The sequence below is a fragment of the Anomaloglossus baeobatrachus genome, chromosome 12 (assembly GCF_048569485.1).
Source record: "Anomaloglossus baeobatrachus isolate aAnoBae1 chromosome 12, aAnoBae1.hap1, whole genome shotgun sequence".
Lineage (NCBI taxonomy): Eukaryota > Metazoa > Chordata > Amphibia > Anura > Aromobatidae > Anomaloglossus > Anomaloglossus baeobatrachus.
This window is the reverse complement of record NC_134364.1, coordinates 35,321,671-35,610,028: the sequence shown is the minus strand read 5'-3', so window position 1 is coordinate 35,610,028 and position 288,358 is coordinate 35,321,671. Positions and strand designations below refer to the sequence as shown.

At 47.8% G+C, this 288,358-nt stretch overlaps 1 protein-coding gene across 1 annotated transcript; it reads left to right on the top strand.

Moving 5' to 3' along the window:
- The first annotated feature begins 75,627 nt into the window (after positions 1–75,627).
- Positions 75,628–229,154, top strand: ITPKA (inositol-trisphosphate 3-kinase A). Its single transcript, XM_075330756.1, has 7 exons — positions 75,628–76,229; positions 175,679–175,769; positions 188,852–189,065; positions 208,759–208,963; positions 209,981–210,082; positions 212,453–212,524; positions 226,214–229,154. Exons 1-7 carry the CDS (start codon positions 75,696–75,698, stop codon positions 226,412–226,414), a joined length of 1,419 nt encoding a protein of 472 aa, XP_075186871.1. The 5' UTR covers positions 75,628–75,695; the 3' UTR covers positions 226,415–229,154.
- Positions 229,155–288,358: the final 59,204 nt, after the last annotated feature.

Genomic DNA, 288,358 nt, shown 5'->3' with positions numbered 1-288,358 from the left:
TTAAAAACATTTAAAAAAGTCACAGATTTACCTTTAACAAACACCCCAGATCTAGTACTATAATAAAATACTACTGTGCTGATAATAAATGGCAAATTTGATACAAAAGGCAAACATGCATGCACGTGCACAATTAGACCTGCATGAATATAACCCATGCTATATTAATAGACCACTTTATCTGACACCACCAACCCTGTCTCAGTGTAAGATAAGTAGTGAGCCTGGGTGGAGTACACTTAGAGTAAAGAACTATGGTGAAAACACCATCGGTATAAATCAGTAAGTCACACCAAATAATTCCACCCTAGGTCCAGACCAAAAAAAAAAATGGAAAATTGTTCTATAATCTAATTACCCACTGCCATGCAGGGAGAGTGGTGCGTGTTCCACAGATCAGCTTACATACGGGGTGTTGCCCCACGCGTTCCGTCACTAGAGATGTGACTTCTTCAAGGGCCAAAAGGAAAGTCTGAAGTGAAAGTGTGAGGAGGTCAGGAACCGGGCACCTTGGAAGTAACTAGGGGGCAGACGGTGGTCTGGGCCTAGTAGGAGCTGGACCCCCGGGATCGTGACAAGGGGCACAGACTGTCGAGGAAGACAGCCGGCGGCCTTGTGACACCACCGGGCAGGGGCCAGGGCACGATGGGGTACGTGGACCCTAGGCCAGGAAGTAGCTTCAGGCGTTCTGGTAGTTTACCCGACGAGGACGAAGTTTTTAAGATCCGTTCTCCACCCGTTCCAAAATCGGGGTACTAGCGCAACGAGGGGGATAGGACTCTACCACTACATAGTCCAGAAAATCCCAAGCGTGAACCCTGAGAGCAAGCTCACCCAGTTAGCCACACTGGGGAGCGGGACCCATTTAGTTCTATGCTAAAAGGGACCAACTACAGAAAAGAGGTGCCAAGGTTAAGGTCACAGGCTAACAAGCAACACCAATGGGCATGGGATCCAGGCGTGCTCCCTCCCTGCTGCAGCGGCATCAAGAACTTTGGTTTACCACAGTTGTCAGCGTCAGCGTTATTGGACCGAGTGAGTACCCTTACCGGCCCAACGGCACCTCCCCGACACCATCACCGAGTCCCGGGGCATCCCCCTACCCGTGGAGGGGTTAAACACCTGGCTGCCCACATTATTGCCACAAGGCACTCCCAATCGTTGCGGTGGTACTCCATCTTACCACGCACCACGGGTGGCATCACAAACCTTCCCCTGTAAATACCCCCCTTTATTCCGGGTGGCCGCGCGATCCCAACCCTTCGGGTCCGGAGACACCTTGAGCTACCGCGGATCCGGATCCGAGCGGCAGCGGCAGGCTGCTAACGCGGGGGCGACACAGATGCGCTGCTTCGGACAGCGCACTGGGCAGACTGAGGCTCTATGCAGCAGGCACAATGTAGTGATTTTATCGTGCCTGCTGTGCTGAGACTCAGACGCACAGGATGAGCAGTGGAGCAGAGAGCTTACAGCTCCATCTTCAACCACTAATTTAAACTGCATCCTGAGGATGCAAAGACCATTGAAATCAAGACACAAGGTGAGGAGAGGAGCCAACTGAAGGATCCCATAGAGGCCATAAGTCTAATAGCTAGATGCCAGTGGAAAATATACATAGAGTAAAATTTAATTTTTGCGGAATCTAACATCCTGCAGGGCTGTCGGGCACAGTCGGGTGCATGCACACAAAATGACTAAAAAATACCAGAAAAGTTTAAATATTTCAGGTTCTGTAGAAATGTAAAACATAACTAATGGCTCGTGCACAAGTTACTACTAGCGATCAGTGTTGTGCGGATCCTACATTAGCAGATGCTGTACCCATGTACCACGGCCTAATGTGATCTTCAGGGGATCTGGGATCAGAAGGTCACAGAGTATATTTTATCACAGTGTCCACTCGTCATGTATCCTGAGTTGGTGCTTATTTCATTCTATCCAGTGTTGAAGGGGTTAAGAATCCTTTCCTTCCTGCTGCAAATCTAACATGTAACCTCAGCTGGAGCCACTCCCTTCTGCTATAAGTATCCACTTCTGACTCCTCTCTATGCCGGCCATAGGTTGTCTCTGTAGAGCTTATCACTGCAGAACTGAGGTGTTCATTCCTATTGCAGCTGTGAAGCTCTCTACTGCAGAAAATGTGGAGTCCTTTGATATTTCTTGCCTGTTTTGTTTGTGCACGCCTTCCCCTTCACTCCCTGGGACGGGGCATAGAGGTGAGTTGTATCTAGGAGCATAACAAGGTGTGGGACCCAGGCATCACAATGTTCAGGGGTAATCCTGAGGACAGGGCTTAGCCTAGGGACCCCTAGCTTGAGGGATAGTTCGGGTGCACACTGTCCCTGCTACCTACCGTCATTGCGTGACACCATGAGAGCCTCTTACGTTGCATGAACACCTGCCTGGATCTGAAAACTTTTCAATCTCAAACATAGAAAAAGTCCACAATGCAGATATAATCTCATAAGACTTTCCATGATGGCGAAAATAGGATATTAAAAAATATAGGGGCCCACGGACCTTCTCTGCAGCTGTCACGCATGGACTTGGGGAAGGTTCGGCGCATGGCGAGACACACAACAAAAAGGGGTTCAGGACAACAAGCAAGGGGTACATCGGGGACACTAACAACGGCGAGCCCTGGCACTAGGGAGGGGGATGATGGGACATCTCCTGCAATCATCTGTAGCTGCACCCTGCACTCCTAGCAAAACCTTTACAGGTTCCGCACCTGTCGCCAAGCAGGATACCTGAAATCTTAGGAAGCCATACGTTAACCATGGCTAGTGAGCTGGCAGGTGAAGATTGCTTGTCCCACCGCTGCACTAACAACATGAAAGGAAGTTATGACAGACAGGAGAAACAACAAAGGATAAGGTGCAACTTCACAGCTGCAGTCAGACACCAGGACTGCAGCCTACACTGCTTCACACAACAAGGGCTCAGCAGCTCCTTCCACTTCCAGGCCTAGTTTCAGAGTGAATCAGAATAACCGGTGCCCTCTACTGTGAGATGTGACCATATATAGGGGAATGGAGTGGTCACCAACTGGAAGCATCTCAGACCAGGAATCAGTTGCTGTTGGAGAGGAAAACTTACATTAACCCCAGAAGCACCAAAATAAAAGAAAATATGAGGAGTGTCAGATGGCAATGTGAAACTCTACTCCAGATCCTGTAATAAGTCTCTAAATGCAGAGTTGACTGTGACACCAACCTTGCTATGGGGGATCAAACAATCCCCTGGGTGGAGTCCATGGCACATGGAGAGTCCACTGTGCTCAGGTAAAAACCTCAGACATCTACTGTACATATATGGTGCATGTGTACAGTGCAAGTAAGGAGCAGGCTCAGGAGCTGAAGCCGCTGCAAGGAGCACCAGTGCCAGCTGTGTTATGCAGCAGGCGCCCGCTGATTACAGCAAGCAAGCTCCAATTGCAACAATTTAACCACTTACAAGCTTCTGGCAATCGTGACTGCAAAATTTAAGAGGCTAAAAATGGGGGAAGGTGTCATTTTCCTATAGTCAACCCCAACCCCTACAAAGTGTCGCCATACATTTTACAGATCATTTTGGGATACGCCCAACATGGGGCAATCAACACAGGGTATATGATAATTTATACGCTGTATTTATACAATGCCTCTGTCACTATGAATGGGAGTTACACACTGATAAACATATGGAAATAACATTATTTTACCTTTGCTGCCATCTAGTGGACAAATATGATAAAGCACACAGAATTTTAGATTTAGTGTAGCAATAAAATAAAAGCAAAAAAACAAGCAAGATTTTATTTGCAGTAAATGGTGAATGTAGTGTATGATGATGATAAGAAAGTGCTTATCTTCTACACACTACAGTTCACCATAGATGTAAGATTATTACTAAACACAACAAGTCGTCTGAACCACGAGCAACATGAAGCAGAGTCTAGTTACACTATTGCAACTGTGTATGCTTTGTAGTGATGAGCAAGCACTGCCATGCTCGGGGACTCGGTACTTGGAAGATCTTCTGGAAAAAATGTTCCTCATTGACTTCCATTATACTCTGTACATAAATCGAGCCCGTCCAGGTGTCCAACTGCTCGTTACAAATACCGAGCACCCGAGCATGGTAGTGCCCGCTCATCACTAGTTACCAGTACCGAGCACCCGAGCATGGTAGTGCCCGCTCATCACTAGTTACGAGTACTGAGCCCCCGAGCATGGTAGTGCCCGCTCATCACTAGTTACCAGTACTGAGCACCCGAGCATGGTAGTGCCCGCTCATCACTAGTTACAAGTACCGAGCACCCGAGCTTGGTAGTGCCCGCTCATCACTAGTTATCAGTACTGAGCACCCGAGCATGGTAGTGCCCGCTCATCACTAGTTCCGAGTACTGAGCACCCGAGCATGGTAGTGCCCGCTCATCACTAGTTACAAGTACCGAGCACCCGAGCTTGGTAGTGCCCGCTCATCACTAGTTACGAGTACTGAGCACCCGAGCATGGTAGTGCCCACTCATCACTAGTTACGAGTACTGAGCACCCGAGCATGGTAGTGCCCACTCATCACTAGTTACGAGTACTGAGCACCCGAGCATGGTAGTGCCCACTCATCACTAGTTACGAGTACTGAGCACCCGAGCATGGTAGTGCCCGCTCATCACTAGTTACGAGTACCGAGCACCTGAGCATGGTAGTGCCCACTCATCACTAGTTACGAGTACTGAGCACCCGAGCTTGGTAGTGCCCGCTCATCACTAGTTACGAGTACTGAGCACCCGAGCATGGTAGTGCCCGCTCATCACTAGTTACGAGTACTGAGCACTCGAGCATGGCAGTGCTCGCTCATCACTAGTTACGAGTACCGAGCACCTGAGCATGGTAGTGCTCGCTCATCACTAGTTACAAGTACTGAGCACCTGAGCATGGTAGTGCTCGCTCCTCACTAGTTACGAGTACTGAGCACCTGAGCATGGCAGTGCCCGCTTACCACTAGTTACGAGTACTGAGCTCCCGAGCATGGTAGTGCCCGCTCATCACTAGATACAAGTACTGAGCACCTGAGCATGGTAGTGCCCGCTCATCACTAGTTACGAGTACAGAGCACCCGAGCATGGTAGTGCCCGCTCATCACTAGTTACGAGTACTGAGCCCCCGAGCATGGTAGTGCCCGCTCATCACTAGTTACGAGTACTGAGCACCCGAGCATGGTAGTGCCCGCTCATCACTAGTTACGAGTACTGAGCCCCCGAGCATGGTAGTGCCCGCTCATCACTAGTTACGAGTACTGAGCCCCCGAGCATGGTAGTGCCCGCTCTTCACTAGTTATAAGTACAGAGCACCCGAGCATGGTAGTGCCCGCTCATCACTAGTTACGAGTACAGAGCACCCGAGCATGGTAGTGCCCGCTCATCACTAGTTACGAGTACAGAGCACCCGAGCATGGTAGTGCCCGCTCATCACTAGTTACGAGTACAGAGCACCCGAGCATGGTAGTGCCCGCTCATCACTAGTTACGAGTACAGAGCACCCGAGCATGGTAGTGCCCGCTCATCACTAATTACGAGTACTGAGCCCCCGAGCATGGTAGTGCCCGCTCATCACTAGTTACCAGTACTGAGCACCCGAGCATGGTAGTGCCCGCTCATCACTAGTTACAAGTACCAAGCACCTGAGCATTGTACTACTCGCTCATTATTAGTTACGAGTACTGAGCCCCCGAGCATGGTAGTGTCCACTCATCACTAGTTACGAGTACTGAGCCCCCGAGTATGGTAGTGCCTGCTCATCACTAGTTATGAGTACAGAGCACCCGAGCATGGTAATGCCCGCTCATCAGTAGTTACGAGTACAGAGCACCCGAGCATGGTAGTGCCCGCTCATCACTAGTTACGAGTACAGAGCACCCGAGCATGGTAGTGCCCGCTCATCACTAATTACGAGTACTGAGCCCCCGAGCATGGTAGTGCCCGCTCATCACTAGTTACGAATACGGAGCACCCGAGCATGGTAGTGCCCGCTCATCACTAGTTACCAGTACTGAGCACCCGAGCATGGTAGTGCCCGCTCATCACTAGTTACAAGTACTGAGCACCCGAGCATGGTAGTGCCCGCTCATCACTAGTTACGAGTACTGAGCACCTGAGCATGGTAGTGCCCGCTCATCACTAGTTACGAGTACTGAGCACCCGAGCATGGTAGTGCCCGCTCATTACTAGTTACGAGTACTGAGCACCCGAGCATGGTAGTGCCCGCTCATTACTAGTTATGAGTACAGAGCACCCGAGCATGGTAATGCCCGCTCATCACTAGTTACGAGTACAGAGCACCCGAGCATGGTAGTGCCCGCTCATCACTAATTACGAGTACTGAGCCCCCGAGCATGGTAGTGCCCGCTCATCACTAGTTACGAGTACTGAGCCCCCGAGCATGGTAGTGCCCGTTCATCACTAATTACGAGTACTGAGCCCCCGAGCATGGTAGTGCCCGCTCATCACTAGTTACGAGTACTGAGCACCCGAGCATGGTAGTGCCCGCTCATTACTAGTTACGAGTACTGAGCACCCGAGCATGGTAGTGCCCGCTCATTACTAGTTATGAGTACTGAGCACCTGAGCATGGTAGTGCCCGCTCATCACTAGTTACGAGTACCAAGCACCCGAGCATGGTAGTGCCCGCTCATCACTAGTTACGAGTACCAAGCACCTGAGCATTGTACTACTCGCTCATTATTAGTTACGAGTACTAATGTTTTACTCCAAAATTCTGCAGCGATTCAGAGAAAACATACTTTGAAAAGCCGTCCGGGATAACTGACCCAATTCTACAATCAGTTTTCTGCAATCCTTCTATATGATGCATACGGTGTCACAATTCCCCATGTGAGAAATTGGTCATGTGGTCACATATATATGCATTTTTCATACTTGCAGTCATCTGCTGACTAATCTCATCCGGCTTTGTTCAAAAGAAGAGAATTGAAAGAAGCGCAGGCATGTGCTTTATGTCGGCATGTGACTTTACGTATGCAAAGTGCATATATGGGGTAATGTGACCATCCGCTCGCACGGGGAACACAGGGGAATCGTGACAGCAAACGCATTGCACACTGTCACGATTCGCCAGTCTGCAGTCACATACAGAGATATGTTGTGTGGGAAACGTTTGATTTTTTTTGTACACTAATCAAAATCCCTAAGACCAACCAGGACTTTTTTTGCACCCCTAATAAACACCCCTTAGTATTCCCATAAAATAGCATACTCATTTCACAGCCATCACAGGTAATACACCCCCACATGCTCCTGAACCAATTATGATGCCCCAAAGATAACTCCACCAACAAAATGATGTTTCCATAGTACCCTCCCCACACAGGGTGCCCTTATAATACTTTCTCAAACATAGTATGATGCCCTCACCATGCTACCCCCACACAGTGATGTACCCACAGTACATTTCACCACTGTAACGCCTGCCTGGATCAACAGACTCAGATGGGATGTAATGGACAGACTAGAGGGAAGCCACTCACCAAGCAGGACCCCCAGAACCCTGAAACCCTTTAACCCCTATACAGGGATTTGGAATTACACAGGGCCCTGGAGATCACTACCTGTGGAAGGCTGCAGTCCGATGAGAGTAGTCGTCAGGCAGGGTCAAACCAGGAATAGCAGAACAGGGACAGAATCAGCAGACAAGGACGTAATCAGAAAACGTAGCAGAGGTCAAAACCGGATCGGGCAGCGAGGTACAAAAACAGCAGGCAGAAGGGTAGTCAGAAAACACGCAGAAGTCAGCACACAGGAATCACAAAACAGAATAGGGCGGATCAGGAGCCAGGAAATCAAAATTATCTCTGGCAGAGGTGAGCAGACAGGACGGGGAACTAAGAAGGATGTGGTGTCTTCCCATTGGCTGTAGCTGAACGCTGGCAACTTCAGCTGGAAGACACACACCACCCACAGTCAGCCAGTGGTACTGCAGATCCCAAGATAACCCAGCCCAGTAGATGATCGGAGCCTGCACCCACTGGTGCCGCTGGCATCGACTCCTCTCCCATCACCAGCACTATCCACTGCAGGAACATGGCGTCGCCTGGCGATCGGAGCAGAAGACGCTGGAGCGGACTCTGGTGGTGACGTAACAACCACCTTATGATTCCCCCATAATGCCTCACACACAGTATTGTGCCCTCACTGTATTATGCTTCAATGCTCTCCCATACACACAATATAATGGCCCCACCATGCCACCCCCACACAGTGTAATGCCCCCACAGTTCAATCTCACACACAGTGATGCACCCACAGTACATTTCCCCACATTATAATGCCCCCATAATGTGTCACACACAGTATTGTGCCCTTACAGTATAATGCTTCAAAGCTCCCCATACACATAGTATAATCGCCCCATCATGCCAACCACACAGTATGATGCCATGAGATGCACCCTCTACCTAAAATATAATGCCCATCTAACACACCTCACATTTTATTATCACTGGCTACTAAACTAAATGCTCACCTAGTCTTGTTTCTACGATTGGCAGCGCATATCTTCATTTCCGCGCCAGTTTATGCTAGATTGCCACAATAGGCGTGTCCTACCGAAATCACTATGAACGTTTTGCCAAACCTCAGATGACGTTGAGGGCATAGATAACTTTAGGATGCACAGTTGAAATAGGGACATGCCTCCAACTCCCAGGACAGTGGCCCAAATTTAAAACACCTTACTGGATCTAATATGGTTGAGAGATGCACGACTGGACGCCATTTGATAATTGAGCGGCTCAGCTAACACTGATGAGTGGGAAAGCTTCACATTTCTACCCACATCTTTGCAACTCTAATTGGTGCATAGTTCAGAGAAGTTATTTCTTTGTTTGTGATACTATATAAACTGGTCACATGATGTAATTAAGCAGAAACTTTCAGTGCACCAAAAAACGTGTGTGTTGCATTGATTTCCCATGCGCTTGTAAAACAATTTGGTAATGGAGTGGTTGAGCTAACACTGATGGGCGGGGAAGTTTCACATTTCTAAACACACCTTTGCAGCTCTTATTGGTGCTTAGTTCTGAGGAGTTATTTCTTTGTTTGGGATACTATATAAACTGGTCACATGATGTAATTAAGCAGAAACTTTCAGTACACCACAAAGCATGTGTGCTGCATTGATTTCCCATGCGCTTGTAAAACAATTTGATAATGGAGTGGTACAGCTAACACTAATGAGCGGGAAAGCTTCACATTTCTACCCACATCTTTGCAGCGCTTATTGGTGCCTAGTTCAGAGAAGTTATTTCTTTGTTTGTGATACTATATAAACTGGTCACATGATGTAATAAAGCAGAAACTTTCAGTACACCACAAAGCATGTGTGCTGCATTGATTTCCCATGCATGAAAAGGGTAGGGATAATTAGACCTGTCATAGTTAATATCCAAAAACACTAGACCCCATATTGGAAATACAGGAAAACAAGAGAGAGCAGGGGTTTCTACTAGTGAGGATATCGATTAATCAAAAATAATGCACAGTATAACAACCTCTTGCAAATAATCCAATGAAATTTTATTAGTATACGATTACAGGCATAAGAGGAAAAAAGTTTGTTTCATAAAAATGTATATATAAAGACAATCAGGTTAATGTCAGGAAAATACCAGGAACCATAAAAAATCGGGTAGTACACATTGGGAAAAAAACTGAATAAGGGTATCAGCAAGGTAACTGTATATAAGGAGATGTTATAATAACCATAGAAAAACACCCCAATGTCCGAGTGTGTCAGACAGTGAGGAGTTAAACTAGATCCACCTGCAGGAAAACAGTGATGCTTAAGACTAATGCAAAAACAAAGCTGTAAGCCCGGAGGATGAACCTAGTTTAGCTGTACAAAAAAGATATGCAAAATAGCATGACCAGCTGAGGGAGGATTCTCCGGTCATGATGTCTGTGTAACCAAACCCCCTTATCCTCTAAAATTAAACACACGGACTGCATGCGACTTGGTTCAAATGGCCACAGCAGCCTTTTTTATTGCCTATTGTTTTACAGACTAGTACCTTAGGGACGCCGTCCAACGGGCGACCCAAAACAACCACATAACGGTAACAATAGACAATAACATTTACAATACCCCCCGGGGTAGGCCCAGTCCACTACTACTACTCCCCCTGTCCCCGGCCGCAACACACCGACCCAGAGACGAGGTGCCAATCACCCACGGATTGACCCCCACACTTTGGCAGAACCCCGTGCCTGCCACATCCCGGAAACCGAGAGCCACCATACCAAGACAATGACTCCCGGTCCAGCCACCAATCACTTCCAAACCTCTGGACCAGACCTACCCCCACCGCTACTGTGACAAAAGGTATCCCAACTACCCAAAAACATCTCCCACATGACAACACAAAGGGAGGGTGGGCGGGGATCGTTCGGCGTCCGGAAACAGAAGAGGAGGTAACTCCTTCCTCTCCCAGCTAACCCTTTCCCTGCTCCTCCTCTTCCTCCCCGGCTAAAACCATCCCCCAAAGCCATATTAGGCATATACCACTGTCCCTATTAACCCATCACTCCCTACCTCCCCCTTGGTCATGTCGCCCCTCCCCCCAAGTGGGTCCGTGGCTTTCTTGACCAGCTGAGGGAGGATTCTCCGGTCATGATGTCTGTGTAACCAAACCCCCTTATCCTCTAAAATTAAACACACGGACTGCATGCGACTTGGTTCAAATGGCCACAGCAGCCTTTTTTATTGCCTATTGTTTTACAGACTAGTACCTTAGGGACGCCGTCCAACGGGCGACCCAAAACAACCACATAACGGTAACAATAGACAATAACATTTACAATACCCCCCGGGGTAGGCCCAGTCCACTACTACTACTCCCCCTGTCCCCGGCCGCAACACACCGACCCAGAGACGAGGTGCCAATCACCCACGGATTGACCCCCACACTTTGGCAGAACCCCGTGCCTGCCACATCCCGGAAACCGAGAGCCACCATACCAAGACAATGACTCCCGGTCCAGCCACCAATCACTTCCAAACCTCTGGACCAGACCTACCCCCACCGCCACAGGACAGACCACGTGACACCTTACGTGGCCTGGACCCGCCACACACCAAAAGCACGCTCCACACCATCCTGCAGACCCAACGCCCATAAATCCAGACCGACCTCGTTGAGGTGCACACCATCACCCCTCCGAAATCGCCAATCAGCCGGCTCCAAATCCCTGTGCCGTACCACAATCCCACCATTCCTGGTCACAAACCTAGCCACTACCCTATTCACCTGGGCCCTGGCCTTATTAACCTTCTCCACCGACCGAGCCCCTCTCCATGCCAACCTGGTCACTATGTCAGACCATACGACCAGCAAACCAGGATACCGCTTCCACAACTGCAGTAAATCAATCTTTATGTCTCGGATCAAATCCCGCGACGCCCTGGCACCAAGATCATTACCCCCCACATGCAATACCAGCACATCCGGGGGCCGCTCAACTTTACAATGGAAACGAAATTCCGGGACCACCCTGCCCCACTCCATGCCCCGAACTCCGATCCATCGAACAGTCGCCTGCGCACGATCCAAACCCAGCTGTCGACCATTCGGGCGGACCTCCGCCCGACGGGCACCCCAAAATACGAAGGAGTGCCCCAAGATCCAGATCAGGCACTTCCCTATAACAAATAAAACAAAACGAAAATATCAAAACCAATAACAGCACAACCACCAACACATCAAAAAACACCCCTTTCCTCAAACCTTCCGCACGTAACCAAAGTCCCATGATGCTACAACAACTGCGGTCTCACATACCGCCGAAAACAAGAAGATTCCCATCTACCAATACGCTTTACCACCTCATCTCCAAGCCCCCAACGGGCTGCCTCCGTTGCTGCACCAATTCGGAATGAATGCGACCCGAATTCCTCCGGGCGCTCCCCCGCGTTACGTAGACTTAGCCGCAGCACCGCCACAAACTGAAACCTCGACAAAAACGACCCATTCAAATGCCGCAACAACGGGCCAGGTAAGCCTCCCCTCACGGCCATAAATCTCTCGACTAAACGCACAGGGCACAATTCCTCTCCTGGAACCGCATATAACACCACCAATCTACCACGGCCCAGCTGATCCATTTTTGACCGGCGAATCCGGCACTCCACCTGACTACTGCTCACTTGCACGTCCTCAAACATCAAACCACCACCCGTCACCCTGGACGGGCTCACCAGCTCGCCTATCCGGAACGCCCCATAAAAAGCGAGACCGAAAGCCGTTGTAAATAGAACCGTCTCGTACACAGACTCACAAATGCCGCTCAGGCCACCCACCATCCGTCTCAACAAACCAAACGATACAGGGCGCCTCTTGTCCCTCTCCCGTACGCCACGGCGAAAGCCCCGCAAAGCCTGACGAACCCGAAAATCCTGTGAAACATCACGCTCCCCTCTCATTTTTAACCAAAATGCCACTGCCGACACCCGATGTGCCACAGCCGATGCCGATCGCCCGGCTGAAAAATCCGTACTCACCAATGACAACAAAGCCACCAAGTAATCCACGCTTTCCCCACCAAACATCAGACGCAACAACTCCTCCCATTCAGCCCACACCTTAGCATACCGGCACCAAGTCACCTCGGTCACCGAGTTCCGAATCAAGTCTGAGATCACCGCCTCACCAGATGCCACAAATCCTCGGGGCACTCCACTCCAACTTCGTCCGCCCACGGCAACAGCGCCCGAAACCTGCTGAACTGAAAACGAGACAAAGCATCAGCCACCTCGTTGTCAACACCCGGAACGTGCCTTGCCACTACCTGCACATTCAACTGCAGACATCTCAACACTAAATGCCGCAAATACACCACCACCGGCTCCGACTTAGCAGACAAGTTGTTAATCGCGTGCACCACCGCCTGGTTATCACAATGAAAACACACTTTCCTTCCGGCAAAGTGCGACCCCCATAGCTCCACTGCCACTACAATGGGGAATAGCTCTAACAGAGCCAAATTCCTAACCAAGCCGCTCTCCCGCCACGCCTGTGGCCACTGCCCGACACACCAATGACCTCTGAAGACAGCCCCAAACCCGGCCGACCCCGCCGCATCCGTAAACAGCTGCAACGCCCCGTTAGACGCCACCCTCTCCATCACCAGCGTCCGGCCGTTGAAATGCTGCAAAAATTGATCCCATACTTCCAAATCGTCCCTGATCGCCTTTGTGATCCGCACAAAATGCGCCGGCAACCGTACCCCGGCCGTCGCCGTCGCCAAACGCCTCGCAAACACTCTCCCCATTGGCACAATTCTGCAAGCAAAATTCAATTTTCCAAGCAAAGACTGCACCGCCTTAAGCCGCACCTTCTTCGCCGCTTTTACCCCTGACACTGCGGACCTCAAATCACGGACCTTCTCCGCCGGCAACCTGCATTCCATAGCAATGGTGTCAATTTCAATTCCCAGAAAACACATCACCGGCGCCGGGCCTTCCGTCTTATCCGGCGCCAAAGGAATCCCGAAACTGGCCGCAACTTTTTGCAACGCAAATAGCAAACCCGCACAAACCATCGAACCCGCCGGCCCGACACACAGGAAATCATCCAAGTAATGAATGATGGACGTAAGCCCGGACACGTCCCGAACCACCCACTCAACAAACGAACTAAATGCCTCAAAGTACGAACACGAAATGGAACAGCCCATTGGCAAACAACGATCAACATAATAACTGCCATCCCACCAGCAACCCAACAAATGCTGACTATCTGGATGAACCGGTAACAACCGAAACGCTGCTTCCACATCCGCCTTTGCCATCAATGCACCCCGCCCCGCCGCCCTAACCAGGTCCAACGCCTTATCGAACGACACATAATATACCGCCGACAACTCCGGCGCAATGCCATCATTCACCGATAACCCTTCCGGGTAAGACAAATGATGAATCAGCCGAAATTTATTCCGCTCCTTCTTTGGTACCACCCCCAACGGTGACACCACCAAATTCCCGCACGGCGGGGCGACATAAGGGCCGCCCATCCTGCCCAAAGCCACCTCCCTTTCCAGCTTCTCATCCACCACTTCCGGGTGATCCCGAGCGGAACGCAAATTACGATACGGCGGAACCGATGCATTAACAACCGACGGAATATGAAAACCATCCGAAAAACCAGAACTTAACAACGCCGCCGCCTCCTTGTCCGGATACCTATTTAAAAACGGAACCATCACTTCTACCTTCACCGGCGTCGTCCCTCTTACCAGCCCCATCACCAGCCTTTCCTTTTCCTTTTTTAAAACATTTGGACAAGCTATGTCCCCCCCCACATCCGGAGCATTCATGCTTAAAACGGCACGCCGCTCCAAACCTGCACTGCCCTTCATTGTACTGCCAACACAAACCTTTCTTGAAACTTGCCGGGGACCCGGCCCCCCCCGAACCCCCGGCGCCCCCCCGAAAGGGCTGAGCCGGTGCCGACATCAATCGCATCCATAAGGAAATATCCTTATGGTCCCAACGCATATCTGGCCGCAATGCCTTCCGCTGCCTAAATTGCTCGTCGTAGCGCAGCCACGCCAGTCCGCCATAAACTCGATAAGCCTCCCCTATCGCATCCATGTAGCCGAACAAAGCCGAACAATGCTCCGGCTCCTTCTCCCCGACCACGCTCGCCAAAATCGCAAATGCCTGTAGCCAGTTGGCAAAAGTCCGAGGAATAAGCCTATAACGGCGCTTTTCCTCCTCGTCCTTCTCCTTTTTGGAATCACTCGGCTTAACCCTATCCAAATTAAATTTCTCCAGGGGAAGCAGAGAAAATATCTCCACATATTCCCCTTTCCAAATTTTTTCCCGCACCTCCTTCTTTAAATGGGCCCCCAGCGGGCCCTCAAAACAAACATAAACTTCGCTTTTAGCCCTATCATCTAAGCGCACCACCTCATCCTCCTTCTCCTTTTCCTTCTCCTTTTCCTTCTCCTTTTCCTTCTCCTTTCCCCCCCCCGTCTCACTCCCCCCTTCGCCCCCCCCTCTACTCGCACCCGCTCCGTCACCCCCCGTCGCCGCCGAGGCCCCTAAACCGGCTGCACCCACCCACGCCGCCACCGGCGCCTGGGCCCCCTCCCCCCCCGCTCCCGAAGCCGCCGCCAGCCCCTGCAACAGCCCCAACAATTGACTCCACACTGCGAAACCAGCGGGCGCTGCCGTAGCCGCAGCCGCCCCCCCCCCGAAGCCCCCCGCCAGCGCAGCCCCTGCCGCCTCCGCGGCCGTCTCACCCGACCGCCGCTCGGCGTCTCCCGAGACCGCCGCCTCGCTGTCCTCCGTCTGTCGTCCATCCGACTCCTCCGAACCGAAAGCCTCTTCCCCCTCCTCGCCGCTGGCCTCATCTTCCATCCGACATCCGGGGGGCGCCGCCGCAGCACCCCCCCCACCACGGCCGCCAGACAGGGCCGCCGCGTGGGCAGAGTCATCCCCGCTCCATCTCTTGCCCCGGGGTGACAACCCAGGAGACCGTCCTGTCCCCCGCGCCGGCACCCCGGGCCTCGACCTCTTGCGCCCGCCCCCCTGCCGACTGCAAGGGGCCTCTGGGCGCGGACGACCAGACGCCCGGCTCCGGAGCTCAGCCGTCGTCGCCTCTGGCCCTCCTGGGCTATTGCAGGCCTCCATCCGCCGAGTCCTCCCGCTCCCACGGGAGACTGCCACATCCGGGGGCTGCACAGCGGTACTGAGTGACCCGGCGGTTGCCGCAGGGCTCCCGCCGTCACTCCTTCTCTCAGCCGCACCGGGGTCAGGCACCGCAGACCCCCCCCCGGCGCCGGACCTACCGCCACGTGCAGCCCCGCGGTCCCCCCGCCGACTGCAGGGGGATCTGCTGGCCTCTCTCCTGCGCCGAGCGCGCTCCCGGCCTGGAGCCGCTGCAGTCTCAGTAACTCCAGCCCGGAGGCCGGGACCGGAAGCAGGCCCCGTGCTGGCCACTCCCACCTCCCGACCGCCGCGGCTGGAACGAAGATTCCTCCCGCCGGCCTCTGCAGCAGCCAGACGCTGCTGCTGCGCTGCACTCTGCGGAGGGTCCCTGGAGGGGCTCTTACATCTCCTCCTCGCCCCCCCCGCGCCCGGGGAATACCTGCGGGGGGGCCGCGACTGGCGCCCGCCGCTGCTGGGGGGACGAGGGGCAAGCGCCGACGGGTTAACCCCGGCAGCCCTGATGTGGGTCTGCACTGCCAGGGGCCCGTGCGCTGCGACCGCTGCCTGAATCAGACGCTGGAGCTCCTGAAGATCTGCCATGGAGGTGCACGTGCAGATCGTTCGGCGTCCGGAAACAGAAGAGGAGGTAACTCCTTCCTCTCCCAGCTAACCCTTTCCCTGCTCCTCCTCTTCCTCCCCGGCTAAAACCATCCCCCAAAGCCATATTAGGCATATACCACTGTCCCTATTAACCCATCACTCCCTACCTCCCCCTTGGTCATGTCGCCCCTCCCCCCAAGTGGGTCCGTGGCTTTCTGACCCACTGTTAGTAAGCATAAATGAGCGATAGGGGTGCTTCACACACAGCGAGCTCGCTGCCGAGATCGCTGCTGAGTCACGCTTTTTGTGACGCAGCAGTGACCTCATTAGCGATCTCGCTGTGTGTGACACTGAGCAGCGATCTGGCCCCTGCTGCGAGATCGCTGCTCGTTACACACAGCCCTGGTTCGTTTTCTTCAAAGCCGCTCTCCCGCTGTGACACACAGACCGCTGTGTGTGACAGCGAGAGAGCGACAAATGAAGCGAGCAGGGAGCAGGAGCCGGCATCTGACAGCTGAGGTAAGCTGTATCCAAGATAAACATCGGGTAACCAAGGTGGTTACCCGATATTTACCTTAGTTACGAGCCTCTGCAGCTCTCACGCTGCCTGTGCTGCCGGCTCCGGCTCTCTGCACATGTAGCTGCTGTACACATCGGGTTAATTAACCCGATGTGTACAGCAGCTAGGAGAGCAAGGAGCCAGCGCTAAGCAGTGTGCGCGGCTCCCTGCTCTCTGCACATGTAGCTGCATTACACATCGGGTTAATTAACCCGATGTGTACTGTAGCTATGGTAGGAGAGCAAGGAGCCAGCGCTCAGTGTGCGCGGCTCCCTGCTCCCTGCACACACAGCTGTGCGCTGGTAACTAATGTAAACATCGGGTAACCATACCCGATGTTTACCTTAGTTACCAGTCTCCGCAGCTTGCAGACGGCAGCTCCTTGCAAGCGCAGCGTCGCTTGCACGTCGCTGCTGGCTGGGGGCTGTTCACTGGTCGCTGGTGAGATCTGCCTGTTTGACAGCTCACCAGCGACCATGTAGCGATGCAGCAGCGATCCTGACCAGGTCAGATCGCTGGTCGGATCGCTGCTGCATCGCTAAGTGTGAAGGTACCCATAAGCTCCGTTTCACTAACAACAACTGATAAATGTAATACCACAGGGCAGATTGCCAAAGCCGTGAGCCCAGGGAGTGAATCTAGTTAAAGATAAGGAATGCAAAGCAGACCTGCCGATAGTAAATAAACATACTGAGTGATCTGTGTCAGACAGTGAGGAGTTAAACTAGATCCACCTGCAGGAAAACAGCCATGCTTAAAGGTCCAGTCACACTAAGCAACTTACCAGCGATCCCAACAACGATAGGGATCGCTGGTAAGTTGCTAGGAGGTTGCTGGTGAGATGTCACACTGCGACGCTCCAGCGATCCCACCAGCAACCTGACCTGGCAGGGATCGCTGGAGCGTGGCTACACGAGTTGCTGGTGAGCTCACCAGCAACAAGTGACCAGCCCCCAGTCTCCTAGTTACAGCACACATCAGGTTAATTAACCCGATGTGTGCTGCAGCTAAATGTGCACAGAGCAGGGAGCAGCGCACACTGAGCGCTGGCTCCTTGCTCTCCTAGTTACAGCACACATCGGGTTAAGTGCCTGATGTGTGCTGCAGCTAAATGTGCACAGAGCAGGGAGCAGCGCACAATGCTTAGCGCTGGCTCCTTGCTCTCCTAGTTACAGCACACATCGGGTTAATTACCTGATGTGTGCTGCAGCTACATGTGCACAGAGCAGGAGCCGGCACTGACAGTGAGAGCGGAGGAGGCTGGTATCAAAGGTAAATATCGGGTAACCAGGGACAGGGCTTCTTGGTTACCCGATGTTTACATTGGATACCAGCCTCCGCAGAAGCCGGCTCCTGCTGCCTGCACATTTAGTTGTTGCTGTCTCGCTGTCACACACAGTGATCTGTGCTTCACAGCGGGACAGCAACAACTAAAAAATGGCCCAGGACATTCAGCAACAACCAACGACCTCACAGCAGGGGCCAGGTTGTTGCTGGATGTCACACACAGCAACATCGCTAGCAACGTCACAAAAGTTGTTCGTTACCAGCGATGTTGCTAGCGATGTTGCTTAGTGTGACGGGGCCTTAAGGCTGAAGCCAAACCAAAGCTGTGAGCCCGGAGGATGAATCCAGTTTAGCTATACAATAAAGGAATGCAAAGTAGCATACCCGCTGTTAGTGAGCATAAAAGAGCGATAAGCTCAGTTTCACAAACAATAGCTAATAGATGTAATACCACAATCTATTTAGCCAAATGTGGTTGTGGTTTATCCTATGTCGGTTTAACATCAAGACAATTGCGTGTTCGCATTCGCGAACACGTTAGGGATATAACTGCTGCAGTTGATGTAGATGATCTCGACTCTCTCAGGACCATCCCTAGACACTTTAAAGGATTCCACAATTGTAATGCCTCCTCCCTTCGTGTTAGGGGTATTGACAAGTTGCATATGGGTTCTAGAGGTGGTAACTTTAAGCAGGCTTTGGCACGCCTGGAATGCAGGTGGATTGTCACCTTGGGCACGATGTCGCCCAAAGGTCTTAACGAAAAATTGTCATTTGCCCCTTTTCTCTAATTGAGCTCACTTGTGTTCCATCATGTTCCATCATGGAATTTATCAGTTGTTGTTAGTGAAACGGAGCTTATCGCTCATTTATGCTTACTAACAGTGGGTCTGCTATTTTGCATATCTTTTTTGTACAGCTAAACTAGGTTCATCCTCCGGGCTTACAGCTTTGTTTTTGCATTAGTCTTAAGCATCACTGTTTTCCTGCAGGTGGATCTAGTTTAACTCCTCACTGTCTGACACAGATCACTCAGTATGTTTATTTACTATCGGCAGGTCTGCTTTGCATTCCTTATCTTTAACTAGATTCACTCCCTGGGCTCATGGCTTTGGCAATCTGCCCTGTGGTATTACATTTATCAGTTGTTGTTAGTGAAACGGAGCTTATCGCTCATTTATGCTTACTAACAGTGGGTCTGCTATTTTGCATATCTTTTTTGTACAGCTAAACTAGGTTCATCCTCCGGGCTTACAGCTTTGTTTTTGCATTAGGGGTGCTTCACACACAGCGAGCTCGCTGCCGAGATCGCTGCTGAGTCACGCTTTTTGTGACGCAGCAGTGACCTCATTAGCGATCTCGCTGTGTGTGACACTGAGCAGCGATCTGGCCCCTGCTGCGAGATCGCTGCTCGTTACACACAGCCCTGGTTCGTTTTCTTCAAAGCCGCTCTCCCGCTGTGACACACAGATCGCTGTGTGTGACAGCGAGAGAGCGACAAATGAAGCGAGCAGGGAGCAGGAGCCGGCGTCTGACAGCTGAGGTAAGCTTGTAACCAAGATAAACATCGGGTAACCAAGGTGGTTACCCGATATTTACCTTAGTTACCAGCCTCCGCAGCTCTCACGCTGCCTGTGCTGCCGGCTCCGGCTCTCTGCACATGTAGCTGCTGTACACATCGGGTTAATTAACCCGATGTGTATAGCAGCTAGGAGAGCAAGGAGCCAGCGCTAAGCAGTGTGCGCGGCTCCTTGCTCTCTGCACATGTAGCTGCATTACACATCGGGTTAATTAACCCGATGTGTACAGCAGCTAGGAGAGCAAGGAGCCAGCGCTCAGTGTGCGCGGCTCCCTGCTCCCTGCACACAGTGCTGGTAACTAATGTAAACATCGGGTAACCATACCCGATGTTTACCTTAGTTACCAGTCTCCGCAGCTTCCAGTCGGCGGCTCCGTACAAGCGCAGCGTCGCTTGCACGTCGCTGCTGGCTGGGGGCTGTTCAGTGGTCGCTGGTGAGATCTGCCTGTTTGACAGCTCACCAGCGACCATGTAGCGATGCAGCAGCGATCCTGACCAGGTCAGATCGCTGGTCGGATCGCTGCTGCATCGCTAAGTGTGAAGGTACCCTTAGTCTTAAGCATCACTGTTTTCCTGCAGGTGGATCTAGTTTAACTCCTCACTGTCTGACACACTCGGACATTGGGGTGTTTTTCTATGGTTATTATAACATCTCCTTATATACAGTTACCTTGCTGATACCCTTATTCAGTTTTTTTCCCAATGTGTACTACCCGATTTTTTATGGTTCCTGGTATTTTCCTGACATTAACCTGATTGTCTTTATATATACATTTTTATGAAACAAACTTTTTTCCTCTTATGCCTGTAATCGTATACTAATAAAATTTCATTGGATTATTTGCAAGAGGTTGTTATACTGTGCATTATTTTTGATTAATCGATATCCTCACTAGTAGAAACCCCTGCTCTCTCTTGTTTTCCTGTATTTCCAATATGGGGTCTAGTGTTTTTGGATATTAACTATGACAGGTCTAATTATCCCTACCCTTTTCATATATGTTCTGTTTTCTGTGTTTTTCACAGCAGTTTCCAAGGGATCAATGGACCTTAGAGCACGCGAACAGTCGTGGCTCATAAAAATGGACCAGGTTTTTAAGGAAAATCCGGAACCTGCTTTTAAACCTGACACTGAGGCGGCTGAGCATCTTATTAATAGATTAAAATATTTGCTTAACCAGAAGACTAAACTATGGTGGAACAAAACGTTTATGCAACGTTATTTGGACAAGGGCTTAATTCCAAGGGGCCTTCCTATCCAACTGTGCCCCTCCTTTGAAATTGAGGACCTAACGTTTAAGAAAAATTGGGAAGATGCGTCTAATGATTGTTCTAAAATTTATATGAACCTCCTGATTGGTCATAAAAGTTCAACGCTTGGTGAGGTTGAGACTGAACTGGATTCGATCCAGGTGAAATTGCTTGAATTACTTCCCTCAGACAGACTAGCATCATTAAATGCAGATATGGAAAAGGAATTCTCTAAATGGGAGAAGGAAATAATTGGTGTGAAAACTAAAAAATATCAAAGGGACACCCTTGACTATAAGAATGGCCATGTTTACAGGTGGAAACAACATCGTGTCTTTAAGAAACCTGGTGTGCACTCCCGCTCTGGCTCCTTCTCCTCGGCATCCTCATTAGATGAGTCCTTTTCTAGTGTGAACAAATCTAATAAATTCTTTGAGAGATTCAATACTTCATCAAGAGGTGGGAATTGGGGGGGAAAAGCTCGCATTATAAACGTAAAATGACACCTCCTCAGTCTTCAGAGAAGAAAAGTAGGAATGAATTAGAGGTAATAAATCTCTCAGACTTTCGCTTGACAGAAACTCAAGTAGAGGTTCTTAAATTAGGACTTACTTTCTCACCTGACTCTAATTTTGATTCTTTTTTAGTCATGAAAGATTTACACCTCTTTTCGAGGAAATTAATTTTACATAAATTACACGCTAAGAAGGACTCGAATGATCAACTCTTTACACCTGCTGAGTTGGAAGCAATCGAAATTTTGAGGGAGCTGGAGGAGGAGTCCACACCATTACCACCACAAGGTAAATTTCCTGCCAATGTAGCACCAAAATCCACCACGTTTCCTCCTTTTTCCTTATGTCCACAAGTTGAGATCTTCAACAAATTGGTCATGGAAGATCTTAATAAACTTCAAAAACAGGGTAATCGACACAATGTGTCAATGAAACAGAGAAAAGCCATCCAAGAATTACAGAATATGGATGGGATAGTAATTAAGCCTGCGGACAAGGGAGGGAACGTGGTGGTGTGGCCAACATCAATGTACGAACGGGAGGCATTCAAACAGTTAAGGGATCGGGAAGCTTATACACCTCTTTCCGAGAATCCCACTACTAAATTTTCTCTTGAGTTGATCAGTATTCTGGACGTGGACCTGGCTCAGGGCATTATTACCAAAAAAGTTTTTGAGGGTCTCCACACAAAATTTCCAATAACACCTACCTTTTATCTGCTGCCCAAGATACACAAAAACCCACGTTGTCCCCCGGGGCGTCCCATTGTCTCTGGCATTGGAGGGCTTTGCGATCCCATTTGTCGTTTTATTGAATATTATTTACATCCATTGGTTGAAACGCTGCCCTCCTTTGTCAGAGACACTTCGGACGTCCTGCGAAGGATAGACGGATTGAGTTTAGACCCTGGTGTACTCTTGGTTGCAGCAGATGTGGAGACCCTATACTCCTGTATCCATCATGAACATGGCCTTCGAGCAGTTAAATACTTCTTGCGCATGAGTAATTGGGAGGTTCCCCTGCAGGACCTGGTATTAGAACTCCTGGAATTCATTCTGAAGCGGAATTTTTTTCTTTTCAAGGATCGGTTCTTCCTCCAGAAACGTGGCACTGCGATGGGCGCGGCGTGCGCGCCGTCGTACGCGAACCTCTTTCTCGGACTGTGGGAGAGGGAGGTTCCCGACGACGGCGCCTGCGCCGTGACCCAGACGCAGTGCTGGTTACGCTATATAGACGATGTGTTCATCATCTGGAGGGGAACCGACCTTGAACTACAATCATTTTTTTCTAATTTGAACTGTAATGACCGCAATATCAGGTTGACTTACAGGAGTAATTCTGAAGAAATTGACTTTTTGGATATAAAGATCACCATTGCATGTGACAGATCTGTTCAAACTGACGTTTTCCGTAAGGAGACGTCGGTGAACAGTCTGTTACATGCATCTTCGGCCCATCTACCATCAATCATCAGGGCTGTCCCCATAGGTCAATTTCTCAGAATGAAAAGGGTGTGCTCATCAGACACCCTTTTTGAAAGGCAGGCAGGGGACCTCTCCCAACGTTTTAAGGATAGGGGTTATAGTGCAAGAGGTATTAAATCAGGTTATGCCAGAGCCAGAGCCACGCCCAGAAGTGATCTCCTTTCAGTAACTCCTAAATTGAATACCAATAAACCAGCTATTAGGTTCATTTCCACATTTAATAATCAGTGGGAGGACATTAGACGCATCTTAACCAAACATTGGTCTGTCCTGACAACCGAACCCACTCTTAAAAAAGCTTTGTCAGAGCGTCCCCTGATGACTGCAAGAAGGGGGAGGAACCTAAAAGATCTTTTGGTTCACAGCCATTATGTATGTAAAAACCCGCTCCCATTTAATATTGGGAAACCTAAATGGGGGTGCTTTCCTTGTGGGTCTTGCCTCTCGTGTAAAAACATTGAGAGGGCAACATCGTTTTCGTCGATAGATGGCCTGAGAGAGTTTGAGATCAGGAAATACATCACCTGCAGCACTGATTTTGTAATCTATTTAGCCAAATGTGGTTGTGGTTTATCCTATGTCGGTTTAACATCAAGACAATTGCGTGTTCGCATTCGCGAACACGTTAGGGATATAACTGCTGCAGTTGATGTAGATGATCTCGACTCTCTCAGGACCATCCCTAGACACTTTAAACGATTCCACAATTGTAATGCCTCCTCCCTTCGTGTTAGGGGTATTGACAAGTTGCATATGGGTTCTAGAGGTGGTAACTTTAAGCAGGCTTTGGCACGCCTGGAATGCAGGTGGATTGTCACCTTGGGCACGATGTCGCCCAAAGGTCTTAACGAAAAATTGTCATTTGCCCCTTTTCTCTAATTGAGCTCACTTGTGTTCCATCATGGTAGAGTTCTTATGGTTTATGTGGCAATTTAGTGTGTACAACCGCCTCTCTGTCATTTTATTTGTGTGTTAGTGTTGTTGTTGTTTTTAATTCCTCATCTCTTTTCTTTTATTTTTAATTCAGCTATGCTCTCTACATATATTTATATATATCTTCCGGATTATCTTTCTAAATACAATAATTGGAGGCTCGGATCGGTGGATATTATATAATTTGGATTTTTGGACCGTGGTACAAACCTAACTGTTATCACCTACGCATCTAAATACATCTCAATATTGGATGATATGATCCCTGACGGAATCTTGGATATGCTATAATATACTTGGATCGTATTGCGTCTTTTATATATATGTGTATATGTATGTATATGTATATATATATATATATATATATGTGTATGTGTGTGTATATATATATATATATATATATATATATATGTGAATTATTAATGCCTGTCTGTTTAATACATAGTAGCCTCTGCTATGATCTGTATTTATCTCCTTTATGTGTGGTGTTCATCTGGGACAGTCTAGGATATAAGAATTTTATTATTATATATCTATCTATTGTCTCTCACTGTGCAGATGGTGCCCCACACATTAGGACTATATGGTTTGGCTGCAGCATATTTCAGACAGGTTTAACATCTTTATATTTGGTTTCATTCTTCCAATATTTATCTGTGCAGTATTGACTTTAATGGATGCGCATTTATCTTTTGGTATTTATTCTATTTATTGATATTCCTTCCCTCTGTGCCCCTCCATATTCTTGCCCTCACTTTTGCCTTTAGAGAACATGGCTGCCACTATGTGCGCATGAGCAGTGACTCCACATTAATGTGTGCCTCTGACGGTCTCCGTACAGGCTGAGGGAGGTGTGTCATGTGACGACATGACTCACACCCTCGTTATCCCTGGGAGTTCCCGATGACGTGCACCGCTTATTGTGGTTTCACTCCTCATGCTCCAATCAAATTCAGTGGCTCTTGTTTTAAACTCCTTCACACTACACAGTTGTAGCGCAGCTCCCCGAGGAAGGTCACGAAACGTGCGCGTCGGAGCACGCCACGTCGGGTAGTTAACACATATGGGTAAGTGTTTCACATTTATTACGGCTTTATAACTTTAAACTCAGCTGGTAATCTGCCTTGTTGCTGAACACATACTAAGCTGTTGAATGTGAAACTGGGCACATCGCTCATTATGTCTATTTACTGTTCAGCAGGTCTGCTCTGCATTCCTTATCTTTACTGTATAATTTAATTAGACCCACCCCCTGGGCTTACGGTTTTGTCGATCTGCCTTGTGGTATTACATCTATTAGCTATTGTTTGTGAAACTGAGCTTATCGCTCTTTTATGCTCACTAACAGCGGGTCTGCTACTTTGCATTCCTTTATTGTATAGCTAAACTGGATTCATCCTCCGGGCTCACAGCTTTGGTTTGGCTTCAGCCTTAAAGCTGGTGTCACACACAGCGACAACGACAACGACGTCGCTGCTACGTCACCATTTTCTGTGACGTTGCAGCGACGTCCCGTCGCTGTCGCTGTGTGTGACATCCAGCAACGAGCTGGCCCCTGCTGTGAGGTCGCCGCTCGTTGCTGAATGTCCAGCTTCATTTTTTGGTCGTCACTCTCCCGCTGTGACACACACATCGCTGTGTGTGACAGCGAGAGAGCGACGAAATGAAGCGAGCAGGAGCCGGCACTGGCAGCTGCGGTAAGCTGTAACCAGCGTAAACATCGGGTAACCAAGGGAAGACCTTTCCCTGGTTACCCGATGTTTACGCTGGTTACCAGCCTCCGCCGCTCTCGCTGCCAGCGCCGGCTCCTGCACTGTGACATGTGGCTGCAGTATGCATCGGGTAATTAACCCGATGTATACTGTAGCAAGGAGAGCAAGGAGCCAGCGCTAAGCAGTGCGCGCGGCTCCCTGCTCTCTAAACTGTGACATGTAGCTGCAGCACACATCGGGTTAATTAACCCGATGTGTGCTGCAGGAGAGCAAGGAGCCAGCGCTAAGCGCGGTTCCCTGCTCTCTGAACATGTAGCACAGCGACGTTATGATCGCTGCTTCTGCTGTGTTTGACAGCTAAGCAGCGATCATAACAGCGACTTACAAGGTCGCTGTTACGTCACCGAAAATGGTGACGTAACAGCGACGTCGTTGTCGCTGTCGTTTAGTGTGAACCCAGCTTAAGCATGGCTGTTTTCCTGCAGGTGGATCTAGTTTAACTCCTCACTGTCTGACACAGATCACTCAGTATGTTTATTTACTATCGGCAGGTCTGCTTTGCATTCCTTATCTTTAACTAGATTCACTCCCTGGGCTCACGGCTTTGGCAATCTGCCCTGTGGTATTACATTTATCAGTTGTTGTTAGTGAAAGCTTATCGCTCATTTATGCTTACTAACAGTGGGTCTGCTATTTTGCATATCTTTTTTGAGGGGCACTGCAGCCAGAAACTTGAGATGCTGCCCCCTGACTGCTGGCCCCTATGCATGTTAAAATGAGTTCTCCCCCTGGAAAGACACTGACCTGCCGCCCCCGCCTCCTGTGGTGTGACTGGCCTAAGCCCCGCCTCCTGGATACATATCACTGTGCTGCACAGCTTCCGGCCTCTCTGCTGCAGAACCCGGACCTGTTTGGGCAGCCGGACACAGGGACCCGCTCCTGGAGGCGGTAAGAGAGCTATCAGCAGGGAGGTAAGCGTTTCAGCTCACAGCGCTGTTAGCTGTGAGCGGCTCCCTCTCTGCTGAGGCACAAGCGATGTGTGCCGGTGAGCGCGGCGTTCTAAGGGAACTACCCGCCCGCTGGTCCGCTTGTGCTCGCCATTATTTAACACACACCACCCCCCCCCACCCCCAACCCCCCCACCCCCTCTCCTCTCCTACCCCCCCTCCTCCCCTAAAATCAGCATGGAGGAAAGCGTTCTTCTCACGGCGCTTTTTGCTGTGAGCGGCTCCCTCCCTGCTGAGGCTCAAGCTACGTGCGCCGGCGAGCGGCGTTCTGAGGGAACTGCCCGCCCGCCGGTCAGCTTGAGCCGCCATTAAGTTTGAAAAAGAGCGCTTCGCGTTCTTTGTCTTTGGCCCCGCCCACCCGCCGCCCAGCCACCGCCGACCAGCCACCGCCGCCAGTGCCGAGGAGGAGCAGGGTAGGGCTGTGTGCGCTCTGCACGGCACCTAAAATGGTGCCGTCAGAGAACGCGCGCTCTGCCTGCAGCTCCTGCCATAGACAGAGCAGGAGCTGCCGGCAAAGCGCACGGAAGTGACATGTCACTTCTTAGAACACAGCGATTCGGGCAACAGCCGAATCGCTGCGTTCTAATATGCCACGTGCGCACGGCCTCTGCACAGTCTCCATAGACTGTGCAGGGGACGCAGGACGCATGAATTACGCACACAGCTTAATTGAAGTGCAGACTCAGTGCAGTCCCTGTCACAGCGCAGGTTGGAGGCACGTTGGGGGGGAATGTAGTATGCAGGCACTAACCTGCAAGAGTTCAAAACGCCCCATCCCACACACACTGAACTTCCCCTCCCCTCCGTTTGTATGCCCCAGAATGCCAAGGGGGCTAGCCTGGGAATGAACCAGGGACCATGTGGGTCTCCCAGTGAGCGGGCGGTTTAAGGGATACTGTTAGGACTTCAATGTTTAAATTGAGGGGGGAGGGTAGTGAACATGTGGAAGAAGCAACAGTCAGAAGGTGGCATGTTTCCCTCCTGCTGATACCACACCTACACCAAGCCCCCTCCCAGGCCAAAACACACCCCATTTGACATTATACAATGGTGACTGTTAACAGCCCCTCCCCGTTGTCACACAGTGGGTTTCAGCATGTTATGTCTGCGGTGGGTGCGGTGCCGATCATCGCGATGTACAGTCATGTGCAGGGGCCACGGTAGCAAGCTATGGCACGGGTAGCCATCATGCCCGGAGTCTGTCATCTTCACCCTTGGATCGGTGTGAGCGTCGTCGTAGCAGGCGTTAAGTGGGTAGAGCTAGATCCAGTCGTCTAGGGGGGGTGGTCGTCACATTGGTGCCCCCTCCCCCCTTCTTCTTCAGACTAAGCTCTGGTGAGGTCCCATTGGGGGGATGAGGAGCATCTGAGTGTGCTTTGGTCCGGACAGCGGGGTTGCAGTTGGCATCTGACGAGCAAATCCAGAGTCGGGCCTGCCATTTCCTGAATCACCAGGTGAGTACCCTGATGGGGAGTGCGGGGTGGGATAAGTGCCCCTAGGGAGGATAACGTGATGTCACAGGTAACAGGCTTCCCGCCCAGCTCTACATGTTGTCACTAAGTTATTTATAACAATGTTATTGGAGCTGAGGGAATCGCCCTCCCCCTTTTTTCTGGTAAAAGCTGTGATGGTATCTAGCATTCTTACCCCTTGTAGACAGCATTCCACAATCTACCTGCTCTAACTGTAAAGAAGCCTTCCCTATTTCGGAGGATTAAGCCTGAGCCAGTTTATTTATATTGACCACACGGGTATTTATACAAATTTTTATTATTTATTATAGCGCCATATAATTCATGGCGCTGTACATGTGAAAGGGGTTTACATAATACGTACCAGTATAATAATCATAAACCGTACAAGGCACAGACTGGTACAGGAGGAGAGAGGACCCTGCCCGCGAGGGCTCACAGTCTACAGGGGATGGGTGAGGAGACAGTAGATGAGGGCAGAGCCGATTGTGCGGCGCTGTATCAGACGGAGGGTTACGGCAGCTTGTAGGCTTGTCGGAAGAGGTACAAATGAGGTCTCCTCTGAGACGTCTTTCCTAAATTAAACATATCTAACTTTTTCAACCTGATGTTAACACAGGCGGCCTCCATTCCTGGTAATAATCTTGTTGCCACCTGTTAACTGACCCTTCAAGTGATTTATAGATTAGTGACAATACGATGGGATCACGAGAGCTAACCCCCCGGTTATACACCCTAATTTAATGCTGTAATTGAAAGAAGGGATCTATATTGGTCACAGATAGTTTAATCGAAATGTGAGAAGTATATTTCTGTACATTTGCATGGCTTGATTGTTTTTCTAAATTGCTTCTCTTTTTTAGAGAAGTAATTTTCAGCCTTTTTTACTAGATTCTTCCCTATTTGGTTAATTACGTATGTTTAATTGGTTTTCCTTACCGTAGGAACCGAAAATAAACAAGTGAGATGGGGAAACCGGCAATGTTAGCTATTCGCATAATAATTATGCCCACTAATATTTTCTGGACAATTACTTCCACATAAATATTCCAAAAAGTATAAACTCACTTTTAGTTTTTGTGTGCTTTGCATGGATTGGGGACGCTGTCCCCATTGGGGCTTACAGTATGGATCCCCTACCTGTATGTTTATTGGGGTGTGGGAGGAGGCCAGAGTGCCTGTAGGAGACCCACGCAGACACGGGGAGAACGTGCAGGCTCCTTGCGGAGGGTGTCCTTGGCGGGATTTGGTCCCAAGACCCCAGTGCTACAGGGCTGCAGCTAGCCACTGAGCCACCGTGCCATGCCATAATAGTTTCATGAGCAGGAACAGACAGATTTTTAGATGGAGTATTTCCGGCGTCGCAGGGCCGGCTGTTTGGGATTATTTGTGTGAAGCCCCGAGAACGCTGTGTCGGTGCATTACCTTCAGGGACTCCACTCTGCTGGATCCTGTCACGGGTAGGAAATCTTCTATTTGTCGTGACGCCACTCTCAGAATTGCGGTCAGTGGTGACCGCCACTGCAGGTTGAGGGTCGCCTGGGGCTGATGGTGTGTGCAGTCAGTTGGGATAGCCTCCTGAGAGTGAGGCAAGCCCCAGGGCCCTGTGTAGCTTCAGGCTGACTTCTGATGGTGACTACCAACTCGCCTTCCTTAGCCCTTGGTGGTTTGGGGTAACCCCGACTTTTAGTCCCTATGGGGGTCACCCAGGGAAGTTGCTGAAGCCTCTCTCCCCTTCGTTTGCCGTTTGCTTGTTGCCTGGGCCAGATCACTCCAGCTGCTTGCCTCCTGTGAACTATGGGCCCTAACTGTGGCTACGTGGCTGCGGCTTTTAGGTGTTGTGGTGTGGGCTTTGAGGGCCCCACACCGGCAGGTTTAGCAAGGAAAGGTGGATCTATCCCCGCTCCGGGATCTGCCGCCCGTTTGGGCCTGGTACTCCCTAGCAGTCTCCTTACTTCCCACTCTGTGCTCTCTCTTTAGCTGGAGACGGGTTTCGGGTAGCACTCCTAGGTGACCGTTCTCCCCCGTCGGTAGCCACTGCGCGGGCGCTGTCAGACTGCAACAGCCCCAGGGGTAGGGGTCAGCTCCTCTCGGAGCTCCCTGGACTCTGCACTGAACCGGCTCACTGCTCCTCCTCTCCTGTTCTTGCCTACGCCACCTAGCAACCAGGCTCTCTTACCACACCCCTTGAGAGGAGATGGAGGCTTTTGGCCCCCTCCACTATTCCAGTGAAGGTGAAGGCTTTTCCCCCTCCTGGGATCCCCAGGGGTCCTCTCAAAGGTAAATGTGTGAGACCTGATCACTATGCGCCTGTGTAGTCACACCTCGGTCAGCCTTCTGGATTACCTGTTTTGTACTGTCCCCAGCATGGGTGCAGTACTCAGTGGTGCCTGACCAGGTCAGGGGCGCCACATTTGCAATACAAAGTGTTTATATAATTATATATAAAAAAAAAAATGCTCCTTATGCTGGGCCCGGGGGGCATGGTCCAGTAACCTAACTTTGATTGCGCCTTTCCCCCTATTTAGGTTCCAGCTAAACAAAAGGGGGGTTGGACTGGGAAATAGTAGGATGATCTGTGGTTCGACGATGCCGGTGGGTAAAAGCCTTAACCAACTACAGCCCCTTCTTCAAATAAGTAATCAGGCTGATTAGGTTTTTTGTGGCTTGGAATGCCTAGGGGTCAACGCAGGGTTGAAGGCAAAACAGGCATCTGGTTTCCGGGTTAGTATCGCTCACCCTATTGCAATCCCAATCTCAGGTATTTTGGTAACTCCACCCACCAGCAGGATCAAGGCTTGGAGTTCTCAGCTAGATGTGGGGTGTTTGGTGAAGTTAGGCCTATGATCTGGGCCCCCATTTTGCATTGACCTGACGGTTCTATGGTACGTTATGCAGCGGGTGTTGCTCCGGTGTTGATGTGCGTGACGATTTTCCAAGCCACCCTCTAGTAATACACACCCTGCAGTATTCTGAGAACGTGCACCATTTTCGGTTGCAAGCAACCTGTTACGAGGTCGGTCTTCCCATTTTTGAATTGTGGAAAGGTACCGAAGCGATGAGGGTCTTGTGGTGTGTAAGGCATTGAAGGGTTGGATGATTATGGTAAGCGAGTGGATCACAGCAGGCCTATTATTTTCTAGCCGTAGATTGTTTCAAAAAAAAAAAAAAAAAAAGGGGGGTTTGGATTGTTTGCCCCATTGCAAATTTATACATTGATATTTTGGATCTTTTTTCCCTCACTCGGCGGGTGTCCCGACGGTGTCGGTTATGTCTATTAGGCGAGCGGGTGTGATGGGACCAGTTTTTACCCCCTTCATTTTAGCGTCACGGAGTTAGTCCTCCTTTTTGTGGGCTGGTTTGGTTTGTAATGCGACGGTTCCTCGTTATTTTGGTGTTTGCCAGCCGTGGTACCCGGTACGTACTCTCCCAGTGTTGGGGTGTTCCAAGGCTTCAGGGGCCAGCATACATGAGCACAGTTTCAGGGGTTTAGGTGACTGCAATGGAAATGTATTATGAGGGACGTCAGGACTGAGTTGGTTTTTCGAAATCGGGTTTTTCTTAGACACGTAAGAAGATTCAGAACAGCGTACAGGGCTAATGTAAAATGACATGATGTGATTTTGTTTATTTATAAAAAAAAAAAAAAAAAAGTTGTGGGTTTTGCCAGTACCACCTTGGAGAGAAGAGGCGTTTGATGGTTACGAGAATTCTCTGTTCTGACAGTGTTTTTCCTTTCAGATCCAAGTCGGCCTAGTGACTGGGTCCGAGGTTACTTCCATATATGTTGGCTGCGAGGAGAGCGGATCTTCGCCTTGGTGGTCGGTCCTTTGTTCCCTTTACAGTGGATGTAATTGGAGAGGCCTACCCAGGTTGTGCTGTTAATAAAGTGTTATAAAAAAAAAAAAAAAAAAAAGTTGTTGGTCTGGCACCGCCAGCTGGAAGGCAATATTTGGCTGTCCTTAAGCTTGGATGGGTACATCCCAAATGATGATGTTATGGATATGGTGGTTGCGGAAATGCCTGGGACGGCTCAGGTAATTTTTAGTTTTTGGGGGGGGTCGCAGCTTGCTGGCGCTGTGCTGCTCCTTGGCGGAAGGGGTAGGAAAAGTGGTGGTGAATTACCCGCGCCGGACGGCCGGAAAGCGGTACATTTACCTGAACCCCGTGATGTTGGCAAGTTAATGCCTGGTTAAAAGCTGCGACCAAATTTTATGCCAAAAGATGAGAGTGGTTTTTTCCCCATGCCTCTCTCCAAAAATATGGAAAATTCAAATAAAAGTATTTTAATTTATAAGAGAACGGTGTCGTGTCTTTCCATGGGGGAAAATGGTGGTAGTTGGGTCCTGGCAGTCTGAGGGGCACTGCAGCCAGAAACTTGAGATGCTGCCCCCTGACTGCTGGCCCCTATGCATGTTAAAATGAGGTCTCCCCCTGGAAAGACACTGACCTGCCGCCCCCACCTTCTGTGGTGTGACTGGCCTAAGCCCCGCCTCCTGGATACATATCAACGTGCTGCCCAGCTTCCAGCCTCTCTGCTGCAGAACCCGGACCTATTTCCCACCCTCCCTCCCTTTTTGTTTTCCATTTTGATTGAGTTTACGGTGTTTAAGTCGCAGCAGCGGAAGGGGTAGGAAAAATGGTGGTGAATTACCCGCGCCGGACGGCCAGAAGGCGGTACATTTACCTGAACCCCGTGATGTTGGCAAGTTAATGCCTGGTTAAAAGCTGCGACCAAATTTTATGCCAAAAGATGAGAGTGGTTTTTTTCTCCATGCCTCTCTCCAAAAATATGGAAAATTCAAATAAAAGTATTTTAATTTATAAGAGAACGGTGTCGTGTCTTTCCATGGGGGAAAATGGTGGTAGTTGGGTCCTGGCAGTCTGTACAGCTAAACTAGGTTCATCCTCCGGGCTTACAGCTTTGTTTTTGCATTAGTCTTAAGCATCACTGTTTTCCTGCAGGTGGATCTAGTTTAACTCCTCACTGTCTGACACACTCGGACATTGGGGTGTTTTTCTATGGTTATTATAACATCTCCTTATATACAGTTACCTTGCTGATACCCTTATTCAGTTTTTTTCCCAATGTGTACTACCCGATTTTTTATGGTTCCTGGTATTTTCCTGACATTAACCTGATTGTCTTTATATATACATTTTTATGAAACAAACTTTTTTCCTCTTATGTCTGTAATCGTATACTAATAAAATTTCATTGGATTATTTGCAAGAGGTTGTTATACTGTGCATTATTTTTGATTAATCGATATCCTCACTAGTAGAAACCCCTGCTCTCTCTTGTTTTCCCATTGATTTCCCATGCGCTTGTAAAACAATTTGATAATGGAGTGGTTCAGCTAACACTGATGGGCGGGGAAGTTTCACATTTCTAAACACACCATTGCAGCTCTTATTGGTGCTTAGTTCAGAGAAGTTATTTCTTTGTTTGGGATACTATATAAACTCGTCACATGATGTAATAAAGCAGAAACTTTCAGTGCACCACAAAACGTGTGTGCTGCAGTGATTTCCCAAGCGCTTGTAAAACAAATCTTATTAATCTGGAGTTCCAATGGCAATGGTTATGAGTTCCAATCGCTCACATAACTATATTCCTAATTAGACTTATGGACAATTGGTATTGAGGTGAAGGGTCTCCAATGTGCAATTGTCTTCATCATGACAGATGAGATATGCTATGCTGGCACCCATCTATTCCATCACCATACCATACAACGTGACTCGGTGCTAAACCTGAGCACAAAACTGCAATGTGAGACGAGCAGATCTGAGTAGTCTCCTGGTTTCCATGGTAGGAATTATATTTTAAATAGAAATATTCTGCTTCTCACAGTCCTTGTCCTTGTGATATTCGTGTTACCTTGGAAACGTACGATACAGTTAGGAGATATCTATGCAACATATTCAGATAATGTGACAAGGAGATATTAGCATGACGCTTGTCTCCCCATAACACGAGAGCCCCGGCTTACCTCTCCATTTTATTTCTTGAATGGGTAAAACAGAAAAGCCCGTGGATTGTAGCATTTTATATAAAGCGTCACTGGTCTTGCCTTAAAATGTACTGATCCTATTAGTCAGTGTCCGTTTGCAAACAGATCCACAAGTGTCAAGGATCCCCCATGAATGGAGGCTACGACGTTGATGAAGAGGGGAGGCCGGAGGTGCGGGCCGGACCCCGAAGATGAGATAACTCCGATTTCATTTGCAATTTCCCAGCAGGATCTGCTTGTTAGGACCAAATCGAGACAGACAATCAACACAAGTTGTCATGTTGTGAATTTAAAAAATCTGCCTTTCAGACTGACGTACCATGAGTAGAGCCAGACCAGGCAGCTGCTATGGGGCCCGGGCAGTGGGGGGGCCTGATACCGAAGAGTCACACCCACTTCTCTAGACATCGGCCATGTCTCTACAGCAGCGGTCGGGAGATGTTCAGGGCTACTTTACGCATCAGCTGAGATTGGAGCTAGCTCTGATCACGGAGTTTAACCCCTTAGATGCTGTTTCACTCTAAGTACAGGAAAGTACCAAGTGAATGACTAAAGGGAAGGAAAGGAAAGGGAAAGCCTGTGTTTAGGGAACCCCTGAAGAAACCTACTGCTGGTCCCTAAGGTCCCTCACCACCCTAGATAGGTTCTGCACCTATGCGCTGAGTCAGATACCTGACCCTAGGTATCCCTAGTGCAGGACCCTAAATAGGGAACCGGCGGGATGGGCTCTTTGTCAACCCCACTAAACACTAAGAAAACAAAAAGGAGCACACGCATGAACTACCTATCCACAGAGAACTCAGGTAGAAGTTCAGCAAAGTAACAGCAACAACACCACAGATGAGTACAAGCCACCTGCTTGCAACCAGAGCTTGAATGAACTGAATACTATCACCAACACAAGTCCAGGGAAGATGGGAGTATTTAAGCAAATAGAAAATGCTGATAATCAGCAGCTGGATGGAAGGAGGGCTCCCCTGGGTCCTAAAGAGCAAACCCATGAGGAAAACTACCTAGTACAATGAATACTAAGAGCAGGAACAACAGAAAGTCAGGGAGCATTCTGCACAGCCAAACGCTGTGACCTTCTTTTGCCAGAAACTACACCTGTGACATGCTGTAGTGAACAGCAGTCAGATAGATGGAGGGTCCCCTCTTTCACCTCCATCGGGGTCTCAGTAATGTGATTCCAAGAACCAAATGGGTTATTGTTAAAGAAAATCTGTCATTAGGTGTTTTTGATTTAATCTGAGAGCAGCATAATATAGGGGCAGAGGTCCTGATTCTAGCGATGTGTCACTTATTGGGTTGCTTCTGCAGTGTTGATAAATTAAAGTTTTCCTTTCTCCAGATCTACCAGTTATCTGAATGCTGAGCTCTGTATAACCCCGCTCACACCACTGATTGACAGCTTTCTGTGTATAATGTGCAGAAAGCTGCCAATCAGAGGAGGGGGCGGGGTTACACAACAGGAGGAGTACATTGCAGGAGACAACTAGTCTCCTTGTGATAATCTCCTGCTGATAAAACACTGATTTTATTGAAACTACAACAAGCATCCCAGTAACTGATACATCACTGGAATCGGGGTCTCTATCCCTACATTATGCTGCTCTTAGATTACATAGAAAAAAACCTAGGGACAGATTCTCTTTAAGACATATAAAACAGGAGATGAGGGGTTAATACCAGCACTGTCGGTGGACAAAATGCACAAGATATGAAGAGGACAAGCCAGGTAGTTTATTAAGTAATTGACCAAATAATCTACTTGGAAAAAACTTACCTATCTTGTACTCTTCACATCTTGTCCGTCTCATCCATCGGCAAAGTGGATTTTTTAACTCTTCATCTCCTGTGTTCTATCTCTGCAATCTGAGGGGCCGCAAAGTGAATTCCTATAGTGGTGGATGCACAACCCCCAACAGGTGAGCAATCTGCAATTCAGAAATACTGATTTTCTCCCAGATACAACCCTATTGCACTTGTTTTTCCTTTAGTGTCTTCCTTAGATTTTCTTTAAAGGGAACCTGTCAGGTCCAATATGCACCCAGCACCACGAGCAGTTCTAGGTGTATATCGCTAATCCCTGCCTAACTGTCCCTGTATACACTAGCATAGATAAAGAGATCTTTAGAAAAAGTATTTCTAAAGATCTTTTATGATATGCTAATGAGCACAGGGACTAGTCGCAAGGGTGTTACTTCCCCCGACTAGTCGGCCGCCCTGTGGGCGTACTAACATGCTAATGAATGCGCAGTGTCAGAGGTATGGTCGCTCTCACCTCTGCTGCCACGGCTGGTTTTCGGCTCTGTGCGCATGATCAGAACATCCTGGACTTCCAGTCATGCGCACTATGGAGCCGGGTGTACGCGTCTCGGCTTCAAACTGGTGTAGTGCGCATGACCGGAGGTCCGGGGACGTTCTGAGCTTGTGCACTGAGCCAAAAACTAGCGATGGCAGCAAAGGTGAGAGCGACCATGCCTCTGACACTGCGCATTCATTAGCAGGTTAGCATGCCCACAGGAGCTAAGGGGGTCAACTAGCCAAGCGAACTAACGCCCCTGTGACTAGTCCCTGCGCTCATTAGTATATCATAAAATATCTTTAGAAATCCGTTATCTAAAGATCTCTTTATCTATGCTACTAGATACAGTGACAGTTAGGCAAGGATTAGTAATATGCACCCAGAACTGCTCGTGGTTCTGGGTGCATATTGCATGTGACAGGTTCCCTTTAAGTCAGCCATAGGCCCATAGCACGGATAAAAGAGCCTGTAAAAAAAAAATGCAAAAACTAACTTTAGCCCCAAAAAACATGTATTTAAGAAGGAGAAATTGTTACCAAAGGTGAACAACCCCTTTATAAAATGGAAGAATTAGTAGTCAGGACAAGGTCTGGAAGATCGAGACCTTGTGGACCTTCCTGTACAAGGATCCAGTATGCAAAGCACAAAGGACCAAATCACTGCGAAGGTCGTGCAGAAAAATGAGCCTACAGCTTCTGGAGGTTGGAAATGTTACATATTTACCTGTAGATGTCACCAGATCACTTATCAAGTGAAAAACATCAGCGTATACACAACCTACAGCACCCAAGGACATGCAGAAAAAAAATATACTGTATATTATTCTAAGTCACAGCTAAAATTGTTCTTGACCTCATGGTAATGCACAGAAATTTGAGTAAAGTTGTCATTTACTTATGTGCTTCCCCCGAGTCAGAAGCCGGGCTGCTCGGATCCGGGTTCTCAGTGGCTCGAGGGTCTCAGGACCCGGGGGTCGTGCGGCCACTCAAATGAAGGGGGGTATTTACAGGGGATTTTATAGAGTTCGTGACACCACCCGTGGTGTGTGGTAATTAGGAGTACCACCGCTGCAGTTGGGGAGTACCCAGGGATGATGGAATGGGGCAGCCAGGTGTTGTGTCCCTCCACGGGTAGGGGGGATACCCTGGGACTCGGTGATTGAAGGGGAGTGCTGTTGGATGCAAAGGGGGTCACTGTAGTACTCACTCAGTCCATTAAGCTGACACCAACAACTGGTCAAACAAGTCTCTGGACACCGCTGCCGTTGAGGGGAGCTTACTTCGGGTCTCGTCCCCAATGGTGTTGCCTGGTGATCTGTGACCTGCCTCCTGGCACTAAGTTTAGTTCTTTGGTGGTCCCAGTAGTGGGAACCTTGCCGGGTCCCACTCCCCACTATGACTAAGTGTGGGAGCCTGCTCTCAGGGTTCACGCTTGGGATTTTCTGGACCATTTTGAATTGGAAAGTCCTATCCCCCTCATTTTGCTAATGCCCCAATTTTGGAGTGGGTGGGAACGATTCTTGAAGGCTCCATTCTCCTCGGGTAAATTATCGTGTTGCCTGAAGCTACTCCCCGACCTAGGGTCAACGTACCCCGTCGTGCCCTGGTCCCAGCCCGGTGATGGCACAAGGCCGCCAGCTGTCCTCCTCGACAGATCTGTGCCACTTTCCACGACCGGGGGTCCAACTTCTCTAGGCCCAGACCACCGTCTGCCACCTAGATTGCTTCCCAGGAGCCCCGCTCCCGACCTCCTCTCACATTCACTTCTCAAACTCAACTCTCTCTTGACACTCCTAAACTCCCGTCCCCAACCCCCCAGGTGGGCCACTCTATTCCACTCAAGCCGTCCACTGGTGTGTCTGGTGGGTGTGGTGCAGGGTGTATCTAGGATTTGATTAGCTTATGTAGGTAACACCATGTAGTTAGGGACCCTACACCAAGAAGGAGGTGGATACTGCACAGGAGGGCAGATTGTGCAATACCCTGTGACGACCTGATAGTCCAGGGGCGTCACACTTATGCACTTTATGCTTTTTTTTAACACCCATCCCTTTGGTCATATTTAAAGGGTTTATCGTCTTTCAGAAAACCTTCTTTCATAGGCTGCAGTAGTGATAAAGAAACTGAGATTGTTTTTCATGACAAATTGGACCTTTTGTTAGTGGTAAATTTATGGTGATATTTTTTGCGTTTATTTGTGAAAATATTTTCAATTTTTTATTTTTTATGCTCTTAAACCAGAGAGTTATGTCACACAAAATAGTTAATAAATAACATTCCCCACATGTCTATTTTACATCAGCATCATTTTTTAAACATATTTTTTTTTTTCGTTTTGGAAGTTAGAAGTGTTAAAAGTTTCAGTTTTTCCAATAAAATTCACAAAAACATTTTTTTTAGGGACGACATCACATTTGAAGTAACTTTGAGAAGCCTATATAACTGAAAATACCCAAAGTGACACCATTCTAAAAACTGCACCCCTCACACTGCTCATAACCACATCCAACAATTTTATTAATTCACAGGAACTAAAGCAATGTAGAAGGAAAAAGTGACAATTTTACTTTACTTTAGCCCCAAATTTTTATTTTCACTAGGGTAACAGGAGAAAATACACTCTACAGTTTGTTGTGCAATTTCTCTAGATTACACCGATACCCCATATGTGGTGGAGAACTACTGTTTGGGTGCACAACAGGGCTCAGAAGGGAAGGAGCGCCATTCAAGTTTTTGAACACAAATTTGGCTGGAATAGATAGTGGATGACATATCTTGTTTGCAGAGCCCCTGAGGTGCCTAAATAGTGGAACCCCCCTATAAGTTACCCCCCTTTTGGAAACTGCAAGGAATTTATCTAGATGTTTGATGAGCACCTTAAATCCATGGGTGCTTTACAGAATTTTATAACGTTGAGGCGTGAAAATGAAAAAATACATTTTTACCACAAAAATATTGCTTTAACCCAAATTTGTTTCATTTTCACAAGGATAACAGGAGAAGATACACCATACAATTTGTTGTTAAATTTCTCCAATACCCCATATGTGATAGAAATTAACTGTTTGGGCGCGTGGCAGAGCTCGGAAGGGAAGGAGCGCTCTTTGAATTTTGCAATGCAAAATGATCCGGAATCGATATTGGATGCCATGTCGTGTTTGAAGAGCCCCTAATGTGCCTAAACAGTGGCTACCCCAAAATGTGACCCCATTTTGGAAACTAGACACCTCAAGGAACTTATCTAAATTTGTGACCAACACCTTTAAACCCCAAGGTGCTTCACAGAATTTTATAATGTTTAGCTGTAAAAATAGAAAATAACATTTTTCCCACAAAAATGTTGTTATAGACGCAAATATGGTATTTTCAATAGGGTTACAGGAGACAATCCACCATTTTATTTGTTGTACAATTTCTGCTGAATAAACCTGTACCCCATGTGTATGGAATATTATTGTTTGGACACACGGCAGGGCTCAGAAGAGAAGGAGCGCTATTTTGGCTGGAATAGGTAGGGACGCCATGTCACATTTGAAGATCCTCTGACATGCCAAAATAGCAGAAATCCCCCACAAGTGAACCCATTCTGGAAACTACACTTCTCAAAGAACTCATCTTGGGGTGTAATGAGCAATTTTAACACTCAGGTGATTCACGATATTGGATAACATTGCACTGTGAAAATAAAAAATTACCATTTTTCTCATTGTCCATTGAAAAAAGTGTAGAACTGCCTATTTCAAAGCATTTTTGTAGCCCTGATAACAGCATCATGGACACGACCATGCTAGTATTGAAAGGAAACTTCAAATCCCAGAAAGACAGAAGAGTCTGGGAGAGCAAGATTATGACAACGTCACTCATAAGGTGTTGCGTGGCTTTTAGTCACTCTGCATCAGTTAAGGAATGTGCCCCTCAAGCCTTGTGGGGGCATAGCCATGGCCCCGACCTCCATCAGTGGACAATAAAATTTCACATTTCTTATCTATGAACTGATCCAATATTTATTGCTACATCTGCTTTTATTTGTCTCCACAATAGCTAGTTCTTATTCCCATCATTGGACTTAAAGGGGCGGTTCACTACTCTGCATTAGTAGCCACAGCCCTGTAAAACTGATAGGGAAGGCTTTTTCTAAATACCATGTTCAGCCAATTCTGCCTCTGGGTGGCGCTATTACGGTCTGCTCATCCCTATGTGGTGACCCCCCCCCCCGGCCTCCATGACCTCTGAGATTCGGTGATGTCGGGTCAACTTCCAGTCACTCAGGAAGACTGGGGTCAGTCTCTGTGATGCCAGGTCAACTGGAAGTTAACGTGACATCACCGTATCTCGGAGGTCACGGCGCCCAGGGGTCACTTCATGGGCATGAGCGGACTGCAATAGCGCCGCTCAGAGGCAGAATTGGCTAAACATGGTCTTTAGAAAAAGCCTTCCCTATCAGTTTACAGAGATGTGGCCACTATTGCAGAGTAGTGAACCACCACTTTAAGAAGACATAAAGGGAACCTGTCAGGCCCCTATGCCCTATAACCCACCAGCATTCATATGTTTATGCCAACATTCCCTGCCTGACCAGCCCTGTATAATGCTATTTGATAAAATCAATCTTTTAAAAAGCATTTATAAAGTGCACTTTTGATATGCTAATTAGGCCTTTGACTAGTTTGACTAGTTCCCCAGACTAGTCAGACCTCTTTCCATATTATTGCGCCCCTGTGGGCATGACAACATGATTTCCAAGAGTCAGCATCATCGCAGCTACTAGAAACTTTGCGCATGTGCGCGGCTCATTTTGACAGCGCCAGTGTACCTCAGAAGCCAGGTGTATGGGTCCCGGCTTCGGAGAGAGAGGCGCATTGCACATGATTGGAAGAACAGAAGCCGTTCTTTCGAGTGCACGCACAAGATTTCTAGTAGCTTCGATGACTCTAACTTTGGAAATTGATAACATGGTGATAACGTGGAAAGAGAGCTGACTAGTGGGGGGGGTTGGGGTATTCAAAGGCCTAATTAGCATAGTGAAAGCGCACTTTATAAATTCTTTTTTGGCATACACATGTGAATACTGTTGGGTTGGAGAGCAAAATGGACCTGACAGATTCTCTTTAAGAAATCTCGAAAGTGTGTTATTTTTCATCTTTTCATCTTTGCTCATGTCATTGGCTGTACAGCGTGTGACTGAGATAGAGAATTTACATTGAGGGCACGATAAGAAGAAGGTTGTTCCACCACACATCCAAAAACTGCAGTACCTTTTGGACGTGTGACGGAATAACCTTCTACTTATCTTTGCTGTCAATTAGATTGATTCCCAACCTTGCTCCATGCACTACAAACTTGGAACAAAATTGGTAATGACAATCAACAGCTGGAATATGTGCATTCTATATAGAAGTCTAAGCTAGTAGTTCTGGTGCATAAGACTACATGCTAATCAGTTACAATACCAGAGTGTATACAGTCATATGAAAAAGTTTGGGCACCCCTATAAATGTTAACCTTTTTTCTTTATAACAATTTGGGTTTTTGCAACAGCTATTTCAGTTTCATATATCTAATAACTGATGGACTGAGTAATATTTCTGGATTGAAATGAGATTTATTGTACTAACAGAAAATGTGCAATCCGCATTTAAACAAAATTTCACCGGTGCAAAAGTATGGGCACCTCAACATAAAAGTGACATTAATATTTTGTAGATCCTCCTTTTGCAAAAATTAAAAGCCGCTAGTCGCTTCCTGTAGCTTTTAATGAGTTCCTGGATCCTGGATGAAGATAGATTTGACCATTCCTGTTTACAAAACAATTCCAGTTCAGTTAAGTTGATGGTCGCCGAGCATGGATTGCATGCTTCAAATCATCCCACAGATTTTCAATGATATTCAGGTCTGGGGACTGGGATGGCCATTCCAGAACATTGTAATTGTTCCCCTGCATGAATGCCTGAGTAGATTTGGAGCGGTGCTTTGGATCATTGTCTTGCTGAAATATCCATCCCCTGCGTAACTTCAACTTCGTCACTGATTCTTGCACATTATTGTCAAGAATCTGCTGATACTGAGTTGAATCCATTCGACCATCAACTTTAACAAGATTCCCGGTGCCGGCATTGGCCACACAGCCCCAAAGCATGATGGAACCTCCACCAAATTTTACTGTGGGTAGCAAGTGCTTTTCTTGGAATGACGTATTTTTTTGCCTCCATGCATAACGCCTTTTTTATGACCAAACAACTCAATCTTTGTTTCATCAGTCCACAGGACCTTCGTCCAAAATGTAACTGGCTTGTCCAAATGTGCTTTTGCATACCTCAGGCGACTCTGTTTGTGGCATGCTTGCAGAAACGGCTTCTTTCGCATCACTCTCCCATACAGCTTCTCCTTGTGCAACGTGCGCTGTATTGTTGACCGATGCACATTGACACCATCTGCAGCAAGATGATGCTGCAGGTCTTTGGAGGTGGTCTGTGGATTGTCCTTGACTGTTATCACCATTCTTCTTCTCTGCCTTTCTGATATTTTTCTTGGCCTGCCACTTCTGGGCTTAACAAAAACTGTTCCTGTGTTCTTCCATTTCCTTACTATGTTCCTCACAGTGGAAACTGACAGTTTAAATCTCTGAGACAACTTTTTGTACCTTCCCCTGAACAACTATGTTGAATAATCTTTGTTGTCAGATCATTTGAGAGTTGTTTTGAGGAGCCCATGATGCCACTCTTCATAGGAGATTCAAATAGGAGAACAACTTGCAAGTGGCCACCTTAAATACCTTTTCTCATGATTGGATACACCTGCCTATGAAGTTCAAATCTCAATGAGGTTACAAAACCAATTGAGTGCTTTAGCAAGTCAGTAAAAAGTAGTTAGGAGTGTTCATATCAAGAAATTGATAAGGGTGCCCATACTTTTGCACCGGTTAAATTTTGTTTAAATGCGAATTGCACATTTTCTGTAAGTACAATAAACCTCATTTCAATCCAGAAATATTACTCAGTCCATCAGTTATTAGATATATGAAACTGAAATAGCTGTTGCAAAAATCCAAATTGTTATAAAGAAAAAAGGTTAACATTAATAGGGGTGCCCAAACTTTTTTCATATGACTGTATTTACACAGCTATGAATTATTCTTTCAGGAGTGAAAACAAATTTCTCATGTGTACCTATTACATTTATGTCAGCTACCCTTTACATTTACATATCATTTTTGTAGGCATGTTTCCTATAAATACCTGCTCCTTTAAAATCAATTAATTTGTTTGGTAATATGAACTGTTTTAGGACCATATAACAACTTTAAAAGTTTTAGAAAATCATTGCTGTGTAAGCAGCTGCAGGAGTGGTGGAGTCAGGTATCAGGTACAGCCAGACTCCACATAAAGAAGCACTGTGCATACAGTTTAAAGGGAACCTGCCATCTAAAAACGCTATTAGCCTGCATGAATGGGGTTTATCTGCAAAATAATAGCGTTCTGACACCATGTGGCCACCGCACCGAGAGCCCCGCTGCTGGGAGGAAATTAACTTAATTCCACCCAGCAGCCTATGGCTATTAGTCATAGGGGCACAGCTGACATGGTTTCACCTATTTGTGTGTGCTGCATCAGCACTAGTCTAAGATGGGGAAGTGATAAATACAATTTGTGGGATAAAATAAATAAAAATTGTCATGTCTGCATATGTATTCACCCCTTTTGCTATGAAGCCCCTAAAAATTTCTGGTGCAAGCAATTACCTTCATAAGTCACATGCTTAGTCAAAGGCAGTCCACCTGTATGCAATTTAAGTGTCCCGGGGTCTGTCAGTACATACATGCCTTTTCTGAAAGGCCATAATATATTAAATGGAACCAACCCCGGGGATTTTGCTATATAAAGTAAAGGAAGTGCCATACTGGCACTAAGGCCGGTGTCCCACATGCAATTGCCTCGTGTTTATCTTGCGCGCGTTTCGTGGTGCATCACCCGGCACGGACTCACACTCTGCTCACAGGAGCGGGTGGGTTTCATGCATCTCTATGCAGCCGACCCGCTCCTGTGAGCAGAGTGTGAGTCCGTGCCGGGTGATGCACCACGAAACTCGTGCGAGATACACGTGAGGCAATCGCAAGTGGGACACCGGCCTAAGATGCTGAATCCAAGCATGACTTTTGCTGAAAGACCAGATGCTTGATTGCTGAAATATCTTTATCAAATTTCCAGAAATGAACTGCATCTTTGATTGACGTGTGCATCGGTGGCACACACAGTGAAGACACTGCGGCAAAGACTATGAGCGGCATCAGCGCGTGCGCAGATTTATTTACTTTTTCTACATGTGCGCACGCACCCCTGCCGCTCACAATCTTCACCGCACTGTCTTTGGTAAATTGGCATTGGAGACCATGGTACACGCATGTGTGGAGTCTGGCGCCATTTTAATGAAGACATAATTACTGTGACAATGCATACACGCCGCGAACAGCAGCAATGGCAACGTGGCGCGATATTTAAATAAAGACAAGGGGGTATGCAATACAAGATGCATCAGGAGGAATATACATGGAGGTCCAGACCCTCAATTAATAGGAACTGCAAGCGGCTTTTTTTTTTATTTAAATAAATAATTTAAAAGAACAGCATGTGGTCCACCCCAATTTTGATACCCAGTCATGATAAAGCCCAACAACTGGGGGCTGGTATTCTCAGGCTGGTAAGACCCATGTTTATTTGGAGTCCCCCAGCCTAAAAATAGCAGCCTGCAGCCACCCAGGATTACCGCATCCATTGAATGCGACAATACCAGGACTTTACTCGGCTCTTCCCGATTGCCCTGGTGCGGAGGCAATCAGGGCAATAAGGGGTTAATCACAGCCTACAGCTGCCACTAGATTAGTAATGGCAGGCGTCTATGAATTCCCCATTACTAATCTGTAACTGAAGGTAAATAAACACAAACATCAAATAAATCCTTTTTATAAGACAAAAGAACATCGTTTTTCACCACTTTATTAACCCCAAAAACACTCCTGCAGGTCCAACGTAATCCACACGCAGTCCCATGGCAACTCCAGCTTTGCTACATTACTGAAGGCACAGCGAGTGATCATGGAACATGACCAGTCGCTGTGAGGTTCAGCCAGAGACTAAGCCACGATCAGTGATGACGTCACTCAGGTTAGTATAGGTCACAGCTGGAGGTTTCCAGGGTCCTCCACCTGTGATTGCAGGTAACCTGACCCTAGGTAACCTCAATGAACTCTCAGTCATTCACAGACCTGCATCTCCTGGCAGAAAACTGAGGGGGTTTTGCCAAAAGATACAGATTTGGTGCTTAAATTTCTACACCATATTCCTGCATCCAATCTATACCTCCTGGCAAAAAAAAAATCACCTCTATTGCATGCGGTATGATGCGGTAGTGATGTGTTTAGTTTGCCAGGAGGTGTAGAGTGGGTGCAGAAATATGATGTAAAAATCTCAACACCAAATCTGCATCTCTTGGAAAAAAAATGCACAAAAACGGTTTTGATCCTGTTTTGGTGCAGTTTTCTTCCAGCAGGTGCAAATTTGATGCTGACATTTTTACAGCATAATCCTGCACCCAATCTACACCTCCTGGAAAAAAAAAGAGAAACGTTCAATGATCATGATTTGGCAGCACCCTATTTGGGGAGATTGATAAATCTTTCTGAAACAATATCTGCCTTTGCTGTTTATTACAACCAATCATAGCAAATTATTATTTCTTATTTTGCTTTTAAAAAAATGAAAGCTGCATTGTGATTGATTGCTATGGGCAAAAAGGTCAGTTTTTCGTCTCAAACGTTTCATATATCTACCCCATTGTAATTCAAATTTGACATAAAAGAAAGTTTTGAAAAACTTTTGTTTTCTTTTCTACACTAGGAGCCAAAGTAAACTAGGTCTACTAAATCCAATGTAAATGGGTTATGTAACCTCAGCAGCTGTTGTGTGTGGGTAGTGTGACATGACCTGACGGAAGTTATTAATTAATGGTAATTGTTACTATATCAATTTATGTGCATAAATCTGCACTTTGTCTGCCAGAGGTCTTAAGTAATTTTAGAAGTTGCTGAACATCAGGTTCAAAAGAAAACAATGAAGTATAGTATATACAGTGTATATATTACATGCAGTGGCAAACGTTCTGTATAATACAATAGATTACTTATGTTATAGGACTCTGATGGAAAGACTGTCATCTCTGCGCTTTCCTAGCAGAAAATGTAACTAAAGGCCGCTTTACACACTGCGATATCGGTCCCGATATCGCTAGTGTGGGTACCCGCCCCCATCTGTTGCGCGACACGGGCATATCGCTGCCCGTGCCGCACAACATCGCCCAGACCCGTCACACATACTTACCTGCCCGGCGATGTCGCTGTGACCGGCAAACCGCCTCCTTTCTAAGGGGGCGGTCCGTGCGGCGTCACAGCGACGTCACTGAGCGGACGCCCAATAGCAGCGGAGGGGCGGAGCTGAGCGGGACGTAACATCCCGCCCACCTCCTTCCTTCCGCATAGCGGCCGGGAGGCAGGTAAGGAGAGCTTCCTCGTTCCTGCGGTGTCACACGGAGCGATGTGTGGTGCCGCAGGAACGAGGAACAACCTCGTTACTGCTGCAGTAACGATTTTTGAGAATGGACCCCCATGTCACCGATGAGCGATTTTGCACGTTTTTGCAACGATGCAAAATCGCTCATCGGTGTCACACGCAATGGCATCGCTAATGCGGCCGGATGTGCGTCACCAATTCCGTGACCCCAACGAGTTCGCATTAGCGATGTCGTAGCGTGTAAAGCCCCCTTTAGGCTACTTTCACACATCAGTGTTTTTTCCATCAGGTACACTCCGGAAAAAAACGGGTTAAACGGATCCGGTACCGCATCCGTTTTATCCCCATAGATTTGCATTGTTACCGGATTGTACCTGATGGCTTTGAGTTGCATCCGTTTTTTTCCGAATGCGGCAAAATTAATTAAAGCGGCGGCGTGAGGCAACGTGTCTTGCAACGTTTTTTTGTCCGGCAAAAAAAACGCATCGCGCCGGATCCGGCGCAATACGGCGTGTTAGACAATGAAAGCCTATGGACACCGATTCCGGCGCAATGCGGTAAAAAATGGATGCGGCTGCCGGATTCGTTTTTGTTAACTGCGCATGCATCAAATTAATTAAAAAAACTGATCCATCAAAAAAACGGACAAAACGGATGCAAAAACGGATGCAAAACGGATCCAAAGGATCCGGTTTTTTACAGATCCGGCATAACGGATCCGTTAAAAACCGGATCCGGTGGATACGGTTTTACATTTTGTTTTTGCCAGATCCTTTGGATCAGGAAAAAAAAGGATTGTGCCTGAATGCAGAAAACTGATGTGTGAAAGTAGCCTAAATAGTCAATAATATCATGAACATTTTATTTCAAAACATAATAAAAAAAAGTAACATTTTTTTTTCCATTTAGAATAGTATTTTTTACTTATTTTTTTTCTTCAGTGCACAGTCAATGCATGAAAACAGAAGTGCCCTTAAAAAAATGTGTCATAGGAGCCATAGTGTCATGTTATTTACCTGGGCCCATCCTGGTATATATGTTCCCCATCATGGACCCATCTTGGTATATATGTCCCCTCACCCTGGTATATATGTTTGAATTCCTGATTCCCCACGATGGAGCCATACTGGTATATATATCCTCCACCCTGGTAGATATGTTCCCCATCCTGGACCCATCCTTGTATTTATGTTGCCCATCCTGGGCCCATCCTGGTATAGATGTCCCCCATCCTGGTATATATCTTCCCCATCATGGACCCATCTTGGTATATATGTCCCCCCACCCTGGTATATATGTTCGTAATCCTGGTTCCACACGATGGAGCCATACTGGTATATATATCCTCCACCCTGGTAGATATGTCCCCCATCCTGGGCCCATCCTTGTATTTATGTTCCCCATCCTGGGCCCATCCTGGTATAGATGTCCCCCATCCTGGTATATATCTTCCCCATCATGGACCCATCTTGGTATATATGTCCCCCCACCCTGGTATATATGTTCGAAATCCTGGTTCCCCACGATGGAGTTATACTGGTATATATATCCTCCACCCTGGTATATATGTTCCCCATCCTGGACCCATCCTTGTATATATGTTCCCCATCCTGGGCCCATCCTAGTATAGATGTTCCCCATCCTGGTATATATCATCCAATGCTTATGCCGCACACCAGACGCGTTTCGAGCGTATGGCTCTTAAACTGCTCGAAACACAGTATTCAGGTGGTTAAACTGCCGAAGTGGCGTGGGCACTGCTCCTGGCAGCGAGGGCCAGGTCCCGGCTGTAAGATCAGCCTATGACACTGTGGTGACCGTGGGGGCACAGCACCTGAACCCCAGCGGTCACCAGGACTACAAAATGAAGCATGGAAAAAAAGCATGCGAAAAAATGTGAAAACGCAATAAAAAATGTGCGTTTTTTTCAGCTGCTTTTTTCCTGCCAAAACAAGCGTTGAAAATCGGCACATAAAAGTGCAAATCATAATTGCCAAACTATGATTGTTATTCCAACTTCTTTTTTACTAATATATGTTTGGTGTTTTTTTTACTTTTTGAGAAGAAATCCTCTTGGAAGTGGAGAACGAGATTCTAGAGAAATGACAACGTAAAAGGAGCAGAAGTGTTAAACACAGGACATGTACGGTTTCTTCCGGAGGGATTGTCTGGATTTCTGCCAGGGGCTTAACTGTATAAGCAAAAGAAAGTAACGTAATGTTCACACTAAAAACAGGAAACAAAAATCAGCCCGTGCTTAGTTCGGAGGATCTCTGATTTGCATGTCAATATCCAGAACATCTGTCTGTGGGTAAATCTGGCTGTGATGAGCTTGTAATTACACACAGAAAAAGTAAATCATCTTCTACCCGGTTTGAAAGGGACAATTTCAAGAAAAGTCTAGATGTCCATGGCATATTTTATACTTGCCTATAAAGGATGGAAATAATGAATGAGTAAAACAACACAAATACGTGCATTAATGAGAAATATGGTCTGAATCACATCTTTTTATAAAGTGTCACCGTCAGTCATAAATTCAGAGGTTTAACCGATAATTTAATTGCATTTTGGCTGTAAAAAATCCACACCTGGCTATATGCTGTACTCTGCAATGCAGTAAATGACAGGTGGTAACACATATTCACACAATAATACACTATTTTATATACATGTCACAACTGCAAAAACAAAAAAATCTAATATTGCAAATTAAAAATAACCAGGCACTATCTTCTATAGTAATTGTCACACTGTACAAAGGGCTGGTGAGAAGTAGTACAGCATATTCCCCACTAGGTGGCAACAGAGTAGTGAAGGACAGTCAAAGTAACACTGTGACAGAAAGGAGTCTGAGGTACAGCAGAGTAACTTCAGCAGGCATGTTGTATTTAATTTTTTGCCTTACGGCTTTAGATCATTGTATTTTTTGGGATGTGCGATCCATGTCTTTTTCTCTATAGTGTGTTATACAACATTTTATCCCCCTCTGCTTTTTGCTTGGATCTGCACTCCCCCCATTTGGCACTGGTGACTGGAAGACGGGTCAGCTTTTTTTGCTCCCAGTTCACATATGGGAGCCAGTGGGAGGTGAGTGCACAGCTCCTTTCACTGGGTGCTGGTGCTGTTTGGTGGTCGCTGTTGTCGTGGTTTCGTGTCGGTGGGGCGGAGTGGCCTGGAGCCTTGGGGGCTTCGCCTTGCAGCATGGGCGCTGTGAAGCACCAGGTCACCTGCCCTGCTGGCGCTTTGCCGCTGCAGCAGTGGTTAGTGCACAGTGCCGCACTATAAGGTTTAGATTAGGGACCCAGAATTCTGACCTATAAATTGTAAGTGGTTGTATGGTAATAGCACAAAGATAATTTGAAGAATTCCAAAAAATTTAGTAATGTAACAATTTCTGGATGTTATCCCGGCATTGAGAAAATGATGTTTATGTATTGTAACTGCACAAATGATATGTTTGTATGTTGACAACAGTTTCATCAATAAAACAGATTTGAATTAGATTAGGGACCCACTCAAGAGGTTCGCCGTGACGTGGCAGTGGGCTTAATACAGTCTGATCAGAATGGTAACAAAGAACCTCATGTTCTATTTGATTTTTTGCCTAGCGGCTTTAGATCATTGTATTTTTGGGATGTGCGATGGATGTCTTTTTCTCTATAGTGTGTTAACTTCAGCAGGCAGTTAACAGGCGAACCACCAGGGGGCGAAAGAGTAGTCAAGCAGTCAGGGTCTAGCCAGGAAAGTCAAGTCACTGCAAAGGGAGGATCAAAATCAAGTCAGAAAACAGAACTGAAGTCAGATGACAGGAGATCAAGTATGCAGAGGGAAACACAAAGGACACAAGGAACAGAAGACAAGACTGGAGGGTGAGGAGACACAAACACGGGAAGGAGCATGAACCAGGATGGGTAAACAACTGACAGGAGCGGGAAGTCAGGGACTGGGATAGACAGACGAACGGGGGAGGGTACTGGTAGGGCACGATAACAAGCAGTCAGATCAAATAGGACATTTCATCAGAGCAAGTCACAGGCTGCAGAGCAAAACTATAACCAGCACAGTAATGCAGGTGCAGTGGCCAGATATAGTGTCTCCTGAAACCAGAACAAGGCTGATGGGAGTTAACCACTGACATGACCAGACTGGGTCTGGGAAACACTGGAATGGAGAATACCAGTCCTGGATCATGACAGTAACATTCTGATGCAAAACCTGAAAGATAAAGAAACAGGGCAGAAGAAAAGTGTTACTGTCATGTTTCAACTCACAAAGGATATAGGTAGCACACTAAATACTGCCCTTGGGGTACTCATGCATATATTTTCTTAAACAGCCAGTACATCATGACCCGGAAGTGTCTCTCAGCATGGCTGAGAGGAATCAGATATTTTAGACACTTTTCCCTTTAGGGATGTGCCTCAGCAATGAGTGCTATACGTTGCTAGTTCTCAGGTTCCTTGTGCTGGCTCTGCTGTTACTGTGCTGTGTGTTGTTGCTGATTCCTGTCTGTGTTTCTGTGCATATCAAGTCTGCTGCTGCAACTGCCCACACTGCTCCAACAATATCCACTGTCACTGTTGCAAGTATCCTTTCCTGCTGCTCCTATGATATCCCCTGCTTCTGCAACTATCCTCACCGGCAGCTCCTACAATATCTCCTGCTGCTTCTACAATGAGAGGCTTTAGGGTACTTTACACGCTGCGATATCGGTACCAATATCGCTAGCGAGCGTACCCGCCCCATCGGTTGTGCGACGAGGGCAAATCGCTGCCCGTGGTGCACAACATCGCTAGGCCCCATCACACGGACTTACCTTCCCTGCGACGCTCTGGCCGGCGATCAGCCTCCTTTCTAAGGGGGCAGTTCATGCGGCGTCACAGCGATGTCACACGGCAGCCGCCCAATAGCAGAGGAGGGGCGGAGATGAGCGGCCGGAACATGCCGCCCACCTTCTTCCTTCCTCATTGCCGGTAGATGCCGGTAAGGTGATGTTCGTCGTTCCTACGGCATCACACATAGCGATGTGTGCTGCCACAGGAACAACGAACAACATCGTACCTGCAGCAGCAACGATATTAAGGAAATGAACGACGTGTGAACCAGCAACGATTTTTCACGTTTTTGCGCTTGTTGATCATCGCTCATTGGTGTCACATGCTGCGATGTCGCTAACAGCGCCGGATGTGCGTCACTAACGACGTGACCCCGACGATATATCGTTAGCGATGTCGCAGCGTGAAAAGCACCCTTTTGTGCCCGTGGCACTGTTGATTCCCTGGGGCTGTCCTTTGTTGACTAGCTTCCGGCTTGTGTGTCTGTCGCCACCTCCTGTGCCTTTAGTAAAGTCTTGGTAGCCATTCTAGTTCGCTCCTCAAGGCCAGTGATTAGTACCTTCGGTTCAGTGGATCCACTAACCCCTTGCTCACTCCGCGAGCATTACACAGCACAGATTTGGCACAACTTCACCTGAAGTAAGTCAAAAGTTTAGGACTCTTGAATAGGCACAAATAAATCCCAAGGATTAAAGGAATGAGCACCAAAACCAGAGAGTGAACCTGGCTATCCTCACAAGGTTGATTAGACTAGTGGAAGAAACTAAAGGCACACAGAAATACTTTGTACGTGCGGTGGTAATGGGAAACAACCAAAGGTGTGAAACAAATGGTAAAAGTCATTACTTTGTCCATTGAATAATTCTCAAAGGACAGACACTCCTTGTGCCATTCATCACTGTTCTTTCTGTGATCAATGGGAGCCTTAGAAATTGATTTCAAACTTTTTAAAGGCTGAAACATTAGTACAAGTTATTTTCTCATCAATTCCAATTCCTTTAAATGTGGCATGGATTTCTTTAAAAACCACTGAGTGAAAATTAGTAAGTAAATAGTACTAAATTAATTGAATTAATTAAAAATGTTAACACAGATTGAGTGAAAATAAAAAAGCGCATTGTGTGCAGCAAATTTGTTAAATGCATAGACAATGTTTAGTCCTTCCCTGAAAGTTTAGAAAAGTTTCTAGATTAATGGAAGTAACTAAAAAAAGCAAAGAAATGCGCCACATGTATCAATCGGGTGTGTTTTCTCCTAAGGGGTAAAAAACATTGAATCTTCCTATGAGAATAGAATAAAATATAATATTGATTACAGCTTCAAAAACCATAACAGATGCTCTTAAACTGAATGCTGAATAATCAAAAAAATGCCTTATGTGTATAAGTATCTAAATTCAGCATTACAAAGGCTGGAGAACGAAAATAGGATAAAATGGATTAAAAATGAAAAAGAAGCAAAATTTCCACAGAATCTTTCAGCACACTCATTAACAATAGACACATGACCATTCGACATCATAGAAAGCGCGTGTGATATGTGCATGTGTATACGTGATTTTCCTGAGGAAGGAGAGGGTTCTCTCTGAAAAGCGTAGAAATAAATCACTATTGACCTACTCCTGGATGTTTTTCTGACTACGGCCGCAAGGCAATCATACTAATGTTTCTCCTGGTGTTTGTCATGTGTATATGTGTGTCATATGAGTATATATGTGTGTTATATGTGCATGTTTATATGTGTGTCATGTAGGCATATATGTGTGTGATACAGTATATATACAGTATATTAATTAAAAAATGTACATCTGGAACACCAATGGTGTGAACAAGGTGCAAGACTCAAAAATATACAACTAAACAATAGGATAAAGAGTTGCACACCAGTCACAATGTAGAGAGGAATAATTAAAAGCAGAACTGCTATGGGAATACTAGACTGAAAAATACAATGGACTATCTGAAAAAAGTGAAAAACATGAAAATGGACTGTGCATAACTGCTGAATAATCGGAATGAGAGATGTTTAGCCATTATATTGATCAATGCAAAGGAGCCCCAAAACCAAACGCCAAGGTAATCTCTATTTTTGGGGTCCCTAACCTATGTGTAACCTCACCTGCAGTTAAAAACTTGCTCTGTATGGGAAGCAAAGGACCAAGCTATATATGTGAAATAAGACACATGGCTATGGCTGGGGCAGGGTTCTCAGACAGAAAATGCATACTAATTAAAAAATGTACGTCTGGAACACCATGGTGTGAACAAGGTGCAAGACTCAAAAATATACAACTAAAAAATAGGATAAAGAGTTGCAAACCAGTCACAATGTAGAGGGGAATAATGTGTCCTGCCCCACCCGTAGCCATGTGTCTTATTTCACATATATAGCTTGGTCCTTTGCTTCCCATACAGAGCAAGTTTTAACCTGCAGGTGAGGTTACACATAGGTTAGGGACCCCAAAAATAGAGATTACCTTGGTGTTTGGTTTTGGGGCTCCTTTGCATTGATCAATACAATGGCTAAACATCTCTCATTCCGATTATTCATAGCAGTTATGCATATTCCATTTTTATGTTTTTCACTTTTTTCAGATAGTCCATTGTATTTTTCAGTCTAGTATTCCCATAGCAGTTCTGCTTTTCATTATTCCCCTCTACATTGTGACTGGTGTGCAACTCTATATATACAGTATATAACTGTGTGTGTGTGTGTGTTATGTGCAACCTAGATAGATATGGTATATTCCGCGCTATACATTCCTAAGTGGTAAATATCTACTGTACGTACGTAAAATGTTAATGTTTATACCTTATGTATGTTGTATTTGTATGTAGATTGTATAAACAGTATTTATGTATGCAGTGTATTCTTTGTGGTTATTTATTTTTATGTAGTATATTCTTTACTATATAATTATACAGATAAGCTTTCTTGCCTACAAAACTTATTTTTTAAGTAATGTTTGACAACCCCCTTAAAGGGAATCTGTCAGCTGTTTTTTTGCTATGTAATCTGAGAGCAGCATAATGTAGAGGCTGGGAGCCTGATTCTCACAGTATGTTACTCACTGCTCTGCTTGCTGTTATTTTGATACAATCACAGTTTTCTCTGCTGCAGAAATACCAGTTCTCAGAATGCTAAGCCCTGTATAACCCCGCCCACAGCACTGATTGGCAGCTTTCTGTGTACATTGTATCTTGACAGAAGTCAGTGATAGGGGGTAGGTTTGGACCAGGAGACACTATCTCCTGTTGCTAAAATACTAATTTTACTGAACCAACAACACATAGCCTAGTAAGTGACACATGCTGCTCTCATATTACATAGCGAAAACTTGCTGACAGATTCCCTTTAATATACTGTATGGAGATTTTTTTTTTATTATTATTATTGAACTTATTTTATTACGTATACCTCTTGTCACATATGAAGCGGCATTAAATAAATGGTGCTATATAATAATAAATAATAATAATAATAGTCAGTGTGACCAGAATGCAATAATATGGAAAACGTGGAAAAGAAAAATTATACATATTTTCACGATACTGCACTTCAGTAGGATTTTTGTACACTTATGATGTGAAGTAAGTGTGGAGTATCGTTGCTATTTTTCTACCTCTGATCTCAGAGACAAACATCAGGATTTAAAATTGAAATGAGACATAGACAATGCAAATAAAAGGGCAGAAGACGGATAGTAGCAGAGAAACCACAGTATGGAAGTAAAACCTATGTGTAGTATTTTAAGCATACTTTACATATTTGCACAATTCCAGTATTTAGAATAGTGAATACATTTCACAGAACTCACATTGTTCAGGGTATGGCTCGTGAGATCTACAGGAGATCCAAAATGGTGTATATATTTTAGGAATCTAGAAGAATTTTTATGCTCACTGTAACTGTGATGTCCGTCACTAGGTGGCACTAGACACGCTTGTGTGCAGTGAATGGAGAAGTAGTCAGACAAGTCGAGGTCAGAAGCCAGGAGGTAATGACAGGACACTGGGAGCAGACCGAGACAAGGTCAAGATACAAGCCGAGGGTCATAATTCCAAGAGAGTATGTACAGGATACAGGAAGCAGGCGGGGAGGTGGTCAGGAGGAGGTCCGAGGTCAGTAGCCAGGAGGTAACGACAAAAACATGGAGACAGGCAGAGAAGAGTCAACAACAGTCCAGAGTTGAGAACCAAGATCAGATCACTAAACACTATGGGAGCCAAGAGCACTACTGTAACCAGGAAGTACGACTGGTGACGTTCCAGGTGAGCATGCTCCCTAATGAAGCAGAGCAATCACCTGGAACGAGGAGCATCTGCGTAGGCACCTCCCAGGACCAGTGTAGAACCCAGAGCAGAGAGACAACCAGTCCATAAGTGTTCAAGACAAACAGCAGAGCTGCCAATCTGCAAAAGGTTCTGCGCGAAGTAACAGCAAGTACCGCCTCTGCAGCAGATCAAGGCAGAACATAACAACACAAAATGCTCTGCACATCGGAACCGTGACAGTAACTATCTTGATTTTGGGAGTGAAAAGTAACAAATAAACAATCAATGTGAGCAAATCATAACACTGAACACAAATATGGCTTATTTCATCGTACCATAATATAAGACAGGGCCTTATATTATTATTTTGCTCTGAGAGATGGGTTAGTGCTTATTTTCAGTGAATGTCTTTTTGTTCCAAGAACAACAATGCACATTTATTCTTGAACAAAAAAAAAATCCCCATTTATACAACTACAATCATACCACATTCTGGAACATCAACACAACTCTCCATACCCTGTGTCATCAATTAAGCAGGTAAAAGGTCTGGAGCTCATTCCAGGTATGACATTTGCATGAACCTTCAACAGGCAGTCAAAAGAGTTCCCAATGAAAGAGAAACAAACCATCATTAGTCAGGAAAAAAAGAAGATATCCATCAGAGAGATAGCAGAAATGTTAGGAGTGGCAAAATTAAAAGTTTGGTACATTCTACAAAATAAAAGAGTGAACTTATGAGCTTGTGAATTCAAAAGGTCTGGGCATCCCCGGAAAAGAACAGTAATGGATGATCATAGAATACTTTCCATAGCATAGAAAAACCCATTCACAATATCCACCCAAGTGAAGAAAACTAAACTGGAAGTCGGTGTTTAAGTATCTAAGTCTACATAAGTATCTAAGTCTACCATAAAAAGAAAATTTCATGAGGGCAAATACAGAGGGTTCACCACAATGTACAAACCATTAATCAATCTTAAAGATAGAAAGGTCTTAATAGACTGTCAAAATTGTATAAAGAAGTTCTGGTAAAGCATTCTGTGAGAGATGAAATGAAGATCAACTTGCACCACCGCCCACTCAGCAGGATCCTAAGAACCCCGAAACTCTTGAATTTAACCCCTGTACAGGGATCTGGAATTACTACTGGGTCCAGGAGGTCACTGTCTATGGAAGTCTGCGATCCAGAGAAGAGTCAGGCAGGGTCAAACAAGGAGGTACAAAAAGGGACAAAATCAGCAGGAAAGAGTATAGTCAGGAAATCAGGCCAAGTCAAAACCGGAGATGGCAGCAAAGTACAATACGGCAGGCAGGAGAGTATTCTGAGAGAGCAGGCAGAGGTCAAAACACAGGGCTCAATAATACAGAGCAGGGCGAGAGACAGAGACTAGCAATAATACCTAGACTATATATGGCAGGGAGCAGCACACCACTGAAGGTATAAGAAGGGTGTGGTGCCTTCCCATAGGCTGGAAGCTGATAACATACCCTAAAAGGCACCCACCACTACAGTCAGCCAGTGGTACTGCAAGTCCCAGGCCTACCAAGCTTGGTGTGCTCACTAGAGCTAATGGTACTGACTCCGCCTCTATCACCGCCACTGCCCACTGTGGGAATGAGGCGGCGCCTGGTGGCAGGGGCAGAAATCACAGACAGCCATAGACTCTGGTGGAGATGTGACACCCAGTCATCAGGATTTTCCCCTATAAGCTGCGGCCAACACCAGTGAGCCCTTAGATATATAATATTCTGGAATGCTGTGTATTATTGCCCAGGTCGATCTGTTTTATTATACTCACCTGTGGGGCGGTCTGGTCTGATCGGCATCGCTGGTCCCAGTGTGGCGACTCCTCCATCTTGTGCAGCCACTGTTCTATCTCAGCCCCGTGTGGATGACACGTCCTATGAAATCCACACAGTGTCGTCCATTGCGCAGGAAGGGTCCTGCGCATGCGCATGCACACTTCTCTGCCCTACAGGGGACAGATCAAAGCATTGCTTTTAAGAAACAAACTGGAGCCAGTGACATAAGTTTTTTCAAAAGCGTAAAACCCTTTTTATTTATACCTACAGTATATATTCAGAGAACTTTTATTATCAGCACATTACTACAATAATACACATTTTCACAACACAAAAAGCTTAACAGAAAAAAAGAGATTTACACAATGTATCCCACCTCCACCCCCCCTCACATACTGTAGTATGTGGGTGCTCTACAGACGGCCTCCCCCACATTACAACGTTGGTTTAGGTTTCCATAGTAACGTTAATACTACTAGCTGGGTAGTTTGTGTTACTCATTATTTAATAAAAATGCATAAATCCTCATTTCTCTAGAATTGTAGTAAAAAAAAAAAAAAAAGAAAAGCTAAAATAGAGAGAGGTGAAGGGTCAACTAACCCACTACATCAAATCTATGGAGAGCACTAAAAGCCACAAATAAAATGAAGGCCCTGGACTCATCGTTGTTCTTTTGATGACTTTTCAATTACATATTATTTTATAGTAATTCAATAGTGTCTAATGCAGTTTTCATTTCACAGTTTGCACTTGTAATATATAAGAGGGACTTGAAAGTTGAGGATTATAATAAAACAATATACACATCACTGATTTTTCTACATATTAAAGGGTTTATTCACCATTATTAAAAAAATGTATACGGTACTCTCCTCTGCATTTTACGTCAGTTTCTCTGTATCAATAAATGGTGGTGGCATCACAACAGAGGCCACTGATTGTCTGCAGTGTTCACATTTTCTCCAATCGGACCCTCTGGGCCTATTAATACCGTAAGAGGCTGTCCGGTGGTGAATAATGCATTGAAATAACTGCAAGAAAAATCACAGAACTCTACAGTCAACACCAGAGGTCCCAATCCTGTGGCTCAGAAGCCACATGTGGCTCGCGGGCCCAGGATTTGTGGCTTGCGGTTGTCTTCCATCAAGGTGCATTATCACCAGGTCTTGCAAACAGCTATGAATAGATTGTGACTTTTGTGAGAAACCTCACACAGAAGAGCAGATCTGAATGGAAGTAGGAAGCCCCGGATGTTGGGATACTTCTTTGTTGTGGTAATTTCTGTGGAAATGCATTAGCTGTCATTATTCTGTTAATAGGGATTCTGGGTGTCACTACTGTGATGGCCTAGAGCTAAATGTTGTCTTGCGACCCTATGCCATTGGAATTCCAAATTAATAAGATTTGTTTTACGAGCGCTCGGAAAATCATTGCAGCACACACACTTTGTGGTGTGCTGAAAGTTTCTGCTTTATTCCATCATTTGGCCAGTTTATATAGTATCCCAAACAAAGAAATAATTCCTCTGAACTATGCACCAATAAGAGCCGCAGGGGTGTGTATAGAAATGTGAATCTTCCCCGCCCATCAGTGTTAGCTGAATCCTATGACATCATTCAGTTATAAGACAAGATAGTTTCTATAAGAACAAAATGGATTGTATTCTCTCACAAATGTGGCTCGCGGCCCTCTCTCAGAGCTGAATGTGACTCCGCGACCCTCTCTCAGAGATGAATGAGACTTATGACCCTCTCTCAGAGATAAATGTGACTCGTGACCCTCTCTCAGAGATAAATGTGACTCGTGACCCTCTCTCAGAGATGAATGAGACTCGTGACCCTCTCTCAGAGATAAATGTGACTCGTGACCCTCTCTCAGAGATGAATGTGGTCCTCAAGGTCAGAAAGGTTGTGGACTATTGGTCTACACTGTGTGTTAATCAGAAGGTAAAAGGCTAAAGGATGATGTCTTCATCTAATGAGATTGTGCAATACATGCGCTGTCGTTGTAGGCCGGGATAAGTGTTTGAGAACCACCACTACACTTTCTTGTCTGCACAAGGGTTCACTCCTGCGACTTCTGCTTCGATCACCAAGTGGTGCCGTGTTCTTGCTGTGGATAGTGCTGTGGGTGATAGGAGAGGAGTCGGTGGCAGTGGCTCTGGTGAGTGCAGGCTCCGCTCATCCACTAAGCTGTGTTTCCCTGGGACCTGCAGTACCACTGGCTGACTGTAGGTGGCGTGTGTCTTCCAGCTCAAGTTACCACCATTCAGTTACAGCCAATGGTAAGACACCACAACCTTCTAATTCCCCCTCCTGTCTGCTGGTCACTGCAAGAGAGAGTTCTGAATTCCTGCTTCCTGGTTCCCATTCTGTTTTATATAGTGATTCCTGTGTTCTGACCTCTGCCTGTTCTCTAACTACCCTCCTGCCTGCCGCTTTTGTACCTTGCTACCCGATCCGGATTTGACCTCTGCCTTGTTACCTGATTATATCCTTGTCTGCCTGACTTTGTCCCTGTTCTGCATTTCCTGGTTTGACCCTGCCTGACGACTACTCTCATCGGACTGCAGCCGTTCACAGGTAGTGATCTCCGGGGCCCTGTGTAATTCTAAATCCTTGTACAGGGGTTAAAGGGTTTCAGGGTTCTTGGGCTCCTTTGTGAGCGGCTTTCCTCTAGCCTTTCCTTTACAGCCAGTCTAGTTTGTGGTTCCAGGCAGGCGTTACATACACAGCCTACTCAACAGAGAGCAAAACATCTGCATCCATTGAGCCAAAAATGTAGGCAGAAGGTAGCATGAATGGCTGGTGGAGAATATTCTTTAGCCAGAAGTGTCAAGAAAGACCCTTTATTCCATTCAATGTGTTTTGCTGCAGAACAGATGCCTTCATCAGGTACAAGATATACAAAAATGGAGAGGTCATGGGAGTCATGGGGTCATGGGTTACAACTTTATTCATAGTTCATGATCAAGAAATTAGTGAATAAAATCTATATAATATTTATAAATATTATATAGTCAAATAATAAAATAGCAAACATTCCGATAAATTACCAAAATATGAGCATAAGGCACAGTGCAACATGTATGCCTATATATGAGGAGGACAAGACAGACATATGAAAATAGTGGTTACCAGTCTAAAAGATGAAAGCTGATCAAAGTAATCCAAGAGCAAATGAAAGAAGTAAAATGGCAAATAGTATACTATAGGAAAATACTAAAAAGGTGGAACTGACGGACTACTACTACAAGCCAGACAGAAAAGTGGTATAATTAAGGATAAATACTCCATAGCACAGTATTAGTGTGATTAATATAGCGGATGTGGAAAAGAGCTGCACAAAATTAAAGAGTTTTTGGTCAGGAATATCTGATAAATTGTATAACCTCACATCTTTATTGATCTTACGCCACAAATGGCTGTCTTAAGGCTGCTTTACATGCAACGACGTATCTAACGATATGTCGTCGGGGTCAAGGAATTTGTGACGCACATCCAGCCTCAATAGCGACGTTGTTGCGTGTGACACCTATGAGTGACCGTTAACGATCAGAAATACTCACCAAATCGCTGATCGTTGACACGTTGTTCATTTTCAAAATATCGTTACTGAACGCAGGTTGTTCGTCGTTCCTTAGGCAGCACACATCGCTACGTGTGACACCCTAGGAACGACGAGCAACAGTGTTCCTGCGTCCTCCGACAACGAAGTGGGAGTGACGCGAATGCAGCTGCTCTCCTCCCCTCCGCTTCTATTGGTGGCCCGCTGATTGACGACGCTGTGACGCCGCACAAACCGCCCCCTTAAAAAAGAGGTTGTTCGCCGCCCACAGCAATGTCGCTAGGCAGGTAAGTCCGTTTCACGCGTCCTAGAGATATTGTTCGCCACGGGCAGCGATCTGCCCGTGACGCACAAACGACGGGGGCGGGTGCGATCGGCAGCGACATCGCTAGCGATGTCGCAGAGTGTAAAGCAGCCTTTATCCTTGGACATGGAGCACATCGACCCAATATTTAGACCAATTATAATTCACATATGTGTGGTTGCAAAAAATTTTATTGTATCTTACTGGAGACAATTTTTGACTCCAACAATCACAGGTGATTGACAAAGTTACTCTAAATAACATACTTGAACAGTGTCATGCAACTTATAATAACTCGCTGCATGCCATAAAAAATGGAGCCCTTGGCTTTCTTATCAACAGAATACTCTATAGCCTCTGGTCTATTTGCTTAGTGTCTGATTTACATTTCATTGTTCTTGAAAAATTGAGACTTGTATGACTGGAATTGCCTTTTCTTATGTTCAGCATCTTATATTACTTATGTATATAATCTTGAATTATTATAAAGTTCTCCGCTGTTTCTTATCCCTTCCCATGGCCTTCCCACCTTTCCCCTTCTCCCCAATAAATGTGTTATTTCCTTCTTCCCTTTCCTACCTCCCCACCCTATTCCTTTATCCCTTCACTCTTTTCGTAGGACGGTTTACTCACGTGCAACGTTAATGCCTAATTATATTGCTACTGTATGTACTGAGTATTGTGTTTAATGTTATTGAGAGGGAAAAAAAAATCAGTGAGGGGAGACCAAATAAAGTGATGTAATAAAACAAAATAAAGGTAAAGTAATAAATAAGTGTAAGTTAATAGTATAAAGAAACTTTGGCCCATTAGTATAATTTGTATATGACACAGTAAAAGTAGAAGATCCCTAGCTGCACAACCAAGGAACATAACTTGGAGCTGACTCCCTGAAAGGCCATCAAGCTGTTTCTTGCTCCTCCTGAGGAACCAGAGGGGCGGTGTCATGATCCAGGCTTGCTTTTCCCTGCTGTGGTTATACCCAGCTCTAGTCTGGTAATGTCAGGGGTTAACTTCCCTTGCCTCATTCTAGATCTCAGAACACTATATCTTGCCTCTCTACCTATGGCTCAGTGCAAGTGATATTTCTGCCTTGCAGCATGTATAACTGTCTCTGGTGAGTGTTCCCGATCTGCCTTGCCTCCCTGCTACTGTGTCCTGACTTGTACCCTTCCCCGTTTGTCTGCCTGTCCCGGTCCTTGACTTCCTGCTCCTGTCTGTTGTTTGTGTTTCCCTTTGCATACCTGATCTCCCGGCTTCTGACTCGGTTTTGTTTATTGACTTGATTTTGATACTTCCCTGGCAGTGACATGACTTTTCTGGCCAGACCCTGACTGTTTGACTACTCTATTGCCCCCTTGTGGCTCGCCTGTTAACTGGCTGCTGAAGATACTCTGCTGTACTTCAGCCTCCTTTCTGTTAGAGTGTGACTTTGTCTCCCCTTCACTACTCTGCTGCCACCTAGTGGGGAATACGCTGTACTACGTCTTACTGGCCCTTTGTACAGCGTGACAGGCGGCCGCTACACACAACTAAACAAGAGAGAAAATATGCAGAGGTAGACGGGGACCCAAGATGAGGAAACTTAAGGCACATGCACAAGGGGAGAAAAGGAGAAATATAAATTAAAGCAATGGAAACCTTCCACCAATCTAAATGAGAACCGAGGAAAAGTGTTGAGAAGGTACATGAGAAAATACTGAGCAGTAACACTAGTCTCTGCCTAGCAGGCAAAATCCTTTAGTTGCAGGGCGGCAACACCTTAGCTGAAATACACCTAGAAATAACCAGCAAAGTAGGCAGGTGCAAGGTAAACATAAACAGCCCACCCAGGATGTGATAGGGAAAAGACAAAATAGAAAAGTGAGAACACCTAACTAGCAGCAAAGCAAGGGAACAAAACCAAAGATAAGAGAACCATCAGCAGTTGGACAGAGACTGAACATCCTGTGACTCAGCAGGGAAGCAAACTGACCACCACGCAGCAAGAGGTCATCAAATTGAGCCCAAAAACCGAGTAATGACAGTACCCCCCTTATACGAAGGGCCAATGAACCCTCTGTAGCCCCCACCACCTGATGTTATTAATGGAACTTGTTCAACAGACGATCCGCATGAAGATTCCCAGAATAAACCCAGAGTTATCTTTAGGACCATAACCTTCCCACTTGACGGTGCCTGATGCACCTGTAATTCAGTATTTGCTCTAAACGATACTCCTCCTCCATATCCACTTTAATTATGTCTCGAGGACCAAGTGTCCCCTCAAATCTTTTTAAAGGAAAAAATGAAAGGAGTTTTTTTATATTCCAAGCCAAAGGGAATTGAAATTTAACCAGCACAGGTTCAAAACTTTAATAATCATCATGCAATGACCTACAAATTTGGGGCAGAACTCCTAGATGCCACTTTAAGACACAATTTTTTTGAGGATAACCACATAGATTTCCCCACCCTAAATACAGGATTCTTCTTACATCTGCGGTCGTCACCTTTTTTGACCTGCTTACCAAAAGACCCCTTTCACCTCATTCCTAGTTTTATTTAAATGGGAAATAGGTCTCTCCTTCTTCGAGTTAGGCAGGTCAATAACAAAGTCAATTGTCAAGTCAGCACCGGGTGGCAATGGAAGCTCGCTAGTCGAGAGTAAACTCCCTGGAACCCAAAGAGAGGTCTTAGCCCTGTTGCAGACTCTGCAATTGCAATTACGAACATACTCTTCAGTATCCTTACGAGCATTGTGCCCACAAAAAGAACTATTCGGTGCTGGAGAAGAGAAGCGGGGTTAATACCGCGCTGCCGCCGAATGACGAAATTGTTGATTATTATTAAAATTCTTTTATTTCATAGGTCTACACGTTTCAGGGATCCAGTCCCCTTCTTCAGGATTAAAAGAAGAATCAACAAGATATATTGTTGATTCTTCTTTTTTTAGCGGAAATCTACCTAGAAATATAGATAGCAAAGAAGACAGGGACAAACTGAGTATAAATAGCACCACCCAGGATGTGACAGGACAGAGGCAAATTAGAAAAGTGAGAACATCTGACAGTTTTTGGGGTTTGACTGGTATAAATATCCCAGTAAAAGCCTGCGCATGATTGGCTTGCAGCATAGAGCTGGGCCGAAAAAAATCATGGGCTTTCATAGCTACCCTTGTTCTGTACCATAATGCTTATTTTTTGCAAAAATTGGATGTAATATGTTTTGACTTGCGTAATTTCCCCCTGTATGACCCTGTTCAGCGCTGGGCACAAAACAAAAAAAAAAATTAGGCAAAAGAGAGCTTCTGGAAGCTAAAGCTTTAGTAAGGTGTGCATCATTTATAACATGTAGGGGTACACTAGGTTTGCCATGGACCACAGGCCTGGGCAGGAGAATTCTTAGTAGGAAATTTCAGTCATTCTCATTTTTCTTAAAAGAAGCAGCAGAATGGTCTGCCAGATGACAACATACTAAGAGGATAATTTTTCAAGTTTTTTTTTTACATTTTTAAGAGCATGAACAGTCAGTCTGTGCACTTTAACATAAGGCTGTGTTGCATAATAAAAAAATTAGATGGGGTTGAATACAGCCCGAGGAGATCTCAGTGTTCCACGCCTTTCTTTAGAGCACTTGGAGGCTTTGCAGTATTTGTGATTCACAGCGAATCAATTTGCAATGCATTTGGAAAAATCTTCAAAGATGGCAAATTGGAATTTCAAAACATACACTCATCTATAGTTGAGGTCCCAACTCATTATCAAAATCTTGAGCTTCTTCCTAACTGCTCTTCCGAAAAGCAAGTCGTCACTATAGCAGCAGCTCTATAACAGCGGTAAATTATTATATTATTATTATTATTTATTTATAGAGCACCATTGATTCCATGGTGCTGTACAGGAGAGGGGGGTTACATACAGAATACACATACAAGTTACAATAGACAGAGTAGTACAGAGGGAAGAGAGCCCTGCCCTCGCGGGCTTACATTCTAAAGGATTTTGGGGAGGAGACAGTAGGTGGGGTGTAGGTTGGGCAGCAGCTCCGCACGGTGGTGGAGCGGCAGCCCCGCACGGTGGTGGGGCGGCCGCCCCGCACGGTGGTGAGGCAGCAGCTCCGCACGGTGGTGGGGCGGCCGCTCCGCACGGTGGTGGGGCGGCAGCTCCGCACGGTTGTGGGGCGGCAACTCTGCATGGTGGTGAAGCAGTAAGGTCATTGAAGGTTATAGGCATTTCTGAACAGATGAGTTTTCAAGTTCCGTTTGAAGGTTGCAAGTGAAGTAGATAGTCTGATGTAGTGACTGGGGATGCTCGGGAGAAGTCTTGGAGTCGGTTGCGTGAGGAGCGAATGATAGAGGAGGAGAAAAGGAGATCTTGGGAGGACCGGAGATACAATGTATTTGTTATTTTCCATATGTTTTGAGTTTCAAAAAGACCCAGAAACAGATTAGCTAAGGAAGGTTCAGATCGAGATCCCATTTGTTTACCAACTGGCAAACAAAGGTTCAGATCAAGACCTCATGGCACAGCCAATTGCCAAACAAAGGTTCAGATTGAGACCTCATGGCACAGCTCTTGATTTGCCTATGAATGACTCAAAAGAGAAAATGTTCTGATATATATATATATATATATATATATATATATATATATATATATATACTGTATATACTGTGTATATATATATATATATATATATATATGTTTGTGGAAAAGCAAGAAATATCAGCTGTCAGGAATGACATGGTGCAAATATCATTACATTTGCTCAATGCCTGCAGTTCACCAATGAGCTGTGTGGGGTCTATTACAAAGGACGGAGGAGAGACCACCCATTCCAAAAATTGCAGTGAAAGGGAACTAATCACCAGGATTTTCGTATATAACCTAAAGCCAGTGCTATACTGGCACTATCAGGCTGATTCTCCACATACCTGTACTGGTCAGCTCGGATGTTTAGGTTTTGAAATCTAAGAAAGTAAAGTTTATAAAATCGGCAGCTGCTTGAGTGACAGCAGCTGAGGAGCAGATAATATCTAAGGGGAATTCATAGTTATCCCCTCCCCCTGTTAGAATTAGCATACGTATTATACAATCGATGTACGTTTTCACTTCCAGGACCTTTGGTAAGGTCATACGCATGTGACCAGAAGAGGCGTGGCCTCAGCCAACAAATCTGATACCACAAAGCGACATTTTCCTATTGGCCGAGTCCCTGCCCCTTCTGGTCACATGGGTATGACCTTACCACAGGTCCTGGAAGTGAAAACTTACATCATTTGTATAATACTTATGCTAATTCTAACAGGGGGAGGGGATAACTATGAATTCCCCTTAGAAATTATCTGATCTTCAGCTGCTGTCACTCAAGCAGCTGCCGATTTGATAAACTTTACTTTCTTGCATTTCAAAACCTAATCATCCGAGCTGACCACTAAAGGTATGTATAGAATCAGCCTGATAGTACCAGTATAGCACTGGCTTTAGGTTATATACGAAAATCCTGGTGATAGGTTCCCTTTAAGTGAGACAGTCATCTTATTGGTTTCCATATACTTTTAAGTTTTACACCTTTTTTTTTTGATACATTGCAAATTTTAGGGAGATTTGCATCCAACACCTGCACCAAAATGCACTGTGAATGTTGTAAGTTTATACTACCCAGAGCAGATACTTTACAATCTCCTGAAGTGCCAGGGACAGGGAGATTTAAAACTAAAAAGTAGAGATATCTTCTATCTACAAGCAAAATACACCCATCAGTGGCCAGAAGTCTTCCTATCTGAAGTCATCGGTTTCTGATAGCTTTATTGAATACTTTCCCGGTACCAATCTGTGCAGATAGGGATCAACGTCATGAGATGAAGTAACAGTCCACTTATTGCCCATTCATGATATTTCCCAGCAGGGTGCAGAAGCACAGAAGCCAGGGGTGATTCTTCTTTCTTTAAAATAATGAGCCAGCATGGAGCACTTTTTATGAATTACTTTCCAGCTAGCTCCGTTATGGTAACTCTAATTTTCACTCTTTATGGGACATTTTAGAAATGACATTGTCAAAAGGTTAAGATCAGGTACCGGAAAATGGACACTCTAAGCGGCAATCCATTAGACGTTAGTTGGGCTATGGTGGGGGGTCCAAGGAATTCCCTCGTTTTCACTTTTAAATGGGTTTACTATTTTTATAAACCATACAGTTATTGATAACTAGCTGTACTACCCGGCTTCGCCCAGGTTAATAACTGCCGTTATCAAACTATAATGTATTAACAAAAATATATTCTGCTCACAAAAACCACAAAACAAATAGATAGAAATGTAATTATTAAAAGGCAAAAACTAAGGTAATAGAAGCATTTCACAACATATATTTCAACACCACAGATATTCCACACAGATTTAACTAAATTGGCCAAGTAATGTGCTCCGTCTGTCTCTTTCCAGATCTCTCTCTTTCCCCGTCTGTCTCTCTCTGTCTCTTTCCCCGTCTGTCTCTTTCCAGGTCTGTCTCTTTCCAGATCTGTCTCTTTCCAGGTCTGCCTCTTTCCTCGTCTGCCTGTCTCTGTCGCTTTCTTTGTCTGTCTCTATCTCTCTGTCTCTTTCCCAGGTCTGTCTCTTTCTCGTCTGACTCCCTGTCTCTTTGTCTGTGTCTTTTCCTGTCTGTTTCTTTCCCTGTCTGCCTGTCTTCATCTGTCTCTATTTCTCTGTCTCTTTCCCTGTCTGTCTCTATCAAGGTCTGTGTCTTTCCCCATCTATCTTTGTCTGTCTCTCTGGCTGTCTCCTCCTTCCCTGTCTGCCTGTGTCTGTCCCTGTCTGCATGTCTGTCTGTCTCTTTCCCCATCTGTCTCTTTCCAGGTCTGTCTCTTTCCAGGTCTGCCTCTGTCTGTCTCTTTCACCATCTGTCTCTGTCTGTTTTTTTCACTGTCTGTCTCTGTTTGTCTCTTTCACCGTTTGTCTCTGTCTGTCTCTTTCCCTGTCTGTCTCTATCAAGGTCTGTGTCTTTCCCCATCTATCTTTGTCTGTCTCTCCGGCTGTCTCCTCCTTCCCTGTCTGCCTGTCTCTGTCCCTGTCTGCATGTCTGTCTGTCTCTTTCCCCATCTGTCTCTTTCCAGGTCTGTCTCTTTCCAGGTCTGCCTCTGTCTGTCTCTTTCACCGTCTGTCTCTGTCTGTTTTTTTCACTGTCTGTCTCTGTTTGTCTCTTTCACCGTTTGTCTCTGTCTGTCTCTTTCCCTGTCTGTCTCTCTCTCTGTCTGTCTCTCTCTGTCTCTCTCTATCCGTCTCACCACCGACATCTTATTACCTCACATGTAATCTTCTTATACTATGAATGTCTTTTGTTCCTATAGCAACCACTCACAGCTCCTACTAATAACCTGTAGTTCCAGGCTCCATTTACTTTAATGAAGGCATGTTTTTTTGGAGAGTAACTGTAAAGCGCGGGGTGAAATTTTCCTGTCAAAACATAGTCTACGACGTTCCCTGGGTCACATGAGGTGTCTGTGCAAAATTTTGTGATTGTAAATGCGACGGTGCGGATACACTTTTTGTTTCACTTTTTCCCCATTATGTAGATAGGGGCAAAATTGATTGGTAAATTGGAATGTGCGGGGTTAAAATTTCGCCTCACAACATAGCCTATGACGCTCTCGGGGTCCAGACGTGTGAGTGTGCAAAATTTGCGACGGTGCGGATACACTTTTCGTTTCACTTTTTTCCCATTATGTAGATAGGGGCAAAATTGATTTGTAAATTGGAACGTGCGGGGTTAAAATTTCGCCTCACAACATAGCCTATGACGCTCTCGGGGTCCAGACGTGTGAGTGTGCAAAATTTTGTGGCTGTATCTGCGACGGAGCAGATGCCAATCCCGGACATACACACACACACACACATACATACACACACACACATACATACACACACACACACACACACACACATACATACACACACACACATACATACACACACACACACACACATACATACACACACATACACACACACATACACACACATACATACACACACATACATACACACACATACATACACACACACATACATACACACACACATACATACACACACACATACACACACTCAGCTTTATATATTAGATTAAAACATTTTAAAACAACAAGTACTATTCTTGAGAAGTGGGATTTCCTCACTGCAAAGTTGCTGATCATGTTTCTCCCTATGCATTGTATAGAATAAAGGTGATGATCAGTGGCAAGTGGGTGGGAGATGAAGCCACTGATCAATACTGTGGACTCTACGGAGCACGCACATTAATAAGAGCGCTCCAGTGCTGCATCCGAAAAGTATGATTAGGTTGGGGATACATTGTGACTTTGACCCCAAAATAGCCAATAATGGCAATATGCCACTGCTACATCACTACATAATACAAGTGAATGGGGTTGACTTGTAGCCCATAAGGTACCACGACAAACAAATTGCAAAATGTCAGAACCAACTGGATTTTTTCACAACTTGTTTAACGCAGGGTACCTTGCAACCTGGAAAGTAATCCTCTTCATTTGCACCATGTTGAAATTTACTTTGGCTACATGGTCAATGTTGCAGTGTAGCCCAAATTAAGAAAATCTACTGCAGAAGAAGAAGTAGGTGACACACCACTGAAATAATGGTGTTCATTACTACTATATACTGCCCTAAGAAAATGCAGCAAAAATACCATTAGGCATTATAATGCTATGCTATGGGACATTATATGTCTAATAAGGGACATAAAGAGCCTGGGGTTTTGCACATCATACAACTGGTGAGCACCTCCACCAGCAAAATTACCCCACTCGGGGCCTGGAGTACATTTCAGGCGTAAGTTATACTCTAAAGTGGTACGACTATTGATGAATTTGCCAGGCAGGCTTCACCAGTTTGGTAAAGCTGTCCAGTACTGACATGAAAAATTTGGCTTACCGACTCCACAGCCCTGGGCAACAATTCTAACCCTAACAATCGGCATTAAAAGGATTCTGTCATCCCCAAACACAATTTAAACCAAGCATATTGGGGACTTAGCCCCATACATTTACTGTATAAATGTGTCCCTCAGTTGTGCAAAAAACTCTTTATTCCTATATACTAATTATGGTGCTTGTGACCCCCTTGGTGCGGCGGGGCAGCTGCAGTGCACTTATGCCTCCTGAATTTGGATACCCTGGCCTCGCTCTCTGGTGATAGACAGTGCTGACTTGCTCGGAACCAGCACAGTCTCAAGATAAAGCTTGTGTTTGCGTCTCTGGTGGTTGACACCTCTGGTTTGGAGCGGCTACATCGGAAAGAAGACAGCTGTGTGCACAGAAGCAGCAATCTAGGAACCATGACAGTGAGTGATTTTCTCCTGAGACAGCACAGGCTCTGGAGGGAGATGAAGGTATCCAAATTTAAGGAGGGGAAAGGTGCACTTAAGATTGTAATGAGCACATGGGAATAAGAAGCCTTTTTTTTGTACAATGGACACATTTATGTAGTGAAGGTATAAGTCCCCCATATGGGTATATGTTCATTTTAAATTGTGTTTTGGGGTGACACACACACCCTTTAATTCCCAACATTCACATATGAAACATGGTCACAGAGAATCACTTTATTGGGATCACTAAGAGAACTGTCACAAACCAGGACTAACAAGCACAGTGATGTTGTGAAGCCCCATTACCTTCAGGTCGCCTCAGGGTCTTCAGGGACTTCACGTGCTGGGAATCTTCTGGCCACAGGTAGGGTCAGGTTAACTTCAATAGGAATCGTGACGCCACTCTCGGTATTGCGGTCAGGGGGTGACCGCCACTGCAGTTTAGGCAGCTTCTGGGGGCCGATGATAAATGCAGTCTGGTGTTATGGCCTCCCGAGAGTGAGGCTGGCCCCAGGAGCTCAGGTGTGTGTAGTACACAAGTCGCAGAAGAACTCACACACAAACAGCAATGTCTTTCGGATTTTTACTCACTTTTCTGGTGGTAACGTGAGCTAACCCGGGTGATGCTATGGTGAATCAGGTGGAACCAGGTATCCTTTAGGCTGATCCAGGGGTGACTGCTGACTCCCTTCCTAGCCCTTCTTGTTTGGGGTGACCTGAATCACCCAGGGAAGTCGCAACTGCCGTTCTCCCCTTTCTGGCCCGTTTGCTGACAGCGTGGACCAAGTAATTCTGGCTGCTTGCCTTCTTTTACTTATGGGCCCCCTCGTTGCTGTTGATGCTGCGGACTCTGTGTGGTTTAGCGAGGTACATCCAGCACCCTCACCAGCAGGTTTAGCAGGCCGAGTAAATGGGTTTCTGCTCTGGGGACCTGTTTCCCCGTGCGGGCCTGGCCTACCGGTAGTCTCCTTACTCAGCCACCTCTTCACTAGGTGGTTTTCAGGCGGCACACTACTGGGTAGCCGCTCTCCCCGTCAGTAGCCACTACAGGTGCAGGGTCTGAGCGTCTCCTGCTCCTCTGCTCTACTCTTCAGACGTGGCTGCTCCACTCCTCTCCTTTTGCTGCCACTGCACTAGTGATGTGTCGGTCGCGAACAATCTGACACAAAGATCCGGCTCCCTGCTGTGAACGACAGGAGCCGGATCACCAGTGTGAGCCACTAAAATCTCTAAACGGCTCTTTTCACCGTCGAAACCCCGCCCACCTGCGGCTAAACTCCGTGTACTCAGCAATCTAATTGGCCGCTTGTAAGTGGGCGGGGTTTAGCCGCAGGTGAGCGGGGCTTTGGTGGCGCTACTATAGTCTTAAATATGTGTTCACCTGGGGTGAACACATATTTAATAAGGAGCCGAGAACGAGCTGAAAGATCCGGCTCTTTTTGGTGAGCGGAGCCATAGGAACCGGATCACCAAAAAGAGCCGGACTGCCCATCACTACACTGCACACTCTGCAGCTTCCAGTCTCACTACCCACCACTAGCTGGGATGCGAGGGCTACGCCCCTTCCCTGGGTCTGCTCAGGGGTCCCCTCTAAGCCGTGTGTGTGTCCTGGTTACTAAGTGTCTGTGTGTGTCCACACCCTAGTCAGCCTTTGGGATTACCTGTTTTGTACTCACTCAGCCTGAGTGCAGTACTCAGTGGTGCCTGACCAGGTCAGGGGCGCCACAATGTCACAATACATAGCGAATACACAGTGATGTCACCGGAATGGGCTAATGCACAGAGTGATGTCACAAGACGGGAATAATGCAGAGAGGGATGTCACAGAGAATGGCAAAATAATATGATAGACAGCATCATAATACAAGGATTATGCACATATTTATGTCACAATACAGAGATAATGCAGTAATATCACAGTATGTGGCATAAGCACAATGATAACACGAAGAGATAAAGCAGTGTTATTATAGTACAGAGAACAAACACTTGTATTTCTTTATGTGACTTTTGGATCCAAGTGCAACTATACCTTCTGACTCTCCTTTATTTACCAGGGAGTTGGTACACAGTGACCTGACACTGGCCTGATTTAAAGGGGTTAATTACTCACACAATCACTAGGTTTCCCCAAAGTGAAAAAAAACCCAGCAGCTTTACTCACCTCCAGTGCCGTTTTAGCGGAGGAACTGACACCTTGGGGAAGTCAGAGCTGCGGCTGCTCTCTTACCTCCTACGAATATATGATTTATCTGAAGGAGGGGACAGTAAAGCGGCCGTAGATTGCCTGCAGGGATCACATGACAATGTCACGTAAGCCCCAGGAGAACCAGTGCTGACACCTTTAGAATGGCACCAGCACTGGAGGTGATTATACCGTAGATGCTATTATTTTACTTTAGGGAAACACACGAATTGAGAAGAGATTGTCCGATTAGTGGACAACCCCTTTAAAACTTTTAAAAGATATGATAGATGGATTCTTCAATTGACTACCTTAAAAAGTTATTCCCAAAATAACAAGTTATACCCTATGAATATCTATGGATAAGGGATGCTTTACTGATTGTGGGGTTTCCGTCTGCTGGGACCCACACCGATCCTGAGAACTTCTTTAGTCGGACCATGGCGAGGCTTTTTCTGAGTGGTTCCTGTCTTGTTATACCGCTGTATGGTCTTGGCCGTCATGTTGCAGTTCCGTTTCAGGCTGTTGGCAATCATATTATAGCCTCGGCCATCTATATGTAGAGCTGCAATTCTTTTTTCAAATCCTCAATAGAATTATTTGCCATGAGGAGCCATGCTGAACTTCCAGTGACCAGTATGAGAGAGTGTGTGAGGGATAACACCAAATGTAACACCCCTGCTCTACATTCACACCTAAAACTTGTAACACTACTGAAACACATGACACCAGGATGGAAAATAATTAATTGGCCATGGACCTTTGTACCCAAGGTTCCCCAGAGCACATGGGACCCTTGTACCACTGTTTCCAGGATCACATGAGACCATTGTACCCACTGTTCCATGGAGCACCTGGGACGCTTGTTCCTACTGTTCTCCAGAGCATGAGACCCTTGTGCCCACTCTCCAGAGTATCTGGGACCTATGGTGCCTTGTACCCACTGTCTCCCAGTCATAGGACTCTTGTAGCCACTATTCCCCAGTCAAGGGACCCTTGTACTCACCGTCTCACATTCATGATACTTTTGTACCCATTGTCCCTTGCTGATGGGACCCTTGTACTCACTGATCTCTGGTCATAGGACCCTTGTACCCACTGTCCCTTGGTGATGGGACCCTTATACTCACTGACCTCTGGACATGGGACCCTTGTACCCACCGTGCCACGCTAATGGGACCCTTGTACCCAACGTCCTCTGGTCATGGGACCCTTGTACCCATTGTTCCCGGTCATGGGACCCTTGTACTTACCGTGCCACGGTCATGGGACCCTTGTACCCACCGTTCCCCGGTAATGGGACCCTTGTACTCATCATCCCTTGGTCATGGGACCCTTGTACCCACCGTCCCCTGTCATGGGACCCTTGTACTCACTGACCTCTGGTCATAGGACCCTTGTACCCACCGTCCCCCGGTAATGGGATCCTTATACCCACCGTCCTCTGGTCATGGGACCATTGTACCCATTGTCCCCGGTCATGGGACCCTTGTACTTACCGTGCCCACGGTCATGGGACCCTTTTAACCACCATTCCCCGGTCATAGGACCCTTGTACCCAACATTCTCCGGTCATGGGACCCTTGCACCCACCATCCTCTGGTCATGGGACCCTTGTACCCACCATCCTCTGGTCATGGGACCATTGTACTCACCATTCCCCGGTAATGGGACCCTAGTACTCACCATTCCCCGGTCATGGGACCCTTGTAGCCACCATCCTCTGGTCATGGGACCCTTGTACTCACCATTCCCCGGTCATGGGACCCTTGTACTCATCGTCCCTTGGTCATGGGACCCTTGTAGCCACCGTCCTCTGGTCATGGGACCCTTGTACTCACCATTCCCCGGTAATGGGACCCTAGTACTCACCATTCCCCGGTCATGGGACCCTTGTAGCCACCATCCTCTAGTCATGGGACCCTTGTACTCACCATTCCCCGGTAATGGGACCCTAGTACTCACCATTCCCCGGTCATGGGACCCTTGTACTCACCATTCCCCGGTCATGGGACCCTTGTACTCACCATTCCCCGGTCATGGGACCCTTGTACTCACCATTCCCCGGTCATGGGACCCTTGTACTCATCGTCCCTTGGTCATGGGACCCTTGTAGCCACCGTCCCCCAGTCATGGTAAGGTTTAGTCAGTGTACAGTCAGGGCTTAGTAGTAAAACCTGTCCTATAACACAAGTCATGCAGATAAGAGGCCTGCCCTCCCTCCCACATAACAAGTCCCAGGTTGAGGAGGAAGTGAGTACAGTGTATCGCAGCCACCTCAGCGCTGCTCACACGGACACATCTATGACAGACTCGCACTTCTCTAGCACGCTGTCCTCGATTCCCCCCGCGACTCAGCGTTTTGGATGATTCCCACAGAAGTAACAAACGACACCGGAATGAACCATAATGGGGGTCCAGGGGAGCCCCCTATCTCGCCAAATCTTGGCAGTGGTCGGAAGCGGCTGAGCGTCGGGGAGCTGCGACTCTACTTTGAAGCTCGGTGCGTAGCGGAGCGGGACGGGCACCGGGAGCCGCGGCGCCGGAGGAGGATGGGCAGCGGGAGCTGGCACCGGAGCAACGGGGAGGTGTGCGAGGAGCCGAGGAGAGGCAGCTGGGGGACTGCGCGGAGCCCACAAGTCATCCCGCAGCTGCTGGTGACCAGCAGTGAGGAGCCGCCGCCGCCCAGCCCCGCGCTCATAGAGGTGCCCGGCTGGCACGGGATGAGGACGGAGGGGCTGCTGAAGCTCGCCGGCCGCCGGCTGTCCGCCTCCACCACGTCCCTGTCCTCCACCGGCTCCTCTTCTGCCCTGGAGGACTCAGAGGACGATCTGCTCAGCGACTCCGAGAGCAAGAGCCAGGGCAACGTGGACCTGGAGCACAGCGACGAGCAGAGCCTGGTAAGGAGCCTCAGGGCACTGACAGCACACGGGTGCCACAAACGTCAAGGCGGAGTGCCACAGGGGCATGACTGGTGCCACAAACGTCAAGGCGGAGTGCCACAGGGGCATGACTGGTGCCACAAACGTCAAGGCAGAGTGCCACAGGGGCATGACTGGTGCCACAGTGTCCTGGATATTACCTGGCACAGGGGTATGACTGGTGCCACAGTGCCCTGGATATTAGCAACCACAGGGGCATGACTGGTGCCACAGTGTCCTGGATATTAGCAACCACAGGGGCATGACTGGTGCCACAGTGTCCTGGATATTAGCAACCACAGGGGCATGACTGGTGCCACAGTGTCCTGGATATTAGCAACCACAGGGGCATGACTGGTGCCACAGTGTCCTGGATATTAGCAACCACAGGGGCATGACTGGTGCCACAGTGTCCTGGATATTAGCTGGCACAGGGATATGACTGGTGCCACAGTGTCCTGGATATTAGCTGGCACAGGGGCATGACTGGTGCCACAGTGTCCTGGATATTAGCTGGCACAGGGGCATTACTGGTGCCACAGTGTCCTGGATATTACCTGGCACAGGGGCATGACTGGTGCCACAGTGTCCTGGATATTAGCTGGCACAGGGGCATGACTGGTGCCACAGTGTCCTGGATATTAGCTGGCACAGGGATATGACTGGTGCCACAGTGTCCTGGATATTAGCTGGCACAGGGGCATGACTGGTGCCACAGTGTCCTGGATATTAGCTGGCACAGGGGCATTACTGGTGCCACAGTGTCCTGGATATTACCTGGCACAGGGGCATGACTGGTGCCACAGTGTCCTGGATATTAGCTGGCACAGGGGCATGACTGGTGTCACAGTGTCCTGGATATTAGCTGACACAGGGGTATGACTGGTGCCACAGTGTCCTGGATATTAGCTGGCACAGGGGCATTACTGGTGCCACAGTGTCCTGGATATTACCTGGCACAGGGGCATGACTGCTGCCACAGTGTCCTGGATATTAGCTGGCACAGGGGCATGACTGGTGCCACAGTGTCCTGGATATTAGCTGGCACAGGGGCATGACTGGTGCCACAGTGTCCTGGATATTAGCTGGCACAGGGGCATGACTGGTGCCACAGTGTCCTGGATATTATCTGGCACAGGGGCATGACTGGTGCCACAGTGTCCTGGATATTAGCTGGCACAGGGGCATGACTGGTGCCACAGTGTCCTGGATATTAGCTGGCACAGGGGCATGACTGCTGCCACAGTGTCCTGGATATTAGCAGCCAGAGGGGCACGACTGGTGCCACAGTGTCCTGGATATTACCTGGCACAGAGGCATGACTGATGCCACAGTGTCCTGGATATTAGCTGGAACAGGGGCATGACTGGTGCCACAGTGTCCTGGATATTAGCTGGCACAGGGGCATGACTGGTGCCACAGTGCCCTGGATATTAGCAGCCACAGGGGCATGACTGGTGCCACAGTGCCCTGGATATTATTTGGCACAGGGGCATGACTGGTGCCACAGTGTCCTGGATATTATCTGGCACAGGGGCATGACTGGTGCCACATAGCTGGCACAGGGGCATGACTGGGTACCACAGTGTCCTGGATATTATCTGGCACAGGGGCATGACTGGTGCCACAGTGTCCTGGATATTATCTGGCACAGGGGCATGACTGGTTCCACATAGCTGGCACAGGGGCATGACTGGGTACCACAGTGTCCTGGATATTAGCTGGCACAGGGGTATGACTGGTGCCACAGTGTCCTGGATATTAGCTGGCACAGGGGTATGACTGGTGCCACAGTGTCCTGGATATTAGCTGGCACAGGGGTATGACTGGTGCCACAGTGTCCTGGATATTAGCTGGCACAGGGGTATGACTGGTGCCACAGTGTCCTGGATATTAGCTGGCACAGGGGTATGACTGGTGCCACAGTGTCCTGGATATTAGCTGGCACAGGGGCATGACTGGTGCCACAGTGTCCTGGATATTAGCTGGCACAGGGGTATGACTGGTGCCACAGTGTCCTGGATATTAGCTGGCACAGGGTTATGACTGGTGCCACAGTGTCCTGGATATTACCTGGCACAGGGGCATGACTGGTGCCACAGTGTCCTGGATATTACCTGGCACAGGGGCATGACTGCTGCCACAGTGTCCTGGATATTAGCTGGCACAGGGGTATGAATGGTGCCACAGTGTCCTGGATATTATCTGGCACAGGGGCATGACTGGTGCCACAGTGTCCTGGATATTAGCTGGCACAGGGGCATGACTGGTGCCACAGTGTCCTGGATATTACCTGGCACAGGGGCATGACTGGTGCCACAGTGTCCTGGATATTACCTGGCACAAGGGCATGACTGGTGCCACACTCTCCAGGGTTCAAGCCCTACGTTGACTGGCAGAATAGCATAAAGTGCTGACACTTTTTGAATGAACCAGTGAATAAGTTGCAGGAAGTGTCCATCGGTGTGTGATTGGCACAGGGAGCAGGATAGCGGCTAAATGTTGGGGCACAACCCGGTATATGCTGCTCTAGTGGCACAACAGAGGCCGGATGACATATTGAACCAGGCAGTGTATAAGAGCTACAGATCATGTGAGACAATTTTGACTCTGCAAACAGCTTTAGAGGGGTGGGCAGGGGCTTAAACTGTTATGATAGGGGGTGCAGGGAAGGGCCTGCTGCCCATCAGTCATAATTGTGGCACAGGGGGCTCAGTCACTATAGTCAGCGTGGCACAGGGCTCAGTCACTATAGTCAGCGTGGCACAGGGCTCAGTCACTATAGTCAGCGTGGCACAGGGCTCAGTCACTATAGTCAGCGTGGCACAGGGCTCAGTCACTATAGTCAGCGTGAAACAGGAGAAGAAAGAAATGACCGACAAAGCCCAATTGCTGAATGTGAAAGGACTTTATTAAAGGTAAATGGTGAGCGGTACAATCACAAGAAGAACACCAATGTCAGAAATTCCCGGTAGGTAAATAGACAGTCACTTGAGAATCATATAAATATTCAAATTTTCATATACACAGTATAGAAGATGATGATAATATACATAGTATAGAAATCAAAATTGCCAACGATAACAGGCATATATATATGAGAGCAAACTGTGGATCACGTGTGAAAAACTGGTCACTACGTGAACATACTTGCTATAATTAGCACAAAGGGGCCCAATGAACCACAGAAAAAGACTCAAAAGGGATCAGTGTCCAATGGTTATGAACATACCTGTTAGGGGACCGGGAAAAGCCTGAGACCGGCGTCCACCCGACGGCCGTTTCGGCAGGCAAAAGCCTTCGTCAGGGGGACAAAGGCTTTTTCCTGCCGAAACGTCTGTCTCTTTCTTAGTCTGTCTCTTTCCCCGTCTGTCTCTTTCCCCGTCTGTCTCTTTCCCCGGTCTGTCTCTTTCCCCGTCTGTCTCTTTCCCCGTCTGTCTCTTTCCCCGGTCTGTCTCTTTCCCCGGTCTGTCTCTTTCCCCGTCTGTCTCTTTCCCCGTCTGTCTCTTTCCCCGGTCTGTCTCTTTCCCCGGTCTGTCTCTTTCCCTGGTCTGTCTCTTTCCCCGGTCTGTCTCTTTCCCCGGTCTGTCTCTTTCCCCAGTCTGTCTCTTTCCCCGTCTGTCTCTTTCCAGGTCTGTCTCTTTGCCAGGGCTGTCTCTTTTCCCATCTGTCTCTTTCCAGGTCTGTCTCTTTGCCTGTCTGTCTCTGTCTGTCTCTCTCTATCATTCATTTTCTGCTATAATAAGTTGTAATCTAATATGGAAAGCTGTGCCCTCTATGTAAGATCATCAGTGACAGTGAGGGCAGACGCCATCATACTGTGTATAAGGTCAGGAATTCATACACACAGGCTGCTTCACACAATACTTGGAGGTTTTTTGTTTACAGAATCTGCTCTTGTTTTTAAAGTGTTTATTTTGAATTTTGTTGTGTTTTCAAAACAAATAAGATCAAATATTGTAGTTTTCACATTGGCCACTAGATGTCAGCACAAGAAACGACACTCCATTGGTTGTGTCTTCTGTGGGGGAACCCCTTTAAGTGGGTTAATAGGTACCCCAAAAATATAATAAACCTGACAAATCATGGGTGCCTGGTACTCCAGAAATCTCATAGGGAACCCCTTTAAGTGGGTTAATAGCTTTTCTTTTGTTTTGTTAGATAGGTACCCCAATAATATAATAAACCTGACAGCAGGGGCTCCGCTCTCCGGCAGCAGCACCAATTGGATGGGAAAGTCACTACTGCAGGATACTGCTAGGCATCCTTGTAAATCATGGGTTCCTGGTCCTCCAGAAATCTCATAGGAACCATCTCTCTTTCATTCTAGCCCTCGGTTAAAGGGTTTGTCCATTTATAAAATACAAAAAATGCCTATATACTGTCTTCCCGTTCCTCCAATTGCAGTACCATGTCATTGTTATGTCAAGTGACCGCTGCAGCCAATGAACAACCAATGATCGGTTGTGGCCCTTCAGCACTCCTTCAGAGCAGAAGCCCACTATGATGGAACAGTAAAGGCTGCAGCCGATCAGCGACCACTGATTGGCTGCAGCGGTCACATTTTATAACATGGCACCGCGATTGGAGGAACGGGAGGAAGGATGTACCATTTTTTTATTTTATGACAGACATTTTAGCTGTTAACAAGGTATTGTCCGGTATCAACATATTGATGATCTGTCCATCGAGTGCATCAGTACCAGATCTGTGCTTTGTTGGGCTCTATCAGCAGAGATCATTCGCTAAGGGTTAAGACAATACGTTCATGAAAGAGTTAATATTCCAAGGAAAAGTCCTGAAACAATAAACCTATGGAAATGCAGTGTTCAGAGTAAATAGTGGAAGACCTTTTACTGCAGTGTGTGACTAATGGGGAGAGTAAATGAAATAGTGACAAGCTGTGTCCGGACACGGATCCTCCTGTAACATTACTTGACGTTACTATGTGTCAGATGTAATAGCCATACAGTTCAGAGGAATCCCCGCATTCATAGCACATTACAGGTGGCGCCAAATGTTTATTACTGGAACTGTATATTACAGTGCCTACAAGTAGTCTTCAACCCCCTGCAGATTTAGCAGGCTTGATAAGATGCAAATAAGTTAGAGCCTGCAAACTTCAAACAAGAGCAGGATTTATTAACAGATGCATAAATCTTACAAACCAACAAGTTATGTTGCTCAGTTAAATTTTAATAAATTTTCAACATAAAAGTGTGGGTCAATTATTATTCAACCCCTAGGTTTAATATTTTGTGGAATAACCCTTGTTTGCAATTACAGCTAATAATCGTCTTTTATAAGACCTGATCAGGCCGGCGCAGGTCTCTGGAGTTATCTTGGCCCACTTCTCCATGCAGATCTTCTCCAAGTTATCTAGGTTCTTTGGGTGTCTCATGTGGACTTTAATCTTGAGCTCCTTCCACAAGTTTTCAATTGGGTTAAGGTCAGGAGACTGACCTGGCCACTGCAACACCTTGATTTTTTCCTTCTTGAACCAGGCCTTGGTTTTCTTGGCTGTGTGCTTTGGGTCGTTGTCTTGTTGGAAGAGGAAATGACGACCCATCTTAAGATCCTTGATGGAGAAGCGGAGGTTCTTGGCCAAAATCTCCAGGTAGGCCGTGCTATCCATCTTCCCATGGATGCGGACCAGATGGCCAGGCCCCTTGGCTGAGAAACAGCCCCACAGCATGATGCTGCCACCACCATGCTTGACTGTAGGGATGGTATTCTTGGGGTCGTATGCAGTGCCATCCAGTCTCCAAACGTCACGTGTGTGATTGGCACCAAAGATCTCGATCTTGGTCTCATCAGACCAGAGAACCTTGAACCAGTCTGTCTCAGAGTCCTCCAAGTGATCATGAGCAAACTGTAGACGAGCCTTGACATGACGCTTTGAAAGTAAAGGTACCTTACGGGCTCGTCTGGAACGGAGACCATTGCGGTGGAGTACGTTACTTATGGTATTGACTGAAACCAATGTCCCCACTGCCATGAGATCTTCCCGGAGCTCCTTCCTTGTTGTCCTTGGGTTAGCCTTGACTCTTCGGACAAGCCTGGCCTCGGCACGGGTGGAAACTTTCAAAGTGGAAGGCTAACAGTAGTTCCATAAGCCTTCCACTTCCGGATGATGCTCCCAATAGTGGAGACAGGTAGGCCCAACTCCTTGGAAAGGGTTTTGTACCCCTTGCCAGCCTTGTGACCCTCCACGATCTTGTCTCTGATGGCCTTGGAATGCTCCTTTGTCTTTCCCATGTTGACCAAGTATGAGTGCTGTTCACAAGTTTGGGGAGGGTCTTAATTAGTCATAAAAGGCTGGAAAAAGAGATAATTAATCCAAACATGTGAAGCTCATTGTTCTTTGTGCCTGAAATACTTCTTAATACTTTAGGGGAACCAAACAGAATTCTGGTGGTTTGAGGGGTTGAATAATAAATGACCCTCTGAATAAACTTTTCACCATTTAAAAAAAAAAAAAATTAAAAAAAAATAAAGAAATAACATTCTTTTTTGCTGCAGTGCATTTCACACTTCCAGACTGGTCTACAGTCCAAATGTCACAATGCCAAGTTAATTCCGAATGTGTAAACCTGCTAAATCTGCAGGGGGTTGAAGACTACTTAGTAGGCACTGTATATAATGATCAACATTTCCGTATAAAATCACCATTAAATGTCAATAAATATCAAAAAACCTTTAAATAAGAATCCATAGGGATACAATAAATAAAGGAAATGATGATGAAATTGATATTGAAATTAATATTTTTATTCAATAATTAAAATAAATATTCGTTACAAATCCACAGAAGTACTAGGCAGGAGAAAGTCCCATAAATAATAGCATCGGTTTACCAGGAAAAATAAAGTGCTTAATGCTATGACACCCCCTGAGGAAAGGATTGCTGAAACGTGCGTCGGGCTATAGCGGCACGCTTTGGATGTTTTACTGACCACACAGAAGGTATAATTTCCTTTACAGATCAGTACATTTTTAAACTTTATTTCTCTGATATTTAGGATATTTATACCATATCTCTTTCATATATACCATATCACTTTGATATTCAATTTTGCACTGTGCACCTTGCTATATATGATAAATAGATATCTATTTAAATAATAGTGGTCATTGCATTAAGCACTTTATTTTTCCTGGTAAACCGCTGCTATTTGGATTTGTAACAAATATTTATTTTAATTATTGAATAAAAATATTAATTTTAATATCAATTTCATCATCATTTCCTTTATTTATTGTATCCCTATGGATTCTTATTTAAAGGTTTTTTGATATTTATGGATCTGTACATTGTATCATAATCCGCTGTTATACATAATTCTATCAATATGATTGTTTCTAAAAATATGAAAGAAAAAAGTCCGAAAATGCTCTTTACAAGGTCCTTTACTGTACAAGAACCGACCTGAAGAGATTACTATTTACCAGCGCACAAGTGTACCGACCTGCAGCTTCTCCCCATGACAACACTTCCTGCGTGTGGTGTCATAGGGACAGTGTGTGAAATAACTGCAGATATACTCAGCAGCCCAGATCAGATCGGCAATTACAGAGGTTTCCTCAATGCACAATGTAATGGCACATCTGTAGTATTTGTCATCACTTAGTAATCAGTTACACTCCAGCATCTGCGCCCACAGGCTTATCTGTTGTATTATTCACTGCTTATATAGCACCACCATTGCTGTCCCTGTTGGGGCTCAAAATCTAAATTCGTTATCAGCCTTTCTTTGGAGTGTGGAAACTGGAGTACACCCACACAAAGACGGGGAGAACCTACAAACTCCTTGCAGATGTTGTCTTTGGTGGGATTTGAACCCAGGACCCCAGCGCCGCAAAGCAAAAGTGCTAACCACGGAGCTACCGTGCTGCCTACTGTACAGTGCTAACCACTGAGCCACCATGCAGCTAACTGTGCAGTGCTAACCACTGAGCCACTGTGCTGCCCACTATACACTGCTAACCACAGAGCCACTCTGCTACCCAATGTACACTGATAACCACTGAGCTACTGTTCTGTCCATAGTACAGTGCTAACCACTGTTCTACCATGTTGTCCACTGTACAGTGCTAACCACTGAGCCACCGTGCAGTGCTAACCACAGAGTCACTGTGCTACCCACAGTACAGTGCTCACCACTGAGCCACTGTGCTGGCCATTATACAGTGATAACCACTGAGTTACCGTGCTGTCCATAGTACAGTGCTAACCACTGAGCTACGATGCCGTCCACTGTACGGTCCTAACCACTGAGCCACCGTGCTGCCCAATATACAGTGCTCACCACTGAGTTATCGTGGTGCCCACAGTATAGTGCTCACCACTGAGCCACCATGCTGCCCACTGTACAGTGCTACCCACTGAGCGACCGGGCAGTGGGAATGCATTCCTTACTGGTGTAGAATTGCACCGCACCTGGACACAATGCTGCAAGGTGGCAAATTCAATGGTGTTAAATGAAAAGTGACTTCCACAGCACAGTGATCTGGTGGGTTACAACAGCCGTTAAATTGTGTCAGAGTGTCTGGAACGGGGCTAAAAACAGAAAAAGACACCAAGCGGCGAGTGTTTAACTACGTGCATTACACTAACAAAGGATCGGAAAAAACCCCCCCAAAAGGCTGGAGTGTTACTTAATGGGGTTGTCCATTACATTTACATTGATGGCCTAGCCATAGGATAGGCCTTCAGTGTCTGATCGGTCGGGGTCCGACACTCCGAGCCCACGCCGATCAGCTGTTTTTGGTGCTAGGTGGAAATGCTCAGTTCCAGAGCTGCCCCGTCTTCTGATAGCGGCCGCGGCCGGGTACTGCACATCTGCCTCCTATTAATCTGGAAATCTGATGCTCAGAAGAAGCCGGAACATACGAACAGCAAGTTATTTTTACATAGAAATGAATATGTTCATTCTTTTTGCATTTTTTTGAGCCAACACGTTCCAAAACTACCTGAAAAAAGATGTGTGAACATACCCTGAATAAAAAGACCCATATCTCTGGAACCATATAATGGATGTAAATAATAAAAAAAGGAATAATATGGAATACCCAGAACAGCAGCAGGAGTAAAATAAGAGCAAGAATTGGACACTTTTGGCCTGCTGATAGCCCCTCTGTAATGCAAAAACAATAGGTACAATCAGTCATTCCCTCCTGTATTCTTTATGGAGCAATATTTGCCGCTTCCATTTGTGCTGTTCCGTACCAAGTGCATTATTTCTTGGTCTGTGCCGGCGCAGCGTCTCATAATATGTCACAGGCCGCTACTGTTCAAATATTTGTTATCTCACAGCTCTGAATGTCAGGGAAGTCCTCAGCGCCGCACACATTTCCATTTTATTTGTATACAGTGAATCTCTTGAGTGTGCACTTGACAATCTGTTGCCTTTATACCGTGCCAATTCTTCAGGGATTAGAAATTCTCATATTAACATAGGAAAATCACAAGAGCAATCTAATAGAACTGGGCAGCTGCCGGTAACACGGGGAGAAGTGTTGGCATCCACTGTAATATTGGGTAACCATATGATATCAGTTCTTTCCCTTCGTTTGTTACATAGTTACATAGGTTGAAGAAAGCCCTCGGTCCACCTAGTTCAACCTTCCTGCACCAATTCTACATTTGGTCACTAAAGGCGGCTTTACACACTACGACATCGCTAATGCTAAGTCGTTGGGGTCACGGACTTGGTGACGCACATCCGGCCGCTTTAGCGATGTTGCTGCGTGTGACACATATGAGCGATTTTGCATCGTCGCAAAAACGTGCAAAATCGCTCATCGGTGACATGGGGGTCCATTCTCGATTATCGTTATTGCAGCAGTAACGAAGTTGTTCCTCGTTCCTGCAGCAGCACACAACGCTCCGTGTGACACCGCAGGAACGAGGAAGCTCTCCTTACCTGCCTCCCGGCCACAATGCGGAAGGAAGAAGGTGGGCGGGATGTTACGTCCCGCTCATCTCCGCCCCTCCGCTGCTATTGGGCGGCGGTTCAGTAACGCTGCTGTGACATCGCTGTGACGCCGCACGGACCGCCCCCTTAGAAAGGAGGCGGATCGCCGGTCACAGCAACGTCGCTAGGCAGGTAAGTATGTGTGACTGCTCTGGGCGATGTTGTGCGCCACGGGCAGCGATTTGCCCGTGTCACACAACAGATGGGGGTGGGTACGCACGCTGGCGATATCGGTACCGATATCGCAGTGTGTAAAGTGGCCTTTAGGCGGGCTTTGCACGTTGCGACATCGCAAGCCGATGCTGCGATGTCGCACGCGATAGTCCCCGCCCCCGTCGCAGGTACAATATCTTGTGAAAGCTGGCGTAGCGAAAATTATCGCTACGCCGGCTTCACATGCACTCACCTGCCCTGCGACCGTCGCTCTGGTTGGCGACCCGCCTCCTTATTAAGGGGGCGGGTCGTGCAGCGTCACTGCGACGTCACACGGCAGGCGGCCAATAGGAGCGGAGGGGCGGAGATGAGCAGGATGTAAACATCCCGCCCACCTCCTTCCTTCCGCATAACCTACGGAAGCCGCGATGACGCAGGTAGGAGATGTTCCTCGTTCCTGCGACTTCACACACAGCGATGTGTGCTGCCGCAGGAGCGAGGAACAACTTCGGATTGTCGCGTCAGCGTAATTATGGATTACGCCGACGCTGCACCGATGATACGATTACGACGCTTTTGCGCTCGTTAATCGTATCATCGAACCTTTACACACTACGATGTCGCATGCGATGCCGGAAGTGCGTCATTTTCAATTTGACCCCACCGACATCGCACCTGTGATGTCGTAGTGTGCAAAGCCCGCCTTAGTCATTTATAACCAACAATGTTGTGTGTAGTGAGGAAATCCTCCAGTCCTGATATAAAAGCTGTTATAGTATCTGCCATCACTACCTCTTGTGGTCGGCATTCCACAGTCTGACTGCTGTAACTGTAAAGAACCCTTTCCTATTTAGCTGCTGGAATCACTTTTCTTCCACTCACAGTGAGTGCCCCCTGGTCCTTAGTATTACCTTTGGAAGAAATAAGTCATGTGCCAGTCCTTTATATTGACCACACATGTATTTATACATATAAATGAGATCTCCTCTGAGACGTCTTTTTTCTAAGCTAAACATATCTAACTTTTTCAACCTGTCATCATACGGGCGGCCTCCATTCCTCATCATACGGGCGGCCTTCCATTCCTTGTAGTAGTCTAGTTGCCCGCCTTTGAACTGACTCTAACTTCTGAATGTCCTTTTTAAAATGTGGAGCCCAAAACTGGATCCCATATTCCAGATGTGGCCTTACAAGTGATGTATAGAGGGGTAACAATACGTTGGGATCACGGGATCTAATCTCTCTTTTTATACACCCTAAAATCTTGTTTGCTTTAGCAGCTGCTGCCTGACATTGAGTGCTGCTGCTCAGCTTATTTGTAATGAGAATACCCAAGTCCTTCTCCTGTTCTGTAGTCCCAAATTTACTTCCATTTAATGTATACGCAGTTATAGGATTACTCCGTCCTAGGTGCATTAATTTACCTTTATCAACAATAAATCTCATTTGCCAAGTATCTGCCCATTCTGACATCTTATCCAGATCTTTATGTAATATTGTACTATCAAGGTCAGTTTTTAATAGCCTACATAGTTTGGTGTCATCAGCAAAGACTGACACTTTACTATCAGGAACCACTGCAGGTCATCTAGCACAAAGACCATACTGATGTAAATAGCTTTTGCATATTCTGATGTGAAAATTAAGTGCCTCTCTCCTCCCTGTAATATGCCTGGAGTTGTGTGACATTCATCATCAGGTACCAAAGGGCATTGTTCACAATGAAGCGGTCATCAGTGTGGGATGTGGCCAAAGGAAGTCCACTTTTCTACCTTTGTGATTCTTCCAGTCTCTCTGTATCTCTGTTGTAACCTGCTGATGACACTTTGTGATTCTCTAAGCTCAGTGGCCACTTTCATGTGAGAATTTCCTTCTTGAAGCCTCACAATGGCGCGGCCCTGCTGATCGATTGTTAGATGCCGTCGTGGTCTCATGATGTCAAAATGTGAACAGCATGATGAGGACGACTGTTCAAATGCCAATTCTAATTGAACCCTGAAATGTATTGGGCGATTCATGGATCAAACACCTGTTGAGAATTTTGCCGTTAAGCTCCTTGTTAGAGAACAGCAAGTTGTGCAAAAAGTGCCGAAACATTGAACAGTTGGACGTGTAGAGTCACACGTTCAGAGAAGGTCATCTGAAAAAGTTTGAGGGCATTTTAGGATCATCCTGAAATTTCACCCAAAAAGCCAAATACCCCTAACTTTTTGTGAGTAGTGAATATATATGGAGGAGTTGGTAGAGAACATCACAGGTGTGTGGACATCTTTAGTGGTAAACTGACTGCTGGAAATCTACCATCCGCCGTCATTGTAGCGGATAATAGCAGTATGTGCAGTATTGCGGCTGTTTAGACAGTTTTATGGAAATGCTCCCACTCAGTACATAATAAAGGCTCTGCTGCTTTGAGATGGAAGATTGTCAGCAAACATTGTACACGTTAAACTGTCTTGACTTGGAAGGTCGCAATTTATGAAGGTTTGAAGTTCTGATCATAAATTGATAAGTAACTGTAGAAATGAATAGGAGCTGATCTACGTCTGGTCAACAGTGTGACGGAACGGTGCTGTTCTGGACGTCTAAATACTATCTAACTTGTATGGAAAGAAAAATGGCAACCTAACGCAAATCTACCGAGCACAGCTGCCTAGGCCTAGTCCACCACTTCAGGAACAGCACAGAACATTCACCGACATGAGCGGATCATCGCTGACCTGTGACTCTACGGCTGTGGGGGAACACTTAAGGCCGCTTTACACACAACGATTTCACTAGCGATCTTGTTATCGATGTGACACGCCCAGATCGTTGGTACGATTTGCCGAGATCGCTCATAACCTAGGTCGTTTTGTAGCTGTCACACGTACCCATCTCACAAACGACGCTACATCGTTCAGCGATATATTGTTTGACCAAGGCGGTCGTGTGGACACCGTCACACAGCATTCCTCCCAACGATTCCGGCAACGACAGAGGCGTATAATCGTCCATAGCATACACCCTGGCATGACACCAATCAGAGCAGAGGAGGCGTGGAGCATTGCTCGTAACGACACGCCCGCGTCGCTGATGACGGACGCACTAACGATGTTCGTCGTTGGCAGGGTGTCAAACGTAGCAATATGTCTGCTGCGTTCGCAACGACGAACAATATTTTGAAAATGAACGACATGTCAACGATCAACGATTTTCGCTATTTTTACGATCGTTTGGAGTCGCACGTAGGTGTCACACGCAACGACGGCGCTAACGATGACGGAACTGCGTCACGAAAACTGTGACCCTGACGACATATCGTCAGATAAATCGTACCGTGTAACGGGGCCTTTAGGCTATGTGCCCACGGGAGCTCGCACCTGCGGATATATCCGTAGGTACGTCCGCAGGCTTCCTGCAGCAGCTCCCCGGAATCCACAGCTATACATAGCTGTGGGATTCCTGCGAAATATCTGCGGAAAACGTGCGGACATTCATGCGGCTTACCTGCGGAAGTTCGTGCCTCTGTCTCCATAGTGGAGGGCTGGGAATTCCGCAGGTATTTCCGCATGAATAATTGACATGCAATTACGTGTGGCTGCGGCACATCCACAGCATATTCCGCAGCCGCACATACCGCAGCATGGACACAGCACTCCCCATGTCCCATATGATAACATGGCGAGTGTCTGTACTTGCTAAAACCTTCAGATTTATCTAGAAAATCCAAATAAATCCTCAGGTTTTCCGCGGCAAAATCCGCAGGTACAGAGTCCCTCCTGTAGGCACATAGCCTAACCCACCAGCAGGCAGCGGCTGGAGAGACACTCCGGAGACCATTGTTCTACCTCAATGATAAAATGTAATCCGGGAAAGGATCCAGAATGTCTTGTCTGAAAAACAGTATAAGAAAATGACTACATCAGGTTGTCTCAAGTTTTTAAATAGGTAAAATTGGAAAATGCTTCAAAAAGAAGCAACTCTGCCATTTACATTTTATTCCAAATCCTTTCCATTCTCAAGAATGGAGCGTTTTTAAATCTTCAAATGTACTGTTCGTTGCTTAGGTTACCGGCCACCCTGCAATCCGAGTGTGGCCCATTATCTAGGTAGGGCCCTGTGCGCACTAGAAAATGGAATTTTCTTAAGAAAATTCCGCAGGCAATGAAAGATTACCGCACCAGCGAAAACAAAACCGCACCGAAATCCGCATGCGTTTTGTTGCAGTTTTTCCGCAAGTTGGTACATGTTTTTTAATGCATTCAATGCAATAAAGCACATTGAAAAAAAAAAAAGGTAATTTCCTTCTGAGATAGATAGATAATCAATAGATAGAGTCCCTGTGAGCACACACTGCAGTTCTCCCGAGCGGTAGTGTGTTCACATTACCGGCCGTGAGAAATGACCTGTAATTACCTCTGCAGGCTCGTTACGAGGCTGCATTCAGTGCAGTGTGTCAGTCGCGACTGGATCAGTCTGCAAGCGTCATGGGACCTGTGTGGATTACGCCGGAGCTGTGTGTTGGGAGGGGTTAATAAAGGGGGTGAAAGAGGGGCTCTTTTGTGTTTTATTTAAAATAAAGGATTTTTCGGTGTGTGTGTTTATTCACTCTACTTACGGGTTAATCATGTAAGCTGTCTCATAGACGCTGCCATGATTAAGCCTGGACTTAGTGGCGGCGATCCGCTGCCATTAACTCGTTATTACCTGGATTGCCACCGCATCACTGCAATCTGGAAGAGCCGGGGACACTCCGGGACTGTCGCATAATGGATGCGACAGTCCCGGGGCAGCTGCGGGCTGATATTCTCGGCTGGGGAGGGGGGGGCAATTAACCCTGCCCCCCGCCCTCCCCAGCCTGAGAATACCGGGCCGCCGCTGTGTGTTTACCTTGGCTGGACGGTAAAAATACCGTTTTTATTTTTATATGTCCGTTTGAGTTCTATGTGTATTCTATATGTCTGTGTGTGTGATCTGTGTGTATTCTATATGTCTGTGTCTGTGATGTGTGTGTGAGTGTGATGTGTGTGTATTGTATGTCTGTGTCTGTGATCTGTGTGTGTTTACTCTCTGCTCCGCTTCCTCTTCCTGTCATAATGACATCACTTCCCTGCAAACCGCAGGCAGTGATGAACATTATGTCCCTAAAGACGCGAAATCCCGCAGGGAATAACGCAGGAAAACGCAATGAACCGCACAGAATTTGCTGCCTGCGTTATTCCCTGCGGGATTTCACGATTACATTACAGTAAATGGAGTGAAATGCCGCAGCTACCTGCGGAAAAGAAGTGACATGCAATTGTTTTTGCTGCGGGAATCCCGCAGCAAAACATGCAGTTGTTAAAATCCGCGTAGTGTGCACAGCATTCTTTTTTCCCATATAATTTGCTGGTGAATCACTGCAGAGATGTTCTGAACATAACATGCAGCGAAACATGCAGCAAATCCGCGGGAAAAATCGGCAAGTGCACACAGGGCCTAAGTGCTTGTTCACACATTGAGTTTTTGCCGCATAGTGAATGAGATTTCTGTCGTCTTTTGCACACTCTTCATATTTTTTTCCTTGCCGATGTGAAATCATGTCTGCAGGAAGTCAGTTCTTCCATTTTTTCACCTACTCAAATAAATGAAAAATGCATGTAAAAAACATGTTTTTTTTTCCTGTCAACACTCTGGTTTTTACAGCAGAAAAATCTGCTGCAAACACTAAGGCTATGTGCGCACGTTGCGTAAATTCATGCAGTTACGCTGCGCTTTGTAGCGCAGCGTAACTGCATGCGTCCTGCGTCCCCTGCACAATCTATGGAGACTGTGCAGGGGCCGAGCGCACGTGGCATATTACAACGCAGCGCTTCGGCTACTGCCGAAGCGCTGCGTAAAAAGAAGTGACATGTCACTTCTTCCGTGCGCTTTGCCGGCAGCCCCTGCTCTGTCTATGGCAGGAGCTGCAGGCAGAGCGCACGTTCTCGCCGGCACCATGCGCCTCAGAACGGAGCTTTTCAGCTGCGCTCTGAAGCGCACCTTTTACGGTGCTGGGCTAGTACGCAACGTGCGCACATACCCTAAATGTGTACAGATACCCTAAGAAGCCACATTATATTTTACAGCCTGCTCGCACCACTCTGATGCTTTACAGATCGCCGGATATGACCAATTTCAAGTCCAATTCCTACTCCCAGGCTGCAGAAACAAAGCGGCTTCTATTAGCTGCATGGGAGAACGCTCAGGTCAAACCTGCGACCATCCACTGGCCCGAGCTGTCAGGAATCTGAGGTCCAGGTGTCACGTTAGGTACAGAGAAGTACTAAGTGAGTGACGGAAGGAAAGGAGAACCTTGTATCTAGGGAAGGGCGAAATGGTGACCCAAGACCAAACCTGTCACTGGCCGTTGACTTCCCTCACCACCCTAAATTGGTTCTGCATCTATGTGCCGAGTAGGATACCTGACCCAGGCCGACCCTGAAATAGGCCCTAGGTAAGCAACGGATGGGATGAGCACTAGTCAACCCTACTAAGCTCTAATGAGCACGCAGGGAACACAAACAGTGTGAAGTAAACAAATAACTTATCTCCAGATGACTCAGGGAGAGGAACTGCAGCAACAACAAAGTTTCTCCAGAAGAATACAAGCCTACTGCTTGCCCTGAATACTTGTTAAGGGTATTAGGCCTATCACCAGCACAAAGTAAGGAGGAATGAGGGTATTTAAAGGCATAAAGGGAAGTGCACTGCTGAAGATTAAAGGGAACCGGTCAGCAGAATTTTCGCAATTAAACTAAAAGATTCCTCCTCTGCAGCTCCTTTGCTGCATTCTAGAAAGGTTCCTCTTGCTACTGTGCCCCCTTTGAGACCTAAATAAACACTTTATAAATTAGTACCTTTTTGTATGCAAATGTGTTTTTATGGTCACGGGGCGGGCTGTATATCGTCCGTTATTCGCACCCCTGCCGCTGTACGCCCCCTCCCATTGCTCATTTACATAGATGAGGACGCCACCCTCATGTAACTGTGTGCTCCCGAGGTTTGGCGCATGCCCAGTGGCACTCTCGCGGGACTGAGCACTGTGCAAAGCGTGAACGCCGGTGAGGTGATTGCGCAGGCGCGAGATTATGGGTGGCGCTGTGATTGTCATCAGTAGCGTTATCCAAGTACCCGCCCATAATCTCGTGCCCGCGCTTTTCCGTCTGCCTCCACCGTTATGCGCAAGTGCTGGCCATATCAACCACGTTACCTATTACATTTCGGTGGTGTGCTGCTCCTCCCATCTATTTCCTGCTCCAGAGAAAGATGGGTAATAGGTGAAGTGTTTCATATGGCCAGCGCTTGCACATAACGGTGGAGGCAGAGGGAAAAGTGCGGGCACGAGATTATAGGCGGGTACTTGGATGACGCTGCTGATGACAATCACAGCGCCGCCCATAATCTCGCGCCTGCGCAATCACCTCACCAGCGTTCACGCTTTGCACAGTGCTCAGTCCCGCGAGAGTGCCACTGAGCATGCGCCAGACCTTGGGAGCACACAGTTACATGTGCTCATTAGAGCTTAGTAGGGTTGACTAGGGCTTATCCCATCCATTCCTTACCTAGGGCCTATTTCAGGGTCAGCCTGGGTCAGGTATCCCACTCGGCACATAGATGCAGAACCAATCTAGGGTGGTGAGGGAAGTCAAGGGCCAGTCACAGGTTTGGTCTGGGGTCACCATTTCGCCCTTCCCTAGATACAAGGTTCTCCTTTCCTTCCGTCACTCACTTAGTACTTCTCTGTACCTAGCGTGACACCTGGACCCCAGATTCCTGACAGATCGGGCCAGTGGATGGTCGCAGGTTTGACCTGAGCGTTCTCCCATGCAGCTAATAGAAGCAGCTTTGTTTCTGCAGCCTGGGAGTAGGAATTGGACTTGAAGTTGGTCATACCCGGCGATCTGTAAAGCATCAGAGTGGTGCGAGCAGGCTTCTTAGGGTATCGGTACACATTTAGTGTTTGCAGCAGATTTTTCCCTCTGCCTCCACCGTTATGTGCAAGCGCTGGCCATATGAACCACTTCACCTATTACCCATCTTTCTCTGGAGCAGGAAATAGATGGGAGGAGCAGCACACCACCGATATGTAATAGGTAACGTGGTTGATATGGCCAGCGCTTGCGCATAACGGTGGAGGCAGAGGGAAAAGTGCGGGCACGGGATTATGGGCGGGTACTTGGATGACGCTACTGATGACAATCACAGCGCCACCCATAATCTCGCGCCTGCGCAATCACCTCACCAGCGTTCACACTTTGCACAGTGCTCAGTCCCGCGAGAGTGCCACTGGGCATGCGCCAGACCTCGGGAGCACACAGTTACATGAGGGCGGCGTCCTGATGTATGTAATGAGCAATGGGGGACGACGAACAGCGGCAGGAGGGGGAATAACAGACCGTGACCATAAAAACACATTTGCATACAAAAAGGTAATATTTTATAAAGTGTTTATTTTGGTCTCAAATGGGGCACAATAGCAACAGGAACCTTTCTAGAATGCAGCCCAGGAGCTGCAGAACGGGAATCTTAGTTTAATTGCGAAAATTCTGCTGACAAGTTCTCTTTAAGGCTATGTGCCCACGGGCGCTCGTACCTGCGGATGTATCCGCAGGTACGAGCGCATGTTTCCTGCAGCTGCCCGCCGGCGTCCGCAACTATTTTTAGCTGCGAGATTCCAGCGGAATAGCTGCGGGAAACATGCGGACATTCATGCGGCTTACCTGCGAACGTCCCGGCCTCTTATCTCCATAGCGGAGGGCCAGGACATCCGCAGGTAATTCCGCATGATAATTGACATGCAATTATACGTGCGGATGCGGACATCCGCAGCATGTTCGGTAGCCGCACTTTCCGCAGCGTGGACGCAGCACTCCCCATGTCCCGTAGGATAACATGGGGAGTGACTGTACATGCTAAAACCTGCGGATTTATCTGGAAAATCCAGAAAAATCCGCAGGTTTTCCGCGGCAAAATCCGCAGAAACAAGCTCCCGTGGGCACAAAGCCTAACAGCTGAAAAGCTGAGGAAATCTGCAGGGTCCTAAAGAGAAAGGGATAAACCCTTAGCAGGGAAAAGGGAAAGCCAAGAGAGCAGCTTGTGTAGCTGCAATCTTCTACAGCCAGAAACTACAAGACTGTCTGACAAGCGCGATCCACCTGTGACACCAGGATCACTGCACTCCTGAAGATAGATCATTAGAAGAATTCCTATAAGAAAAGTGTAATTGAATAGTTTTAAGCATATGTAATCAAACATATCAGTTGCAACATGCACGAATAAGGTACATAGCTCTGTACACTCATTTACTATCAGCAATAGATAGCACTCTCATAAGAGGATTAAATGATTGCAAAAAGTGAACGATTACTCCTTGTGCTCAATAAAAGACATGGAGACAGAAGCTCGCGGGGCTCGCGTGATGGCACAACCTCATGAGAGCCCTGGGACCGCGATGTTGGACATTGCTGGAAGGGCGCTGGTACGGGATATGAGTATAGTCTTTGTTATTCCACCTGGTGGAAATGTGAAATCAGAAGGGGTTCCCCTAGTAGTGGACAACCCCTTGAACATGTAATATATAGGATAAGCTGTTTTCTTTAGCCGTACTGGAAAAACACGGATGCCACGCTGATTGGAAACACTGATTACACCGGTAGCGATTTGTAACGTGTGAAGAAGGGCTAAATGGGACACCAGCTATACCTCCTGCATAAGCTTTGCATGGAAGTACCATGTGAATGTGGCTCCACGTGCCATTTACCCATGCCGCTGTTCATAATAATAGGATTATGCGCAGAATACATTGTAATCATTGATAGGCATACGTTTTCTTATTTGTGATCCTCTTGTGCATTTAGTTTAGAAACAAATGATTCGTAGCAATAGTTGCATGTTGGGCTTTAATACATTATTAAACCTCTTATCTTTATAAGGAAACCTCTAAATGCCATCTTTGTGCATTCACCGGAGTATTACAAAGCAGTGAACGCTCCCACATCTCCTTTTATAGGTTTACAGCTTGTAGTAAGATCATTCTGAGTCACCGTGTCCTTGAGAGTTGTATCAGCAGAGCCGCCGCCATAAACCCCCGGGATCAGCACATCCCCCAGAGGCAGAAATGGGACAAGAGTCAGGACTTTGTGACTCTTCATTTGTGCAATTCATTATCAACCTGTTGTCCTTCGTAATGTGAGCAATTACTTCTTGTTACTTCTATTCTCTATCCATTTTCCTGAACTAGCTTTCATTTGTCACTATCAGGCATAAGACACACGCCGTGAAAATCGGAGCGAGTGGAGTGCGATAAAACATCACATTCCACTCGGACCAATATTAGCCTGTGTGTCAGCACCCATGAGCGATTATTTTCTCAGCCCTAATCGGACCGAGAAAACAGTCACAGCATGCTGCGGGTGTAATGCGATCCTTGTTTCTCTCTCACCCATTCAAGTCTACGGAGCGGGAGAAAAATCGCACTGCACTCGCAGTACATCGGTGTACCGCGAGTGCAGGGCGAGAATGGCAAAAGGTGGCAACGGAGGAGAGAGGGAGATAAATCCCTCCCTCCCCTCCTCATTGCCGGCCCACCCGTCTGCAGCACTGCCCCTCCCCTCTTCAGTGCCGGCCCTCTCCTCCGCAGCGCTGGCCCTCCCCTCCTCAGTGCCGGCCCTCCCCTCCTCAGTGCCGGCCCTCTCCTCCGCAGCACCGGCCCTCTCCTCCTCAGTGCCGGTCCGCCCCTCCTCAGTGCCGGCCCTCCCCTCCTCAGTGCCGGCCCTCTCTTCCACAGCACCGGCCCTCTCCTCCTCAGTTCCGGCCCGCCCCTCCTCAGCGCCGGCCCACCCCTCCTCAGCGCCAGCCCACCCCTCCTCAGCGCCGGCCCTCCCCTCCGCAGCACTGGCCCGCCCCTCCTCAGTGCCGGCCCGCCCCTCCTCAGCGCCGGCCCTCCCCTCCGCAGTTGAAGTCCGCTCGCAAGATCGAACTTCAGTTGCAGTGACACTTGCATGACACTCGGCTCCAGCTGTGCTGCCAGTGTGAGCCGAGTGTCATGCGAGGATCGCAGTAGTCCCCCGTGTGCCCCCGGCTTCAGTGTCCATATATGCACCGCACTGCCCTGACGGACTGGGAGTCTCCCGACCCCAACTTACAGCCTACAGATGACAGTTTTTATTGACCAAGGTCACTTTGGTAATAACTAGGGATGATCGAATACCTCAAATATTCGCGAATATCCGACGAATAGGTCGCCGCTATGCGAATATTCAATGCGCAATGTAAGTCTATGGGAAGCCCGTATAGTTGTTATTCGGGTTTCCCATAGACTTACATTGCGCATCGAATATTCGCGAATAGCGGCGACCTATTCGGCAAATATTCGTGAAGCCGAATATTTGAGGTATTCGATCATCCCTGGTAATAACCCTTTAGGCTGCATGCACACTATCAAGGTTTGTAACGTTTTAGACACAGCGTGTTTTTGTCAACAGAGCAGCTCTTTCTCTGCCGCTCTGCTCCGTCGCTGGGGCGTTTTTGCCGATGTCATGTTGATTGACTCCTTGCAGGTAGGCAATGGGGAGCCGGCTGTCAATCAGTATGATATCGGCAGTGACGCCCCAGTGACATAGCAGAGCGGAAGAGAAAGAGCTGCTCTGTTGACATGAGGCAGCAGAATCATCGTGACCATTCTGTGCCGGCAGAGACTTGTGCCGAGCAGAACAGGCGGGTAGTTAGCAACTACGTTCCTGTTAGTACTTAGGCCCATAGTTAAAAAAATAAAACTAGTCCTGGATAACTCCATTAAAGATCCCTGCACCTCTCTAGTTGATCGACAGATCTCACGTGTGTCCATCAGGAGAGATCTGATCGTGCAGCCAGGCTCTGATTAATGCTGTCGGCGGTTTCAGCAGCATGAATCAACACATAATGTACAGGACGTGTGAATCTGTACCACAGTCTATGTTAATAATGATTTTTTTTCCACCTCGTGTGGACATAGGATTTGATCCCGGTGATTTTTTTTTTTATGTGGATTTTGAAGTGGATCAACATCAAAAAGCCCATCCACATACTCTGAATACTCTTCCTATTGGTTCCAGTGAGCTAGTCACATTGCCGTTTATACTTTTCTGACGAGGTTTTCAAAGCCTTGCAATGGAATGTGTGGAAAATCGCTTCAAAAAGCGAGTCAGATCTTTAAACCTCATGAACAATTGCATGATGCTGTCACGCTAGGTACGGGGAAGCACCAAGCGAATGGCGAAAGGGAAGGGAAACCCTCTGATAGGGAAGGGGGAGATGGTGATCCCAGACCAAACCTACTGCTGGTCCCTGGGGCCCCTCACCACCCTAGATAGGTTCTGCACCTATGCCCCTAGTCGGATACCTGACCCTAAGTAGCCCTAGAGCTGGACCCTAAATAGGAAAAATGGATGGGATGCGCTCTTCGCCAACCCCTCTAAACACTAGAGAATACACAAGAAGGACACACGGGGGAAATGCATGAACTCCTTATCATTAGATGACTCAGGTAGAAGTTCAGCAAAGTAACAGCAACAATACCACAGATGAGTAAAAGCCAGCTGCTTGCAACCAGAGCTAGAATGAACTGAACAATATCACCAGCACAGTCCAGGGAAGATGGGAGTATTTAAGCACAAGGGGAATACTGATAATCAGCAGCTGGGTGGAAGGAGAGATCCGCTGGGTACTAAAGGGGAAGAGATGAAAACCCAGCAGGAAGGCTATCTAGTACAATGAATACCGACAGTAGGAACAATAGAAAGTTAGGGAGCATTTTGCGCAGCCAAACACTGTGACCTTCTACTGCCAGAAACCACATGACTGTCACCCGTGTCGCACCCATGTCAGTTTTGCATCATCGGTCATAGTATATCAGACTTAAAGGGGTTGTCAACCCCTTTTTAAGTGCAGTAGTCATGTTGTAAAATAATGAAATCATATACTCACCGGCACAGTTCCAGCAGTGTCAGTGCCCGGTTTCCCATGATGTTTATGATGCCTCAGGGGCACTGCAGCCAATCAGTGTCTGATAATAAACTGTGCTGCTTGTCTGTTGGTCGATAGTGCCGCTGTTTGGCTGCAGGGCTCACTTGACATATTAATGTGACGCCCTGGCCTATCAGGTGGTCACAGGGTATTGTGCAATCTGCCCTTCTGCACAGTATCCACATCCTCCTTGGTTACGGATCCTGGTCCTTTGGTGTTGCTAACAGCTGAGCCAATCAAAATCCTAGGAACACTTTGCACCATACCCACCAGACACATCATTGGGGGGCCTGAAGGGAATAGGGCCGCCCACATGGGGGGTTGGTGAGGGGAAAGTGAGAAAGTGACAGGAGAAGTGAAACACGAGTGAAAGGAGAAGGAGGTGGAAGGTGACTCTCTGGGAGAGAGAGGTCACCGGCCTGGAGCTGGGCTCCTGTAGTTACTAGGTGGCAGACGTTGGTCTGGGCCTGGTAGGAGCTGGAACCCCGGTCGCAGGGGATCGCGTCAAGGGGTGTGGACTGCCAAGGAGAGTATCTGGCGGCCTTGAGCCATCAGGGGCCAGGGCACAACGGGGTACGTGGACCCTAGGCCGGGAAGTAGCTTCACGCGTCCCGGCAATTTACCCGACGGGGTGAAGACTTCAAGATTCATCCCCAACCCGCTCTAAAATTGGGGTACTAGCGCACCAATGGGATAGGACTTTCCCAAATTACAGTCCAAAGAAATCCTACCCGTGAACCCTGAGAGCAAGCGCACTCCGTTAGCCATATGGGTGCGGGACCCGAATAGTTCCAAACTTAAGGGTCCAAATAGTGAGACGGTGCCACGGAAAAGGCCACAGGCTAACAGCAACACCAAGGGCACGGATCCACGCGTGCTCCCTCCCTGCTGCAGCGGTGCTCAGAATTCTGGTTTAGATGCTGTCGGTGTTGTTATTCTTGGACTGAGTGAGTACGCTGAAAAACCCTTTTCCTGTCACCAACGCCAACGGGCCCCGGGGCACGAACCCCCGTCCCACGGAGGGGTTAAAACATCCTGCTGCTACACCATCGCCACCGGGCTCCCCAACAGCAGAAGTGGTCTCCCACATTACCATGCACCGTCGGTGGTGTCACGAACTTCTAACTCCCCTGTATATAACCCCCTTTCTAACTTCGAGTGTCCGCGTGAACCCCCGGGTCCGGAGACCCCTCGAGCCACCGCGTCTCTTTATCCAAGCGGCTCAGCCGCTGGCACGGGGGCGGTACATTAACATGATGTGAGCCCTTGGAGTCCCAGCGCTGATGGAACGACGCCAGTCTGGGAGGTGAGTATATTCTCTTTTTAATTTACAAAGGGGTCTAAATCAAAAAACGTTCTACAGGAAGGAGACCTCCCCTCTAATTTACCTCTCTCTACACATTTGGATGCATTTCTGGGCAGTTTTATGGCTGAAATCCTTCATTCCAGACGGTGAATGAGACAATATGGAAAGTGATGGGACGTTCTTTTACAGACGCACATGTGGGGGTGCAGCTCTCCAGCGCTCGAGGTGTCCCGCTTGTTTATTGCTCTGCACAAATGTTACTACAAGGCAATTTACTAATATAAACCTCTGCGGCGCAGCAACGTGTGCACGTCTCATATACAGTTTACTTACAGCTGGAAATGTCTGCAGAATCCAACCATTCTCCAGCCGCGGAGGGATAAAGCTGGAGAGAAATGTCACATTTATTTGTTTTGCTATTAGCAGGTTTATTCTTTATATTGATTTGCGATCCATTCGTGTGGCCACAAAGACCTTGATATTACAATAGGCCTGACCCGTTCACTCTCACATGATTTGTACAATCAATATGCTGCTGGGGGTTGTGCCCTATTGTAGTTATGTGGCCGGCTTATAGTCTTGGTTGCCTTTTGTGTGGCAAAAGAAGAACATAAGGATTAGGTTTAGCCAGTTATGTACAGTGCGGATTTTATTTATGTATTTTACTTATTTATTTATTACTAGCTGTACTACCCGGCTTCGCCCGGGTTAATAACTGCTGTTAACAAAATAGAATGTATTAACATTCCCAGGATAGAATGTATAAATAGAATGTATTAACGCCCGGGATAGTAACTGTCTCTCTGTTTCTCTCCAATTCTCTGTCTGTCTCCCCCTCTGTATATATCTCTCTGTCTCTCTATCTTTGTCTGTCTGTCTCTTTCCCTGTCTCTCTCTGACTGTCTCTGTCTCTTTCTCCGTCTGTCTCAATCTCTTTCTCTGTCTGTCTGTCTATCTATCTATTTCCTTGTCTGTCTATCTATCTCTGTCACTTTCCCTGTCTGTCTCTTTCCCTGTCTGTCTCTTTCCCTCTCTTTCCCTGTCTGTCTGTTTCCCTGTGTCTGTCTCTTTACCTGTCTGTGTCTGTCTCTTAACCTGTCTCTCTCTTTCCCTCTCTTTCCCTGTCTGTCTCTTTCCCTGTCAATCTGTCTCTTTGTCTGTGTCTGTCTCTTTGTGTCTGTCTCTTACCCTGTCTATGTCTGTCTCTTACCCTGTCTATGGCTGCATTGTGACACGCCAACATTCCATATAAGGGCGTGGCTCACATTCTTCTGAAGTTCTGGCTGCACTGTGGCTCCCAGCTCCATTCGCTTTAATGGAGGCAGGTTTTTTGGCGAATAACTGTAAAGAACGGGGTTAAAATTTCCCCTCGAAACATAGCCTATGACGCTCTCGGGGTCCAGAAGTGTGAGTGTGCAAAATTTTGTGGCTGTAGCTGCGACGGTGCGGATGCCAATCCCGGACATACACACACACATACACACACACACATACACACACACATTCAGCTTTATATATTAGATTTTTCACATTGCTTTTAGTTTATTTTTATTTTTTGCATTTATTCAGCTCTTGCTGAAGTCAGGAGGCCAGTAGCTATCTGGAATGTATCGCCAGCTTTAGTTTTTCTTTATTGAATGCAGATTGAACTAAGTAGCCATCGGTTCCACTGCCATGTGTCTGTTATTCCAAGCATTCCCCAAAATTAAACAATTTTGGGGCATCTTTCCTTGGAGCATTTTTGCATAGAAATCATAGTGCCATGACTCCAATTCCTTTTAGGAAGCAGGGATCATACCTGCACAGTCAGCTGCCCCTTCATAGATGGCGCTAATCTGACCATGGTACTGGTCCCAATATTTGGGTCTATATGATGAATATTTCTTTTAAAAATGTATGGTGGAAAAACACCTTTAGGCCGGTTTCAGACATCTGTGTTTAATCAGGTACCAGTCACACGCATGGTTATGGTCACACGTGTGTCATGCATGTTTGCATACGTGTGACAGGTACTGGAGAGCACACGTGTCTGTAAAATAAAAAGATTTTCCATATTTACCTGCTTTCTCCGGCTCTGCTGCCTCCCGCTCCTGACCAGCGCTCATTATATTCATCGATTATTCACCGCACTCAGGACCTGGAAGCCGGAGCAGCGTGGGGACAGCGCTGGGTACAGCACCGCAGGGACAGGTGAGTATTCTGCATGCACAGTGACATCTAGGAGGTCATCAGAGTTCACAATGAACTCTGATAACATCCTGATGACCCCCGCGACACCCGTGCTACAGCTTTACAGGTTCATCAGAGTTCATTGGACACTGTGATGAGTTCCAGATGCTGTCCCCGCGATGCTCCAGCTTCCAGGTTCTTAACACAAACACACACACACACACACACACACACACACACACACACACACACACACACACATACACACACATACACACACACACACACACACACACACATACACACACACACACACACACATACACACACACACACACACAAACACACTGAGCACATACACACACACACACACACAAACACACTGAGCACATATACACATATGTATACACACATAGCAGACACACATGGATACACCGAGCACATACACACACATAGCGCACATGCATGTATACACTGAACACACACACACATACACACACACACACACACGTATACACTGAGCACATATACACATATGTATACACACATAGCAGACACACATGGATACACCGAGCACATACACACACATAGCGCACATGCATGTATATGTGACGCCCTGGGCAAGCCAGGGGTCACAGGTCATGCACCACCACACCCTACACCCCAGTTAGGTACATCAAGGCTAACCAAAAATCCTTGTTGCCTTCCTCCAGAGGCTGATGTTCACACCAGGGGGTGGGCCAGGCGGTTGGCTCCGCCCACCGAGGAGGACACAGCTCTGGAGGCGGGAAGTACCAGGCAGATTAGCCCAGGCAGGGCTCGAGTGAAGTTCAGTTAGGGGAGGAAGTGAAGTGGAAGTGGTAAAGGAGGAGTAGGAGAAGTTGAAGGAAGGTGAAAGGTGACAGAAAGAAAGCCTGAAGTAGTCCAGCTGTGTGCAGGACAGGGTCAGCAAGGTCAGCAACGGCGGTGACTGTCTGGAGGGGGACCGTTTGGAAGTTCCTGGAAGGACCGCGGACGGGTAGTGGCCCGGCGGTCTGGAGCAGTGTACCAAAGGACAGTCAGCACCAGGGCAGGGGCCTCTCGGACCCCGGCAAGGCTAGGAGTCGCCATAATTTGCCAAATCCGTCAGTGAAGGGGACGTAGATCCCCCAACAACCAAGTCCCGATTGAAGGCAACAGCCCAACCATTGTAGCAGAAACACCGCCACCGCCAAGGCACCAGTTTCTCAGGGCCAGCGTCTGCGGGCAAAGAGTAGAGCTCCTCCGGTCCAGCTTGAAGCCGGGGAGCGGGTTACCGGTGGGAACCCATCGCTACCAACATAGAAACAAAGGTGCAAGGAAAAGGGACATCACCGTCACCTACTGGGAGAGCAAGTGCAGCCGTCCGTGGGAACCGTCTTTCCAGCCGTTTGGTTTACCGTAAAACTGTGTCAACGTCTCAGGCTGAGTGAGTACCACTGTGCCGCAAGGCACAGCGCTGCCCCCGCGTCCCTGCGCCCACCAGGCCCTGCATCTCCCATCTCATCACCGGGCCCCGGGATCACCAACCCCTACCCACGGAGGGGCAACACAACACCTGGCTGCTCCGCATCACCATCCCCGGGATCCCCATATTGAGCAGCGGTGGTGAAATCACCACAACCGTGGGTGGCGTCACGGACAATAAACAATCCCCACACCCAACAAACCCCTTTCACTCACGGGCGAGGAGTGCCGCTCGAGAACCCCCGGGATCCGGCCTACAGCTCGAGCCACCACTGAGCACCGGCAGCCGGACCCGAGCAGAAGGGGGTGAGCGTAGTGTGCTGACACCATCCTCCCCGCCCGCGACATGTATACTGAACACACACACACACATACACACACTCTGCTGTATACTCACCCAGCGATGTGGTCCCTGGCACTGAAGTCCTCAGCGCTGTCCCCGCTTCCAGGTCCACAGGACAATGAATATTCAGTGAGTATAATGAGCGGGGGTCAGGAGCGGGAGGCAGCAGAGCTGGAGGGAGGTAAATCTAGAAAATATTTTTATTAAAAAGACCTGTGCTTTTTCCGGTACGTGTCACACTGATATCACCCGTGCTGCCTGAGAAAAAACGGACATGCCTGCGTGTGTGCGTGCGGGGTCTTGAGAGGTCACACGGTCAGTGTGAAAACACGGCTGTGTGAGTAACAGCAAATAATAACATGGGTACGTGTGGCATCCGTGTTAAAAACGGATGTCACACGTACCTGAAACACGAACGACTGAAAGCAGCCTTAAAGCAGTTTGTCATCCGTGTCCACTCAGTGGGGTCCAAGTGCGCAGTTTTAGGAGCGTTACGTGAACGAGAAAAACCTCCTAAAGGGCAGTTTGTTACTTTTATTCCATAAAGAAACCTCCCAGAGAGAAATGCATCTGAGCGACGTCTTCAGAGGAATGTCAGTGACTTCATGGTCTTCACAATATGCTGTGCACAGATGTTGAGGCTGTAACTTACTGACTCACATCTTTTCTTATTTAGGACAATGCAGTAGGTTCCTGACAATCACTCTGTGATTTCCCGCATATCGTCTTGTGTAATTGTTCACATCTTGAAGTGTAAAGCAATGTTCATTCAGCTTTGGTTTATGTATTTGTCATGACGTCGGCTTTTTAAAGCAGTATTCCCAAAAATATGTTGTACCTTTAATAATCAAGCAGTTTTGCAAAAGTACCCTAAGGCTTCCTTCACACGTCAGTGATTCTGGTACGTTTGTGCTTTTTTTTATACGTACCAGAATCACTGACATACGCAGATTCATTATAATCAATGGGTCTGCTCACACATCAGTGATATTTCACTGAACGTGTCTCTGTGCAGCGTACACGCGTGTCCGTGATTCTGCACGGACACAAGTCAATGTTTTTCTGGCATCACTGATGACCCACGGACCACACTATGGTGTGATCCGTGTGTGATCCGTGAAACACGTACCAGAAAATCACTGACATATCAAAAAATAAACATTTTCAACTCACCTTTCCAGCAATTCGCTGTGCAGCCTCCGCTCTCTGCAGCTCCTGCCCGGCTCATGAATATTCATGAAAGCAGGAACAGCCGACCCAGAAGTAGCTGCAGAAAGCAGTGGGTGGACGCTGCAGAGCCGAGGAGTTCAGAACCATGGACAGCAGAGGCAGGTGAGTAATGTCCATTTGCAATCACGGATTGCACATGGACAACCCACGTGTGCCGTGAATCACGGAACACAGAGGGACATGTGCATGTTTTACACGTCAGTGAAGAACGTCAGTGTTTTTCACTGACGTGTGAAACGGGCCTTAGGCTGTGTGCACACAGTGCGTTTTTATCACTTTTTTTTTTAATGCATTTTTAAATGCAGCTTTGTCACAAAACTGCAAGTAAATTCTAATGCCAGCAATATCAATGAGAATCCTTAAGGGCTCGTGCGCACGTTGCGCAATATCATGCATTTATGCTGCGTATTGCACTGCAGCGTTAATGCATGCGTCCTGCGTCCCTATGAAGATTGTGCATGATACGTGTGCACAAAGCTTTTTTGAACGCAGCGATTTGGGTGCTAAAATTTTGACCCAAATCCGTGCGTTCATAAAAGCAGCATGTCAATTATTTTGTGCGCTTTGGATGCTGCTCCCGCTCTGTCTATGGTGGGAGCAGCAACCATAGCGCATGAAATCGGTATTTATTCTGCTGAAACACTGCATCCATTATGCAGTGTTTCTGCAGCGATTTGAAGAGCACATGTGCTGTCAAATCGCTGCGGAAAATTCAGCATTTACGTGCAAACAAGCCCTAAAGCCTGTTTTACACGAGACGACCGATTGTGCGATAGCACGATCGATCGCACCCGCCCCCGTCGTTTTTGCGTCACAGGCAATTAGTTGCCCGTGGCGCACAAACTCGTTTAACCCCCGTCACACGTACTTACCTTCCGGACGACCTCACTGTGGGCGACGAACATCCACTTCCTGGAGTGGGAGGGACGTTCGGCGTCACAGCCACATCACACGGCAGCCGGCCAATAGAAGCGGAGGGGCGGAGATGAGCGGGATGTAAACATCCCGCCCACCTTCTTCCTGCCATTAAGCCGTCGGGTGCCGCGGGAGGCAGGTAAAGCTGCTGTTCATCGTTCCCATGGTGTCACACGGAGCAACGTGTGATGCCATGGAAACGATGAACAACCGCCGCCATTTTAAATAAACAATTTTATGAAACCTCGCGACAAGTACACGACTCACGATTTGTGAGCGATACTGCGTCGCTAGGAGGTGTTAAGCGGGCTTTACACGAGACGACTGATCGTGCGATGCATCGTCGGGGTCACGGTTTTCGTGACGCACATCCGACATCGTACACGACGGCGTCTCGTATAACACCTCCTGCGTAGTGAATCTCATCTGGTACATTTGCTATATGTGCTGCGAGCCTTCCAGTTAGCACTATAGATCCCTATGAACTGTAGGAATTAGCAAATCAAAAAAGTCAGTGGAGCCTCTGTTAGGAGTCTCGACACAGAAACTAGCCAGATATCCCTCCGGGAAGGACCCAGCCAAGGAGTGGCTCTTTTTAGAAAACCACCGTAACCACCATATTAAGTGGCCCTTTTAGTCAATATCCAACTTTTTGACAAGTTTAAAGATATGACAAGGGAAATACCAAGGCCAGGTATCCATCCACAGACAGCTGTTTCGGGGTATTGCCCCTCATCAGTGTGGAGTAGGATTCTGGCCAGGTGGGAGCAATGCCTAGTAGACCAACAAGACAAAACAATCACTGATCTCGGGGAGACCAGCCAGAGAAAACACTGCCAGCAGCCAACGAGGGTGCTCAACACAGGGGGCAATGCACCTAGGATTTCACTGTGTTGAGCGCCCTCGTTGGCTGCCGACAGTGTTTTCTCTGACTGGTCTCCCCGAGATCAGTGATTGTTTTGTCCTCTAGGAATTAGGATAGTCGTTACCGCCTGCTGAGTATTGTCTTCAGGATCGTGCTGTTCCAGCAGAGGAGACTTCCCGTCTACTTTAGGTTCATGCACTGATGCACTCATATGAGCTATTGTGGGTGACTGGCGTTATTTGTCTATGAGACATGGAGATCTGAGCAGCGAGGATTGTTTTTTTTCTCAGTTGTCTGCACATGACCAACAGCATATTCCAGGATGCAAGCTTGTTACAGTTCACACTGACCCGTGACACATCATGTTTGATAATTATGTTTTCCATACTGGAGCAGTTTGTGCACATTGAAGATAGGCCATTTGCTTCATGTCTACCATTAAAAGGTTTATCCACTACTTTTACATTGATGGCCTATTTTTAGGATAGCACTACAGATATATCAGAAAGACTGACCTGCACATACAACAGGTGTGAACAGGTGCTAGCTGAAAACACAATATAACTACAAAACACACACAGCTTCACAAGTCAGTAGGAGGCGGATGTGCAGTCCCTGGATGCGGCTGCTATCACTTGACAGGGCAGCTCCAGAACTGAGCATGATTGGCTGCCGTCACTGAGAATAGCTAATCGGCGGGGCTGCCGGGTGTCGGATCCCGGCCGATCAGACATTGATGTTCTAAAAAAGAAAAGCTGAACAGATGTTCATACAGTATTTTTATTCAGTGGGAAAATGAAATTATATTATTTCAGGCCACCTTTCATCATAACAGGAAATAACTTGTATCCAGCATTTTTCATCAGTTGTTTCTGAGCTACTGGGTAGAGACTATCTGCTATGATGTCTCCTGTACACGGTACACACAGAGAGACAGATTCCTGCTCTTCCTTCTATGTAATACCCACAGATAGAAGCAGTAGCTGCTTGGAGGAAATTGTTCAGCAGTACTGAGCAGATTTAGGCTAGGTTCGCACACTGCGTCTTTTTGACGCTGCGTTTTTGGCCGCTAAAAACGCACAAAAACGCACCTGCGTCGAAAAAACGCATCAAAAACGCATGCGTTTTTGCCGCGATTTGGTGCGTTTTTGGCTGCGTTTTGCTGCGTTTTTGATCTCTGCGTTTTGCTGCATTTTTCCAATGCATTGCATGGGGGGAAAACGCAGAAAAACGCAGGAAAGAACTGACATGTCCATTTTTTTTTTTTAACTCAAAAACGCAGGTAAAAAAAACAGATGTGTGCGGACAGCAAAAATGAAAACTCATAGACTTTGCTGGGGAAGCAAAGTCCTGCAGTTTTGAGGCCAAAAACGCACCAGAAAAACGCGCAAAAACGCCGCGAAAACCGCACTGTGCGCACATAGCCTAACTGTGAGACCAGCACTGAAGTGAGATAAACACTTACTAGAAGGCTGCCCTTGCCTTCCCTCTCCACAGAGTTCAATAGGAGCTGTAACTTGATGCTTCAGTATTCTAAAGCGGGCTTTACACGCTGCGATATCGCTAGCGATGTCGCGAGTGATAGCACCCGCCCACGTCGGTGGCGCATCACAGGGTGATCGCTGCCGTAGCGAACAATATTGCTACGGCAGCGTCACACGCAGTTACCTCTTCACCAATGTCGCTGTGACCGCCGAACAATCTCTCTCTTTAAGGGGGAGGTTCATTCGGCGTCACTAAGCAGCCGCCCAATAGAAGCGGAGATTAGCGGCCGGAACATCCCACCCACCTCTTTCCTTCCTCATTGCCGGCAGCCGCAGGTACGATGTTGTTCCTCGTTCAGTCCCGCCGATCAGCTCTTCTCCACCAGCTGGAACTACTCAGTTGCGGAGTTGTACAGCACAACTTAGCAGTATAGTGTCCTCAGCTGGGTACTGCATATCCACCTCACGTTAAAATCATTAGGAGCCGGCTGTGCAGTACTCGGCCACGGCCACTATTGTGTCCACCGAGCTGTGCAACTCCTAGACTCAGGAGTTTCGGCTGGTAGCAGCACTGTGTACAGCAGATCGGCGGGGCTGCCGGTGTCGGACCCCTCTAATCAGACATCGATGACTTATCCTAAGGATAGGTCATCAGAATTAAAGTCCCAGACAACCCCTTTAAGCGTACGGGGCTGTGAGAAAGTTAGATAGTAGCAGATATTATATAGCGGACATAATAGAACAAAAATGTCTGGTAATAGACTGACAAGTAAACAAGCTTTTTTATCGTGTCCCATCATCTGTTTTCTCTAATTGCTTCTTCTTGTACAGAAAGCTATTAGAAAAACAACTATATATATATATTAATTGCTGGTTATGCAATATCTATAAATATATGCTGCATAGGGATGGAAACGGAGCTGATACACCTGACAAGTTAGATTGCTTGTTTGTCAGGGCGAGAAATTGTTTTCATGTATCATGTTCTTAAGTAATTATTTAAAGGGAGCCTGTCACGTTGCATATGTAGTCCGATTAACCAGACGGCATGTTGCAGAGCAGGAGCGGCTGAACAGATTGTGATATACAGGTTGGTGGGAAAAGAGTCAAGGGGGCGATTCTGAATAATGACTGACAGTCATGTTTATATGCACACTTAGGGCGGCTTTGCACACTACGACATCGCAGGTGCGATGTCGGTGGGGTCAAATCGCAAGTGACGCACATCCGGCGTCACTTGCGATGTCGTAGTGTGTAAATCCTAGATGATACGATGAACGAGCGCAAAAGCATCGTTATCGTATCATCGGTGCAGGCTCCGACATTTCCATAATGCCGCTAATGCCGGTGCCGCGACAGGTACCATGTAGTTCCTCGTTCCTGCGGCAGCACACATCGCTGTGTATGAAGCCGCAGGAACGAGGAACATCTCCTTACCTGCCGCCAGCGGTTATACAGAAGGAAGGAGGTGGGCGGGATGTTTACATCCTGCTCATCTCCACCCCTCCGTTGCTATTGGCCGCCTGCCGTGTGACGTCGCTATGACGCCGCACGACCCGCCCCCTTAGTAAGGAGGCGGGTCGCCGGCCAGAGGGACGGTCGCAGGGCAGGTGAGTGCATGTGAAGCTGGCGTAGCGATACTGTTCGCTACGCCAGCTATCACAAGATATCGTTGCTGTGACGGGGCGGGGACTATCGCATGCGACATCGCAGCATCGGCTTGTGATGTCGCAACGTGCAAAGCCCGCCTTACACTACAGTTCAAAAGTTTGGGGTCACCCGGACAATTTTGTTTTTTCCATGAAAAATCATACTTTTATTTATCACATGAGTTGCATAATGAATAAAAAATATAGTCCAGACATTGACGAGGTTAGAAATAATGATTTTTACTTGAAATAATAATTTTCTCCTTCTAACTTTGGTTTGCAGCAGCAATTACAGCTTTGCAGACCTTTGGCGTTCTAGCTGGTAATTTGCGGAGGTAATCTGGAGATATTGCTCCCCCTCCACCCCACAAATTGGATTGGCTTGATGGGCACTTTTTGCACCATACGGTCAAGCTGCTCCCACAACAGCTCAATAGGGTTGAGGTCTGGTGACTAGGCTGACCACTCCATTACAGATAGATACCAGCTGCCGGCTTCTTCTCTAACTAGTTCATGCATAATTTGGAGGTGTGCTTTGGATCATTGTCCTGTTGTAGGATGAAATTGGCTCCAGTCAAGCGCTGTCCACACGGTATGGCATGTCGTTGCTATGGATCAATACTAGGGCTGAGTGGAGTCCGGATCCACGCTTTTTCAAAGATGCCCGGGCTTGGGATTCTTGGTGCACGATCTGGATCCGGCACTGGGGAAAATAATTGAAAAATAAAGAAAAAACAGAATTAAAACAGCGTTTCATACTTACCGAGACTCTGTGTCATAGTGGCACACTGCTTCCGGGTCGTGCATTCACTTCCTGTACTGCACAATAGGCTCATCGCATACACATAGCTTTCCGTGCTTTCCCCTCCCACCGGCCGTCCTGTCATCTGTGATTGGTTGCAGGCAGACGCGTCCCCAGCTTGTGATAGTGTCTGCCTGCAGTCATCACTCATCGAGGCTCAGTCATAAGCTACACTCACAGCCAGTGGTCGTGCTCTATGGCCGCTCGCTGTGAGATGTAGCAGAAATGGATGTGTTGTCGTGGGACCTCATGTGGATTACGCCGGATCTGCAGGGTGTTGGAGGTTAAAGTGGGGAAGGTGGGTGTGTTTTTGTATTTTATTCCAAATAAAGGATTTTTTTCTGTCTGTGTTTATTTACTTTCATGTACAGGTTTGTGTGATGCAGGTATCTCATAGACGCCTGTGCCATCACAAACCTAGGGTTTAGTAGCAGCAGTGCACTGTTATTAACCCCTTATTATCCCGATTGCCACCGCTCCAGGGCACCGGGAAGAGCCGGTAATGCACCGGGATTGTCACATCTAATAGATGCGGCAACACCGGGCGGCTGCGGGCTGAGAATACTAGCCCCCAGCCGGCTTTATCATGGCTGGGGATAAAAATTGGGAGGGACTACATGTCGTTTTTTTTTTGTTTCTTTTAAGTAACAAAAAAAAATGCAAATTTGGTGCTGAAATCTGATGCAGGCGATTTAGGGCAGATCAAAGTGCGCCTGCGCAGGACAGCAGTGGCGGCCTGTGTGGATGTCGTAAGACGCGTCAACCACTCTGGGCTGGGTACAAGGAGGACAGCGATCACCGCAGAGTGAAGGTGTCGGACTGAGAGCAGCGACAGTCATCGGACCGGACCTCCCCCTAGGTGAGTATTATAAAGGTGTTTGTTACGTTATACAGAGTGGCCTGGGCTCTTATATACAGTATTCTGGAATGCTGCATATAAGGGCTTACTGTTGGTGGCCGCAGTTTACAGGGGCCAAATCTGGTGACAGGTTCCCTTTTAAACTATTTCGAATGGGACAGTCTCGCACCTTAACATACATACAATGTCGTGCACTAGATACAGATTTTACACATATGATATGAGCCTGCCCAATTATTTCATCCTTCTGACCTTTTCATTATCTTCCTTCATATCTATTCCTATTCCCTTTAACCCATTAATTTGTTCATTTGGTATTTTGGAAGAAGAGACATGGGATCATTATATAAAGATTTTTTTGCGAGAGATTTTTTTCCGGCTAGGAAGATTTTAGCCATGTGTTGGGTAGGCAGCTCCTGCCCGACTTTACAGTCCTGGGTTGAACTAGATAATACCACTGTCATGGATGTATCACAGGTGACAGACAATCATGTGGTTTCTGGCCATAGAAGGTCACAGTGTTGGCTGCACAGAATGCCTCCTGACTTTGCATTGTTCCTGCTGTCAGTATTCATTGGTATAGGTCGCTTTCCTGCTGGATTCATCTCTCCCCTTTTTGGACCCAGCAGGAGTTCGACTTCCAACCCAACTGTTGATTGTCAGTATTCCCTTGGTTTTTAAATACTCCCTTCCTTCCTTCGGACTGGTGCTGGTGATATTTTCAGTTCCTTCAAGCCAAGGTTGCAAGCAGGTGGTTTGTACTCCTCTGTGGTATCTGAGTCATCTAATGATAAGTAGCAGAGCTCATCCCACCTGTTCCCTACTTAGGGCTCAGCACTAGGGATACCTAGGGTCAGGAATCTGGCTTGGTGCATAGGTGCAAAACCTATCTAGGGTGGTGAGGGACCCCAGGGACCAGCAGTAGGTTCAGTCAGGGGTCACCATCTTCCCTCTCCTTAGACATAGGGTTTTCCTTTCCCTTCGCTGTCCGCTTGGTGCTTCCACGTACCTAGCATGACAACCGTATGAAGAAACGGTCTATCAAAATACAGGTTGTCCGAAAAAAATCCCTAAGATTTGGGACTTCTGGAACTCTTCACCCCTTACAGTCTCTTCTCGTAGATACAATATTTGAATTGAAATGTTAAAGTGAACCTGTCATCAGAAATTTAGCTATAAAGCTAAAAGATTCCCCCTCTGCAGCTCCTGGGCTGCATTCTAGGAAGCTTCCTATAGTTCTTGTGGCCGCTTTTATACCAAAATAAACACTTTGTAAACTTGTACCTTTTCTTATGCAAATTTCGTAAATCTTCCATGGGGGCAGGCTGCCTGGGGTCCGTTGCTGTTCCTCCAGCAGATTTACGCCGCCCCCGAACGCTGAATTTCAAAGCTCAGGACGCCGCCCCTCGGTGCCCGTGGTCCCGCGCATGCGCTGTTCCACTGTAGCAGTGCCGTGCACGTGTGACCGCTGGTGACGCTTTGCGCAGGCACGAGGTTATGGGCGGCGCTGTGAGTGTCATCAGCAAGTGCCGCCCATAACCTCGTGACCGCACTTTCCCCTATTACTCCAGCGTTCTGCGCAAGCGCTCGCTGGCCAGATGACCGGACGTCACCTCTTTCCCATCCTGCTCAGCAGCAGGTGACGTCCGGTCATCTTGCCAGCGAGCGCTTGCGCATAACGCTGGAGTAATAGGGGAAAGTGCGGTCACGAGGTTATGGGCGGCACTTGCTGATGACACTCACAGCGCCGCCCATAACCTCATGCCCGCGCAAAGCGCAAAGCAGGAGTTCACAGTCCTGGAGGAGGGAAAACACAGGCAGTTAGAGTTAAGCTGAGGAAGTGGAAGGAGGAAAGGAGTAGAGAGGAGAAAAGTGACAGAGAAAGAGCCTGAAGTTGGTTTGGGTGTGTGGCCCGGACAGGACAGCAAGGTTGGCAGACGGTGGTGACCGTCTGCAGTGGAGGCCGATTGGAGTCTGCCGTAAGGACCGTGGACGGGTGGTGACCCGGCGGTACCGGACCGGTATACAAAGAGAAGCCAGCACCATTGGCAGGGGCCTTTCGGATCCCGGCAAGGCTTGGAGTCGCCGTGAATTTGCCAAATCCGTTAGTGAAGGGGACCTCCGGGTTTCCAAACAGCCAAGTCCCGATAGAAGGCAACCGTCCAACCGTGAAGGGGAGACACCGCCACCGCCAAGGGCAACCGTTTCCCAGGGCCAGCGCCTGCGGGCAAAAGGGGCTCCTCCGGCCCATATCTAGGTCGGGGAGCGGGTTACCGGTGGGAACCCATCGCTACCAACACTGAACTTAGGTGCAGGGAGAGACAGTCATCACTAACCTGCAGGGAGGAACAACCGCAGCCGTCCGAGGGACCCGTCCATCCAGCCGCTTGTTTTACCGTGAACTGTGTCATCATCATCTGACTGAGTGAGTACCTCCGTGCCGTGCGGCACAGCGCTGCCCCTGCGACCCTGCACCTCATCAGGCCCCGCAACCCGCTTGCCATCCAGTCCTAACCCCTCACCGGGCCCCGGGACAACCAACCCCCTACCCACGGAAGGGAGAAATAACAACAAAGCTGCTCCCTGTCACCGCTCCCGAGATTCCCGTCCAGAGCAGCGGTGGTGTCTACACAATCACCACAACCGTGGGTGGCGTCACGGACAATATCCCCAAAACCCAAACCACCCCTTTTCACTCGCGGGCGAGGAGCGCCGCTCGAGTCCCCGGGATCCGGCCCATCGCTCGAGCCACCGAGCAGCAGCAGCCGCAGAGCAGCGGCAGCCGGACCCGAGCAGTGGGAGAGCGCAGCGTCCCCTCCTCCGCCCGCGACACATACGTGGATTGAGAGCTCAGAGAGCCGAGATCTCAATCTAAGCATTTACCCCCGCAGCCATTTTCCCGAAGACCATCGCTTCGGAAGCGGTGCACGAGCAGATTGAGATCTCAGCTTTCTGAGATCTGTCTGAGCACGTGTTCCGCCTCCGCAGCCATTTTTTTTAAATCCATCACCTCGGAAGCAGAGCACGAGCAGATTGAGATCTCAGCTTTCTGAGATCTGTCTGAGCACGTGTTCCGCCTCCGCAGCCATTTTCCTGAAGCCCATTGCGTCCACTGCCCAAAGATCAATGATGCCAACATGACACCCCTCCTCCCAGCCCCGGACCCTCGTGCCACCACCGCCGTCTTTCAGCGAAGCCTCCTATGTCCCCGCTCCACCGCCGCTGAGCCCAAACGGACTCTAAGATTATAAGACTGACCCCCTTTTTTCTTTCCTATTTTATTCCTCTAAATTTGGGGCACATTTTATAATCCGGTGCGTCTTATAATTCGAAAAATACAGTCATTATTTTACTGACAGGTTCCCTTTAAACTATAAAAAATCCATTATTATTACCAGCGTTGTATATTATTATTTTCTTTTTGAGGGGTAGATACACCCTTTGTCTCGGGATACGTGTTACTGCTGCTGAATCTTCTCTTTCTCGGTAGTTCTCACAATAAGTTGATTTACATGAGTTTTTAATAATTGCAAATGAGGCGTTCTTACAAGCCGTGTAATAAGCGTTTCACAATCTACGTGTCAGGGATTCTCCATTGCGCTTCTGGTCGATGCTATTTTAACCATAATTAGTTGGGTGGTGGGAAGTGTTACCGTCCCAGCATCCATCACACAACAGGTTTTATTCCGTAGCCGTCCCCTCTCTGCTCGGTACGTACCAGCGCTCAGTCATGGGAGAGTATCTGCTGGAAGTTATCCTCAGTATTGACCCAGATGAGGGCCAGGTAATCCGTCCTTTACACTAACTTTTTCCTATTGTATTATATTTAGCAATCTGTGGAGTTTGTCCTGGTGTCTGTTGGACTTCTTTGGGCTTTTTTTGTTATGTCGTTTTTAACTTTCTGCTTCATTTTGTACATTATTTATGTGTCATATTTAGTAATTACCAGAATAAGAATGCTATAAAAACCACAAGGTTATTGTCACGGGTTTGTCACGTGTGACAGACAGTTATCTGGTTTCTGGCAATAGAAGGTCTGGCTGTGCAGAATACTCCCTGACTTTCCATTGTTCCTGCTGTCAGTAGTCATTGGTATTCATCTCTCCTCCTGTTGGACCCAGCAGGAGCTCGACTTCCACCCAGCTGTTGATTGTTAGTATTCCCTTGATGTTTAAATCCCCCCCCCATCCCTTTGGATTGTGGTGATGATTTTCAGTTCCTTCAAGCCTTAGGTGCAAGCAGGTGGCTTGTACTCCTCTGTGATATCATGCTGAAAGTTCTGCTGAACTTATACCCTAGTCATCTAATGATAAGTAATTCATGCTTTTACCCCTGTGTATCCTCCTTGTGTCTTCTATAGAAGTTTATTGGGGTTGATGAAGAACTCATCCCACCCCGTTTAGGGCCAAGCATTAGGGACAACAGGGTAAGGTATCCGGCTCGGGGCATAGGTGCGGAACCTATCTATGGTGGTGAGGGACCTCAGGGATCAGCAGTAGCTTCATCCAGGGGTCACCATCTTCCCTCTCCCTAGACACAAGGTTTCCTTGCCGTGTGCTTGGTACGTCCCCTACACGAAGCCCGCTTGTTGCGAAACGCACGTCAGTGTGAGGGGTCGCCGCACCGCTTCTGGCATTGGATTGGCTGCCTGTTGGTAATATTGTTTGTGATTTGAATGACTATTTACCTTTTTCTATATATATGGAGATTTGATATATGCTACCTATAACTATTACAGGCAATGTCTCCCTCTGCCATGTATAGTTAAATCACATTGGATGTAACCATTTAACTACCATTATAAACTGTTTAAACTGTGTTTTCGGGTGCTGGCTCCCCATATCAATACCATCCGTCATCTGGGGTTTTATGTGGGTCATTAATTTTTAATTTTTATTAATAAAAAATTATTGTTTTTTTTTTAAATTGGCTTTGCTGTTGTTAATTGGTGTAGCTATTGTTTTGCATGTAGCCTTCCATACTACTTGTGGTATTGGGGTTCATTTAAAACATATTGCTGCCAATCCCGTCTATTTTTATGGTTGACTATAGTTAGTACGGTAGTACCTACCTGCCAGCTACATCAGTTATGAGGGATTTCAGTATGAAGAATTTATCACCCGTCCGTGGTGATAGTTGATACCTAATAAATTGTTGGGGGGGGGTCTGAGCACTAAGACCTCCACCAATTGCCAAAATGTTTCAATGGAGCCACATTAATGTGTGCGGCTTTTATCCTATAGGCGCCTCTGCCAGTCTCGTAGATGTTAGTGACCGGGAACATGTGCGCCCATCAATTCATTCTACAATTGCCCTGTTCTGGCAACTAGTAGGGGTCTCCACGTATCTCCCCCTCTGCCTTGCCTATCCTGTGTATATATAACTTGTTGTTTTGATGCACAGTGTTTTTTATGTGGTTATTTTTCACACTTTGGGTGCATTTTTTTTTTCTTAGAACTTATTAAACTGCCACCTCTTGTCAGTATGGAGGGTTTTTTTTTCCATTTGTTTTCCATAAGATTTTCTATAAGAATTAATGGTCAAATTTCTTTGTTTTTTAATATGGCTTAAAGGGAACCTGTCATCAGAAATTTAGCTTGAAACCTAAACGTTTCCCCCTCTGCAGCTATTCTGTCTCTTCCTGGTAGCAATTAATCCAACCGCTCTAATTATCAGTCCCTTAGATAACTGTATGATTTTACTCACTCTACCGGCTTCCACAGATAGTGTTAACTCAGCCCAACGATGACTTGTAGGAAGACAAGGAGAAACGCTGTAGTTTTCTTCTAGAATCTTGTATTAAGTACAAAGTAAAGGCAGGTGAAAAGGAATAATCTGTACAGGGTTGCAGACATGTCTCTTCAGCAATGATTTCTCTAGACTAAACTGAAGGAGAAGGGAGGAGCTTTCTATACAGAAGCCAACTAAGGGAGGTACATAGGGACAAACTTCATACAGTCTAATCTACCTAGTAACAATAAGGAATTTCCTGATAGGAGGAAAAATATGCAATGCAAGAATTATATACAACAGGTTGTTCCCATTCATGGGACACAACAGCAGCTCCTGGGCTGCATTCTAGCAGGTTCCTGTACTTTTTGTGGCCCCTTTTAAACCAAATTAAATACTTTATAAACTTGTACCTTTTGCTATGTAAATTTTGTAAATCGTCCATGGGGGCGGGCTCTCTGCTGATCGTTGCTGTCCCTCCTGCACATTGACGCCGTCCCCCCCCACGCTCCATTTCATCCATCAGGACGCCGCCCACTGCGCCCAAGGTGCCGCCCACGCCAGGATCGCTGGTGACGTGTGTTAGGCTAAGTTCACATTTCCGCTAAAATCTATCAGTCACAATCCGCTGCTCTTGTAAACAGCGGAATCCGTTTAGCGGATTCCGCTGCTCCCATAGACTTGTATGAGCAGCGGATTGTGACTGATGATGCTGCGTTGCACCCTCCGCCCGACTGATCAGTCGTGGAACGACTGACCGCCGGGCGGGAGGAACGCAGCATGTAACGTTTTTTGAGCAGCGAGATCCGTCGGATTTCGCTGCGCATGCTCTCTGGCTCCCTGCACACGTCACCAGCTTTGGTTGGTTACCCGATATTTACCCTGGTTACGGTGCAAGGAGCCAGCGCTAAGCGGTGTAGGCCCGTAACCAAGGTAAATATCGGGTAACCAAGGTAAACATCGGGTGCTTTGCTGTTACCCGATATTTAGGCTGGTTACGTGTGCAGGGAGGCCGACACTTCCCCGCTCGGCCCCGCCCCCTCCCGCACTCCGCACATGTATGTACACACACACACATACACACACCTGTCCCCAGCCATGCAGACAAGCACTGACACCCTCGTCTGGCCCCGCCCCCTGCTCGGCTCCGCCCCCTCCCGCACTCCGCACATGTATGTACACACACACACATACACACACCTGTCCCCAGCCATGCAGACAAGCACTGCCACTGACACCCTCGTCTGGCCCCGCCCCCTGCTCGGCTCCGCCCCCTCCCGCACTCCGCACATGTATGTACACACACACACACACACACACACCTGTCCCCAGCCATGCAGACAAGCACTGCCACTGACACCCTCGTCTGGCCCCGCCCCCTGCTCGGCTCCGCCCCCTCCCGCACTTTGCATGTGCACACACATACATACATACATACATACATGCACATACACACACTCACTCACACATACACTCACCTGTCCCCAGCCATGCAGACCGCAGCACTTCTACTGACATCCTCAGCGCCTGGCCCCGCCCCCCGCTCGGCTCCGCCCCCTCCCGCACTTTGCATGTGCACACACATACATACATACACACACACATACATACATACATACATACATACATGCACATACACACACTCACTCACAGATACACTCACCTGTCCCCAGCCATGCAGACCGCAGCACTTCCACTGACATCCTCAGCGCCTGGCCCCGCCCCCCGCTCGGCTCCGCCCCCGAACTCCGCCCCCCGCACACAACGGAATCCGACAAAGAATTCTGTTCTTTGTCATCCGTTGTACAGCGTTGAACAGCGCATCAGTCACATGCGTCAAGCGACGCATGTGACTGATACAAATCAACGGAAATGTGAACTTAGCCTTACAAGCACGAGATTATGGGCGGCGCTGTGATTGCATCGCAAGTGCCCGCCCATAATCTCGTGGACGGCGCTTTCCCCCACTGCCTCCAACATTCTGTGCAAGCGCTCGCCGGCCAAATGACCCGACGTCACCTCCTTCCCCATCTTACCCTGCAGCAGGGCAAGATGGGAAAGAGGTGACGTCGGGTCATCTGGCCAGCAAGCCCTTGCGCAGAACGCTGGAGGAAGAGGGGAAAGTGCGGTCACGAGGTTATGGGCGGCACTTGCTGATGACACTCACAGCGCCGCCCATAACCTCGTGCCCGCGCAAAACGTCACCAGCGGTCACACGTGCACAAAGTGCACAGTCCCGCTACAGTCGCACAGCGCATGCGCGGGACCACGGGCGCCCAGGGGCGGCGTCCTGAGATATGAAATTCAGCGTTGGGGGGCGGCGTAAATCTGGAGGAACAGCAACGGTCACCAGAGAGCCCGCCCCCATGGACGATTTACAAAATTTACATAGCAAAAGGTACAAGTTTATAAAGTATTTAATTTGGTTTAAAAGGGGCCACAAAAAGTACAGGAACCTGCTAGAATGCAGCCCAGGAGCTGCAGAAGGGGAAACTTTTTGGTTTAAAGCTAAATTTCTGATGACAGGTTCCCTTTAAGACTCCTTGAGACAAGTAAATTATACAGATGTGATCGGTCCGAGTAATAATCGGTCACCACAGTGGCTCGTGTCATTAAATAGTGCTGAACAGATTAGGTTTTTTTCACACTACTTTTGGCTAATTTACACCCCAGACTAGTTAATAGCAGGCAGCTCCATTGAGTTATTAAAATTGGATGGAAAACTGAAGTGCAAATAATGACTGAGTCTGATTCGCAAAACGGATGACAATAGGACGGGCTTTGAGTCTCACGGATTTGGAGACACGCATCCGGTTTTGAAAACTTATGAAAGTCTATGGTATATATCAATGAAACTTTCCGAGAAATAAACAGACAGCACTTAGTAGTGTGAATGGAGCCTAAAGGGGGCTTTACACGCTACGACATCGCTAATTCGAACTCGTTGGGGTCACGGAATTGGTTGCATTAGCGATGCCGTTGCGTGTGACACCTATGAGCGATTTTGCATCGTCGCAAAAACGTGCAAAATCGCTCATCGGTGACATGGGGATCCATTTTCAAAAATCGTTGCTGCAGCAGTAACGAAGTTGTTTGTCGTTCCTGCGGCAGCACACATCGCTCCGTGTGACACCGCAGGAACGAGGAACCTCTCCTTACCTGCCTCCTGGCCGCTATGCGGAAGGAAGGAGGTAGGCGGGATGTTACGTCCCGCTCATCTCCGCCCCTCCGCTTCTATTGGGTGGCGGTTCAGTGACGCAGCTGTGACGTCACTGTGACGCTGAACGAACCGCCCCCTTAGAAAGGAGGCGGTTCGCCGGTCACAGCGACGTCGCCGGGCAGGTAAGTATGTGTGACGGGTGTGGGCGATGTTGTGCGGCACAGGCAGCGATTTGCCCATGTCGCACAACAGATGGGGGCGGGTACCCACACTAGCGATATCGGTACCGATATCGCAGCGTGTAAAGCGGCCTTAAGGAGAAGAACCAGTTCTCCTCTTCTGCTCTATGTGAACCTAAAGCGGGCTTTACACACAGTGAAAGCACCCTCCTCCGTCGGTTGTGCGTCACGGGCACATCGCTGCCCGTGGCGCACAACATCGCTCGGACCCGTCACACGGACTTACCTTCCCTGCGACGTCGCTGTGGGCGGCGAACCGCCTCCTTTCTAAGGGGGCAGTTCGTTCGGCATCACAGCGACGGCACTAAGTGGCCGCCCAATAGAAGCGGAGGGGCGGAGATGAGCGGGCCGAAAATCCCGCCCACCTCCTTCCTTCCTCAATGCGGGCAGCCGCAGGTAGCGATGTGTGCTGCCTCAGGAACAACAACCGACATCGTTCCTGCAGAAGCAACGATATTCGGGAAAGGAGCAACTGGTGAACGATCAATGATTAGGTAAGTAATTTTGATCGTTAACGGACGTTCCTGCGTTTCACACACAACGACGTTGCTAACGAGGCCGGATGTGCGTCACAAGTTCCGTGACCCCAACAACATCTCGTTAGCAATGTTGTTGCGTGTAAAGCCCTCTCTAGGCTCTGTGCGCACATTGCATAATTTCATGCGTTTCCGCTGCATATTGCACTGCAGCGTAAATGCATGCATCCTGTGTCCCCAGCACAATCTATGAAGATTGTGCATAATCCTTCCGCACGTTGAGTTTGAGAGCGGAGCGATTTGCATGCTCAAATTTTGATCCAAATCGCTGCGCTCAAAAAAGTAACATGTCACTTATTTTATGCGGTTTGGATGCTGCTCTCACTCTGTTTATGGGAGCGGCAGCATCCAGAGCGCATGAAATCGGCATTTCTTCTGCAGACATACTGCATCCATTATGCAGTGTTTTTGCAGCGATATGGCGCGCACATGCACTGTCAAATCACTGCAGATTTTTCAGCATGGACACTACACAACTTGTACACATAGCCTTAAGGCCACTTTACACACAGAGATAAATCTTTGGCAGATCTGTGGTTGCAGTAAAATCATGGACATATTGTTCCATTTGTACACGGCCACAAACCTGGCACTGATTGTCCACAATTTCACTGCAACCACAGATCTGCCGCAGATTTATCTCTGTGTGTAAAGTGGCCTTTAGACCGGACCAAGCCCTGTTGTAAGGTAGCTGGTGGCATCAGGAGTCCTTCCCACTGCTCTGTCCACTATGTTTGATTCTTTAGCTATGTAAGGGTACCGTCTCACTAAACGACGTACCAGCGATTCCGACCACGATACGATCTGTCAGGATCGCTGTTGTGTTGCTACATGGTCATTGGTGAGCTGTCAATCAGGCAGATCTCACCAGCGACCAGCCACCAGCGACTCGTTTAACGATGCTGCGCTTGGTAACCAGGGTAAATATCGGGTAACTAAGCAAAGCACTTTGCTTGGTTACCCGATATTTATCCTGGTTACCAGCGTACACCGCTTAGCGCTGGCTCCCTGCACACGTAGCCAGGTTAAATATCGGGTAACTAAGCAAGCAACCTGATTGAGGAGGCATCAGGAAGAAATTAACCATTGTAGATAAGGAGCAAGAAGATAATCCTGGAGAAGGACAAATACTGGTTAGGATTATCTCCTGTTTATCATTTATCTCAAGGTCTGCTGTTCCCTTAAAGGGAACCTGTCACTTGGCAAAAATACTATTAAGGCTCAGTCACACACAACGACTTACCAGCGATCCCGAAAACGATGCGACCTGATAGGGATCGCAGGTAAGTCGCTGGGAGGTCGCTGGTGAGATGTCACACAGTCAGATCTTACCAGCGATGCAGGAACAATACAGGTCGCAGTATTGTTCCGGAATAACTATCTCAGCAGTCACTGTGACCCTGTCACACAGTGTCAAACACAGCGATGGGTCCTGCCCAGCAGGATATCACCTTTGAAGAAAATGGCCTGGACCATTCTGCAGTGACTAGAGATCTCACAGCAGGGGCCTGATCGCTGGTAGGTGTCACACATAACGAGATCGCTAACGGGATCGCTACTGCGTCACAGAAACCGTGACTCAACAGCGATCTCGCTAGCGATCTCGTTATGTGTGACGGTACCTTTACCCTGCAGATGTAGAGTTAATCTGCAGGAAAATAGCATTCTGGACCTGACTGGCGCCTGCATATTAATCCCAGCTGCCAGGAGGAAATTAACTTTAATTTCCCGGCAGCATTCGGGTTTCAGTCATGGGGGCGGCACCAGTGAATGTTCAGTCACCGCTCGGTATATCTAGAGCAGCAGCTGTAGCCAAACCCCCCGTACTGACTGACAGCCTCCTCTAATGCAGACCGGCTGTCAGTCAGTGCAGGGGTTGCAGTTACAGCAGTCGCTCTCCATACACAGAGTGGGGGTTGAACCCGCAGCGGAACCATCCTTGTGACTAAAACCAGACTACTGGAGGGAGGACTAAACTTAATTTCGTCCCAGCAGCGGGGTTTAATGTGCAGGCAGATTCAGAATGCTATTAACCTGCAGATTAACCCCATATATGCAGGTTAAAGCATAATTCCAGAATTATTGAATGTAATGACCGGCGCAGTCAGATGCAAACCACCAGTACCCAATCTTGTGAGCATCCGGTATGTCCTGGAGAAGTCTGATTGATAAGCTGTAATGTTACCGAACGGAATGACATTGACGTTAATGCAGTAAAGTGCAGACGCTCTCCAAAGTAAAGGCATTGAGATGTGCAGATGTACGCTACACTCCGTGCATAAAGCAGATAAAATATTCATGTGTTCCAATTAAAGAAATCCTAATAGATGGGCTAATAGCGTATCCTTTGTTAAACCGGTCGTGCAAGTCAGCCATAATTTAACTGTATGTGAAATCCCAGAACTCTTTGTGCAGGAAACCCCTAAAAATCTGACTTGGCATTCTTGGCGTGGACTAGTACAGGTCACCTAGTGCATTTTCTACAATCTGCATTCACCTTTGACACATTTTAAAAGTCAGACATAGGCTAAACAACCTGGCGTTGTCTCATGTACGCCATGGCCATGAAGGATTTTTGCAACCTTAGCATTACCCCATAGGAAATAATTTCGTGCATGACCTTGCAAGAAGTCAGAGACGTTCAGACTGTTTGTGATAGTTGCAAGGTTAACTGCAACGTTTTTTTTTTCCATGGAGACACTTTGAGGTCACATTCCTCGAGTTTTCTACTTTTCATAGATTTCATCAAATGTTGCCTTGTGGAGTAAACCCAATATACTGTATATTTACTATTAAGCTATTGAGCTGGAGAAAATTGCCAATTATCATCTTTTGTGACCCCTGGCCAGAAAACTATCTAGCCAATCGAAGAGGAAAGAAAAACTCAAGTTGTCCTGGCTTCGCTGTCCGTGGTGCTGATCTTCGGTCTCCGGTCCTGCCGACTCCCCGCTGCTGCAGCTTCCGACCGCAGTGAAGTGAATATTCAATGAGCATAATGAGCGGCGGTCGGAAGCAAGTGACAGCAGCGGCAGAGACAGCAGCGCTGGAGAAGGTGAGTAAAGTTTTTTTTTTTCACAAACACGCGTTTTTTCTCCGTCGCGCGTCACACGGAACACCTCCGTGTGGTCCGTTTGCGTTCCGTGTGACACCCGTGATGCTGGAGAAAAACGGACATGTTGACGTGTGGAGCACACGGACACACGTATGCTCCACACGTACACACGGTCCATGGCAGAACACACACGTGAGCGCAGACCCATTGATTTTAATGGGTCTACGTGTGCCTGTGTCTCCGGTACGTGAGGAAACGGACCAAACACGTACCGGAGACACGGACGTGTGAAAGAGGCCTTATGCGTTTTTTGAGTGTGCAAGGAAACCGGAGAACCCGGGGGAAACTCAGGCAAACACGGGAAGAACATACAAACTCCTTGCAGGTGATGTCCTTGGTGGGATTCAAACCCAGGACCCCCAGCGCTGCAAAGGTGTTGTGTGAACAAGCTTTTAAAGGGATTGTTCAACTACTCGGATAACCCCTTCTCAATCCCTGTTTCCCCTCAGTAAAATCATAACAGCTATATTCATCTCACCATTCCAGCGATGTTGGCACTGGCACTCCTGGGGATTGTGTGACATTGTTATGTCACACGACCACTGTTACTGTGGCCAATCAGCGCTGGATTCGCTCCCCCTCGTTTGGATGTAATCAGATATCTAGAAGAAGTTTTAGCTCCTGTTGCTCTCTCAAGTCCTCCGCGTGTCTGATTTGTCCAAAGAAGGAAAGAGAAAAGCCAGTTGTAACGCTAGATACGGTGAAGTACCAAGCGAGTGGCGAAAGGTAAGGGAAGGGGACCCCTGTGTCCAGGGAAGGGGGAGATGGTGACCCCTCACTAAGCCTATTGCTGGTCCCCGGGGTCTCTCACCACCCTAGATAGGTTCGGCACCTATGCGCTGACCCAGATACCTGACCCTAAGTGCTGAACCCTAAATAGGGAACAGATGGAATGAGCTCTTCCTCAACCCCACTAAATGCTAAAGGAGGACACAAAGAGGACACACAGGGGAAAATGCATGAACTGCTTATCCACAGATGACACAGGCAGGAGTTCAGCAACAATACTACAGATGAGTGCAAGCCACCTCTTTGCAACCAGAGTAAGGGCGGCTTTGCATGTTGCAACATCGCACGTGCGATGTCGGTGGGGTCAAATCGAAAGTGATGCACATCCGGCGTCACTTTCGACATCGTAGTGTGTAAATCCTAGATGATACGATAAATGAGCGCAAAAGCGTCGTTATCGTATCATCGGTTCCGACATTTCCATAATGCCGGAGCAGCGACAGGTACGATGTTGTTCCTCGTTCCTGCGGCAGCACACATCGCTGTGTATGACGCCGCAGGAGCAAGGAACATCTCCTTACCTGCCGCCGGTGGCTATGCGGAAGGAAGAAGGTGGGCGGGATGTTTACATCCTGCTCATCTCCGCCCCTCCGCCGCTATTGGCCGCCTGCCGTGTGACGTCGCTATGACGCCGCACGACCTTAGGAAGGAGGCGGGTCGCCGGCCAGAGCGATGGTCGCAGGACAGGTGAGTGCATGTGAAGCTGCCGTAGCGATAATTTTCGCTACGCCAGCTATCACAAGATATCGCAGCTGCGACGGGGGCGGGGACTATCGCGTGCGACATTGCAGCATCGGCTTGCGATGTCGCAACGTGCAAAGCCCGCCTTAGAATGAACTGAATAATATCACCAGCACCAGTCCAGGAAAGACGGGAATATTTAAGCACCAAGAGAATATTGATAATCAGCAGCTGGGTGGAAGGCGAGCTCCTGCGGGTTCCTAAAGGGGAGAAATTAAAATCCAGCAGGAAAGCTACCTATTACAATGAATACTGACAGCAGGAACAATAGAAAGTCATTGAGCATTTTGCACAGCCAAATGTTGTGACCTTCTATTGCCAGAAACCACATGACTGTCTGTCACCCGTGACACTAGTGCTGATTGGTCACAGAGGTTGCAGGTCATAACAATGACACACAATCCCCGGGAGAGCCAGTGCCGACACCGCTGGAACAGCGCCAGCATAGCAGACAAGTATAGATGTTTTTATTTTACTGGGGGGGAAATATATTGATCGAGAAGGGGTTGTCTGAGTAGTGGTCAATCCCTTGAAACTTCACAGTATTCAGTAGTATCTTCATCTGCTCCTGAAAAAGCCATGAGACAACTAATATGATTTCTATTGTTATATGTTACCATCTGCATTGGCAGCTCGCCATACAGAATTATACAAGATTTTTCTTTATTTTATGCAGGAAATTGGTAAACACCGTGTGGAAACACGACTGACCCCATTCATTGTAGTCATTGTGGTCTGTCTTGCTCCACAGTTGTCCGTTATGTAACGGATCCAGCACTGTCATGTTCTTCTGCTCTTATAATTCAGATCTGATTGATACCCTACAGCACTGATGGGTATCGTCTTCTTGCTTGCGGGACTGGAGCTCTCATGCCAATCATGGCAGCCGTCAGCTAGGTTTCCTTGAAAGATATGTAAATAAAGGCCGCTTTACACACAACGACATTGCTGCCGCGCTGTCGATGGGGTCACGGAATTCGTAACGCACATCCAGCCTCGTTAGCGACGTTATTGCGTGTGAAACGCACAAATGACCATTACTGAGCAATTTTACTTACCTTATCGTTGATCGTTGACACGTCGTTCTAATCCCAAATATCGTTGCTGTTGCAGGACGCAGGTTGTTTGTCGTTCCTGCGGCAGCACACATCGCTATGTGTGACACCGCAGGAATGAGGAACAACACCATACCTGCGGCCGCTGGCAATGAGGAAGGAAGGAGGTTGGCGGAATGTTTGTTCCGCTCGTCTCCGCCCCCTACGCTTCTATTGGGCGGCCGCTTAGTGACACCGCTCTGACTGCCACCTTAGAAAGGAGACGGTTCGCCGGGCACAGCGACGTCGCTAGGAAGGTAAGTAGTGTGACGGGTGTAAACGATGTTGTGCGCCACAGGCAGCGATTTGTCCGTGACGCACAACCGACGGGGGTGGGTACGCTCGCTAGTGTCGCGGGTGGAGGAGGGGACGCTGCGCTCTCCCACTGCTCGGGTCCGGCTGCCGCTGCTGCTGCGGCTGATGCTGCTCAGTGGTGGCTCGAGCGGTGGGCCGGATCCCGGGGACTCGAGCGGCGTTCCTCGTCCGTGAGTGAAAAGGGGATTTGATTGTGAGGATTTAGATTATTGTCCGTGACGCCACCCACGGTTGTGGTGATAATGGTGACACCACCGCTGCTCTAGACGGGGATCCCGGGAGCGGTGACAGGGAGCAGCTTGGTTGTTATTTCTCCCCTCCGTGGGTAGGGGGTTGGTTGTCCCGGGGCCCGGTGATGGGGTAGGGATGGATGGCAGGCGGGTTACGGGGCCTGGCGAGGTGCAGGGTCACAGGGGCAGCGCTGTGCCGCACGGCACGGTGGTACTCACTCAGCCCAATGATGAAGACACAGTTCTCAGTAAAACACTCGGCTGGATGGACGGGTCCCACAGACGGCTGCGTTGTTGTTTCTCCCGGCAGGTTGATGGTGACTCCCTTTCCCTGCACCTAAGTACGGTTGATAGTTCCGATGGGTTCCCACCGGTAACCCGCTCCCCAGCTTGGATATGGGCTGGAGGAGCCCCTCTTTGCCCGCAGGCTCTGGCCCTGAGAAACTGTTGCCTTGGCGGTGGCGGTGTCTCCCTCTGTTGGTTGGATTGTTGCCTTCTGTCGGGACTTGACTGTTTGGAAACCCAGGAGGTCCGCTTCACTAACGGATTCGGCAAATTCACGGTGACTCCTAGCCTTGCCGGGGTCCGAAAAGCCCCTGCCAGATGGTGCTGGCTTCTCTTTGTGTACCGGTCCGGTACCGCCGGGCCACCGCCCGTCCACGGTCCTCACGGTAACTCGGATAGGCCACTCCTGCAGACGGTCACCACCGTCTGCCAACCTTGCTGATCTGTCCGGGCCACACACCCGGACCAACTTCAGGCTGCTCAACTACTACTTCCTTCTGCTCACTTTCACTACCAAACTCAATCTCAAGCTCTGCCTGAGCTAAACTGACTACAGTTTCCTGCCTCCAGGACTGTGAACTCCTCGGTGGGCGGGACCAACCGCCTGGCCCACCCCCTGGTGTGGACATCAGCCCCTGGAGGAAGGCAACAAGGGTTTTGTGTCTGACCTCAGTGTGCCTGCCGGGAGTGTGGGGTGTTGTGGGTGTTGTGCTCTGTGGCCCCTGGCTTGTCCAGGGCGCCACATTCCCCCTTAGTTAAATGCAGACCGTCCGCGGGCTGCCCGTCCATCACCGGTTTTATTTTCACCAACTGAAAAAGATAGAAAACGGTAACAGACATACAATTATAATAACATCTTCCCACATCGGGAGGTACTCTTACTTAAACGTTACGGTTGCAAACGGTTACGGCTTCCGCTCTGTCCCACCCAAGCAACCTGGCCCTGATGCTGCCCCTAAGCAAACAGGCAGCACCCCTTGACCCCAGTCCTGCACAAGTTGCCCGAGCGGGTTCTGTCCTTTTCAGGGGACCCACATCCATGGGGAACCCCTGAAACCCCCAGAGGATTGCCACCGGTTCCGGTGGTGGCTGGGCCCCAGCCTGCTCCACTGCGGGCCCAAGTTGTCGCGGGCGGAGGAGGGGACGCTGTGCTCTCCCACTGCTCGGGTCCGGCTCGGGGAATCTCTCGGGGGAAGCCTCCGGTTCGGGTTTCGGGGCTTTCCATGGTAGCACCTCCGGTCGGCTACGGGCTCCGGCTACAGGTCGGTCCGCCTGGGCGGACATGCTGGGTATCGCTACCGGTTGCGGTAGTAGCGGGCCTAGTGGCGGGGTCACGGCAGCCGGGACGGGTGGCGAGGGAGGCAGTAGGGCGAGGGGGTTCAGACCGGGTCCCGCAGCCACGATGACCGGCCCACTAGGGGTACCGGGGCGTGGGTCACTCACCCTCCCTTCCGCAACTTCCTCCTCGCGTCTCCGCACGGTCGCTATGACCTCCGTCATGTCGGTCTCCCACTCCTCCAAGAGGAGCTGCATCTTGACCTGCAGCCTCTGATAGAGCTGCACGGTCCGGATCTCCACCCACGCCGCTGTTCCAGGCGCGGGGGCTACGGTGCTTCGGGACAGCATGTACATCTTGCTGGCGGCCTCTCCCAGGAACAAGATGGCCGCAGGGTTCTGGCGTCCCTGCTTTTATAGCCGCGCTCACATGCGACCGGCCGCCATTTCGTCCCCCTTCATTTCTTTCCGGCTCCTCCTCCTTTAAGGCGGGATTTTGGCCTTCGCGCCTCTACTACTCGAGGAGACGCTCGAGCGGGAACTCTTCGCGCCAAAGATGGCGGCTTCGGCAAATTTTCAGCTGGACACCTCCGGCAATAACAAGGCGCACCTCTACTCAATGGCAGAGTGGTAGGATCCTGTTCGTGACGCCAAGTTGTCGCGGGCGGAGGAGGGGACGCTGTGCCCTCCCACTGCTCGGGTCCGGCTGCCGCTGCTGCGGCTGCTGCTGCTCGGTGGTGGCTCGAGCGGTGGGCCGGATCCCGGGGACTCGAGCGGCGTTCCTCGCCCGTGAGTGAAAAGGGGATTTGATTGTGGGGATTTAGATTATTGTCCGTGACGCCACCCACGGTTGTGGTGATAATGGTGACACCACCGCTGCTCTAGACGGGGATCCCGGGAGCGGTGACAGGGAGCAGCTTGGTTGTTATTTCTCCCCTCTGTGGGTAGGGGGTTGGTTGTCCCGGGGCCCGGTGATGGGGTAGGGATAGATGGCAGGCGGGTTACAGGGCCTGGCGAGGTGCAGGGTCGCAGGGGCAGCGCTGTGCCGCACGGCACGCTGGTACTCACTCAGCCCAATGATGAAGACACAGTTCTCAGTAAAACACTCGGCTGGATGGACGGGTCCCACAGACGGCTGCGGTGTTGTTTCTCCCGGCAGGTTGATGGTGACTGCCTTTCCCTGCACCTAAGTACGGTTGATAGTTCCGATGGGTTCCCACCGGTAACCCGCTCCCCAGCTTGGATATGGGCTGGAGGAGCCCCTCTTTGCCCACAGGCTCTGGCCCTGAGAAACTGTTGCCTTGGCGGTGGCGGTGTCTCCCTCTGTTGGTTGGACTGTTGCCTTCTGTCGGGACTTGACTGTTTGGAAACCCAGGAGGTCCCCTTCACTAACGGATTCGGCAAATTCACGGCGACTCCTAGCCTTGCCGGGGTCCGAAAAGCCCCTGCCAGATGGTGCTGGCTTCTCTTTGTGTACCGGTCCGGTACCGACGGGCCACCGCCCGTCCACGGTCCTCACGGTAACTCGGATAGGCCACTCCTGCAGACGGTCACCACCGTCTGCCAACCTTGCTGATCTGTCCGGGCCACACACCCGGACCAACTTCAGGCTGCTCAACTACTACTTCCTTCTGCTCACTTTCACTACCAAACTCAATCTCAAGCTCTGCCTGAGCTAAACTGACTACAGTTTCCTGCCTCCAGGACTGTGAACTCCTCGGTGGGCGGGACCAACCGCCTGGCCCACCCCCTGGTGTGGACATCAGCCCCTGGAGGAAGGCAACAAGGGTTTTGTGTCTGACCTCGGTGTGCCTGCCGGGAGTGTGGGGTGTTGTGGGTGTTGTGCTCTGTGGCCCCTGGATTGTCCAGGGCGCCACACTAGCAATATCGATAGCGATACCGCTGCGTGTAAAGCAGCCTTTAGAAATGATGAGAAATAGTTTTTAATATCTTAAGGATCTAAAGGGTGCTTTACACGCTGCGACATCGCTAGCGATAGCACCCGCTACCGTCATTCGTGCGACATTTTGTGCTCGCTACTGTAGCGAGCATTATCACATTGGCAGCGTAACACGCACATACCTTGTCAGCGACGTCGCTGTGACCGCCGAACAATCCCTCCTTCAAGGGGGAGGTGCGTTTGGCGTCACTACAGCGTCACTAAGTTGCCAGCCAATAGAAGTGGAGGGGCGGAGATAAGCGGCCGGAACATGCCACCCACCTCCTTCCTTCCTCATTGCCGGTGGACACAGGTAATGAGATGTTCGTCGCTCCTGCGGTGTCGCACATAGCGACGTCTCTGCGGTGTCACTAAGTGGCCGGCCAATAGAAGCGGAGAGGCGGAGATGAGTGGGACATAACATCCCGCCCACTTCCTTCCTCATTGCCAGTGGACGCAGGGAAGGAGATGTTCATCGTTCCTGCGGTGTCACACACAGCGATGTGTGGTGCTGCAGGACCGACGAACAACATCGTACCTGTGGCAGCAACGATATTAGGAAAGGAGCGATGTGTCAACGATCACCGTTTTTGAACGATTTTGCGATCATTGATCGTCGCTCCTTGGTGTCACACGCTGCGATGTCGCTACCGACGCCGGATGTGCGCCACTACCGCCGTGACCCCGACAATATATCGTTAGCGATGTTGCAGCGTGTAAAGCACCCTTAAGATGGAATTTGCTGGCTTCTTGGAGTGTGATCTATGGTCATTCATTGTCTCCGGTCCAATAGTTTTACAGTTTGTGTAAAGGAAAGACAAATGGTGCCAAGTGAGAAACTGTGAACGTAGGATTGATATTGGGGTTCTCTGCACAGCTCTTTACCTGAATGTAGTCTTATCCTTAAGGTGGCTTGAGAGGGTGATTGCTGAAGGATGTGGCATTTTCCAAAGGCAAATACAACGCCCCGTGCAGATAACAATGTCATAATCCGTGTTGACATTACCTACCTCCCAAGAGGTTGGGTCTGATTACACAGAACTTGGCAGCGAATGTTGCAACAACCTGAAAACATTCATACAGTGTTTTAAAAATCAGATGAAGAAGTGGACTTTATTCTTGATGAATGAATTATAACAAGAACCTTTCTGCTTTTCTTTTGTATCTGTAAATGCCAATACGTGACTATTTACATGACTGTGGACAACCTAGACCTTGCATCGAAGGTGCCAAAAAAGCCATTTTGTAATCTGCATTTTTTGATTGATTGCTACAAAACTGCCTAAGTGGTTTTCATGTTATTTTGGCTTGTATGTGGGCTAAAAGAGTCCATTGTGAGGCATTAAAGGGATTTTCCAGGCTCAAAATACATTTTTTTAACAACAAGACACAAGAGTATATTATACCAAATATTTTATTTTATTAATCATAAAAATTCAATGAACAAAATTTCACAGTCTCAACGCACGTTTCAAGTAAGATGTTTTCTGCAGGAGGCTCAGAAAGAAGAAAAAAATCTTACTTGAAACGTGCGTCGAGGCTGTGGAGGGCTTTCCTGACTTTGTGGAATTGTAGGTATACTATTTTTTTGTGAATCTGTGCATTTTATAATACAATTATTATTTCTAAAGGCAGCTAAATCTTTTTTGCATCATGGCCATTTGTGCAATTAGTTAAACTGTTAAACTCTGTGGATATATGCACTTTACAATACTATCTGTATTTTAGCTGTGATTTTGTCCATCTATATTATGGCCGCTTGTGCAATATACTAAATTAATTCTAAATAAAAATATACTTCTTTAATCTTGATTAAACTTAGATATATGCATATATTGCTCCATTTCACTTTTTACATATGTATATGAATGGAGGGAAAATTTTGAGTATATGTATATAATAATTACACCATGGGAGATATTTTGCCCCCCGTTTACTTAATATATTTAATATACCTTGTGAATCAGTTTTGAACTATATTCTTCAATTAGTCTGTCAGGACATCCCCCACGTTTTTTCATGGTTTTTTTCACTTTTTATGTGACTTTGTCTTTTGATTTTAACAAAATAATAATAATAATATTTATTCATTTACGGTATATAGCGCTGTTAATTCCACAGCACTTTACACACATTGGCGACCCTGTCCCCATTGGGGCTCACAATCTGAGGTCCTTATCTGTATAGGCCGCTTTACACGCAACGACATTGCTAACGAGATGTCATTGGGGTCACGGAATTCGTGACGCACATCCGGCCTCGTTAGCGACATCGTTGCCTTTGAAATTCAGGAACGACCGTTAACGATCAAAATTACTCACCTTATCGTTGATCGTTGACACGCCGTCCTTTTCTGATTATCGTTGCTGTTGCAGGACGCATCTTGTTCGTCGTTCCTGGTGCAGCACACATCGCTACGTGAAACACCGCAGGAACGAAGAACTACACCGTACCTGCGGCCCCCAGCAATGAGGAAGGAAGGAGGTGGGTGGGATGTTACGGCCGCTCATCTCCGCCCCTCCGCTTCTGTTGGACGGCCGCTTAGTGACGCCGCACGAACCTCCCCCTTAGAAAGGAGGCGGTTCGCCGTACACAGCGTCGTCGCAGGGAAGGTAAGTAGTGTGACGGGTGTAAGCGATGTTGTGCGCCACGGGCAGCGATTTTCCTGTGACGCACAACCGACGGGGGCGGGTACGCTCGCTACCGATATCGCAGCGTGTAAAGCCCCCTTAAGTCTTTGGAGTGTGGGAGGAAACCAGAGTACCCGAAGGAAACCCACGCAAACACGGGGAGAACATACAAACTCCTTGCAGATGTTGTCCTTGCTGGGAATTGAACCCAGGACCCCAGCACTGCAAGACTGCAGTGCTAACCACTGAGCCACCGTGATTGAAAGTTTGTTCATTGACTCTTTATGATTAATAAAATAAAATATTGGTATAATATACTCTTGTGTCTTGTTGTTAAAAAGTAGTATTTTTTAGTTAAAGTACCATTAATGATGATGGGAAGTTGAATAATGTATAATATGTATGTCAAAATACATTGTACAGAATCTTAAAGGGAATCTGTCATCAGGATCAGGCTCAATAAACTAAAGTTTAAAATTCCGCACCGCGCCGTTCTTAGCCGTGGACAGCGCTTGCACAGATTGATCTGGTTGCAGGCTTCAGTAAAATTGCGCATATTGGGATCTCAGCACGAGCAGAAATCTCAACCTGTGCCTATACTGACAGCGGCAGCATTTCCATAAAGCCGTGCGCATGGATGCACTGACAGTGATGCTCTTTCACTGAAGCCTGCAACCAGAGCGATCTGCGCAAGCGCTGCCCATGGCTAGGAACGGCACGGAATTTAAACAGCACAAATATACTTACAGAAGAGGCAGCTGAGGGCCGAGGCAGCTGAGGGCCGAGGCAGACATGAAGACCCTACCTACAGTCCTGCCCCGATGCACAAACAGCTCACTGCACCAAAACGTCTAAAAAATAACCAGGCTGTGGATTTCTGCAGTGAAGGTACCTATTAAATCAGCAGAACAGCGCCTTTATTCCCAGACCTTAAAGGCCACTTTACACACAGAGATAAATCTTTGGCAGATCTGTGGTTGCAGTGAAATCATGGACATATTGTTCCATTTGTACACAGCCACAAACCTGGCACTGATTGTCCACAATTTCACTGCAACCACAGATCTGACGCAGATTTATCTCTGTGTGTGACAGGGCCTTTAGTCTATCAATCCTGATCCTGATGACAGATTCTCTTTAACTATGTACATTATGCACACTGTCAGGATTCCCCTCTTTTTCCAGCTCCAGTAGCTGAGTTGCATAGTTGAAATCATGTGCCGACTAGCAACTTTTCATGCCAATTTTTCTTGCCTTTCTAAATGTTCTATTCAGAGAAATGAATCACAAGCAAGTTGGCAAATTGCATGCTTGGAGTTACGTGACCACCCACTGAAGCTGGAAATAAAAGGGAATTTTGACAGTGTGCATGTTATTATAGTCGTCTTTATTTTCCTGACTGATAATGGGGTTTCTCAACACCATAAATTGTTACATTTCCAAAGGGCTGGTTTTCACAAACAACTTTGGAATTTACTTCTAGTTCAAACCTTCGGTTCTCAAGAAAAAGAGATTATTACTTGTATTCTATATTGCCGGTGGCCTAGGTTACCAGCCACCTCTGCACTCTATCAGCAGGGGCCGGTCTCCAAGGCAAGGTGCGCATCACTTTTAGGGTATGTGCGCACATTGCGTACTAGCCCAGCACCGTAAAAGGTGCGCTTCAGAGCGCAGCTGAAAAGCTCCGTTCTGAAGCGCATGGTGCCGGCGAGAATGTGCGCTCTGCCTGCAGCTCCTGCCATAGACAGAGCAGGAGCTGCCGGCAAAGCGCACGGAAGAAGTGACATGTCACTTCTTTTTGCGCAGCGCTTCGGCAGTAGCCGAAGCGCTGCGCTCTGAGACGCCACGTGCGCACGGCCCCTGCACAATCTCCATAGACTGTGCAGGGGACGCAGGACGCATGCAGTTACGCTGCGCTGCAAAGCGCAGCGTAACTGCATGAATTTACGCAACGTGCGCACATAGCCTTAGGGTATGTGCGCACGTTGCTTTTTACCTGCTTTTTTGCTGCTTTTTCTTCTGCGCTGTTTAATGCCAAAATGGATGTGTTCTTCTATTCAAGCAAAGTCTATGGGAATTTGGGTTTCTTGTTCACACTATGTGGTTCAAAATGCTGCCTTTTTGTGGCAGAACTTTGGTCAAAAACTCAGCTTTGCAGTGCAAAACCCAAATGGCAAAAACAATTGACATGTTGCTTCTTTGAAAAGCTGAGTTTTTGACCAAAGTTCTGCCTCAAAAAGGCAGCATTTTGAACAACATAGTGTGAACAAGAAACCCAAATTCCCATAGACTTTGCTTGAATAGAAGAACACATCCATTTTGGCATTAAACAGCGCAGAAGAAAAAGCAGCAAAAAAGCAGGTAAAAAGCAACGTGCGCACATACCCTTAAGCTCTTTACTATAAATAGCTGGATCTGGCCAGTTTCAGTGCTACTGCACTCCTTTGATGCTACAGAAGCAAATTCACCTCTGTGTGCCGCATGGGAAAATGCAAAAGTCGGGTGTCTCACAGAGTTTTACACAAACTTCATCGACAGTCATGGCAGCATTGGACTCTGCAGATTCTGACACTCCACTCGATGGTTTCACTGGTGTCTGGGATCAACACAGGCAGGCGTCGTCCTGCTGTGTGCTGATTCATAGGCAGGCTGGCAAGAGTTAATCTCTGCTAGTCTGCTTGCTCCTTCAAACACATGTGGTGGGGAGACTTATCACATCTGCTCCTCTCCGATTTATACTGTTGGAATCCTTCTACCCATGCCAGCTGTAGTATATTTTATGCTGGTCTGTGAGGTGTGGTGTCCCAGACTCTGGTGAAAGTTGTGCTTATTGCTTGGTGCAGTTGTGGAGTGAGCCCCTGTTGTTTTGTACTTCCTTCCTGCTCTTGTTTTCCTCCTGAATCTTATTGTCTTTACCTTTATGTGTGTGTGCATGCTGTGTGACATAGTTTTGTTTTTCCATTGTCTGTCTTTATCTGTGGTTTCGGCACACTACTGTCCTGTCCCTCCCTGGGAGGATGGGATTGGGAATTAGATCAGGACTGGTCAGGAGCAAGGCCAGGAAGGCGACTCAGGCATCTCTGCCATTAGGAGTAATCCTGAGATTAGGAATAGTGTTCTGTCCCCTAGCTTAAGGAGCAGCTTAGGAGCCCCAGTTCCCAAAGTCATTCTGACATCGGGTCAGTGATATATTTATGCCACTGGTCCAAATGGTCAATCTTCTGAAGTGCACCGCCCCCAGGCAAGCAGGAAGCCAAAAGACCATTGAGCGGTGCACACTCGAAGCGCTGTGTTGAGACAACCCCTTTAAGCAAGCTTCATACATTAAATCGTGTTCCTTAAAGGATTTGTGTAATGCCTGATTGGAGCCACAGACTCAGACTGGCTGTAAGGGGAGTCTAGAGAAAAGCCGCTCACAAAGCAGGACCCCAAGAACTCTTCAACCCTTTAACCCCTGTACAGGGATTTGGAATTACACAGAGCCCCAGAGATCACTACCTGTGGCAGGCTGTAGTCCGTGATGGTCAGGCAGGGTCAAAAACCAGGAGATGCAAAACAGGAACAGGCAAGGGTGTAGTGAGGAGACAAAGTAGAGGTCAAATCCGGAACTGGCAGCAAGGTACAAAAACGACAGGCAGGAGGGTAGTCAAAAAACAAGCAAAGGTCAGCGCACAGGAATCAACATACAAACAGCCCATGAACCAGGAGTACAGAACTATCTCTGGCAGTGGTCATGTGACAGGAGGGGGAATGAGAAGGGTGTGGTGTCTTCCCATTGGCTGCAGGTGAATGATGGCAACTTCAGCTGGAAGACACACGTCACCTACAGTCAGCCAGTGGTACTGCAGGTTCCAGGGAAACCAAGCCTAGTGGATGAGCGGAGCCTGTGCTCCACAGAGCCACGGGCACCGACTCCTCTCCCATCACCAGCACTATCCATGGTGGGAACATGGCGTCGACTGGCGATCGGAGCAGAAGTCGCAGGAGCGGGCTCCGGTGGGGATGTGACAGTTTGTCAATGAAAATATGACTGTGCTCAGTATGCAAACTTAGTGGGCATTGGCATACAATTGCAACTAATGTTCTAAACCACAGCTCTGAATTTTATAGGGGCTAAGTCCCCCACATGACTGCATTTTGGAAGTGGCAGACTCCTTTTAAGACTGTAATGCTGCACTCTATGCCTTGGGTCTTGGCATTTAGAAAGTCGTCGGTAAACAGAAGCCCTGACACAATTACATCTGACATATCTCTGTTACTTTATAACTTTTACACCAGCTGCAATTGTGGTTGGAACCGGATGTAAATTAAGGATACACCTGTTTTTCTTTGATTTTTTTCTCTCTATATGAAGATCAGTAGTATACACCCCCGGCTATCTCCAGGAGCAGCCATGTCACATAAGAGTCATAAGTCAACTAATGACTTTATTACGAAGATCCACATTAGGAAGGAACATGATGAAATGCCATATCCTGTTCCTTATGATATACGGCATTGCTTGCCTGTTACAATACTTAGCTCAAAAGGTGACGAGACATTAAAGGGAACCTGTCAGGTCCAATATGCACCCAGCACCACGAGCAGTTCTGGGTGCATATTGCTAATCCCTGCCTAACTGTCCCTGTATACACTGGCAAAGATAAAGAGATCTATAGAAAAAGTATTTCTAAACATCTTTTACCATATGCTAATTAGTGCGGGGACTAGTCCCCTGGACGTTAGTTCGCTTGGCTAATCGCCCCCATTAGCATGTTAGTGCATCCCTGTGGTCTTGCTAACATGCTAGTGAATACGCAGCGTCACAGGATGCTCTCACTCACCTCTTCGCCGCCATCGCGTCCGACGGGGGATTTTGGCTCAGTGCGCATGACCCCGGAGTTTGGGTCATGCGCACTATGAAGCCGGGTGTACACGCCCTGGCTTCACACTGAAGTAGTGCGCATGACCCAAACTCCGGGGTCATGCAAACTGAGACGAAATCTATGCTAGTGTATACTGGGACGGTTAGGCCAGGATTAGCAATATGTACCCAGAACTGCTCGTGGTGCTGGGTGCATATTGGACATGACAGGTTCACTCTACAGGGTGATACTCAAGTAGTATCTTCAGGAGCACACCACTCCAAAACCCTAGCTTCCTGCATTGCCGGGAGCGGTGTGCTCCTGCAAGTTGACAGTGGACCAGTTACATGGCTGCGTTGTTGGTCCAAACTGTGATCTCTCCCAGTCCGCTGGCAGAGGGAGCTTTGTTTTCTGTTCATTACTTAAGTCTGTTGGAAAGCAGGTCGACAACCAACATAGTTGCCATTACAGCAGTTGTCAATCAGCTATATAGACTTCAACATCACAGATGTCTGGAATTGTACCTGTAAGGCTGGACTCACACGAGCGTATGGCATCCGATGCAAGAGCATCGGATGCGATATGCTAATGACCCTTGGTTCAGGCTCTGCTGCGAGCGTGAGCCGAGTGTCATGCGACTGTGACCGGATCTTGCGATCGGGTCACAGCTGTGAAGCTGAGGGCGGGTGCTGCGGGAAAGAGGGGGGGGAGGGGTTAATCCCCTCATCTCCTCCATTGTCAGCCTGTGCGTATATCGCACTGCACTGGGATAACATACGAGTACAGTCTGATGTGCATCTTTCACACCCATTCACTTGTATGGGTGCGAGGAATATGGTTCTAGTAGAAATTTGCAGCATGCTGCCACTTTTGTCGCACCCAGAATCTGGATGTGAGAAGAGCTAACCAACTGCTCTCCGTCGTTGACTAAGATTGGTCAGAGTGCAATGTGAGATTTTCTCGCATTGCACTCATCCATTTTTCACGCTCGTGTGAGCGCACCCTAATAGGGAGGCTGAAATGCATTTAAGGAGGTATTCCCATCTCCAAGAACCTATCCCAATGTGTAGTAGGTATAATAATAATAATAATATAAGCAAATAGCTTCACTTAGAAATGTAGTATAGTTCTCCTGATATAGCCATATCTCTTACCTCATGTGCAGGGTATTGCAGTTTAGGTATCCATGGTTACGTCCACTAATGTAGTGACAGTTAGTTGCTCGTGGTTATAACTGACTAACTGGCACTATAGTAGTGGACTTAACCAGGGATACCTAAGGTCCTACAATGTCCTGCACATGAGGTAAGAGACATGGCTATATCAAGAGAACTATACTACATTTCTAATTGGAGGTATTTGCTAATATTATTATCGGATAGGATTTTGGAGTTGGGAATACCCCTTTAATTTCACAATTTTTTTCACTTTAATTCTAAACTCATATTTGCTGTGCAAAAACTTCACTGAGCGTTCTCATTTCAACTAAGCAGAAGAAACAGTGCTCTTCCGCTTCAGAGAAAAATGTGACTGCTGCAGACGATGATTGGTTGCAGCGGTCTCTAGACTCCCCTTCCAAATGCTGATCCCAGCAGACCGGCACGGAATGCATCACTGAATACGGACTAGTGGTGCCGGTTCAGTGGATGAGCATTGATTTTTTGTTTCCACCTTACAAGCCTCATTAATATCATATTCAGATCACAGCCACACAAGAAAACACTAGCCATGCTCAGGCCCATGACCAGCTGAGGGAGGATTCTCCGGTCATGATGTCTGTGTAACCAAACCCCCTTATCCTCTAAAATTAAACACACGGACTGCATGCGACTTGGTTCAAATGGCCACAGCAGCCTTTTTTATTGCCTATTGTTTTACAGACTAGTACCTTAGGGACGCCGTCCAACGGGCGACCCAAAACAACCACATAACGGTAACAATAGACAATAACATTTACAATACCCCCCGGGGTAGGCCCAGTCCACTACTACTACTCCCCCTGTCCCCGGCCGCAACACACCGACCCAGAGACGAGGTGCCAATCACCCACGGATTGACCCCCACACTTTGGCAGAACCCCGTGCCTGCCACATCCCGGAAACCGAGAGCCACCATACCAAGACAATGACTCCCGGTCCAGCCACCAATCACTTCCAAACCTCTGGACCAGACCTACCCCCACCGCTACTGTGACAAAAGGTATCCCAACTACCCAAAAACATCTCCCACATGACAACACAAAGGGAGGGTGGGCGGGGATCGTTCGGCGTCCGGAAACAGAAGAGGAGGTAACTCCTTCCTCTCCCAGCTAACCCTTTCCCTGCTCCTCCTCTTCCTCCCCGGCTAAAACCATCCCCCAAAGCCATATTAGGCATATATCACTGTCCCTATTAACCCATCACTCCCTACCTCCCCCTTGGTCATGTCGCCCCTCCCCCCAAGTGGGTCCGTGGCTTTCTTGACCAGCTGAGGGAGGATTCTCCGGTCATGATGTCTGTGTAACCAAACCCCCTTATCCTCTAAAATTAAACACACGGACTGCATGCGACTTGGTTCAAATGGCCACAGCAGCCTTTTTTATTGCCTATTGTTTTACAGACTAGTACCTTAGGGACGCCGTCCAACGGGCGACCCAAAACAACCACATAACGGTAACAATAGACAATAACATTTACAATACCCCCCGGGGTAGGCCCAGTCCACTACTACTACTCCCCCTGTCCCCGGCCGCAACACACCGACCCAGAGACGAGGTGCCAATCACCCACGGATTGACCCCCACACTTTGGCAGAACCCCGTGCCTGCCACATCCCGGAAACCGAGAGCCACCATACCAAGACAATGACTCCCGGTCCAGCCACCAATCACTTCCAAACCTCTGGACCAGACCTACCCCCACCGCCACAGGACAGACCACGTGACACCTTACGTGGCCTGGACCCGCCACACACCAAAAGCACGCTCCACACCATCCTGCAGACCCAACGCCCATAAATCCAGACCGACCTCGTTGAGGTGCACACCATCACCCCTCCGAAATCGCCAATCAGCCGGCTCCAAATCCCTGTGCCGTACCACAATCCCACCATTCCTGGTCACAAACCTAGCCACCACCCTATTCACCTGGGCCCTGGCCTTATTAACCTTCTCCACCGACCGAGCCCCTCTCCATGCCAACCTGGTCACTATGTCAGACCATACGACCAGCAAACCAGGATACCGCTTCCACAACTGCAGTAAATCAATCTTTATGTCTCGGATCAAATCCCGCGACGCCCTGGCACCAAGATCATTACCCCCCACATGCAATACCAGCACATCCGGGGGCCGCTCAACTTTACAATGGAAACGAAATTCCGGGACCACCCTGCCCCACTCCATGCCCCGAACTCCGATCCATCGAACAGTCGCCTGCGCACGATCCAAACCCAGCTGTCGACCATTCGGGCGGACCTCCGCCCGACGGGCACCCCAAAATACGAAGGAGTGCCCCAAGATCCAGATCAGGCACTTCCCTATAACAAATAAAACAAAACGAAAATATCAAAACCAATAACAGCACAACCACCAACACATCAAAAAACACCCCTTTCCTCAAACCTTCCGCACGTAACCAAAGTCCCATGATGCTACAACAACTGCGGTCTCACATACCGCCGAAAACAAGAAGATTCCCCTCTACCAATACGCTTTACCACCTCATCTCCAAGCCCCCAACGGGCTGCCTCCGTTGCTGCACCAATTCGGAATGAATGCGACCCGAATTCCTCCGGGCGCTCCCCCGCGTTACGTAGACTTAGCCGCAGCACCGCCACAAACTGAAACCTCGACAAAAACGACCCATTCAAATGCCGCAACAACGGGCCAGGTAAGCCTCCCCTCACGGCCATAAATCTCTCGACTAAACGCACAGGGCACAATTCCTCTCCTGGAACCGCATATAACACCACCAATCTACCACGGCCCAGCTGATCCATTTTTGACCGGCGAATCCGGCACTCCACCTGACTACTGCTCACTTGCACGTCCTCAAACATCAAACCACCACCCGTCACCCTGGACGGGCTCACCAGCTCGCCTATCCGGAACGCCCCATAAAAAGCGAGACCGAAAGCCGTTGTAAATAGAACCGTCTCGTACACAGACTCACAAATGCCGCTCAGGCCACCCACCATCCGTCTCAACAAACCAAACGATACAGGGCGCCTCTTGTCCCTCTCCCGTACGCCACGGCGAAAGCCCCGCAAAGCCTGACGAACCCGAAAATCCTGTGAAACATCACGCTCCCCTCTCATTTTTAACCAAAATGCCACTGCCGACACCCGATGTGCCACAGCCGATGCCGATCGCCCGGCTGAAAAATCCGTACTCACCAATGACAACAAAGCCACCAAGTAATCCACGCTTTCCCCACCAAACATCAGACGCAACAACTCCTCCCATTCAGCCCACACCTTAGCATACCGGCACCAAGTCACCTCGGTCACCGAGTTCCGAATCAAGTCTGAGATCACCGCCTCACCAGATGCCACAAATCCTCGGGGCACTCCACTCCAACTTCGTCCGCCCACGGCAACAGCGCCCGAAACCTGCTGAACTGAAAACGAGACAAAGCATCAGCCACCTCGTTGTCAACACCCGGAACGTGCCTTGCCACTACCTGCACATTCAACTGCAGACATCTCAACACTAAATGCCGCAAATACACCACCACCGGCTCCGACTTAGCAGACAAGTTGTTAATCGCGTGCACCACCGCCTGGTTATCACAATGAAAACACACTTTCCTTCCGGCAAAGTGCGACCCCCATAGCTCCACTGCCACTACAATGGGGAATAGCTCTAACAGAGCCAAATTCCTAACCAAGCCGCTCTCCCGCCACGCCTGTGGCCACTGCCCGACACACCAATGACCTCTGAAGACAGCCCCAAACCCGGCCGACCCCGCCGCATCCGTAAACAGCTGCAACGCCCCGTTAGACGCCACCCTCTCCATCACCAGCGTCCGGCCGTTGAAATGCTGCAAAAATTGATCCCATACTTCCAAATCGTCCCTGATCGCCTTTGTGATCCGCACAAAATGCGCCGGCAACCGTACCCCGGCCGTCGCCGTCGCCAAACGCCTCGCAAACACTCTCCCCATTGGCACAATTCTGCAAGCAAAATTCAATTTCCCAAGCAAAGACTGCACCGCCTTAAGCCGCACCTTCTTCGCCGCTTTTACCCCTGACACTGCGGACCTCAAATCACGGACCTTCTCCGCCGGCAACCTGCATTCCATAGCAATGGTGTCAATTTCAATTCCCAGAAAACACATCACCGGCGCCGGGCCTTCCGTCTTATCCGGCGCCAAAGGAATCCCGAAACTGGCCGCAACTTTTTGCAACGCAAATAGCAAACCCGCACAAACCATCGAACCCGCCGGCCCGACACACAGGAAATCATCCAAGTAATGAATGATGGACGTAAGCCCGGACACGTCCCGAACCACCCACTCAACAAACGAACTAAATGCCTCAAAGTACGAACACGAAATGGAACAGCCCATTGGCAAACAACGATCAACATAATAACTGCCATCCCACCAGCAACCCAACAAATGCTGACTATCTGGATGAACCGGTAACAACCGAAACGCTGCTTCCACATCCGCCTTTGCCATCAATGCACCCCGCCCCGCCGCCCTAACCAGGTCCAACGCCTTATCGAACGACACATAATATACCGCCGACAACTCCGGCGCAATGCCATCATTCACCGATAACCCTTCCGGGTAAGACAAATGATGAATCAGCCGAAATTTATTCCGCTCCTTCTTTGGTACCACCCCCAACGGTGACACCACCAAATTCCCGCACGGCGGGGCGACATAAGGGCCGTCCATCCTGCCCAAAGCCACCTCCCTTTCCAGCTTCTCATCCACCACTTCCGGGTGATCCCGAGCGGAACGCAAATTACGATACGGCGGAACCGATGCATTAACAACCGACGGAATATGAAAACCATCCGAAAAACCAGAACTTAACAACGCCGCCGCCTCCTTGTCCGGATACCTATTTAAAAACGGAACCATCACTTCTACCTTCACCGGCGTCGTCCCTCTTACCAGCCCCATCACCAGCCTTTCCTTTTCCTTTTTTAAAACATTTGGACAAGCTATGTCCCCCCCCACATCCGGAGCATTCATGCTTAAAACGGCACGCCGCTCCAAACCTGCACTGCCCTTCATTGTACTGCCAACACAAACCTTTCTTGAAACTTGCCGGGGACCCGGCCCCCCCCGAACCCCCGGCGCCCCCCCGAAAGGGCTGAGCCGGTGCCGACATCAATCGCATCCATAAGGAAATATCCTTATGGTCCCAACGCATATCTGGCCGCAATGCCTTCCGCTGCCTAAATTGCTCGTCGTAGCGCAGCCACGCCAGTCCGCCATAAACTCGATAAGCCTCCCCTATCGCATCCATGTAGCCGAACAAAGCCGAACAATGCTCCGGCTCCTTCTCCCCGACCACGCTCGCCAAAATCGCAAATGCCTGTAGCCAGTTGGCAAAAGTCCGAGGAATAAGCCTATAACGGCGCTTTTCCTCCTCGTCCTTCTCCTTTTTGGAATCACTCGGCTTAACCCTATCCAAATTAAATTTCTCCAGGGGAAGCAGAGAAAATATCTCCACATATTCCCCTTTCCAAATTTTTTCCCGCACCTCCTTCTTTAAATGGGCCCCCAGCGGGCCCTCAAAACAAACATAAACTTCGCTTTTAGCCCTATCATCTAAGCGCACCACCTCATCCTCCTTCTCCTTTTCCTTCTCCTTTTCCTTCTCCTTTTCCTTCTCCTTTCCCCCCCCCGTCTCACTCCCCCCTTCGCCCCCCCCTCTACTCGCACCCGCTCCGTCACCCCCCGTCGCCGCCGAGGCCCCTAAACCGGCTGCACCCACCCACGCCGCCACCGGCGCCTGGGCCCCCTCCCCCCCCGCTCCCGAAGCCGCCGCCAGCCCCTGCAACAGCCCCAACAATTGACTCCACACTGCGAAACCAGCGGGCGCTGCCGTAGCCGCAGCCGCCCCCCCCCCGAAGCCCCCCGCCAGCGCAGCCCCTGCCGCCTCCGCGGCCGTCTCACCCGACCGCCGCTCGGCGTCTCCCGAGACCGCCGCCTCGCTGTCCTCCGTCTGTCGTCCATCCGACTCCTCCGAACCGAAAGCCTCTTCCCCCTCCTCGCCGCTGGCCTCATCTTCCATCCGACATCCGGGGGGCGCCGCCGCAGCACCCCCCCCACCACGGCCGCCAGACAGGGCCGCCGCGTGGGCAGAGTCATCCCCGCTCCATCTCTTGCCCCGGGGTGACAACCCAGGAGACCGTCCTGTCCCCCGCGCCGGCACCCCGGGCCTCGACCTCTTGCGCCCGCCCCCCTGCCGACTGCAAGGGGCCTCTGGGCGCGGACGACCAGACGCCCGGCTCCGGATCTCAGCCGTCGTCGCCTCTGGCCCTCCTGGGCTATTGCAGGCCTCCATCCGCCGAGTCCTCCCGCTCCCACGGGAGACTGCCACATCCGGGGGCTGCACAGCGGTACTGAGTGACCCGGCGGTTGCCGCAGGGCTCCCGCCGTCACTCCTTCTCTCAGCCGCACCGGGGTCAGGCACCGCAGACCCCCCCCCCGGCGCCGGACTTACCGCCACGTGCAGCCCCGCGGTCCCCCCGCCGACTGCAGGGGGATCTGCTGGCCTCTCTCCTGCGCCGAGCGCGCTCCCGGCCTGGAGCCGCTGCAGTCTCAGTAACTCCAGCCCGGAGGCCGGGACCGGAAGCAGGCCCCGTGCTGGCCACTCCCACCTCCCGACCGCCGCGGCTGGAACGAAGATTCCTCCCGCCGGCCTCTGCAGCAGCCAGACGCTGCTGCTGCGCTGCACTCTGCGGAGGGTCCCTGGAGGGGCTCTTACATCTCCTCCTCGCCCCCCCCGCGCCCGGGGAATACCTGCGGGGGGGCCGCGACTGGCGCCCGCCGCTGCTGGGGGGACGAGGGGCAAGCGCCGACGGGTTAACCCCGGCAGCCCTGATGTGGGTCTGCACTGCCAGGGGCCCGTGCGCTGCGACCGCTGCCTGAATCAGACGCTGGAGCTCCTGAAGATCTGCCATGGAGGTGCACGTGCAGATCGTTCGGCGTCCGGAAACAGAAGAGGAGGTAACTCCTTCCTCTCCCAGCTAACCCTTTCCCTGCTCCTCCTCTTCCTCCCCGGCTAAAACCATCCCCCAAAGCCATATTAGGCATATATCACTGTCCCTATTAACCCATCACTCCCTACCTCCCCCTTGGTCATGTCGCCCCTCCCCCCAAGTGGGTCCGTGGCTTTCTGTTCAGCGGATTATTCTGGGCTCATATTCTCCGAATATTCAAGGATATAGTGTATATGATTTACAGGCTTTACATTAGGATCTGTAACGGTTTTATATTTTATGGTCGGTATGACAATCTCTCCTTTGTGAATCACACAAGTCCTGCCACAATGTGGGAACAGCCAAGGACAAGAGCGCAGCTTGTGAAAGTCGTACCTGTGAGTGACCGCATTTAATAATATCCTTGTCCTTTAGGTTATGTGCCCACGCTGCGGATTTCGCGCGGATTTTGCCGCAGATTTACCGCGGATTTACCGAAAATCTGCAGCAGCGGCACTTCCAAGCCATTTCAATGGCATTTTGGAAATGCTGTGTCCATGCTGCGGATTTTTCCGCGGCGGATTTGCCGCGGATTTTGATCCGAAAAAATCTGCAGCATGTCAATTATTCTTGCGGATTTTGGTGCGGATTTTGGGTATAGAATGGGGAAAAAAAAAAAAAATCCGCATCAAAATCCACGGCAAAATAGCGGTAATCCGCGGTAAATCCGCGACAAATCCGCGGCAAAAATAAGGTGCGGATTTGCCGCTAAAGTCGCGGATTTTCATGCAGAAAAATCCGCAGGTACATTCTACCGTGGACACATAGCCTTATAGTTACTAAAACTATTATCTCTATGGTACTAAATAGATGAATGACTGTGTATCCAGAGGATAAGCCATCGCTGTCCTTAATAGGCCTCACTCACACTTTCATTAATCACATAGGTGTTTTATCCCTGTTTTTAATGACAGAGCATACCTATTAGGGTTTATGGGGCTGTTTACCTGTCCGTGATTCTTGGTTCTTTGCAGACTAAAACAAGTCTACAGGTCCGTAAAAAACTCAGCACCGTGATTGTATACTGGTTATTCTAATGCTCTCCATTTCTCATTGACTCAGTGTCACAAGGAGGCTTTTGCAGCATTGCGGACTGTCATGGCGGCGTCAGGATCCGGGGAGACTTCAGATTCCTACACTCTGCTTGCTAACTTCCCTGATGGCTGTGATCAGCGCAGGATGACTCGGGCGTTGACTCACAGACCTGTAGTTCATGCGCAGGCTAGCAAGAGTTAATCTCTGCAGGGCTGCTTGTAAAGGCCGCTTTACACATTGTGACATCGCTCAAGCGATCTCGTTGGGGTCACGAAATTTGTGACGCACATCCGGTCGCTTTAGCGATGCCGAAGCGTGTGACACCTTTGAGCGATTTTGAATCGTCGCAAAAACGTGCAAAATCGCTCATCGGTGACATGGGGTTCCATTCTCTAATATCATTGCTGCAGCAGTAACGAAGTTGTTCCTCGTTCCTGCAGCAGCACACATCGCTCCGTGTGACACCGCAGGAACGAGGAAGCTCTCCTTACCTGTCTCCCGCCCGCAATGCAGAAGGAAGGAGGTGGGCGGGATGTTCGTCCCACTCATCTCCGCCCCTCCGCTTCTATTGAGCGGCGGTTCAGTGACGCTGCTGTGACATCGCTGTGACGCTGAACGAACCGCCCCCTTAGAAAGGAGGCGGTTCGCCGGTCACAGCGACGTCGCAGGGCAGGTAAGTAGTGTGACGGGTGCGCGCGATGTTGTGCGCCACAGGCAGCGATTTGCCCGTGTCGCACAACCGAAGGGGGCGGGTACCCACGCTAGCGATATCGGTCATGATATCGCAGCGTGTAAAGCGGCCTTTAGTCTCCTTGATCACATGCTGTGAGAGAGTCAGTCACATTTGCTCTCCTCCTATATATGCTGGATGGACGGTTCTTATAGTGCCAACTATGGCTTGACTATATATATAGCCTGGAGAGGTGGAATTATCCAGGCCTACTAGTTGTTGTGATATTATTGTTCTGTGCAGTTGTGGTGCTAATCCTGGTTGTCCTTTTGTTGTTGCATAACTTCTTTTACTTTTTCATTTACTTTCTTACTGTTTATTCCTGAGTGTGCAGTGTGACTGAGTTTCTGTTATCCCTGTCTGTCCTATCTGTGGTTCCATCAGACTCCTGCCCCTTCCTTCCCTGGTGGTAGGGGGGAACAGATCATCTTTAAGGGCGCTTTACACGCTACAATATATCTTACGATGTGTCGGCGGGGTCACATCGTAAGTGACGCACATCCGGCATCGTAAGTATGATTGTAGCGTGTAAAACCTCCGTGCAATTGCGATTGAACGAAAAACCGTTCATCGCATGTACGTCGTTCATTTCTCAAAGATTGAACGTGCAGTTGTGCAATGTTCCCGAGGCAGCACACATCGCAGTGTGTGACACCCCGGGAACATTGAACGACAGCTTACCTCCGTCCGCGGCTCCCTTCTGCAATGCGGAAGTAAGGAGGTGGGCGGGATATTTACGTCCCGCTCATCTCCGCCCCTCCGCTTCTATTAGCCGGCTGCCGTGTGACGCCGAATGTCCCTCCCACTCCAGGAAGTGGATATTCGCCGCCCACAGCGAGGTCGTATGGACGGGTAAGTATGTGTGACAGCTTTTAATTGATTGTGCGGCACGGTCAACAAATTGAACGTGCCGCACATACGATGGGGGCGGGTCACATCGCATACGATATCTTATGCGAAATTGAAAGGTGTAAAGCAGGCTTTACTCAGGAGAATAGTAAGGCATGGGACTCTGGCATCTCCACCATCAGGGGTAAACCAGAGGTTAAGGATAGTCTATTGTCCCCTAACATGAGGGACGGCATAGGAGGTCCTTGTCCCTCGCTAACCCACAGTCACATCGTGACAGTTAGAGCTCATTCAGACATCAGTGATTTTCTTGTGTGATAAAATCAGTCTGAAGCGGGCTTTACACTCTGCGACATCGCTAGCGATGTCGCGAGCGATAGCACCCGCCCACGTTGGTGACGCGTCAGGGGGTGTTCGCTGCCGTAGCGAACAATATCGCTACGGCAGCGTCACACGCAATTAGCTGTTCACCGACGTCGCTGGAGACACCGAACATTGTCTCCTTTAAGGGGGTGGTTCGTTCGGCGTCACAGCGGTGTCACTAAGCGGCCGCCCAATAGAAGCGGAGGGGCGGAGATGAGCGGCTGGAACATCCCGCCCACCTCCTTCCTTCCTCCTTTCCGGTGGATGCAGGTACGGTGTTGTTCCTCGTTCCTGCGGTGTCACACATAGCGATGTGTGCTGCCACAGGAACGACAAACAACCTGCGTTCCAACTGAGGAACGATTTTTTAAAAATGTACGACTTGTACACGACGAACGATTTGACACCTTTTTGCGATCATTACTGATCGCAAAAAGGTGTCACACACAATGACATCGCTAACGAGGTCGGATGTGCGTCACCAAAACCGTGACCCCGACGATATCTCGTTAGCAATATCGTTGTGTGTAAATGGGCCTTAAGTTTCATCCGTGGTTTTTTTTTTATCAGTTTTTCAGATTTTAGTCAGAGTGCAAGTTTTTGCCATCAGGTTTAGTCCGAGTTTCAGCAGTTTTTCTCAGATGAGAAACAAAAAAAAATATTTATCGTCTTTTATCTAGCAGGCCGTAAAAAACAGCACTCAAACGCCATCCAGAGTGCTTTCCGATTTTTTTAAACAGACCCATAGGCTTGCATTGCCAATTATCCAACACTTGGATCAAAATTAGACATGTCTCTTCGAAAAATCACGGATAGTTTTTCTTTTCCTGAAGAGTTCTAGATGGTCTTTATTAAAGCATTTTTTGCAGCATTAATATTAGGGATCATTCAGACATTTTTTCCCATACGAGTTTGATCTGTATTTGCACGGATAAGACTCATTCCTAGGATAATCTATGCGGCTGTTCACGTGTCTGATTTGGCTTTTTTTGGATGATCTGTGCAAAATTGAGACATGTCCGATATTGAACCAAGTGTTGGAACAGAATCGGCTATATAAGTAAGGGGTCGTGAAAAAATTGGACAGCACTTGGATGCCACTAGAGGGCTGTTCGTTTTTCACAGACCCCTACTTAGGAGAAGTTAGAGAAACTAGTGTTTTTTTGGTTCTCATCCAAGAAAAGCTAACAAAATTCAGACCAAACTTGGATGAAGCTCTGATAAATATCTGATGAAACCAGAATTATTTTTTTATACATGAAAAAAAAGAAATAAAACAAATGTCTGAATTAGGCTTTACTATTAATAATGCTATAAAAGAAGAGCTCAAGCCCTGCTTGTATTTCCATAGATCCACCATTGCCACTCTCAAGCATGGAGGTCTTCCTTTGGTGGAACTGTAGGTCATACCTAGAGCTCGAATGTCTTCGTATGTTATCCATAGGAGAATTTTCTTGCTATGTCAAGACCCAAGTTGTTGATTAGCGAACTCCAAGCCCAAGAAATTATTCATTAAGGAGTCCAGAGAAAGATCTGTGTAGGAAACTTTGGAAGAACGTTTGCCCGAGTTTCTCCATTGTAGAACACCCTAGTGATTCCGCCCCATCCTGAAATGGCAATGTACGCCAGGATATACAGTACTGACCAAACGTTTGGACTTACCTTCTCATCTCTAGAACAACTATTAAGAGGAGACTTTGTGCAGCAGGCCTTCATGGTAAAATAGCTGCTAGGAAACCACTGCTAAGGACAGGAAACAAGCAGAATAGACTTGTTTGGGCTAAAGAACACAAGGAATGGACATTAGACCAGTGGAAATCTGTGCTTTGGTCTGATGAGTCCAAATTTGAGATCTTTGGATCCAACCACCGTGTCTTTGTAGAAAAGGTGAACGGATGGACTCTACATGCCTGGTTCCCACCGTGAAGCATGGAGGAGGAGGTGTGATGGTGTGGGGGGGCTTTGCTGGTGACACTGTTGGGGATTTATTAAAAATTGAAGGCATACAGAACCAGCATCGCTACCACGGCATCTTGCAGCGGCGTGCTATTCCATCCGGTTTGCGTTTAGTTGGACCATCATTTATTATTCAACAGGACAATGACCCCAAACACCCCTCCAGGCTGTGTAAGGGCTATTTGACTAAGAAGGAGAGTGATGGTGTGCTACGCCAGATGACCTGGCCTCCACAGGCACCAGACCTGAACCCAATCGAGATGGTTTGGGGTGAGCTGGACCGCAGAGTGAAGGCAAAAGGGCCAACAAGTACTAAGCATCTCTGGGAACTCCTTCAAGACTGTTGGAAAATCATTTCCAGTGACTACTTCTTGAAGCTCATCAAGAGAATGCCAAGAGTGTGCAAAGCAGTAATGAAAGCAAAAGGTGGCTACTTTGAAGAACCTAGAATATAAGACATATTTTCAGTTGTTTCACACTTTTTTAAGTATTTTATTCCACATGTGTTAATTCATAGTTTTGATGCCTTCAATGTGAATCTACAATTTTCAGAGTCCTGAAAATAAAGAAAACTCTTTGAATGAGGAGTGTCCAAACTTTTGGTCTGTACTGTACTTTTATCATTATAATTTTTCACAATTATAGTGAAAAATTCAGTTCCATTATATACTTGTCGATGTGAAAAGTGCTGGTTGCTTAGATTGTATCTGTGCCACAAACCAGGGGATTCCGTTCTCTAAAAATAAGAGAGTTGCCTAACCACGTCCTGCTCGTTTCTAGTATGTGTATTGTAACCAGCCAAATATATTCAGTAAGCTATGGGAGTCTGTGACGCATGCAGTCAATCTCCAGCCCCAGGCGTTCCTCACAGAAAAGGTGAGAAGCCATGATGTCACACCCCATTATAAATTCACTTGAAACCTTATGCACATTAAGGGATTATTCAGATTTAAAGGGAACCTGTCAGGTGCAATGTGCACCCAGGACCACGAGCAGTTCTGGGTGCATATTGCTAATCCCTTCCTAACCGTCCCTGTATTTAGTAGCATTGATAAAGGGATCTTTAGAAAAAGTATTTCTAAAAATCCTTTATGATATGCTAATGAGCACAGGGACTAGACCCAAGGGTGTTACTTCCCTTGGCTAGTCAGCCCCCTTATCTTGTTAGTACACACCTGTGGGCGTGCTAACATGCTAATGAATGCGCATTGTCAGAGGATGGTCGCTCTCATCTCTGCTGCCATCACGTCCAAGTCCTGGATTTCGGCTCAGTGTGCATGATCCCGGACTTTTGGTCATGCTCACTACATGAGTTTGAAGCCAGGACACGTACACCCAGCTTCATAGTGCGCTTGACCGAAGGGGTGGGATCATGCACACTGAGCCAAAATTAAGTCAAACGCGATGGTGGCGGAGAGGTGCGTGAGACCATCCTCTGATGCTGTGCAGTCATTAACATGTGAACACACCCACAGGGATGTACTAACATGTTAATGAATGAATGAAAATACTCTTATAACATCGAAGCTAATACTCAACTCTGTGTTTTGAAGCCAAAGACCACGGTATGAAGGGCCTTGACAGCCAAACTGATAGCCAATTTTTATAGGTGCTATCTCCACTAGAAGGCTATGTACTTAGTTTATACTGTCGGTTTATGCTAACAAACTCCCTTTAAGTGATTGTAAGGCGGGCTTTACACGCTGCGACATCGCTACCAATTGCTAGCGATGTCGAGCGCGATAGCACCTGCCCCCGTCGCACATGCGATATGTGGGGATTGCTGCCGTAGCGAACAGTATCACTACGGCAGCGTCACATGCACATACCTGGTCGGCGACGTTGCTGTGACCGCCGAACAATATCTCCTTCAAGGGGGAGGTGCGTTCGGTGTCACTGCGGCGTCACTAAGCGGCTGACCAATAGAAGCGGAGGGGCGGAGATGAGCGGAACGTAACATCCCACCTACCTCCTTCCTTCCTCATTGCCGGTGGAGGCAGGTAAGGAGATGTTTGTCATTCCTGCAGTGTCACACATAGCGATGTGTGTTGCTGCAGGAACGACAAACAACATCGTACCGGCAGCAGTAACGATATTATGAAAAGGAGCGACGTGTCACCGATCAACGATTTTGACGTTTTTGCACTCGTTGATCGTCGCTCCTAGCTGTCACACGCTGCGATGTCGGTAACTGTGCCAGATGTGCGTCACTAACGACGTGACCCCGACGATATATCGTTACCGATGTCACAGCGTGTAAAGCCTGCCTAAGTCTCCTTTCACAAATAAATTCCATCAAAGTACTTCCATTGGTATGATAATATACAGGGTGGGCCATAAGTATGGATACACCTTGATAAAATGGAAGTGGTTGCTGATATCACCTTACCATTTGTGGCATATTAGTATATGGGAGGCGCCAAACATTTGAGGCCGGGTGACGCCCATGGTGGCCATCTGCAAAGCCGCCATTTTGAATTCAACTTTAATTTTTCCAAAGGAAGGGGGTCATGTGACACATCAAACAAATAGAGAATAGCACAAGATAAACAATGGTGTGCTCATTTTTAACGTTGCTTTATTCATTATCGAGTTATTGACTTGTTTGTGACATGGAACAACGACAGTAACCCACTGAAGGATGCGCTCAAAGTGCTGCTCATTGTGTTGAATTGTCAATGCGATTCTTTTCTCCCACTCTTGACACACCGAGAGCAATACCACAGAAGAAATGCTACCACAGGCCTCCTATGTCCATTGTTTCAGGTGCCCCACATCGTGGATTTGCGGTATTGCTCTCGGTGTGTCAAGAGTGGAGATTGTAGACTGTGTCATATGTAAAAGTCATATTTCTCTGTCCAAGGTGTCCATAGCTGTTAAATCTTAAAGGGGTATTCTCAGCTCCAAGATCTTATCCCAATATGTAGAAGGTGTAATAATAATAATATTATTAGCATATATCTCCAATTAGAAATGTATAGTTCTCCTGATATAGCCATGTCTCTTACCTCATCTGCAGGGCATTGCGGGACCTTCAGTATCCATGATTACAACTACCTGTCACTATGTGAGTAATTGTAACAATGGATACCCAAGGTCCTGCAATGCCCTGCACATGAGGTAAGAGACATGGCCATATCAGGAGAACTATACTACATTTCTAATTAGAGGTATTTGCTAATATTATTATTATTATTATTATTATTATTATTACACCGACTACATGTTGGGATAGGATCTTGGAGATGGGAATAGCCATTTAAAGGGAACCTTTCACCAGAATTTTCGCTATTAAACTAAAAGACTCCCCTTCTGCAGCTCCTGGGCTGCATTCTAAAAAGGTTCCTCTTGCTACTGGCCCCTTTCAGACTTAAATAACAACTTTATAAAATATTACCTTTTGCTATGGTAATGAGGTTTGTTGGCCCCGGGGGCGGGCGGTATTTCATCCGTTATCCCCCCTCCTGCCGCTGTTCGCCGTCCCCCAGTGTTCATTTACATAGATGAGGCCGCCGCCCTCATGTTCCGCAGTGCTCCTGAAGTCTCGCGCATGCGCAGTGGCACTATCGCGGGACTGAGCACTCTTTTCAAATCGCGAGCGCCGGTGATGTTTTTGCGCAGGCGCGAGATTCTGGGCGGGTAGTTGGATGACGCTGGTGATGACATTCACAGCACCGTCCATAATCTCGCGCCTGCGCAATAACATCACCGACACTCGCGATTTGTAAAGAGTGCTCAGTCCCGCGATACTGCCACTGCGCATGCGCGAGACTTCAGGAGCACTGCGGAAGATGAGGGCGGCGGCCTCATCTATGTAAATGAACACTGGGGGATGGCGAACAGCGGCAGGAAGGGGGATAATGGACGAAATACAGCCCGCCCCCGGGGCCAGCAAACCTCATTACCATAGAAAAGGTAATATTTTATAAAGTGTTTATTTAGATGTGAAAGGGGGGGCCAGTAGCAGGATGAACCTTTCTAGAATGCAGCCCAGGAGCTGCAGAAGGGGAGTCTTTTAGTTTCATAGCGAAAATTCTGGTGACAGGTTCCCTTTAACCTGTAGTCCTTTGTTTTGCAGACATGTCTGTCTGGTTCACGAGAAGGAATCTGTTGTTATTGCTGCCATGATACAGCTTGGTCATGGTCTCTGCATGCTCACATTACATTTGCCTCTCCTTTCTTCGGCCATCCCCTCTTCCCCTTTGCACGACTTTTGCACAATCCGGTGCAGAGCATGCTGAATTTTCAGGACCTTTTTAACTAGGAGGTTCCCTTACTTATGCAAACTGTTTCTGATAAATTGTCTTGTTGGCGTATGTCATGTGCAGAGGATTGCGAGAACAAACTATTTTCTCAAAATAGTTTAAGATCCCAGAATTGTTTATGCTCGGAATAAAGAAATACGGACTTTGAGGTCTTTCAGCCTCTACCTTTTGGCCCAGTTTTTGGAAGATTAAGGAGGATACATGCTGTTTTGCCGTTACCTGTCTGATCTTGCTTCATGGTTGCGTTCCTTCAGGTTACACTTCACCCAATCAGTGCCAACATTTTAGATTGCCAAGTAAAGGAGGGGTGCAGCAAATTATAAAGGAGGAGTGCAGCAAATTATAAAGGAGGGGTGCAGCAAATTATAAAGGAAGGGTGCAGCAAATTATAAAGGAGGGTTGCAGCAAATTATAAAGGAGGGTTGCAGCAAATTATAAAGGAAGGGTGCAGCAAATTATAAAGGAAGGGTGCTGCAAATTATAAAGGAGGGTTGCAGCAAATTATAAAGGAGGGGTGCAGCAAATTATAAAGGAGGGGTGCAGCAAATTATAAAGGAAGGGTGCAGCAAATTATAAAGGAAGGGTACAGCAAATTATAAAGGAAGGGTGCAGCAAATTATAAAGGAAGGGTGCAGCAAATTATAAAGGAAGGGTGCAGCAAATTATAAAGGAGGGGTGCAGCAAATTATAAAGGAGGGGTGCAGCAAATTATAAAGGAAGGGTGCAGCAAATTATAAAGGAAGGGTGCAGCAAATTATAAAGGAAGGGTACAGCAAATTATAAAGGAAGGGTGCAGCAAATTATAAAGGAGGGGTGCAGCAAATTATAAAGGAGGGGTGCAGCAAATTATAAAGGAGGGGTGCAGCAAATTATAAAGGAAGGGTACAGCAAATTATAAAGGAAGGGTGCAGCAAATTATAAAGGAAGGGTGCAGCAAATTATAAAGGAGTGGTGCAGCAAATTATAAAGGAGGGGTGCAGCAAATTATAAAGGAAGGGTGCAGCAAATTATAAAGGAGGGGTGGAGCAAATTATAAAGGAGGGGTGCAGCAAATTATAAAGGAAGGGTACAGCAAATTATAAAGGAAGGGTGCAGCAAATTATAAAGGAGGGGTGCAGCAAATTATAAAGGAAGGGTACAGCAAATTATAAAGGAAGGGTGCAGCAAATTATAAAGGAAGGGTGCAGCAAATTATAAAGGAGGGGTGCAGCAAATTATAAAGGAAGGGTACAGCAAATTATAAAGGAGGGGTGCAGCAAATTATAAAGGAAGGGTGCAGCAAATTATAAAGGAAGGGTACAGCAAATTATAAAGGAGGGGTACAGCAAATTATAAAGGAAGGGTGCAGCAAATTATAAAGGAAGGGTGCAGCAAATTATAAAGGAGTGGTGCAGCAAATTATAAAGGAGGGGTGCAGCAAATTATAAAGGAAGGGTGCAGCAAATTATAAAGGAGGGGTGGAGCAAATTATAAAGGAGGGGTGCAGCAAATTATAAAGGAAGGGTACAGCAAATTATAAAGGAAGGGTGCAGCAAATTATAAAGGAAGGGTGCAGCAAATTATAAAGGAGGGGTGCAGCAAATTATAAAGGAAGGGTGCAGCAAATTATAAAGGAGGGGTGGAGCAAATTATTAAGGAAGGGTGCAGCAAATTATAAAGGAAGGGTGCAGCAAATTATAAAGGAGGGGTGCAGCAAATTATAAAGGAGGGGTGCAGCAAATTATAAAGGAAGGGTGCAGCAAATTATAAAGGAGGGGTGCAGCAAATTATAAAGGAGGGGTGCAGCAAATTATAAAGGAAGGGTGCAGCAAATTATAAAGGACGGGTGCAGCAAATTATAAAGGAAGGGTGCAGCAAATTATAAAGGAAGGGTGCGGCAAATTATAAAGGAAGGGTGCAGCAAATTATAAAGGAGGGGTGGAGCAAATTATAAAGGAAGGGTGCAGCAAATTATAAAGGAGGGGTGTAGCAAATTATAAAGGAAGGGTGCAGCAAATTATAAAGGAAGGGTGCAGCAAATTATAAAGGAGGGGTGGAGCAAATTATAAAGGAAGGGTGCAGCAAATTATAAAGGAGGGGTGTAGGAAATTATAAAGGAAGGGTGCAGCAAATTATAAAGGAAGGGTGCAGCAATTTATAAAGGAAGGGTGCAGCAAATTATAAAGGAGGGGTGCAGCAAATTATAAAGGAAGGGTGCAGCAAATTATAAAGGAAGGGTGCAGCAAATTATAAAGGAAGGGTGAAGCAAATTATAAAGGAGGGGTGCAGCAAATTATAAAGGAAGGGTGCAGCAAATTATAAAGGAGGGGTACAATAAAGGAGGGGTGCAGCAAATTATAAAGGAGGGGTGCAGCAAATTATAAAGGAGGGGTACAGCAAATTATAAAGGAGGGGTGCAGCAAATTATAAAGGAAGGGTGCAGCAAATTATAAAGGAAGGGTGCAGAAAATTATAAAGGAGGGGTGCAGCAAATTATAAAGGAGGGGTGTAGCAAATTATAAAGGAGGGGTACAGCAAATTATAAAGGAAGGGTGCAGCAAATTATAAAGGAAGGGTGCAGCAAATTATAAAGGAGGGGTGCAGCAAATTATAAAGGAGGGGTACAGCAAATTATAAAGGAAGGGTGCAGCAAATTATAAAGGAAGGGTGCAGCAAATTATAAAGGAGGGGTGCAGCAAATTATAAAGGAGGGGTGCAGCAAATTAGAGCTTATTCTCTCACTTTTTACAATTTGTGTACATCTGAAACGATTTTATAGAGAGCCTGAAGTCATATAACTCTTCACGAGGACGATCAGTAAAAACAGTATCACAATACAGTATGTTCGTGTGTATACCACTAACAGAATTGCTGAAACAATCCCAATAATGTCAAGGGACATTAAATTCACCAAAGTCGACCAAGTTCAGTTCATAAATATCCAGGGTTCTTCCACTTTGTGTGTCGATATCTCTAATGTTAAATTATACCTTGTTTCACCGAAAATAAGACAGTGTTTTATATTATTTTTGCTCCCAAAGATGCGCTAGGTCTTATTTTTCCATGAAGAAGAATTCACATTAATTGCTGAACAAAAAAAAAAATGAACATTTATTCTACAGTGTGTCCACCCATATCCTGTCCGCCGCCATTAACTTGAGAACGGTGGCAGGCATAGAAGTGGTGTCTAGGTATAGTAAAGTATCCATGCGCTACGCAATGAAACCACCTATAGCGCCACCTGGTGGAAAACAACGGAGTTAGCATTTTTATCTTGAAATCAGGTTCACTCGGTGCTCGGCCCAGTGCGAGCTGCTTACAGTCTCTGAACGGCTCACACTGGGGGTAACAACAGTGTGATCGGATGTAGTGTGCATGAAAAAAAAAAGAAAAAAATCTGCCCACTCTCTCCCGGAAGGGTTCTGCATATGGCTGCATGTATTTGGGTAGAGAGGAACTGTCCAATTAGTGACTTTCAATGAAGTTCGGTTGAAGTCCGGGTCCAGAACAGAACTTTATCTAAAGTCCATCTAAATCCTCCAAACACAAACTTCAACGGGTCCGCTCATCTCTAATCCTGGCAATTTGATAATGGTGCCAATACTTTAAAATAGTATCTTGGAGCATAACTAAAGGGGGCTGTACATGCAACGACATCGCTAACGAGATTTTGTTGGGGTCACGGAATTCGTGACGCACATCTGGCCTTGTTAGCGACGTTGTTGCGTGTGAAACGTACGAACGACCGCTAACGATCAAAATTACTCACCTAATCGTTGATCGTTGACACATCGTTCTAATCCCAAATATCGTTGCTGTTGCAGGACGCAGGTTGTTCGTTGTTCCTGCGGCAGCACACATCGCTACGTGTGACACTGCAGAAACGAGGAACAACATCGTACCTGCGTCCTCCGGCAACGAGGTGGGCGTGTCGTTAATGCTGCTGCTCTCTGACCCTCCGCTTCTATTGGCGGGCTGCTGTGTGATGTTGCTGTGGCGGCGCACGAACCGCCCCCTTAAAAAAGAGGTTGTTCGCTGCCCACAGCGACGTCGCTAGGATGGTAAGTCCGTTTGACGTGTCCTAGCGATATCGCTCAACACGGTCAGCGATTTGCCCATGATGCACAAACAACGGGGGCGGGTGCGATCGCTAGCGATGTCGCAGCGTGTAAAGCGGCTTTAAGTCCCTCAAGGTCTATCATAGCTATCAGTCCTTTAGGCCACGACAGAGGTGGGTTTAATAATTTGCCTGTCAATTTTTATAATAAAAGGGAAATAATAATGTTTTGGAATAATATATATTCTAAAGAATCATGTAAGCCATCTAAGAATGAAGGATAAACAGCAACATTTATCAAAATAAATAAATGCAAAAAATGCATTAAAAAGTTTTTTTTATTGGTGACATTTTTTGTTATTTAAAGTAGTAAATAAAACTCATAGTGTCCCAGTTTTATCAACCTGTATACAAAAAACCCCAAAAACATCACCGACATAAAATAGAAACAACAGCGCATGTGCTGCCCATGGCGCCATTTTATTGTAGACCAGCCGGAAAGTCAATCTTCTCCTGCGCCATCCACGGCAATGATGATCTCGGCGTGAGGTTTCAAACAGGAGGCTGTCATTGAAAGACCAAAGGCAGAAAAAAATTAAAAAGTGACTTGTTTTTACAACTTTAGCTACATAAGAACTTGAGACAACAAACGAGTTACGACAAGGAAAGTCGAAATTGCGCAGATTTACCACGAGGTCACATTCTGATGTTTATTTTTTTTTTTCTTGTGTTTACATTTTTTATTTTTTTTTTTTACAGATTTTGTTTTTGATAAATCTTTCATCAGTTTTTGGTCAGATTCTACCATGAGTGTTTCATCGGTAATTCTCCCGCCCTTCGCATTGTTACACGATTGTACACGGATGCCATCTGTTTGCTTTCTGTAATTTTCAGACTTGGATACAAAACAAAACGAGACCTTTATTTTATTCAGCCAACCATTCCATTGAAAAAAAGAAAAATAAACAGACATCTGAACAACCCCAGAGAATATAACGGCTGCATGACCTCTCCATAAAAATCCCCCGGATAGAACGAGTACGTGACAAAAGGGCGTCTCGATGAGGCCTTACACTGTGCTCATGGTGGATTTGTCACAGATTTTCCGAGATTCAACACAAAAAAAATCTGTGACAAATTTAAGTGCAAGGCACATCAATGAGATTTTGTGAGATTGTGCTCCTTGTCAGTCCACGGCATGGTTATGACTTTACGGGACTGGTGCATTTTATTGCTATGGATTTCACTCTTTACATTGCAGATGATTATTACAAGTAAATTTTAGGGCTTGTGCACGTGACCATAAAAATCAGACAAGGGTTATCCATTGTTTTGATGGCTAGGACTTGTCCCTGTAGGGACGCCGGCTTACTCACCGCGACAGGCAGGTTACGTCCTCCCCCGCTGCCTCCTTCCCCTACGGTGGCCTGTGCACGCAACCCAGGTCTCCTGGAAGTGTGCTTAGGACGCACATGTCGGTTCTCCTCTTAAAGGACCGGTGTGCTATTTCCAGGAAATGCCTCTCAGTCTATGGCTGAGAGGCACTATGTATTTAAGGCACCCTCCCATTAGGAGAAATGCCTGCACAATGCCATCAGTAAGTCAGTATACCAGGCTGCTAGCTAGTTGTCAGGTCCCGTTATCCCTGTGTTCGTTAATTGTACCTGTCTTACCATACCTATCTGTCCCTGCCGTGCCCACCATACCTGTCTGTACCTGCCTGCATGTCTGCCTCAGCCATCCCACCTGTATCTGCCTTCACCTGTGCCTACACCTGAGTCTGTCTCCTTCCCTGGGGGTCAGCAGCCACAGTCCCGGTCACTGCCCTAGGAGTGGAACATTGCGTCCGCCTCGCGGTAGGCGCTGAGTTAAGCCCCACCTATTAGGTCTGGTGGGTCCACTAATCAGCCGTCTCCATGTTATTCAACATTCGCGTGACCCTAACCGTAAATTGTCCTGAACTTTTCATACGAAGATGGTTTCTTAGATTCTTCCTGTGCCAGAAATATTCCGTCCTATTCCATGCTCCCTGTCACAAATTTTACAGTGTTCCACTTTTTCTGGTCTTTCGGGAACTGCACTAATTTAAGTTATTTCTCCAACTATTTTAAAGCCGGCAATGGAGACACATAATTACAAAGCTTGATTATGAGAAGAAAATAGATATTGAGTTTTTAAGTAGCTCATTTAGGCTGAGGACTCTGGGGGAAATTTATATATTGAAGGAGCTCATCATCTCCTGGAAGCTGACGAGAGATGGTACGAAGAGAGCAATGTGATCTCTCATCCATAGTCGTCGAAGGTTAAAATAATGGAGGCTGATCAAGACGTTGGTTCTGCAGACCCTGCTGTCATGAATTTTAATGTCATACAAAGTCGGGATAGTAAGGTAAGCAGTTCTCAGATTTGTGCTTCACCTTTTTAAGATGCTAATTCATTAAGTTGTCCAGTCTGGAAAGCCAAATTCTAAATACCCTATTGTAGGGATCAGCTCTAAAGTAACACTTTTCCTCTGAAGGACTTAAATTAGAATTGTGTAATACCTCATTTTCCCTGTGGGAGTGCTGCAGGCATTATGAATGCTTTCTGCTGGGTTCGACCACTGATTACAGCTGATCACTAGATCATAAGTAACTTTAAAACTAAGGATAATCCTTGTTTTATTTCAGTACAGTCTATATTTGTAATAATAATAATAACAATAATAATAATAGTACAGACTGATGTGTATGGCACTTGTAGTATATAGCTGCCTGTGTGCCAATGCAGCGTTTCCCAGTGGCATCCTGCCAGCATAGCTCTGCTCTGCCACCAGCACTGACATAGAGCGTATTATGACTTTATAATAAATTCTATGCCTCTGGGCACTGTCTGCTCCTGTAGAGTACCCTGCATGTCCGATTGTATCTTTTGCCATCTGCATCAGTATAGCTGCTTGTGTGTTGTTATGTCATTGTTAGCTGGTTTCCCTCACTCCTCCACAGCAGAGCTTGTATTTAATAGGCAGTGTAGAGGTGTGCTGTGTTTGTTGCCTGCTGCTGACAGATCAGTGATGTGTAACTGAAAATGCTGCTCTTTTGATGCATATGTTATAAGATAGTCCTCTTTAGAGGTAAGCAGCACTGAGGAGAAGCAGGGTGCTGCTGGGAAATGTAGTTTTAGCAATGTATGAATAGGACTGCCCATTGACCTCTTTAGAGGTCTGCAGCACTGAGGAGAAGCACGGCGCTGCTGGGAAATGTAGTTTTAGCAATGTATGAATAGGACTGCCCATTGACTTCTTTAGAGCTCTGCAGCACTGAGGAGAAGCAGGGTGCTGCTGGGAAGTGTAGTTTTAGCAATGTATGAATAGGACTGCCCATTGACCTCTTTAGAGCTCTGCAGCACTGAGAAGTAGGGTGCTGCTGGGAAATGTAGTTTTAGCAGTGTATGAATAGGACTGCCCATTGACCTCTTTAGAGGTCTGCAGTACTGAGGAGAAGCAGGGTGCTGCTGGGAAATGTAGTTTTAGCAGTGTATGAATAGGACTGCCCATTTCCTTCTTTAGAGGTCTGCAGCACTGAGGAGAAGCAGAGTGCTGCTGGGAAATGTAGTTCTAGCAGTGTATGAATAGGACTGCCCATTGACCTCTTTAGAGGTCTGCAGTACTGAGGAGAAGCAGGGTGCTGCTGGGAAATGTAGTTTTAGCAATGTATCAATAGGACTGCCCATTGACCTCTTTAGAGGTCTGCAGCACTGAGGAGAAGCAGGGTGCTGCTGGCAAATGTAGTTTTAGCAATGTATGAATAGGACTGCCTATTGACCTCTTTAGAGGTCTGCAGCACTGAGGAGAAGCAGGGTGCTGCTGGGAAATGTAGTTTTAGCAATGTATGAATAGGACTGCCCATTGACCTCTTTAGAGGTCTGCAGCACTGAGGAGAAGCAGGGTGCTGCTGGGAAATGTAGTTTTAGCAGTATATGAATAGGACTTCCCATTGACCTCTTTAGAGGTCTGCAGCACTGAGGAGAAGCAGGGTGCTGCTGGGAAATGTAGTTTTAGCAATGTATGAATAGGACTTCCTATTGACCTCTTTAGAGGTCTTCAGCACTGAGGAGAAGCAGGGTGCTGCCGGGAAATGTAGTTTTAGCAATGTATGAATAGGACAGCCCCTTGAGCTATGTGAAGCTGAATGCAAAGAATAACAGATAGGGATAGAAAACACAAAAAAACACAAGATATTAACTTTCTGTTTGGCATAGCATGTATTTTAACAATAAGTAGGCATGTAATATACTTTGTGAAAAAATGATGCGATTCTTTGAATGACCCTTTAAAAAAGGAAATAAACAGTAAATATATGTATATCTGATATCTTAGAAACTTACCCTAAAATAAGTAATATTTAGTGATATAACAGCATAATAAAAAATAAAATGGTCTAATTTTTTTTTTGTATTTTTTTTTCAATGCTAAAAGTGAAATTAAACTAAACAGTAACTTATGGGTATCTGAAATGTATGCAAACAAACCTAGGCTTCTGGCTGCTACATCAATTAAAATGTGGAAAAAAATAAAAAAAATACTATTTACCTGAATATAGTGCCCAAGCTGTGAAAATGAGCAAAATGTCACATTTTCGGTAAATAAAGCTTACAATTGTATGGTAAATTATTTAATTGCCAATGTAGTGTCTATACAAATTCTTCACAATTTTTTAAGATTTCTGCTTGTAGTCACTAAATGGGACCCAAAATTGTTTACTATCAGAGGGTAAATGTTTCTGCTGGTCTTTTATGACTGAAAGCTGGAGGCTGCTGGGGAGAAAAAAGTTAATTTCCTCCCAGTAGCCAGTCTTAGGCTATGCGCACACAGTACGTTTTTTGCGGCGTTTTTGCACGTTTTTCGGGTGCGTTTTTGGCCTCAAAACTGCATGACTAAAAGTCTATGAGTTTTCATTTTTGCTGTCCGCACACAACTTTTTTTTTAAGCTGCGTTTTTTAGCTTAACAAAAAAAATAGAGATGTCAATTCTTTCCTGCATTTTTCTGCGTTTTCCCCCCATGCAATGTTTTGGAAAAACGCAAAAAAACGCAGAGATCCAAAACGCAGCCAAAACCGCACCAAATCGCGGTAAAAACGCATGTGTTTTTTGCCGCGTTTTTTTGCCACGGGTGCGTTTTTGTGCCTTTTTAGCGGCCAAAAACGCAGCGTCATAAAAACGCAACGTGTGCACATAGCCATTTACTGCGGAGGATATACAACTTTAGAAAGCTGATAACCTGCAGATTAATCCTATATCTACAGGTTAATAGTGATTGTGGACCTGATAGCCTGCATACAGGGAAACTATCATACAGTTATGCTGATACAAAAATGCAACCATAAAGAAAAAAGTCAACTAAGACTAAAACTGTCTGGCACGTTAAGGAGTTAAAGGGGATATCTTTTTAAGTAACTATATTTCAAGGGAATCTGTCTTTGCTATGTAAGCTGAAGCCAGCATGCTGCAAGGGTTAACACAGATAGTTCAGGCATTCCTGTTTTGTCACAGTCCGATCTTTTGTTTATTTGCTATGTTTGTTTAAGCAGCAGGAACCTTATCATTACAGGAGTAGAAGCTCACATGCATGGCCCCCTCCTCTGGTTGACACCTCACTGTTTATGTATAATCTTTATAGAGAGCCTGGTGTGGGCGGGGACAGCTCTCTCAGCTCTGCTACATGATGACTAAACCTAAAAATTAAGATTGTGTCAGAACAGCTGCAGCCAGTAATCTAAGTGATACACTGTTGGATTCAGAATCTGCTTGCCTACATCATTTTTGCTCGCAGATGAGGAAGCAAAAACCTGCTGACAGATTCCCTTCAAGCCTTTAACACTTTTATAATTTGTGTTATTTGAAAATTCCCTACTGTAATCCCTATTCATCTGATTCCTATATCTGTTTTTTTTTGGGGGGGGGGGGGGTTTACCTCCTACGACGTTTCCTTTGAGAGGAGTCTCAAATGGGGCATCACAGGAGGAAGTCCCTGAAGTCAGTTTCCCGCAGCCTCTTTCTCCCCCCGACCCACATCATCCGAGGATGGCGATGACAGTAGCTATAGTTAGTGACCGCAGTACGGCCCCCGAGGATCTCCTGCTCCTCAGGGGAGGGGGATAATAGAAGCTAATGGGATTAGCAGGATAGGGAGAACAGTAAGGAACTTTTGAATTAAGCAAATTACAAAATATGGTTCTAATTAAAAATAGATATTTATAAAAGGCATTATATGTATCAACCTCTTTAAGGTCAAGGATGGAGACCACTAATTGTTATGCAGCCTTTAACGTCTACATGTAATGTTAGTTTTAGAAGGCGAAAAGCATTTAATTTTCCAAGGCTAAAGTATCATCATATAGTGAGTGCTCATCTAATAGCAATATGTAATGGATACATCGGATATGGCTGCTCGGGGCTAATGCTTTGGATTCCACCTTATCTCATTAGATAAGATAAAAGCCTTTTTGCAGATACAATCTGTTATTCCTGGTGCCATTTAATAACTTTGGACACACATTTTGCTGAGTGTTAAATGTTTAGGTGATAAAACATTGTGCCACTTTTCGATATTGTTGTATTTTCGGTTTGGCCATGTAGCGTGCACCGTGACACAGTGTAAGTCCAGTAGTAATTTCGCTGTAATTCTTCACTACCCACCCATGTTCAGAATTTGTGACTTTTATAGTGTCTGCCATTTAGTTAGAACCAAGAGTATCATATAAGAAAACAACACGTTAACCCATTTCTGCAAATATCAGTCCTCGGCCGAGTTTCTGCAAAGCTCCTTTGCCAACATTATACACTTTTCTTCCAAGTTATTTACTCACTTATATAGCATTACTAGCTGTAGTACCTGGCGTTGCCCGGGATAGTAACTGTCTCTCTGTCTCTCTCCCAGTCTCTGTCTGTGTGTCACTGTCTGTCTGTCTCTTTCCTTGTCTGTCTGTGTCTATGTCTCTGTCTGTCTGTTTCTATCTCTCTGTCTGTATTTGTATCAGTCTGTCTCCATCTCTGTCTGTCTGTCTCTCTCTATCTCTGTGTCTCTCTCTATGTCTGTCTCTTTCCCTATCTCTCTGTCTCTTTGCCCAGCTGTCACTTTCCAGGTCTGTCTCTTTGCCCGACTGTCTCTTTGCCCGGCTGTCTCTTTTCCAGGGCTGTTTCATTCCAGGTCTCTCTTTGCCCAGCTGTCTCTTTCCAGGGCTGTCTCTTTGCCGGTCTGTCTCCCCACTGACATCATATTACCTCACACATAAGCTTCTTATAATAACAGTTTATTTTGTTCCTATAGAAACCACTGACAGTTGCTATTAATAACCTGTAGCTCCCACCTCTATTCAGTTTAATGGAGGCATGTTTTTGGAGAGTAACAGTAAATCGCAGAGTTACATTTTCCCATCAAAACATAGTCTAAGACGTTCCGTGAGTCACGTGAGGCGTCTGTGCAAAATTTCGTGAGTGTAAATGCGACGGTGCGGATTCCTTTAGCGGACATACACACACACACACACACACACACACACATACATACATACACTCAGCTTTATATATTAGATTAATGCCATAGCGCTTCACAGACGTGATCATCACTGTCCCCATCAGTGCTCACAATCTAAACGCCCTATCACTGTGTCTATGGTGTGTGAGAGTAACCTGGAGAATCTGGAGGAAACCCACACAAACAACATACAAAGTGTTTCATCTTTGTGGCGGCCTGTCTGAGAAAAAGTCTGTATCCTCTTCTGATCTGTTATTTGTAGACCTGACTCAGGGATTTAAGTGTATGGGAGTAAGACAAAATATATAGCAAACCTAAATCATCTCTGAGATATCCATTTTCCATGGATCGGTGTTTTTTACAGAAGCAAAATTTAACACGGTTGTGTGAATTAGGTCTAAGGGGTACTTTGCACGTTGCAATATCGTCAGGGTCAAATCGAAAGTGACGCACATCCGACGCCGGTAACGACGTCGCAACGTGTAAAGCCTAGATGCGCCGGTAAACGATTGCAAAAGCCACGTAAATCGGTGATCTGTGTAGCGTCGGACATTTTCATAATGTCGCACCAATAGGAGATATGATGATGTTCCTCGTTCCTGCGGCAGCTCACATCGCTGTGTATGAAGCCGCAGGAGCGAGGAACATCTTACCTGCCTCCACCGCCAATGCGGAAGGAAGGAGGTGGGCAGGATGTTTACGTCCCGCTCATCTCCGCCCCTCCGCTTCTATTGGCCGCCTGCCGTGTGACGTCGCTGTGACGTCGCACGACCCGCCCCCTTAGAATCCGCTCATTGTTTATACTAAGGAGTGTATTTAATTCCATTCAGTGCTGAAGGGGTTAAGGTCACATTTCTGTGCTGCTGAGACTGAATTGTAGCTATTAATCTCTGCTGCAGCCACTCTCTTCTGAAATATAAACTCACTCCTCACTCTCCTGTACCGGCTATAGTTCATTCTATAACTGACCACTTTGAAGGAGCCTGTCTCTGGAGAAGCTGAGGTGTTGTTTTTGTTGCAGCTGAGAAGTTTCTGGCTGGAGTAGCTGTGGAGAACTATTTGTTTTGTTTTTTCCCTGTTTGCCTTACCTTCCTTTTGTTGTTTTATTGTAGTGGTGAGACTAGCAGCTTGCTGGCCTTCATACTAGTCACGCTAAGTTCAGGACCATCGAGGGCCAAGGCACATGATAGCGCACGGGGGAAGGACCCGTCTAGGGATGTTAGGGAGTTCAGAGATCAGCCTCAGGTGAGTGTTAGGAGGTGACCCCGTTCCCCTTTTCCTAGTGCCAGGGTCCTCCATTGCATTGTTTCCCCGGTGTTCCCTGGTGTTGCAAGGTCCTCTCATCCCCAGCATAGCACCATGTACCTCAAGGGATGCCCTATTACAGCTCTGTACAAATTAGAATAAAAAGAACTTTAAAAATCTACTAAAATAATATATAAAAGCAAATCTATTCCATTTCCATTATGATCTTTTAGTCCATGGATGGTATTTAAAGGGTTCTCAAAGAGAGGACAATTAGGGGCTGATTCATTAATCTGTTTAATGCATGCAACTTTTTTTTTTTTTTTTACAGGATCCCATCTATGGAAATCGCAGAGTCTGTGCTATTCCTTGATTATTTTTTGTAGTATGCTCAGTTCAGCCAAGAGTGTGCAAAAAAGCATCCAGCATTGAAATTCAGTGTTCCCCTACACACATTATACTGACGACCATGCCCACCGAAGTTGTTGGGTTAGGATGATTGTTGATGGTGGTCTTTAAAAATGGAGCATAATATTGCATTCTTGGATGATGGTTCTCTATGGCGGTCTTTGAACATGGAGCATAATATTGCAGATTTGGATGATCATTCTCTATGGCAGTGTATGAACATGGAACATAATATTGCAGATTTGGATGATTCTTATCTATGGCGGTCTTTAAAAATGAGGCATAATATTGCAGACTTGATTGATTTTTCTCTATGGCGTTCTTTAGAAATGGAGCATAATATTGCAGACACTTGGATCATTGTTCTGTCACGGGTGTGTCATTGGTGACAGACAGTCATGAGGTGTCCGGTAATAGAAGGTCACAGGATTTGGCTACACAAAATGCTCCCTGACTTTCTATTATTCCTGCTATTAGTATTCGGTGCATTAGGCATCTCACCTGCTGGGATTTAATCCTTTTCCCTTTAGGACCCTGCAGCGCTCCTCTTCCCTTCAGCTGCTAATAATCTGTATTTCTCCTTGGGGTTAAATACTCTCATTTTCCCTTTACTTGTGGTAGGGATATTCAGTTCCTTCACAAGATCTTGATGCAAGCAGGCGGCTTGCACTCATCTGTAGGATTGTTGCTGTTACTTTGCTGAACTTCTTCCTGAGACATCTGGAAATAAGTTATTCATGCATTTTCCTCCTGTGTTTTTTGTAGTGTTTAGTGGGGTTGACGAAGAGCTCATCCCACCCGTTCTCTATATAGGGCCCAGCTCTAAAGTCATCCTAGGGTCAGGTGCGGAACCTATCTAGGGTAGTGAGGGACCCCAGGAACCAGCAGTAGGTTTGGTCAGAGGTCAACATCTCCCCCTTTTTTTAGACACAGGGTTTCCCTTCCCTTTCACTGTTTGCTTGGTACTCCCCCGTACCTAGCATTACATGTTCTCTATGGCGGTCTTTGAACATGGAGCATAATGTTGCAGACTTGGGTGATGATTCTCTATGGCGGTCTTTGAACATGGAGCATAATATTGCAGACTTGGATGATGGTTCTCTATGGCGGTCTTTGAACATGGAGCATAATATTGCAGACTTGGATGATGGTTCTCTATGGCGGTCTTTGAACATGGAGCATAATATTGCAGACTTGGATGATGGTTCTCTATGGCGGTCTTTGAACATGGAGCATAATATTGCAGACTTGGATGATGGTTCTCTATGGCGGTCTTTGAACATGGAGCATAATATTGCAGACTTACATGTAACACATGGCTATAGTGACTTTCCACATGTGTGATTGCTACAGATTCCTAAACCGTCTCATGACTCATTAATAAAGTAGAAACTTCCCTGTTGCTACATGGCCTTTACTATATCAGTGCCGGCGATCTGGAAGCTGTTTAGCTCTGGCACTAATAGGGGCCATACTGCGGGTTATAGATATTTCTATGTGACATCTACTGAAGACCATATCTTTTGGGGCACACTGCGCGTTATCAAAAGAGGAAGGCCATCTGTGAAATCTTAAAAATAAATATGAGGCTGATCTCACGAGAATACTGCAGTCTCCACAAGTATCCGGATGCAGAAGTACAATCTTCTGTGTGTAGTGTCTCCAGTGTTGATGGTCCAGTGCTGGCTAGAGGACTTGTGAGTATCAGTGTTGGCCAAGCCTCACTGTGATTACATAGAATGACCTAAAGATCTAGGCGCGTGCAGGGGTCGGTAGCCACTGCCGGTAGTGTACATTGTGTGGACTGATCGGGTTTGTGCTCATCACTGTGTCCTCCGGGAATCCCATTATACCTGTTCTCGAGTAGACGGGATGTTATATTACATGTTTTATTGAACCATTCACATCTCTTCCATGGTTGCTTTACACGCTGCGACATCGCTAGCGTTTGCACCCGCCCCCGTCGTTTGTGCGTCACGGGCAAATCGCCCGTGGCGGACAAAATCGCTAGTACCCGTCACATGTATTTACCTTCCTAGCGACGTCGCTGTGGCCTCTTTCCTAAGGGGGCGGTTTGTGCGGCGTCACAGCGACGTTACACGGCAGGCGTCCAATAGAAGCGGAGGGGCGGTGAGCAGCCGCATAAAAGTCACTCCCACCTTGTTGCCGGAGGACGCAGGTATGGTTTTGTTCCTCATTCCTGCGGTGTCACACGTAGCGATGTGTGCTGCCTCAGGAACAACGAACAACCTGCGTCCAAAATCAGCAACCATATTTGGGAAATGGATGACGTGTCAACAATCAACGATTTGGTGAGTATTTTGCATCGTTAGCGGTCACTCGTAGGTGTCACACGCAACGACGTCACTAAAGAGGCCGGATGTGCGTCATGAATTCCGTGGCCCCAACGACATCTCATTAGCAATGTTGTTGCATGTAAAGTGCCCTTTAGTGTTTCTGGCAGCAAGAAGCCATCGACGATATAGCAAATTCATGCGCGCTCATTTGTTGGTCCACATCTATCAATCAGTGAACATTATTGTTGGCTACACATTACCTTTTGTATTAATGAAAGAGGCGGCCAACACCAAACCTGTAAACTTTCGTCTGTCATCTGGTCACCTTTACACTGGTTCTGTCAATCATCGCCCCCTTGTAAAAGGTCCATTAATTTGGAACCGTCTTACAAACCTTAAAGGAGTATTCCAGTTCACAGGATAATGCGGTTCTGATCGCAATCACATATGGTTCGTGATTGAATGGAATGGTGGTTGCAGCCTTTAGGCGGGCTTTGCACGTTGCGACATTGGTAACAATGTGTTACCGATGCTGCAGGATTATTATCGCTACGGCAGCTTCACATGCACTTACCTGCCGTGCGACGTCCCTCTGGCCGGCGACCCGCCTCCTTCCTTAGGGGGGCGGGCCGTGCGGCGTCACAGCAACGTCACACGGCAGGCGGCCAATAGGAGCGGAGGGGCGGAGATGAGCAGGATGTAAACATCCCGCCCACCTCCGTCCTTCTCATTGCAGCCGGGCGGCAGGTAAGGTGATGTTCCTCGCTCCTGCGGCTTCACACACAGCGATGTGCGCTGCCGCTGGAGCGAGGAACAACATCGTACCTGTCGCACCATCAGCATTATGGAAATGTCGGAGGCTGCAGCGATGATACGATAACGACGCTTTTGCGCTCGTTCATCGTATCAAAAAGGTTTTACACGTTGCGATATCGACTGCGACGCCGGATGTGCGTCACTTTCGATTTGACCCCATCGACATCGCACGTGCAATGTCGCAACGTGCAAAGCCGCCCTTAGTCTGTAGGAATGATGGAGGCATCAACGTTCAGAGGTCCCATTCAGATGGACAAATGCTGTTCCGTTGACATGGAGGTGTAGGTACGATCTTGGTGCAGGAGCATTGTCTTGGCCTTCCTTCACGTGTCCATGTTTATGGTATGTGTCATATCCATTTTTTCAGAAATACCCATTATAACTTATCGGGCTGCTCACATGTTTGTGTTTTTACAAATGGAGACAGTCTGTTTTTTTCCGTCAGCGCCAATACAAGTCCATGGGTCAGTGAAAACATGTACAGCACACGGATGGCATCAGTATGCAGGCTGGGTGCTGTACGTGTTTAACATTGCAAAGTATGGGAAAAGCTTTGTAATATCTTTAATTCTTTAGTCATCTGTGAAAAACACTGACACACAGATGGCCCACTGATGGAAAACGCTGACAACACCGGGACCGTTTTTCACGTACGTTAAAGAGGATCATGCACATAAAGAGGTTGGCCACTACTTTTACATTGATGACTTATCCAAAAGGATAGACCACCAATGTCTGATCGGCCAGGGTCCACACCTCTGCTGATCAGCTGCTCTCATCGCCAGCGTCATCGGCAGCAGGTAGACAGAAATGCTCAGTTCTGGAGCTGCCCTTTTTCTGATAGTGGCCATGGCCAAGTACTGCATATCCACCTCCTATTGAATTGAATGGTAGGCGGATGTGCAGTACCCGGCTGCGGCCACTATCAGAAGACAGGGCAGCTCTGGAACCGCAGCCGGCACCAAAAACAGCTGATCGGTCATCGGTGGGTGTGCCAAGTATCGGACCCAGGCCGATCAGACATTGATGAACTATCATAAGGAGAGGCAATCGATGGTAAAGTAGTGGCCAACCTCTTTAATTTTAGAATGGGAATCCCCCAAAAGATATGCCCATTTGTGAAGCCCAGATTTATGCTACTGTATACCATACAATATATCGTATAATAGCATATGTTATCCATAGGCCTTCATGCAAAAAAGTGTGTTCCTATGCAATGGCTGACTGCAGGAAAGTGTAGCCCGGAGAGCTTTCTTATACAGCGAGCCTTCACATGGATATCTTTTAGCATCTTTCGGGTCTATATATGGACCCATTTGTCATTTGTACCATGCTCGTGGTGTGAACATAGCCTAAAGGCTGCTTTACACGCTGCAACATCGCTCAAGCGATCTCGTTGGGGTCACGGAATTTGTGACACACATCCGGTCGCTTTAGCGATGTCGTTGCGTGTGACACTTATGAGCGATTTTTGAATCGTCGCAAAAACCATCAAAGTCGCTCATCGGTGACATGGCCCCCTATTCTCGATTATCGCTGTTGCTCAGTGTACGAAGTAGTTCGTCGTTCCTGCGGCAGCACACATCGCTATGTGTGACACCGCAGGAACGAGGAACCTCAACTTACCTGCGGCCGCCCGCAATGCGGAAGGAAGGAAGTGGACGGGATGTTATGTCCCGCTCATCTCCTCCCCTCCGCTTCTATTGGACGGCGGTACACTGACGCTGCTGTGACGTCGCTGTGACGCTGAACGAACCGCCCCCTTAGGAAGGAGGCGGTTCGCCGGTCACAGCGACGTCGCAGAGCAGGTATGTGCGTGTGACGCTGCCGTAGCGATAATGTTCACTACGCCAGCGATCACATGATATCGCATGTACGATGGGGGCAGGTGCTTTCGCAATTGCTAGCAATGTCGTAGCGTGTAAAGCCCCTTTAGACTAAGGGGTACTTTTGCACGCTGCGACATCGCTAGCCGATGCTAGCGATGCCGAGCGCGATAGTACCCACCCCCGTCGCACATGCGATATCTTGTATCTTCCTAAGGGGGCGGGTCATGCGGCGTAACAGCGACGTCACACAGCAGGCAGCCAATAGAAGCGGAGGGGCAGAGATGAGCGGGACGTAAACATCCCGCCCACCTCCTTCCTTCCGCATTGCCGGTGGACGCAGGTAAGGAGATGTTCCTCGCTCCTGAGGCTTCATACACAGCGATGTGTGCTGCCGCCGGAACGAGGAACAACATCGTATCTGCGGTCGCATCAACATTATAGAAATGACCGACACTACACAGATCACCGATTTTCGACGCATTTGCGATCGTTAGTCGGTGAAAAAATGCTTTACACGTTGCAATGTCGTTACTGGCGCCGGATGTGCGTCACTTTTGATTTGACCCCGACGATATCGCAGTAGCGATGTCGCAACGTGCAAAGTGCCCCTAACAATCACATTTCTTTTTGTAGATGAATGGATTTTTCTCTTACTTTTCTACTACACATTTTTTCTTTTCTTTCAGTTACACAACATCATTTGTCTCCTTTTCGTTTGCAGAACAAATCTTGGCAGAAGATCAGAACAATTGTGAACATTCCTGTTATTAGCCCTTTCAAGAGGCGCTGGGTGCAGCTTGCCGGCCATACAGGTGAGGGTGGCGGACTTTCCTATCCTTAATCACTTACTGTGAAGTCTTTAAAGGGGTTGTCCAGGCTTATCATGTGCAATATCACATTTTTGGATATCCGACACCCAGCATTCCCACGATCAGCTGTTTACAGGTCCAGCATTTATTTAACATTATTATTAGGGATGATCGAATACCTCAAATATTCGGCTTCACGAATATTTTCTGAATAGGTCGCCGCTATTCGACTATTCGCGAATATTCGATGCGCAATGTAAGTCTATGAGAAACCCGAATAACAACTATTTGGAACTATTCGGGCTTCCCATAGACTTACATTGCACATCGAATATTCGCATAGCGGCGACCTATTCGTAAAATATTCGTGAAGCCGAATAATTGAGGTATTCGATCATCCCTAATTATTATCCCTTTAATAAAACTTCCCATACAATTTTTTGTCATTGCTTTTAATTGGCGGGAGCATTGACTAGCAGTGTGAGTGTCTCAAGGGACTATGGGGATAGCATGAAACTAGGGCCCCTAAGCTGACCTTCAGGCTAGGGAGCCCTATGCTATCCCTATTCTCAGAGATACCCCTAATGGTGGGGATGTCTGAGTCTCTTTTTTGGCCCTGCTTCTGACGAGCCCTGATCTTATACTGCTCACCCAGGGGGGCTGGGACAAGAGTGTGATTTAACACACAGTAATTGACAAAAAGGGGAAACCAAAACTCTGACACAGCACGCGGACACAAAGATATAAGACAATAAGAGATTAGGAGGAAAACAAGAGCAGGGAGGAAACAACAAGATAACGGGTAGCTCAACAACAACACCAAGCATAAAACAACTCTCCTCAAATCTGGGACACTATAACTCTCAGACCAACACAGCTTTAACTACCTGTAAACGTTTGTATTTTACACGGACGTGTGAAGAGGGCCATACCTGGGGAAGAGATGGCACCAGTCTGACCCATGGAGACCCCACCTCACAACTTCCATGACTTAAAGGATCTTACTACTAACATGTTGACTGCAAATACAGCGGGACACTTTCAGAAGTCTTGAGGAGTCCACGCCTCGATGGGTCAGAGATAGTTTGGCAGCCCAAAGGGAACTAAAGAATATTATGGAGATGTTATTAAAGGGAACCTGTCACCAGATTTTTCCCCATGAAACGAAAAGAATCCCATTCTGCAGCTCCTGGGCTGCATTCTAGGAAGGTGCACCTTGGCCCTGATTCCCCTTTTAGACCCCAAAAATAACTTTATAAAACTTGGCTCTTAGGTATGCCACAGGGGCTTGTGGCTGATCGCCGGCCTCCTTCCTTGATTGACAGGATGGCGCCCTCTGTCATCCTCCTCGTCGCATTTTCAAATCTCGCGCCTGTGCAGTTAGGTCTGCTCGCGCAGGCGCAGTTCGCTCTGCGATATCTCGGGCAGAGCGCCAGTGAGCTAAATGCACAGGCGCGAGATTATGGGCGGGTACTAGGATGACGCTGGTGAGGTCATGCGCAGCAAACACCTCCCTAGCGTCATCCTAGTACCCGCCCATAATCTTATGCCTGCGCATTTAGCTCACCGGCGCTCTGCCAGAAATATGGCAGAGTGAACTGCGCCTGCGTGAGCAGACCTAAGGCGCGAGATTTGAAAATGTGACGAGAAGGATGACGGAGGGCACCATCCCGTCAATCAAGCAAGGAGGCCGGCGATCAGAGGCAGGAGATGGGAAACGGAGCAGAAAATGAGCCAGCCTTTGTGGCCCACAAAGGTAATTAGCATACCTAAGGGCCAAGTTTTATAAAGTTATTTTTGGGGTCTAAAAGGGGAGTCAGGGCCAAGGTGCACCTTCCTAGAATACAGCCCAGGAGCCGCAGAAGGGGATTATTTTCGTTTCATAGGGAAAAATCTGGTGACAGGTTCCCTTGAATGTTCTGCCATTAGATCCATTATTTTGCATGTAGAAAAATACTTTCTAATAGTGGTTTAATCATTTTTTTTTATTTTTTCTTAAACATGAAGCTACATTTTTAAGCATGTAGTGTAGTAATCCATGTAGTACAGTGTCTGAACATTGTGTGCATTAGTCAGGGGATTTCCTCCCATAAACACGTCTCTGTACAGTGAGGGAAGCGATAAGCGGAGCTGCGCGATCCCAGCTGGAGTCCTCCATCAGCGGTGACATCACCCTCAGCACTCTGTTCTATTTCTCATGTGAAAAAGCGTAATATGTTCTTTCTATTGATAAGATTATCTAAAGTCCATGGTAACTTGGATGCTGCCTGCCAGATTGTACGCAGAAACCTGAGCGCCTCTGCAGCCTTGAATGACACCTTCAGACACATCCAGCTGGGTTCTTGCCACCATTGTATGGATCCTTCTAGGGCTTCGTAGACACAGCCATATTGTCGGTGCGAGTGTGATCTGACAGTACATTGGATCGCACTTAAGGCCCATTTACACACAACGATATCTCTAACGATATGTCGTCGGGGTCACGGAATTCGTGACGCACATCTGGCGTCGTTAGCGACGTCGTTGCGTGTAACAGCTAGGTGCGAGTGTTAACTATCTAAAATACTCACCTTATCGTTGAGCGTTGACACGTTCATTTTCAAAATCTCGTTGGTCGTTGTGGACACAGCATGTTCGTCGTTCCTGAGGCAGCACACATCGCTACGTGTGACACCCCGGGAACGACAAACAACAGCTTACCTGCGTCCTCCGGCAATGAGGTGGGCGTGTCATAAATGTGGCTGGTCTCCTCCCCTCCGCTTCTATTGGACGCCTGCCCTGTGACGTCGCACGAACCTCCCCCTTAGAAAAGAGGCTGTTTGCCGGCCACAGCGACGTCGCTAGGAAGGTAAGTCCGTGACAGGGCCTAGCGATATTGTGCGCCACGGGCAGCGATTTGCCCGTGACGCACAAACGATGGGGGCGGGTGCTTTCACGAGCGACATCGCTAGCGATATCGTAGCATGTAAAGCAGCCTTAGACCAATACTATTCTATGGGGCCGATTTTTTTTATTTTTTATCGGACCAAGTTAATCCCGAGTAAAAAAATCACAGCATATCCGAGTTGCATCCAATCGTCTGATCGCACTCGGTCATGCAAGTCAATGGGTCCATTCACAAAAATCAGCCACACTCACATAACATCCCATCCGAGTGCTGTCGGATATTCACGGCTGACATTGGAGAATATAGAAACAAAATTCTGTCTTCTTCTCATCCAAGAAAATTGGACCAAACTCTGATCGGTTCAAGTCCATTAAGGTGTCTAACAATTAGAGTAATAAGTAAAAAAGTTTTGAAAAATATGAAAAAAACACATAAAAATCCAAATCACACCCCATTAACAATAACAATATTGAGAACATTTCAGAAAAATAGTCAGATGTCAAAATATAAATTTTATTAAAGAGGACTTTCCTATATAATCTAAAGCCAGTGCTATACTGGGGCTATCATGCTGATTCTATATGTGACACCCTGGCCTATCAGGTCGTCACAGGGTATTGTGCAATCTGCCCTTCTGCACAGTATCCACCCTCCTTGGTTATTGGTCCTGGTCCTTTGGTGTTGCTAGCAGCTGAGCCAATCAAAATCCTGGGAAATCACTTCACACCATACCCACCAGACACACCATTGGGGGGCCTGAAGGGAATAGGGCCACCCAATTGGGGGTTGATAAGGGGAGGTGGAAAGTGTCAAAAAGAGGGCAGTGTGTGTAGTGACTCTTGAGAGGAGAAGTCACGGAGGAGAGCTCCTGAGTCCTGGGTGGCAGACGTTGGTCTGGGCCCGGTAGGAGCTGGAACCCCGGTCGCAGAGGACAGTATCAAGGGGCACGGACTGCCGAGGAGGGCAGCCGGTGGCCTTGAGCTATCACCGGGAAGGGGCCAGGGCACGACGGGGTATGTGGACCCTAGGCCGGAAAGTAGCTTCACGCGTTCCGGTAATTTACCCGACGGGGTGAAGACTTCAAGTGTCATCCCCAACCCGCTCCAAAATCGGGGTACTAGCGCACCGATGGGATAGGACTTTCCCAATACAGTCCAAAGAAGTCCTATGCGTGAACCCTGAGAGCAAGCTCACTCGGTTAGCCACACGGTTGAGCGGGACCCGAAGAGTTTTATACCCACGGGTCCAACAAAGACAAAAGGTGCCAAGGACAGGGCCACAGGCTAACAGCAACACCAAGGGCAAGGACCCCAGCGTGCTTCCTACAAGCTGCAGTGGTGCTCAGAATTCTGGTTTACAAGCTGTCGGTGTTGTTATTCCTGGACTGAGTACACTGAAAAGCCCTGTTCTTACCCCCAACGGCACCCACACACCATCTATCCAACGGGCCCCGGGACACAAAATACCATACCCACGGAGGGGTTAAACACCAAGCTGCCACACACCACCGTCACTGGGCTTCCCAACGGCAGCGGTGGTCCCTCACCTGACCACGCACCGTGGGTGGCGTCATGAACTTTCTAGTCCCCCTGTATATAGCCCCCTTACATTGAGAGGCCGCACGACCCCTGGGTCCGGAAACCCCTCGAGTCACCGCGGATCCGGATCCGAGCAGCCCGGCTGCTGGCACGTGGGCGGCACAAATACATACCATTAGTTGTGAGATCAGAGGTATACTTTCTGAAATTCAGGCAAGTAAAGTTTGTGAAATGCACTGTTACTTGATTGATAGCAACTACAGAATATGTAATTGGTGGGTCGGGTTTTGCTAGTTATTCCCGCCCCTGTCTGCTGCCTTTTCTTCCTCCCTCTGTCTCTGTAATTACAGGGGGACAAGGGAGGGAGGAAGGACAGATGTGCAGACAGGGGTGGGAATAACTAGCAAACCCGGCCCACCTATTACATATTCTGCAGCACCTATCAATCAAGTAATAGTGCATTTCACAAACTTTACTTGCCTGAATTTCAGAAAGTATCCATCCGATCTCACAACTAAATGCATGTGTAGAATCAGCATGATAGCCCCAGTATAGCACTGGCTTTAGTTTATATAGGAAAATCCTGGTGGTTGGTCCTCTTTAACCTGATTGGTAAACTTCTTAAAAATGAAAAAAATGAAAAAATTGCTTATTTATTTAATGCCGCAATAAGGAGTAATACATTATTATAAATGGTGTAATGCTGTAATAAATTATGCATAAATGATCTATCCCATCATGATATTAATAAAAACACCCCACGAACAATAAGCTCTTACACAGGTCCATCGACAATAAATAGTAAAACGTCTCTTGAAAATTGTGACACAGACAATTTTTTTTATTACATATTTCCAATTTTTTGCACCCCTAAAATAATTAAACACTTGAACAAATGTGGTATCTTCATAATTGTACAGGCTAAGAGAATCATGTTGCCAGGCCATTTTTACCACACAATGTACATCGTAAAAATAATACCCAAACAATAATGTCACAATTGCATTTTTTTCCATTTTTCACTTTTTCATATGGTAAAGTAAATGACATTGTATAAAAATACAACTCATCCGGTAAAAAAACAAGTCACCAAATAACAATGTGGATGGAAAAATAAAAAGGTTATGGCATTTGGAAGACGGAGAGTAAAAATGAAAACACAAAAGCAGAAATTGGCCATGTCAGGAAGGGGTTTAATAGAGTTAAAAAAAAGGCTCGAAAACAGTGAAAAAAACCCACTGAATATACTGCAGTGATCTCCTCTCGCATGTGCGTTTAAAACTATTTGTATCTTTCTGCTCATCTCCACAAAGCTTTCATGGTCCGATGTGATCCCCATGGTCTATTGTCTACCCTCCTTCCTTCATGGTCTATGGTTTACCCTCCTTCGTTCATACTCTATGGTCTACCATCCTTCCTTCATGGTCTAAGGTCTACCCTCCTTCGTTCATGAGCTTTAATCTACCCTCCTTCCTTCATGGTCTAAGGTCTACCCTCCTTCCTTCATGGTCTATGGTCTACCCTCATTCCTTCATGGACTAAGGTCTATCCTCCTTCCTTCATGGTGTATGGTCTACCCTCCTTCATGGTCTATTTTCTACCCTCCTTCCTTCATGGTCTATGGTCTACTCTGCTTCCTTCATGGTTTATGGTCTACCCTCCTTCGTTCATACTCTATGGTCTACCCTCCTTCCTTCATGGTCTAAGGTCTACCCTCCTTCGTTCATGGGCTATAATCTACCCTCCTTCCTTCATGGTCTAAGGTCTACCCTCCTTCCTTCATGGTCTATGGTCTACCCTCATTCCTTCATGGACTAAGGTCTATCCTCTTTCCTTCATGGTGTATGGTCTACCCTCCTTCATGGTCTATTTTCTACCCTCCTTCCTTCATGGTCTATGGTCTACTCTCCTTCCTTCATGGTGTATGGTCTACCCTCCTTTCTTCATGGGCTGTAGCTTACCCACCTTCCTTCATGGTCTATGGTCTACCCTCCTGCCTTCATGGTCTAAGGTCTATCCTCCATCCTTCATGGTCTATGGTCTACTCTCCTTTTTTCATGGTCTATAGTCTACCCTCCTTCCTTCATGGGCTATAGTCTACAATCCTTCCTTCATGGTCTATGGTCTATGCTCCTGCCTTCATGGTCTATAATCTACCCTCCTTCCTTCATGGTTTAAGGTCTACCCTCCGTCCTTCATGGTCTATGGTCTACTCTCCTTTATTCATGGTCTAAGGTCTACCCTCCTTCTTTCATGGTCTATCCTCCTTTCTTCATGGTCTCTTGTTTATCTTTCTTCATTAATGGTCTACCCTCCTTACTTCATTACTTCATAGTCTATGGTCTACCCTCCTTCCTTCATGGTCTATGGCCTACCCTCCTTCCTTCATGCTCTACCCTCCATCCTTCATGGTCTATGGTCTACTCTACTTCTGCTCTAAACCTTTCTACTCTCATTTTATTTTACTACCTTAACACAGAATGTTATACGTTGATGTGATATTTATTATATCATATTATACGTTGATGCTATATATATTTTTGGAAATCTATGTTTGATTCTATGTTGATCTTTCTAATCATAAAATCAATAAAATCTTTAATTGAGGGGGAAAAAAAAAACACTGAAAAACCACATAAAAAACACTACCGGGAATAAAATGTTAAAAAAACACTTAGGAAATGACCCACAATAATGCTAAAAGAAAAACAACTAACACTTCAGATTTACAAAACTCCAGAAAAACTAAGAAATTCCTGAAGTGTTTTCTACACTGTGTGCAGAATTATTAGGCAAATGAGTATTTTGATCACATGATACTTTTTATACATGTTGTCCTACTCCAAGCTGTATAGGCTGAGAGCCAACTACCAATTAAGTAAATCCGGTGATGTGCATCTCTGTAATGAGGAGAGGTGCGGTGTAATGACATCAACACCCTATATAAGGGGTGCTTAATTAATAGGCAACTTCATTTCCTTTGGCAAAATGTGTCAGAAGAGAGATTTGACGGGCTCTGAAAAGTCCAAAATTGTGAGATGTCTTGCAGAGAAATGCAGCAGTCTTGAAATTGCCAAACTTTTGAAGCGTGATCACTGAACAATCAAGTGTTTCATGGCAAATAGCCAACAGGGTCGCAAGAAACGTGTTGGGCAAAAAAGGCGCAAAATAACTCCATGAATTGAGGAAAATCAAGCGTGAAGCTGCCAAGATGCCATTTGCCACCAGTTTGTCCATATTTCAGAGCTGCAACGTTACTGGAGTATCAAAAAGCACAAGGTGTGCCATACTCAGGGACATGGCCAAGGTAAGGAAGGCTGAAAAACCACCACCTCTGAACAAGAAACATAAGATAAAACTTCAAGACTGGGCCAAGAAATATCTTAAGACTGATTTTTCAAAGGTTTTATGGACTGATGAAATCAGAGTGACTCTTGATGGGCCAGATGGATGGGCCAGAGGCTGGATCAGTAAAGGGCAGAGAGCTCCACTCCGACTCAGACGCCAGCAAGGTGGAGGTGCGGTACTGGTATGGGCTGGTATCATCAAAGATCAACTTGTGGGACCTTTTTGGGTTGATGATGGAGTGAAGCTCAACTCCCAGACCTACTGCCAGTTTCTGGAAGACAACTTCCTCAAGCAGTGGTACAGGAAGAAGTCGGTATCATTCAAGAAAACATGATTTTCATGCAGGACAATGCTCCATCACATGCATCCAACTACTCCACAGCGTGGCTGGCCAGTAAAGGTCTAAAAGATGAAAAAATAATGACATGGCCCCCTTGTTTACCTGATCTGAACCCCATAGAGAACCTGTGGTCCCTCATAAAATGTGAGATCTGCAGGGAGGGAAAACAGTGCACCTCTCAGAACAGTGTCTGGAGGCTGTGGTGGCTGCTGCACGCAATGTTGATCGTAAACAGATCAAGCAATGACAGAATCTATGGATGGTCGGCTGCTGAGCGTCATCATAAAGAAAGGGGGCTATATTGATCACTAATTTTTTGGGGTTTTGTTTTTGCATGTCATGTTATTTCTGTATTTTGTGCAGTTATATTGGTTTACCTGGTGAAAATAAACAAGTGAGATGGGAATATATTTGTTTTTTATTAAGTTGCCTAATAATTCTGCACAGTAATAGTTACCTGCACAAACAGATATCCTCCTAAGATAGCCAAATCTAAAAAAAATACCACTCCAACTTCCAAAAATATTAAGCTTTGATATTTAGGAGTCTTTTGGGCTGATTGAGAACATAGTTGTTGATCAATAATAAAAAAAAATCCTCTAAAATACAACTTGCCTAATAATTCTGCACACAGGGTATGTGAAAAATGAGCATTTTTAACTTCTGAGAAAAAGTCAGTGTGAACACTGTAATATAATAAATGTGAAGCTTCCCCCACCCATTGCAAAGTTAAGGAAGGATGACAATGCACAGTCAGATTCTCACCACCCCAGGGACTTGTCTGGGTGATTTCAACCCTTGATTCTTATCAGAGCTTGGACGTTGCTCGTGTTTCTTCTTTGCAGACCACTCAGTCCGCCAAATAACATGGACTTCACATGGACTTCACATGGACTTCACATGGACTTCACATGGACTTCACATGGACTTCACATGGACTATTGTGGTGCATGAATCTGTCCATAGAAAATACTAATAGTACACAGATAAAAAAAAACAGACGTCTGGAGGATTTCTTTGTAGCAGTGGGGAGCACCTGGCAATTCCTGGCTCTAACCTTGGCCGCCAGTTAATGATTTACTTTTGTACAAGTCGTGCTTAGGAAACCAAGGCTGTTAATCTACAATAAAGAGTAAAAACATCATAAGCCAATCGTTAGATTAAGAAATGCCGTATGATGAGAAGCAGTATCCTTGACCCTCCTCAAGGATGGAACAGGTTGTTTCCAGGCCAAATTCTATTTATATATATTTATATATGGGATGGAGTTACCTGACAACAGGATTTACCCCTAGAAACTAATCATACCACCACATTTTTCATGTAATTCTGATTAGTGGAACCCCCAAGATTTAAGAGGGCTTTACACGCTGGGCTTTACACGCTGCGATCTCGCTAGCAAGATCGCAAGTGATCGTACCCGCCCCCGTCGGATGTGCGACACGGGCAAATCGCTGCTCGTCACGCACAACCTCGCTTACCCCCGTCACACGGACTTACCTGTCCTGCGACGTCGCTCTGGCCGGCGATCCGCCTCCTTTCTAAGGGGGCGGGTCGTGCGGCGTCACAGCGACATGACATGGCAGCCGTCCAATAGAAGCGGAGGGGCGGAGATGAGCTTCCCGCCCACCTCCTTCATTCCGCATAGCCGGTGGAGGCAGGTAAGGAGATGTTCGTCGCTCCTGCGGTGTCACACACAGCGATGTGTGCTGCCACAGGAACGAGGAACAACATCGCTAACTAGAAGAGAACGATTTTTTGTTTTAGGACGACCTCTCCGCGGCAAACTATTTTGGCCGCTTTTGCGATCGGTTTAGGTCGCACATAAGAGTCACACACTGCGATATCGTTAATGACGCCGGATGTGTGTCACAAACAACGTGACCTCGACAATAAATCATTAACGATATTGTAGCGTGTAAAGCCCGCTTTAAGCAAAGTTCCCAGCATAATCATATAATCAACTTTTTTGACGTTGTAGTGCTACTTATTATAATTATCTGGAGGAGTCCAAGAGTACGTCCCAACTGGTCGATATGATGTCCAAAAAGGCTTGGTTGATGTCTCTACAATGCTCGCTGCCTTCTCGCTGTGCCTTAAATCCTGCAAATTTGTGGTTACAGACGTGAGTTTAGGCATGTTTTAAGTGATGGATGCCAATGGGTGCGATGTATGAAGCATGGAGAGTGATGGCCTAATCTGGGTTCTCAAAAAGTTAGTTTTGTTTTTTTTTTATTTAAGTCATACCCTTCAGAAAAGCCATTTCTATTTTTTGGGTGGTCTGCTGCTCATATATCTGTCACCCAGTGAAGATCTCTCTCAAGTCTCCATCTCTGCATTACATGGCTGCCTCAGAAATAGATAGTGGACTATGTTGAAGATACAATACCGTATATACCTGCATATAAGACGACTTTTTAACTCCTGAAAATCTTTTCAAAAGTCGGGGGTCGTCTTATACGCTGGGTGCCATCTTATAGAGTGTATAATTAGCCCTCCCTGTCTCCAAGACTATCAGAGAGGTAGCGCATCCCTCTGGCCCGCCCTTGTATCTTATTACCTCCTTCTCTGCCTCTCACACACATAGACTTCTCCGTAATTGTGTCCGGTACACGAGACTGCTGTCTGCCGTCCTGGCTCTACTGCAGTTGCATGCTTTACGGTGGCGACGCAAAGCATTCAACTGCAGTAAAGGGCTGACAGCAGCAGCGGCGCTGTGTATTGGACACTATCATGGAGGGGTCTATGTGCCTGCGGACCGCAAAAAGTACCCAATGATGATCACGTCCGATGCACGGAGCCGCTGCTGCTGTCAGCGCTTTACAGCAGTTGAATGCTTTGCGGAAGCACCACCGTAAAGCATTCAACTGTAGTAAAGCCATGATGGCAGACAGCAGTCCCGTGTACCGGACGCGATCACGGAGAAGTCTATGTGCCTGAGAGGCAGAGAAGGAGGTAGACCCAACCTAGGGATCACTGGGGACCTACAACAGTTTTGTTTTTTGGGAATAATGCTTTAAATAGTAAACTTTTACCTCTTCCCGGCTTGTGATGTACTCATATGCCACATGTTGCGATTGGCATGTAGGTGTGACGCCCTGGACCCCAGGGGTCACAGGTCACTACACAACACCAGACACCCACCCCCCCCCCCCTTCCCTGGACAGGGCACTCCAGTCAAACATTAAACCCTTGTTGCCACCCTCCAGGGTTGATGTCCACACCAGGTGGGGCGGAGCCAGGCAGTTGGCCCCGCCCACCGAGGAGTTCACAGCCTGGAGGCGCGAAACACACAGTAAGTCCAGTTACGGTCTGTAGTGAGTGAGGAGTGAAAACTGTTGATGTCTGGGTCGGAACCCAGGCACATTCAGCAAGGTCGGCAGACGGTGGTGGCCGTCTGCAGGAGTTGGCAAAGGTCAGCGGAACCGTAGGACCGGGGTCGGGCGGTGGCCCGCCGGTACCGAACCGGGGAGCAGATTGAAGCCAAGCACCAGGCAGGGTACTCAGACCCCGACTAGGCTTAAAGCCAACCTTTAGTCAAATTCTCTGATAGCGGTCTGGACCTCAGGGGTTCATTCCCACCCAAGTCCCGATTGAAGGCAACAGCCCAACCGTTCCGGATAAGTGCCACCGTCAAGGACCAGAGATCCAAAGGGCCAGCGTCTGCGGGCAAACGAGCTCCTCAGGCACATATACATTGGGGAGCGGACTCCCGGTGCTCAGGCATTGGGGTCAAGACACAAAACACAGGTGCAGAGAACGACAGCCGCCATCAACCCGTCTGGGGAGGGCACCGCGGCCGGCTGCGGGCCCCGTCCATCCAGCCGTTTGGTTTACCAGAGACTCTGTCCATCTGTGTCTGAGTGAGTGCACCAGTGCCATCCGGCACCGCGCTGCGCTGCACCGCAACCCTGCACCCTGCCAAAACCCATCCTGAGGAATTCAACCTCCTACCAGGCCCTGGGACCACAAGCCCCTACCCACGGAGGGGCCAACACCTAGCTGCACCCCGACATCGCTCCCGGGAACCCCGTCACCAGCAGCGGTGGTGCCCACTGTCACCACAACCCGTGGGTGGCGTCACGAACACTACATCCATCCCAAAAATCCAACTCCCCCACCCTTTTCACTCGTGAGCGAGGAGCGCTGCTCGAGCCCCGGGTCCGGCCCGCTCGAGCCACCGAGGAGAAGGCACCAGATCCGAGCGCGACCTCCCCGAGCAGCCCCTGCGACGGGGAAAGCTGGCCCCCGCCCTCAACATATGAAAGCGGGGTCAGGAGCCGATCCAGCATCAAACCCAGGAGATGATGGCTGTGATATATAGCCGACATCTTCCTGGAACAGCAGTGACCTGAGGTATCTCCCATCACTGATATTTAACCATTTAAATGCTGCTGTCAATCACTAATATCAAGATTTAAATTATGTGATTGCCACTGCCCTCTTCCATTGGCCAGGTAGCAGGAAAACCCCAGCAGGTGCTGCAACACACAGGGAACTCGGGGCCATAATACAATGGAGGGCCTTGGCACTAGGGAGAAGGGGGTGAGAAATTAATGGGTTGTCCTAATAGTGGACAACCCCTTTAAGTCCACAGATAACAAAAGAGTTAAACATGGCTTCATATGATCATCTCTATGGATTTATCTAGCCAAATAAAGAAGATTGCACAGTTCGTGGAGCTGAATTTTCCTGTTCTTTTTAATTTCTTAGCCTCCTTATATTATTCCCTCCCATAGAAATAGGACAATAGGTTGTGGTTTGGGTATGTTGGGAACAACTGGATTTGATATGACCCTTTTCAGTGAGTCGTTGGACAATACAACGATATCAACGTCAAATTTTATGAGGACAATTGTCTGGATTCTTAATTCTTTCTTCTGATCTGTCCACATCTCCCGTGCTGCAGGCCATACATATTTCTATGACAGCACATTGTAATAACGCTCTGCCTATAATTTGTGTTTTGCAGGAAGCTTTAAAGCTGCCGCCGGGGGGACGATTTTAAAACGTTACTCAGAAAATGAGAAAAATTGCTTTCAGCTGCTGATGAAGGACCCTCTGGCCTCCTGCGTTCCCACTTTCCATGGGGAGACAGAACGAGACGGGGAAAGTTATATCCAACTGGACGACCTTCTTAACAACTTTGACGAGCCTTGTGTCATGGACTGTAAGATGGGCGTCAGGTGGGTGTCCGAAGACGTAGTTTGTATTATAGTACGTCGTAGCTTCTTCTTTTCTGTATCCTTCCCCTGCCCACACAGTGACATTTTACACACTACAACAGTTATTGAACAATGTGCATCAAGGCCATATTTTATCTACGTTAGGCAGGATCACCATGGTAACAGTACCGAGGGTAAGGGGGCAAATAATGACCCAGTTTTATTTCTTTTTTGGCTGATTTAGATATTTAGCATATTTTCTTATTGAACTCTACCTTAGACTTATTCCTATTGAGGGTGCAATTTAAACAGTGTAAAGGGGGCTTTACACGCAACGACATCGCTAACGAGATGTCGTTGGGGGTCACGGAATTCGTGGCGCACATCCGGCCTCGTTCGTGATATTGCGTGTGACACGTACAAGCGTCCGCTAACAATCAAAAATACTCACCTAATCGTTGACACGTCGTTCATTTCCAAAATATCGTTGCTGGTGCTGGACGCATGTTGTTCGTCGTTCCTGAGGCAGGACACATCGCTACGTGTGACACCCCGGGAACGACAAACAGCAGCGTACCTGTGTCCTCCGGCAACGAGGTGGGCGTGTTGTTAATGCGGCTGCTCTCCGCCCCTCCGCTTCTATTGGCGGGCCGCTATGTGACGTCGCTGTGACGGTGCACGAACCTCTCCCTTAAAAAAAGAGGGACGTCGCCAGGAAGGTAGGTACGTGTGACGGGTACTAGCGATATTGTGCGCCACGGGCAACGATTTGCCCGTGACACACAAACGACGGGGGCGGGTGCCATCGCTAGCGATGTCGCAGCGTGTAAAGCGCCCTTAACAATTAATTAAGGCGTTTATCAGGTTTTCAAAAAAAAAAAAATATAAGAAAGCCAGCACTAAATGTGCACTACAGCACTAAAAATTCCAAACTGTACTTATTATTAAAATTTGAGATTTTTGGCAAAAAAAATGCAATTTCTTGAGCTACCCCACCACGTCACGGCAAATCTCTTTGGGGCAGTCCTATCCTAAAATATTTGTATATACAATATGCCATAAGGCCTCACATATGAAAAAAGGAGAACTGTTTTTAGCAGCACTTACTTGGTGTTTGCTTTGCACAGCCATGATTCAGTCATGGGTACGGGACTGAAAAACACCCAACACCCAACAGTAAGTGCTGCTAAGAACAGTTCTACTTTTCTTATGTGAGGCCGTATGGCACATTTGATATAAAACATATATTAGGATAGGACTGCCCCAAAGAGATTTGCCGTGAAGTGGCGGGGTAGCTCAAGAAATTGCAATTTTTTTGCCAAAAATCTAAAATTTTTAATAAGTACAGTTTGGAATTTTTAGTGCTATAGGGCACATTTAGTGCTGGCTATCTTGTTTTTTTTTTTTAAAGGTAAATATCGGGTAACCAAGCAAAGCGCTTCGCTTAGTTACCCGATGTTTACCTTGGTTACGTGTGCAGGGAGCAGGCAGCCCGGCTCCTAGCAGCTGCGGACGCTCGAAACCAAGGTTAATATCGGGTATCCAAGCAAAGCACTTCACTTAGTTACCCAATGTTTACCTTGGTTACCAGCGTCCGCAGCTGTCAGATACCGGCTCCCAGTCTATCACGTTCAGTTCCCCTCACTCCCGATCACATGACTTCAATGCCCGCCCCTAAACTTCAAGTGTCAGGATCCTGCAAAATAACACATGCGTTTGCATGCGCTTTTCTTTGTAAAAACAGGATCCACTTTTACAGCAAAAAAACGTTCATGACGCATGTTAAAAAAAACGTAGTGTGAAAGCAGCCTAACCTTCCTGTAATGCCTGCCTGGATCCACACACTCAGACGGGCTGTAATGGACAGGATAGAGGGAAGCCACTCACCAAGCAGGACCCCCAGAACCCTGAAACCCTTTAACCCCTATACAGGGATTTGGGATTACACAGGGCCCTGGAGATCACCACCTGTGGCAGGCTGTAGTCCGATGAGAGTAGTCGTCAGGCAAGGTCAAACCAGGAATAGCAGAACAGGGACAGAATCGGCAGGCAAGGACGTAATCAGAACAAGCAGAGGTCAAAACCGGATCGGGCAGCGAGGTACAAAAACAGCAGGCAGAAGGGTAGTCAGAAACACGCAGAAGTCAGCACACAGGAATAACCAAACAAAACAGGACGTAACAGGAGCCAGGAAAATCAGAACTATCTCTGGCAGTGGTCAGCAGACAGGAGGGGAATTAAGAAGTGTGTTGTGTCTTCCCATTGGCTGTAGCAGAATGATGGTAACTTCAGCTGGAAGACACACGCCACCTATAGTCAGCCAGTAGTACTGCAGATCCCAAGATAACCCAGACCAGTGGATGAGCGGAGCCTGCGCCCACCGGTGCTGCTGGCATCGACTCGTCTCCCATCACCAGCACCATCCACGGCAGGAACACGGCGTCGCCTGGCGGTCGGAGTAGAAGTCGATGGAGCAGACTCCGGCGGTGACGTAACACTTCCTTTTTCACTTCTATTCAGGTGTGTGCACTTTCTCGTTTAGATTGCTGGTTATTTCTGGGTATTTCTTCAGAGTCGCGGAGATGTGTGCTTTTACCTCTTCCTCCTAGCTGATCTTTCATACTTAAAAAAATTCTATCACTTATTAAAAAATGTAAAAAAAAAATGTTAAATACCTTGTGAAAATCCATGCACTACACTTGAGTGTTTTTTTTCAGTCTTCCCTGGGGGCGTGCACTTTCACTCCTTTCCCCCCTTCCCCCCCGAGAAAACTGTAAAGAAACTCTGTGTCACGGGTGACAGACAATCCTGTTGTCATGGTTCTGTTTTGTATTTTGCGTTGGTGGACGGGTGGTTTCCCGTCCTCGGTTCCTGCGCTGGTGTTGGGCAGGACCTCGCTCTTCCGCCACTTTGTTTCATGTGATTGCTCTGCTTCATTAGGAAGCAGGCACACCCGGAACGCCGCCAGTCATAGTTCCTGTCTGCAGTAAGTGCTCTGGCTCCCGTTTGTGCTTTGATCTTGCCCTCCTACCCTGGACCTGTTGTTATCTCTCTCCTCCCGTGTCCCTGACTCTGACATTGTTCCCCAGCTCCTGACCTCCAGCTTATACCCTGACCGCGGCTCTGCTTCCCCCCAGTGTACCTTACATGACTTCCTGGATTCTGAGCTGTGGCTTGTGCTCTGACCTCAGCTCTGCTTCCCCCCCAGTGTACCCTACTTGACTTTCTGGCTTCTGACCTCCGGCTTGTACTCTGACCTCGGCTTTGCTTCATCTCATCCCTGTGTTCCTGCAGAAGATCGCTGCTTTTGGCTGCACAAACTGCTCCTTAATTTATGATACAGAGCCTGGTGTGGGCGGGGTTAATTTTCTAGTCTCTGCTGCATTGCTAAAATCCAAAAGTTCTGAATGTGTCAGAACGGCTGCACCCAGTAGACTTAAGGCCACTTTACACACAGTGACATCGCTAGCGATATCACTAGTGAAAGCACCCACCCCCGTCGGTTGTGCCTCACGGGCAAATTGCTGCCCGTGGCGCACAACATCGCTAGGACCCGTCACACATACTCCTGCCTAGCGACGTCGCTGTGGCCGGCGAACCGCCTCCTTTCTAAGGGGGCTGTTCGTGCGGCATCACAGCGATGTCACTAAGCAACCGCCCAATAGAAGCAGAGGAGCAGAAATGAGGGGCCAGAATATCCCGCCCACCTTCTTCCTTCCTCATTGCCGGCGGCCGCAGGTACGATGTTGTTCCTCGTTCCTGCGGTGTCACACGTAGCGATGTGTGCTGCCTCAGGAACGACGAACAACCAGCGTCCTGCAACAGCAACGATATTTGAGATTAGAACGACGTGTCAACGATCAACGATACGGTGAGTATTTTTAATCGTTAACGGTCGTTCCTGCGTTTCACACACAACGAGGTCGCTAACGAGGCCGGATGTGCGTCACGAATTCCGTGACCCCAACGACATCTCGTTAGCAATGTCGCTGCGTGTAAAGTGGCCTTTAGTGATACATCTTTGGAATCAGGGCCTCTTTGTCTACATCATGCTGCTTTCAGATGAGGTAGCAAAAATCTGGTAACAGATTGCCTTTATAGAAGCCCCTATGAGGCTCATTTTTCTTGTGGCGGCAACAGGTAGCAGAATGCAGTTCTGCAATGCTGATGAGAAGATGACTTTCCGGCACGGTGGATGAGTATTCTTCTACCTGCTGTTATAAAACCATGTGTTGGCTGGGGCTGACATGCATAAACAGGGACACAAGTGCATTACAACATTTTGACCTAATATTTCCAGTTAAAGAAAATGTCTGTGTCAGATCATTACTTGGAATTTTCCTGTAGACATTAATCACATGAGCCCCAGTGTTTATGGTAAGGTTTAAGGAAAGAAAACCAAACTCGTCAAGTTTTAGTTTCATGTGATACTTTTGCTTTCTCTTTTCTCCACAAGAAATTTTTTTTAAAGTTAATGTTTTTTCGTGAGAAATAGGAAGTACAGCTGTACTGAACTTTGTTGCTTTTTAGAATAACAGAATAATGTTTAAAGGTAATTTAACTTCCATATCAATAAAAGCTGAATTTCAGCACAACAGAAGAGTGAAGAGGCATTATTTATAATGTTTTACACTACCCTATCCCTCACTTCCTCCGCTTGTGAAGAAGTAGATCCAAGATAAATAGCACTTGGATCAGGAGACTGTGAACCTTATTAGCGTCACAGGGCCCACTCACCCAGCCCAGGAATTTCCTGTTAACGCCACAGGGGTCCTGGGATACACTGTCCGTGCGTGTAGAGGGCACAACCGGACAGGTGGGGCAGCAGCCGCAGCCCAGTTGACTCCACTGGGCTGCACTAGCAGGACTGGACGGTAGGAGGTGGAAGCCCGGCACCTGACCCTAACGTGCTGAGCCACGGGTGTCTTGGCGTGACAAGCACCGGACGCCTAACCCTGACTACCATTTCCAATCTAAAGGCTTATGCCGCAATGAGGCTCTAACATGGAGGTGTCCTCTGTCTGAGCATAGGTGAAGACTGCACACTTCCATATTGTCTCCAGCCCCATTTATAACCTAGGTTGCCCCAAACCCAGGGTGGACCACAATGGCACCTCCAGGGGCCAATAGCGGAGTGCCACGTCATCAGTGACATCACCAGCGGCCTATCCAGCACCGCCACGTCACTAATGACCTCATGGCAGCCACACCCTAAACACCTCACCAGTCATCATCTGACGACCAATGGTGGGGTGCCAGGTCATAGGGGCGGGCCTCCGTGAGCCAGTCCAGAGTGGCCACGTCATCAGGAGACCTGATGCCCTCTGGCCTATCAGGGCCTGCCACCTCATGGACATGCCCAGTGAAGTCCTTCCCGGACTTAGCCTCCAATGCACTAAGTGCCTGAGCATGCTCAGTAGCCTGAACAACACAACGGACTTAAGGTCCGAAATCAGACTATCACCCTGAGCATGCTCTGTAGGCACAACACAGGACTTCGACATGGCACGATGTCCAAGTACCTGTGCAAAGAGGCTTTTCGAACTAAGTGTATGAGCATGCTCAGTAGCCTGAACTGAGGACTTAGCCTCAGAAATGGCACAGTCAGGCTGAGCATGCTCACTACGCGAAACACTAGACTTAGGCTCTGGCTGGGGTAAATCGGCGCACGCATGTGCACTAGACGCTTCTCCACACTTAGATGTGGAGGAAGCAGCCAGCTGGATGACCCGAGGCACGGCCAAAAACAAAAACGGCGGCTGGCACCTGGGCGTGACTGGAACCGCAGCCGGCTGCCTGCGGCTATGGCGGTGCCGATTCGTGACACCCGGTCTCTACCCTGGGAGGGTAACCTCCCACTAAGGGTAAACCCGGGATCTCCCTGTGGTCCAGTGGGTCCACTCCTGCTCACCACTTTACCATCTCATGCGGCGAGTGTTAAGCCTGCTTTACACGAGTCGATCTATCGTACCCTCCCCCGTTGTTTTTGCGTCACGGGCAAATCGCTGCCCGTGGCGCACAAACTCGTTTACCCCCGTCACACATACCTACCTTCCGGACGACCTCGCTGTGGGCGACGAACGTCCACTTCCTGAAGTGGGAGGGATGTTCGGCGTCACAGCGACATCACACGGCAGCCAGCCAATAAAAGCGGAGGGGCGGAGATGAACGGGATGTAAATATCCCGCGCTCCTCCTTCCTTCCATTAAGCCGGCGGGTGCCGTGGGACGCAGGTAAGCTGTATTCATCGTTCCCGTGGTGTCACACGGAGCAACGTGTGATGCCACGGAAACGATGAACAACCTGCACCCATGAAAAAAACGATATTATGAAAGTTAACGACGAGTACACGACTCACGATTTGTGAGCGATACTTCGTCGCTCGTAGGTATCACACGAGACGACGTTGTGCGCTATGCCGGATGTGCGTCACGAAAACCATGACCTCTAAAACATATCGCACGATATATCGTCTCGTGTAAAGCCCGCATTACACTCAGCTTTATGGAAGACCAACCTTCCCCTATGGAGAGCTGCAGGGAATCACCATACAGTGCTCTGTTGGAATTGTATGTCATGTCTTTCCTTAAAGGGGTTGTTACTTGAAAAATGTTTTAACAATGGACCCAAGACGATGGTATAGTGTAGAACAAAGAAACCAAACTCGCCAACCAGACACTTCTGTCTCCTCTGTGTTGCTTCTGGTGATCCTCACCACTCTTCCCTTGCTGGTGTCTTCTGGCTTTCTGTTCTGGTGAGGGGTCACCAAGTGAATGTTGATTACTTACAATGATCCCCTTTTGTCTGAGCTGAAGAATTACTTTTCTTCTGCTAGATTTTCCAAAAAATAAACCTCTGTATGCGTCCATATCAGAGACATAACTGAACATGGCCTGACCAATATCGCACAGGAGTGGCTTCTGATCATACAAAAAACTGTCATCACACAATGTCCAGAAAATGTTTATTGATAACCAGTTCTTCTGACTGACCTATAACGTGGATACCTTTAGATAAAAAAAAAAACAAAGAAACAAAAAAAAAAAAACACTGTTGTTAAAGGGGTTTCTTACCTTTAAAAAAAAAAATAAAAAACCTTACAAGTAGCACCATGAAGAATCAGACATATTTACTTGTGGATCCAGCTCTGTCTACTCCAGTGGTCTTCCTACCATAGATGTTCTTTGGCCACCTGACCTCTGGGGCCTGTGATTAGCTGCAGCGGTCACTTGACTGAAATAGAATATGTTAAATCATGACATGAAAATTATTCCTGAGACTCTATGTTCTTCAGGATTAAGTCAATGAAACTACTGTATGGGGAGGTAATGATGTACGAGGATTTGACTTTTTGTAAGTAAAGTTAAGGCCACTTTACACACAGCGACATCACTAGTGATGTCGCTGGTGAAAGCACCCGCCCCCGTCGGTTGTGCCTCACGGGAAAATCGCTGACCATTGCGCACAACATCGCTAAGACCCGTCACACTATACTTACCTGCCTAGCGACGTCGCTGTGGCTGGCGAACCGCCTCTTTTCTAAGGGGGCGGTTCGTGCGGCGTCAATGCGACGTCACACGGCAGCCGTCCAATAGAAGCGGCGCAGCGGAGAGCAGCCGAAAGAAAGTGACGCCCACCTCGTTGCCGGAGGACACAGGTACGGTGTTGTTCCTCATTCCTGGGGTGTAGCGATGTGTGCTGCCTCAGGAACGACGAACAACCTGCGTCCTGCACCATCAACGATATTTGGGATTAGAACGACGTATCAACGATTAGGTGAGTAATTTTAATCATTAGCGGTCGTTCGTGCGTTTCACACTCAACGACGTCACTAATGAGGCCGGATGTGCGTCACGAATTCCGTGACCCCCAACGACATCTCGTTAGCGATGTCGTTGCGTGTAAAGCCCCCTTTAGAGCGAAGTTACTTCTCCATCTCTTTGGCTTTTACATTTCTTTTATACAAGTATGGGGCAAAATGAAATGAGAAATGATATAAAGGTTCAATGCAGATGAGCATTGAAGCAGCTCTACATGGGAAGTATATGGATGCATTTTCTTGACACTGAAATGAATGGTTTTATATGTGTTAAAGATGAGCAAAGATAGATAAGACAGACAGACAGATAGATAGATAGATAGATAGATAGACAGGTGGATAGATTTGACAGCTGTTAACCAAGTAACCACCTCATTTTTGAAAACCAGCAAAGGTGAACCAGACAGCTGCGATCTCATTTTGTCAGGGTGGGGAGATCAATGCTTATTGGGCCCTTCCCAGCCTTAAAATATCAGCGCTCAGTCGCCACAGAAGTGGCTCATCACAGATGCGCTTTGCCTCAACTGTTCCCAATTGCCCTGGTGTGTTGAGAATTGGGGTAATGCTTTATGGGGTTGATGCCAGCTGTGTAGTGTCAGCTGGCAACAAACCCTGGTGTTAGTATTGGACAAGCATCTAGCAAACACCATGTTACTTACCCTGTAATCCCAAAAAAAAAGAAACACAAAAAATAATTTACTTCAATAACCACTCCCCGAAACTTTCCCTCGTTTAACATTTTATTTAAAGAAAAAACCCATGCTGCTCTGCCACAGTCAATGGAAGCCACCATGTCCACCAAATCCGTCATAGTCCAGAAAGGGATATTAAACCCCCCACCAACATACAAAGAGAAATTAAACTACACATCTATTCTCGTTCACCACTTTATTCAAAAGAAAAAAAACCCTCAAAGCTGGTTCCACGTTGTCCAGGGATTCCAATTAATAAAGTCTATTGAGCATCGTTCTGACACTCCATAGACTTTGCTTACAGGCAATGCTAGGTTGCACTGCATGACACGTGGCGCCTCTGAGAAGCAGTGACATCAATAACGTTACCGCTCATCAGAGCCGCCAAGTCACACACAGCGAAGCATGACCCTGAGTGACTTGGTCACCTGGCTACTGATGTCTCCTCTCATCAGATGCGCTGGGTCTGACGCAGCGCAGCCTAACCCAGAATTGCCTGTAAGCAAAGTCTATGGTGTGTCAGAACTTTGCTCTGTAGACTTTGTTCTTTGGAATCCCTGGAGTACTTCGGACTAGCTGGGATTTTTTTTCTCTTTTGAATCATGTAGTGAGCGGGGATAGGTGTCTTGTTTTGTATGTTTGTTTGGTTTTCAGATACCCTTTTTTGGACTACAATGGATTTGGTGGACTATGGAGGTGCTGCATGGGTTTTTTTTTTAATCAAAATGGTAAACGAGGGAAAGTTTGAGTGAGTGTTTACTGAAATAAATTATTTTTTCACGTCATTTTTTTTATTATTGGGTTAGTAATGGGGGTGTCTGATAGACTCCTCTCCATTACTAACACCAGGGCTTGATGCCAGCTGTTACTACACAGCTGACATCAACCCCAACTACCATTATCCTGATTCCTTCTGCACTAGGGCAATCAGGCAGAGCTGGGGTGACGCATCTAATATGATGTTCCACTTCTGGGGCGGCTGTGGGCTGGTAGTTTTAGGCTGAGAAGGGCCAAATAACCATGGGCCCCCCCAGTCTGATAAAATCAGCCCTCAGCTGTCTGCTTCACCTTTTCTGGTTATCAAAAATAGGGGGGACCCCACGCCGTTTATCCAATGAATTATATGGCTAATAGCTGTAAAATCTATCATCTTTGAACATCTTTAACGCAGAAAAATCTTTATTTCTTGAATGCATTTAATTCTGGTCCATGTCACACCGACGGCGCAAGGATGTCACTAGTGTGCTGAACGTGTTTTTGATGGACCTATAGACTTCTATTGACACTTGCTATACATGCTAACGCTAAAAAAAGGACATGTCTCCATGTGGATTACAAGGACACACATGTGATTCACAGGGACACATCATGTGAAGACACGTCGGTGTGAAAACCAGCACAGATTTTAATGAATGTCTGTGAATGTGACTCGAGTACGTGTGAAAACCGACACCACATGTTCTGCAAACACGGATGTGCGAAGGGGGCCTTACTGTAATTTTCTTTGTTTTTGCCAAGAAAACAGAACAGAACCCGCTGGTGATGAAGAAAAAAATCTGCTGGGATTTTTTTGTGTGTAAATATAGAGGAAGAGCACATTAACAAAACTAATTGCAAAATGCAGTTAATACATAATTGTAGAACAGAAAGTGGTGAACCCATGGTCATGTGTGTACAGAAAGCCAAGGAACCATCAACTCTACAGTCACTATACACTGTCAATGTGCAGTACATATCATATACAGTTAGGTCCAGAAATATTTGGACAGTGACACAAGTTTTGTTATTTTAGCTGTTTACAAAAACATGTTCAGAAATACAATTATATATGTAATATGGGCTGAAAGTGCACACTCCCAGCTGCAATATGAGAGTTTTCACATCCAAATCAGAGAAAGGGTTTAGGAATCATAGCTCTGTAATGCATAGCCTCCTCTTTTTCAAGGGACCAAAAGTAATTGGACAAGGGACTCTAAGGGCTGCAATTAACTCTGAAGGCGTCTCCCTCGTTAACCTGTAATCAATGAAGTAGTTAAAAGGTCCGGGGTTGATTACAGGTGTGTGGTTTTGCATTTGGAAGCTGTTGCTGTGACCAGACAACATGCGGTCTAAGGAACTCTCAATTGAGGTGAAGCAGAACATCCTGAGGCTGAAAATAAAGAAAAAATCCATCAGAGAGATAGCAGACATGCTTGGAGTAGCAAAATCAACAGTCAGGTACATTCTGAGAAAAAAGGAATTGACTGGTGAGCTTGGGAACTCAAAAAGGCCTGGACGTCCACGGATGACAACAGTGGTGGATGATAACCGCATACTTTCTTTGGTGAAGAAGAACCCGTTTACAACATCAACTGAAGTCCAGAACACTCTCAGTGAAGTAGGTGTTTCTGTCTCTAAGTCAACAGTAAAGAGAAGACTCCATGAAAGTAAATACAAAGGGTTCACATCTAGATGCAAACCATTCATCAATTCCAAAAATAGACAGGCCAGAGGAAAATTTGCTGAAAAACACCTCATGAAGCCAGCTCAGTTCTGGAAAAGTATTCTATGGACAGATGAGACAAAGATCAACCTGTACCAGAATGATGGGAAGAAAAAAGTTTGGAGAAGAAAGGGAACGGCACATGATCCAAGGCACACCACATCCTCTGTAAAACATGGTGGAGGCAACGTGATGGCATGGGCATGCATGGCTTTCAATGGCACTGGGTCACTTGTGTTTATTGATGACATAACAGTAGACAAGAGTAGCTGGATGAATTCTGAAGTGTACCGGGATATACTTTCAGCCCAGATTCAGCCAAATGCCGCAAAGTTGATCGGACGGCGCTTCATAGTACAGATGGACAATGACCCCAAGCATACAGCCAAAGCTACCCAGGAGTTCATGAGTGCAAAAAAGTGGAACCTTCTGCAATGGCCAAGTCAATCACCAGATCTTAACCCAATTGAGCATGCATTTCACTTGCTCAAATCCAGACTTAAGACGGAAAGACCCACAAACAAGCAAGACCTGAAGGCTGCGGCTGTAAAGGCCTGGCAAAGCATTAAGAAGGAGGAAACCCAGCGTTTGGTGATGTCTATGGGTTCCAGACTTAAGGCAGTGATTGCCTCCAAAGGATTCGCAACAAAATATTGAAAATAAAAATATTTTGTTTGGGTTTGGTTTATTTGTCCAATTACTTTTGACCTCCTAAAATGTGGAGTGTTTGTAAAGAAATGTGTACAATTCCTACAATTTCTATCAGATATTTTTGTTCAAACCTTCAAATTAAACGTTACAATCTGCACTTGAATTCTGTTGTCGAGATTTCATTTCAAATCCAATGTGGTGGCATGCAGAGCCCAACTCGCGAAAATTGTGTCACTGTCCAAATATTTCTGGACCTAACTGTATAACTATATATAGTGTATATCATTTCAGGCTGAGTCAGATACTACTACTATGATGCTATGATTTTATTTTACATACAATATCAGTAGGAGAAATTTTGTCCATCAGATATATACAGTACAGACCAAAAGTTTGGACACACCTTCTCATTCAATGAGTTTTCTTTATCTTCATGACTCTGAAAATTGTAGATTCACATTGAAGACATCAAAACCATGAATTAACACATGTGGAATGAAATACTTAAAAAAGTGTGAAACAACTGAAAATATGTCTTATATTCTAGGTTCTTCAAAGTAGCCACCTTTTGCTTTGATTACTGCTTTGCACACTCTTGGCATTCTCTTGATGAGCTTCAAGAGGTAGTCACCGGAAATGGTCTTCCAACAGTCTTGAAGGAGTTCCCAGAGATGCTTAGCGCTTGTTGGCCCTTTTGCCTTCACTCTGCGGTCCAGCACACCCCAAACCATCTCGATTGGGTTCAGGTCTGGTGACTGTGGAGGCCAGGTCATCTAGCGTAGCACCCCATCACTCTCCTTCTTAGTCAAATAGCCCTTACACAGCCTGGAGGTGTGTTTGGGGTCATTGTCCTGTTGAAAAATAAATGATGGTCTAACTAAACGCAAACCGGATGGAATAGCATGCCGCTGCAAGATGCTGTGGTAGCCATGCTGGTTCTGTATGCCTTCAATTTTGAATAAATCCCCAACAGTGTCACCAGCAAAGCACCCCCACATTATCACACCTCCTCCTCCATGCTTCACGGCGGGAACCAGCCATGTAGAGTCCATCCGTTCACCTTTTCTACAAAGACACGGTGGTTGGATCCAAAGATCTCAAATTTGGACTCATCAGACCAAAGCACAGATTTCCACTGGTCTAATGTCCATTCCTTGTGTTCTTTAGCCCAAACAAGTCTCTTCTGCTTGTTGCCTGTCCTTAGCAGTGGTTTCCTAGCAGCTATTTTACCATGAAGGCCTGCTGCACAAAGTCTCCTCTTAACAGTTGTTCTAGAGATGAGAAGGTGTGTCCAAACTTTTGGTCTGTACTGTGTATATTGAGGCCTTACTACTTACTACTACTATTGACTATTGAACAATTGGGCAGTTGGAATTTCAGAGGCTGGTCCTGTCGTTTTCAGGAAAGATACGCCGCCAGCAGAGGATTTTGACAGGGGCTTTCTCCTCTTTTCCCATTAAAAGGGTTTTCTACAAAAAAAAAAAGTTTACTATACATTATTTTTAAAATAAATTTCTTTATTCCCCTCCCTGAATCTCTGTCTCTGCTATTGTCTGCAGCGCTGACATCTCTGTCAACAGCGCTGCAGCAAATTAGTGAACTCAGCGGCTTATGGGTAGAGCTACACTGAGTCGCTGAGTTCAGTGATTGGCTGCAGCACTGCCGACGTTATGCCAATAACAGACACTGGAAGTTGTGGTGGAGGCTCAGCAATGAACCCATGGAGTGTGAGTAATGCGTATGGGGGAGTCAGGAAAAATAACTCTGATGAGCGACGGCTGTCTCATCTTTATGGCCCGCTGTAGTTTATAATTGCTGGACCATATTTGGCCACTGATTATACAACTGAATCAATAAGACTATGATTCAGTCTGATGACTAGCTGGGTGTAGACCGATAACGCCCAGAATGAACCCGTAACAATATATTTTATGTCCATAAACAAGATATAATGACTTTCCTACATCACTGTTTTAATAACACATTAACCTTGATTACTGCAGTGAGACGTGTGCACTTACTATTAACATAGCTTCACCTCCATCTTCCCTAATTTGACCTACGGTATATATGGTATTTCTATAGGACTGTTTTACATTACTTTCTGCTTGGACAATACACTTTTTACATTAAAAGAAACACATTTTATAAAGGGCTTGTGCACACGGTGCATTTTTTGAGAAATCTGCACCAAAATCTGCATACCTATCCTTATGCCAGCAAAGTCTATGAGATTTCTGAAGTCCTGTACACATGTTGCTTTTTCCCTGGCAGATTTTGGTGCAAAATAAACTGCAGCATGTCAATTGTTGGGGTGTTTTTTTCCTACGTTTTTTAGGCCTTCCAGCCATTGACTTCACTAAAAAACAAGCATGGAAAAAAATCACTAAAACTACATGCATTTTTTGTGCGTTTTTCTGCCAGAAGGTGCAGATTTCATGCAGAAAATTTGTGCACATACCCAAAATGTCAAATTTTTATTAATAATAATTTACACAGTGCCATGTAAATGGTATAATAAGATTTCCTCTTAATTTTGCAGCTCTGTACTCGACTATACAAGTATATACCAATGGAGCAGTGGCACACATAGGCCATGCCCCATTTTTGGGAAATGGTCAGACCACCACCAACCTCAAATTTCTTTTCTATAGGTGATAACTGTTAACGGGGTTTTCTGGCTTCGGATAACCCGTTTCCCGACTACAGATGGCCTAAAAAATAAATAAATTAATAAAATTACACAAAAAAAAGTGTATATATATATATATATGTATGTATATATATATTTATATATAATATGTGTGTGTGTGTGTGTGTATATATATATATATATATATATATATATATATATATATATATATGTGTGTATATATATATTATTTATTTATTTTTGTGGCTGTGGATAACCCGTTCCCCAGCTACAGATGGTTTAAAAAAAAAATAATAATAATATATATACATACATGCTTTTACAGCTGTGGATAACGTATGTATATGTATATATATATATATATATACATATGAATGAACTGTGCTTTGCTCAACCTCCCCAGGTCCAGTGTTGAATCTATCATTGTCTGCAGCGCTGAGATCACGTCAACAGAGCTGCAACCAATTCTCAGGTCTTCCGGAGCGGATGGCACAATCCGCTGACCTCACCGATTGGCTGCAGCTTTGTAGGTGTGATCTCAGCGCTGCAGACAATTATAGACACTAGTAGCAGCAGCGGAGACTCAACCAGTTTTCACTTCTAGAGTTATGGGGTGGGAGGGAGCAGGAAACCGAATCCGATTACATACCTGAAAGCAGCTCCATGTTTTTTTTTTAAAACACTCCCAATTTCTAATTATTATTCACATGCTAGCCTCCAGGATACACTCAGATTTAATTGTTTATTATGTTTGCACATACTTGAATTAATTTATTCAATTTCTTGAAGCTTCGAGGTAGTTGAAATAAAATGTATTGTTATATCTGTTGACCCGCAGGTTAAATGCGGGTGACCTAGCTTGGTTAATTACCGTATTCTGCTGGTTCTGTCAGTGGGCTTACACAAATGTTTTTCAGTAAGTTCAGATACTAGGAAACCTTACATTATTTTTCAAAATCTAAAACAGTTGCTCAGTATGACTTGCAGTAAGGCAAGACATGAGCCTTGCCCAAATTGGAAGACCCTACCCGTACACTGGTCTCCAGACCTGAGCTGACTGCTTCATATATGCTCGTGAAGCACTTATTTCAGGTTGGGAAACACAGAGGTCGGGCCGGCCTTTCCGATGCGAAAATGGTCCATGACTAATGGATTGAGGAAACTGACCTAAGTCGCAAAAGTTAGCTGTATGGCAATGGGGGCTGTCACCACCCCTGATATAATTTAATAAAGAAATGTTTTTCCCATAAAATAACGAAATACACCCTTCTATGCTATTGGAACTCCAAATTAATAAGATTTGTTTTGCAAGCGCTTGGGAAATCAATAAAGCACACACGCTCTGTGGTGTACTGAACGTTTCTGCTTTCTTACATCATGTGACCATTTTATATAGTATCCCACACAAAGAACTAATTACATCATGTGACCATTTTATATAGTATCCCACACAAAGAAATAATTCCTCTGAACTATGCACCAATAAGAGCCGCAGGGGTGTGTATAGAAATGTGAAACTTCCCTGCCCATCAATGTTAGCTGAACCCTATGACATTCAGTTATAAGACAAGATGGTTTCTATAAGAACAAAATGGCTCTCACAATAGCAACTCTGGAGCATCTCTGCGCTGTGTTGTTCCTCTAAGAAATCTATGTATACATTGCCAACTGGGTTTTCCCATTTCCCTTGTAAATACGGAATGTCTCAACCCAGTCAGGCTTTGTCAGCATAGACAATGTCAGATTGTATGGAAACCCTGCCTCAGCTGGTAACACCCAGTTGTCAAATTCATTCAGACATTTCCATTTGTAATTTTTTTTTCTTTTACTTCAATTTCGAGGGCAATCTTGTAGGAGGTTTATTGTCATTTCCCTCTTTTTATTTTTTGTTGTTTGTTTTACTGATAATTTATTTTTGATGATATATGATCTTTCATCTTGTTGTTTTTGCTTTATGAATTTTATATAAATATATTCACCATATTGTAATTGTCACACAGAGTTTTGCACAAAAATCACTGACTATCAAAGCGGCATTGGACTCTGTTCACATTACAGATTCTGACACTCCGCCTCATGGTTTCTCTGGTGTTTGGGATCAACACAGGCAAACTCGGGCGTTGACCTGCTGTGTGCTGATTCATAGGCAGGCTGGCAGGAGTTAATCTCTGCTGGTCTGCTTCCTCCTTTAATCACATGTTGTGGGGAGACCTATCACATCTGCTCCCCTCCTATTTATGCTGTTGGAACCCTTCTACCCATGCCAGCTGTAGGTTAATCTTGTCACGAGTGTGTCACAGGTGACAGACAGTCATGTGGTTCCAGGCAATAGAAAGTCACAGCGTTTGGCTGCGCAAAATGCTCCCTGACTGTCTATTGTTCCTACTGTTAGAATTCATTGTACAAGGTAGTTTTTCTGCTGAGTTTTCAACTCTTTCCTTTTAAGACCCAGCGGAGCCCTCCTTCCATCAAGCTGCTGATTATCAGTATATCCCTTGGACTTAAATACTGCCATCGTCCCTGAACTTGTGCTGGTGATATTATTCAGTTTATTCAAGCTCTGGTTACGAGCAGGTGGCTTGTACTCATCTGTAGTATCGTTGCTGAAACTTTGCTGAACTTCTACCTGAGTCATCTGTGGATAAGTAGTTCATGCATTTTCCCCTGTGCATTCTCCTTGTGTCTTCGCTAGTGTTTAGTGGGGTTGACGAAGAGCTCATCCCACCTGTTCCCTATTTAGGGTCCAGCACTAGGGATACCTAGGGTCAGGTATCTGGCTCGGTGCATAAGTGCAGAACATATCTGTTGTGGTGCGGGACACCAGTAACCAGCTGTAGGATTTTTCAGGGGTCACCATCTCCCCCTCTCCCTAGACACAGGATTTCCCTTCCCTATCGCCATTTGCTTGGTACTTCCCCGTACCTAGCATGACAAGTCTATGTTAGTCTCTGAGGTGTGGTGTCCCTGACTCTCTTTAATGAAAATTGTTATTTAATTGTGCCTACTGCTTGGAGCATGTTGTTTTGTACTTCCTCCCTGCTCTTATTTTCCTCCTGAATCTCTTTATTGTCTTTACCTTTGTGTGTGCATGCTGTGTGACAGAGTTATGTTTGTTCCTTGTCTGTCTTTATCTGTGATTTCTTCACACTCCTGCCCCCCTCTCTCCATGGGGCGAGAGGTAGGGGGAATCGGATCAGGACTAGTGAGGAGCAGGGCCAGGAAGGAGACTCAGGCCTCTCCACCATCAGGAGTATCCCTGATATTAGGGATAGCATATGGGCACCTAGCTTGAGGGACAGCTTAGGAGCCCCAGTTCCCTGCTATCCCAAAGTCAGTGACAGTAATATAAAAATCCTCTGGTCTCCTATTTGGGGAATGCATCATTTTCTTGCACATATTTTTATTTTTCTAAATTCATTCCCATTTGCAATACAGTCATATGAAAAAGTTTGGGCACCCCTATTAATGTTACCCTTTTTTCTTTATAACAATTTGGGTTTTTGCAACAGCTATTTCAGTTTCATATATCTAATAACTGATGGACTGAGTAATATTTCTGGATTGAAATGAGGTTTATTGTACTAACAGAAAATGTGCAATCCGCATTTAAACAAAATTTGACAGGTGCAAAAGTATGGGCACCCTTATCAATTTCTTGATTTGAACACTCCTAACTACTTTTTACTGACTTACTGAAGCACTAAATTGGTTTTGTAACCTCATTGAGCTTTGAACTTCATAGGCAGGTGTATCCAATCATGAGAAAAGGTATTTAAGGTGGCCACTTGTAAGTTGTTCTCCTATTTGAATCTCCTATGAAGAGTGGCATCATGGGCTCCTCAAAACAACTCTCAAATGATCTGAAAACAAAGATTATTCAGCATAGTTGTTCAGGGGAAGGATACAAAAAGTTGTCTCAGAGATTTAAACTGTCAGTTTCCACTGTGAGGAACATAGTAAGGAAATGGAAGAACACAGGTACAGTTCTTGTTAAGCCCAGAAGTGGCAGGCCAAGAAAAATATCAGAAAGGCAGAGAAGAATAATGGTGAGAACAGTCAAGGACAATCCACAGACCACCTCCAAAGACCTGCAGCATCATCTTGCTGCAGATGGTGTCAATGTGCATCATTTAACAATACAGCGCACGTTGCACAAGGAGAAGCTGTATGGGAGAATGATGCGAAAGAAGCCATTTCTGCAAGCACGCCACAAACAGAGTCGCCTGAGGTATGCAAAAGCACATTTGGACAAGCCAGTTCCATTTTGGAAGAAGGTCCTGTGGACTGATGAAACAAATATTGAGTTGTTTGGTCATACAAAAAGGCGTTATGCAGGGAGGCAAAAAAACACGGCATTCCAAGAAAAGCACTTGCTACCCACAGAAAAATTTGGTGGAGGTTCCATCATGCTTTGGGGCTGTGTGGCCAATGCCGGCACCGGGAATCTTGTTAAAGTTGAGGGTCACATGGATTCAACTCAGTATCAGCAGATTCTTGACAATAATGTGCAAGAATCAGTGACGAAGTTGAAGTTACGCAGGGGATGGATATTTCAGCAAGACAATGATCCAAAACACCGCTCCAAATCTACTCAGGCATTCATGCAGAGGAACAATTACAATGTTCTGGAATGGCCATCCCAGTCCCCAGACCTGAATATCATTGAAAATCTGTGGGATGATTTGAAGCGGCTGTCCATGCTCGGCGACTATCAAACTTAACTGAACTGGAATTGTTTTGTAAAAAGGAATGGTCAAATCTACCTTCATCCAGGATCCAGGAACTCATTAAAAGCTACAGGAAGTGACTAGAGGATGTTATTTTTGCAAAAGGAGGATCTACAAAATATTAATGTCACTTTTATGTTGAGGTGCCCATACTTTTGCACAGGTCAAATTTTGTGTAAATGCGGATTGCACATTTTCTGTTAGTGCAATAAGCCTCATTTCAATCCAGAAATATTACTCAGTCCATCAGTTATTAGATATATGGAACTGAAATAGCTGCTGCAAAAACCCAAATTGTTATAAAGAAAAAAGTTTAACATTAATAGGGGTGCCCAAACTTTTTCATATGACTGTATGTTTCCTAACATTTTTATTTTAGAAAGCTGAAAATTAGATCTTGTAAAATAAATAAATAAAACAGAAAAGGACGAGTTCTATGTGCCACAAACGCAGGGGCAAGGATAGGACTGCATCTCTGTAATTGTAGATTACACAATAGAAAGAAACATACAAAGAGAGTAACGGAAAGTTTGTGGTGGAAAAGCAGAAGTGCCCAAGTCAATAAATGCAATAAGTCACATTCTGTAGAAGCTCAATGTAAGGACCATGAAAGATACATACGTGCATACAGGATACGTTTGGTCTGGTGGTATTGTGCATGATTGTTTTTATATCATTTTCATCTTACAGGACATATTTGGAAGAGGAGTTGACGAAGGCCCGTGGAAAGCCCAAGCTCAGGAAGGACATGTATAAGAAGATGATTGAGGTGGATCCTCGTGCACCTACCGAGGAGGAGAGCGCTCAACAAGGAGTCACCAAACCCCGATACATGCAATGGAGGGAGACCATCAGCTCAACATCAACTTTGGGCTTTAGAATTGAGGGCATTAGGGTCAGTATACTAATTTTTGGTGATTTAATGACTGTCGTTTTATTCCCAATTATTTTGCACTTAGAGGGCAGAAATATTTTCCAAATTAAAACACAATAGGGGTTAACCTGACATGTTATGGGGGCCTCAGATGTATCCCATTACATTACTGGTCACATTGAGTAGGTCAATGCATTGGCACAAGGACGCCAAATACATTACCATACACAAGACAAGTTCGTCTGTTCTGTTTTATTGAGCAAAGACTCAGTGGTTATATTAGATCCCATGTGAAGGCTGCTGCACCATGACTGGGCCTTCATCAGATACTTGAGGGACACCAGTTAGGTTTATATCAAGGAGCTGTAAACTGCTCTTAAGGCCACTTTACACACAGCGACATCACTAGTGATGTCGCTGGTGAAAGCACCCGCCCCCGTCAGTTGTGCGTCACGGGCAAATCGCTGCCCGTGGCGCACAACATCGCTAGGACCCGTCACACGTACTTACCTTCCTAGCGATGTCGCTGTGACCGGCGAACCGCCTCCTTTCTAAGGGGGCGGTTCGTGCGGTGTCACAGCGGCGTCACTAAGCGGCCGCCCAATAGAAGCGGAGGGGCGGAGATGAGCGGCCGGAACATCCCGCCCACCTCCTTCCTTCCTCATTGCCGGCGGCCTCAGGTACGATGTTGTTCCTCGTTCCTGCGGTGTCACACGTAGCGATGTGTGCTGCCGCCGGAACGACAAACAACCTGCGTCCTGCCACAGCAACGATATTTGAGATTAGAACGACGTGTCAACAATCAACGATATGGTGACTATTTTTGATCGTTAGCGGTCGTTCGTACGTTTCACACGCAACAACGTCACTGACGAGCCCGGAAGTGCGTCACGAATTCCGTGACCCCAACTACATCTCGTTAGCGATGTCGTTGTGTGTAAAGCGGCCTTTAGGAAAACTAGTTGGTTGCTGTTACCTTTACTGTCTTGAGTTGGTTATCCTGTGATTGTCTAAGTCCATGCTCCCTTATTTCTCTAGAAAGGTGATGGGACATGCAACACGAACTTCAAGACGACAAAAACTCGGGACCAAGTCCATAGAGCCTTCCTTGGATTTATCGATGGGAACATGATAATCTTGGTATGTAGACTGGAGAAATAATTGGTGAAAATTTACTGGTTGGCTCCCAACTGATCCCTAAAGTGATGGTGTTCCGCCCTGCCTTCCTCCTCGCCAGCAAATTTACTCTGATGCTCTATACAGTCATGGTTGAAAGTGTTGGCTCCCTTGAAATTATTTCAGAAAATTAAGTAATTCTCCCACAAAATTATTGCAATTCCACAGTTTTCGTTATACACATTTTTATTTCCTTTTATGTGTACTGGAACAACACAAAAAAGCGAGAAAAAAGGTAAATTGGACATCATTTCACACAAAACTCCAAAAAATGGGCCAGGCAAAATGGTTCTCACCCTCAACTTAATATTAGGTTGCACACCTTTGGAATAAATACCTGCAATCAATCGCTTCCTATAACCGTCCACAAGCTTCTTACTCCTCTCACCTGGAATATTGGACTCTTCTTTTGCAAACTGCTCCAGGTCTCTCATATTTGATGGTGTTGTCTCCCAACAGCAATTTTAAGATCTCTCCACCGATGTTCAATGGGATTTAGATCCGGACACATTGCTTCCAATTCAGAATTCTCCAGCGCTTTGTTTCTCCAGAGCTTTGTTTCCATCCATTGCTGAGGGCCTATTGAAGTATGTCCAAAAGAATAAAAATGTGTCCGGTAATTCCATAAAACCTTCAATTTATTGTAAATTCATATTAGTAGTCATCCATATTAGTAGTCAAGGGAGGCGGTCCCAGTTAACGCGTTTCGACCTGTGGTCGAAGGAAAGCAGACCATGTTACGACTAAGACCACAACAGGTCAAAACGCGTTAACTGGGACTGCCTTTCTTGACTATTAATATGGATTTTATGAATTTGCAATAAATTGAAGATTTTATGGAATTACCGGACATTTTTTTTTCCTTTGGACTTATTATTGCCCATTGGTGGCTGATAGGCTTTCCGGTCTCCACATTCAAGAATTCTAAAAGCAGGATCCTAAACAATCTAGCTGTGGGTGTCTCTCTAGAACTTTGCCTATGTCTCTTGAAGTATGTTTGGTGTCATTGTCCTGCTAGAAGACCCCGACGTAGGACACAACCCCAGCTTTCTAACACTGGGCACTACATTGCCACCCAAAATCCTTTGGTAATCTTCACATTTCATGATGCCTTGCACACTGTCAAGGCATCAAGTGCCAGAGGTAGCAAAACAACCCCAAAACATCTTTGAACCTCCCCCATATGTGACTGTAGATGTGTTCTTTTATTTGTAGGCATCATTCCGTAAACAGTAGAATGATGTGCTTTACCAAAAATCTCTGCCTTGGTCTCATCTATCCACAAGACACTCTTCCAGAAGGATTTTGGCTTACTCACGTACATTTTGGCACATTGCAGTCAAGCTTTTTAATGTCTCTGTGTCAGCAGTGGGGTCCTCCTGGGTCTCCGGCCATAGTGGTTTATTTAATTCAAATGTGGATGGATAGTATGTGCTGACACTGCTGCACCCTGAGCCTGCAGGGCAGCTTGAATTTCTTTTGAACTTGAGCATGCCTGCCTATCCACCATCTGGACTGCGTTGTAACCTTTCATAAATTTTCCTCTACCGTCCACATCCAGGGAGATTAGCTACAGTGCCATGGGTGCTATGTCTTGATTTTGTTACACACTGTACACAAAGGAACTTCAAGATCTCTGGAGAAGGACTTGTAACCTTGAGATTGTTGATATTTTTCAACAATTTTAGTTCTCAAGTCCTCTTTCTGTTCTCCATGCTTAGTGTGGCACACACAGACACACAAAGCAAAGATTGAGTCAACTTCTCCCCTTTTTTATCTGGTTTCAGGTGTGATTTTTATATTGCCCACACCTGTTACTTGCCACAATTACTGTTACCTTACCTACAATTTTGGAAAGGTGCCAACAACTTTGTTCATCCCATTTTTGGAGTTTTGTGTGAAATTATGTCTACTTTGCCTTTTTATTCTCTTGTTTTTTTGTAGTTCCAATACACACAAAGGAAATAAACATGTGCATGATAAAATGTGTAATTGCAATAATTTTCTAGGAGACCTACTGTACTTAATTTTCTTGGAACACTATCAAGAGTGCCAATACTTTTGGCCATGACTTTACAACTCTACGGGATGTACTGAAACCACAATATGGGAGCCGCTGCCCCATACTGATTAGTTGGGGGTCTCCGGTCGGTAGAGAAACAACTGTTAACATTTATCAACACCTTTGGATTAGTGATGCATGTTTTTGGCTGGAATGGCACTTTAATAATGAGAGGTATTCATTGTGAAACTATAGTTTAGCGATGCAGTTATATCTTGGGGTGTGATGGACAATCCACTGATATTAAAATAATGTATTACTGTATTCCGCAGAAGAAGTATCTGACTAGACTACAGGAAATCAGAGCTGTTGTGGAGTCCTCTGAGTTCTTCAGACATCACGAGGTAGGTTGATTACTTGCAGCTCTTTTTCTACATCTCCTCCTGGACCTGCTCTTGTGACATCTTGTTGTATCACCAGGCACTTCTGTATTCATTCCTCAGGCGGCACTGGTGATTGAAGGGACGTCGCCATAAAGGCCACTTTACACGCTGCGATATCGGTACCGATATCGCTAGTGTGGGTACCCGCCCCCATCTGTTGTGCGGCACGGGCAAATCGCTGCCCGTGCCGCACAACATCGCCCAGACACGTCACACTACTTACCTGCCTGGCGACGTCGATGTGACCGGCGAACCGCCTCCTTTCTAAGGGGGCGGTTCGTTCAGCGTCACAGCGACGTCACAGCTGCCTCACTAAACCGCCGCCCAATAGAAGCGGAGGGGCGGAGATGAGCGGGACGTAACATCCTGCCCACCTCCTTCCTTCCGCATAGCGGCCGGGAGGCAGGTAAGGAGAGGTTCCTCGTTCCTGCGGTGTCACACGGAGCGATGTGTGCTGCCGCAGGAACGAGGAACAACCTCGTTACTGCTGCAGTAACGATTTTTGAGAAGAGACCCCCATGTCACCGATAAGCGATTTTGCACGTTTTTGCAACGATGCAAAATTGCTCATAGGTATCACATGCAACAGCATCGCTAATGCGGCCGGATGTGCGTCACAAATTCCGTGACCCCAACGAGTTCGCATTAGCGATGTCGCAGCGTGTAAAGACCGCTTTAGAAGCTCTGGGTGGTGCAAGCTCTGTACAACCACAAAGACAAGGGTGGCTGGAAGTTGTGCCATACCAATCTGGTAGTATGGGTGTGTGTGCTGTCCACCTAGAGTAATCCGTTCCCTGCTTTAGCCTATTGGACAGCACCACACCTTACTAAAACTCCCAGCTTACTGCTAGTAGCTGCCAGTTATAGTTTGTTTTTCCTCTGGTTTGCTGCTGCTTTTCGGTTCCTGCTTTGTCTGCTGGTTTCTTGTTCTCACCTCGGCCAATTCACTGAATATTCTTCTGTTTCCTTTTTTGCCCTCTTGGTCCTGACCTAGGGACCTGACCAGGCCTAATACCCTGCGACATTGTCCAACAGCCTACTCCATAGCTGCAAACCAGAGGCCCATGTATAAGTCCAGATTTTTGTACAGGGGTTAAAGGGTGAAGGCTAGGACAACCCCTTGGATCTGGTAAACAGAGTGGCTAGCGCTATACCTGCCTGTAGCCATTTTTAGAGGTTCCAGGCCACCACTGACATAGCTCTATTACACCTATATCTAATCTAAAGTCTACATATTATGTGTTACAATCCAAAAAAATGATAACAATGGAAATAAAAGCTATTCATTGCATCTGCAGTCCTTATTCCCAGTTATTTAAAGGCAATCTGTCAGCAGGTTTTTGCTACCTGATATGAGAGCAGCATGATGCAGGCAAAGAGATCCTGAATCCAATGATGTATCACTTACATTACAGGCTGCAGCTGTTTTGACACAATCAGAATTTTTAGATTTAGCCATGTAGCAGAGCTGAGAGAGCTGTCCCCGCCCACACCAGGCTCTCTATAGAGATTGTACATTGACAGTGAGGTGTCAATCAGAGGAAAGGACATGCCGGACTTGCTTGTGACAATGTAGTCCGAGCCATGATAAGTCCTGCTGCTTAAACAAGCATAGCAAATAAACAACAGATCAGACCTTGACAAGACAGGCATCTCTGAATTCTCTGTGTTAACCCTTGCAGCATGCTGTCTTCAGATTACATAGCAAAAATCTGCTGAAAAAGTCCCTTTAATTGTCCCATGTTGTCTTCACAGTCTATCCCTGAGTTACAGACACCTCCAGTATTACCAGTAAACTGCACATGAACGCTTAAGGGGGTAGTTATGCATCATACAGTGGTGCCAAATTGGTAAAATATGGAAAGGTAGAATCAGGAGTATAAATAAGGGGAGCAAATAGAGTAGATGCTCACGCATTGCAGGCGTCCCTTTGTGTCCCTGTTGACCTGATTGTGTTGTGTCCAGGACACGACAAACATATGCACTTTATCTGAAAATACATAGAGCTACAGCTGGCAGCCTTCTGCCTGGATCCAGATGGTCCGTGGATGTAGAGCAGTTTGGTGATAAATGTGAAGGTTTAGAAGATTCAGGAGATAGTTGTTCTCGCTTTGAAGGCTTTATTAAAAGTACAAAAACGCATTTCAGGGTTGCATGACCTCTTCGTCAGGATTAGAGATGAGTGAACCGGTCGCGGTTCGGCTCGAGTTCGGTTCGCCGAACGGGGATCCCGTTCGAGTTCAGTTCGTCGAACGTTCGACGAACCAAACTCGAACCTATAGGCTATAATGGGAGGCAATCACAAACACATAAAAATGTATTATAAATGTACACAAACAGTTAATAAACATTGCCATAACACTTACCGGTCCCCGCGATCCCTTCTGCACTCTGTCTCCTGCCGCTATTCCATCCGATGATCGCTGAATGCTCCCGGTGACCGGCACTGCAGCAGTGAAGCAGGACCTATCGTGACGTCAAAATAGCCATGTGACCAGTCACGTGGCTATTATCTCATTGGCTACAGACTGGTCACATGACTATGACGCGTCATGTAGGACCTGCGAGTGCATCTCTCCGGTACACGGTGCACATATGTGTATCGCCGTGTACCGGCGACATGCTCTAGCACACGGTCGACTCCCCATTCCGTTAGGGACCGGCTGACACAGCCGGTCATTAACGGAGGTTGCCATAGCAACGCAGTTAGCGGTGACGTCACCGCTAACCGCGGCTCCGAGAGCACCGTTGCTATGGTAACGCGTCTATCAGCGTTACCGCTAGCAGCACTGATCACTCACGGAGTGAAGGCTGCACGCTGCTTCCCGATTGTAGTGAGGATGGAGGTTCCTCAGCCCCAAGTGATGAGCTGGGTAAACTCATCCTCACTACAATCGTCACTACTACTACACTAGTGAGGATTGTAGTGAGGATGAGGTTCCTCAGCCCCGAATGATGAGCTGGGTAAACTCATCCTCACTACAATCGTCACTACTACTACACTAGTGAGGATTGTAGTGAGGATGAGGTTCGCCAGCCCCAAGTGATGAGCTGGGTAAACTCATCCTCACTACAATCGTCACTACTACTACACTAGTGAGGATTGTAGTGAGGATGAGGTTCCTCAGCCCCAAGTGATGAGCTGGGTAAACTCATCCTCACTACAATCGTCACTACTACTACACTAGTGAGGATTGTAGTGAGGATGGAGGTTCCTCAGCCCCAAGTGATGAGCTGGGTAAACTCATCCTCACTACAATCGTCACTACTACTACACTAGTGAGGATTGTAGTGAGGATGAGGTTCCTCAGCCCCAAGTGATGAGCTGGGTAAACTCATCCTCACTACAATCGTCACTACTACTACACTAGTGAGGATTGTAGTGAGGATGGAGGTTCCCCAGCCCCAAGTGATGAGCTGGGTAAACTCATCCTCACTACAATCGTCACTACTACTACACTAGTGAGGATTGTAGTGAGGATGAGGTTCCTCAGCCCCAAGTGATGAGCTGGGTAAACTCATCCTCACTACAATCGTCACTACTACTACACTAGTGAGGATTGTAGTGAGGATGGAGGTTCCCCAGCCCCAAGTGATGAGCTGGGTAAACTCATCCTCACTACAATCGTCACTACTACTACACTAGTGAGGATTGTAGTGAGGATGGAGGTTCCCCAGCCCCAAGTGATGAGCTGGGTAAACTCATCCTCACTACAATCGTCACTACTACTACACTAGTGAGGATTGTAGTGAGGATGAGGTCCCCCAGCCCCAAGTGATGAGCTGGGTAAACTCATCCTCACTACAATCGTCACTACTACTACACTAGAAAGAAAGAAGACAGAAGAGCAGGATCGTGGAGGGCTGACAGGGGGTAATAAAGATGGAGTCTCTAATGTGTCTGTGTATTTATTTCTATTAAAGTATTTTTTCTCTGTGTGGTGTTTTTTTTTAACCCTTTATTGGAGATTCTTAATGGCCGGGTCAAACGTGCCTGACATTAAGAATCTCTGGCTTAATACTGGCTAGTAAAACAAAGCCAGTATTAACTCATGATTACCCAACAAGCCACCCGGCTCCAGGGCTGTTGGAAGAGTTGGATACAGCGCCAGATGATGGCGCTTCTATGAGAGCGCCATTTTCTGGGACGGCTGCGGACTGAAATTCGCAGCAGAGGCGCCCAGAAACCTCGGGCTAACCTGTGCTGCGGATTCCAATCCCCAGCTGCCTAGTTGTACCCGGCTGGACACAAAAATGGGGCGAAGCCCACGTCATTTGTTTTTTAATTATTTCATGAAATAAGTGAAATAATTAAAAAAAATGGGCTTCCCTATATTTTTGGTTCCCAGCCGGGTACAAATAGGCAACTGGGGGTTGGAGGCAGCCCGTGGCTGCCTGCTGTACCTGGCTAGCATACAAAAATATGGCGAAGCCCACGTCATTTTTTTGGTGGGCAAAAAAATTCTGCATACAATCCTGGATGGAGTATGCTGAGCCTTGTAGTTCTGCAGCTGCTGTCTGCTCTTCTTCATACAGACAGACAGCAGCTGCAGAACTACAAGGCTCAGCATACTCCATCCAGGACTGTATGCAGAAGTTTTTTGCCCCCTGAAAAAATTATGTGGGCTTCGCCATATTTTTGTATGCTAGCCAGGTACAGCAGGCAGGTACGGCTGCCCCCAACCCCCAGTTGCCTATTTGTACCCGGCTGGGAACCAAAAATAAAGGGAAGCCCTTTTTTTATTATTTCATGAATTTCATGAAATAATTAGAAAACAAATGACGTAGGCTTCGCCCCATTTTTGTGTCCAGCCAGGTACAACTAGGCAGCTGGGGATTGGAATCCGCAGCACAGGTTGGCCTGAGCTTTCTGGGCCCCACTGCTGCGAATTGCAGTCTGCAGCCGCCTCAGAAAATGGCATTTTCATAGAAGCGCCATCTTCTGGCGCTGTATCCAACTCTTCCAGCACCTGCCTGCTATACCTGGCTAGCATACAAAAATATGGCGAAGCTCACGTCCTTTTTTTGTAGTTTTTTTGGCAAAAAAAATAAAAAATGCTTCCCTGGATTTTCCATTGCCAGTGAAGGTAACACCAAGCAGTGGGGGTTAGCAGCCAGTAGCTGCTTGGATTACCCTTACCTAGCAATACAAAAAATGCAGCGGGAGGCCATATATATTTTTTTTAATTATTTATTTAAATAACTAAAAACAAAATGGGCTTTCCTGTATTTTGATTGCTGGACATCACAGTGCTGTAAAAATAAATCTTTAAAAAAATGACGTAGCGGTCTGCGGTATTTTTGATTCTCAGCACAAATAAAGCAGACAGCTATGGGTTGCCACCCCAGTCTGCCTGCCGTTACCTTGGTTGGCAATCAAAATACAGGAAAGCCCATTAATTTTTTCTATTTAAAAAATAGTTAAAAAAAAATGACGTTGGGTCCCCCCATTTTTGATAGCCAGCTAGGGTAAAGCAGACGGCTGTAGCCTGAAAACCACAGCTGGCAGCTTTACCGTGGTTGGGGATCCAATGTGGATGTCCCCTCAGGCTCTTTTTTATAATTATTTTATAAATATTAATAATTACACAATAAAAGTAGGGTCCCCCCCAAATTGGATCACCAGCCAAGGTAAAGCGAACAGCTGTGGTCTGGTATTCTCAGGGTGGGAAGGTCCATAGTTATTGGGCCTTCACAGCCTAAAAATAGCAGGCCGCAGGCACCCCAGACGTGGCGCATCCACTAGATGCGCCAATCCTGGCGCTTCACCCCAGCTCATCCTGTGCCCTGGTGCAGTGGCAAACGGGGTAATAAATCGGGTTGATACTAGCTGTAAAGTCACCTGAGATCAAGCCCAGCAGTTTGTGATGTCATGGCGTCTATTAGATACCCAACATCATAAACTGTCAGTACTAACAAAAAAAAAAAAATCGACAAAAGAAATTTATTTGAAAAAACAGTCCCCAAAACATTTCCTATTTCACCAATTTATTGTAAGAAAAAAAATAAAGGGGTCCCACGACGACACTGGACCGTCTAGAATATGGGGGGGAGACACTCAGGGAACGTATCGCCCATTTTCTAGGAGTGCGGACCCTTCATGTGAGGAGTGTGGGTGCAATGAATCTGCACTCACTCTCCCCGGGTCCACAGCAGCAGAGTCCATGTCGTAATGGTTGCTACCAAAGCTGCAATGCCCTGCTCATGAGGTAAGGGCATGCCTAATCAGGAGAACTACTGTAGAGGAAGCTCTGCTCACTGGTATATAGGTGCTCAGAGGTAATAATAGATAAAATTAGTGAGTAACCTCGGCACTCTAAATCTCCCAGACTAAGTCAGTAAGTCACAACGGATAGTAATGCAAAATCACTCTTTATTGGTCCGTATTAAGAAAAAAAAAAATTTCATAAGCATTTATGTTTTTGTCCAAAACAAGTTACAAATGACGTTTCGGCCTGAGCCTTTGTCAGATTGGACTTATCTGCATGTAATCATGAAAAATGACAATAATCAGTATCACATAAGAGTGAGAGAACAATAACATAAACTCGAACAATGTAGAGGTACAATTGGGATGCAGCAAAAAAATTGCAACACAGCAAGAAATGAAACACATGATACAAATGTCATAATACAGTACAAGGACAATATAGTAATGACAAATATGGGGTCAGAGTAGGCTTAGACAGCTCTGGTACGAAAGAGATGTCAATCATAAATTAACATGTGCAGTAGGTGTAGAGCTACTCTATGAATGGCAGAGCTAATGGGTAGACCGACCATAGAAAAAGAACAGAGAAAAAGTGGAGAAAAAGTGGAGAAAAAGTGGAGAAAAAGTGAAGAAAAAGTGGAGAAAAAGTGGAGAAGTGAAGAAGTGGAGAAAAAGTGGAGAAAAAGTGGAGCACCCTTTGGTGCCTTTCATGTGGCACTAAGGGGTGCTTAGCTTTGTAGTTAGCCAAAAAAATGAAAAAAAAAATGACGTAGGGTTCCCCCTAGTTTTGTAGCCAGCTAGGGTAAAGCAGACGGCTGCAGCCTGCAGGCCACAGCTGGCAACCTCACCTTGGCTGGTAATCCAAAACTGAGGGCACCCCACGCTGTTATTTTAAATTAAATAAATAATTAAAAAAAAAAACACGTAGGGGTCCCCCAAAATTGGATTACCAGTCAAGGTAAAGCAGACAGCTGAGGCCTGATATTCTCAGACTAGGGAGGTCCATGGTTATTGGACTCTCCCCAGCCTAAAAATAGCAGGCCGCAGCCGCCCCAGAAGTGGCGCATCCATTAGATGCGCCAATCCTTGTGCTTCGCCCCAGCTCATCCCGCGCCCTGGTGCGGTGGCAAACGGGGTAATATATGGGGTTAATACCAGATGTGTAATGTCACCTGGCATTAAGCCCTGGGGTTGGTGAGGTCAGGCGTCTATCAGATACCCGACATCACCAACCCAGTCAGTAATAAATAAAAATAGACGACAAACACATTTTTATTTGAAAAAACACTCCCCAAAACATTCCCTCTTTAACCAATTTATTAGAATGAAAAACAAATCCAGGTCTGGTGTAATCCAAGGGGTTGCCATGACGATCCACACTGTCCCAGTTAATGAAGAGCAGGATGTTCCCCATTGGCTGGGAGAGCAGTGCAGTGACCTGAGCTAACATCAATGGGTCAGCCCAGGTCACTGCAGGGGATGACAAGTGCTGCTGTCAGCGAGGTACATTACCTGCGCTGATCTCCAGCACACTGACAGCCCCTGTCACTGAGTTCAATGACCGCCGCCTTCACAGCCAAGAATCGCAAGAGGCCCATGACGTCACCGCTAGTCAGTCTCGGGTCGGAAGCGAGAGAAGGTGATGTGACAAGCGGCGGCCATGGAGGACAGTGACAGCGCTGAGGTCGGGATGGCGGGACTTCATCACCGCAGGCAGGGCCGGCTCCAGGTTTTTGTGGGCCCCGGGCGGAAGAGTCCCAGTGGGCCCCATAAACACGCAGACACACACACATACACAGATACATACACGTACATATACATATTTAAAGACAAACTCACAAAAATACATATAAACAGACAAATCTATACAGTCATATACACTGACATACATAGATACACATCATACATGCATACATACAGAGACACACACTGCTATGCTGCATACATACATACAGACACACACATACTGCTCTGCATGCATACATACATATAGACAGACACACACACACTGCTCTGCTACATACATACATATAGACAGACACACACATACTGCTCTGCTGCATACATACATACAGACACACACACACACACTGCTCTGCTGCATACATACATACAGACAGACACGCATACTGCTCTGCTGCATACATACATGCATACATACATACAGACAGACACGCATACTGCTCTTCTGCATACATACATACATACAGACAGACACGCATACTGCTCTGCATGCATACATACAGACACGCATACTGCTCTGCTGCATACATACATGCATACATACAGACACGCATACTGCTCTGCTGCATACATACATGCATACATACAGACAGACACACATACTGCTCTGCTGCATATATACATACATACATACAGACACGCATACTGCTCTGCTGCATATATACATACATACATACAGACACGTATACTGCTCTGCTGCATACATACATGCATACATACAGACACGCATACTGCTCTGCTGCATACATACATGCATACATACAGACACGCATACTGCTCTGTTGCATACATACATGCCTACATACAGACAGACACGCATATTGCTCTGCTGCATATATATATATATACATACAGACACACATACTACTCTGCTACATATATACATACATACAGACACGTATACTGCTCTACTGCATACATACATACATACAGACAGACACGCATATTGCTCTGCTGCATATATATATACATACATACACGCATACTACTCTGCTACATATATACATACATACATACAGACACGCATACTGCTCTGCTGCATATATACATACATACATACAGACACGCATACTGCTCTGCTGCATATATACATACATACAGACACGCATACTGCTCTGCTGCATACATACATGCATACATACAGACACGCATACTACTCTGCTACATATATACATACATACAGACACGCATACTGCTCTGCTGCATATATACATACATACAGACACGCATACTGCTCTGCTGCATATATACATACATACAGACACGCATACTGCTCTGCTGCATATATACATACATACAGACACGCATACTGCTCTGCTGCATACATACATGCATACATACAGACACGCATACTACTCTGCTACATATATACATACATACAGACACACATACTGCTCTACTGCATATATACATACATACAGACACGCATACTGCTCTGCTGCATATATACATACATACATACATATAGACACGCATACTGCTCTGCTGCATATATACATACATACATACATATAGACACGCATACTGCTCTGCTGCATGCATACATACAAACACACACCTTGCTCTGCGGGGCCCACACACGCGGCTCCGGGGGCCACACACACGGCTCTGCGGGGCCCACACACGCACGGGGGGACAGGGAGGGGCGGGGAGGGAGTGATGTCCCACATACTGATCAGGTCACGGTGCAGATGGGGCCCACACAGCGCCGGAGGGAAGCGATGTGCTGGGGGTCGCTGGCTGGCACTGTGACTCCTTCATCTGTGCGACCGAGCAGGACGCCGGGCGGTAGCTCCGCCCACAGATGATGCTCAATGCAGGAGAACACAGTGAGCCTTAAAGGGCCGGCAGCCACAGTTTCCAGTGCCAAGGACTGCTGCCCCTGGGCCGACCGCAGGTAAGCCGAGCGGGACCATGTGTGTGTGTGTGTGTGTGTGTGTACATGCTGCGGGCAGGAGGGGGCGGAGTGAGCTGAGCGGGGAAGTGTGGGCTTCCTGCACGTAACTAGGGTAAACATCGGGTTACTAACCAAAGCGCTTTGGTTGGATACCCGATGTTTATCTTGGTTACCAGCTTCTGGCAGGCTGCCAGCGATGGCTCCTGCACACTGTAGCTGTAAAAAGCCCTGCTTTTTGCTGCTAGAACCGTTCTCGAACGTATCTAGAACTATCGAGCTTTTGCAAAAAGCTCGAGTTCTAGTTCGATCTCGAACAGCCCCCAAAATCACTCGAGCCTAGAACTGGAGAACCTCGAACCTCGAACCGCGCTCAACTCTAGTCAGGATATTACATTGTGACAGAGAGGTCAGTACGACCCTGCAATGTGTTGATGTTTCTTTTAATAACGTGACAACTATCTCCTGCATCCTCTCCAAGCAGCATGGTACAATCGAAGGGGTACTTTGCACACTACGATATCGCAGGTGCGATGTCGGTGGGGTCAAATCGAAAGTGCCGCACATCCGGCGTCGCAGTCGATATCGTTGTGTGCAAATCCTTTTTGATACAATTAACGAGCGCAAAAGCGTCGTTATCGTATCATTGGTGTAGGGTCCGACATTTCCGTAATGCCGGTGCGGCGACAGGTACGATGTTGTTCCTCGTTCCTGCGGCAGCACACATCGCTGTGTGTGAAGCCGCAGGAGCGAGGAACATCTCCTACCTGCGTCCCGGCTGCAATGAGGAAGGACGAAGGTGGGCGGGATGATTACATCCTGCTCATCTCTGCCCCTCCGCTGCTATTGGCCGCCTGCCGTGTGACGTCGATATGACGCCGCACGACCCGCCCCCTTAGGAAGGAGGCGGGTCGCCGGCCACAGCAATGTCGCAGGGCAGGTGAGTGCATGTGAAGCATAATATTCGCTACGGCAGCAATCACAGGAAATCGGGGGCGGGTACTATCGCGCTCGGCATCGCAAGCATCGGCTTGCGATGTCGTATCGTGCAAAGTACCCCTAAGGCTACTTTCACACATTCGTTTTTTGGCATCAGGCACAATCCGGCGTGTGCCTGATGCAACGGAGCCGGCGCAGAAGATGCAAAAATGGATGCGCCGGATCCATTTTTTGACGGATCCGGTATACCTGATCCGTCAAAAAACAGGTCCGGCGCATCCGGGGGTTTTTTTGCATCCGTTTTGTCCGGTTTTTTGCTGGATCCGTTTTTTTAACAATACATTGGAGCATGCTCAGTTTTAAAAAACGGTTCCGGCGTCCATAGGCTTCTATTGTAAATCACGCTGCATCCAGCACGATGCGGTTTTTTGTCAGAGACAACAAGGGATGTTCCATCCGACTGCCGCATTAGCCAATTATGACGGATCCAGCAAAATCCGGATGCAACGCAAGCTATCAGGCACAATCCGGCGCTAATACAAATCAATGGGGATAAAACGGATCCGGCGTCGGATCCGTTTTATCCGTTTATTCCGGATTGTGCCTGATGGAAAAAATGACGTGAAAATAGCCTAAAGGCCCCGTCACACGCAACGACAAATCTAACGATATATCGCCGGAGTCACGGATTCCGTGATGCACATCCAGCATAGTTAGCGACATCGTTGCATGTGACAGCAAGGAACGACCATTAACGATGGAAAATACCTAATCGTCCATCGTTGACACGTCGTTCCTTTTTAAAATATCGTTGATTGCAGAGGACTCAGGTTATTCGTTGTTCCCGTGGCAGCACACATCGCTACGTGTGACACCCCGGGAACGACGACCTACAGCTTACCTGCGGTCGCCGGCAATAAGGAAGGAAGAAGGTGGGCGGGATGTTACGTCCCGCTCATCTCCGCCCCTCCGCTTCTATTGGCCGGCCGCTGTGTGACGTCGCTGTGACACCGAACGTCCCTCCCCCTTCAGGAAGAGGATGTTCACCACCCACAGCGACGTCGTTAGGGAGGTAAGTAAGTGTGACGGGGGTTAACGATTTTGTGTGCCACGGGCAACTAATTGCCTGTGACGCATCAATGACTGGGGCGGGTGCGATCGCTCATGCGATCACATGATATATCGTCGCGTGTGACGGGGCCTTAAGCCTTCACATTTATCATGAAACTGCTCCATACTGCTAAGCTATGGTGTTACATTGTGATCAATTCAGATTGTCTCTTCAGGGAGGAAGGAGACAAACTCTAGTGCCACCTATTGGAAGTAGCAATCCTAAAAGTCAAAAGTGGCCCTTTAACGAGCCTTTTCATATGACCTAGGATTTATGCCAGATCAGAACCTCAATTTGTAGACACGGTGTTTCATGGTGACTGCCCATCGTCAGTGCAAAGTATGAGATCCGATCCGGCTACATGAGAAGCTATAGTGGGATCTAAAGGCTACTTTACACACTGTGATATCGGTCCCGATATCGCTAGTGTGGGTACCCGCCCCCATCTGTTGCGCGACACGGGCATATCGCTGCCCGTGCCGCACAACATCGCCCACAGCCGTCACACATACTTACCTGTCCGGCGACGTCGCTGTGACCGGCGAACCGCCTCCTTTCTAAGGGGGCGGTCCGTGCGGCGTCACAGCGACGTCACTGAAACGTCACTGAACCGCCGCCCAATAGCAGCGGAGGGGCGGAGATGAGCGGGACGTAACATCCCGCCCACCTCCTTCCTTCCGCATAGCGGCCGGGAGGCAGGTAAGGGGAGCCTCCTCGTTCCTGCGGCGTCACACGCAGCGATGTGTGCTGCCGCAGGAACGAGGAACAACCTCGTTACTGCTGCAGTAACGAGATTTGAGAATGGACCCCCGTGTCGCCGATTAGCGATTTTGCACGTTTTTGCAACGATGCAAAATCGCTTAACGGTGTCACACGCAACGGCATCGCTAATGCGGCCGGATGTGCGTCACGAATTCCGGGACCCCAACGACTCCGCATTAGCGATGTCGTAGCGTGTAAAGCCCGCTTAAGGGGAAAATGTTTCTCCTTGCGGAGACTTGACAATCCAATCTGGCTGCCAGTGAGGAGTCTTATAGCTGCAATGCTATGGCACTGATGAGAATGTAGAAGCTGCAGTGCTAATCAGTGCTGCGGCCCCCCCTGCACAATGGCGCACTGAGTCATTTCAATTAAATGAAGCTGTGCTGCAGTTTTCCTGACAGCGTGACCCGCCAATGAAGGCATCTCCTGACAATATGCTGCCACTTTATAACATGGGAGTACCCCCCTTTAAAAGCAGAGCATTGTATTGTATTGGTCTGACATATCTTAATCCATAAATCGTGCCCCCACCCCCAAATGGCACCTAATGCAGTTACCGATTCCACCTAGCTGGGGTCTCAGCTCTGCCAAACAGAAGATCGGATGTGAGTTATGTTCTGTTGCCTTCTTTTCCACCTGACCCATGTGTTTTTGTTTTTTTTTCAGTTTCTTCTGTATTTGACAAAAGCAGTGATTTTTTTTTCCAGTTATTATGTGTTTGTAGCATTAGTAGGCGTCCAGCAATAGCTGCCTTTATATAACACTTTCTAGCCTCCTGCTATATTGTATTGAAATGATCCACGCGTGAAGAAAACAGAATGTACCCGAAATTCTGTTTCAATGATTGAATACAAGCCACATTTCCATCTCGCCTTCTTTCTCCACCGGAATCGCTCACACCACCAGGAATATATAATTTATAGTTGTCATCCATTTACATGTGTTCTGCTTCTAACACCAGTAATAAACCTTTGCCTTCTCCTACCGCAGGTAATTGGGAGCTCCTTGCTGTTTGTACACGACAAGAAATGCAAGTGTAACGTATGGCTTATAGATTTTGGAAAAACTACACCGCTACCAGAGGGACAAACTCTGAACCACCGTATTCCCTGGCAAGAGGGGAACCGGGAAGACGGTTATCTTTATGGATTTGACAATCTGATTGAAATCTTATCGAGCATTACATCTTGATATCGATTCCTCCACCAGTTTCTTGACCACTACATTAGAATTTTACCTTCATTTTAATGCTGTTTACTATGGATTTTATCTACTTTATGGTAGAACTGAAGAAGCTTTTAACATAGGAAACACAATGTTTGTTCAGGTTTCACCATGGATCCTGGCTAGTCGCTACAGTAAGCCATGATGATCGTCACAAAAACTTTGTTTCTTTGATGCAGCCTCTCCGTACTCTACAAAAGTGAATCATCAGCCTTCACATTTTATGAACAGTTACATAAAATTCAACATCCAGACCTGACGAGAGCCATCCGACTCTACTGCCAGTGGCTATGCCGGACAGTGAGGTCTGGCACCCCCCCATGATGATGGACCCATGTATGTAATGGCCTCAGTGCATTTGACAGTTACACTAAAGATTTTGTAGGATCCCTAATTGGGTTTTTCAAAGGCAAAAGTCTGAAATAATCCCTCAAAGGAATAAGTAATAATAATTGTACAACTTGAAATTTGGAGCACCTAAGAAAAGATGTTCATATGCCCATACACATTGGTTTCTGTTGGATTGACCAACAATTAATATGTATCTGTACAACTTTACGATTGTTTGGACAATCCTATTCTGTCATTCCTAGTCAAGTCATATGTTTATCATGCAGCTGTTGACCCAACAGCTTTTAGGCTATGCTCACCAAAATTCGAGGCCAAAGGTTTTGAGACAAACACAAATATTGTTTTTTTACTTAAGTGTTTCAATTGTTTCTCTCGTTACTGAAGTGAAATTATTAGAATTTCAGACGTTTATAAACTTTTACTGACAAAAACATCTAGTTTATCTAATGACTCAACATTTACAGTGTTGTGCCTTAATTTTTAAAGGCCACGTCTCACATAGTGAGATCGCTAGTGACATCGCTGCCGAGTCACGGTTTTTGTGACGCACCAGTGACCTCATCAGCGATCTGGCTGTGTGTGACACTGAGCAGCAACCTGGCCCCTGCTGTGAAATCGCTGATTGTTACACACTGTACTGGTTCATTTTTTGGTCGTCCGGCTCCCGCAGGGCAGCACACATCGCTGTGTTTGACACTGTGTTACAGTGTCCCAATGACCGCTGAGATCGTTATACAGGTCGCTACTGTGACCTGTATCGTTACTGCGTCGTTGGTAAGGTCTGACTGTGTGACATCTCACTAGCGACCTCCCAGCAACTTGCCAGCGATCCCTATCAGGTCGTATCGTTGTCGGGATCGCTGGTACGTCATTTAGTGTGACGGTACCCTAAGACTTCTGCCCTTCGTCCCTGGCAGCTGAATATCAGCTTCTTGGCCAAATCCTGACTGATAACCCATTCTTGTCTCATTAGTGCTTGGAGTTTATCACAATTTTTGTTTGTCCTTCCGCTATTTGAGGATTGACCACAGGATTTTAATTGGGTTGCGATTTAGGGAGTTTCCTGGCCATGGATCCAAGGTTTCAATATTTTGTTCAGCGAGTCACTTAGTTATCATTTTTGCCTTGTGACATTGTCTCCATTGTGCAGTTGATCACCAAATTGTCCCTTGATGTTTGTGAGAAGTTGCTCTTGGTGGATGTTTAGATCTCATTCGTTATTCATAGCCATGTTCTTAGCCAAAATTGTGAGTGAGACTCCTCCATGGATGAGATGCCCCTATGAATGGGCTCAGGATGCTTTACAGTTGGTAGACAGAGTACAAATATTCTTCCAGATGTCTCAAACAGTGTGAAGGGTGCTGTCACGTGTATGAGGACAGGATCTGGATTCTCAGCGTTCTCATTTACCATCTGAGACCATGCACATTTAAACGTTGCTTTTTTGGTGGGTGGCATATGTGGGTTAATCTTTTCCCTTGTGCAGCAGCAGACTTGCTCATCTGCCATCAATTGAGCACTTCCGTGCTGTATTTAATCCCTCTTGTTCCTGAAGAGGTTGATGGTTATTCTATTCAGTTAGGAGCTAGCCAGGGAGCAGAGAGGACGTGTTCTTACTGCTTCTGCTGTCTGCTGTGATTGTTTTTGGTGATTGTTGTAAATTGTTTATTCTATCTCCTTTTCTTTGTACCCTTACCTGTTCACCTTTGGTTATCACCTGGTGCAGGTTTAAGGTGTGTTTGAGGTTTTCTTTACCCTCGTCTGTTGTTCTGTGTTGGTGGGGTTTTTGGGGTCTCCATCCCGGTCAGTTCCCTGGGTGGTGGGGACATAGTCTTCAGGGCCAGGACAGGAGACAGGGCAACGCTGGAGGCTCGACCCTGACTACCTTTAAGCCTACTGTCGGGATAAGGGACAGCACAGGGAACCCAGTCTTAGGGTCAGCCGAGGAGTCCCTGTATCATCCTTGTCTCTCCATTACAAGGGCTTCACCAGAGAAAACATCCTTGCAGGAAGTATAATGAATGGACTGCAGAGGACTGAGTTAATGTTATTTTCCCTTATTCAGCCCCTCAGAATTTGGCCCACAAAATGATTTCCAGCTGTCAGGGCGAATTGCAGAAGTCTTGAGAAATAAGGGTCATCACCGTAACTATTGAGAGTTTCCATAAACTTGATATATCTGCCAATAAAAGTTTCAAAACTTATAAAATACAGATAATTGTGCTTCACTAACCATAAAAACATCGGTCCTACAGAGCTAAAAATCGGCAGCAGCTGAAAATGTATGAAGACCATAATTTGTGTAAAGGCTACTTTACATGCTACGACATCGCTAGCGATCTCATTAGCGATGTGAACTTCTAGAGCGCAAGTGCGATCTTTTGAGATTGCACATGCGTAAAATAACCTATGTGCGATCTCAAAAGATCGCACTTGCGATCTAGAATTTCACATCGCTAATGAGATCGCTAGCGATGTCGTAGCATATAAAGTAGCCTTTAGTCTCAAAACTTTTGGCCACGACTGTGTTATTGAATTTCCGCCCTGGAGCTGCAGATTCATCTTCTATTCGGCACGCACCAAAGTAACCTCTGCTGTACATTCATAGAGATGATGCCAAGAAGTCTTGGTCTTGAGATGTGATTGAAACTGGCCATTCACCATCTTCTGAAGTCGGCGAGATTTACGAGCTATAGAAAAAACAATCTTCCCACTTGTCATACTCATCATTTCTCATGCGCACTGTTCAGACTGCACCTTTTTTAAGATGCTAATTTTCAGAAAATATAAATGAATATATTTTGTTTCCAGTTTGCCAGGATATTTGGCATGGGTAGAGATAACTGGGAAATCCTAGTTCAGGGTTTTGAGTCTTGTGGTGGTAAGGGTCTGGTCTGCAAGATGCGTTGTACCTATCCGAGTGCGTTGGCAGCGTCCCGTGCTTCCCGTTTTTCATAGCTGTACTGTAAAGTGTTTACAGTACCCAGTGCTACAGGAAAGCATGGTGTCAGGTGACACATGGGAGACCCACATAAAATCACCAGAGCACGTGACCACTGCAGCCAATCACTGGGTTCAGCAGACTTGAACCATCCAAAATTGGACCCAAGTGACTGGCATCAGTGGTCTCGTGCTCTAGTCACGACTTCACGGCTGCCGTCATGTCAAGAAAGACCGAAACCGGAGGTAGCACGGCAGAGGCAACAGTGGCACAGCAGGTAATCAGTAAGGTAGATGATCACAGAGAGGGCCTATGTAAAAAAAAGAATATGTAAACCTGGTCAACCCCTTTCAGTTTTTTTCATTCTCAGGGTCTACATATCGAATTTTGTTTATCAGAGCCATGGTTTGCTATGTTTAATACTTTGATGTTGATACTTTTGTTATAGTGAGGATTATGAGACCATCCAAACTGTGAGCATCTGATGAGCTAATCATGCAGAACCTCCAGGATAGAAGCTGTATGAGCTTACTGACATACAAAGATCAAAAAATAATCCATCAAGGTCCAGAAGAAGGTAATACTGTAGAGGCGCACCGCTGGTGGAAGTCTGCCAGCTTTTAATAGGGCTTCCGTGGACAAGTTTTGCAGAAGACACTTGCAGCTCTTGGGGGAAACCCTGATGTGACTGTTCTATACAGGGATCTGGACTTACGCAAGGCCCACTGGGTTACATCCTCAGAGTGGCTGCTGGCCGGTAGAGCAAGTTAGCAGAGAGTAGGATCATCAAGCCAGGTCATTACCATGAGATCAATGTCAGGGACAGAATCGGAAGACAGTCAGGTAAACAGAAATACAAGCTAAGGTCAGCAACTAAAATCCACGATATTCAGGATACAAGAACTAGACAAAGCATTATAGAAGAGTAATACCAAACCATATCTGCAGCTAGAAATAGTAGTTTGGACTGCAAATAGAGCATGGCCCTGAGAGAGCGGATTACAGCAGATAATCAGCACCCCACAGTAAAGGTACCGTCACACTAAGCGACGCAACCAGCAATCCCACCAGCGATCTGACCTGGCAGAGAGCGTTGGTGCGTCACTACATGGTCGCTGGTGAGATGTCAATCAGGCAGATCTCCACAGCGATCACAGATCAGCAACCAGCGACCTGTGTAACGACGATGTGCTTCGTAACCATGGTACACATCGGGTTACTAAGCAAAGCGCTTTGTTTGTATACCTGATATGTACCTTGGTTACCAGCGTCCGCAGCTACCAGAAGACGGCTCCCTGCACATGTAACCATGGTACACATCGGGTTACTAAGCAAAGCGCCTTGCTTGGATACCCGATATGTACCTTGGTTACCAGCTTACCGCAGGCTGCCAGAAGCCGGCTCCCTGCTCCCTGCACATTCAGATCGTTGGCTCCCGCTGTCAAACACAGCGATGTATGCTTCACAGCGGGAGAGCAACGAGCAAAAAATGGTCCAGGACATTCAGCAACGACCGGCGACCTCACAGCAGGGGCCAGGTTGTTGCTGGATGTCACTCACAGCGACATCTCTAGCAAGATCGCTGTTGCGTCACAACAACTGTGACTCAGCAACGATGTCGCTAGCGATGTCGCTTAGTGAGACGTGGCCTTAAGACCTATCTGGGAGGGATCACAGGTCCCAGCAAGAATAATGTAAAACAGGACTTGGCCTGCATGCACTAATAAAATCGGCAGTGCAACCATGGTCTTGACTAGCGACAGGAGCCATGGGAGAGGGTTCAGACACCGAAGGAACAAAAACAAACTCCTTTAAGGTAGGTTATCCCAAAACTGGTGTCCCATCATATTACTAGGACATATTATTACTTTAGTGATCACTAGGTGCTGCCTCCTATGTATCCCTGAGCAGTAATGCTCCCAGCCACCTGCCGCAGCCGGACTCATTCACATGACATAGGGCTGTGCAGCAGGAACAGGACACCTTAGTGCAGGGAAAACTGAGCTGGGACCGCAGCACTGATTCAGTACTGGAGTTCCCGGTATTCCCCCCGTTTTTTGACTCACTTTTTTTACGCGTTTTTTTCCATTCTTTGGTGGAAAAACGCTGATGGAAACCAAATCTGCAAGGGAAAAAAAAGCAACATGTGCACAAACCTTCAGGATTCTCATTGACTTTGCTGGCATAAGGATTTACATGGAGGTTTGTGACCAAACTACACTAAAAACGCACTGTGTGTACACAGCCTTAGTATACTCACATAGATTAACCTTATATATAGTGATCGTACAGCAGTAATCACACATTTAGGCTGTGCACTCGTGCCTACTGTCATAAATATACAGCTATGACATATATATGTCCAATACACTGTCTTGATGGATACCATAGAGCCCCATTATTAAAAAAAATGTATGCCGCATGTATTATTTTATGTTTTGGCAGCGGCCCGCAGTTAAGAGTCTCCTAGATTAGCGAGTTCCCATGAGACACGGGGTGCAGTACCATATCCTATACTAATGCATTGTATTTCCTAGCTATGCACATGGCACATGATGGTTTATATTGGGAGTCAGTATGACATTTATAAAGATAGCAGAATGCAGACACATCTCTGAGGTTTTACATGGAGTATAAACTATACTTAAGATGACATTGACATTTACATGATGTTTTCACTGGATGCAGCCTGTGGACATTTTTGCACTCTATCTACACAATCTGTCCTTGTGGAGAACGCAGGCTTACCATGAAGTTATTAGCTATTCCACTATCATGAGTAATCAGGTATATTGGCAGGAAAAGGATTGCACTGAGTAATATCACGTATTGTACTACTGCAGAATACTTCTCCATCACAATCCTACAGCTTACATTGGGCACTGGTATTGCCTCCTCCATAGCTTAGTATGGGAGATGACCACAATAAAAATCAATCAGATTTACTTATTGATACCTATAAAGTCTTCTGACCCCTGACGGCATCTGTACTGGGACAGAGTAATGGAATTTTCTCCATTAAAGACAATATGTCGGCAGGTTTTTGCTACCTCATCTGAAAGCAGTATGATGTAGGCAAAGAGATTCTGAATCCAACGATGTATCACGTAGATTACTGGCTGCAGCCATTCTGACACTATCAGAATTTTTAGCTTTAGTCATGTAGCAGAGTGAAGAGAGCTGTGCTGCCCACATCAGGTTTTCTATAGAGATTGTACATTGACAGTGGGGTGTCAGAGCAGAGGGCATGCCAGACTGCCATGCATTTGCCAGCTAGACTTAGCAATGATAATCACCAAGTGATAAAGCCTTTAGTTTAAGTAAACAGCATGGTGCCTGATAAGCGAGGCATAGTTGATTTTTGTTTTTCAACCCCTACAGCATGCTGGCTTCAGCTTACATAGCAAAAACCTGCTGACAGATTCCCTTTAAAGCCTATGGGAGTTTTGTCTTGTATTGCACCAATTAACAGGGTTGTCCAGTACAGACAAAGTATGACTCGTGATGAGTGAGCGTGCTCGGCACTGCTCATTACTTGATCAAGCATCGGGGTGCTCGGGTATTTGCAGAGCTCGGCCGAGTATCGCGAGTGTTCAGATGTTTCATCCGTGAAACAGTGACCACAACGCACAGGCTTGCTTCACTGCATGACGTTAGCAGCCACCCCAAAAAGAGCCAGTCGCAGTCTCTGAATAGCTTTCGCTGGGGGTAAAGCAACATTTTTGGATGTAATGTATCAAAAGAGAAAAACCCGCCCTCCCTCCCCCGGAAATGCTTTGTTTATGGCTGGCTGGCTGTATGTGGGTGGAGACCCGACCCATCCCAATCATTGACTTCCATTATACTTGTTACTTGAGTTGAGCACTTTCAAAGCGTCTGACTTGCTAGAGTCGAGGACCGAGCATCCAAGCATTTTAGTGTTCGCCTATCTTTAATTATGACCTATCCATAGGAAAGGTATGACCACTGGGTCCAGCACTGATCGGCAGAATGGGAGAGTATTAACCCCCTTAGAATAGAGCGACAGTTCACACGCCCAACTGCTGCTCCATTAATTTCCATTAGCGCTGCCATGCATTGCATTTAGTGGTTGGATCGCTACCGTGACCATCTACGGTATTCTGTGGAGAGGTGGTAATTGTTTTCACTGGACAACCCCTTTAACATGAATAGGGCCGAACTGCAGTACTAGACATAACCCATAAATAAGACTGGTGCCATATTCTGGAGGAAAGCAGTCAAGATTTTCTAATCTCAGCTAAACCTTTAACATTTTCCCAATCTCAGCCTCTGCCTTCTCCAGCGATGGTCATTAAAGCAGTAGGGACTCTGGCCAACGTCCTTGATGCCAGCCCCCTAATAATGCTGGACGGACCTGAATGTTGATTCCACGTATATTGTACGTGTGCACCCTCTATGCTTACTTCTTGTACTCATAGCATTTTAGAGGCTTCCAACATGATCTATTGAAGGTGTGAGTAACTTTACACTGTGGCATTACTTTAGCCAAGCAACTATAAAGCTATGTGATTTACTATGTTGAGAGCCGGGAATGCACTGTAATAAAGAACCTGTAAAATGTTATGTAATATATTATCTATTTTTTCAGTGAAAAGATGAGAACACAGTTATGCAAATATTTTATTTTTTATTTTTTTTCTTCAAAAAATGACAACTGAGATGTAAAAAAAAAGCAAACTTGCAATGCTAATTCCTTGTATAAAAGAACATTTTAATAAAAGGGTTTGTTGGTAGATTGATATTGCAAGACAATGCACATATTTATATTGTACATCATTGATACATAGATCTCATACATAACCTCCTGTTATTCTTTTATATATGGATCCAGAACACTAAAGCATCTGTATTATGACTTGTAACTCCAGTAACACATATTGTATATTGTTCACACGGTATCTGTTGTATGTGTAAGAATAAATTACCAACAAGTTTCAGAATAAATAACCTCATAATTTGTAGTATGCCTGTGTATTTCTACAACTGATCTCCATGTATTAATTATATGATGAATGCTGGTTACATCAAAGCTGTTATGGTTTTCCTTGATGAGGTGGATTCACTATGCTGTTGATCAAGGTGAACAAGGTGGATCAGAGGTGATGGTGCTGCAGAGCTGTGTCTTGCCGGACGGCATGTGGATTACTGAGGAACATGTCAAACGTGTGTAAAGAATAACAAACAGATGAAGCGGGAGGCACCAGCTAAAGCAGAGCCAGGATACACACAGGAAAAGTAGATATATAGGCAATCTGGTAACTTGCTTACAGAAATGTGATTACACACAGGAATAGTAAATGTTTAGGCAATCTGATAACTTGCTTGCAGAGATGCAATACACACAAGATTGGCAGATGAATAAGTAATCTGAGAACTTGATTGCAAAGATGTAATACACACAGAACTAGTGGATAAATAAGCAATCTGATAACTTGCTTGCATTGATGCAATACATAAGAATAGCAGATGAATAAACAATCTGATAACATGGTTGCAGAGATGCAATACACACAGGAATAGCATATAAATACACAATCTGATAACTAGCTTACAGAGATGCAGTACACACAGGAATAAGCAATCTGATAACTTGATTGCAGAGATGTAATGCACACAGGAAGAGTGGATGTATAAGCAATCTGATAACTTGATTGCAGAGATGTATTGCACACAGGAAGAGTGGATGTATAAGCAATCTGATAACTTGATTGCAGAGATGTAATGCACACAGGAATAGTGGATGTATAAGCAATCTGATAACTTGATTGCAGAGATGTAATGCACACAGGAAGAGTGGATGTATAAGCAATCTGATAACTTGATTGCAGAGATGTAATGCACACAGGAAGAGTGGATGTATAAGCAATCAACTTGATTGCAGAGATGTATTGCACACAGGAAGAGTGGATGTATAAGCAATCTGATAACTTGATTGCAGAGATGTAATGCACACAGGAATAGTGGATGTATAAGCAATCTGATAACTTGATTGCAGAGATGTAATGCACACAGGAATAGTGGATGTATAAGCAATCTGATAACTTGATTGCAGAGATGTAATGCACACAGGAAGAGTGGATGTATAAGCAATCTGATAACTTGATTGCAGAGATGTAATGCACACAGGAAGAGTGGATGTATAAGCAATCTGATAACTTGATTGCAGAGATGTGATATATACAGGAACAGTAGAGTTGTGAGTGTAGGCAGCATGGGAATAGTAGAGAAGATTCATAATCAGGTACCTGGCTTGCAGAGACAAAGATGTGACTAGTACCATAATTAGAAAAGATGAGTTCATTATCTGGAATTTTGTTGCACCAAAGAAATTATTCTCAGGGGTTTAAATAGTGAGCGGTCCGATGAGGGGCAGACAGCAGGAAGAAAGATAAAATCTTCCGGACTGACCAGAGCCACAAGTCCCAGGAGTAAATAGGACTACTAAATACTCAATGATCAGGCCCCGCCACAGTTACCACATGAGGAGAGATAACTGTTGAACAACCTATCATTTGGCTGACAGATAGCTAATGTGTGTGGGGCCTTAATTTTATAGCACTTCTTGGTTGGCTTAATTTTAGACCATTTCTACATGAAAAAACTGGTGCATGGCATTAATAAATTTGCTGCTGCTTACATGAACACAGTCCTATATACTTTATAAAAATGTGTAATGAGGCGCGTAAAGGAGGGCATTTATTAATCCCTCTATGAAAAATTTTCCTACATGAATGAAGTGGCATTTTCAACATTTTTACGCTTTCTGCTTCTCACTGCATTTTCCAGAAAAGTAAATGGAGCTCAGCAGAAGAGAGTGGCCTCCTCTCAATGTATTTACAATCATTAAAGGGGGCTTTACACGCTACGATATCGTTAATGTTTTATCGTCGTGGTCACGTTGTTAGTGACGCACATCCGGTGTCATTAACGATATTGCAGCGTGTGACACTTACCAGCGACCTTAAGCAACCTCAAAAATGGGGAAAATCGTTCACCATGGAGAGGTCGTCCCAAACCAAAAATCGGTAATGGTTGATTATCGATGTTGTACGTCGCTCCTGCAGCAGCACACATCGCTGCGTGTGACACCGCAGGAGCGAGGAACGTCTCCTTACCTGCCGCCGGCCACAATGCGGAAGGAAGGAGGTGGGCGGGATGTTACGTCCCGCTCATCTCCACCCCTCCGCTTTGATTGGCCGGCCGTTTAGTGACGTCGCAGTGACGTTGCTGTGATTCCGAACGTCCCTCCCCCTTGAAGGAGGGATTGTTCGGCAGTCACAGCGACGCCGCCGACCAGGTGTTAGGGCCAGATGGACGGGCAGACCCAGAAGGTGGATCCACTGGGCCGAACACCTTCCTGAAGGCAAGGAGTCCGGTAGCCGGAGCACTACAAGTAGCAGGACAGTCCGTGCAACAGAGTAGAATGGTGAAGTCCCTGGGACCACGGAGTCACTGATGGTAGTCCGGGTGACGGAGCTCAGGTTCGGAGGCCGAGGTGTTGTCAGGCAGAATCCGGAACCGATGGAGCGAGAGGACGGGTCACCACAGGGATCAGAGATGGAACGGGCTGACGGGATGGCAGATAGTCAGCGTTCGGGGTTCGGGAGTCGGCAGGACCGGATGGCGAGGCAGGAGCGGCTCTAGAAGAGAGATAGGTGAGTATATCACAGAGACACAAGGAGACCTGACTCCTAGCTTAGGAAACACGAAGAACAGGCCCCGCCCACTTGGACACTAAACCCCTTTATACCCTGTACCTGTGTGTTCAATTTCCTGTCAGTGGACGCTGGCCCTTTAAGAGAGGGTCAATGACCGCGTGCGCGCCCTAATGCGCATGCGCGAGGCCCGGGTGCCAGAAGCCAGGGCAGGGAGCGGTGAGCAGGAAGCAGGAGAGCCGGGCTGGGGCTGAGTAGCCGACGGGCGCCGGGAGCGGGAACCAGGACGCCTGGGGACCGCAGGCAATGGAGGCTGGAGACTGGGGAGCGGCGGACGCCGGACAGAGGAACCGGGGAGCGATGCAGGGAAGCCGAGGAGCGTGGCAGGTGAGGCGGGGAGCAGAGCAGGGGACCCGGGGAGCGTGACACCAGGTATGTGCGTGTGACGCTGCTGTAGCGATAATGTTCGCTACGGCAGCGAACACACGATATCGCACACACGACGGGGGCGGGTGCTTACACGCTCGATATCGCTAGCAATTGCTAGCGATGTCGTAGCGTGTAAAGCCCGTTTTACACTAGAAATTGGCATAAATTATGGCACAAAACTAGATTTGGTTTTACGATGACATGTGCCTCATTTATTAATAAATTAGTCACTTCTTAATCCAGCTGGCTTTCTAATAATGTATCAAATAAATTCTCCATAAAATATCCAAAACATTTAATTAGTACATCTTCCCTACAATTTCTGAAATTACCATTTTGCAAAATGCATCTTTGCCTTTTCCCATATACATTGTTCACACTGCGGAATATAGACTATTCAGTGCCAAAAATCAAATACCCAGGACGTAATAAGAGTTGCAAAATGGTGTAAATTAACACTCTTGCACACATATAGAATATTTTGTGAGTAAAAAGTTGGTAAATGTACATACATGGGGGGATGATAGATGCATCCAAGTGTTTCTCAGTAGAGAAGATCAACTTTGTGCATGGACAAGCTTTATATGACAAGAAAGCTGGCACAGATTGTGGTAAGCCTCTATTCAGCTTGAAGAGTAGAGACCGCATCAACACAACCTTAATCAGAAAAGCCCTGGGTTCCCAGATCCTGTTTAGCTTTTACTATCATCTTCCGCACCATCACCGATCTATTCGGTATCCAGCACACAAGCGGTCCTCATATCTATGATATGCCACCTATAGAAGTCTTTGGGCTCATATAATACCTTTATATATCTCCATGCTTGATCAGATGTCGCATTGAAACACAGGAAACCATACTTATCATATTGGTTTTCTTCAGATAAATAAGATGGGGGTATTCTTCATGCCCCCTAGATTGTCACCATGATTATGGGAGAACAGTAAACCAGGGCTCCTACTCTGACCCTCAAGCTAGGGGGCCCTAAGCTATCCCTAATCTCAGGGATACTCCTGATGGTGAAGATGCCTGAGTCTCCTTCCTGGCCCTGCTTCTCACCAGTCCTGATCTGACCCCAGGGACGGATGGGGCAGGAGTGAGAGGAAACTCACAGATATAGATAGACAGGAAATCAAAACTCTGTCACTCAGCACATACACAGATGTATAAGATAATAAGAAATTAGGAAGAAAATAAGAGCAGGGAGGAAGCAACAAAACAACAGAGGTAAGCTCCTCAACCACTCCAAGCAAAAAGCAGAACTTTCACCAGAAAGTCCAAAAGACCAAAGCTCACAGACAAAGATAAAATAAATTACAGCTGACATGGGTGTTAGAGTTAATCCAGCATAAATAGGAGGAGAGCAGATGTGATCAAAGGAGCCTAACAAGCAGACTAGCAGAGATTAACTTTTGCTATCCTCCCTATGAATCAGCACACATCGGGTCAACGTTCAAGTCTGCCTGTGTTGATACCAGACACCAGAGAAACCATCGAGTGGAGGTTCAGAATCTGCAATGTGAACAGAGCCATGACAGTTGGCGAAGTTTGTGCAATTCTCTGTGTGACATAGATCTTACCAAATCTTCTCATGTGTTATAATACTGTAGCTGCAATACACCTAAATTAATGAGTACAATGTATTTTGTCACCTATAAAAGTTTACATTGTTAACCACCTTAACTCCATTGGCAAATGAATGTGTGACGATGGTGTGTAACCTTTCAAAGTAGCTCTCTTCCTTAGAAAAAGAACGTTGACCCTCTAGTGCCGCCTGTGGAGGTAAGTTGATGTTGACCCTTTAAAGAACATTCCAACATGACTAAAGCCTGCCATATACATTAGATCAGGGGTGGGGAACCTTTTTAATGCCGAGGGCCATTTGGAATTTTCTACCAACCTTCGGGGGCCGCACAAAACTATCAACTTAAAATTACCCTGCTATACTTAGTCAAACAATTAACTCATCGTGGCGGCTGAAGCTTCTTGTTTTTGGTGCGGCTATATTATTCAATATTGATCTTATTGCTTCTCACAACTGTTTTTCCACGTTTGTGTCAGCTGGGACTGCTGTAAATACATCACAGGAGATGCTGAGGGCATATACATCACAGGAGATGCTGAGGGCATATACATCACAGGAGATGCTGAGGGCATATACATCACAGGAGATGCTGAGGGCATATACATCACAGGAGATGCTGAGGGCATATACATCACAGGAGATGCTGAGGGCATATACATCACTGGGGAGGGCTGGAAGGAATATACATTGCTGGGAGAACTAGACATCACTGGGGAGGGCTGGGAGGACTAGACATCACTGGGGAGGGCTGGGAGGACTAGACATCACTGGGGAGGGCTGGGAGGACTAGACATCACTGGGGAGGGCTGGGAGGACTAGACATCACTGGGGAGGGCTGGGAGGACTAGACATCACTGGGGAGGGCTGGGAGGACTAGACATCACTGGGGAGGGCTGGGAGGACTAGACATCACTGGGGAAGGCTGGGAGGACTAGACATCACTGGGGAGGGCTGGGAGGACTAGACATCACTGGGGAGGGCTGGGAGGACTAGACATCACTGGGGAGGGCTGGGAGGACTGGACATCACTGGGGAGGGCTGGGAGGACTAGACATCACTGGGGAGGGCTGGGAGGACTAGACATCACTGGGGAGGGCTGGGAGGACTAGACATCACTGGGGAGGGCTGGGGGGACTAGACATCACTGGGGAGGGCTGGGAGGACTAGACATCACTGGGGAGGGCTGGGGGGACTAGACATCACTGGGGAGGGCTGGGAGGACTAGACATCACTGGGGAGGGCTGGGAGGACTAGACATCACTGGGGAGGGCTGGGAGGACTAGACATCACTGGGGAGGGTTGGGAGGACTAGACATCACTGGGGAGGGCTGGGAGGACTAGACATCACTGGGGAGGGGTGGGAGGACTAGACATCACTGGGGAGGGCTGGGAGGACTAGACATCACTGGGGAGGGCTGGGAGGACTAGACATCACTGGGGAGGGCTGGGAGGACTAGACATCACTGGGGAGGGCTGGGAGGACTAGACATCACTGGGGAGGGCTGGGAGGACTAGACATCACTGGGGAGGGCTGGGAGGACTAGACATCACTGGGGAGGGCTGGGAGGACTAGACATCACTGGGGAGGGCTGGGAGGACTAGACATCACTGGGGAGGGCTGGGAGGACTAGACATCACTGGGGAGGGCTGGGAGGACTAGACATCACTGGGGAGGGCTGGGAGGACTAGACATCACTGGGGAGGGCTGGGAGGACTAGACATCACTGGGGAGGGCTGGGAGGACTAGACATCACTGGGGAGGGCTGGGAGGACTAGACATCACTGGGGAGGGCTGGGAGGACTGGACATCACTGGGGAGGGCTGGGAGGACTAGACATCACTGGGGAGGGCTGGGAGGACTAGACATCACTGGGGAGGGCTGGGGGGACTAGACATCACTGGGGAGGGCTGGGAGGACTAGACATCACTGGGGAGGGCTGGGAGGACTAGACATCACTGGGGAGGGCTGGGAGGACTAGACATCACTGGGGAGGGCTGGGAGGACTAGACATCACTGGGGAGGGCTGGGAGGACTAGACATCACTGGGGAGGGCTGGGAGGACTGGACATCACTGGGGAGGGCTGGGAGGACTAGACATCACTGGGGAAGGCTGGGAGGACTAGACATCACTGGGGAGGGCTGGGAGGACTAGACATCACTGGGGAGGGCTGGGAGGACTAGACATCACTGGGGAAGGCTGGGAGGACTAGACATCACTGGGGAGGGCTGGGAGGACTAGACATCACTGGGGAGGGCTGGGAGGACTAGACATCACTGGGGAGGGCTGGGAGGACTAGACATCACTGGGGAGGGCTGGGAGGACTGGACATCACTGGGGAGGGCTGGGAGGACTGGACATCACTGGGGAGGGCTGGGAGGACTAGACATCACTGGGGAGGGCTGGGGGGACTAGACATCACTGGGGAGGGCTGGGAGGACTAGACATCACTGGGGAGGGCTGGGAGGACTAGACATCACTGGGGAGGGCTGGGAGGACTAGACATCACTGGGGAGGGCTGGGAGGACTAGACATCACTGGGGAGGGCTGGGAGGACTAGACATCACTGGGGAGGGCTGGGAGGACTAGACATCACTGGGGAGGGCTGGGAGGACTAGACATCACTGGGGAGGGCTGGGAGGACTAGACATCACTGGGCAGGGCTGGGAGGACTAGACATCACTGGGCAGGGCTGGGAGGACTAGACATCACTGGGGAGGGCTGGGAGGACTAGACATCACTGGGGAGGGCTGGGAGGACTAGACATCACTGGGGAGGGCTGGGAGGACTAGACATCACTGGGGAGGGCTGGGAGGACTAGACATCACTGGGGAGGGCTGGGAGGACTAGACATCACTGGGGAGGGGTGGGAGGACTAGACATCACTGGGGAGGGCTGGGAGGACTAGACATCACTGGGGAGGGCTGGGAGGACTAGACATCACTGGGGAGGGCTGGGAGGACTAGACATCACTGGGGAGGGCTGGGAGGACTAGACATCACTGGGGAGGGCTGGGAGGACTAGACATCACTGGGGAGGGCTGGGAGGACTAGACATCACTGGGGAGGGCTGGGAGGACTAGACATCACTGGGGAGGGCTGGGAGGACTAGACATCACTAGGGAGGATTATATATCACTTGGGAGGGCTGGGAGAAATTTAAGGACATTGCTAGGGGTTCTGACATACCAGGGGGGCACAGGCAGCAGTGTGAAGGCCGCAGGGGCATAGGCAGCAGTGTGGAGGCCACAGGGGCACAGGCTGCCGTGGGGAGGCCACAGGGGCACAGGCTGCCGTGGGGAGGCCACAGGGGCACAGGCTGCCGTGGGGAGGCCACAGGGGCACAGGCTGCCGTGGGGAGGCCACAGGGGCACAGGCTGCCGTGGGGAGGCCACAGGGGCACAGGCTGCCGTGGGGAGGCCACAGGGGCACAGGCTGCCGTGGGGAGGCCACAGGGTCACAGGCTGCCGTGGGGAGGCCACAGGGGCACAGGCTGCTGTGGGGAGGCCACAGGGGCACAGGCTGCCGTAGGGGAGAGTGAGGAGCACAGGCTGCCGTGGGGGAGAGTGAGGAGCACAGGCTGCCGTGGGGGAGAGTGAGGAGCACAGGCTGCCGTGGGAATGCACGAGGAGGACGGGACGCTGCACGGAGCACAGGCTGCCGTGGGGGAGAGTGAGGAGCACAGGCTGCAGTGGGGATGTGCAGGGGCACACACAGGCATGGGAGCACAAACACACCTGTCGGACGCTGAGGTAGTAGCTTCTCTTCTGTGGAAAAAGAGCGAGTTGAGCGCTAACTCCACCCACAAAGTACGTCCTCACGCTAGCATGAGGACGTAAGCCATACAGGGTTTAAAGGGCCAGCAGCAAGCAAGACGCTGCTGCCTCCCGAGCTCTGTGGACTGTGCAATGTGCCCGGGGGCCGCAGAAAAGGTCATGGCGGGCCGCATACGGCCCGCGGGCCGGAGGTTCCCCACCCCTGCATTAGATGGTTGTCGGACGAACAATGCTTTAGCCGATCTTTTGGCTGAGAGCCAACTCCCTCAGCTTTCCCATACGCAGGAGTGCTCGTTTGGCTGAGTTTACTTTGTTCTCTATGAGAACCAACATGTCTAGTGGGAGCTCATCTCTGGGAGACAATGCGATCGGTAGTGTAAAATCAAGCATGCCCGATTGACATCTCCCCATTTGGCTGGTGGCCCTATACACATTAGACTGTATCATTAGAGCTAACATGTTGCGGGGCCTAAAAGGATCTAAGCAAACCAGAGAGTCTTCCATAAGAAAGTGACACCAATCTGCATCTGTCTATTGTTTTTTTTTTTCCCCTGGAAGAGAGGTATTTTGCAAACATTTTCACAGAGACCATTGCCTGGCCTGTAACATTTCCTACTCTAGTTGGAGGTCTCCACAATCAGAGACATTACCCTCTCTTCATCCATATGATAGGCCTCTCACACTGTCATCCAGCAGCCTTCTCTGCACTGATGAGGGGCAAGAACCCTGAGCCAGTTCCGCAGATAGAGATATCCTGCTGTGTTGGACATTGATATAGGTTAGGTAACTGATTGGGGATACTAAATGTAACGCCGGAGTCCCTGCGGGGATGCCAACATACGCACCACTGCGGCCGGCTCGCACCCTTCCCCGCCTCTTTACAGTTGTTCATGTGTGCTCCTGCTGCCTTTTGCTTCAGGAGCCTGTGCACAAAGCAGAGGTCCCTCTGGAGCGCTATTATGGAGCACACGTTCCTTCCCTACTTTTAAAGGGCCAGTGCACTATTAACCAAAAAAGGTATTTAAAGCATCCTCCCTCTAGGTGAGTGGCCTGAGTAACACTGTCAGTTCGTTTCTGTCTAGCTAGCTAGTTGTCGGGTCCCATTTATCCTGTACCCTCTACCCGTACCAGTGACCACTATCTGTACCTATGGTGGCCTTCCCATACCTGTCAGTATCTGCTTTGCCATCCATATCTGCCCTCATCTGCCATCCTGTCTGTACCAGCCATCCCGACCTCACCTGCCTGCACTAGAGACTGTACCTGCCTGTATCCTAGCCTGTCCCTGCCCTAGGTGTCAGCTGCCACAGTCCTGGACACTGCCCTGGGAGTGGGACCTAGTGTCTACCGGCAGCCAAGCCATTCCTTATCATGTGGGGATCTGGCATTTACTTGGTAGATGCTTAGTTAAGCTCCTCCCATGTCAGGGTAATCCCTGGTTCCCCTTGTGGTAACCCCTGGTTCCCCAGTAGGTCCACTCCCGCTTGCTGCCTTAACATCGGCAAGCATAACACTAGAGAGATTGCTTTTTTTTCCTGGAAGAGATCTAATTTGCTTATCATTTTACCAAGGCCATTGCCATCCTTTGCCATCTGGTGGTCTGGACAATGAGACACCTTATTCCTAGAATCACTATTAGAGAAACATAGTACGGATGGTTTATTTAAGTAGTGATTTAGAATTTTCTGAACAGAATTGTTAGTTCAGGTTCACGAGTTCAGTCCGCGATGAATGGACCGGCCGCGGCTCTCCTGACCTTAAAAGCATGGACCGGCCGCGGCTCTCCTGACCTTAAAAGCATGGACCGGCCGCGGCTCTCCTGACCTTAAAAGCACAGCCTCATATACGGTATGTGTATGAGACTGTTGGGCTCAGGTTGGAGACCCACGGCTTGTCAGTGGACCCCGAAACAGAGATGTGTGAATCTAAAGGCCCATTTACACGCAACAACATCGCTAACGAGATGTCGTTGGGGTCACGGAATTCGTGACGCACATCCGGCCTCGTTAGCGACGTTGTTGCGTGTGAAACGTACGAACGACCACTAACGATCAAAATTACTCACCTGATCGTTGACACGTCGTTCATTTTCATAATATCGTTGCTCGTGCTGGATGCAGGTTGTTCGTTGTTCCTGAGGCAGCACACATCGCTACGTGTGACACCCCGAGAACGACGAACAACACCGTACCTGCGTCCTGCGTCAACGAGGTGGGCGTGTCTTTCCTTCGGCTGCTCTCTGCTCCTCCGCTTCTATTGGCCGCCTGCTGTGTGACGCCGCACAAACCGCCCCCTTAGAAAAGAGGCTGTTCGCCGGCCACAGCAACATCGCTAGGCAGGTATGTGTGACGGGGACTAACGATATCGTGCGCCACGGGCAGCGATTTGCCCGTGACGCACAAATGACGGGGGCGGGTGCAATCGGCAGTGACATCGCTAGCGATGTCGCTGTGTGTAAATGGGCCTTAAGTCTTATGATAATGTGGGATCCTTTGTTATTAAAAGTCCCTTCAGCTCTATGATATTTATTAAGCTCTTCCCTTCTGAAAAAAATGATTAATGATATTTGGAACCAGTGGCATGCTCGGTTAAGGAATCTGCTGTTCTTCCGGACTTTCCCTGGGTGTAGTGGTGCTGAGTAAATAGACATTTATATTACTATACAAATTAGCTGGCAGGAGCGTTAACCACCACTTGTACAAAGGTGCCATATGTAAAAACAGGTCAAACAGGTCGGAGAATCCGTTCATAAGAATGTGTTGGCTGTCTGCACTGACGATGTGTTAATGATCTTTTTTAAGGGAATGCCAAATTAAAGGGGATGTAGCGAGCTCTGCTGTTGGGACTGGAGATGAGCAGATCGCTTTTCACAACCTCAGTTCACGTTAGTGCTCTCTGGCCGTGCATAGGTGCTGCTCAAATCTCCTGAGTTTCCAGGCTCCCAAGGGTGATTTACCAGCCTGGTATAATAACATAATTTTTGCAACAAATAGGTGACGTCTCGCCAGCCCAGCTAATCATAAGCCAATGTCATGATGTGACTGCAAGATAACGAGGTCAGGGGGCTCCTATACTGTCCCTCATGGTTGGAGACGCTACGCTATCCCTAACCTCCGGATTACCCCAGACGGTGGAGATGCTAGAGTCTTCTGCCTTACTATTCTCCTGTCCAGAACTAAACTGTTCTCCCCCCAGAGAAGGAAGGGGCAGGAGTGTGATGGTAACACAGATAAAGACGACAGACAGGGAAAAAACAAAACTCAGACATACTGCAAGCTCACAGGAACAAACAGAAATAAAGGAGAAAAGCAAGAAGAGAAAGGCAGTAACAGAAAGACAACAAGGGTTAACACCAAAACTGCTCACAGCAATGAAGTATTACAACTACCAGTAAGTCTGGATCACAACATCTCAGCAGATCAGTATAGAGAATTTATAGCTGGCATTAATGGAATTGTCCAGCCAGCGTATATAGGAGGGGAGCGAATATGACTGGCTCCTCTACAGCATGTGATCAAAGGAAACTAACAAGCAGCCCAGCAGAGTTTAAGTCTTGCTAGCCTACTTATGAACTACAAGTCTGTGGGTCGACACCCCAGTCTGCCTGTGTTGATCACAGGCCTCAGAGAAGTTAGCAAGCAGAGTGCCAGAATCTGTAGCCTCCACAGATCCTGACACCGTCATAACGGTCATAAAACCTCCTTGTGACAGCCAAGCCTTGGATCCCAGAGAGTAAGGCTATTTGCACACATACAGAGAGCGCTGAACTGGACCATAGTTGTTTGCTGCCCCCGCGTCAGCAGCCTGCCGTGGCTGCTCGGATCCCGATCCGCGGTGGCTCAAGGGATCTCCAGATCCGGGGGTCGGGGTCGTGCGGCCACTCGATATAAAAGGGGGTTATTTACAGGGGATTGTATGGACAGTTCGTGACGCCACCCGTGGTGTGTGGTAAGGTGGAGTACCACCGCTGCAGTTGGGAGTACCCGGTGGCGATGGTGTTGGCAGCCAGGTGTTTAACCTCTCCATGAGTAGGGGGGATGCCCTGGGACTCGATGAGGGCTGCGGAGAGGTGCCGTTGGGGACGGTAAGGGTCACTTATGTACTCACTCAGTCCAATAATGCTGAAACCAACAACTGTGGTAAACCAAAGTTCTTGAGACCGCTGCCGCTTGGAGCCAGCACGCCTGGATCCCGAGCCTGTTGGTGTTGCCTGTTAGTCTGTGACCTTTTCCTTGGCACGTTTTCTTCTAACTGGTCCCTTTAGCATAAAACTAGTCAGGTCTCGCTCACCAGTGTGGCTAACTGGGTGAGCTTGCTCTCAGGGCTCACGCTTGGGATTTTCTGGACTATGTAGTGGGAAAGTCCTATCCCCCTCGTTGCCATAGTACCCCGATTTTGGAGCGGGTGGAGAACAAATCTTGAAGGCTCTGTCTTCGTCGGGTAAATTACCAGGACGCCTGAAGCTACTTCCTGGCCTAGGGTCCACGTACCCCATCGTGCCCTGGCCCCTGTCCGGTGATGGCACAAGGCCGCAGACTTTCCTCCACGACAGTTCGTGCCCCTTGTCACGATCCCCTGCGACCGGGGTCCAGCTCCTACCAGGCCCAGACCAACGTCTGCCACCTAGTAACCAAGGAGCCCAGATCCTGACCTCTCCTCTCGAGAGTCACTTCACACTCCACTTGTTATCTTTCCTCTTGAGAGTCACTCCTCAACTGAACTACTCCTGACACTCCTGACCTCCACTTAACCAACCCCCCCAGTGGGCGACCCTATTCCCTTCAGGTCAGCCATTGGTGTGTCTGGTGGGTGTGGTACAGAGTGTTCCTAGGATTTTGATTAGCTGGTTCTTGGCAACACCAGAGGTCAGGGACCCGTAACCAAGAAGGAGGGTGGATACTGTGCAGAAGGGCAGATTGCACAATACCCCGTGACGACCTGATAGGCCAGGGCGTCACAGTTGCGTGAATAGATGCGCTCATCTCTAGTTGGAACCTCTAACAATTGTAGGTGGAATCAGTGAGGAATCTGACAGTGCCACCACAAATATAATTCATTAACACCGTCCACACTGAAATGAATGGGTGCTCAACAGGGTGCACATATCTGGGCCACCAGAGAACATTTTAAAAGGGGACATTTGATAAAATATTTTTTTAAACTAAAGGCAACCAATGATATTGGCCAGGAGAAGCTATGGCTGATCATATATTTTCCCCTATAGTATTAAATGTCAATAGATGGAAGGCTTGGACCTACCAAAGTAAAAGACTCTGTTGCCCGTCTCCACTCAGACTCATAGCTCGGGACCCCTTACGTTATGCCCATTAATCCTAATGATGCACGCTGAGGTTGGGATCCAACAGAGGGAGATTTGTTGACACAAAAATATCAAAACCAAAGACTTTGATGAATTTGTAGGAGTTGGAGTGAACTTTTCTACATATTATTTGTGTACAGTATAAAGTTTGGATGTGACGATAAAGTATCACCTAACGACCTCACCGTCCCATATCACCCAGTGTGCCTGTTCTCCCTGGTTTCTCCTAACAATTTGTAATATTTAGTATAAGCCCCAAGGTTTATATATAAATAACCACAAACACAGAACTTCTTACTGTTTTCTCCGCGTTTTCCTTTATCCCCTGTGGCTAATATTACAAAACTTGGATTTTTTTTTCCATATAGCATGCCAACACAATAAGAGCTGCCAAGATTCGAGTGGAATCACGTGTTTAGCTCATACAGGTCCCTGCAGGTAATAGTCCTGATTACAATGCCGAAGTATGTGAGCGCCAGCTTTTAACTCTTTGCCTGCCGTGTATGTGCACACAGAGGAGGTTTTTTTAGCAGGTTTTGAAGCAGAAAAATTACATCTTTTTCTGGTGGATTCCGCAACAAAAACAGCCTGAAAAAAACATTCAAAAAACATTCAAAAAGAATGAACAGACATATTTAATATGTAAATATGAGGCACCCCACGGGGCCGGGGTTTCTTTTACTCGTCACTAGGCCGGTGATGGAGGGGTTTTTGGGGATGTTACGGCGTCCTGGTGTCGCGGGCGGGGAGGAGGGTGTCAGCACACCGCGCTCACCCCTTCTGCTCGGGTCCGGCTGCTCAGTGGTGGCTCGAGCCGTAGGCCGGATCCCGGGGGTTTCCTCGAGCGGCACTCCTCGCCCGTGAGTGAAAGGGGGGTTGTTTGGGGTGTTGGGATAATGTCCGTGACGCCACCCACGGTTGTGGTGATGTGTAGCACCACCGCTGCTCAATGCGGGGATCCCGGGGATGGTGATGGGGAGCAGCCAGGTGTTGTGTTGCCCCTCCGTGGGTAGGGGTGGTGATCCCGGGGCCCGGTGATGGCTTGGGAGATGCAGGGCTTGGTGGGCGCAGGGACGCGGGGGCAGCGCTGTGCCTTGCGGCACTGTGGTACTCACTCAGCCTGAGACTTGGACACAGTTTGTACGGTAAACCAAACGGCTGGTAGGACGGTCCCACAGACGGCTGCTTTGCTTTCCCGGTAGGTGACGGTGATGTCCCTCTTCCTTGCACCTGTATGTACGGATGGTTGCGATGGGTCCCCACCGGTAACCCGCTCCCCGGCTTCAAGCTGGGCCGGAGGAGCACTACACTTTGCCCGCAGGCGCTGGCCCTCAGAGACTGGTGCCCTGGCGGTGGCGGTGCCTCTGTTGTACAGGTTGGACTGTTGCCTTCAATCGGGACTTGGTTGTTGGGGGAATCTACGTCCCCTTCACTGACGGATTCGGCAAATTTGGCGACTCCTAGCCTTGCCGGGGTCCGAGAGGCCCCTGCCCTGGTGCTGACTGTCTTTCGGAACACTGCTCCAGACCACCGGGCACACAGCCAACGGGGTCCTTCCAGGAACTTCCAAACGGTCCCCCTCCGGACAGTCACCGCCGTCGCTGACCTTGCTGTATTGGCCCTACACAAAGCTGGGCTCTCAGGCTTTGCACACTCTCTGCTCTGTCACCACTTCTTGCTTTCCTCCTTTTCCACTTTTCTTTCCTTCACTTTCACTTCTCTGTTGTTTACTCTAGCCACTGCCTGGGCTACTCTGCTGTTGACACAGGCTCACCCTGGGCTCATCTGCCTGACACTTCCTGCCTCCAGAGCTGTGAGCTCCTTGGTGGGCGGAGCCAACCGCCTGGCCCACCCCCTGGTGTGCATCATCAGACTCCTGGAGGAAGGCAACAAGGATTTCTGGTTCAGCTTAGGTGTGCCTACCTGGGATGTGGGGTGTGGTGGTGTTGTGACCTGTGACCCCTGGCTTGCCCAGGGCGACACATTCCCCCTTAGCAAAACGCAGACCGTCCGCGGGCTGCCGTCCTACACCGGTTTTATTTTTCTGTAAAAAGGGGATAACAGGGTTAAACAACATGCATAACATTTTTAAATTCTTCCCAAGACGGGAGGCACATTTTACTTTTAACGTTTCAACGGTATACGGTCACGGTTTCCGCTCTCTCCCACCCAAATAACCTGGCCCTGATGCTGCCCCTAAAGCCCAGGCAGCACCCCTTGACCCACAGTCCAGCACACGGTACCCGAGCGGGATCTGTCCTTCCCCTCCAGAGGGTAGCCACCGGTTCCTTTGGTGGCTGGGCCCTGGCTGTAATACTACTGTATGTTCTGAGGATTTCGATTGCGTTAGGGCAATGACAACAGAGACGAGTTCTTGGTACAAGATGTTATATAATATGTCACCACGGTAGATACACAACGGGAATAAACACAGTAAAACAACACACAAAACGGAGCGAAGGGGATTCCCGGGGCCACGCACCGGACTCCCCCAGGGAGACCACCAGAGCGAACCCCTGTACAGGGACTGTCCGGCAATCAACCCCGGAAGGCCTAAATGTGCGGCAGCCGGTACACAAGGGGCAAGTGGTATAGTCCAGGAGTGTCCGTACGGGATGATTGTCCAGAGTGGTTACGAACCGGGCAGAGTGCTGATCAAAGACGGCAGACGGAGTCCGGGCACAGCTTGAAGAAAACCGGGTATGGTCCAGAGTCGGTCGGTAGAGTTTCAGGAGAATCCAAGGCAATCAGGAAGTAGAAACAGCAAAGCAGGAGCACACAGCAAGCAGTATACTCAGGCACTGGACTGGGCTGAGAGGCGGCCTTTTAAGCAGCTGGACAGGAAGTAGGGCAACAGAACCTCAAACTCCATGTTAACTGAGGGCAAGCTCATTCAAAAGAGAACTGGAAAACCTGGAAACCTGACACTGGCCTGCTCTGCTCAGGGCCCTCCCTCCAACCTGCCTCTCCGGAGGCGGCCTGCGGAAACGGTAACGGCACCCAACATATTTACAAGCCACTAACGTTTGTGGTTGCCCTGCAAAGTTCACGGGCTTGTCCATGGATAGTTCCCATGCATTTTTAAACTTTAAACGGTCCCCACGGGGACAACGGTGCCGGCTCCAGCCGGTTGCAAATCACACGGTGAATCAGGTGAAAACTCGGATAATCATCTTTCTTATCATTCTTTTGCAAACTTTCAAACTTTTCAAACAAGCAACAACACTCTTTTACATTTGCGGATCCCTTTTACTCATAGAACGGTCTCCCTGTACCTAAGTGGGGGTCTACCTAGGTTGGAACGGGTGGACCTTCGGAGCCCGGTGTCAGTGGTGCTAGATAGTGGGGTAGAGGGAACAATCGGTTCCTCCTCCCTGCTATAGTGTGGAGCAGGCGGAGGTGCAGGGGGGCTGGGTGCAGGTTCATCCCTGGGCACTGGCATTGGTTCTGGCTCACGGTTAACCGCTTCCACTACTTCTTCATCCACGGGTTGTGGGAACAGTATCACTGGAAGGATCACCGCGCCGTTCTGTGTAGGCCAGTTTTCTGGGAAGTCACCCATTACAGTGTGGATTACCTCTGCTGCCTTCTCCACTGGTGGAGGAACCGGTACTTCAGCCTCTGCTTTCAGCGCTGGGGGGCATTTTTTTAGATGGTCCCGGGAAACTGTGGCTAGGGTGCCCCCTTGGTCACGACTAATCTGGTAAGTTTTTCCATTTCCCCATTCTGTGGGTTGTATGACATAAGGGACTTGCTCCCACTGATCATCCAGCTTGTGGGCTTTTCTCTTCCGTTTCAGCACCACATCTCCTGGCTGGAAAGGACCTGCGGGCGCCTTCTGGTTGAACCGGTGCTCTTGCTGCTCTCGACTTCGACTGAGGTTTTTCTCCACATACTCCTGGATTTGCCGGTACTGTGCTCTCCTTCGAGTTTCCCACTCCGCCGTTGAAGGGAGTGCCTCCGGAGCTTCCAACCCCATCTCCAGGTCCACCGGCAGGCGGCCAGGCCGAGCCCTCATCAAATACGCTGGGGTGCATTTCGTTGAGCTGGACGGAATGTTATTGTACATGTCGACCAAGTCAGGTAGCTTTTCCGGCCATATGTTCCGTTCTTCCAGCGGTAACGTCTTGAGGAGTCCCAGGACCAAGTGGTTCATTTTCTCGCACATGCCGTTGGTTTGAGCGTGGTACGGGGTGGTCCGAATCTTCTTGCAGCCGTACAACTGGCAGAATTCGTGAAACACTTCTGCTTCAAAAGCCGGGCCTTGGTCTGTCAGCACCTTCTCGGGGTACCCATGGGGTCAGCAGAAATAAGCCTGGAACGCTCGAGCAGCGGTTCGACCAGTTAGGTCCTTAACGGGGACTACCACCATAAATCTTGAATAGTGGTCTACCATGGTCAATGCATAGGTGTACCCACTTCGGCTAGGGGTGAGCTTGACATGGTCCAGGGCGACCAGCTCCAGCGGCTGATGGGTAACGATGGGATGTAATGGTGCCCTCTGGCTAGTCTCGTCCTTTCTCCTCAGTGTACAAGGACCGCACTCTCGGCACCAGGCTTCCACCGATTCCCGCATCCCACTCCAATAGAACCGCTCCCTCAACAGCATCTCCAGCTTTTTCCACCCGAAGTGGCCAGCACCATCATGGTATGCCCGCAGGACAGTAGCGACCTCAGCTTGAGGAACGATCAACTGGCATATTTTCTCATGGGTTTTTGGGTTGATCAGCTCACGGCACAGCCTCCCTTGGTGTAGGTAGAGCCGTTTTCGCTCTTTCCACAAGCGTTGGGCTTCGGCTGGAGCGCTAGGGTCCATTCCCATGGCGCCTTGTTCCACCAGAGTCTTGACAAGGCGGACAGCCGGCGCTTGGTCCTGGGCGTCCTGCCACTCTTGACTGGGCCGCGGGTCCAGATCCACCCTTTGCTGACATACTTGTACCCTCTCAGTAGGCGGCTGGTGAAACGCAGGCAACTCAATCTCCTCGAGGTCGTCATCCTCACACCCCTCTTCTGACAAATGGGGCATCCGGGAGAGTGCATCTGCATTGATGTTGACACGACCAGCTCGGTACTTTATGGTGAAATCATAGTTGGCTAACCGGGCTACCCACCGCTGCTCCAGCGCGCCCAACTTGGCCGTGTTCAGGTGAGTCAGCGGATTGTTGTCCGTGAATGCGGTGAACTTTGCTGCCGCCAAATAGTGCCGGAACCGCTCCGTGATAGCCCACACCAACGCCAGTAGTTCGAGCTTGAAAGAGCTATAGTTCTCAGGGTTCCTTTCGGTCGGCCGGAGTTTTCAGCTGGCGTAGGCAATCACCTTCTCCTTTCCATCCTGGACCTGGGAGAGGACCGCTCCTAGCCCCACGTTACTGGCGTCCGTGTGGAGGATGAATGGGCGCCCGTAGTCAGGGTACGCCAGGACCTCTTCTCCGGTCAGGGCCGCCTTCAGCTGGCCAAAGGACTCCTCATGCTTGTCCTCCCACAACAGTGGGGCTCCGACGGGTTTACCACCTTTGGTCTGTCCCACGAGGAGATCTTGCATGGGGGCGGCCATCTTCGTGTACCCCTTTATAAAGCGCCGATAGTACCCCACCAGACCCAGAAACTGCCTTACTTCCCTCACTGTAGTGGGCCTCGGCCAGCTTTGGATGGCAGTGATCTTCTCAGGGTCGGGGGCGACACCATCCGCACTCACCACATGCCCTAGATATTGCACCCTGGGTTTCAGCAGGTGGCATTTTGAGGGCTTCAACTTCATCCCGTACTTGGCAAGGGATGCGAACACCTCGGCCAGGTGCTCCAGATGGGCTTCATACGTCTGGGAATAAACAATCACATCATCCAAATACAGCAGGACAGTCTCGAAGTTTAAATGTCCCAGACAGCACTCCATCAGCCGTTGGAAGGTCCCGGGGGCATTGCACAGCCCAAACGGCATGCTATTGAATTCGCAGAGCCCCATCGGGGTGGTGAAGGCGGTCTTCTCCCGGTCCTCTGGGGCCACGGCCACTTGCCAGTATCCGCTGGTGAGGTCAAGGGTCGAGAAGTAGTTTGCAGTTCTTAGTGCAGCCAAAGATTCTTCAATACGAGGCAATGGATAGGCATCTTTATGGGTTATTTGGTTGATCTTCCGGTAGTCCACACACATCCGCATGGTACCATCCTTTTTCTTGACCAGTACCAACGGAGCGGCCCAGGGACTACAACTGTCCCGAATAACCCCTGCCTCCTTCATATTCCTCAACATATCTTTGGCACACTGGTAATGTGCAGGGGGAATAGGTCTATACCTCTCTTTGATGGGGGGATGTTCACCCGTAGGAATGTGGTGTTGGACCCCCTTGATCTGCCCAAAGTCTAGGGGGTGCTTACTGAAAACCTGTTCGTACTCCTGCACCACCCTGTGTACCCCTGCCCTGTGATGTGTAGGGGTATCATCAGTGCCCACATGTAGCTGTTGGTGCCACTCCTTTGTGTCCCCCTGGGGTGGGGAAGTGCTGGTGGTAGGTGGGAGTGTGGATGGACTGACTTCCTGGATAGTGTGAGGGTCCAGGGTGAGCAGCTTGGCAATGGTGGCATACCGGGGGAGCCTGACTTCTTCCTCCCCACAGTTCAACACTCTCACAGGCACTCTCCCTTTCTTCACATCTACCACCCCTCGGGCGGCTACTACAGTGGGCCAGTGCTCGGAAGGCATGGGCTCCATCATCGCAGGGTAGTCACGCCCCTGAGGCCCTACTGCTGCCCTACACCAGATCATCATCTCACTCCTAGGGGGCACAGTCAATGGAGCAACATCCATCACTCGCGCTCCACCAATCTCCCCTCCGGTTGAGCTTACATGCTGGCGGCACATCAGGGCGCGGATCTCACGCTGCACAGCCCTCTGCCGGCTCCCCGCCGCCGTGGCGGCTAGCTGTTGCAATAGGTTCAACACATCAGCCATGCAGTGTTCCATCACATTGGTTCCCAGCACTATTTTCGGGTTATGATCACTGGGTTCATTCATGATCACAATCAAACCCTGGTGTTGCAGTTCAGCTTGCCCCACTGTCATAGCCACCTGTTTATACCCCACCTGGGTCAATGGAAGTCCATTAGCGGCAATCAAATTTATACTATTGTCTGGAGGCGCCAGCTCGTCTGTGGCCCAATATCGCTGATACAACGTGTACGGTATGGTAGTTACCTGTGATCCAGTGTCCAAGAGAGCCATCACTGGTATGCTGTCCACAGCCACGGGGATGATAGGGCGGGCCCCGACATATCGGTCTCGCCAGTCCGGGGGGCCACGGTGTTCTACTCCTGAGGATTGGCCCGGGGCCCCAGGGGTTGCTCGTTTAACGGGCACTGTCGGTAATAATGGCCCGGCTTACGGCACTTGTAGCAGATTGGAGGTCTGCTCCGCGGGTTGTTAGCGCTTCTTCGCTGCATCCAGGGAACATCTTCGGGACTGTCAGCAAGCTGTATCTGTGCTGGAGGCTGAGATCTGGTCAGAGGTTGTAGCGCAGCAAGGATCTTGGCAAGGTCTCCGTCCAGGCGACGGACCTGGGCTGCCAGTTCTTCCACTGTGCTGCTCGAGGCTGCAGGTATTAAGGAGGTTGGTTTGGCTGGGGCCGCCACAACGGGAGCTGTCTCGACGGGCCACGGGACGGGTTCCAGAACTTCAGCAGCTGGGGGCTGTAGTGCTTTGATAGCCCGCTCCTTTAACACAGCAAAGTCCACATCAGGGTGTTCCAGGGCCCACAGCCGGAGTTGTTTACGATCCTCAGGGGATCTCATCCCCTGCGCAAATTGCTCCACTAACATCTTGTTGCTATCCGCCTCATTAATAGAGTTCACCCGCTTCAGCGTGCGGAGGGCGGTCTGCAGACGTAGAGCATAGTCCCGAATGCTATCCCCAGCTCGTTGCCGGCACTGGTAAAACTGCATCCTCAGCTCAGCTTCAGTCCGGGTCTCGAAGGCAGTCTGTAGCTTCTCGAAGATGGTGGCTACAGAGAGCCGGTCCCCCTCGGCCCAGGTCTCCGCTTCCTGCTCCGCCGCACCGGTTAACTGGCCTAGCACTATCGCTGCACGTTGCTTATCAGTCAGGGGGTACAGCTCTAGCAACGGGTTAAGCTTTTTCCGGAAGGCCTGTAAGGCATCCGGTTTCCTGTCATACTGCGGTAGCCAGGCAGCTCCGGGCGCATAGGGCAAGGAAAACGGCATGACCTGAGCAAGCGCGGGGGCCGCGGCACCTCCCGCCAGTACGGCCGGGACCTGGGCAGGCCCATTCCCATCCGCGGGTGCCGCTGCGGCTGCGACCACCGCTCCTCCAGCGGCTCCGTCGGGCGCAGACATCTTGTTTCCGTCCCCGTTAGCTCTTTCCGGCCCCTCCTCTCTCGGGGCGGGGTTTTGGCCTTCGCGCCTCTACTGCTCGAGAAGACGCTCGAGCGGGAACTTTTCGCGCCAAAGATGGCGGCTTCCGAAATTTTTCTGCCGGATACCTCCGGCGGTAACAAGGCGCACCTCTACCAGACGGCAGAGCGGTAAGATCCTGTTCGTGATGCCAAGTTGTCGCGGGCGGGGAGGAGGGTGTCAGCACACCGCGCTCACCCCTTCTGCTCGGGTCCGGCTGCTCAGTGGTGGAACGAGCCGTAGGCCGGATCCCGGGGGTTTCCTCGAGCGGCACTCCTCGCCCGTGAGTGAAAGGGGGGTTGTTTGGGGTGTTGGGATAATGTCCGTGACGCCACCCACGGTTGTGGTGATGTGTAGCACCACCGCTGCTCAATGCGGGGATCCCGGGGATGGTGATGGGGAGCAGCCAGGTGTTGTGTTGCCCCTCCGTGGGTAGGGGTGGTGATCCCGGGGCCCGGTGATGGCTTGGGAGGTGCAGGGCTTGGTGGGCGCAGGGACGCGGGGGCAGCGCTGTGCCTTGCGGCACTGTGGTACTCACTCAGCCTGAGACTTGGACACAGTTTGTACGGTAAACCAAACGGCTGGTAGGACGGTCCCACAGACGGCTGCTTTGCTTTCCCGGTAGGTGACGGTGATGTCCCTCTTCCTTGCACCTGTATGTACGGATGGTTGCGATGGGTCCCCACCGGTAACCCGCTCCCCGGCTTCAAGCTGGGCCGGAGGAGCACTACACTTTGCCCGCAGGCGCTGGCCCTCAGAGACTGGTGCCCTGGCGGTGGCGGTGCCTCTGTTGTACAGGTTGGACTGTTGCCTTCAATCGGGACTTGGTTGTTGGGGGAATCTACGTCCCCTTCACTGACGGATTCGGCAAATTTGGCGACTCCTAGCCTTGCCGGGGTCCGAGAGGCCCCTGCCCTGGTGCTGACTGTCTTTCGGAACACTGCTCCAGACCACCGGGCACACAGCCAACGGGGTCCTTCCAGGAACTTCCAAACGGTCCCCCTCCGGACAGTCACCGCCGTCGCTGACCTTGCTGTATTGGCCCTACACAAAGCTGGGCTCTCAGGCTTTGCACACTCTCTGCTCTGTCACCACTTCTTGCTTTCCTCCTTTTCCACTTTTCTTTCCTTCACTTTCACTTCTCTGTTGTTTACTCTAGCCACTGCCTGGGCTACTCTGCTGTTGACACAGGCTCACCCTGGGCTCATCTGCCTGACACTTCCTGCCTCCAGAGCTGTGAGCTCCTTGGTGGGCGGAGCCAACCGCCTGGCCCACCCCCTGGTGTGCATCATCAGACTCCTGGAGGAAGGCAACAAGGATTTCTGGTTCAGCTTAGGTGTGCCTACCTGGGATGTGGGGTGTGGTGGTGTTGTGACCTGTGACCCCTGGCTTGCCCAGGGCGACACACTGGCACGGATTCGTGGCCCCTAGGTGTTCACAAAAGGGGGAAAGGGAGATGTGAAGGAAGGGCCCAATATCGCTGATACAACGTGTACGGTATGGTAGTTACCTGTGATCCAGTGTCCAAGAGAGCCTTCACTGGTATGCCGTCCACAGCCACAGGGATGATAGGGCGGGCCCCGACATATCGGTCTCGCCAGTCCGGGGGGCCACGGTGTTCTACTCCTGAGGATTGGCCCGGGGCCCCAGGGGTTGCTCGTTTAACGGGCACTGTCGGTAATAATGGCCCGGCTTACGGCACTTGTAGCAGATTGGAGGTCTGCTCCGCGGGTTGTTAGCGCTTCTCCGCTGCATCCAGGGAACATCTTCGGGACTGTCAGCAAGCTGTATCTGTGCTGGAGGCTGAGATCTGGTCAGAGGTTGTAGCGCAGCAAGGATCTTGGCAAGGTCTCCGTCCAGGCGACGGACCTGGGCTGCCAGTTCTTCCACTGTGCTGCTCGAGGCTGCAGGTATTAAGGAGGTTGGTTTGGCTGGGGCCGCCACAACAGGAGCTGTCTCGACGGGCCACGGGACGGGTTCCAGAACTTCAGCAGCTGGGGGCTGTAGTGCTTTGATAGCCCGCTCCTTTAACACAGCAAAGTCCACATCAGGGTGTTCCAGGGCCCACAGCCGGAGTTGTTTACGATCCTCAGGGGATCTCATCCTGGCTTGCCCAGGGCGACACACTGGCACGGATTCGTGGCCCCCAGGTGTTCACAAAAGGGGGAAAGGGAGATGTGAAGGAAGGGGAGATGGTGGGGGTAGTTGTCTCGTGACGCCACCTGTGGTATGCGGCTATGAGGGAAGCCGCCGCTGCGGGTTTTCGCTCACCTCCGGGGCAGATGGTAACGCAGCTCTGGTGTTTCAGCTCTCCACAGGTAGAGCTAGGCCCCAAGGAGGAGGATGGTGGTGGTAGTAGTGGCTGATGGCGCCAGAGCGCCAATGACAAGGATGACACAGGGGCTGCGGTTCAAGTTCTCTTTACTCACTGCTACAGTCATCACCCTTGGATTTCCACTATGATGGGCTCCAGCCAATCCCAGATAGTTCAGAGGTCACCACCGGTGCTCCCACTTTGTCCTTCCTGGTAGGGGGTCCCTCCACTCCCGTGTCTGGTATATGGAACGGGCTGCGGGCGCTTCCTGCATGCTCCGCGGACCCTGAGCTTCCTGCTTCAAGCCTCGGGCCCCTCTGAGCTCACAGAAGTTAACAGGTAATTGCTTTGGATCGAGGTCCCGACTTGTCTTCCTACCCCAAGCTGTGCCCGGGGTTGATTGACTATGTGAGAAGAAGCTCCTTCCTTTCCCCCCAATGGTACCTGCCCCTCAGGTGCTTGTCCTAGTGACTGAAAAAAGTCCCATGCCTTGTGATGGCCACCTCCTGTCTACTCTAGGCCAATCCCAGTGGGAAAGCACCTAACTGTATATTGTGTGTGAATATGGTAAACACCAGCGGTAAACCCCCTCCTTACCCGGGATGAGTACTGCACCTTAAGTGAGATGCAATACCCTGTGGCGACTGAAGCCTCAGGGGCGCCACAAATACGTCTTGCTGTTCATATGTTAAGGCTTTTAAAGGAAATCTGTTAGCAGATTTTTGCTACCTCATCTCAGAGCAGCATGATGTAGGCAAAGAGGCCCTGAATTCAATGATGTATCACTTAGATTAGTGGCTGCAGCCGTTTTGACACAGTGAGAGATTTGAGATTTTGCCACCTTCCACACCAGGCTTTCAGTGCACATTTTGTTACGGTCGCCAAGGGGCGGCGAGCGTCCAGGAGTGGACCCACACAGGACTCCTCTGAAGACCATGCACCGTACTCCTCCGAAGGCGCAACCAGCAGAGAACGCCTATACAGGGACTGTGTGGTGCCCCAATGGGAGGCCTAAATGCACTGCAGAGATAGTTTCTTAAGGACGGGTACAGTAACTTAATGTCCGATACTTGAGTACACAGTTGCAGCAGCACAGAGGTGATGACACAGACATGGTGGCACAGCGGTGACGGCTCAGGCGTGTCAGCACAAGGGTAGTGGCTCTGATGGTGGCACAGCGGTGATGGCTCAGGCGTGTCGGTGCAAGGGTAGTGGCTCTGATGGTGGCACAGCGGTAGTAGCGAGCAGGCACTAGGATGAGACAGAGGTTAGATACACAAGACTGGTACAAGGAGTAGACACAATAACATACAAGGACCTGAGAACTAGCAACGCACTATAGGCAACATTGCTCAGGCGCCTCTTGTAAGGGGAGGCAGTCTTAAATAAGTTTAACATAACGGGTGACCTGTGATCACTTCCACGTAATGGGACGTCGGCCCTTTAAGAAAGGTGGCGTGTCCATGTGTGCACCTTATAGGCACTCACAGAAGCAGTATGCATGGCCTGGGAGCATGAAGAGGCCACGGCAGACCCGTTGCTGGGCAGGTGATAGGGAGGGCGTCCCCGCCGGAGCCTGGGAGGGGGGGCCCACGTGGATGCCACGCTGGGACCAGGCGCTACAGAGCTGCTAGGCAGCTGAGAGAGAGGACGTCCCCGCTGGAGCCTCGGAGCAGGGGCAAGCGTGGATGCCACGCTGGGATCAAGGCCGGGCGCTACACATTTCCATAGGCAGACGCTGTTTTAATGCTTGCATCCCATTTTCAGGTTACATTGCAGAAATCTTCTGACAGAGTCCCTTTAAATGTCTTTTACTTTAGGTTTCTAAAAACTCGAAGTGGTTAAAATAAAGTGACGTCCATTCTTCTGGCATTTTCTGCTCAGAGCACGCTCTGTACTTTACAATACAAGTCAATGGGAAAGCTCAAAAGACGTCTGGACTTTTTTATTAGTGTTTTGCTGTCATTTTTCCTTAAAAAAACCCACTAGTCGTTTCTTCATTACTCAATGGAAAAAAAACAACAAAACAAAATAAAAAAAACGTCATAAAAACCATGGGAATCCCTTAAAAATCGCTCAGGAAGCAAACAAAAAAACACAAAAGACACTTCAAGAAAAAAAGCTCCAGAGTTCCTGAACCATCTTCTGCTTGAACAAACGTATCGGGTTCGCTTTCCTGAAATTTTTTTTGGGGGGCACAGTAGCACAAGATTATAGATTATATTTTTATGGTCCATTTTGCATCAGGTTGTGAAGGTTTTTGGTGTAATATGCGGGGAATAACCAGCAGAAAGCATCAGGTGGCGTATAATGGAGTTAATGTACCAACATATATAAAGGGGGCTTTACACGCTATGATATCGCTAGCGTTCGAACCCGCCCCCATCGTTTGTGCGTCACGGGCAAATCGCTGCCCGTGGCGCACAATATCGCTAACACCCGTCACACGGACTTACCTGCCTAGCCACGTCGCTGTGGGCGGCGAACAACCTCTTTGTTAAGGAGGCGGTTCGTGCTCCATCACAGCGACGTCACACAGCGGACGACCAATAGAAGTGGAGGGGCGGAGACCAGCCGCATTATCGACACGTCCACCTCATTGCCGGAGGACGCAGGTAAGCTGTTGTTTGTCGTTCCCGGGGTGTCACACGTAGCGATGTGTGCTGCCTCAGGAACGACGAACAACCTGCGTCCACAACGACCAACGAGATTTTGAAAATGAACGACGTGTCAACGATCAACGATTAGGTGAGTATTTTTGGTCGTTAACACTCGCTCCTAGCTGTTACGCTCCTAGCCCCCGTTGTTCATGCGTCACGGGCAAATTGCTGCCCGTGGCACACAAAATCGCTAACACCGGTCACACGGACTTACCTGCCTAGCGACGTCGCTGTGGCTGGCGAACAACCTCTTTTCTAAGGGGGCGGGTCATGTGGCGTCACAGCGACGTCACATGGCAGGCGACCAATAGAAGCGGCAGGGCAGAGAGCAGCCGCATGGAAGTCACGCCCACCTCGTTGCCAGAGGACGCAGGTACGGTGTTGTTCGTCGTTCTTGGAGTGTCACACGTAGCGATGTGTGCTGCCTCAGGAACGACCAACAACCTGCGTCCAGAACAAGGAACGACATTTGGGAAATGGACGGCATGTCAACAATCAACAATTTGGTGACTATTTTGCATCGTTAGTGGTCGCTCGTACGTGTCACAGGCAACAACATCGCTAACGAGGCCGGATGTGCGCCACGAATTCCGTGACCCCAACGACATCTCGTTAGCAATGTCGTTGCGTGTAAAGCCCCCTTTAGAGAGCGATGTGTCGCCTTTACAAAGTTGATTGGATCCCATTTGAGACTGGGACCACATTCTGACAAATTTACACTTTAATGTTGAAAGTAATTCTATTTATTTTGTGTATATTATATCATTTCTCGGTTGTACCCAAAATTTGAAAAATTTTATATGCTGGCACTTTATAAAATCTGGGCAATGCTGCCACCTGGAGGCTGTCCACAAGTATGCAGTCTGTACTATAAGCTTATATGGATTTCTTTCTATAGAAAACCAAAACCACACAGACAATGAGCAGATGTATTAATATGTTATAGGAAAACGTATTGGAACTATATAAAAACTGTCAGTAAGGGATGGCTGCTTTGGACAATACTTTATACGTGCAAAGGAAAGATGAGTCCTGCACCACTCGTGAACCTCCGTTACCGCGATAAGTTCTCACTTGTAGGAGCTTGCAGCACCAGTATGTTAATCGCTCTGGTCACAGCGTGCTGGTCAGGTATGAAGATACATTCCGAGCATCAGGGTAAGACGAAAAATTACCGCAAAACAGCTGCTATACCGGATGTTCTTTATTCAAGTTTCAGAGCAGGATAAAAACAGCGGCGGCAGGAGACACGGATACCGGCCCCTCACAAAGGACGACGACCGTTTCGCCTGCAATCAGGCTTCTACGGGTCCACCAATGGACCCGTAGAAGCCTGATTGCAGGCGAAACGGCCGTCGTATAGCAGCTGTTTTGCGGTCATTTTTCGTCTTACCCTGATGGACAATACTTTATTGTTAGCACGTTTGCTTGAAAATAAGATGATTGCTTGGATCCCTTTATATTAGAAATTCCAGCAATTAACAATTCTTGTCTATACGATGACATATAAAAGAATAGGACAGGTCAAACCTTGCTGATCGCTGGGGTCAGACTGCTGGTGATCCTTAGGATGAGCCTCAGCAGAGCTCTGTCTTGTGTACACTCCACCTCCGCTCCATTCATTGTCTATAGGCCGCTTTACACGCAATGACGTATCTAACGATATGTCATCGAGGTCACGGAATTCGTGACGCACGTCCGGCATCATTAGCAACGTTGTTGCGTGTAACACCTACGAGCGATCGCTAACGATCAAAAATACTCACCTAATCATTGATTGTTGACACGTCGTTCATTTTCAAAAGATTGTTGCTGTTGCAGGACGCAGGTTGTTGGTCATTCCTGAGGCAGCACACATCGCTACGTGTGACACCCTGGGAACGATGAACACCGTACCTGCGTCCTGCGTGTCGGGTGGGCGTGTCGTTAATGCGGCTGCTCTTCGCCCCTCCGCTTCTATTGGGCAGCGCTGTGTGACGTCGCTGTGACGGCACACATACCGCCCCCTTAGAAAGGAGGCGGTTCGCCGCCCACAGCGACGTCGCTAGGCAGGTAAGCCTGTTTTACGCGTCCTAGCGATATTCTTCGCCACGGGCAACGATTTGCCCGTGAAGCACAAACGATGGGGGCGGGTGCTTTCGCGAGCGACATCGCTAGCGATATCGTAGCGTGTAAAGCAACCTTATGAGATCAACACAAATAGCCGAGTATAGGGAATAGGATATAATTCACTATTTTGAAAAGAACCGTTGAACTCATCATGATGCACAATTCCACCTGCTTTGGAGGTAGACACCTTACCTCCTGGGCACCTGGTGCATCAATGATTTGTCCGCCCCTAGGTAAAACTCAAGAAGAACACAATGGCCATATTTGAATTTGCTAGAAAACATCTTAGAAAATCACCAAGTTCTGTAATAAGATTCTACGGACAGCTACATCCAGAATATATAGGAAGAGACCAGAATGAAGAAGGAAAAGAAGTTCTCCTGATCTGCAGCGTACCATGTGTCGCAGGTGGCAGTATACAGGTAAATATGTAGCACCCACGGGGCAGGGGTTAAAGGTACTCGTCGCCGGGCTGGTGATGTCGGGTCCGAGGTGTCACTGGTGGCCCTGCCCAGCTTCGTGGCCCTCAGGTGTACAATAAAAGTAAAAGGGATGGATGGATGGGATGATGGTAGGGAGATGAGGATGAAAGGGGTTGTTGTCTCGTCACGCCACCTGTGGTATGCAGCCAGGGATTAGCCGCCGCTGGTGTCGCTGTCCTCCGGGGCAAATGGTTATAGCAGCAAAGATGGTTCTGCTCCCCACAGGTGGAGCGGGCCCCGGGGAGAATGATGAGGGGAGTAGTGGCTGGTGGCGCCGAAGCGTGGGGCGACGGCGATGGCAATCAAAAGGCTGAGTCAGCTGCTGCAGTTCCATGTCTTTTTACTCACTGTCCTTAGATTGCCCGTCACCGCCGTGATGGGGCCTAGTCGATCCCGGATAAGTTAGAGGTAGCCACCAGTATTTGAAAGTGTCCTGTCCAAGGAGTATCCCTTCAGGAGAGAGGAACCCGGGCCGAGCTTCTCGCTCCAAGCCGCAGGCCCCGTGAGTGAATAAAGAAAAAACTGGTGTTGTGCCGCCAGAACTCTAGTCCCGACTTGACTGGCTTAGTGTCCAGGCTGCTCCTACTTGTACCCCAAGTGGTGCCCACCCCCCAGGTGTTTGTCCTACTGAACAGGAAAGTCCCATGCCTTGTGATGGCCACCCCCTAGCCTACCCTAGTCTAGTCCCCAATGTGAAAGCACCTAAGCTGTATGTAAAGTGAAATGTGGAAACATCGGTGATTAACCGCCTCCTTACCTGAGATGACTACTGCACCTTAAATGAGGTGCAGTACCCTGTGGCGACTGAAGCAGGGGCGCTATACAGCTCATATTTATCCAAATACTGCAAAACTGATAGTACAGTGCTTCACAGTACAGATGGATAACAGCCAAAACCAATAACCCCTTATTGACCAACCCCTGTCTATTGAAAACTGGCCAACACATGTGCTAAGTCTGCAGAGATGTCTTTTAGCAGGAGCAGGTCGGGTTTGTGGGTGAAAAAAACAACTTGGGACCCTGGGGAGAAGACAGAAGCATTTTTTCATCGCTTCTGTCTTCTCTTGACCCAGCTACATAAAGCTCACTGAGCGCATGTAGTCAATAGACACATCACTAGTACTGGTGCTTCCGAAGGTAAACCTTGAGGGGTCAGAGATAAAAAGGGACATATGCGGTGCCACTCTAAATGTAGTAGTTCAAATCCATATATGTTGGTTAAAAGATGTGCACGAATCGCACTCACCTTATTGCAAGTTGGATCAAACTCATTGATCCCTCCAGATCAACCTCCACAAGCTCCGTCCTTATCGGCTGCTCACCGGGATTTGATGCACTGTGAATCACCTCCACCCGAGGATCACAGGACACTAGTAAATTGAAGTGCTTGAAAATCCTTCAAATCCAAAAAGATGGCGCTGATCTCCAGATGTATTGTAACAGAAGAAGTTATATTTGGCTATTTTATATTAGCCAAAAAAAAGTCTTCTGTTACAATACATCTGGAGATCAGCGCCATCTTTTTGGATTTGAAGGATTTTCAAGCACTTCAACAGTACTGGTGCTTGTAATGGACCCAATGATCACATTTTTACCACGTGTCTCATAGGCATATATGAGGCTGTGAAGTTCAGGTTGGGAGACCTGCTCCTCTGTTTTTGAAACACATAGACAAAAGTCTATGGGTGCAGGGAAATCAAGCCTATGGGTGCAGGAAAATCAAGTCTATGTGTGCAGGGAAATCAAGTCTATAGGTGCAGGGAAATCAAGTCTATGGGTGCAGGAAAATCAAGTCTATGGGTGCAGGAAAATCAAGTCTATGATGTAGGAAAATCAAGTCTATGGGTGCAGGAAAATCAAGTCTATAGGTGCAGGGAAATCAAGTCTATGGGTGCAGGAAAATCAAGTCTATGGGTGCAGGAAAATCAAGTCTATGATGTAGGAAAATCAAGTCTATGGGTGCAGGAAAATCAAGTCTATGGGTGCAGGGAAATGAAGTCTATGGGTGCAGTGAAATCAAGTCTCTGGGTGCAGGGAAATCAAGTCCATGGGTGCGGGGAAATCAAGTTTATGGTGCAGGGAAATCAAGTATATGGGTGCAGGAAAATCAAGTCTATGGGTGCAGGGAAATCAAGTCTATGGGTGCAGGGAAATTAAAGGCCGCTTTACACGCTGCGATATCGTGACCGATATCGCTAGCGTGGGTACCCGCCCCCATCGGTTGTGCGACATGGGCAAATCGCTGCCCGTGGCGCACAACATCGTCCAGGCCCGTCACACTACTTACCTGCCCTGCGACGTCGCTGTGACCAGCGAAACGCCTCCTTTCTAAGAGGGCGGTTCGTTTTGCGTCACAGCGACGTTACAGCTGCGTCACTGAACGAACATCCCGCCCACCTCCTTCCTTCCGCATTGCGGGCGGGACGCAGGTAAGGAGAGGTTCCTCGTTCCTGCGGTGTCACACGTACTGATGTGTGCTGCCACAGGAACGTGGAACAACTTCGTTACTGCTGCAGCAACGATATTTGAGAATGGACCCCAATGTCACCGATGAGCGATTTTGCACGTTTTTGCAATGATGCAAAATCGCTCAAAGGTGTCACATGCAACGGCATCGCTAAAGCGACCGGATGTGCGTCACAAATTCCGTGACCCCAACGAGATCGCTTGAGTGATGTCGCAGCGTGTAAAGCGGCCTTAAGTCTATAGGTGCATGGAAATCAAGTCTATGGGTGCGGGGAAATCAAGTCTATGGGTGCATGGAAATCAAGTCTATGGGTGCAGGAAAATCAAGTCTATGGGTGCAGGGAAATCAAGTCTATGGGTGCAGGGAAATCAAGTCTATGGGTGCAGGAAAATCAAGTCTATGGGTGCAGGAAAATCAAGTTTATGGGTGCATCAAAATCAAGTCTATGGGTGCAGGGAAAGCAAGGCTATGGGTGCAGGAAAATCAAGTCTATGGGTGCAGGGAAATTATCCTGCTGCATTGATGTCATTCGAGTGCAGTCCGATATACGCAGAGACAGACAATGGAGAAGATGGAGAAATTAATCTCTCCCTCTTAGGCCAGAGTCACACTTGTGTGTATCTCACGCAAGTCTCGCATTGCATCACCCGGCACGGCCTGATGCTCTCCGAATAGGAGTGTATCAGCTGCATTGAAATACATGCAGCCGACCCACTCCTATGAGGAGAGTGTGCGTCCATGCCAGGTGATGCGATGCGAGACTCGCGTGAGATATGCATAAGTGTGACTCTGGCCCTGATCTTAATTGTGAGAGACTCAGATCACAGTAGATGACACTCGGCTCACGCTCACAGCAGAGTCTGATCTGTGTAATTGCCATAATCTGCCCGATTCTCTCACATGAAACAATATATCCCCGAGTGACCCTGGCCTGTGTGTATATTGCACGCCGTCAGGTTTCGGCTTGCTATACTGCCTGCCAAAAGTACGTTGTGGGCTGGAAAACCCCTTTACAGATAGGAGGGTGTGGTCTACAATACTGTCCACTGGTCTTGGGTCCACATTTATTGAGCATGTATTTATTTTGTGTGTCAGGTATGGCAGTCTATAGCAATTTAGGACACTGGTTAACTTGGGGGAGATTTGGGGAATTCTGTACTCAGAGGTACTTTCTTTATTTGGAGGATACTGTTCGTTATCTATATTTTGCAGGTCCCTAGAGGTGTGTGTGTTTTTATATATATATATATATATATATATATATATATATATATATATATATATATATACATATATATATATATATATATATATATATATAGATATATAGATATATAGATATATAGATATATAGATATATAGACAGACAAAGACAGGTAAAGAGACAGACAAAGAGACAGACACAGGGAAAGAGGGAAAGAGACAGACAGGGAAAGAGAGGGAAAGAGAGGGAAAGAGACAGACAGGGAAAGTGACAGACAGGGAAAGTAACAGAGATAGATAGACAGACAGGGAAAGAGATAGATAGACAGACAGGGAAAGAGATTGAGACAGACGGAGAAAGAGACAGAGACAGTCAGAGACGCAGATAGGGACAGAGACAGGCAGACAGGGAAGGAGGAGACAGCCAGAGAGACAGACAAAGATAGATGGGGAAAAACACAGACCTTGATAGAGATAGACGGGGAAAGAGACAGAGAAATAAAGACAGACAAGGAAAGAGACAGACAGAGACAGGCAGACAGGGAAAGAGACAGACAGAGTCAGGCAGACAGGGAAAGAGACAGACAGAGACAGGCAGACAGGGAAAGAGACAGACAGAGTCAGGCAGACAGGGAAAGAGACAGACAGGAAAAGACACATACAAAGAGACTGGGAGACAGACGGGGAAAGAGACAGACCTGGGAAAGAGACAGACCTAGAATGAGACAGATGGGGAAAGAGACAGAGAGATAGAGACAGACAAAGAAAGAGACAGACAGAGACAGGCAGACGGGGAAAGAGACAGACCTGGAAAGAGACAGACGGAGCACATTACTTGGCCAATTTAGTTAAATCTGTGTGGAATATCTGTGGGGTTGAAATATATGTTGTGAAATGCTTCTATTAGCTTAGTTTTTGCCTTTTAATAATTACATTTCTATTTGTTTTGTGGTTTTTGTGTGCAGAATACATTTTTGTTAATACATTCTATTTTGTTAACAGCAGTTATTAACCGGGGCGAATGTATATATGTATATATAGTCACACACAGGTTTATTTGTAACATGGGGTCTGTCTGTTTTCAGCCTGGGATGTGCAGGGGTTGTAGACGCCGCTAAAGTTCCATCAGTCCCGCACATGCGCAGCTCGCTGCTGCCCACAGTCTGCACGTCTACAGATTCCGGTGTGAGATGACCTCTCCGGTCACCGGGTGTAAATACAAGAACGTGAGGAGAAATTCCAGGGTGTAAATAGACGGCGGGGGTGACTGTTCTTATTTCGGAAGAGTCTGGTTCCCATAGCAACGACTCTATGTGCGCCGCCATGTTTCCTGCACAGGTGACCGGAAGCGGAAGTGCTTTGCTTTTGTCGGTGAAATCGTACAGGTCTGGCTGGCGGGAGCGGGAGGTGTGCGGGACGGGGCGGTGTCAGGTGAGCCGTGGTGCCGGGCCCGCATGTTGTGCGCGCTGTCAGCAGCAGGGGGCGCTGCTTTGGGGACACCCTCGTCTCCCTCACGTCACTGCGGTTTCTGCCCCTGTTCACATAAGTGCACGGTTTTTGTGCAGATTTTTGTTGCCACCACATAAGTGTGCAGCCCTATAAATGCGGGGGGCTCACCCCCTTCCCTTGTCACTGCCCTGAGACGTGTACATATGAAGTTTTCCTGCAGTTTTTGAGGAGTTTCTTCATGCAGAGGCTAAAAACAGCCTTGTGTGGACAGAGTGCTATACTTAGGCTGTATGTGGAGGTTTTTCTTTGGCGGAATCTGTGACTGTGTCCGTCCTCGTCCTGCCCCCGCGGGTGACCGGCGTCAGACCCCATGTACAGCATGAAGACCCAGCGCGTTCTTGTGCGGCCATCTCCGACAGTCATCAGAGGCTTCATTATTGGATTTATTACAGGAAGGTTTCACCCCCCGTATAATGACGACGAGGCGGAACTCATCCACGTGTCGGCCTCATTCCCGCTGCGGATCCATCTTGGATTTATGACGGACGATTTCCCGGCACTGAGGTCTTGTGGATGATCCGCTCCGAAATCCTCAAAATCTGCTTCTGAAATGTTTGGGAAAACGCTTCCTAATCATTTCTATGGGAAATCAACTTTGCTTTTTCATATTAGTTATGAGTGTTCACAGGTACGTTGCTGTTCGTCGTTCCCGGGGTGTCGCACGTAGCGATGTGTGCTGCCTCAGGAACGACGAACAACCTGTGTCCTGCACGAGCAACGACACTTGGGAAATGGACGATGTGTCAACAATCAACGATTCGGTGAGTATTTTGCATCGTTAGCGGTCGCTCATACGTGTTACACGCAACGATGTCGCTAACGAGGCCGCATGTGCGTCACGAATTTTGTGACCCCCGACATCTCATTAGCGATGTCGTTACGTGTAACGGGGCCTTAAGGCTTTGTTCACACTAGAAAAAGGATTTTTCTCAAGAAATTTCTTGAGTCTGAAAGATTAGCGCACCTGCGGTCAAAACCCGCACCAATACTGCACCGAAAACCGCATGCATTTTTACCGCGTTCTTGGTGCGGTTTTTCCGCAGGTTGGTCCCTGCGTTTTTTTACCATTATTTGTTAAAAAGCGCAGGTATCTGCAGAAAAGAAGTGACATGCTCATTCTTTTTCTCAAGAAATTCTGCAGAAAGAATGTTCTTGAGAAAAAAACGCAGTGTGCGCACAGCTAATTTTTTTTTTTTACCATAGGTTTTGCTGGAGAATGTCTGCAGAAAGGTTACAACCATTTTCTTGAGAAATTTCTGCAGAAGAAACGCAAAAAAAGCGGGTAAAAACGCAGTGTGTGAACACACCAGCTGCACCCACCGATATCAGTGACAGTCTGTTTATGGGGCTGACTAAGGGTTCACACGCTATGGGTTCACACATAGCGACAACGACGTCGCTGTTACATCACCATTTTCTGTGACGTAACAGCGACCTTGTAAGTCGCTGTTATGATCGCTGCTTAGCTGTCAAACACAGCGACGCAGCAGCGATCATAACGTCGCTACATGTGCAGAGAGCAGGGAGCCGCGCACACTGCTTAGCGCTGGCTCCTTGCTCTCCTAGCTACAGTACACATCGAGTTAATTAACCCAATATGTACTGCAGCTACATGTACAGAGAGCAGGGAGCCGCGCACACTGCTTAGCGCTGGCTCCTTGCTCTCCTAGCTACAGTACACATCGGGTTAATTAACCCAATATGTACTGCAGCTACATGTGCAGAGAGCAGGAGCCGGCACTAGCAGCGAGGGCGGAGGCTGGTAACGAAGGTAAATATCGGGTAACCAGGGAAAGGGCTTCCCTTGGTTACCCGATGTTTATCTTGGTTACAGCTTACCGCAGCTGCCAGACGCCGGCTCCTGCCCCCTGCTCGCTTCATTTTGTCGCTCTCTCGCTGTCACACACAGCGATCTGTGTGTCACAGCGGGAGAGCGCCTTTGAAGAAAACGAACCAGGGCTGTGTGTAACGAGCAGCGATCTCGCAGCAGGGGCCAGATCGCTGCTCAGTGTCACACACAGCGAGATCGCTAATGAGGTCACTGTTGCGTCACCAAAACCGTGACGTAGCAGCGATTTTGGTAGCGATCTCGCTATGTGTGAAGCACCCCTAACCCTCACCCCGGCAGATCATGTCAGGGAAGAGAAGGATCTAGCATGTGGGATTTCGGCCGGCCAATCTTTTTGGTCTTGCCTTGGTAAGTCGCCGTCAGAGTCTTAACACCGGATCTCGGAGAACACGCAAACATTCCTGTGTATGGGAGAGACGGCGAGATATCTGCCAGTCAAACAATTGGCCGACCCCCATCATTCAGTCGACAGCCCTTTATTATGTATGTGGCCCCTTAGGAAGTGGAGGCATAAACAACCCAGACTGATACAATGTAGTAAACCAACCAGGTGAGAAATAGATCTGTGCTAATAGTGACAGATGTGGATTTCTCATAGAACAAAGGGCAATAAGCTGAAACTTTGTTACCTCTAGAACAGGGGTCTCAAACTCAGCTGGGTGTATGGGCCGCACACAGAAAAAAAATAATTTGAGGGGCCGCATTCTTTTCAGGACAAAGTGACATTGGTAGTGGTACTATATATATATATAACACACATTTTTTTTGTAAGTAATACAGTTTTATTTAAAATAAGCACTGCATAGTAATTTTGGCCAACATCTTGTAGTAATGTGCCCCATCCTGTTCCCCATTCTGTAAAAATGTGCGCATCCTTGCCCCCTTGTAGCAATGTGCCCCATGCAGGTCCCCCTTCTTATAATAATGTGCCCCCATGCAGGTCCCCTTCTTGTGGTAATGTGCCCCATATGCAGGTCCCCTTCCTATAGTAATGTGCTTCATGCAGGTCCCTTTCTTGTATTAATGTGCCCCATGCATGTCTTCTTGTAGTAAACACACACACACACACACACACACAAACCCTGTGCAGCCTCAGCTAACAGACACACACACACACACACACACAAACCCTGTGCAGCCTCAGCTAACAGACACACACACACACACACACACACACACACACACACACACACACACACACACACACACACGCACCCTGTGCAGCCTCAGCTAACACACACACACCCTGTGCAGCCTCAGCTAACACACACACACACCCTGTGCAGCCTCAGCTAACAGACACACACACACACAAACCCTGTGCAGCCTCAGCTAAAAGACACACACACACACACACACACACACACACACACACCCTGTGCAGCCTCAGCTAACACACACACACACACACACCCTGTGCAGCCTCAGCTAACAGACACACACACACACAAACCCTGTGCAGCCTCAGCTAACAGACACACACACACACAAACCCTGTGCAGCCTCAGCTAAAAGACACACACACACACACACACACACACACACACACACCCTGTGCAGCCTCAGCTAACACACACACACACACACACACACACCCTGTGCAGCCTCAGCTAACACACACACACACACAAACCCTGTGCAGCCTCAGCTAACACACACACACACACAAACCCTGTGCAGCCTCAGCTAACACACACACACATGCACACACACCCTGTGCAGCCTCAGCTAACACACACACACCCTGTGCAGCCTCAGCTAACACACACACACACACACACAAACCCTGTGCAGCCTCAGCTAACACACACACACACGCACACACAATCTGTGCAGCCTCAGCTAAGCTAACACACACACACACACCCTGTGCAGCCTCAGCTAACACACACACACACACACAAACCCTGTGCAGCCTCAGCTAACACACACACACACACACACACACACACACACAAACCCTGTGCAGCCTCAGCTAACACACACACACACACCCTGTGCAGCCTCAGCTAACAGACACACACACAAACCCTGTGCAGCCTCAGCTAACAGACACACACACACACAAACCCTGTGCAGACTCAGCTGACACACACACAATAACCCTGTGCAGCCTCAGCTAACACACACACACACACCCTGTGCAGCCTCAGCTAACACACACACACACACACACACACACACACACCCTGTGCAGCCTCAGCTAACACACACACACACACACACCCTGTGCAGCCTCAGCTAACACACACACACACACACACACACACACACCCTGTGCAGCCTCAGCTAACACACACACACCCTGTGCAGCCTCAGCTAACACACACACACCCTGTGCAGCCTCAGCTAACACACACACACCCTGTGCAGCCTCAGCTAACAGACACACACACACACACACACACACACACACCCTGTGCAGACTCAGCTAACAGACACACACACACACACCCTGTGCAGCCTCAGCTAACAGACACACACACACACACACCCTGTGCAGCCTCAGCTAACAGACACACAGACCCACAAACCCTGTGCAGCCTCAGCTAACAGACACACACAAACCCTGTGCAGCCTCAGCTAACAGACACATACACACACACACCCTGTGCAGCCTCAGCTAACAGACACACACAAACCCTGTGCAGCCTCAGCTAACAGACACACACACACACACACACACACACACACACACACACAAACCCTGTGCAGCCTCAGCTAACACACACACACCCTGTGCAGCCTCAGCTAACAGACACACACACAAACCCTGTGCAGCCTCAGCTAACAGACACACACACACACAAACCCTGTGCAGACTCAGCTGACACACACACACAATAACCCTGTGCAGCCTCAGCTAACACACACACACACACACACCCTGTGCAGCCTCACCTGACACACACACACACCCTGTGCAGCCTCAGCTGACACACACACACACACACACCCTGTGCAGCCTCAGCTGACACACACACACACACCCTGTGCAGCCTCAGCTAACACACACACACACACACACACCCTGTGCAGCCTCAGCTGACACACACACACACCCCCTGTGCAGCCTCAGCCAGCGGCAGAAACACACAAAAACATTCTGCTCACCTATCCTCCGTCGGCTCAGCAGCACGCAGGCATGTGGACCCGATAATGATCACAGCTCCTGCCTGTCACTTCTGAACTTTCTGCCGGCGCGTGCAGAGCACTCAGAGCAGTTCTCGCTGCACAACAGCCACTGGCCAATCACAGGTAAGCATCTGAGGTCATATGGAGCAGGTGCTTGCCTCTGATTGGCAGGCGGCTGTTATTGTGTTTTGCAGCGAGAACTTCACTGTGCCCGGCAAAGGCAAAACTGTAAACTGAAATAGATAGCTGGAGGCTGCGGCCTCTTGCACCGGTCGCCATCTTTACCGGGTCCACGGGCCAGTGGGCCGCAAGAAGCCACCTGAAGGGCCGCATGCGGCCCGTGGGCCGCGTGTTTGAGACCCCTGCTCTAGAAGTTGGACCCCATGGACTCTTGCATCTGCTTCTCCGGCTCGGTTGAAATAGTCCACCTGGTGATGTGGGCAGAAGCTCGCAGATATCAGTAATCTTAGGTTATGTCCTCTTCATCAGTTGTCCTATATATAATAAACCCCCATTCACCATCAGAGTCCAAGAGAGTCTCCTTCAGACCTTCTTCACTTTACTATGATCTGCTGTTTCTAGTTGTGTAGATGAATGAAAAAATATTGTCAGTTGCAGAAAATTTTGCAACAAAATCTGCACCTTGTGACTTCACCCTTCGGCCAGATTCACACCTCTGTGTTTCTTGGTCTGAGTACAGGCCGCAATGAATGAACTGGCTTTGGGTCTCGTAATCCGAACTGTACTGCATTATAGGCGTACTTATTGTTATCGAGTTCGGGGTCAAGAGTCTCTCAGCCAGTTTGTGCATAAGGCTATGTGCGCACGTTGCGTACTGGCCCTGCAGAAATTTCTGCAGCGATTTGAACAGCACACGTGCGCTTCAAATCGCTGCAGAAACAGTCCGTAATGAAAAAAAAAAAGCCGATTCCATGTGCTCTTGACTGCAGCCCCTCCCATAGACAGAGCAGGAGCTGCTGGCAAAGCGCAGGAAAGAAGTGACATGTCACTTCTTAGAACGCGCGCTTCGGGCAGCAGCCGAAGCGCTGCGCTCTAATACGCCACGTGCGCATGTCTCCTGCATAGTCTTCATAGATTATGCTGGGGACGCAGGACGCATGCAGTTACACTGCGGTGCAGATCACAGCGTAACTGCATGTAATTACGCAACGTGCGCACATAGACTTACTGTCCCGTACTCAGACTGAGGAACACAAATATCTCAATCTGACCTTAAAGGGAATCTATAAATCTACAAAGACTGACCCGCACATCCAACAGGTGTGAACAGGTGCTAGATGAAAACACATACAGTACAGACCAAAAGTTTGGACACACCTTCTCATCTCTAGAACAACTATTAAGACATGGACATTAGACCAGTGGAAATCTGTGCTTTGGTCTGATGAGTCCAAATTTGAGATCTTTGGATCCAACCACCGTGTCTTTGTAGAAAAGGTGAACAGAAGAACTCTACATGGCTGGTTCCCACCATGAAGCATGGAGGAGGAGGTGTGACGGTGTGGGGGTGCTTTGCTGGTGACACTGTTGGGGATTTATTCAAAATTGAAGGCATACTGAACCAGCATGGCTACCACAGCATCTTGCAGCGGCGTGCTATTCCATCCGATTTGCGTTTAGTTGGACCATCATTTATTTTTCAACAGGACAATGACCCCAAACACCCCTCCAGGCTGTGTAAGGGCTATTTGACTAAGAAGGAGAGTGATGGGTGCTACGCCAGATGACCTGGCCTCCACCGTCACCAGACCTGAACCCAATCGAGATGGTTTGGGGTGAGCTGGACCGCAGAGTGAAGGGAAAAGGGACAACAAGTGCTAAGCATCTCTGGGAACTCCTTCAAGACTGTTGGAAAACCATTTCCATAGACTACTTCTTGAAGCTCATCAAGAGAATGCCAAGAGTGTGCAAAGCAGTAATCAAAGCAAAAGGTGGCTACTTTGAAGAACCTAGAATATAAGACATATTTTCAGTTGTTTCACACTAAGTATTTCATTCAACATGTTTTAATTCATAGTTTTGATGCCTGCAATGTGAATCTACAATTTTCAGAATCCTGAAAATAAAGTATACTCTTTGAATGAGGTGTGTCCAAACTTTTGGTCTGTACTGAAACTACAAAACGTATACAATTGCACCCTGAAATGCTAACAATGAAACTCTGGTATTGCAATACTGCTATAGGACTATTTGAAAAAAGAGAGATATTTAGCTTATGTATTGTCCAATACATTTGAGCCCGGTCACCACGGCAAGGTAATCTCTGTAGACCGGGAACCTAACCTGAAATGCCACTATTTAGGTAAAAAAATAAACCCTCCATGTCTGGGCTGCTAGACTAAAAACCTTACTTGAATTGCCAATGTCTGGGTTAAAACCTCCATGTCTTGGAAGCTAGATTTTTAACCCAGAGAGTGGCATTTCAGGTTAGGTTCCCGGGACACAGAGATTCCCTTGCTGTGGTGACCGGGCTCGTAACTGGTGATGAACGAGCAATACCATGCTCGGATGCTCAGTACTCGTAATTAGTGATGAGCGGGCACTACCATGATCAGGTGCTCTGTACTCGTAACTAGTGATGAGCAGGCTCTACCATGATTGGGTGCTCAGTACTCATAATTAGTATTGAATGGGCACTACCATGCTTAGGTGCTCGGTACTTGTAACTAGTGATGAATGGGCACTACCATGCTCGGTACTTGTAACTAGTGATGATCGGGCACTACCATGCTTAGGTGCTCGGTACTTGTAACTAGTTATGAATGGGCACTACTGTGCTCGGGTACTCGTAACTAGTGATGAGCGGGCACTACCATGCTTGAGTGCTCGGTACTCGTAACTAGCAGCACCACTGCAGGTCTGACATGCACACGAGGTCCCATGACGCTTACACCACTGCTACATCTGAAACTCACAGCAAACGCCACAGAACATTACTGCTCGCTATGAGGTTCAGGCAGCAACTGAGTGAGCAGCGCGATCAGTGGTGACATCACTCAGGTGATTTGCGGTCACAGGTGGAGGCTAACCTGAGTGATGTCACAGCTGATCGCAGGTCAGTCTCTGGGTGTTTGTGTTTATTTGCTTTTTCTTACAGACTAGTGATTGGGGCGGGGGTCTCATAAACGCCTCCCTTTACTAATCTAGGGCTTAGGGACTGCTGTGGGCTGCCATTAACTGCTTATTACCCCGAATGCTACTGCACCTGGGCAATTAGGAAGAGCCAAGTAAAGTGCTGGTACTGTCGCATCTAATGGATGCAGCAATTCTGGGAGGCAGCAGGTTGATCTTTTTGGCTGGGGGGCGCCCAATAACCATGGGTATCCCCAGCCTTAGAATACCAGCCCCCAGCTGTTGGGCTTTTTGTGCTGGATAGCATAATATGGGGGATCCTACGCCAATTTTGTTTAAATTTATTTTACTGTACGGTGTAGACCTGCCCAATGACGTCTGTGATTGGTAGCCTCAGACACGCTGTCACTCATCTTGGGGGCTTGTCTGACTGCAACCAATCACAGATGCTGGTGGAAAGCAGTGAATATGCATGAGTCTAGTGAGCGGCCAGGGAAGAAGGAGAGGCCACGGGAGCAATGTGACAGCCTCCCCGGTAAATCGGTAAGTATGAAGCGCTTGCTCCTACCCCTTTGCGCTGGATTCTGGTCCCCATAGATTTTATATGGGGACCGGCATCTGACCAGATAGCAGGAATCAATCCCCCACTGACCTGGAGTCAGCGGGGGATTGACCTGCCAGTCTTCCGAAACACAGGGACAAAAAGAAAAAAGAATTAACACCCTGCATCTTCAAAAACGCAGCCAAAAAAAATGTGCGGACAGCACAGTAGAGATCTCATAGACTTTGCTGGGAAAAGGAAATGTATGCATTTGGGTGCATCTTTGTGACCTCAAAAACACAGTAAAAGGTGCAGTGTGTGAACATAGCCTTAGGCTAGGTTCACATTTCCGTTGTTTTGCACCAGTCACATGCGTTGCTTGATGCTTGTGACTGATGCATTGTACAACGGATGACAAGAATAGAATTCATTGTCTGACTCCGTTGTAAAAGAGAGAATGATCAGCTGATCGTTCACAATAGCCGGCCGGCTTTTGAGAGTGAACAGATGATCTCCCGGCGGCCAGCTAATGAGAGCGATCAGCTGATCTCCCGGCGGCCGGCTGCTGTAAGCGATCAGCTGATCTCCCGGCGGCTGTAAGCGATCAGCTGATCTCCGGCGGCCGGCTGCTGTGAGCGATCAGCTGAACTCCCGGCGGCCGGCTGCTGTGAGCGATCAGCGGATCTCCCGGCGGCCGGCTGCTGTGAGCGATCAGCTGATCTCCCGGCGGCCGGCTGCTGTGAGCGATCAGCTGATCTCCCGGCGGCCGGCTGCTGTGAGCGATCAGCTGATCTCCCGGCGGCCGGCTGCTGTGAGCGATCAGCTGATCTCCCGGCGGCCGGCTGCTGTGAGCGATCAGCTGATCTCCCGGCGGCCGGCTGCTGTGAGCGATCAGCTGATCTCCCGGCTGCTGTGAGCGATCAGCTGATCGCTCACAGCAGCCGGGTGATCAGCCGATCGCTCACAGTAGCCGGCCGCCGGGTGATCAGCCGATCACTCACAGTAGCCGGGTGATCAGCTGATCGTTCGGTCGCCGACAATGTGTGGGGGCGGAGTGCGAAGTGGGTGGAGCCGAGCGGGGCCATGGCTGAGGACGTCAGTGCCGCGGGGACTGCATCGCTGGGGGACAGGTGAGAGTGTGTGTGTGTGTTTTGTGTGTGTTGTGTGTGAGGGAGGGAGGGAGCGGAGCCGAGCGGGTAAGTGTCAGGCTCCCGGCACACGTAACCAGGGTTCCTTGGTTACCCGATGTGTACCCTGGTTATGGGTGGAGGGAGCCAGAGAGAGCATGCGCAGTGGAATCCAAAGGATTCCGCTGCTCAAAAAAACGTTACATGCTGCGTTCCTTCCGCCCGACGCAGCGTCAAAATAACGACGCTGCGTCGTCCGGCGGATGCAACGCTGACACTTGTGTTACAGTGCATCATCCATACAAGTCTATGGAGAATAGCGCAGTGCGTTAACGGACTGCGCTATTCTCCATAGTGACGGACTCCGCTGAACGCAAGTGTGAAACTAGCCTAAGCGTTTCCCTATAGCACTTCTCCCGCAGCCAAGTGCTTTATTTAGGCCTCCTGATGAAAAGGTTTCCCTTGAAACGTACGTCGAGCTTTTGAGGGTGTCTCTGACCTTATATTAGGCAAGTATGGCAAATTGATGTCTGTTACACTTATTATTGGCCCCTGTTGTTAAGGGAGTAATTCATTCTATTTGGGAGGAGTGGGCATTTATAAAAAGCTTGAGTGGGCAAGCTATTAAATAAACTATAACTCATTGTCCCTTATTAAACCTATGGACATAGGAAATATCATTCTTAAAGGAGAAGTTATATTTATATAGAGGAGATTCCTCGTTTATTCCGCTCGTCTATAGGAGTAAAAACCTTCCTTTTGAACATTGGCTATTTACACTGGAGCTATTATATGTATATTTATTGATATATTGATATAATGTTTATATATCTGTATATTTATTATTTATCAATTAATATATGTATTAGTGCTGTACTATGGATGTTGGTGAAGGGACAGGGGTGATATTTTTATGATATAGATTTTTTGATATGAAATGATCCTCTGCCTTTTTCACCAATAATCCTTTGGATCAGAGATCCCCTCTGTGTATGTGTTTATGTTTTTTCTGGTGATGTTTTTTCTTGACCTTGTGATGATTTTAGCAGTTTGAAATAAAAAAGTGTTTTTATAAAAATATTTTGAAGAATATTATTAAAAAAAAAATAAAAATTTTTTTTTGATACAATATACTCTGATTTCTGTCTCTTTGTCCTTATCTAATTATTTGAGTTAAAGTATCTCTAAAAACCATGGTGGAGAAATTATAGGAATCTGCTATCATGTTTCTTGCTTTATTACATTGCATAATTTCTTTCTTCAATGTCATTTCTTGCCACAGGAAATTTGTGAGCAGTGAAAGTCTTCAGATTTTGGGAACAACTGCTCCCAGCCTTGTTCCTTTCAGCTGTCGCTTCATATAGTTAGAACATTACAGGCATAGATCGGTGGGAAAAAATAGCCTTCACATAAGGACATGACTGCCGACAGAGGGAAGTCATTGTGGGATGTGACCTGACTGCTCCATGGAGTGGTCCCACCATCGCTTTCTGGGGGACTAGTTGGACCTTTTGCACAGTTGGGTCAGCGTGGAGAAAACTCTGTCCTGTCCTGGTGATATGTTACAACTAATGGATGTGCGGGCACTACCATGCTTGGTACTCAGTACTCGTAACTAGTGATGAGCGGCCACTACCATGCTTGGGTGCTCAGTACTCGTAACTAGTGATGAGCGGGCACTACCATGCTCAGGTGCTCTGTACTCGTAACTAGTGATGAGCGGGCACTACCATGCTCAGGTGCTCAGTACTCGTAACTAGTGATGAGCGGGCACTACCATTCTCAGGTGCTCAGTACTCGTAACTAGTGATGAGCGGGCACTACCATGCTCATGTGCTCTGTACTTGTAATAAGCAGTTGGATGGGCACGACTAGTATACTGATTTTAATGGAAGTCAATGGGGAGCTCAAGCATTTCTCTAGAATAGTCACCCATTGACTTCCATTATACTTTGTATTTGAGTCGCGTCTGTCCGAGCATCTGACTGTACCGAACACCCGAGCATGGTAGTGCTCGCTTATCACTAGTTACCAGTACAAAGCACCCGAGTATGGTAGTGCCCGCTCATCACTAGTTACGAGTACCGAGCATGGTAGTGCCCGCTCATCACTAGTTACGAGTACTGAGCACCAGAGCATGGTAGTGCTCGCTCATCACTAGTTACAAGTACTGAGGACCTGAGCATGGTAGTGCTCACTCATCACTAGTTACGAGTACTGAGCACCCGAGCATGGTAGTGCCCGCTCATCACTAGTTACAAGTACTGAGCACCCGAGCATGGTAGTGCCCGCTCATCACTAGTTACCAGTACTGAGCACCAGAGCATGGTAGTGCCCGCTCATCACTAGTTACCAGTACTGAGCACCCGAGCATGGTAGTGCCCGCTCATCACTAGTTACGAGTACTGAGCACCCGAGCATGGTAGTGCCCGCCTCCTGCCTGCTCCTCTGGGACCCTGTTCCCATGCCATATGCCCTACAGGCACCTCCTCTACCTCTGCACTAGCCTCTTGCTTCTCCCTGATTCTGGTGAACTACGCCAGTAAAAATGCCCTACCCATGGTAGAATCCACAGACGTCTAACTCGTCCATATTCAATGGTCTCTCATAAAACGCAAGACCTTGACAAAGGCCTAACACAGGCCGAAACGTTGGCTTGGCTTTGCTCTATTGGTAGTGGCATTTTTTCTTTTTGTTTACAATCCACAAATAAAAACTTTTTGCATTATCTTTGTATCTGACTGAGTGCTTGGGATTTATCGCAGTATCTCTAGTTACAAGTACAGAGCACCCGAGCATGGTAGTGCTCGCTCATCACTAGTTACAAGTACTGAGCACCTGAGCATGGTAGTGCCCGCTCATCACTAGTTACGAGTACTGAGCACCTAAGCATGGTAGTGCTCAATCATCACTAGTTACAAGTACAGAGCACCCGAGCATGGTAGTGCCCGCTCATCACTAGTTACAAGTACTGAGCACCCGAGCATGGTAGTGCTCAATCATCACTAGTTACAAGTACTGAGCACCTGAGCATGGTAGTGCCCGCTCATCACTAGTTACAAGTACAGAGCACCTAAGCATGGTAGTGCTCAATCATCACTAGTTACGAGTACAGAGCACCCGAGCATGGTAGTGCCCGCTCATCACTAGTTACGAGTACAGAGCACCTGAGCATGGTAGTGCCTGCTCATCACTAGTTACGAGTACAGAGCACCCGAGCATGGTAGTGCCTGCTCATCACTAGTTACGAGTACTGAGCACCCGAGCATGGTAGTGCCTGCTCATCACTAGTTACGAGTACAGAGCACCCGAGCATGGTAGTGCCTGCTCATCACTAGTTACGAGTACAGAGCACCTAAGCATGGTAGTGCCTGCTCATCACTAGTTACGAGTACAGAGCACCCGAGCATGGTAGTGCCCGCTCATCACTAGTTACGAGTACAGAGCACCCGAGCATGGTAGTGCCTGCTCATCACTAGTTACGAGTACAGAGCACCTAAGCATGGTAGTGCCTGCTCATCACTAGTTACGAGTACAGAGCACCCGAGCATGGTAGTGCCTGCTCATCACTAGTTACGAGTACAGAGCACCTGAGCATGGTAGTGCCCGCTCATCACTAGTTACCAGTACTGAGCACCTGAGCATAGTAGTGTTCGCTCATCACTAGTTACGAGTACTGAGCACCCGAGCATGGTAGTGCTCAATCATCACTAGTTACAAGTACTGAGCACCCGAGCATGGTAGTGCCCGCTCATCACTAGTTACAAGTACTGAGCACCTGAGCATGGTAGTGCCCGCTCATCACTAGTTACAAGTACAGAGCACCTAAGCATGGTAGTGCTCAATCATCACTAGTTACCAGTACTGAGCACCTGAGCATGGTAGTGCTCGCTCATCACTAGTTACAAGTACTGAGCACCTGAGCATGGTAGTGCCCGCTCATCACTAGTTACCAGTACTGAGCACCTGAGCATGGTAGTGCCCGCTCATCACTAGTTACGAGTACTGAGCACCCGAGCATGGTAGTGCCCACTCATCACTAGTTAACAGTACTGAGCACCCGAGCATGGTAGTGCCCGCTCATCACTAGTTACGAGTACTGAGCACCCGAGCATGGTAGTGCTCGCTCATCACTAGTTACGAGTACTGAGCACCTGAGCATGGTAGTGCTCGCTCATCACTAGTTACGAGTACAGAGCATGGTAGTGCTCGCTCATCACTAGTTACGAGTACTGAGCACCTGAGCATGGTAGTGCCCGCTCATCACTAGTTACGAGTACTGAGCACCTGAGCATGGTAGTGCCCGCTCATCACTAGTTACGAGTACTGAGCACCTGAGCATGGTAGTGCTCGCTCATCACTAGTTACGAGTACTGAGCACCTGAGCATGGTAGTGCCCGCTCATCACTAGTTACGAGTACTGAGCACCTGAGCATGGTAGTGCTCGCTCATCACTAGTTACGAGTACTGAGCACCTGAGCATGGTAGTGCCCGCTCATCACTAGTTACGAGTACTGAGCACCTGAGCATGGTAGTGCTCGCTCATCACTAGTTACGAGTACTGAGCACCTGAGCATGGTAGTGCTCGCTCATCACTAGTTACGAGTACTGAGCACCTGAGCATGGTAGTGCTCGCTCATCACTAGTTACGAGTACTGAGCACCTGAGCATAGTAGTGCCCGCTCATCACTAGTTACGAGTACTGAGCACCTGAGCATGGTAGTGCCCGCTCATCACTCACTGGTCAAAACTTCTCTCCATGACAAAACCCTTCACACTTTGCTTATTTTGCCCTGTAGGTGAAATGTACAGTTATATATATTATGTGTTAGCAGATCACTTAGTTTAGTCTTGTTTGCTATGTGTGGCACAGTGCCGTTGTCCTGACCTCCTCTGTATGTCCAATCCTCGGCGCCCCGTGTATTTATAGTGCTGGTTCCCATGCAGCTCGCTGTTTGCAGGGCCGCTGGCCGGTGTTACTGTAATAGTGCGGTACTCTGATACCTGCTGGGAACTGTCGGTAATTTTAGATTAGGCCTGTTTTATGTGTTGCATGCTGGGATTTCTCTAAGTGGGGAGGATTTTATAAATGATTAAGTACCCTTGCTTTTAATGAGAATCTGTCTGCAGGAGTTCACACCTAAACTATTTATGAGCGCATGTAGCTCTTTCAAAGACCAGTCCAGCAATACCTATACATGGCCAGTCCCTGCCTCCATTACTGAGAATTCCATGGTTTAATTGTTATGTAAATGAGATTGAAGAGCTATGATAGATCTGAAGCCTCCGTCACTCCAGGACATTTCTCTGCCTTCTCCTGCTTGATTGATAGACTCTGTGCTGTGTTACTTCAGGGCAAAGGAGGTGGCACTGGGTGGGGAGTAGACCTGGAGTGACGCTGGGTGGGGAGTAGGCCTGGAGTGACGGAGGCTTCCGATCTACCATAGTTCTTCAACCTCATTTGCATATCATTTAACCCTTTAATTGAGAAATGGACTGGTCATGTAAAGGTATTGTTGGACACATCTTTGAAAGAGCTATTTTTTTTGTGACATTCCCTTTATTAAATTGGATATACTGCAACAATGTTTTCTTTGTTGGCCTCCAGCTTTACACAACATCATTGTACAGTTTATCTTGTAAATTAATATATGGAATAGAACGTCCTTGTGGACGGGTATTTCCAACATGAGGTTCATAGTTACGCTTTAATCAAAATGTATGAGCCCCCTGCCATATCAGTGAACCTTTAGTGGGTCTCCAATTTTTTTTAGGCCAACACCGCTGAAACACTGCGTCAGCATGGGGAGCGATCCAGTACCCCATACTGCCAGGCAAAGACCACACAGCTTTGGGTTACCTGTCCCCATAGTCACAGGAACAATGATCGGTGAACTGATCTACGGTACCAAAAAGAAGCCCCCCCTTCTCTGTGGTCTCAGGCAACACTGGGTCTCTTTCTGCAGCCTGCTTGAGGGGTCTCCTCTATTTTGTTACTGCAGACACTAATAGCTGAAGTGGAAGGTGGGCAAGTATGTCATAGCTAACATATGACTTTACCTGAGCCTGGACACTCCGTCATTTGCATGTTTTGGTTACTTTTAGTTAAGAACAAAAAGAACCGAGCTGCTTGCTGTGTATTAAAGGGAGTTTGTCAGTAAGATCAACCCACCCTCCTCAAACCACATATGTGGGCATGCAGATCTTTCAAATGGAAATCCATCGACACCTTTATATCTTCTATCTGTTGCTGCATTCCTCAGCTTGAGGCCGGTGCCGAGCGGTAAAACAGGTTCTAGATACAGTGGATTGGGACATGTTCGGTCACACCCAGGGGACTTTACACCTCATTTGCACAAAATTTTAGAAATGCAGAAACGGATAGAAGATATAAAGGTGTTGATGAATTCACGTATCAAAGACCTGTACGCCCATATTTTCAGTTTGGAAGGGTTCATGTTCCTGAGAAGTCGCCTTTAATCATTTTAGTTTAATGCCAGTTTCATTTAATTTTCTTTTTTCTTTTTTTTTTTGACAGCTATGGCGTGAGTTTTCATTAAGGAGAGACAATGGTGCGGGAAAGAAAATGCATCTTATGCGAAATCGTGTACAGTTCCAAAAAGGTAAAAATGTTTTTGCAGTCTGTTGGAGAGCGTCAGATTTTAATGGACATTTCGGGAAATAAAAATGATTTTACAAATCCTCATACAGATGGTGAAAAAAAGAATTGGCACAAATCCTCCCCAATTCCCATAGGTCCTGTTCCAGCACTCACCCAATGATTGCTGGTTTTGGTTTCATAATCCTGTCCTTCACACGCGGGACACGGCCCCTCAGCCGATCACTGGCCCTCACACGCGGGACACGGCCCCTGAGCCGTTAACTGGCCTTCACACGCGGGACACGGCCCCTCAGCTGTTCATTGGCCTTCACACGCGGGACACGGCCCCTCAGCCGTTCATTGGCCTTCACACGTGGGACACGGCCCCTCAGCCGTTCATTGGCCTTCACACGCGGGACACGGCCCCTCAGCCGTTCATTGGCCTTCACACGCGGGACACGGCCCCTCAGCCGTTCATTGGCCTTCACACGTGGGACACGGCCCCTCAGCCGTTCACTGGCCTTCACACGCGGGACACGGCCCCTCAGCCGTTCATTGGCCTTCACACGCGGGACACGGACCCTCAGCCGTTCATTGGCCTTCACACGTGGGACACGGCCCCTCAGCCGTTCACTGGCCTTCACACGTGGGACACGGCCCCTCAGCCGTTCACTGGCCTTCACACGCGGGACACGGCCCCTCAGCCGTTCATTGGCCTTCACACGTGGGACACGGCCCCTCAGCCGTTCATTGGCCTTCACACGCGGGACACGGCCCCTCAGCCGTTCACTGGCCTCACACGCGGGACACGGCCCCTGAGCCGTTAACTGGCTTTCACACGCGGGACACGGCCCCTGAGCCGTTAACTGGCTTTCACACGCGGGACACGGCCCCTCAGCCGTTCATTGGCCTTCACACGCGGGACACGGCCCCTCAGCCGTTCATTGGCCTTCACACATGGGACATGGCCCCTCAGCCGTTCACTGGCCTTCACACGCGGGACACGGCCCCTGAGCCGTTAACTGGCCTTCACACGCGGGACACGGCCCCTCAGCCGATCACTGGCTTTTGGGCGCGGGACACGGCCCCTCAGCCGATCACTGGCTTTTGGGCGCGGGACACGGCCCCTCAGCCGATCACTGGCCTTTGTGCGCGGGACACGGCCCCTCAGCCGATCACTGGCCTTTGCGCGCGGGACACGGCCCCTCAGCCGATCACTGGCTTTTGGGCGCGGGACACGGCCCCTCAGCCGATCACTGGCCTTTGTGCGCGGGACACGGCCCTCAGTCGATCACTGGCCTTTGCGCGCGGGACACGGCCCCTCAGCTGATCACTGGCCTTTGTGCGCGGGACACGGCCCCTCAGCCGATCACTGGCCTTTGCGCGCAGGACACGGCCCCTCAGCCGATCACTGGCCTTTGCGCGCGGGACACGGCCCCTCAGCCGATCACTGGCCTTTGCGCGCGGGACACGGCCCCTCAGCCGATCACTGGCCTTTGCGCGCGGGACACGGCCCCTCAGCCGATCACTGGCCTTCGCGCGCGGGACACGGCCCCTCAGCCGATCACTGGCCTTCGCGCGCGGGACACGGCCCCTCAGCCGATCACTGGCCTTCGCGCGCGGGACACGGCCCCTCAGCCGATCACTGGCCTTCGCGCGTGGGGCACGGCCCCTCAGCCGATCACTGGCCTCAGACAACGATTTAATAACTGGGCATTTCGGCTGTGTCTAGGACCTTGGCAGAGACCAGGATGACACCTAAGTGTGCACCAGAATGGGGTGATATTATCTCTTCTCAATATTTGTACCAAGTTTGAGGTTTTTTAGCAATAATTTGTCCCCCAGAGCACCCCCTTCAATGTTTTATAACTGAAGCAAGAAACTGCGGCCATAAACATGTATCTAGAGAAAGTTATCCAGCCTGGAATATGTTCTGGAGATGTAAGCATGTAAAGGAAGGGCAGAACAAGGCTGCGGATGTAGCAGAGCTCAGTGCTTTCACATGCGTACACCTTTTACTTTCAGTCCAAAGGGAAGCCACAGATAACACACCCATACGTTGTGGTATCCTTACACTTTGTACCAAATGATAAAGCCAGCATTTCTATGTGTGAGTGAATATTCCAGCTGGTGGTTTGCGGGGGAACGGTATACTGTGCTATATGTACAGATGAATGATTAATTTCCCCTTTCCTATAGGAGGTGGATGAGCACATGCGGAGCATGCTTCATCACCGGGAGCTGGAGAGCCTACGAGGCAGGTAATACTTACATACCGCTGATCTGACACCATGCCGTGAATGCCGGTGCGCAGATCTGCTGCGACTTGTACTAAAGAGGCGCGAAA

Excerpts from the sequence above, each read along its gene's own strand:
- ITPKA (XM_075330756.1), top strand. The coding sequence starts at position 75,696 with ATGATTCCCACAGAAGTAACAAACGACACCGGAATGAACCATAATGGG. Across the intron at positions 189,066-208,758 it reads GACTGTAAGATGGGCGTCAG|GACATATTTGGAAGAGGAGT; the intron begins GTGGGTGTCCGA and ends TTCATCTTACAG. Across the intron at positions 208,964-209,980 it reads TTAGAATTGAGGGCATTAGG|AAAGGTGATGGGACATGCAA; the intron begins GTCAGTATACTA and ends TTATTTCTCTAG.